The sequence below is a fragment of the Sylvia atricapilla genome, chromosome 6 (assembly GCF_009819655.1).
Source record: "Sylvia atricapilla isolate bSylAtr1 chromosome 6, bSylAtr1.pri, whole genome shotgun sequence".
Taxonomy (NCBI): Eukaryota; Metazoa; Chordata; class Aves; order Passeriformes; family Sylviidae; genus Sylvia; species Sylvia atricapilla.
The window spans coordinates 16,977,671-17,229,798 of NC_089145.1; the positions used below are offsets into that span (position 1 = coordinate 16,977,671).

The 252,128-nt window shown below is 39.8% G+C and overlaps 4 protein-coding genes and 2 long non-coding RNA genes across 14 annotated transcripts; 5 read left to right on the forward strand and 1 right to left on the reverse strand.

Moving 5' to 3' along the window:
- The first annotated feature begins 41,580 nt into the window (after positions 1 to 41,580).
- On the forward strand, positions 41,581 to 66,119 carry MUC6 (mucin 6, oligomeric mucus/gel-forming). The gene is made up of 29 exons (XM_066322173.1): positions 41,581 to 41,602; positions 42,249 to 42,311; positions 45,572 to 45,812; positions 46,404 to 46,530; positions 47,676 to 47,763; positions 48,164 to 48,273; positions 49,256 to 49,463; positions 50,240 to 50,362; positions 51,026 to 51,146; positions 51,459 to 51,597; positions 51,765 to 51,869; positions 52,209 to 52,281; positions 52,550 to 52,687; positions 53,546 to 53,707; positions 54,240 to 54,334; positions 55,045 to 55,177; positions 55,824 to 56,073; positions 57,193 to 57,245; positions 57,368 to 57,477; positions 58,252 to 58,403; positions 59,105 to 59,246; positions 59,706 to 59,816; positions 60,188 to 60,373; positions 60,789 to 61,028; positions 61,457 to 61,613; positions 62,353 to 62,496; positions 63,020 to 63,092; positions 65,224 to 65,375; positions 66,100 to 66,119. The coding sequence occupies exons 1-29, from the start codon at positions 41,581 to 41,583 to the stop codon at positions 66,117 to 66,119; spliced, it is 3,738 nt and encodes a 1,245-aa protein (XP_066178270.1).
- A 1,352-nt stretch (positions 66,120 to 67,471) lies between these two features.
- Positions 67,472 to 86,937, forward strand: LOC136363085 (mucin-2-like). The gene is made up of 22 exons (XM_066322174.1): positions 67,472 to 67,856; positions 68,549 to 68,593; positions 69,022 to 69,465; positions 69,958 to 70,401; positions 70,912 to 71,355; positions 71,848 to 72,291; positions 72,801 to 73,244; positions 73,737 to 74,180; positions 74,690 to 75,133; positions 75,626 to 76,069; positions 76,579 to 77,022; positions 77,515 to 77,958; positions 78,467 to 78,910; positions 79,403 to 79,846; positions 80,356 to 80,799; positions 81,292 to 81,735; positions 82,245 to 82,688; positions 83,181 to 83,624; positions 84,134 to 84,577; positions 85,070 to 85,513; positions 86,023 to 86,466; positions 86,777 to 86,937. Exons 1-22 carry the CDS (start codon positions 67,472 to 67,474, stop codon positions 86,935 to 86,937), a joined length of 9,027 nt encoding a protein of 3,008 aa, XP_066178271.1.
- Positions 86,938 to 88,400: 1,463 nt separating this feature from the next.
- Positions 88,401 to 92,815, forward strand: LOC136362449 (uncharacterized). Its single transcript, XR_010743803.1, has 3 exons — positions 88,401 to 88,745; positions 90,002 to 90,104; positions 91,722 to 92,815. It is a non-coding gene; the product is annotated as an uncharacterized lncRNA (long non-coding RNA).
- Positions 92,816 to 95,722: 2,907 nt separating this feature from the next.
- AP2A2 (adaptor related protein complex 2 subunit alpha 2) lies at positions 95,723 to 138,828 on the reverse strand. Of its 5 annotated transcripts, none has more exons than XM_066320971.1 (23): positions 138,641 to 138,828; positions 124,432 to 124,500; positions 116,741 to 116,883; positions 115,929 to 116,122; positions 113,869 to 113,998; positions 112,772 to 112,873; positions 111,336 to 111,444; positions 110,690 to 110,837; positions 110,123 to 110,291; positions 108,838 to 108,975; positions 107,440 to 107,622; positions 107,010 to 107,107; positions 106,610 to 106,841; positions 105,645 to 105,812; positions 103,595 to 103,758; positions 101,780 to 101,857; positions 100,806 to 100,888; positions 99,955 to 100,044; positions 99,024 to 99,147; positions 98,163 to 98,279; positions 97,915 to 97,984; positions 96,630 to 96,764; positions 95,723 to 95,874 (listed from the first exon to the last, which is right to left on the reverse strand). In XM_066320971.1, exons 1-23 carry the CDS (start codon positions 138,705 to 138,707, stop codon positions 95,797 to 95,799), a joined length of 2,889 nt encoding a protein of 962 aa, XP_066177068.1. In that variant the 5' UTR covers positions 138,708 to 138,828; the 3' UTR covers positions 95,723 to 95,796. The 5 variants fall into 5 exon arrangements, with proteins under 5 accessions (XP_066177068.1, XP_066177067.1, XP_066177065.1 ...); XM_066320970.1 differs by having other exon boundaries at positions 110,690 to 110,840; XM_066320968.1 differs by lacking the exon at positions 101,780 to 101,857.
- Positions 122,999 to 136,750, forward strand: LOC136362448 (uncharacterized). 4 transcript variants are annotated; one of them, XR_010743802.1, is made up of 3 exons: positions 122,999 to 123,203; positions 133,443 to 134,239; positions 136,392 to 136,750. It is a non-coding gene; the product is annotated as an uncharacterized lncRNA (long non-coding RNA). The 4 variants fall into 4 exon arrangements; XR_010743800.1 differs by having other exon boundaries at positions 133,443 to 133,551; XR_010743801.1 differs by having other exon boundaries at positions 133,457 to 134,239.
- Positions 138,829 to 143,521: 4,693 nt separating the features above from the next.
- CHID1 (chitinase domain containing 1) lies at positions 143,522 to 243,259 on the forward strand. 2 transcript variants are annotated; one of them, XM_066320960.1, is made up of 14 exons: positions 143,522 to 143,537; positions 145,031 to 145,103; positions 146,237 to 146,403; positions 147,590 to 147,739; positions 149,096 to 149,228; positions 150,207 to 150,251; positions 151,572 to 151,678; positions 152,955 to 153,016; positions 161,039 to 161,131; positions 178,500 to 178,601; positions 179,829 to 179,984; positions 238,628 to 238,708; positions 240,995 to 241,037; positions 243,011 to 243,259. In XM_066320960.1, the coding sequence occupies exons 3-14, from the start codon at positions 146,278 to 146,280 to the stop codon at positions 243,107 to 243,109; spliced, it is 1,197 nt and encodes a 398-aa protein (XP_066177057.1). In that variant the 5' UTR covers positions 143,522 to 143,537; positions 145,031 to 145,103; positions 146,237 to 146,277; the 3' UTR covers positions 243,110 to 243,259. The 2 variants fall into 2 exon arrangements, with proteins under 2 accessions (XP_066177057.1, XP_066177058.1); XM_066320961.1 differs by lacking the exon at positions 161,039 to 161,131.
- The last annotated feature ends 8,869 nt before the right edge of the window (positions 243,260 to 252,128 follow it).

Genomic DNA, 252,128 nt, shown 5'->3' on the forward strand with positions numbered 1-252,128 from the left:
ATACTCCAAAATAAAGATACAGGAGATTTTAGAATAAATTGATAAACTGAACAGTAAACAAACTTCTAAGACTGGATGGCATTGCTTAAATGTTCTAAAGAAGCTGAAGTACAAAACTGCTACATTTCAACAGCATTTGAAGGGCAAGCTCCCATGGGTAGTCACCTCCTGGACATCACATTTTCCAGACATTTAAACAAGCTGTAGGAAAGTCACAACAGACAGAAATAACTGATGGGCTCTGTCAAGGTTTCAGAGCAGTGAACTGTGAAGCTACACCATTTGTTAGGATCCAAGGTTATCCAGGAGAGCCAAAAAAGAGAACTGCAGAACTAGCCTACAATGCTGAGAGGGTAAAAAACAGTAGATAAAATTCGGAGACTGCCTGTATAAAGTGTGAATTCAAAAGAATTCCTACGTGTCCACACTATCTTCCCATCCTTCCTTCTCACAGACTGTCTTCCTTCCTACAACACATAAAGGGCACAATGCTATTTATCAGCTGTCAGGAAAACTATCTTGAAACCAATGCGACAAGTACCAAACAATACCATCTAAGTGACCAGTGACATTCAAAATGTTCATATGGTGGTATTAAAGGCATAGAGAACACAGCACAAAGGAACATTGCAATATTCTATATTGCATTCATGGAGGGATCACATTTAAAAAAACCCAAAATCCTTATTCTGGTCATTCCATTCCAAGAAGCATATTTTCTTACTATAAAAGGTCAGAATGCTCACCTGTAAAGTTCTAGTTCTGTTAACCATTTATAAGGACCTTGGAGGTCTTCAGATGTCTCTCCTCGATTGAATATGAACAGCTATGGACACTATAGATAACTATGGCTGTTTGTATTTTCCTACACCACTTTTACCATTGCTAAGTATGTATTTTATATATGAAGTGCCACTGAGTGTGGGTTACACCGTTAAAAATCAGTGGTTTTCAGAACTAGACTCAGAACTAGATGATGGTGGTAGGAATGTGAATGTATATGAAAAAGAATGTGTATGTGTGTAAGCACTGGAAGAAATAGAAGAACTGGGATTGAAATAATATCCAAAATTTATGATTAAGAACACTGTTTCCAGGACACTGCTACCAGGGATGAAGTGGAATTGTCTTATTTGCATCCAGAACAAAAAGTCCTGCACTCTGCTACAACCACAGCACAGACGACTTGACCAGTGGAAGTAGCACCATGTCACATATTCCATTCTTTTTCCACTACTTCACCAAGAAAACAGACTAAAGACATATAATTTACGTGGGAGAAAACAGACAAGAAGCAGTAATCAGATCTAAGATTTCAGAAAGCTGAAATAAGCCACATTCTGTGGCAGATGATCATGTCTTAACAGTCAGAGACTACAAAAGTACCCTTTTATACAGATCTGTACAAAGTAGTTTGTCACCACCAATCAAGGAAAAATAATAAATGCAATGGGCATTGACAGCAATGTCTCTTGCTTTCTATTTTGCACACCAACAATCCTGGCCAAACCTGGAAAAGTTGGCAACCCAAGCTCAATGCTTGCAAAATGTGGGCGTAAAAGGGGAGCTGAGTGAAATTCAGGAGAGAAGGAATGAAGACAATAAAATCAACTCATTTAGAAGTTTTTTAAATAAGAATCTCTCTCCTTTTCCAAAAGATTCCACACATAGTTTTATTACAAATGTTTTCTTTCAGGGGTTATGCCACCAATTACTAAATCATTGGGCAGGATGAGGAAGAACATGAGTTAGGAAGATCATTTTTATAATTGATATGGAGGCAGAAAGAGAAGCATAATTGTGCACATCCTTAATATTATTTATTCACTACCTAAAGCTAAACTTCATCTTCAGATTCAGATTTGAGTTTCTTGTGCTTACTGTGTTTTTCTCACACTTAGAATATGCTTCCTGGAATAAACATTTAAACCCCTTACTTGAGGTGCTTAAGAGGAAGCTAAGTAAGGCATTGTTGAAGGGGACACGGCCATAGTTCCTTTCAGGCATTATTGTCTTTCACTTCTGATTAAGGGTTTACAAGTATGGTGCAATTTACCTGACCTACTGTCAGCTCTGCCTTACAGGAGAAACAAACACAGTTAATGACTGACTATCAAGTGAAGGAGGAACTCAAGCAGTTTTATGCCTGGTAAATCTCGCTAATCATATGGTACTGATCAGCTACTGAATATACAACCAGCAACATGTCCACGGAAAGGTTACTTGTTATTACAATTATTTATACATACCTGTTGTCCTTGTTACATATCCCTTACCTTTTGCCCTGGCCATGGTGCTGAACACAAACATGAGCTTGGGCAAATCATGGACTCATAGAAAGGGTGGGTTGGAAGGCACTTCAAAGATCATGTACTTCTAATACCCCTACCATGGACAGGAATACCTTCTAGTAGGCAAGGCTATCTAGAGCCCCATCCAGCCTGGCCTTGAACACCTCCAGGCATGGGAAGTCCACAGTGTGTCTGGGAACCTATTCCAGTGCCTCACTATCCCCACAGTAAAAAATTCTTGTCTATTATCTAATTTAAACCTACCCTCCTTCAGCTTCAAGTCATTCCCCCTTGTTCTATCACTACATGCCCTTGTGAAAAGTCCCACTCTAACCTTCTTCTAAGGCCTCTTTACCTACTGGAAGTCTGCTATGAGGTGACTGCAGTCCAGTCCCACAGTTGTCTGACTGGCCTCAGAACTCACAGACAGGTGAATTATTTCTAGAAAGAATGTCGAGCCAGCAAATAATTTATTTAAATGACCTTAAAATATTTTTGCATTTTGGGGGTGGGGGTGGTTTTTCTTCCAAGAAAACTCTTGGTGTTTTCAAGAGTCCATTTCAGCATATTTTTAAAAAAAAAAAAAAAAAAAAAAAAAAAAAGTGAGAAAATAAAGAACCACTTCTTTTTAACACTTAACTGCCGTGCATGGATACTGCTAAGGAGATACATACTCTGTTCCCTCAGCCATATCCTCGTTCTCTCCTTTTCCTGACTACTTCCTCCACTTCCGACTTTTCCTATGTTGCATGAATAATCAAATATGAACTGACCTCCTCTTAACATGTATCCAACATTTTCCCTAAAGTAGGATGGCATTTTGAGTCTCTAGGTACTACACTGATTTCTGCAAGCACAGTGATTTCTGCTCAGTTGTACACACTGCTCAGTGCAGATTAAAAAAAAAATCTGAATTTTTCCTTTGGATTTAAAGAAAAACAATGTATTTTGTAGGAAGAGAAAAATACATCAATATTCAGCCCTTTCTCTCAGGATCAGACTTGTGAAATAAAAGTCCCTGTTAGCCCCACAATTCGAACACTAACTAATCCTCTCACTCTGAAGGCTTGACTCTTATTCCTGTCTTTCCACCTTTGCAGTGAGATGTTATGTAAGACATGGGTACTTGGCAGCCTTTTTTACAAGGTTCGTTTCTTAGACAAGACTTGTCCTCTCACCTCTATTTACCTACTTTATTTAAATGCATCCTTTCTACAAACTAGACTGCTTATGTACACAATCATTTTATAGACACTGATGTTAGAACCTTCTTACATAAGAGTTACTTCAAATTATTAGAAAAAGAAAGACTCTCTGACGAATAAAAGCCACATTAAGAAAGACTTACTATAAAACTATATTTCATCAGTTAAGCACATATTGGTGTTTTCTGTCAAAGAATACAGACAAATGTGATTGAAAGGTATTCTGTAATTTATGTGTGCTGTAAAGCCCACAGCTCTTTTTATCATCTCTGCTTTTTGCAAACACTGTTGCTTTCTGAAGTACACTTTATTTTCTTAAATCTAGGAGTGAGTTACTCAAATGATGGCATTTGCAGGAGCTTCCACTGCGTAGTCACCTTCTCTTATTTTTGAACTCCAGAGAAAATTTGTATTCCATTTCTTGACATCTTTAGGCTTTGCTTATATAAAGTGTTAAATTTCCCTTGCTAAAAATCTACAGCTCTAATTTTTCCTTATCCATGAGTTACTCATGGTGAAACAATGAATATTATGCCTTTCTTAAATGCATGGTCATCTTTAAGGTGTAATAAACACACACATTTTGACAGTACCAAGTAACATCTATTGTTAATTCCTGCAATGCAGTAGATTGCCAGGGAAAATCTAATAGTCCCCATCAAAGGAAAGAGGAAATACGATAATGAATGAACTACAACTGGATAATTATCATTATCAGAAAAAACACAAAGATATATGACATGTAGACTGACTCTTTGGGTACGATTAATACCAAGTGTCTTCTAGTTCTTTGTGCAGATCTCAATTCTTAAATCAATAACTGAGTAGGGGGAGAGTTTAAGAAGTAATAAATAAGAGCATGTCATTACAGCTTAGTCTTTTCCTCTTACATGTCATCTTAAAGTCATAGTTAATTCAACACACACCTAATTTTCACAAATAACTGCAGCTTTTCTAGTGATCAGACAAAAGTAAGAATGATTGGGAAAAGGGTAAAACAGTAATACTGAGAAGGGGAAAGGGTAAAACATAAATACATAAGAAACAAAAGCATGAAGACTGAAAGAGGTGTCATGATTTGCATAGTACCATACAGTTTAGACCATTAATTTTCTTACTTGTTAATGGTATTTAGATCTTTTTTATATCTTGGCCAGAAATTGAAAAACAACTGAGATAATGGTACGGAGGTTAAATCACTACAGCTTTAGCACTACATGTATAAAAGTACTGTGTTTTTTTCTACTGTCTATAGGCAGGCATTCATCTGACTCAAACCATAATCAAATGCATCAATAATTAATATATTTTTTTTTCATTAGTGCCAGTGGTCATTCGACATCAGCAAAGCTGAGATGAGGCAGAGCATTGAAGCACAAACAGGCACTGACTGTGTTGTATCAACTATGTGGTTATATTAAATGCTTTTTAGCCCCAAGCATCCACATTTATTCTACTCCTTAAGTACTGAAGTAATTTTTCAAATAAAAAATGCATATGCCACACTATGTTTCAGTGCATACACTTATTTTCAGAACAGTCAAAACTAGAAAATAATTACCAGCTCTGTTCACTGAGTGTTCTTTTAATCTCAGAAATACAGCCTGCTGCTTGTAAAACTATCTCTCCAAACACTGTAACTCTATCTTAAACAAAGGATTTCTGCCTTTTGGAACTGCATTGTAATAAGCTGCTTGAGCATGCAGCTCAAGTGAATGATATTTTATTCATCACAACACAGATACGTACTTTTATTTTATTGGACATGCTTATTTTTCCTTTACTGGATCTGTGGAGGAAAGCATCTCTTGGATCACTTTGGCACAGAAAACTCAGACTAGCTTTCAGGAACAACAGTGAAGAGAAGTGGAATGTTCTGAAGTAGTTTTAAATTCTTCAGATGATGCAGATGCTGTAATCCTGAGATTCTGAAAATTAACACTCTTTTTACAACAGAGAAAGAACAGCAGTCATTAAAGAGCTGCCTGGCCCAAGACAAACACCCAGTAAAGACACTCATTATTTAATCTCCGCCCAGTTTCCAAAAGGAACAAACAATACACGTTCCAGGAGGAGCTGAAGAATTAACAACAGCTGCTTTCCACAGCTGATAAAAAAATAACAATTATGAGAGCGCCTATAGGTGGAGTTTGCACCCATCTTTACGTTTGTGACTTGACTTATGGCAAGTTCCTGGTTCAAGGAAAGGACGTTCCGGTTTTGTAAAGAAATGCTCCTCTTAAAGCTCTGTGACTATATGATTCTACTAACAATTTTCTAAGAAAAGCAGCCTGTTCCTGTAACTTAAATAAAGGTAGTCCTCACACATGCTAATATGCATTTGGGTTTGTATGCAGCAGAGCAGGTCAATGAATTTTGACTATGACTGTAGGTAAAATGCCACTTACTCTGTTGCACAGGGTATTCTGTTACAATCATCATAGCGAAATGAACTGACTGTTAAAGCATCTGGATTGAATGCAGGGCTACAAACAGGATTTTAAAACATGAAGGGGGGAAGAAAAGAATCCCAAACAGTATTGCTTAGCTTATGTTCAATAGTTCATTGACCACTTAAATATATCTCACTTTAATGCCTAAGTATATTTATTTTTCTTCAAAGAACATTTGAAGATGCAGTTCTCCCATTCTGTAGCTGTAGCATAGAAGAGTCCACCCACACATGAACTTGTCGTGCTAAGCACCGAATAACCTGTCCTTCAATTATATTCTTCAACGGAAAGATTTTTTAATTCAATGTTGAAGTCAATGGCATTCACGCAGGGGTAACATTATCATCATAAATGTGCATTTGTTAACTTTATGGCAATTATCACCACTGTGTAAAAAAGTACTCTGTACATTCCAAATAATGGAGCAAAAATCTTACCTTTTTAGAATAACGTACCCAAATTGGAGTGAGTGCTGTATTTTGGTTTGATCTAGCTAATGTAGTTTAGCTGTTGTGGCCAAGATTGACCACAAGCTGAGAAATTCCGTAAAAAATTCCGGAGGAATATATCAAGAGAAGAAAACAGGAAATCTAAGGCCATGTAAGGAGCTGGGGTAGAACTCTCCATAACAAAAATATAGCATATTTTGAAACTTCTCACATTTTATACAAAAATAGGATTTGGCATTTAGGGTAATAACCTTTGGGCAACAACAGATTTTCTTGACAAGCCATACACTGATTCTACCATTTTGTTTCATCACTTTAAAAAAAATTCAGAACTATTTGTGTCCATTTCAAATAATTCTTCAGTAGAACTTGGCTAGAGAGAGCATAATCTTTGAATAGAGAATTCAAATCCTGAGCGTTTGCATGCGATGTAAATTAAATACTCATGAAAAAGAGCCAGAGTAAAATAAAATTTACTGTTCCACAGGTATGGCTCTGTTGAAGTCCCACTCAGGTGGAACACAGTTGTTTTTTACCATGTGAAAATTTAATGGTAAACACAGAGATTTAATATTTTTAAGAAATGGATTCGAAGTTATTTGCATAGGAACTAAGTTTGCATAGAAACTCAGAAAGTTATCTCAGATTAGTTTTCATCCATCACAATGCTGATGGGTTCACAGTCACAATGATCAGAAGGCATTAGATACAATAAACAATATAAGCCTTGTGGTCAGGGTTTCTCACTTCCAAGCTAACTGGGATCCCTCTTTCCTATCAGAACTCCCTCTGGTTAACTTGCTGACTTTCTCACAGTTATTTAGCCTCAGCAGGAATGGAGGGATTTCCACCACCACATTCCCACAATTTTGGTGGTGAAGATACTCCCAGGTTTATGTTTAAACCTTCTCAGGCTGCAGCAGAAAATAGTGGTATTGGCTATGCAAAGATTCCATTTGCAGTGTCAATTAACAGAGGTACAGGGTATTGTCAGCTGACCTATTGAAAACCGAAATCCCAGAATGTTCATGGATAGGGTTTTTTAATATCTCTTTTGGTCTAGCTTTAATTTGTCCAAGTACTCAAAACTGACATGGCAGAATAAAAGACTCTCCAAAGCACAGAGAAATAAGGGAATCTGAAATTCAATAATCTTTTATTGAATAAAATTAAAATTAGGTTAAAGGAAGCAACCTAGGTTACAGAAAAGTCTGCCCTAGAATTTAGGGTAACCAAGTTCCTGTTAGGTCCCCTCTCTCTCACCTCCCAGTTCCTTCCCTCTCAACTCCCAGTTCCTCATTTTTCTGCTCACATTACCCCACTCCTTCATCCCCCCCAAATTAGCTATATAAGCTTTCACTTCCTGCTTCAACTCCAATGTGTGTTCCTATTATGGTCCTCCAACCTCAAAGACCATCCACCTTACTGCAGGGCCTAGAGGTGAAATGGTGAGAGACAGCTTTGTCCCTCAACTACATCCAAGGAATCTCCTCTTCCTCTTTACCTTCCTGCTGTTACAAAACTGAGCATATGAAGAAGCAATGGAAATTCTGATTCAGTTTCAACCAGTGGGGCAGGGAGGATTAGCTTTCATTTTCTGCATTAATCCTCTTTTCTTCTGCAGGAGGTTTGACAAATACTTTCTCTGCAGTATGCACCCGCCTAAAAACCAGTCTGTTCATTAGAAGCATGTCAGATATGCTCTGTCATGTGCAGCAGCCCCAACCAGTTGCTTCTCCCAGGAGACAAGGAAGGAGGAAAGCTTTCAATTCAAACAATGTCACGCAACAGCTGCAATCTAAAATCCCTCAAGATCTATCCACACTGCCATCAGTGTAGGCCTAAACTAGTGAGGGTTCTTTGCAAATTCTTGCCATGTTTCCTTCCTCACCCTTCCTTGGACTTTAGTAGAATTTACTACAATTTGGCCTTTAATTGCCAAAACCCCAGGAAGTCAGAATGATTTCTCTCTAGACACCTGCACTATTTACATTCAGCACCTTATCATATGGATAAGATTTGTATGTTAATGAAAAGCTACAGCTTCCTCTAGTCCACAGCATTTGATATCCAACAAATGTCTGGGCATCAGACCTTTGTTTGCGCGGAAAAAAAAATTGTAATATTTCATTTCCAACCAAAATGCACCCTTTTTCATCCAGCAGTTGGTGAAGATGACCAACATCAGAAATACTGTTCTCTTCTTCTGAGAGAATGGTGTAGTATCACACACGCTTCAGAGCCCCTCTGTGGTTACTCATGAAAAAGCATTCCCATAGCCTTCAAAAGGCCTGGGCTTTTAACCATCAGCATCCTGCAGCATACATGAAGTCTGCAAAATTAATCAAGGTCTAACCAGGAAATTTTCTCCATTTATCTCCTCAGGATCAGCAGTTTTATGAAAAGAGGAAGAGGAGTTTCATTATTTTGTGTTCAAAAAAGCAACAAAGACAAAAAGCAACAAAGACAAAAAGCAACTGAGCCAAATGGTACCATATTAATGCAAAATATGTTTCAGATAAGGAGAAAAGGCTGTTTGATCTAATGTATCATTTTATTTTGAATATAGATATATTTTCCTTTTAATATTTCTCAGCATCTGCTAGTCATCTGTGAACAGAATTTCAGATGTTCTCAGGTGAAACAGGTCTCTGGTGCATTCACAGTTGATGGTGGAGGTTTGGGGACTGGTTGGGGTTTTGTTTTTTGGGGTTTTTCTGTGGGTTTTTTTGTTTGTTTGCTTGTTTGTTTTCTGTTTTTTTGTTTTGTTGGTTGGTTTTGGCTTGGAGTTTTGGGTTTGTGGTTTTGGTTTTTTAGGGGTTTTTTTGCTTTTCCTACATTTCCAGGAGCTGCACTGAGTTAACACTTAATACCTGGGAAAATAAACAAAATCAGGTTATAAAGCTGATCCAAGAAATGAGTTAAAGACAAAGTTATTTTACAAAGTGGCAGTGGCTTGAGAGAAAAGATTTAAAAACTGAGTCTTGTGAACAAAAGTGAAGCCAGTCTCAAGAAACTTCCCTCAAACTGAGTAGCTAAACTAAGAGACATCCTAGGAATAACCTGCCAGATATGGCATCAGTCCATTAGAAGTCTCAGGGAGACATCAGTGTTTTTTCTGTATCTTTCTAGACAATTCCCCAGGTCAGAGGTATCTAAGGAGTACACATTTCAAGAGCACAGAAGAATGTGTCAACTGGCACTGAATCAGTATCTTGTTCTGGTATTCCCATCTTGCAAAGTAGCAACATAGTCCCAACATTCCTAGACAGTATTTTACAGCACTCATTCATGAGCTAGGCATTAAAAGACAGTTGAGCAGGGTCTGAGGCACCAGCTGCCTCTTCCTGTTTGCTCTACTGTTGAGACCTCTGACTGAGATTAGAGGACCTGAAATTCTTTTTATTATGAAGGCGGCAACGAAAAGGACCTCCTGGTTTACAGCAAATGCATAAATTTATTCCCTTTTTCATAGGAAAAATATTGCATTAACATTGATTCACCGATTAATTAAATCATAATGAGGATCACATCATTAATGTTTAATAAAACTCCTTTATTAAGAGAAGGCCAATGGATACTTGAGAAGAAAACCTTCTATGTGGATGGTTTTCTGATTCAAACCATCATAAATAACTCATGGACCTCACACAGAAATAATTGCCTCGGCGTGGTAAAGATATGGACAAAATCAATTAATCAAACACGGGGGGAAGAAAGGATTTGCAACTCATTAAGGGAACACATCAGCTTTATGAAGAAAGCACCAGGAGCAGCCTGTCCTCGTCCTCTGCCAGCAGATGGCAACATGACTTCTCATTAGGGAAAGGGATCAAGGAAAAGATCTGTGTCATCGACAAAAACTGTGGCCACTGTGTAGGTATTTTTGCTCTTTTATTTTCACATAAAAATAGAATGCTTTGCCTAAGGTGCCATGTTTATGTTCCAGTGGAACCCTCTGACCACAGCAGGAGGCTGAGAGAAAAATACCAAAAATACTGAAACTGAGACTCAGAAATAGAGAAATACTGGAACTGTCATGGCACACTACAGATCTCAGCTTGTGCCTGTGAAAAAGGTTCATAGAGAGAATGTACAGAAAGAGAGAGAATGTAGAGAAAGAGATCTGCATCTAATTCAGACCCCAAATAATTTGATAGATACTGAATAACTATTTAGAATGCCTTTGCATTACAGAAACTACTTTGAATACTTTTTTCTTTAAATTCCCCTGTGCAGATGGTGTCGAGCCCTGAATCACAACACCTGTAAACAATTCTTTTATTTCTGCAAATAAATGACAAGTGATTAATGAATAATCACTATTATTCAAAAATAATGAATAATCCCATTAAACATACCTACAACCCCTGATAATACATAATGGTATGAAGCTGTGTCAAGGGCTGTTCAGATTGGATGACCTTAGGAAAAGGTTCTTCACCCAGAGGGTAGTTGTGCACTGGAACAGATTCCCCATAATGACAGAGAAAGAGTGAAAAATATACTATCATCATTGTACCCAGTGCTTAGGGAAAAACAAATTAGCTGTGAGTTAGCATCCTTTGAAAACAAAATAAGGCCCCTTTTTTCCCCTGCTCATATCTCCACAGATTTTGCATCTAGATTTTAAAATCCAGTGCCTGAACTGCCTTATTTATTTTCAGCAACTCTCACATCTACAGGCCATCAGCTAACCTTTTTTTCCTGAAATCCTCAGAGTTTCAATGCTTTATCATATATCTCAGTAATGACAATATAGCTTTACCAAGCAAACACTGGGAATGACTAATGTCCTGCTAGGGATGTAGCCTCACAATATTGCTGCAATACCCAGGAGCTGTTCCACAGCATTGCTTGAATACCAAACATACATTTCTGCTTCTTAGTCCCCTCCATTTCCAAGAACAGAATCCAGTGGAGATTAACACCCCTTTCACTACCTTATGTTTAATTTTTCTCTATCATAGACTGATGAGAGAAATTACTGGAACCAAGCCTGTAAAAGTACTCAAAGCCATCCTAAAATGACTGATTACCAACACTGTTCTGAATTCGTTCAAATGCTTGGTGAAGAGGTGCTTAAAAATTCTCTGAAAGACAGAATAAAAGCAAACTAGTAAGCCAACAAAAAGGATGTGAGTGAAGTATGATTTTATATCACACTCTTCAGAAAAGTATTTTATAATAATGCTTGTGTCAGATCTAATTTGATCTGATACAAACTGAGAGATCTGTTTTCCAGCACTGAAATAATTTCCCAACTGTACAATGCAGAAAAAGTCACATTCATGCATTGCAGCTGAAGTACTGTGATTCCACAGCTGGATGCACAAATCTGCAATGAAGCTTTTTGTTTACTATGTCTCAGCATTGGGTGGGGCAAATAAATTAGGCTAATACCAGGGAAATCATACTTTTTTTTTTTTAGATTAGATTCTTAATTACCTTTTTGTTTCCTTTAAAAGTGTGTATGTATATGTATATGCACACATATTCCTGATATTCCTGCAGAGGTATTCAACAAAACCCATTTATATACTTTTATCCATATATCTGGAATTTGTCCAATAGTACTACATCCACTACTTTCACTTTGGCATATCAGGAGAACTATCAGGAACAATTCTTGCACTCTAAAGTTATTATTTATCCACTACTGAAGCACAGTTGGACCTGGTATGAAGTGTAGGAGCTATTTAAGCAACAATACAAAACAGTTCTTGCAATAACATGAAAATGTACATTCATACGCAGAAAATTAACCTGGCTGAAGAACATAATGCCCCAGAAGATGGAACCCTGTCAGGCTTTTTCTTTCTTTCCTTCCTTCTTTTTTTTTTTTTTTTTTTTTTCCTCCATTATACTGGAACACGAATTTACTACTCAGAAAGAAAACATGCTATTTGTGATGTTTAAAGGTCATCCCAGGCCAAAGCTGCTTGAGCAATCAGTTCCATCTGCCTCCGCAGACCAGAAGGGGAGATCTTGCAGACTCCCGGCTGCAGAGACCCTCCCAGACTCCCAGTCCGAGCTCTCCCGCAGCCAACCCTGACGTCTCTGGGCAATCGGAGAGGAGCCGCTGTGCAGGTGGGGACGAGAGTTGGGGCTCCCAGTTCTGCTGAGCAGGAGCCCGAAGTGCCTGAGCGGCGGCGCTGAGTGCAGGGATCTCCAGGCATAGCCCGCACCCACGGTGATTCACCGGGACGGGCTGTGCTCGGCTCCCTGACTCACTGCGGCACCGGCTCTGCTGCAGCAGCCGCTTCCAGCTCCCTCTGCGACAGGGACCGCTCCACACGCAGCTTTTCAGTCACGACTTCTCCATGGTGCTCTCTCACTTCTCCCCCCCACGCCATCGGCAAAGTACAGATGCTAGATGGCAGGATAAATTGAATTGGTGAAGCTGCGGTAGCTGAATGATGGAAAGGGCAGGTAAAACACGGTAATTTATACACTATTGAAATTTATACAGTAAATCCTACAATTTATCTGTTATTTTATGCTAATCTGTTTTATATTGCATTGCCTAGGAACGTGATTTTCGAAGATCAGCTGATGTTGGCAAAAACACTGAATTGCTAAAATTATAATCTTACTTCTAAACTGTAAAACTAGTAAGGAAATTGTCCTTCTCAACTTGGCACCCAGTCTACAAGAACACAGGTCAAGCAGCAGTGTCACCTAAAACACGTCAGGACTCTGACTCAGCTACCTACTTTGCTTTTTACACTTCTGTCAATAGATATGAAGAAAGTGAGCACATGGCACAAATGAAGGTAGATAAAAAGGTTGACTGGAAGAAGACAAATACAGAAGCCTCTGCCACAGTAAAGGATTGGCTACGTCAGCCATCTGGAGATGAAGCTGAATAGACAGAAAAGGAGGAGCTTGAAAAGGTTATTCTATGTGACTCTGATCTAATACATCCATTTTTCTGAAGAAAGGGGAAATTCCTTTGCTAGGAACCATTTCTAGAGACAGTTCAGTACAGAGCTCCCTCTCTCTAGCAGTAAAGCCAACAAACTTTGCAATCGTGGATGAGTCACTTCTCCATTTTCTGCTGCAGCAAAACTAACACCATTTGCTGCCCCAGCCTTGTGAGAATTTGCAAGCAGCAGACGGTCTTTATACTGTGTTTCAAAGATGAAACTATTTGAATAAACATCAAGCAGTAGTATTCTGTCAAAATTCACTGGCAACATATGGTGGGGCTGAAAAAACAAAGACATTGCACAGAAAATGGAAAATATTAAGAAGGACCTTTCCCTGGTAGGAATTCATTGACCAAAGAAAGGGGGAAGGACACGAAGCCTGCAAACAGTAATACCAGTCTCTCTTGATTATCGTGTTTGCTCCCTTTATTCCTGGGCAAGCTCAAAGAATACAGACCCAAACTTGTTCCCACAGGAGGGTGACAGTTGCCAGTCTCATGCCCTGTGTGACCTCTAATTAGACCCTCTGTAAGCCAACTGTGCTGTCCAAATTCCAGAATACAGAAAAAAAAAAAAAAAGAAAAAAAAAAGCAATAGACCAGTCTGTGACCTCTGAAAGTTTGCTATTTACTTTTCTGCATTAATGTGCTCTTCTGCATGAGCTGCTGGCTTCCCATTGGCTTTTCACTGCATATATTCTAACACACTTCAAAGTGGGCACTCCAAACAAGACACTGCGAACCACTTCATTGTAAAGCACGCACCATGATCCAGGTCACTGACAATAAACCAACCTGAGGGCACTGTAACTTATTAACCAACTTTCTCTCCTGGCATTGTTCGCAGTCCTTACAGCCACAGAACTGCCGGGAGCCTGTTGCAATCCCCAGCAGCCAGCCTGTCTCAGGAAGTTACTCATGGGTACGACCAGGAGGGAAAGCTGCTGTATGCAGAGCTCTTTGAAATTACTAATAACAGAATGCGTTCAAATATGGCCTGTTACTGATCCAAAATTAAGCTTTGCAGACACTTCCCCATATAATGATTTACTCTTTCATGTTCAGTGCAATGAGACACCTCATTGGTCTTCACTGAGAATTCATGAACTAGTTTGTTTTCTTTAAACTGCAGCATTTTAGGCAATCCAGTACATTTTTGCCCTAGATTTATGGAAGGATAATGATGACCGGAAGACTTTAAATTTCTCCTTCTACCTGACACAGCAGGGAGAGTATACAGAATAACTGTTTCCCCAGAGAGGCAAATATATCTCAGGGAAAAAAAAAAAAAAAAAAGCCATCAGATTTTAAAAGCTAATAATCCTGGTTGTGAAAATCTTGTGATGCTACCATAGTGGTTAAAGGTGAGACTGATTTTGCTCCAAAACAGGAAAGAACTGCTACTCCCAGAGGGAAGCAAGCACAGTGTTCGCCCTCTGGAATCATGACAGCAACACAATGACAATTCCAAAAGGGCAGGAACTCTACTTCCAGCCAATGAAGTTATAATTAATACCCATGAGAAAATTAGAAGCAATGTGAGCACACAAAACTGGCTAAGAGAGTCAGTGCAGAAGGCAGCCACACAGCTGATCTTGAATGAAGATGGAAAGAAAATGACACAATTTTCTGCCACACTTTTGCACGTGCTGCTTTCCCTGGCACATAACAGGTGGAAGTCACAGATACCAGGACTAGTTAAATAACACAGAACAAGATGATGTATTACTCACAACTATCTGTAATCAGTTTTCCCTTTCTTTTTATCAGCCAGTAAAACCTGCCCTGACACAGAACTGCACTGTTTTGATTACATGAGCTGCTTCTGAAAACGTAACCTGACATTTCAGTTTTCTGAGGTTGGGATTTAGGGGAGAAATGCACATAGAAATAAACACTGCATTCATTTACGTTAGTTCATTGTCAAAAAAAAAAAAAAAGTGTGTAAACATCTTTCAAGTGATTGGCTTCAGGATTTTAGCATTGAGATCTGTAAGCATTTAGGACTTCTGTTTTTGCAAAGGTCTGTCATGACACAGCACTACAGCCATGAACCTCCTTTGAACACTGCTAATGAACCTTCCTAATCTGGTGCTACACTAAATCCACTAGGACAGACAATTTAATCCTTTCTAAACTGCACCCAAGTATGTGTGAAAACATAATAATGCTGGTGACAGTGTAACACAGGTAACTCCAAAATTACTCCTGGGTTTAAGTGACAGCATAACATAAAATTAATGAGCTAGAGTTTTTGCAGGGCCTAACAGAGACGTACTTCAACCTCCCAGATGAATGCCCTATCCCAGAAGCTAAAGGGCCGTGATCCTTTTCATTTGCTTTATTTCCCTTCCATGAATCTTGCTGCATTTTGTCACAGCATCAATAAGACTACAAAGAGGAGCATTTCTGCACAGACTAGGAGGCAGTTTAATGGTGAACAGCACCCTGGTGAACCATAAGAGACATGGGTTTGTACTCCCACAGACTGAGGAGGGAACAGAACTGTCTGATTAGCTTATTAGAGAAGACAGGAGTTCCTCAGATTTGTTTTCAGCCACAAATCATTTGATAGGCAGAAAATATTCAAGAAGCATACTGAGAATTTTTCTAATGCCAACATATGTACAGTCTGGCAATTGCAAATGACAAATGTTCCCATCAGTAAAAAAAAAAACAGAGTTATTCCATGCCCCAGAACAGATTGCCTGGTACTGCTTGACACTATGAATAGACATTCTTCTCATCTACTGGGGTAGTTACAGTGACTGGAGAAAATTAACTTTTCTGTCTATTCCTGCATTCTTTTCATTATTCCTAAATTTCCATTACATACAAAGTAAGATATGATGTGGATTACTGACCATATGAAGCAACAAACAGGCATAGCAGAATACTGTTAGTTCTGTTATTTGGAGTTAAAATCTTGTTTAGCTGAGCTGAAGTTACTATCAAAATGCTTTCTAGTCAATAGGCAATAGCACAGTTCTTAGCTGACAGAAATCTACAGTCTACATTTTCCAGATGCTGTAAACTACCTTTTCAAAACATGCTAAAAATGCAGACTATCTTGCTTGATTCAAACTAAATGTCCCCCATTTATTCCATGCACATGGAACAGACTGGGAAAAGTGTTAACACCCATCTGTGATCTGTCTTCTAGGTGCAGTAAGACTGCTCATTAACCTGAGTTTGGGAGTTCTTTGCTGTGAATGCCTTCCCCATTCCCAGTTCTGATAAATGAGCAGGTTATTTGTTGATCTGCTGTACTGCTCGGCAGGGGAGAGCCTGTTCCCTTTTTCCACCAAAGTGTGCCACATAGAGTGTGCTCACTCACACTCTACACACAGCAAGAGTTTGTCCATAAAACTTTATCACTATGAAAACAAATCCAGTTCTTTTATTTTCCTTCTTAATTTTTTCTATACATGAAATCAGGCTTTGTGGGCTAGATGGCCTGGCTGGTGAGGGAAAATTAAAGAATCTTATCACATTGGATTTCAAGATTAGTGAATGTTTACTATCTGTTAAAGCAACAGACATAAACACGAAGAAGAGGTTGAAACCCTGTCTCAATATCAGCTCCAGATACCCAGCATTGTTCTTAAGCTCTTGAAATGTCAAACAGAAATTACTCACCCATGAGACTACTAGCATATTTAAAAAAAACCCCAAGCAGTATTTCTAGCTGACATGCTTCATGCAGTCATGTAACAAACCCCTTAATTTATGAACAGGCAGACCCTCAATAAATGTAACCATGATTTTTATGATAAAAAATAGATACAGATATTTATTTTAAATTCAATCAGAGTTTGGTAGTGAAATAGGCATCCCAATCCTGTGTATCTTTTCAGCATTACTAGATATCAAAAGTATGCAATTTATACTTATATTCTGAAGTATTTTCTTATTGTTTATTGGCATTCTAGCCTCAGCATCTTGTATTTGTGGTGGCATTTAATTTTGGGTTGTTATTTACCGGGTTTTTTTCTGTATGGTTGGAAGATTTTTCATTACTTTATACAATTACTTGTCTTGTTCACTACAGCTTTTTAAAGATGTTTGCTAAACATTTCAAAAATAGAAATATCCAAGATGTGAATGGAGGAAAAAGTTTTTTAAGTAAGGTCATTCTCTTACCAATACCTTTGGCAATTTTGGATCCTTTGTTTCTTACACTTGCTACTTCCTTTTCTATGACCACGATTGTCTCAGCTTTGCTATAACCTTAGTTCTCTTTTTACAGCAGTGGGAAATCACACTGGATTATATCCAGTTTGAGAAGGTATTGGATTTGTAAGCGAAAACTGTGTGCATCAACAGCTGCATTTTGTCTTGGTGGGTCCCTTGTATGGTGCATTCCAACCATACGACCCCTCCCACCACACCTTCATGACCCAGTGAGGTGACAGCTCTGTAACTAACTTAACTTTTAACTTGTGCTTGCTCCCCACACTGCATTCATCAGTGTCCAGGCCTTCCAGAGCAGTGCCCAGGAATGCTGATTCCTCAGAACAGGAACCAACCTGAGGGATCCCAGTCATCCTCAGACCCTTCCTTCAGCAACAGAACCAAGCTGAGCACCACCTCCATCCCCAAAGACTCCGTCACTGCCCTGCTGCCCTTCAGCCATGCCTGATACTTCTCGGGTGGCCCTGGCAGTATTTTGGCCGAGGTTTCGGAGAACTGCCATTTGATGGCTTCCTCACCCTTTCAGCATCTTCACCGCCTGTGGACCTCTTCCCATGGCTCTTTCACTTGGAGCTCACCAACAATTTCATAGCTCTGGCAGACCAGAACACCAAGTGCCCCAGAGCCAGCCCAGCCACTCCAGGCTGCCTCAGACTTTAGAAGCTGCACCCTGTTCTGGAAGTTGTGTCTGGGTCCAAAAGTCCAATAGTAAAGAGAGAGTGACTGCAAAACTTGAATTTGGATGTAAACCAGGCCTCGATTCATTGCTCTGAAGCTTTCTTTTAAAAATGCCAGGTAAAGAAACATGAGGATATTAAGAAGGTTTTTGGTAAAATCATAATTAAAGATCACACTAAATACCAAAAAATCTTCCAAAAAAAAAAAGAAAAAGGAAAGTGAAGTTGTGTATTTCACTGAAATTGTGTATTTGCTTTCTTAAAAATAATTAAAGGAAAAAGAAAAAAGAATTTATTTGCTCTCCCTCACACCTATTTATTTCCTTTTCCACATGATTAACAATGGATATTTTAAGTTACATGAGGCAAACTCAGTTATTTTGTGCGGAGATTTCTACAAATATCTTCCTTGCTCATGTATAAGCAGGCATTCAGAAAAATCCAAGCACCTATCAATAGTCACTAGACACACCTGCTCCTGCCAATAGCACACACAAAACCTCTTGCTTACTACTTATCAGGACTGTACCAGTCATGTTCATGCAGTTCTTATATCAACAAATATAAATATCAATATTAATAGATGTATGTTTACAAATAGATAAATGTTATTGTGTGGCACCTGTGTAAATCCAGGGAATGATTCCTATCGAGCAGTGGATTTTGCCTATGTATGTCAGGTCCAATTTTTTTCCTGTTCTATGTAACACCAAAAGGGAAAACCTGTGAAGTTTTTTTTCTAAATAATTAATTTGTGTGCAGATCAAAGAAGAATTTTTCGGCTTTCAAACTCAGAAATGCCCAAATCACTTTGCACAATTGCATATAAAATATGGGCAGTGCTGTTACTGTGCTGTCAAATCTGACAGCCATTCTGTAGTCAGCAATATATCAAACACCATCCAAATGCAACCATACAAATGTCACCTCTTGCTGGTGGAGCTTTATAAATGAAGCAATATTAATCAATTAAGGGACAGTGGAGTGCATGCAGAAGCAGCCAAGTCTCCCTGAGGATTACAATAGGGAGTTCTGTGTGGGCAGTCAAGTTTAAAGTGCAGAACTGCCAAGGCACACGGATTCTCTGTATGATATAGCGGATTTCCGGTCACACACTGAGGGAAGCCCAGAGACTTTTGCCCACGGACAGACAAAAGTCAATTTTGCTGTTACACCACTTACCTACTACATGCTATTATACCATTTTACCAAATCTTTTTACATGTATTCAAACGGATTTCTGTGATTAGGGATTAGGGAAATCATCCACACATTTCCACTTTTAATTTCTGAAGGTAGCATTTTCATATGAAATATCACACCATGGAGTGTTATCCCTCTCCAAGGCTGCTTGGGAAGGGGGAGTCCTGTCCAAGCCTCTCAAGCAGAAATGGAGACCCTCAAACACACAAGCTAAAGTAAATTTGAACAGTCACTAGTACCATTTTAATTACCTATTTATCTAGTAGCAAATAGACCCGAAGAGTAAAAATACGTCTTGCCCTTTTATATTTAATGTACTTCTATGCTTATGCAAGGATATTCTTTCTAAATTATCTCCTTGTTTGTTGTCTCAGACTTCCTACACCTGCAGTTTTAGGAGTTTCCTTCCACAGAGGAGAAGCAAGTGCACAGTACAACATACTCCTCAGAGGAGATGCTTTTCAGACAGTGCACACCAAATCAGTTCCTTTCCACCCTTGCCTTCATATACCTTAGGGGCTTATAAATTGTGTATTGCTCTATTGATGCCAAAATTTTGTTATAAACTAACCCCCCAAAACATGATAAACATTCCTAAAAATTGTTGTTCATAATAGCTGCCATCCTCCTTTTATCTTCAAAGGGGCCACAGCTCATCAAGGCCAGCACTTCCTCAAAGTTGAGGAAGGTGTAGCAGTTACCTGCCAGGAGCACAAAGCTGTTCTCAGGAGAAATGGCTGCAGTTCTGTGCTACCTACTCGGCCTGCACAAAGGCCTACACAGCTGAGACTACACAGCCACACGGAGTAGGTGACAGCAGCAGAGCACTCAGAGAACATTGCTTCTTGATGAAGGTTTGTCTTTGGCATTGATAAAGCAGCCAGTCACCCAGACTGACAGATTCTGAAGGTGAATAAAGCAACCATAAACCCATATATAATTTTCTGTAGCACAGACTGGTACAAAGGATGTGTCAGTTTGTGCTGGTGAACGGTTGTTAAGGGTACCCTGAGAGACAGGTCCTGCTATAAACCCTTGTCAGCCACACAATCAGTAAAGGCACATCCAGTTCCAATGCTATCTCTGTCTCTCATCTTTGGATTGGCACAAATAATTTTCTTCCTGCCTGGCAGAACGGCATTTACCACACCCTGTTTAGGAAGTATAAAGGATCAGAATCAGTGGTAGTAGGCATTAATAATGGAAGTGGGGAATAGCAGAGATTGAATGACAGCTCCCTACCCTAAAGTAGAAGTCACCTTGCTCTGCAACTCAGGGAAAGGTAGAGAAACTAGATCTTGCAAATTAGTGATTGCATTTTAGGCCTTGCAGGAAAAGTTCACCTTAAAAGAGAATCAGCCTCTGCACCCCATGATTTCAGTCATGGAATTCACCTAGGGTCTGTAGGAAACCTTTAGGTCTGAACCTTCCACAGAATGCTGTTTATCATTTCAGAGTGCCTTGAAAGATTCTCTGCCTTGGGCTAGAGACACCAACATTTCTCCTCACCATCTCCCAGTGATTCCAGTCTTTCTGCCTGGAGATTCTGCAGCAGGCATTAGCAGAGAGCATGGTCCAGAACTAAGGGAGGCCCTGGCACAGGAAAGCAATGAGGAGAGGAGACATCTGGGGGAGGATTGCTGGGATCTTGGCCAGAAGTCGTGTCCTCAGACAGCAGGAAGGAAAGATCACTAGAATACAAAGCAATTAGCTTTGGCTCTTTGAATAACTAACGGTTACTAATGAAGAGTAATGATTCTATTTAAGGAACTGCTTTTGTTATACTTACTGGAGAATACAGAGATAATTGACAGGAGGCATGCAAACAATTCAGAGCGACTCCAAATAATTCCGGAAATTTTTTGAATTTTGGAAATGCTGGTATTTTAAGCAATACTTAACATATCAAAATAGTCTGCTAAGCCACAGAAAGAGGTTTTTAGTATTTTCCAGTATCAAACTGACAACTAGAAGATTTCTTTGCAAATAATTGGTTCAAATTATTTGGAACAACTGATAGACAAGATGAGATCCTGGTACTTCCTCTAAGGGAAGGTCACAGGAAATTAGAGGCTGGTCAGCCTCACCTCAGTAGCTGGGAAGGTGATGGAGCACTCAATCCTGGAATACATTTTAAGGGACGTGAAGGACAAGGAAGTTCAATCAGGAGTAGCCAGCACTGATTCACCAGTGGGTAAATCTTCACTAACAGATCCAACTCAAGTCTGTTTTGCCTGTGACAGCAACCAGTGATTGATCTCTCCCCACCCTTACGTCAAGCCATGAGCCTTTAGCTATATTTTCTCTACCCTGTCCAGTTGAGGAGGGGAGTGATAGAACACCTGATATCTAGCCAAGGTCAAACAGCCACAAGTTCTTATCTGAGATAGGCAGCCCTTTGTTCTGAAAATCTCTCCAATAATTTCAGCATTTGCCACAAAAAAATACTGACAAAAGATGTCATGCATCCATTTTGCCCACATATGCATTGCTTCAGACAATTCAGTTTTGTTCTTCAAACAAAATCTATAGAAATATCCTCCAGATACTGTAGGTACAAGATGAGATAAACTTGTCTGTTAGACCAACAGTGCAAAAAAAAAGCCCACATGGAACTTGCAGAGATATTGCAGTCTGGTATCAACACCATCACTGAATATAAATACTAAATAGTGACTCACTGGCTGCTACCAATATGTAAACAGACACTATCTACTGATTACGTAGTTAAAGTCCTGGAAAATCAGTTAAGAGTAAACATTTTAAATTTTAGTGGATTTCTTGATATAAAAATTATTGTTCTGGAGATTAATGACCTATCAGAATCCTGGTTTTCAGAGATACCAAAGTCCCCATTGACTCTCCTTAGATTTGAACCAATAATACTTATAGTCAAGAAAAATTAAATTTTGTTTTAGAAGGTTTTTTTTAAAATCCTTTTATTTCCTGCTTATGGCCCTCATGAACTGATCCTCTTTGCATGCTATATTTAAATTGCATTAAAAAGACTATGTTTCTGATACCTCACTGGTAACTGGATTTTAAAGCAGAACATATATAATTTTGAATAAATGACATTAAAAAAAAAACTGAAGAACATGAAGATCAAAGTTTCAATAATCAAAATAGATCAAATCAGCACCCTAGCTGAGTTCAGTTTAATACACTACATGTATATGAATGACCTTTGTGTTTCATTAGTACTGAGACAGAAAACAGACCTAGGTTTGAAACAAACACCATTCGGTCTACACAGGCCAGCATCACTGATAGACATCTGTATTTTGGTATTAAAAATAAATTAGGCATTGCTCAATTCTGCCGTTCCCACCTTGCTGCAGACACAACCTGGGTGTACCCAGTGCCACCACACATTCTTTGCATCACTTTCAGGAAGTGCCCCCTGAGAGCGAGCACAGGCATTGTGGATGGCAGGACATCACCGACTCCAAAAGAGGTGTCTGAGGGATACACTACCTGGCAAACCACATCACCCCACCTACCTGCTCATTTTTTTCCCAAGTACAAGACTCAGTACACAGTCTGTCGAATTGCCTGCAATTTAATGTGTATTTGACAGTATTTTGCCTCAAAAAAAGAGCAGCTGAGTAGTAAAGGAGAAAACTGCCGCCTTCTTTTCACCAGCTGCCTCTTGCATGAGGGCGCTTCCCCTGCAAACCACTGGGCATCCGCAGGGAAGGGGAGGTTTTGGGAAGTATTTGGGAAGAGGGTTTTAGATGAGCTCCATGGAAAGTGAGGGAGCCTGGAGGATTAATGAGGTCGGAGTCCTGAGAACCCACAGGGGCTGTGCACAGGGTGCCTCAGGCCAGGGGCTTTGCTAAGGGGAAGACGCGCTCCGAGTTAAAAGGCTGTGTGTGCTGTGGGGACGTTGCGAGTTTGCGTTCACAGTCTTCTCCCGTTCTTTCCCTTTTGTTTCTTAATCAGAACCATTCTGCGCCTTACCGTTTAAAATGGTAACTTTTCCAGTCTGTTTTTCAGGAAGACTCGCTTTTATTGAGAAGGTCTCGTTAAATCCTCCACACAGTGGGGCTCCATTGCCCCAGCGCAGCTGGAGGCTGAGGCGCAGAGCCGGGAGGTGAGGGCACTGCTGCTGCCGCCGCCCGGGCCGCTCTGTGCGGGAGCTGTGTGCGGGAGCTGTGTGCGGGTAGCTCGGGGAGAACCTGCTCTGGAGTAGAGCTGTGTGGCCACAGCCCCGGGCCAGGGGCCCGAAGTGCCGAGCCTTTGCCCAACGAAGGGCCCGGGGACGTGTGGGCCAGGCGGGGACACTCGGAGACACAGCGGGTGCTGAGGACTCTGCTGGAAGGCCTCAGACCGCCCGGGGGCACAGACTGCGAGGGTAAAGGCTCGGGAAATCTTTTGGCGGGCACCGCCTCGAGTCGTTGTGTTGCTGCGCTGCCATTAAATTCTCGTAAGGATACATCTGGGACTCTGCTGTGGGAAGGGCAGGGCTGAGGCGGTAAGGAAACCTTGTCTGTCTGTCTGTGTGTGTGTGCAGGAGCCCATGGGGTCACCTCGGCTCAGGTGGTGGGACTGGGATACTGCTGGAGTGGCTCCGGGATGGATGCACAGGAAAGCTGCCTTCACAATCCTGAGTCACAATTGCTGTCGGATGGGGAATGTTACAGCTGATGTTTGCCATGACACTTAAGTCGTTTTCAAGTAAGACTATGCTAGGGCTTTTTTCTGCTAAAAGGAGCCTATGAATTGTCTAGAAAGAGTATGGTGTTTGGGTAATTTTCCAGAGAAATGCAGAAAGATTAAGTGAGTCACTGCATCTGGAGAAACTGATTCTGTGGTTTATCATTTGCTATGTGCTTGCAGTAGTTCTGAGCTGCTGGACACAACTTCAGGCTAACAGTTTCAATTTGTGTGGTAGCTGGGTCTGTTGCATTTAACACAGCTGAAGTGATCAGCTGTTCTCTTTCAGGAAAGCTTGCCCTAAAAATATTTAATTTTCGATTAATGGGTTAAAATAGTTCTGAGCTCACCAGACTGTTTATTAATCAGGCATCCCCTTCATGCCTGCATAAATCTATATTGCCGTTCGAACTTCAAGAGTCATCCTCCAAACTTAAGTCCGTCTGAATATGCCGGAATAGCATAGTCATAATAGCATAATGAATGCTCAATGCTCAGTATAATGTTCAATAGCATGGGAGGTTCCAAAAGGAAGAGTTAACTAGTCATTGGAGAGAGAGAGAGATGCTCTTTAACACTGTATTTCACTCCATCCAACCACCAACAAGCTGCTACAGCTGTAATTACAGCTGGCTTTGATTTGGGGGGTTGAGGTGGGTTTGTGTTTTGGTTTGGTCTTTTTCATTCCACTGAGGAATTGTTCTGTGTCTGCATATGCTTTTTTTTTTTTTTTTTTTTTTTTTTTTTTTCCTCTTAAATGTAGAGACAATGCTACTGAGTAGCAGGCTTTTAGTGCTTCAGGCCCATCTAGGTAGGCATGTCACACGTGAAAATGTTGCAGATATGACCACCAAAACTCCTGGTTTGTCTCATTAGGAAGGATAGAATCACATCTCAGGAGCTTACTACTTTTGGATGCTTCTTTTTGTTTATGGATGGCTATTCACAGAACTTCAGTGTCACAGAGTAAGGAAGAATTTCAGCTTATTTTCAAACTTTGAATTAGAAGCCTGTTAAAAATTAAGGAATTTTAAGAAAGTGAACAAGCCTAATGTTTGGATTTTGACTCTGGGGCACTGGGACTTCAATTTACCTGATCTGCTCTCAGGTGAATATCATAAAGCTCAAATCTTCTTAAAGTTGTTCAGGAATAATTTTTTTTTTTAGATGATCCTAAAGTAAGATTATCAACAAAGCATGGTGCCGTATCTAAGGTCACAAGTCACAGATGATTCATAACTGCCTTGTTAATACAGCTCTTTGTAATAGCCACAAGTTCTTCCACTGTTGCTTTGTTTTTGTATTGGTGCATTAGACACAGTGAGAACAGTACCACTTGTGTGGGGGATCAGACAAAAGTTCCCTGAATCTGTGAGATATTCCACTCAGTAGCAATCTTTAGCCTCAAGTCTCATGGTATATTACTAGTCTTTATGTGGACCATCACTGCTGTCAGATCCAGAAGGAGTTAACTTGATGATCTTCTGTGTGTCCCAGGTCTGCAGGAGACACTGAGGAAGCCATTAGTTTCTTTTTAAATCTGTTTTATTTCATAACATGGACATTTCAGAGGCTGATACTTAGCCGTACATACTTTAGGAATGATGAGAGTACTTAACAGGACGTGCTTCAGTAATGATGAGTTTCTCATCCTTCCCTCCTTGCCAGCAGCCATGAATGGACATTTGCTTTGGCAGAACCAATAGCATGATTTTTCTAAATGCAGATGCTTCTAAATGGGCCAAATGCTTGAAAAGGCAACGTGAAAAGAACAGATGTTGCGTCTTCACTAAGAATAAGTAATCAAAAACCCAGAGTCAACTTCCATTTGTGTATTCTTATATTTGATTCCACTAAAGAATAGTGTTGTAAATATTTCAAAACCTCAAATGCTCAAGGATATCCTGATGTGGTGAATCATGCTTATATCATTGTTGAGATGTTTGTTGAGTTTGGTGCTTGCTGATGAGAATTTTAACCATGGTCATTTAACTACTTTCTGCTGATCCTTTAGGATTTTATTTAGCAAGTAGGCACTATTAAAATGCTAAATGTTGAACAACACACAATCTTATGTTCACACCTACTTAAAAAATACTGAGAATTATAGCCTTAGTGATACAACTGAGTGCAGCAGTAAAGACAGTATCTGAAGCATTTTGCAGCTTTTATCTATGACTCTGGAAGAAACTTTAATGCAGGGACAGGTTTGTGTACCTTCAGCAGTCCAGTGGATCCCCTATTGGACTTGTTGTTAGGAAACCAATTGTGGAAGAATAATCATCTAAGTTATTAGTGTCCTAAACCCAGATTGTCAAGAGAATGGTCACGATTGTTATCTTGTTTGCTCTAAGACAAAGTTCTTTCCAAGTAAGAATCCATTGTCAGGGTTTATCCCCAGCTGCTAACCAAGTACCACAAAGCTGCTCACTCACTTCCCCCTGTCTCTGCTCTGCCATGGGATGGGTAGGAGAGTCAGGGAAAGGAAAAAAACCTTGCAAACTCATGGGCTGAGATAACAGTAGTTTAATAAACACAACTAAATATAATAGTGCTAATTATAAAAAGAAATACTGGTGTTACATTGCATTAATAATTAATAAAACTGGGGAAAACCCCAACCAACAAGTGATGCACAATACAATTGATCACTATCCAATGCCCACCCTGTCCTCAAACATCAACTGTACCCATCCATATAACTCACTTCAGTTTCTATGCTGGATGTGATGTTCTGTGGTGTGGAATATCCCCTTGGCCAGTTAAGGTCAGCTGTCCCAGCCATGTTTCCTCTGGTTTCTTGTGCCCCTCCTCACTGGCAGTGTGAGAAATCACGAAGTCCTTGACTAAGGGTAAGAACTACTTAGCAACATCCAAAACATTGTTTGTTTTCAACATTGTTCTTGTACTTAACTCCAAAATACAGCACTGCACCAGCTACTACAGAGCTGGTAGCTCTATCCCAGCCAAAACCAGGACAGCCATGATGCAGGTTGCCTTAACTGAGTTTCTTGGTGTATCGTGGCGTTGTCACATACCGTTGTAGAAAACAGCAGAAAGCCTCCGTCTCCCAACAGCAGCCACCCCACTGCTCTCAGTTGTGAGGAGAAAGGTCATTCAGGTTTCCCCATTATAAAAACTGCTGGAAAACACAATTTTCTCTCTCTTGCCTGTGTTCATCATCATTGCAAACAGAGCAAAATAGAGGAAGAGACAATTAGCACTGACAAAACCAGCAGAATTGTTTTCACAGTTGTTAATGTACTTCTGCTGAGTATAACACTTTGTAGCATGCAGGCCTCTGCAGAAAACCTACCTCTGTCCGTACAGGCTGTGATAAATAGATATTCTCAGATAGCAGTGAGTGGCTACAATCAGTTCTTTCTGTTGTCTCTCATTGGATATAAGGCTGCTAAATATCTTTCCAAAAACAGCATGGTCTTTTCATTGCTTGTCTGAAATAGAGGATAATAAACTGAACATAAAGTTTTCATTATATGGGAAATGATAGCAAATGAAAAATGCTGCAGAGCACCTTCTCATCAGTCCGTTACAAATATATCACATATCCTTTTGTTACCTGTGCTGCCTTCCCATACAGTTTGAAATCCAGGACTAGCCTTTCAGCAGACTCTTTTGTCTGAATTTAGTATTCAGAAAGCTTTGGCAAAAGAATGTAATCCTCAGCAATGCTCTTCTACCAAATTGGCAGCCTTTTCTCTAAGCTGACATTATAGCTCAATGAGCTTACCTGAGAGCAAGAGAGGACTGCTCTAATGCTCACTGCTTGTCACGCATTGTGTGCCAGCATTGACCTCAGCTTTCCTAGTACATTTAATGGTGTTCATTAAACACCAGCTCTTTAAACAAGAGCCCTGTCTTTCTCACCTTGGAGAGGAACAAGAGGTTGAAGCAGTACCTGGCAGATGTGTCGTCTTGTTTTGCAGTGCATTAGTGGAAGAAAGCAAGATCATACGTGTGATGCAGTAGCAATTAGTAGGAGTACAGTATGATGTTTGAAACTCAAACATATTGAAATCTCAAAGGTGTGTGAGAAGCCCACTTTTTAATAACAAGCTTTGCAGAAGTCAGTGAAGATGCTCTAGGAATTAAGTTTCCTTGCACCTGTAATTGCAGCTCTTGCAGGAGAAGGGAGAGCACAAAGGTTCTCTCATTGTTTTCTGACTGTATGAGACATCTCACATTGTGATGTCTGCTTCTTACTGAAATATCCAGAGGCTGCCAAACCCCAGAGTAACCAAAACCATATACTTACCAGTGAGGGCAAGGAATACGTGACATTTCCTGCACATTTAGGTAGGCACCACTCCACCACATCGTGAGGGATTGTTGTAATTGGTGAGAGCATATGTACACATCGTGAGGTCGAACTTTTCAGATGAGATCAGTGAAACACAATTAAATAAAATTCTTTCTGGAAATGTGTGGAAGATAGAAAAATACAATGAAAGAATAGCTGGAGTTCCACTTTATTTGTTTGTTTTCTTTATTGTCTTTACATTTTGGTACTTCTCAGATATGAATATTCCACTGCTTTCGAGGCTTGAAAAATATTACTTAAAAGTGCATGAGAGTTTTGTCATAGACTTCAGCAACAGCCAGAATTCATGGGTGCATTAGTTTTTTGTTTAATTGAAAATATGTAAACAGAGGAGTAGTTCAGGCAATTTTGAGTTTTTATATTCTCAACAGTCAAGTATTCTGCTGATAGTTGGTTGAGAAGTTAAGGTGAGTACACAATATAGAGCTCAGCAGCCACAGGCCTTGCAACTACTGTAAGGTTAACTCAAAGGAATTACTGATGTCATACCAGAATTACATCAGTGAAACAAAACCTGCCCCTGCCATCTTCTCCTATGCTTTGGGCTATGTTAAGTACTTTGATTGGTCAAAGTTTTCAGTTGTGTTTAGAGTTGTCAGCCTGACAGCAGCCCAGTTCTCTGAATTCATTAATCCTGTCAAAAGAACAGGATGAATAGGTGTATATGCATACCATATGTATGTACATTTATACACATAGTAAATATTAACAGGTTGAAACACTGTTACAGCATTTAAGTCATCTAATTGATTTGGATAAGACCTTAGATGAATTTAACAATGTGTATTTTGATTTCTTAGAAAGTATCAGCACATTGCACCTTAGAAAACACATTTGGCAAATATCTTGATGTGGGTGTTTTGGGATTAGCCCCTTTGCTTGTTCGTAAACTGAACAATGAGAAACCAGAGATTTCAGATCAGTAATTAATAGAGTGGTGCATTTACCTGACAGAAAAGAGAATCTAAAAGGAAAAAAAAAAAGGCAGAAAACAACTCATGGAGAATATTTACTACTAATTTAAGTATTGCTTTGAAGAAGAACACAAGGGAGTAGCCCTACTCACAAGCATAAGGACTAAAGTTAAGTCTGGATCCTACTGAAGCTCTGTGAAATAATCCTTTATATTTGTCCTATGTGTTTGTTTATGAAGCAGCTACCACCTGACCCAAAGGAAGAAAATCTAAGCTTGAGATAATAAAGATGTAACTGCATGGCACAGTGCTATATTGTGCTGGGTTTAAAAATTCGGCAGTGCATTTGACAGATTGCCAAATAAAGGCAATTTAATGTTTAGTTTTCATTTTCCAACTGAATCTTCATAGTTTATTATGTTTCATCTTCGTTAGGAACATCACAGTATTAAAAGTGCATGTTAACTTAATGACACAGAACTTTCAAATAGTGGGGGATTTTATCATGAACAAAACCTGTTATTTCTATACCAGTGTGACTGATGGTAGCATGCAGAGTTGGTTGCATTTAATCATGCACAGAGGCCAAGAGCTTTCAGGACAGAATCTGTAGCATTTATTTAGGTGAAAACTGAGGGCAAAAAATTTCAAATATTTGTGAGAAAATAAGAGTGCTGACGTCTTTATTCTACATAGAGATAAACATAAACTGGCTGTCAGTTGCTGCATGAAGTGAGATCTTAAATAAATTAAATAGTCAGCTGACAGAGAGAGACATGACACAAACACAGCTGTCTGCCCTCAGAGACCATGAAGATGTAAAGAAGAGTTGCAAGTTGCAGCTGCAATTCTGTCATGTTTGAATAATCAGATGTAAAGACACGCAAATGTGATGCAAGTTGTTCCTTCTTGTTCTTTGTATGATTTCTATCAGTGCATTCTTGTTATGATTCTCCCTGCAGGGTGCTCTCTGCCCATGGGGAAAATAGCCTTACTCTCCTTTATTTTTGAAACTATGCATATGGAAACCACCTCCATCAATCCCTCTGCACTTTTCCGCTCTCACCTTTGGTTCATCCTTCCAATAACTTAATTTCTTTAGAATGGAAAGAGGTTTTCAAATTTGATAATAAGATTTAACTCATGATTTTCAAATCTGCTCTATCACAATTCAGACATCTATGAGGTTTCAGAACTTGGGCAAGGTAACTACAGTGGGTGTTTATGTTTGGTTCTTTGGTTTGTTGTTTTTTTTTTTTTTTTTAAGTCGAAGTCAACCAAAATGCATATAAGAGAAGAAAAAGGATCAGAATATATCAAGTAAAGGGTAAACAAAAATTTATCTTGACTTTATTATCTTACCGGATATGTTAGCAGATACTAGCATCATTTGGAGACTATCTGTTCTAAAATGCACACACATTAAAGAACAAGTTAAACATGGATTGCCACTGACTTCCTGTTCCCAGCTTTTATTATTTGTGTAAATACAGGTTCTATTTTACTTCCTTACTAGCAGAGTTCAAAGCTTGTACTTAATGAATTCCTGGTTCACACAATGTATTTGCTTTCCATGCTGTATCTGGTAACAAAATCTATCTGATAATTAAATTAACAGAGCTGTGATGTAACAAGAAGCAAATAATTTTAATTTTTCCAAGTCCGGTTTGAACATTAATTACAAACTACAAATGTGGCTCAGTTGTGTGGCAATTATGAGTACAGCAATTAAGAAAACTTAGAATGTTTCTAATAACTTACTGAACTGAGTTCTAACAAAGCTAGAAATATTTGAGCCACAGCTTCTTTTTCATGTGTAATGCTTTCCATTCCTTTTCTGTACAGTATGGGGTCAAAGTGCATGCTGCCCAGGAGAACAGCTGATGTTCAGGATTCAGGATACTCCCTGAATTTCCCTTAGAAAAAGAACACTGATTTGTTGCTAAAGCCTAAATACCAAAAACATCCAAAACTCTGATCTGTGCTTTCACAAATTTTTGTTCATCAGATAAAGGTTCTCCATTTTCACGTAACTCAGAAGAAAAATGTAGGTTAGGAATTTAAAAAGTGAAATCAGACTGGTTTCAACATTTTCTGTTTGGGAAAAAAAAGGGAGCACTCCAAGTCTGGATTTAGTTCAGCATAAAAACTTATCTGTCCCTAGACTTTAAATGAGGTTATAATGAATCTTTTTTTCTCTCTACTAGAAGCAAATGAAAATGAGAGAATCAGTCTTCCTCTCTAGATTCCTTAATCACTAGAAGGTAAGTTTGGCCTTAAGAGAATCTGCACAGAATTTTATTCATGATCACAATGTTTGAGAGAAGTTTTAGTTAAAATGTCAAAGGGAGACAGACATGAATAGAAGTGACAGTCTTTCTATGGTTTCTTGCCACAATCCTATTATTCTGTTCTTTCCTGTCAGCACTGTAGCTAAAATGACCAGAATTCAAGATTCTTACAGAACAAACAATGCAGCCCAGACCACTCCAGAGATCAGAATGCAAACCAGTTTGAGTACAGCATCAATAATAGGATTCAGAACCAGGAGAAGACTGTGGGAGCTGAGAGCAAACAGAGTTTGTCTTCCCAGTGTTCCTGTTCAGGAAGGAGAGCACAGTATCATAGTAACAGGCCTTGCTTTGTTTTGTGTGGTTTATTTTTTTCTCCTAAAATGATTTTATTCCAGAAACACTTCAAATATTTTGTCCCTGTCCTCAGGGCAGTGGATACGCTTCAGGGAGCTGTGGGAGTGGTGGCTTTGTCAGCCTCTTGTGTTGGCAGGACATAAAGAGTGAACTGCACCAGCCCAGGTCCCCACAGCTACAGTATCTCAGATATTCATTACAGTGAGTGCCAGAGGCATGAAGCCAACACAAGGAGGTCTCAGGCCATTGTCCCCAACAAATTATAATTAAAAGTTAAGTACCAATCAGTTAAGTCTTTACCACTTTAGAGGCATGAATTTTCAATTATTTTCTACATTTCTTTTTTTCTAACAGGTATATGGCAAAGATTTGACTACAGTAATTTAACTTCAAAAGGAGTTTTGGAACAGTGTAAGAGTGCTACTTTTGGAACAGGGAAAGAGTGCTGTTAGTTATTTCTTAGCTTGTGTTCACTTTCATCTTTACACACTGTTAAAACAAGAAATTAAATATTCCCTCGCACCTATGGTTACCATGTGTCTGCATATTGCAACCAAGCATAATTTACAATGTTAAATGAAATTTTACATTTAAATATTTGTAGGCAGCTACCTTAGAACAGCAGAGATGCTTCTAACAGCCCTAACAGCCTATTCAATAGCATTTTTTTCTGGTTGTGTGTGAGGTATCTCATCTACTTCAAAGGTATGAAGAAAGGAAGTTTTCTTGATTCTGGTTATCGAAAGAAAAGCAGATAGTATGGATTTTTACTAAAACCATAAGGTAGATGGATTATTTAGTGTCTGGTAGCAAAACTTGGGCTTCTTTTAGATGGTTTGGGGGAGGAGTTTAAGTGTACAAAACACATGAAGAAAAGCATTTGGGAAGGCACACAATGTTAAATACCAGGAAGTCCTAAGGCTGGATCATAGGCTGAGGATGAGGGATAAGCTGGTCATGATTTTTTTGTCAATACTTCTCAGCTAAAAATTTCTTATTTGCCACAGTTGGAACATTCTCAGAATATGTGTCTGTTTTACTGCCAGTTTCTTTGGAAAGCATCTTGGCAGCAGGGACAACCAGCTGGCCATGAGGTGCCTGCCAGCTACTCACACAACTAGACAGGAGCCCCTGGTGGGTGCCATAAGCTTAGCCCAGGGAAGCTGCACTGTATGTGATCCTCTGCTCCCTGGATACATTACCTGAAAGATAATGAGAGGATGAGAAACAGGAAGGAAAAACGGGAGCTTGTTTTCTCCTGTTTAGCTTAGCACCTTAGTGTCAGTTACATTGTGCTTTTGGTTTATTTTTAAAAAGTGGAATGTTAATGGAATAAGGTGAAGCACCACTAATAGAAAATAAATAGTGTTACCTTTAGAGAATCTATACCAAAAAAAACCCCTGGATTTTCAAACTTTCCTTCTGAAATTTTACAGCTCATTGAATTGCAGGTAGAAACTGAGGTTGCCCTGCCAGTCACACTAAATGTCTCAGTCACAAAGGATAAAAGATAACGCAACTGATTTCAAGAGCCTTATTTTATGTAATTCTGATACAGCATTTTTGAGGCAATAAATGTGATATTCATTATACATAAATGATTCAATCATTAATATTTTAAAACAATTACTTGAAGGCCAGGCATCTAAAATAGTTTGGAAGTTAAAGTACAGATGATTTTAATAGTGTCATATTAAAACTATTTATCTTACAATTATTCAAAATTTGAATGAGACAGAAAGTCAAATTTCAAAGCTCAAAGACAAAAGCCCCCAGCTCAGCTGTTGTGTCAGATTGCTATCAAGCTGTAGCCTGTATCTTTGCATTCCACTAAGAGCAATGGAAACTTACAGGCACAAGCTTCCAAAGCTGGAAATTACTTATACACCCACAGGGACTAGGGCTAATCAAATGCCATATTTTCGTCTCACTCTTTTTTAAAGATATATAGCTATTTATCCAAGAAATGTGTGAGGCTGCTAAAATAATACACAGTGAGTATATTACAGGAAGTGGAATGTTTTCTTAGCAATCTGCATAAAAGCATCAAAATACTCAGTAATTTATATACCTAAAAATTCCTACAGTAATTAAACTGTAGACAAGATAGTCTATTGCTTAGTTAAAGTGTTATAACTTTCTCAATTTGCATAATATCTGGCTTACATAAATTCCTTTGACATTTCAAAATCTTCCAGAAGTGTACACAGTGCTGGATATTTCAATACTGAGAAACTGTTACTAGGTGCTAAATATGGCCACAACAATCTCTGCTCTCCTGTACAATAGCAGTTTCTGACAAATGATGTTGTTACTAAACCAATTTTAATTATTAAATGAGAAAAACCCCCACATTAATAAGAGGCATCATTCTCTCACTACAGTTGGGCACACAGTTTTTCACAAAGCTCTTTCACGTACAATAATCATCTATGTACTGTGAACTTGGTCACTTCTCACAGTCCTCATCAAATGCTTTTTTCTTGGTCTGGAGTCCTGACTTAAATGCAGTCGTAGATGGATTCTTTTGATTAACTGTATTCACATCATCACTGGATGTTTCCATAAAATAATAACTGGCTGAATCATAAGTATTTAGACTGATTCACTGAAATTCCTTCCAGGAAAGCTGAAGGTAGTATCTTTATGCTGACATCTCAGACAGAATGAGTTCAGCTAAGAATGTTGCTACAAATACATGGAACTGAAAACAACAACATCATGGGTAAATATTTGTAATAACTTTTGTCAGTATGTGCATTTCTTGAGAATTTTGTAAGCTTCATATAGTAAAGAAATAAAAGGTGTCAGTAAACATAAAGGCTACAGAGAAAAGCTTGAAGCCATTATAATGGAAGAGGAAAATTAAATGTTACCAGTGATCTTAATTCCATGATGTCTCAGTCTGCCACCTTTGATAGTAAAAGTGATGCTCTCAAGTGCCCAGCTCTTCAGATGAGGAAGTCATGAAATGCTCATTGATGTCAGCTCTTTAAATTTATTACTGCTTGGCAGAACGATTATGAGCATATATTACAAAAAAAAATCCTAGTTGACAACAATGATGAATTTTTTTTGTCTCACCTGTCAGAGAAAGGCAAATTTCTGTCTGAAACTATCAGTTACCAAGTTTGAGTTGCTAGGGAGCAATGTAGTCCCTTATCTTCATAAAGAAGATACTTCTGAGAAGTGGAAAAATTAAATTCTGGTTTGGATTTCATTAATAAGAACTTAGAGGTGATTTGCCAGAAATAATGTGGTATGTACAGTTGTGAAATCTTAATTAAATGTTTCTCTTAGTATCAGTCTGGTTAGAAGCTGTTTTGAGGACTTAGGATTTTTTCACTTTAACCATGATTTTCAGAAGTGACAAGTGATTTTGTTCATTTACTTTGGGGCTTTTATAAGGCAGACACAGAAAATTTTCAATAGAAATTTTTAAATTTAGGGTTGCAGTTCTGTTATCAACAGCTCTATACTTCACCTGTTGCTGGAGTGAAGAATGGGGGAAAAAACCCTGAAAACCAAAAAGACAGAGCTTCATGTCATTTACGATTTAATGTTCTAATTTTAATTACATCCATGTTGAGCTAGGGCTGAAATTATATTTAGTCACTCACTCTCCTGGACTTCTTGCCACCACTCGGAAGAGGTAACTCTGAGAACTTCCCTTCCCTTTTACTCCCCCGGCCTGACCTTCCCTCACCTTCCCTTCTCTGACCCTTAATGCACTGCCCCTGGATGCTGGGAAGCACCAGGGCATGCACAGTGTTGGCAGCTGTGGGCATGGCTTGTGATCTGGTGGTTGTGATCTGGTGGGGATGACAGAGGAGGCACCTCCTGTGCAGGCAGATTGCCAGGGAAGAGGCCCTATCTATTGCCACATCCTTCAGAGGCTCACCTCAGTATTGCATAGGTGAAAACAGGAAAGGCTGAAGAAATTCATATGGAGAGATAACCTATGCATTTTATATTTTATAGGGTAAGTTTTCTTATATTGAGACTATTTTTTCTACAAGCAATTATTTTGCTAATGAACAACGACAGGATCAAGCAAGTTCTTAATTTACTGTCAAATCAGTGGTGGCAGTGTTGCTTTGAACATATAAAGTGCTTTCAACATTTCACCTCTAATGTGGAGACATTCAAGCGCAACAGAAGTGGAATTGGTCAGTGATGTTGGTGGGAACCTGGAGATTAAGTTGTGAAAGTTTCCAAAGTGCCACAGTGCAATAGTCTGGCCAATTTTTGAAAGAGAGTTTGCCCTATGCCCTTGGCAGTGCCAAGGTGGTGGGCAAGGGCTTACTTAGCTCCCTTGCATAGTCAGGAAATCAGCTGTGCCACAGACAGACCTCTTTACCCCAGCAAAGTTTATCAGTTTGCTTAAAAAGCCACACAAGGGAGAGATGAACACAAGAAGAGTTAATACAGAAATCTGAGATCTGTGTCTCTGTTCATTTATATCCTACCATTTTTATTCACACAGTCTTTTCATCAGTTCCAAAACTCCTGCACTTCATTCTTCCACTTTGTGTGCTGGTCCAATATTATTCCTTTCCTTATCAACTAGTGATCATAATTTGTGTATTATTTGTCTTTTTGGGTATAATACCAAATTTGTTCAGTGAAGGCAGGTAAAAGTGTTTGAGCTATTACAAATAGAAGCCATTATAAAAAACCTTGCAAGAATGATAATGTACTGCAGGAGGTTTGCATTTTCTTTTTTCTTCTTTTTCTAAGTGGCTTTTAGGTGTGTTGAAGTTGATAAAGAGGAGATCCTGTTTGGCGGGTACTCTGCTGTTGCGATTTCTGCAAGCTGTGGGAATGAGGGAGGGCATTGCCATTCTATATATAAAGCATCCAAGCTTGAAGAGGGCAGCCTAGAAAGTGGCAGCATTGGCACTGCCTGCTTGGAACAGAGGGGAGCACTGAGAACACTGCCCAGGCAGGGCGTGCATCATGCTCCCAACACTGGTACTGCTCATCTTCTGCAGTTTCCTGCACTCTGCAGGTAAGTCCCAGGTGCCTGGGCTCCTCTTGGTACCTGGCTAGAAGGAAAGTTGTAGTGCTACATCACGTGAGGTTCAGGTTTTGCTCTCTTTTCCCACAACCTGCAGAATGCAGTTTACGTGTTTTCTTCTCTTTTGCTTCGTCTTAAAACACAACAGGTTATTTAATAAATACATGACTGAAATAAAATGGTTTCTTCTCAACTATTTCAGAAAGTTGGTTACTGATTTGTTGGATCCTTCCCTAAGACTCATTCTCTAGATAGAGGGAATATTTTTAATGGACTTCTGTTGTGTTTCTGAGTTGCCAAGTGCCTTCATCTTTCAGATGTTCATGATCCAGTGTCCGAGTGATGTCATTGCAGATATATATTGAATATCTTCTGTGTAGAGTGATAATGAAAATAATTTTTCATTGTTTCATGAACTGCAAAAAGTATTAAGTGTGAGCTATGTGATGTCATTTCTTTTTTGAAGAATGATGTGATAGAAAGAGTCCTGGAAAACAGGCAAATGGTTCTGTTTGCCTGAAACAGGTGAAATTGGTAAAAATTTTACATGACTCTCCATATATTATTCAATACAATCCTTCAGTGTTTCTAAGAAATTTGTTTTACTTTTTTGATCCAACCCACCTGTATACCGGATGAATGTGTAATTTCTTAAAAAAGATTTGGTAGATATGTTCATTGGCTCTGTAGCTACTGGGCTGCCATACTCATTATTCCTCCTGTGCTGTTATCAGTGGATTTTTTGAGAATAAGTCTTTTTTGCTGTGGCTTGGCATTGCTTTAAGATGTTGTTTGTTTATTTGTTTGTTTTTTTCATCTCCTCTGTATATTCTCTTTAATTACCAGTTATTTAGAATTTAAAGAAAAGATTTCAAGCTGCTAAAAAGCATACCTCGCTTGCTTTAGGTTAAACAAAGTTAAATTTATTTGTTCTGTATTGTGTTTGCTACATTTAATGAACCATATAGTTCAAATTGCATGGGGACATTTATTGCTCTTAAATCACTGACTTAACTGCAGCATGAAAATAAATAAAAAAAACAAGCAACTCAACCATTTAGTAGACTCTCAGAGCTAATTTCTAACTTCAACTGTATTGTTATAAATCAGGTGTAACTCCATTCACTCTATTAGCACCATTGTAACCAATATCAAGTCAAGGATCTGAATGTGGGTCCTAACCCCAAGTTTTGCTGCCTGCAAGAGCAAAATCTTAACCTACATGACTTGACTTTTCTAGATGATAGATGTATTGGTATAGATACTTGGAATCAAAATAGAAGATTGCTGTAGGCACTTAAAGAGCCACAAGCTTTATATGTAAACTTGACAATCACAAATCAGAACTTCTTTTGCAAAAGGACTAAGTTGAATTTAAAGATTAAAACCCTAGAAGCTGGATCTAGAAAATTCTTACAGAGCAGTTTTCTCCTTTGAGATGTGTCAATATTTCAGGTCCTTGGAGTGCCTCAAAAGCTTGGAGATTGTGAAAACAAACAGATTTCATTCTGTCAAAAAGAGATTTAAAATCAGACAGTTTTTGCATGTTGATCTGTACATTCTTAAATTGGACAACGTTGAGCAGGGTGCTCATTGTTTGAATTCTAAATCCAAATGTTGTTTCCTTAGAATGAGTCAGATCAAAGCCAGGACTTTATTCTCCTCTTCATAGATCTGCATCCAAATTTTATACCTTAAGTCTATGTCTAGCTGGAACTGTAAATACTGATTGTAAGGACATACATTTGATTATTTGCTATGAAGTCTGATGGAAAATGATAACTTAAGAGAATCGGTAAACATGCATTAGCTTGAGTAAAAAAAGAAATCTACAAAAGCTTCAAACCTGATTAAAACTGTTAGTTCTAGTGTTTGCTTAATAAGAGGTTCTGATTCATTGAATTAATTGAGGCTTCATCCCTTTAGCTATTTCAGTAATCAAAACTGCTTGGATCCTTTTGAGAGGTTTGTATACAGTCATACTTCTTCTTATGACATATGTGACTTGGAAGTCACCTTGATTTATGCTGTTCATATATTTGTGTTTGCAAGAGACAAAGAGAGTTAATAATTTCATGCTGAAGAGAAATCATCATGAACATGTGCAACTGACAACTCATGTTACAGCTACAGCTCTACCAGTACCCTCAGTGCTAAATTTAATTTTAGGCTTCTATAATTGGTTTTAAAGTTCTTGTCCTTTCCAGAACACCTGACATTTCAACATTTCTGTTTGTCTCAAATTAGAAGAGAAAAACTGGACCCTTTACAAAACAGAGATTTCAAACTGTTTCTGCAAGTTGGAAGTACAAAGAGTTCATTTCAATTTCACATCACATAAACAGATGAGAAGAGTTATGTTTTCATGTGTTTATGTGATGTGAAATACTTCGATTGAAGCCATTACAGCATAAAATTGTATTTTCCCGTAGGGATGTTTCATAGTAACCATATTATTGGAACAAAATTATTTATTTCTTCATAGTAAATTGTGTTCCTTGGCTGGCTTGTATTGCTGCCATGAGCTAGGTAGGCTGACCACACAGAAACTGCACTTCAACAGATATAATTCTCAAGGAAGTTGGCCAGCTGGAGTAGAGTGGGAATTGGAGGTAAAACCTTCCTTTATCCAGGAGAAGTGAAACTCTGGTTAAAGTTCTACTGAGATAATTCAAAGTAGGTATTTCTATTGAGATAATTAAACATAAGTATTTCATGTCATTTCTCAAAGGAAAGCAGAATACTTGCAGTAATAGTAAAATGTGAGTAAGGAAGATTTCAGTACTTTAGAAGTTTCATTCAATACTAGGATAGACTTTGAAATGAAAAATTTTTAAATTACTGCAAACTACAACCTCTGCATAGCCATAGTACGTGATGCATCTGTACAGTCTGCCCCTTTGTGTGCTTCTGAATGGTTGATAATGTTGCTAGGAAGATTTAACTATTCTCTTCAGAGGTAAGTGTGAGAAAAAGAATGTAAATGTTGAGAATAATTACTGTACTGTAATTAGTATAGTAGTTCAATCTGACAGGATATAGACTGATTGGCAGATGCAAATAGATCTTTATTTGTTTGATCAGCTATCCTTTGGGCAAAAAGTTAAAGTGGATTTCATGTCCTTAGTTATTTTCAATCTAACTCTTGTACACCTCCATATAATCTGAACTAAATACTAAACCTGAAGTATGTGTTAAATTTTGTTTGGCATGCTTAGATGTTGAGTTTGAAAAGCTAACAAACAAGCTTTGTAAACTGATTTGTCTGTTCTAATCTAAAATATTTGTCCATTCATTATTAGACATTTGGCTTTACATTAAGCTCTCTGGATAGAACCGACTTGAAGTAATGTTTTAGGCATATATTCAATTCCTGCAAATCTAATATCCTTGGAAGGCAGCTGTTGCACACTCCTAAATCCCATTCATGTAGCATTTGAAGTTTAGGATTAAACTATAACGATTGGAAAACTGTAAAACCAACAACAACAGTAGATTATTGAACAAACGCAGGTATCAAAATCCAGGTGTTCAAAAAAGGCAGCAGCCACTCGAGGCATGAAGAGTGTTAGCTTAGAAGCCACAAACTGACCGTTCCTTTTTGTGGTGTACTTACTGTGATGCACGGTTCACTAGGAACTTGGAAGGAGCATGCTGGATTTTGGAAATGCCTGTGGAGTTGCAGGCCAACTGTGGAGGTTTTCGTAAACACTGGCAAAATTTCAAGCAGTTATTGGCCAGTGCTGACCAATTCTAGACAGCAAGGCAGCATGAGTAAGATCTATAATGATTTTGGGATGAGTGTGTCAGACAAATTGGGAGTGGCTGAGATAAATGCCATATTAAGCTGTTAGGACATTTAGGATGGGAGCACTTCTGTCACTGAACTTATATCCTTGATATATTTCCCTTATGCCTAAATATTAATTGTATCAAAATTCCACCAAAGTCATATTTTAGCTCTAAATTTTTATTTAGATTAGTTTATCCAGATAACATCTTTTTTTCAGCTAGTATTGTTTCATAGAAGAAATACACTGATGGGAAAGTTGGAGATGGCTGTATCTGGTATCCAAAGCAAAAGGATGTGCTGAAACACTCAGTTCCAAAATTCCCTGTTGTGCTTTAACCTAGCCTTACATAAAAGGCAGAGCCTCACCTGTTTTCCTGCAGCCCTTGAGGTAGCACATGGCAAATATTACCTTACCTTCAGCAGCACAGCGTGGAATTGGCTGAGAGTCTGCTGGCTCCCTGGAGGCTTCCACTCACTGCAGTATCCAAGGAAGCAACAGCACCCTGCAGAGCTGTAGTGTATATATAGATGTGTATGTGGATTTGGCCTGGTTTATTTGATGGAAGAAACCTTCTGCTTCAACGTTTTCTATGTTGCAAAAGATCCTAAGCATGTAATAGAGAATTACATGGGTTCTACAAGATACTTGCTCCTGCTATCTAAGAAATACCAGACATGAGAAAATTTAAAAATGAACAGCACATTTCTGAAATACCTCAGGTCTTTATTCCTGCATCTTGTTTTGGTTTTTACCACCCAGCTATTGACTCTGAGAGCTCACTCCAGCAGTGCTGGAGGAAAATGCTGGTGAAGGAGCCTCTGGGTATGTGTGAGAATGTGGAGCAGTTGTGCTCATGCAGCAGATCTGTGTTTGACATGGAAAAGGAACCACCCTGCACTCAGCATTTGCTAAACATTCCTTGGCTTCTCCTAACCAAACCAGGCTTCCTGAAGAGGTGCATGAAAAGGAACAGGTGACAGCTTACATCATTCTGCCTTGACATGAGCAGGGGATTTCCTGCCTTTCAGCTCCAGATCCCATAGTTCTTGTGAAGAACACAAGGGACAATACTTTCCCCATATTTTCACACTTTTGGCTAGTCCCTCCACTAATTCTACCCAGATGGTGAAACAAGAACTCCAAAACATGAGGAAAGATTTATCTCACTTTTTTTTAACAGGAATGTAGGATTTTAATATGAAGTATAGGAGTTCTCATATTGCATAGGGTTTCTGGTAAATTTTGATAACATTTGACCAGTACAGAAGAATTTTTCTATTACTTAATTATGTAATAGGAATTATGTGATTTGCCGTGATAATTTCCATTCAGATTTGTGTGACAGAGCAAAATTCGTATGTGCTGACCCTGCTTAAAGGGTAGCATGCTTAAAAATAATTAGTATACAAATATTCAACTCCTTTTGCTCAGAGGATAACTGCATTGTGTTGTCTTTTTCCTTTCACAGCTTTTGAAGGAAATTATTGGTCCCCCATTTTTCTCCAGAAACAGAAAGAATCTCTGCAAAGAAGTAAGTGTCTGACCTGGTTTTTAATGTTTTCATTCAAGTGTGAGTGACAACTCTATTCAGCATCAAGTCCATATTGCAGAAGGCACTGTACAAACCACATAATAAAAATAAGTCTTTGCCTCAAGGAGCATATGTTTTGAAGCATTAAATTTTAGAAATTCTTAATGAAGACTTTGCATGTAAAAAGATTGTAAAATGAGTTGTCTCACTGCGGTATATTTTAAACTAAATGGAAAATACTTCAGTGTGCCATGCTGAGGTTTTGATGCCTAAAGATAGAAACTGCGAGCAGTTTAATAGCCTTCCACATTTATAAATATGCTATTGGAGTAATTTGCATGGGAAGTTTGATTTTCGTTCCTACATATTACTGCCTAATACTATCTAAAAATTTAGGATATGGATTCTTTTGATATTCCAAAATCCAGGAAACTAAATAAAGCTCATTCTCCATACAGATTAAGTCTGTGAAGATGGTTTTAAAGATTTCAGGTTAAAACAACCTTATATGCAAATAGGCAATCAGAATGTGGAATACTTCTTCCTCTCCTTTCTAGCCAGTGGCCAGAGGGGGGTCAGAGTAGGACAGATCTCTGCTTCAGCTTTCAGCTCTGTCAGCTACTGCCACACTTCTGGTAGTTTACCAGCAGTTTTCCCTTAACTCCCAAGAATGGCTTGTGTGCATCCATCCAAATCTGTGTGCAGAATTAACTCCAGCCACCTACTTACTGGAAATCTGTGCTAGTCCTTCTGAGAAATACAAATAGTAAGGTACTGCTATATTACTTTTCTAAAACAATATGCACTGCCAAAACAAACAAACAAAAAGCATATTATAGCTTTAAGATATTAGCTATCAGAAGTATGGTTAGAAAGGCAGATACCCTTAAAATGTTCACTCATAATTAAAATCTAATGGCAAATTTTGACTGTAGTTATTGTGGAATTTTCTGCTGCAAGGAAATTTTGGTTCTGTTCAAAATGATGGTGGACAAGGACTTGGAAGCCAGAGCAAAGGGAGGGGTAAGCAGAAAAATCTTAATAGCCTCACAAAATTCCCTGAACTGAAAATAATTGGAGGCTGAGAGAATGTCTGTGGAAGTATATATGCCTTATCTGATGGTAGTCTTCCCTTGGGCAGGCTGTTAATGGTCACTGCTGGAAATAAAATACAAAGCTACATCAACCCATGGGCAGAACCAACACACTTTTTCACATGTCCTTTTCTGAAGAAATGTGAGGCACTGACTTCTAAATTTGAAGTTCATTCAATAATCATTTAGTTTTCCATGTCCATGGCAAGAATGAATAAATGTCATCATGCTAAGATGATTTTACAGAACATGATGTTCCTCTGCTATGGGATACAGAAGGCTATGGCCCTTCTGTAAACACAGAATTTTCGTAGGATCCCTTCTAAATTAAGTACGATATCAGTCCTAATATTCTGACTTTTTTTTCTATCCTATTCTATTTACAATCTTCCTATTAATTCATAATTTTAATGTTTTACACTAAAATATCATACTTTACTTCTGCATACCATTAGAAAGCAATTCTCTTTACTCCAAATCTTGTTGCATATCAGTGGTTGAATGAAATTCTTTATTCAGTTTGGGAAAAATGTGGAGGTGTAGAACAAAGTGAATTATATGAAATGAAAGTTTATTATAATAAGGATTTCTTTAGGCAGAAGGAACTGAGAGTGACTTGAATTAGGAGAATTCTCATTCGGTATAAGCATGGAAAAGCTACATGAATTTTTACTTTAATTAAAAATAGTTGAAAGTCTTTTGATCAGACAAAAAATTCCCAGATATTGAGGAACTCATCTCTGTCTGCTGTCTATTCTTACAAGAAGAGAAACAGAAGAGCATGGATATAGACTAATTAAAAGAAGTCCCTAGATATTATTTAGCAAAAGCTGAACTCAGAAGACAAACACATAATCTGGACTTAAACTTCTGAGTTATTGACATTCCCATTTGTTATTTTTCCTTGATAAGATTTAAATAAAAACAAATATAGTGACCGTGCTCCTGTATTTATTGAAAGGGGCACCTCTTGCACTCTGACCATTGTGCAGCCCTGGGTAATCATTCCTTGGCACACTCTGGGGTTTGGTGGTCAGTATCACACAGGCATGGTGTATTAAACTAGCTGGACTTGGGCTTGAAGGATCAATGACAACAATCAGCCAATTCCTATTTTCCAGTCAGACCTTCAGGACAGAACAGAAGTGTGGAAGAGGAGTACTTTTTGCCAACAGGTAACCAACCATTCATTGGGAAACAGTATTTTCTACATGACCTGGATAAAACCAGTAGCATTCTGGAGTTATCTGATCTCTCCTTTAGAGTTAAAAGAGATATTTTTGCTTTAAAACAATAAATGTAAATTGCATGTAGACTTTCATAAACTTATTGGATAGTTTGTAACTGTAAGATATGTTCTAAAATACCTGAGCTTCATATGATACCATGAGAAAAAAAAAAATTAGTAGTAATCTTAGTAATCTAAGTCTGGAAATACAGAACTGAAGGCATGATTTTAGGTACTTTAGTAAAATTATCAGCTTCAAAGGGACTGTTCAAATGCTATAAGTAGGTGCAGAACTATCTAACAGCAAGTGCTGGAGTTGTATTTTTTTTTTCCACATCTGAAAATATGTCTGTTCAGATGAACATTCCAGACTACTTCTTAAAAATGAGAACTGATTAAAACGTTGCAGATACTTAGAAAACTGGCTGGAACTTTGTCAGACAAACAGACAGCCCAAAGGGTGTGGAATTATTAGCTGGACTTTGAAGACTGTCATTGGATATCTGGTGATTTGACTGTACAGTTAATCATGATATTAATGCCATAGCTTGGTAAATGTTGTGCCTGTGATGTTAAAGCTCTGTCCAGTAGCAAGCTGTCACCTTTGCAAACAGACCTAGCAGGCTGAAATAAAAAGGTAAATCTTTATATTACCCATAGAAGTTGGAAGGGTTTTTCCCAAGCTAGGAAGTTAGGGAAATCTTATCTTCTTACAGTACATGAGAATAGTGCTCTCACTCCTAATATTGTTTCACTTCCTGACTTGAGGTAAAATTTTGAGATTACAAAAGAAAAAGCAAAACAAAACAAATAGAGGGCTAGAATGTTGTTTACAGAATTAATCTGAGTAAAAACTTAATAGCTTGTCCTAGTATTTTTATTTGAAATGCTAATCAGAATGGGCAAATATGCTAAATCTATGTTTCTTTCTTATATAGTTTTGAGCAAGGATTCCTGTTCTACCTGGGGAGGAGGGCACTTTTCAACCTTTGATAAATATCAGTATGACTTCACTGGGACTTGCAACTACATCTTTGCAACTGTATGTGATGAGACCAGCCCAGACTTCAACATTCAGTTCCGTCGTGGGCTGGACAAAAAAATTGCAAGGATCATTATTGAGCTTGGACCTTCTGTTGTCATTGTTGAGAAAGGCAGCATTTCTATCAGGAGTGTTGGGTAAGATTCTGCCATGAATGGGGCCTGAAGTGTTTAGAGAAGGCAAGGAGTTACATAGCAGGTGCACTAAAGACTGCTTTGTGTCAAAACTGAATTAACAAGTTACTAAAGTTAACACACCTAACTGAATTCTACTCCCATAGCTTCCCATCAAGCACTCACACTCTACAACATTCTCTTTATGGATTTCTCTGATCTTGTCAGTTTTCAGTCATAATTCTTATATTAAAATGCCATAGAATCTCATTAGCATAATCAGCATTAGTTCCACCACACCAACTTCATGGTTACAAGTTCTTGAAACATAGAACTGTGCTCCAATAAAATCAAACCAAGTGAAGATGCCAACTCCTGTGCAAACATAGTCTGTAGTAGAATCACCGTTTTCTGGTGATTCTTCTATGAAACGACTGACATGGATTTTCAACCAACAGAAACTTTCATGTGTTTTGAAATGTCACAGTTAAAAAGGAAAAAATTCTGTTTCATGTTGCTGCAAGTACTCAGACTGTGTGTGTATCACATCAAAAAACCCACTAATACCTGCATAATCTTGCTATGAGGTTGGTTTCTCTTCTCACCTTATTTCAGCATCATCCAGTTGCCTTACACCAGCAATGGAATCCAAATAGCACCTTATGGACGCAACACCCGCCTGGTAGCCAAGCTGATGGAGATGGAGCTGGTGGTCATGTGGAACAATGATGACTACCTCATGGTTAGTAAAACGTTCTCATAGAGCGAAGAAACTTCTCACTGATTTACTGGAATGGCAAGAACTCTCTGAACATATGGGTGCTTTTGCATGTATTTACTGTTTTCATATTTATTATTTTCCTGTTTTTTCCATTCCTCTTGAAATAAACAATTTTGCATGTTACTTTCACTTGCAGCATTGGTAGTTAGCTAAAGCCACCAGTGCTGAGATTTGTGGATGCTTGCACACGTTTTAATCTTTCCTCAGGGTATTCCAGCAGCTGCAATGTTTTGCTTAAGAGATGTTGTTTAAAGTTGTGTAGAGCTTAATACTACATGCCATAGTTTAGTCTTTTTTATTGGGCTTCCCTGGGACACCTTTTGGTTTCAAACATTGAGTGCTTCTACCAGTTTCTTTTATCTTTCCTTTCTCTGAATCTTTTCAGATTTTCCCTTCAAAATCCCCAATACATTTTCTCAGTATGACATGCAATATTTTTGCCACAAAAGACACTGAATTCTAAATGGATTAATTTTGCTAAAACAAGGATATGTAGAAAATTGTCTGGGAGATTTATCAGTATTATCACATATCTAAGAGAAAATGCTACTGTGACGGGTTAATCTGACTATACAAAGAATATGGTTTTATTTCTCTACGATTTTCATAATAATTCATTGTTTGTAAGCAGTAGTAATACTACCATTGTTTGTAGGCAGTAGTAATACTACCATTTTAGTCTTCAGAACAATAGAGAACTGAATACCCTTCTTCTGAAAATAGATTTTCTTCCTGTAACCTTAAGTTTCATAAAAGAAGAAACCTGAAATTCATGCTCTGTCAACAAAGATATCAGCAAGGTTTCAGCATTATTTTCTTTTTTCCCTGGCTCCCTAGGATGTTATACCCCCTCAATTCCCTTTGTCTTCAAATCTTATTATTTTTATTAAATACTAATTTTAAAAAATCACTATTTGCCTATTGGGAAAAGACTTTCCTGCTTACAAAATTCTTCCCCCAAAAAAGTCACTGAAATTAATGAGAAGAATCACTATTAATTGAGATTAATTGGGTGCTTGAACTGAATTTGTTTGAGAAAGGTATTGCTGTATAGATGGTTTTACTTAGGCTGATCCTTTAAAATGTTTTGTTCTATTTTATTTTAGGTTTTGGCTGAAAAAAAATACATGGGGAAAACATGTGGAATGTGTGGGAACTATGATGGTTATGAATTGAATGAATTTGTGAGTGAAGGTAAGAGACAAGGACATTTCGGACAGAAGGAGAACGAGTTAAAGTGAGTCAAGGTTGAAAATCGAATAATGTGATAGCATTGCTGTGTTTCAGAATTGAGTAAAGCAGTCCAATGGGGCACCAACATACCTCATATGATTATTCTACACTTTGTTATCTCCCGTGAGCATAATACAATGGGTTCCTCACACAAGTGATAAAGACTCTTATCTTTTAGAAACAGGTGGTAAGGATCACACTCTCCTCACTTCCACAACAGGCAGTTGTCATCATTGGGAGGATTAACTAGTAGGATATTTAAGAGTCAAAGAGTACAGTCTGAGTTTTGCTACATCACAGCGACAAGTAAACAAATCAATGCAGTTTTTTTCCTGACAAATTATAACCTTTCAATTTTCAGGTAAATTGCTGGATACATATAAATTTGCTGCATTACAAAAAATGGATGATCCATCAGAGATCTGCCTGTCCGAGGAGATACCAATTTCCACCATTCCTCACAAAAAATATGTAAGAAAGATCTTCTTGGCTTCTCTGCAGCATGACTCTTAGCGGGGGGGGGGTGGGTGTGCAGGATGGAAATCAACAACAGAGAGACAGTGGTTTCATTAAAATTATTTCCATGAAAAAAGGTGCAGTCAACATCTGTATAGCACGATAGGAGAAAGAAAATCAGTTCTTTAAATTTCTAACTAATTAGAAAATTAGTTCTTTAGTGCTTTAAAATACATTTGAATAAAACCCAACTGGCGTTTTTAAGGTTAAATTTGAATCACTTATAAAAATCAACCAGCTTTTATCTCACAGCTTTCTGGAATTCCATGCAGGTCATCACAGGAAATTTGTGGAAACCAGTGAAGCTTTAAGAACTTTTTATCTAACAGCTAGAGACCTAACACTATAAGCTGTACAGATTTGAAGATATTCACAGTGCCTAAATCATATTACCAGATAACAGCACTGATAACAGGGACAACCACCATCAACTGCCATCACTTACAGTTCTAAATGAAAAGAACATCAGTGTGCCTTAGAACCTTTGAGACCTTACACTGCAGTAGGCAGCGTGATAGGCAACACAAACATGCAGGCAGCAGAAATGCACCAAGTGTGTGCTCAAAGAGGAGTGAATTTTGTGATCTTCGTATCAGAGATGCTTTTCATGGAACTGAATTGCCACGAGACAACACATTTCCTGTGTGTAATTCTCAGCCATTTTTATGGAGTTGATGGCACAGAAAGTGACTTAATTTTCAACATAATGAGAAGTGGAATTATTTCAATATATCAAGTTCTTTCTGTTGTACAATGGATTTATATTCCCTTCTATCTGTGCATTTATCACACATTTTAAATCAAATACGCATTATTAAACTCTAGGGGGAAATGCAAACAAACCAACAAGAAAATCATAACTAGCAGTGTTATTCCGTTGTGGCTTTCATATGAAGGAAACACCACCAGGAACAATTATTTTTCTCTTTTTATTTAGGCCATGATCTGCTCTCAGCTACTTAATTTGGTATCACCAACCTGCAGTGTGCCCAAGGATAGGTTTGTCATTCGTTGCCAGCTCGATATGCAGGACTGCAGTGAGCCAGGACAAAACAATTGCACTTGCTCTACACTGTCAGAGTATTCCAGGCAATGTGCTATGTCCCACCAAATGGTGTTCAACTGGAGAACTGAAAACTTCTGTTGTAAGTTCAAATGGTTTATTCATGAGAGACTGTGCTTAACTTTTCTGTGTCTTAAATAAAGGGATAATGATAAATAACTGGAATATTAAAAAAAGTCTGTACTGTGTTTAGTCGAACAAATTATTTTCTACAGAGAACAGTAAAGCTGTAAGAAGGAGAGCAGGGAAACCTCAAAGAAGAAGGAAGCTCAAAACAGCTCCTGTGTGTAGATCAGTGACAATAAAACAGATAAACATCCACCAAATGAAAACTGTTTAACCTCTCAAACTTTGTACAGGAGGTTGCTTGCTTTAAGCATAGTTTTCTTATTACTGTACTTGGAAAATTAGACAGAGAAGAGAGAGTACTTTTAAATAGCCCCTGAAATCTTTGAACTTTTTTTGCTAATAACTGCCATAGATCCTTTTATTCAAAGATGATTTCCAGTAATCATTTTATAGATGCTCAGCCTTCTTATTTACAATGACTGGAAATAAAACCTTGAAGTACTACAGAAAATCTGATTTGTGGTACTTCATTAGCTTGCAGTACGGCCTGTTTGCCATTCTCCAAGCTTCTGAAAAAATGTTTCCAATTTTTTGGGCAAGAAAAATGAAAAAAAGCCAGAGTGAATATATGATGGTAACAGAATACTCAGATGATTAAATGAGTATTGAGGCAGGATAAAAGAATGTTAGTGTCAGAAATCAGAAGGTCTTTTCTTTGCTAGGTGGTAGATGAAATATTCTTCTCTGTTTACACTTTAAAAATCTTAACTTTCCCACTGTTTGTTGCAGCTGTGGGAAAATGTTCTGCGAACAAGATCTATGAGGAATGTGGTTCTCCTTGTATTAAAACCTGTTCCAACCCAGAGTACAGCTGTTCCAGTCACTGTACCTATGGCTGCTTTTGTCCAGAAGGTATCATTTCATCATATTCTTAATGGATCACACAAATGGTTTTTTGCACATACCCAGTCAAGTGGAATGGACTGCTAAATAATGAACTAGCTGTGCATTTCAGGGCATTGTGCTGCTAGAACTGCTCTTTTTCAGGTAACATAATGTAATTGGAGTCTTGAGTAATCGTGGTCCTTAAAGATGGTTGGTCACTCTTTGCAAGAACAGAGCTGTGAATACATTTTGCTCACAGGATCATGGTTTGTGATGGGATAATGATATGCCATCTGCTTGAAGTTCTTTACTTAAACACTGATCAGGCACCAGGAAGAGGTAGCATACTTCAGAGGACCTCTGCAATATTATGGGAATTTTGTAAATTCCCTTTAAAATAATTAAAGATGAACTCATTACAGAAATCGTGATTAGTACTATCATCTGCATTTCAAAATAGGACAATTGACTGCACTTTCATATGACAAAGTAGTCAAAAGCTGTTGTCACTTGTGAATATTTAGTTTCATTTTAATTAGGAGAAAATTTCCTGTGTGTTACATCTCCGAGTATGAGCACTGCCTATGCAAGAATAGCATTCTCAGGCTAACTTCAGAAAGCACTCAAGCCATAATAACTGTAGTGCTAAGTGAGGATGGGGAAAAGTGGTTTTTTTATCTTCTTTGGCAGGAACTGTTCTTGATGATATCTCGAAGAATCGGACATGTGTTCACATCAGCCAGTGTCCATGTACACTGAATGGGAAAACATATGCTCCTGGTGAGACAATGAAAGCAGCTTGTAGGACCTGGTGAGTAGCAACAGGTGCTTCCATGAGAGAATGAAAAGTACCTTCACCAGACAGTTGGAAAGTTTTGCCTGATCTTTCAAAGGGCAGCACCTTTCATGGTTTGGGAAAGTTTACTGGCAATCCATACAAGAGTTCAGCAACTTTGAATTAAGATGATCAACTTCAACTGATGTATGTAGACAAAGGAAATTGAAGCATATAAACATAAGGAGAAAAGAGATAAAAACAACTTGCTACATTACTAGGAAGTAGCTGAGTTTTTAGAGCCTGAAGAAAAGAATAACTTTACACAGAATTTCTTGTTTTCTGCAGTAAGTGTGTGATGGGTCAGTGGAACTGCAAAGACTTGCCCTGCCCTGGAAGGTGTTCCTTGGAAGGAGGCTCCTTTGTTACCACATTTGATTCGAGGCCATATCGATTCCATGGGGTTTGCACTTATGTTCTCATGAAGGTAATTTCCTGCAGTCTAGAAACAAAGGCTATTAAATAGACATATTTTAGTCTGTCTTTGGTTTCCTATTGGAACAAAGGACTTCATAAGATATACTTTTATTCTACAAATCATTATTATATTGACATAGGCTTATCTTTTTACTTCTCTTTCCTGTTTCTCTCCAGAGTTCCAGCCTGCCACACAATGGAACCCTAATGGCTGTTTATGATAAAACTGGTTATTCTCATTCTGAGACATCACTTAGTGCTATAATTTATCAATCTGCAAAGGTCGGTATTCCCTCCACAGGTTCCATCCAGCATTTCATCACTAGATTAGCAAAATAAGTGCTCAAAGTCACTGCTAGTAGCTTGAACTTAAAAATTACAGAGGATAAATACTGAAGATAAGTTTGTGCCTATGTATACACACTAAAGATCTCAGTTGCTACATCAACTCAGGAATGTATTTTCAAAGTGAAAACTAAAAGCAGCATGTTATAATGGAAGAAAATGCTTGAGTTATTTTTTTTCTTTTACATAGATCATGAAAAATATAGTTGCTTAACTTAACATATAAATACCATCTGTAAAGATAATTACTTCTGGTTCCATGTCCTCTCCTTACAGGACAAAATTGTGATTTCTCAGAATGATCTCCTTACTGATGATGATGAACTTAAGCGGCTGCCTTACAGATCAGGTAAAAAAAGGGGGGATATAAGTTATATCCAAATTAAATTAAATGTCTGTTTTCACACAACCCAGCATCTTTCACAACCTTTTAATTGCTGATACACGGGGGTTTTAGAGGAAGGTCAGAGTCTTTTCTGCTGCATCTGGTCCTCTGTGGAGTGTTGTGTGTGGGAAAAGAGTTGTAGATGGAGTGCTAGAACATTTATGTATGTGTTAAAATCATTACCTTGCAGTATCACCAACATGTCTATTTTTAAATGTGCTTGTTTGTTCAGGAGGCATCACTGTTTTCAGACAGTCCTCCATGTATGTTCAGATGCATACAAACTTTGGGCTGGAACTTGCAGTTCAAACATCACCTGTGTTCCAGGCCTACGTGAAAGTTGGATCACAATTCAAAGGCAAAACACTAGGTAAGTAAACAAGTCCCCTTGCAAAGGAGAAAATGTAGGGAGCATAATTTTGAATACATAGTATTCATCTTTTAGGAAATCAATTTTCTTCTCCAGATTCAAAGAAAAAAAGCAGGCATTGGAAAATGGAATTGATTTTTCACTAATAATTTTAAAATTAATCAAAGAAACTAGAGGTGTCACATTTCTCTTATATAATACAACGCTGTTCTGTATTTTATGTCTGCCTTTTTCAATATGTGCTTTACCACACAATGAAGGAGTAACAAATAACTGTGGTCTCTGCATCTTGGAGCACACGGTTCTTTGAATGTAGTGCATGACTACTGTAAACACAATGAGCATAAAAATCTAAAAGCTTCTCAGCTGGTAATCACCAGATGGAGATGTTTATTGCACAGCAGCATTAGCCACACAAGCATATTTTGCATTCTGATTATGGGGAATTACATAGAGACTTTGGCTTTTACAGAAGCCTACATAAATATTCTTTGTCATTATGCATTTAATATACATAAGAAAACATGCAACTTCAAAAGTGTTTAATGGCCTTTCTCTTTTACATTAAAGGGCATTTTATATATTATTTAAAACCACTTTTTTTCTAAAAAAAAAGTCAAAAAAACTTCTCTGTGATTTTGTCATTGATTAGAAGCTGACACTCTTAACTTGAGGAGGCAGTGGCTCAGTGACTGAATGTGTACTTAATCAAGAATCTCTGGCTACTTGACCTGAGTATTCACTGACACTCTATATAGAGGTTTTGAATCAATTTTGTCAGTGTTATAGAATGAAGCATAGGCCATTGTGCACACAGTCTTTAATTTCCGCCATCCCTTGCATTTCTGATGTTGTCAGGTTTGTGTGGCAATTACAATGGAGACACTACTGATGACTTCATGACTAGCATGGATATCACTGAAGGGACAGCCTCCCTGTTTGTAGATTCCTGGAGAGCAGGAAATTGCCATCCTGCCTTAGAGAGGGAGACTGACCCTTGTGCTTTGAGCCAACTGAACAGTAAGTAGATGATGCCGTGGTAACTGATCTCTCCAGCTGGCTTTGTCCAGGGAAATGAGAGAACTGGACAGAAACAGACTAAGAGGGTTGAACATCACAAAATCTGTCATAAACATGCCATTTCTGCTTTCTAGAATACATATAAAGTGAAAGCTTATCAGATCCTGTTCTAGAGATCTGGGATTGAGATGATGAATGAGAGGGATTTGATCTCTCTAGTGAGATTGCAATGTCCACTGTTGTCTTAGGCTTGCTCAACAGTACTGAGACTAAAATCCAAGTTTTGTCTTCCCCAGTCTCTATTGCTATTGGTCTTTTAAAAAAAAAAAAAAAAAAAAAGTGAACAAGAAAAAAAGTTCTACTGAGCTGCTTGTACAAGAATAGAGTCTGAAACCTAAAAAGCTAAGAAGTGCCCTGTTGTTCAGTGTATCATTGCCAGAAGTTCATCTAAAATACCAATTTTTTTAAAAATTTCCTTTTCAATTTTCCCCGTTACTTTCTCTTTTTAATGTTTATTGTTTACTTTCATTAGAAATATCTGCTGAGACTCATTGCTCCATTCTGACCAAGAAGGGTACAGTGTTTGAGAAATGCCATGCTGTGGTGAACCCTATTCCTTTCTACAAGGTAGGAAGTTATGATGGATGTTTTACAGAGGGAGTCCAAATATAAACCAGATTGAACTCATATACAGTGTCCCACGCATTGAATCAGCAATGCAGAGATGCTTAGGAACAGGTGTGGTTTTGAAAATTATGTCTCTACCACACTGAAAGTCTGTTTGGTCACAGGCACCAGTCCCATCCCTGTGAATCAGAAAATATTTTTGCTCATGCTGCAGTTGTCCATGACAACAACTTTAACTGTGCAAAGAATTGATTTTACCATGTGCATAATTGAGCTCAATATATTTGCCAATCTACACAAAACATGTTGAATATTAAAAATGAGAAGCAGCGAATAAACGAAGGCATTTTTTAGACATGTAAATAAAATATACTAAGTATTTTTGTAAAAATATTTAGTATATTTACAATATACTAAGTATATTTTATTTACATCAGCAATGCAGTTACTCAGATATTTTCCGTCAGTTTTAGTTATGCAATAATATGTATCTCATGTGACTTAGTTCTGTAATTCAGCATAGAATCATATTGGTTGGGAAAGATTTTTTGAGATTGTTGAGTCCAACCATAAATACAATAATGCCAAGTCCACCACTGCACCATGTCCCTAAATGTCACATCCACACATCTTTTAAATACCTCCAGGGTTTAACACTTCCAAATGTATGGTCCCCAGTAACAAAGTGCTCTCCATGTGTTGGCTTTCAGAGATGTGTCTACCAAGCCTGTAATTATGAAGAGACCTTTCCTTATATTTGTTCTGCTCTGGGATCATATGCACGAGCATGCAGTTCCATGGGTTTAATCCTTGAGAACTGGAGGAGCAGTATGGACAATTGCAGTAAGTACCTGAACAAACTCTTAGTGTCTGCCATCAGATGAGTAATGAGGAAATAGTGATCAGAAAGAAGAGCTGAAATTAGATAACAAATATCCAACTGTTGGATACCCTTCTAGTGTCTGTCTGAAGAGGGTTGTTATTTCAAGACTATATGAAAAGGATTATTCATATGCTTTAAGCTGAGCATGTGGTTGCTTCCAGAACTTGATAATTTAGGTACAGAAGAGACAGAAAAATAAAGCTATCCTGTAAAATGAGAAAGAACTAGGGAAAACAGACTACAGATTTTATTTTATTATTTTGCAACTCAGACATAAGCACAGGTTTGACTGTTACTAAAAATTTGATTGGTATTTCTGCCAAGGTTCCCTTTCCATTATTAAATTCCAAGATTCACAAAAAAGCTGTAAGGTATTTAACCTGGATGAAACTTCTTAACAGCTGCATAGTTTGCTGTTAACTCTTGGTCTGCAAAACATGTTTTGCTAGAGCTCCACATCCACAGGAAAAGAAGCAACGGGAAGCATTAAGCATTGAAGCTGTTGACACAAGTTAAGCAGCACATCATAAGCAAAAGGACATTATATTTCACAAGGAAGATGACCAGTAAGTGAACTTTAACATGCACTCTTGTCGTGTTTTGTAGCTATTACTTGCACTGGCAATCAAACATTCAGCTATGACACTCAGGCATGTGACAGGACATGTTTGTCACTCTCCAACCGAGCCCTGGAATGCCATCCAACTGATATTCCTATTGAAGGCTGCCAGTGTCCTAAAGGAATGTACCTGAACCACAAGAATGAGTGTGTTCGTAAATCTCATTGTCCCTGCTACTTAGAGGACAGAAAGTACATCCTGCCTGACCAGTCAACAATGACTGGTGGGATCACCTGGTAAGTGTGTCATGTTTAAAGGTGAACAAACTGAAAATGGACGTGGGGGGTCTTCATGTCTCTGTCAAGGGTCAACTGCAGCAAGCAGATAAGCACCACACAGCCACTTACTCACTCCAGCAGGATATGGAAGAGAATCAGAAGGAGATCAGCAAGAAACCTTATGGGTAGAGATACAGACAGTTACTAAATTTCTTTATTAATAAGAAGCTTATTTAATAAGCAAAGCAGCGTGAACAATCAAAGCCAAGGAAGGAATTGATTCAGAACTTCCTGTCAGCAGGCAGTCATTCACACATTTCCGTGAATTTGCCATACGTAATGGGTTGTTGGGAAGATGACTGCTGTAACTCTGAACATCCCTCCTTTTTCTTTCTTTACCTGAGCTTGATGTGATATAGTATGAAATCTTTCTTTGGTCAGTGGGGTCAGCTGTCCTGGCTGTGTCCCCTCCCAGCTTCCGCTTAGAATGAAAATACTTTGCTTCTCAGCCTATCCCCTGGCACGGCAACCTGAGGAGGAAGAATTCTGGGACACTGTTCAGCACCAGCTAAAGCAACATTGTGTTATCAACAATGTTTTGGTCACAAATACAAAATGTAGCACCACTGAGCTGCTACAAAGAAAATTAACTCCATTCCAGCCCAAATCAGTATAGTCTGCTTTATTTTTGGTAGCATTAATTTATTTTTCAAGACATCTATTTTGCCCTTTTCTAAACTGCAGATATTCTTAACTGAAAAGAAAGCATTTGACTTACCTTCAGCTTGGAAATGTTACAGAGAAAAATAGAAAATAATAGCTGAGATCTGATTCATCTCAAAGCTAGGAGATTTTGTCAACAGCACTATATACAAACTTATGGAATGACTTGATAGGCCATCCTCATAGTGACAATTGCCTGCTAGTGATAATAGTGATAGTATGCTACTATTCACTTTCCAAACTGATGTTACTGTATAATACAAAAAGTGAAGAGACAAGCTGACTCATATTCCACTTCAAAGGATGGGAAGGAGGTAGTAACATGAGTGAAACATTTTTAATAAAACAATTTTGCAAAAAATCAAAATTTCTTTCTTAGAAGAGATTTTCATTGATTTTTCTTTCTCTCCCTAGCTACTGTGTTAATGGGAGGCTAAGTTGCACAGGCAAACCTCAAAATCCTGCAGGTATGAGTCTGATATTGTTTACTTAGAAACATTTTTTGTCCTTTATGTTGTAAAATTACTACTTCCCTGTTCTCTTCTATGTTCATTTCTCCTCAATGTTCATTTTTCTGCCTTTTTCCTAGAAATCTGCAAAGCACCTAAAAAATATATATCATGTTCTGACAATTTAGAAAACAAGTATGGAGCTGCATGTGCCCCTACCTGTCAGATGCTGGCTACTGGAATTGATTGTGTGAGTTTGACAGCTCTGAGATATTTATCCTTTTGAGAGAGGTGGAATGTTCTAGTTGTTACTTAGAACTAGGCTACATAGCTTCTAGTGAAATTAAAGGAATTATTTTATGTGGCATGATGCAGTTAAATATCAGGCTGCGGACACAAAAATTGTACATCTATTTAAGAAATGATTAAAGAAATTAATTGCATGAATTAATGAATTAAATTCTATCAGAATAAAAAAATCCCTTAAGGATTCTTAACTACATGGCTATAATCTCTGGCTCAGGTACTCCATAAGCTGTGACTCCATGTCAATGAAAATATGCAGTTTATGCTTCCTGTTCTATTTTTTCTCAAATCTCTGCTGCTGTTGATCACAGAATGCAAAATATCTGGGCTAGGTGAAGATCTGGGCTGTCCTGATAGGGTTTTGTTATATTAAGGAAACAGACTAATTGGAAGAATTGTAATAAACTTCGTTGATATGAAGAATATTCTGTTGCACTGTTTCTGAAGGACTGGTAGTGATGGAAGATAATATTTCAGAATCTTCAGGTATGTTTGGTATCTCAGACCACAAGTATATGTTACAGCTTCAGTGAAACTGGTGAACTGACAGCATGTTAATACAAGGAACATCACAAAACTAAAATCAAGCCCAAACAGAACTCAGCACAGGTTCACTCCTGACTATCCTTCATATCACTTATCACTATCCTTCAAGTCCAGGATAAAATGTATCTCACAATCTTTTCTTTTTATTTTGCAATCTGTTGACCTTTCCCAGATACCCACAAAGTGTGAATCAGGCTGTGTCTGTGCTGATGGCCTCTATGAAAATCTAGATGGCAGGTGTGTGCCAGCTGAGGAGTGTCCATGTGAATATGGTGGCCTTGCTTATGGAAGAGGTGAACAAATCCAGACAGAATGTGAAATCTGGTAAGAATCACAGGGTGTTTCACTGCAGATCCTCTGTTTCACTGAGGTACAGCCACATAAAAATATTTGTTTAACTGACTGGAGAGTAGGAAATGACTATAAGGAAGAAATACCATGACAGAGTACAGGGCTTAACAGAGAGAGAAGCTTAATATTTGATAATATATATATGGATAAGAGTCACTGTACCAGCTTCAGGGATAATTTCTGCCTCAGAAAAAAAGGCATCCAGTAGGGCCTGTGACTGTAAATGGTATAAAGTCAAGTATTATTAACAACTCTACCTAAATAAAGATGAAGGCAAAATCTTTTTTCTTTTCTCTAGATAAAAGCAACCCAAAAAGATTCCCATCTCTTCAGCAGCATTCTCAAAGTATTTTATTCCCTTTCCAGTCACTAATCTATTATTTAAAAAAAAAAACAAACACTCCCCAAACTACACAAAGGAGTGACTTCTAAACAAAAATATCTTCCTTGAAAAAACCACAAAAATTATTTAAGGTTTCTTCTTTATTATTAATTCATTTTCTAGGCAGTCCATATATTTTAATTATGGTTCTTACATTAGCTTTAACTCAGTCTCAATGTACATAAGTCAGTTAATTGAACATGTTAATGATAAAAGTGGGTGTATATAAAAATAAGCAGGTAAAGATGGCATTTCTTTGAAATCTGAGTGTAGTTTCTCTTCTCACTCGCAGCACTTGCACAAAAGGCAAATGGAAATGTGTTCAGAAAACAAGGTGCTCCTCCACCTGTAATCTGTATGGAGAAGGTCACATCACCACCTTTGATGGACAGCGTTTTGTGTTTGATGGCAACTGTGAATACATATTAGCTATGGTAACCTGCTTCCTCCTGGTTATTTCAGTAGCATCTCAACATCAAGAAATAGCTGGATTTAAGAGACTAATAAAAATATGCTGGGATGCATGAATAAACAATACAGTACTTCGAATCTTTATAACCACTTACTGAGTTTCTATATATTAGGTTTATTTCAATACTTGGAATGAAAATATTTTACATCCAAAAATAATTTTCACAAAATTATAAGCAATTTTAGATTTTTTTTACATGTTTAAATAATCATTGTATTCTATTCCAGACAAATATGTCTTTTAGGGAAGTTATGTTAGTTTGACCAGCAAAGCAGAGGTCATCACCTCCCAAAACAGAATTACTTGTGATGTTTTAAGCATCTTGTATTTTCTTATACTTCTATGTTTTAAGTTGGAAGACTTCAGGCACATTCTGTTGAGCCTTTGTGCTTCTTGTGGTTTGTTTTGGGTGTTTTTTTAGGATGGCTGCAGTGTTAACAGACCCATTTCCTCTTTCAAAATTGTTACTGAGAATGTCATCTGTGGGAAATCAGGAGTTACGTGCTCCAGATCCATCAGCATTTACCTTGGGGTAAGCTCTTTTTTCTGCCATTATCCAGCTGAATAGATTTTAAGACCAGGCTTTCTTCATTTTTAGAAGCTTTAGCTACATCTTAAGAGAAAGGTCTTGGAAGAAATTACGTGCTAAAACTAGAGCCTTGGTTTTAGTAGGAAATGCCATAGTTGTTTGTTTGGGTTTTTTTAATTCTCATGTTGTGTTTCATTCTCCAAGAATCTTGTCTATGTAGGAGCCAGGAAAATTTGAAATTTACTCCACAGTGAATTGCTCAATCAAAAAAAATACTGTTTTCCTGCTGCAGTATTACAGCATCTGAACTTCAGCAAGGAAGATACATTGTAACTTGTTGATAAGTTGTAACTTGCAGATAAATTTTCTTCCAGAATCTGACAATCATACTGAGAGATGAAACTTTTGCTATTTCTGGGGCAAATCCTGGTGTACAATACAAAGTGAAAAAGAACGCACTTCACCTGATGTTTGATATCATTATCCCAGGAAAATACAACATGACCCTTATTTGGAATAAGCACATGAACTTCTTCATCAAGATCTCCAGAGAAACACAGGTATTGCAGAATAACTTCCTTAAAGTGTCCCTTTATTCAGATTGAACTGCACATTTGGTCCTGGTTGCCTTGAATCTCTGTGATGGCAATGGTTTTCCAGGAGTGCTACTATCAATTAATTTTTGTCATTATCTCCAGAACAGCAGAGATCTTCACAAGAGGCTAACTTCTAAGGGATTTCTGTACTGCATTCAGAAAATTTTTTAGCTGTTTGTAATTTATGCAACTGCACATTTGAATTTGATCTCTAAATGATGACAGTTTACAGTCTAGAGGAGAAACCCATGCACAAGTATGTTATGAGAGGGTATTTGTAGATGATATTCACTCCTAAAGCACAAGAAACTCAGTAATCAAAGGGGAAAGTGAGAATTGTAACTTGGTGGACTGATACTGGTGCTTTCATTGAATCTAGGAAACGATCTGTGGTTTATGTGGGAACTATAATGGCAACATGAAGGATGACTTTGAAACTCGAAGCAAGTATGTAGCATCAAACGAGCTGGAATTTGTCAACTCTTGGAAAGAGAATCCTCTCTGTGGGGATGTGTACTTCGTAGTGGACCCCTGTAGTAAGAACCCTTATCGTAAAGCATGGGCAGAAAAGACATGTTCCGTCATCAACAGCCATGTTTTTTCTGCCTGTCACAATAAGGTAAGAATTTATTTGCTCTTTTTTTTATTTATAGGCATAACCTGTATTCTTCCAAATGCTCACACTCCAACAGGTGATTTTGTCTTTGGCAGAATGTTTCAATAAAAAACACATTTAAAAATTTTTATGGATCACATTTATGTTAATTTTCTTTTTTTTAAATTTGTGCTTCATCAGCCCTTTTGTGAACACAAAAGCTAAGTATGGCATTAAGTGATTAGTTAAAACTACAAGAGTGAAAAAAGAATGAAGACTTAAGAATCAGGAATTAGTCAGTCTGTTGGTGATGCCTGATATTGATTAGTGCATTTTCAGGTGTTGAAAACCAGTGAGAAATGTGGATAATGCTGCAGTGGCTGTGCATATACATAGAGTATAATAGGCACAAAAATACCTTGGCGAATGAGTCCATTCCTTTTTCCCTGCAGGTGAATCGGATGCCGTACTATGAGGCCTGTGTCCGAGACTCCTGTGGGTGTGACGTTGGAGGGGACTGCCAGTGCATGTGTGACGCCATCGCCGTCTACGCCATGGCGTGCCTGGAAAAAGGCATCTGCATTGACTGGAGGACCCCCGAGTTCTGTCGTGAGTTTCCTTCAGCTCTCCTCAGACAGGTTTAAGAGGCTTTTATTGACAGTATATTCATTTGGCAACATAGGAAACTTACTAGAGACTACCTCAAAGATTGCATTTTCTCCATGGGCAGAGTTGACCTCAAGTCAGCTGGGCTTTGAAATCTTTCTGCTAAATTAACCAAAATATTTTAACTCTTTTTACCATGGAGTAATGAGGGAGAAAATAATGTGGTCAGAGAAAGCAGATTGTTTCTTCTGCTATTGGTGTATAGTACACTGTGAGTTTGCCAGCAGAGAAAGCATGCAATTGTAAAAAAAAAGTTTCATTTGAGCTATGATGAAATCCCCTTTTGTGTGCATGTCAAGGGAATGAAGACAGCTGTGTTGGCTGGAACACTGTAAAACAGGAAAGTGACATCAAGGTGTTCCAAAACAGCACACACAGAGGAAAAAAGAGGATGAACATGCCATAAATCAATGTTAGAGTTGTCATCTTTGATGGTTTTCTTTCCAGATTTCAATATATGGTGTATGAAAAGTTGTGGAAATGCCTGCATACTGTACTTGCAAAAAAGAAACTAACTTCTGTGTGTTAAAATATATATTTACATCAGAAGCTAATCACTTCAGTGAAGGTTTTTTTATTCCAACTGTTAATTAATTTTGTCTTCCTTCTAACACTTTGGAAATATCATGCCATTAATTTGAAAGAAAAAATCTAACTTCTCTCTTGCTTGCCCTTTTTGTAGCTGTCTATTGTGAGTATTACAATTCTCATAAAAGAACAGGAATTGATGATGCTTTTTCCCGTGGCTACAACGATGACAAATGCACCTGGCACTACAGGCCTTGTAACTGTCCAAATCAAAACTACAAATATGTCAATATTGAAGGTAATAATCTCTACTACTGTAAACCAGGAAAAAGTAACATAATTGTTTTCATTGCTGTTTGGTTTTGTTTTTTTTTTATCAGTCATACCACAGTTAAATAATGGTAATCTAATTGGTGTTATTTTTGAAGAAGTTTATCTTTCCCTTTCTAGTAGTGTTTTAAATACTTAATCAACTTAGTAAATGTATTATATTTAGGTTTATATCAGGCGAGTCTGTCTGGAAGAACAATTCTGACTTGCACCAATTCAAAAGAATGCACTGTACTTAGGAAAGAAAACACGTGGAGAGAGCAATTAATATTTTTATTAAACAAATTTATATGGCTGGAGAAACCAAATAAATTCCTACATAGACAAAACCTCCTTCTGAGGATAACATTGGAAATATTTACCTGAATAGATGATGTTGCAATTGATACTTTTTTTAATAACAGAAATATAATATATTCAATTATAAATAGTGTAAATTAAATGCCTTTCTCTGAGAAATGTAAAACAAACTTCTGTTCCCATTTCTTCAGGTTGTTACAACTGCTCTCACAATGAATACTTTGACCATGAAGAGGAAAGGTGCATGCCATGTGGTAAGCAGCAGTTCTTTCTCCACGTTAACTTGAAAACCATACTACATCATTTGCAAAGACTCACAGAAGATATTTTTCTGGTATCTCTCCATACATGAGTCTTCTTCTAAACATAACTTCCTTTCAAAATAAGCCCATTACTATACTGCTTGTTCAGAGCTGTGAGGTACAGGCCCAGCTGAGCTGTGAGTCTCAGAGGCATTCAACACATTTCACAGGAAAAGGGAATGTGTAGCAAAAGAGCAGATTCAGCTACTGGACTCAATAAATATAATTTCAGAGATTTTTTTTTAAACTGACTTGAGGCTTATTACCATATGGCTTATTTCCATGAAAACTTATCTTACTGAATAATGTTTTGGATAGACTCTGGCTGGACACTTTGGATTTTCATGCAGATGTAAAAAACCTTTTAAGAACAAAATACGTACTACAGAATTCTTGTGTAACCAGGTTCTCAGCTAGTGATCTCCCATTCATGCAAAACTATGTTCCACTGTCCTGAAAAGTGAAGTGCCCTTAGCCATAAAAGTCATAACAAAGATGGAAAAAACTTAGTAGTGTTCATTGTAATAAGGAGATGTATTGATTTCTTTGTAATTAAGTCCTGTGATGTGAATTTGACATCTGAAATATGTAACATTAAATACTTTCAGGAATGCCTCAGTAATTAGCACAATTCTTGGGATCCAATCCAATGAGATTTGCCTTATCTGGGATATTTTAATATGCTTTTATTTACAGATTTAACCTGTTTTGCCTTTATGTAACAGGACAAGTAAACGTTACCACCACACCTGAGCCATCTTCACCTTCACCAGGTTAGTTTACACAGCTGGCCAACTGTGTAACTTATACACTGATACTATGTCCTGAGAAGTGTTTATGAAATCAGTAATGTCCTTTTCTGTGTGATATAGCAGCATTATCAGTTTCACATGCATAAGGTGAAAAGATTAAAAATACTCTGGTACCATAATATCCTGGGCTGCATCGAAAGCTGCATGGGCAGCAGGTCAAGGGAGGACACTGTGCCCCTCTGCCCTGATGAGATCCCATCTGGAATGCTCTGTCCAGCTCTGCAGTCTTAAATTCAAGAAAGACAGAGGAGGGCCACAAAAATGACCAGAGGGTTGGAACACCTCTCCTGTGAGTAAAGGCTGAGATCTGGAGTTGTTCAGCCTGGGGAGTAGAAGGCTCCATAGAGACCCCTTTGTGGCTTTGCAATACTTGAATGTAAGAAAGATGGTGTCAGACTTTTTAAGTAGGTCCTGTTGTGATGGGACAAGGGGTAATGGTTTTAAATCACAAGAGAATAGATTCAGACTAGATGTAAGGAAGAAATTGTTTATGATGAGGCGAGTAAAACACTGGAAGATGTTGCCTGGAGAGACAGTTGAATCCCCTTACCTGGAAACATTCAGTTCAAGCTGGAGAGGCCTTTGAGCAACCTGATCTAGTTGAAGACATCCCTGCTCATTGCAGAGGGAGTGGATTAGATTATCTTTAATGGACTGTGCCAACCCAAGTCGTTCCATGATTCTGTGATGAAAAGGACCTCATAAAAATTTATGCCAAATCTTGCTGGGGACTGGCCATGTAACATTTCAACAGTTGAAGGAAGTCTTGATGGAAATGTGTGGCTGAGTATACCAAATCCCTGTGGCTGGATACAGGAGAGGAATCTACATATGCTGATCTTAAATTTGTTAAAAATTCCATTAATTTCCCTGAAGACAAATGGTGTTAGAAAACTCTACACTGTGGGTTGTGTGAATAATAGAATTATGCATACTATTGGATATAGCACTGGAATATTGTTCCATCTCTGCTGATAGGAACATTTATGCCAAATTCACTTTAAAGTGAAGAAAAAGGTAGAAAGCATCTCCAAGAATACCTGTTTCATGTATTCATTGCACATAGTAGCAAAGGAAGCAAATGGATAACAGCTCTTCAAGGTTTAATCTAAAAGGTAATGGGTTTTAAAAGTAGATACTGTTAACAGCTATAAAAACAGTGGTTTGACTTAAGAAAATTTCCATTTATATAGGTATATCAATAGATTATTGAGGACTACTTCTTGTCTTTTTGGTTTGATTTTTTTTCTTAGTAACAACAGTGCAGCCTGAAGTAACAAGGAGCTCTACCACAAGCACCCTACCAACAGTAACTAGTACTTCTTCTCCAGCAACTGTATTGCCTGAGACTACAAATCCAACAATAACTGCAAAAGTTACATTTCCAAAAGCTACACCCTCACAACCTCTTGTCACAATAAAGGCAACAACCGGTAGGTTTTTAGTGTTATTGTCTAAAATAAATTATGGCAAACTTGCTCTATACCTCTGTACATCATTGAGATACCATTCTTAGGAATGCATTTCAAAGCCATACAACATCCAAGCATTAGATTCCAAATCACAAAGCAGGCAAAGCAGGCTTCCAGAAAGCAGTTTGTAAACCAGAGATGTTCAGAAGCGTATACTGAAAGTGCATGAAAAGATAAAGGATATAGGCATTACATTAAAAATACAACCAAAAAGTGACTCATCTGAGAAACACAATTAGAAGTTCTGTAAGCAGTGAGCAAGCCCAGCTGCAGTTGGGTTTATTAGCTCAGCTTCAGCCTCTTTTCCACTGGTTCATTCATGGAGTTCAAGGAGCACCCAATCTATTGACTCTGAATAATGTAAGCAAGCCCCAAAGCAGAGTCACACAGGTATCAGTGTAGCAGCTTTGTCTAGGCTTCTGAAGTCCTGTTCTCTGGAGAGTGACTCTGCCAGCATAAATTACTTTCTGATTCTGTGGCTTGTGGAGCCTCATTTAGCCTCATAACAACATGCACTTCAACTAATAAGCCATCTTGGACCATGGCTGTCAGGGAAAGCAGAGGTAAAAATAGGCCCCAAAGGAGTCAAAGCACACAAAAGCTGACATTGTGACAGATGATTGGTGCACTGAGGCAAGGAGAGTCTATAGTATGATGTTATTTAGCTTTTCAATACAAATTGCAGAATGCTGCAAGTGTGGATGATTTGGAACATAATAAAAGGCAACGGCCAAAGTCCATATAGACTTTAGCCAAAGTGACAACAAAGCTAACTACTTAGAAAAAATTACATTAAACAAATCTAATACAGGAAAATACAGAAAATGAGAACAAAGACAGACATGAGACAACAGAAAACAAATCTAAGCACAAAAATATCAGGTAAACTTACGAGAACATGAATACAACAGTCATACTGAAAATACTTGAAAAATAAAAAATATCTCTAAAATATGAATAACTTCTTTATAATTTATCTGGTTTTAATTTTTCTGTGAATTGGTTGCTCACATTATATTTTTACCTTTACTCCAAAAGAACATACAACATCAATTTTTACCACACCAAACATGACTACAACCATCACTACCCCATCCATAACTACCTCAATGAAAAGAACCGTGGCCACTACACCAAAGTCTGTTCCTTCATCACCTTCTGCCTCATCAGCTTCTGCTTCAACAGAGACAGAACAAGTAAGGGTCACCTCACTACCCTTCAAGATCACCACCGAAAGGGAAACGGCAACCTCCTCAATACCTACACAAACCTCAACTCAGAGCACAACTTCCAGCCAGCCTGAACTAACAACAGCAGGTAAACAGCACTTTCTTAGATCTGTCAGGTGAAGCCATCACTCACAGCACATATGTCAATATACTCCTTATAAAAAACCCCCAAACATTCTTACTAGTGGTCTTAACATTGCAGATAGGAAGGAAAGGACATGGATAAGAAGCGTGATTAAAATGGAAATTGTCTTGCCAACGGAATAAGCATCTGACATCCAAATATGATATTAAAGCTAACATTTCTCTTCCAACACTTCCTCCAAATTTAGACAGAATGTCTTTACACTTCAAAGCAAGTTCTTTAAAACTCACAAACCACAGAATATATATTCCCCCTATCCACTGTAAGAAATAGTCCCTCCAAAAATACTTTTTTGGATGTCTGACACTCAATATACAAAACAAGGATGATCTTCTCTGAGGCTGTATGGCAACATGAATTACTACATTAGTAACTGGCAGCTGGGACAGTGTGTGGTGGGAAGTTTACTGTAGTGGGAGGCCAGCTGTACACTCTTTCCCAGATTCAGGTCTCTCCCACAAAGTACTCTTGGGGTGCATATATCTGGGTCTTCTTCTGCAAGCAATTACAGCATGCTCTGGGAACCTTACCAGCTCCCAAACATTACTAATATTCATTTTTTTATCACAGAGAGTGAGGGAACTGAAGCAACCACTCTGCACTACCCAGAAGGTGAGTAAAAGGGACTAGAGAGATGACCTTGGCCTAAGACTCTGCCTCGCTTACCCCAGCTTTTCCAGATGATGATCTTGCCCAGTTTGGAATACCTGGGAGGGAAAACATGTGCATCCAATGAGGCTATTCTCTTCTCAGGAGCTTCAGAAAAAGGCAGTGAGTGTGAAATTGTCAGAGGCACCCTTCAGACCCACCCTCAATCAACTTGTGTTTCTCTCTCTGTAGTTGTCACCCACATAGGAACAACGTTGACACCGCCTGTGCAGCACCTCATCACACAGACACAGTCCAGCCCTGCCACATCCACCAGCAGCACCTCTGTCCCGAGAGAGACCAGCCCTGCCACCAGTCCAGAAGTTCCACTGACAAGGACTTTTCCAAGCTCTTTCCCTGTCACCTCAGCCTCGTCTGCTTCTTCCCCCTTCTCAACCCAGCTGGGAACATCAAACCCTGGTAAGGCTCCTTCCTGCTGCTCTGCCTGCTTCTTCCAGCTCCCACCATTCTCTCCTAAGCAGCACATCCCACAAAGGCCTCAGTTTCGGTATTCATTCTCAATTCCACCAGCTATTGCCATGGGACACCGGCAGGCCCTGGGCCTGACCCACACATGACCATGACTGTATCCTCCTCCCTGCAACTTCAGGGCTTTGGCTCTGGGGCACAGGCCTCGGTGAGGGTTCAGCCATCCATGAGTTCCTGCCCTACAGATACCAATCAGACACAAGCCAAAATACATCCCTCTTCTTACAGTGCTGCCCTGAGAATGCACAGTGGGGCAAGGGTGAACAAAAGGCAGGGAAACTGGAAACGCATCTCCAGTTTACAGCTCAGGACAGTCTTGAGTGAGAGGGCATAACCCAAGGCATCATCTCCTGCCAAAGGATGCCCAGGCCCTGGCACACCCATGAAAAGTGCAGTTCATCAAATATGAGCTCATGGACCAATGCCAACCCCAAGTGCAAGACTCACCAGTGGCGGGTGGGCAAGAAAGAGTACACTCAACTCCAGGCTAGAATTCTTTCACTTAGACCCACGTACCAGAGTTGTCTTAGTCTTGATGCTCCTTGGGGAGATGCCACAAAATGCTTTGCCTAGAATCTTTCCCAAGACTCAATCGTTCTTTTCTCTCATCCCTTTCTTTGTAGCAAGGGAGCCAACCAGAGCTAAGACACCTACTAAAGTAGTAACAGGTGAGTGCTCTGGTCATGAAAGAGATAAGAGTCGTCCCCAGCCAAAACATCCATATCCGTTCAGTAGCCACAGCCCACCCATGGATCCCTCCCAGAAGAGGCTGCAGCAAGCCAATTTTAAACAACCAAAAATAACCTTTCCCCAATCAAATGTTCCAGGAAGAAGGAAATTATATAAATTAGTAGGGGTCAATCTTAAAAATACTCATCGCCAAGCACTTCCAAAACAGAAGCACGACAGGATGGAACATATTTAGGATTATAGAAACAACATTACTGGAAAAAAAACCAACCAAAACCAACCACAGTTGGTGGCCACACATCCTGACGCATAACTGAGCAAAAAACAACCAAAAGAGAAGAGTCACTATCACACACTTCCCCATAACCCAAGTATATACACCAGACCTGTGCTTTTCTCCTGACAGCCTTCACCCAGGAGCCGTCAGCTCTGCCACACGCTGTGACACCTGTGACCACAGAGAAGACCTCAGCTGCCACCTCCATCAGCAGCACCTCCAAAACCTCTGTCCCCACAGGGAGCAGCCCACCAAGCAGCACAGAAGCCCCTCTGGAAACAGCCTCTCCACATCCCAGCTCTCCGGCTGCCCCCAGCAGCCCGCTCAGCACCCGGCTGCCACCCACTGCCACCACTTCCCCAGTGTCCTCCTCAGCAGCTCCAGGCACCAGCCCCAGGCCCACACCTACAACCCTGAGGCCCAAGCCCTCTTCCCCAACAACCAGTGCAGCCAAGGAGTCTCCTGTAACAGAGTCCTCTGCACCCACCACAGCCAAAACCAGCACACTGCCATCTCCTGCTTCTTCTCCTTCCTCAACGGTGTCCTCAACATGGCTCAGCTCCTCACAGCCAGGTGAAACTCTCTCTTACGTGTCCTGGTGCTTCCCCCTGCTCTCCCTGTTCTCTTCTTCATTTCTAGCAGAGCAGGTTGCTTTTGCTGTTCTTTTCGTCTTTGGTTTCCAGTCCCATTTCTTTTGGCATCATCATGGTGGTATGGCCCTGGGAAAAGATCACCTCCGTGTATCCTGGCCTGCCATTCTTGGTGGGGCAGTCCCTACACATTTCCTATTCCTTGAAGGGACGTGCACATTCAGAAGGGGCCGGGAAGAGGCAGAGAGATCTTGCCCCTAGGAGGACACCCTGTCCGTTTCTTCCCATTTAAGGAGAAAGTAAGCAGCAACTTGTGGACAGGACACAGTCCTACTCCTCCCTCAAACTTAGGAATATTCATGGGACGTACAGGAATTCAGGTTTTCCTTATGCCTGCAGTCTGCTGCTTTGGCCAGCCTTCTTTGCTTTCCTCTTTGCCCTCATCTTCATCTGACCTGTGCTTTTCTCCTGACAGCCTTCACCCAGGAACAGTCAGCTCTGCCACACGCTGTGACACCTGTGACCACAGAGAAGACCTCAGCTGCCACCTCCATCAGCAGCACCTCCAAGACCTCTGTCCCCACAGGGAGCAGCCCACCAAGCAGCACAGAAGCCCCTCTGGAAACGGCCTCTCCACATCCCAGCTCTCCGGCTGCCCCCAGCAGCCCGCTCAGCACCCGGCTGCCACCCACTGCCACCACTTCCCCAGTGTCCTCCTCAGCAGCTCCAGGCACCAGCCCCAGGCCCACACCTACAACCCTGAGGCCCAAGCCCTCTTCCCCAACAACCAGTGCAGCCAAGGAGTCTCCTGTAACAGAGTCCTCTGCACCCACCACAGCCAAAACCAGCACACTGCCATCTCCTGCTTCTTCTCCTTCCTCAACGGTGTCCTCAACATGGCTCAGCTCCTCACAGCCAGGTAAGGCTGCTTTCGACCCATCCTCATGCTTCCTCCTGCTCCCCCTTTCCCACTCATTCTTTTCCAGCCACAGATGTGGCTAGCACAATTGTTTTTGCTCCCCATTCTCCCTTCTTTCTCCTTTGGAACGCTGGTATGGCATTACTTTGTTATGGCTCTGGGACACTGGTCACTCCCAGGGAGCCTTGCCTGTCATAAAGGAGACTGACCTTATCTCAGCCTACTTATTGAATGGAGATGTGCATATCCACACGGAGCCAGGGAGCTCTTCTAAGAACAGGTACTGGGCTCTTCCCTGTTGGAAGCTCCTGTGTCCTTTTCCTCCTTAATCACACAGAAACCAGACAGCAGTTTGTGGACACGACTCACAAACACAGCCGCCTTTTTTTTCCAGAGCGACTCACTGCAGCATTCAATTTTAGCTGGCATCTCCAATCTGAGTCCTCTGACCACTTCCATTTCCTACGATTGCGTTCCTCCTCAACTGAATTGTGCTTTTCCTCCTGACAGCCTTCACCCAGGAGCCGTCAGCTCTGCCACACGCTGTGACACCTGTGACCACAGAGAAGACCTCAGCTGCCACCTCCATCAGCAGCACCTCCAAAACCTCTGTCCCCACAGGGAGCAGCCCACCAAGCAGCACAGAAGCCCCTCTGGAAACAGCCTCTCCACATCCCAGCTCTCCGGCTGCCCCCAGCAGCCCGCTCAGCACCCGGCTGCCACCCACTGCCACCACTTCCCCAGTGTCCTCCTCAGCAGCTCCAGGCACCAGCCCCAGGCCCACACCTACAACCCTGAGGCCCAAGCCCTCTTCCCCAACAACCAGTGCAGCCAAGGAGTCTCCTGTAACAGAGTCCTCTGCACCCACCACAGCCAAAACCAGCACACTGCCATCTCCTGCTTCTTCTCCTTCCTCAACGGTGTCCTCAACATGGCTCAGCTCCTCACAGCCAGGTGAAACTCTCTCTTACGTGTCTTGGTGCTTCCCCCTGCTCTCCCTGTTCTCTTCTTCATTTCTAGCAGAGCAGGTTGCTTTTGCTGTTCTTTTCGTCTTTGGTTTCCAGTCCCATTTCTTTTGGCATCATCATGGTGGTATGGCCCTGGGAAAAGATCACCTCCGTGTATCCTGGCCTGCCATTCTTGGTGGGGCAGTCCCTACACATTTCCTATTCCTTGAAGGGACGTGCACATTCAGAAGGGGCCGGGAAGAGGCAGAGAGATCTTGCCCCTAGGAGGACACCCTGTCCGTTTCTTCCCATTTAAGGAGAAAGTAAGCAGCAACTTGTGGACAGGACACAGTCCTATTCCTCCCTCAAACTTAGGAATATTCATGGAACGTACAGGAATTCAGGTTTTCCTTATGCCTGCAGTCTGCTGCTTTGGCCAGCCTTCTTTGCTTTCCTCTTTGCCCTCATCTTCATCTGACCTGTGCTTTTCTCCTGACAGCCTTCACCCAGGAACAGTCAGCTCTGCCACACGCTGTGACACCTGTGACCACAGAGAAGACCTCAGCTGCCACCTCCATCAGCAGCACCTCCAAGACCTCTGTCCCCACAGGGAGCAGCCCACCAAGCAGCACAGAAGCCCCTCTGGAAACGGCCTCTCCACATCCCAGCTCTCCGGCTGCCCCCAGCAGCCCGCTCAGCACCCGGCTGCCACCCACTGCCACCACTTCCCCAGTGTCCTCCTCAGCAGCTCCAGGCACCAGCCCCAGGCCCACACCTACAACCCTGAGGCCCAAGCCCTCTTCCCCAACAACCAGTGCAGCCAAGGAGTCTCCTGTAACAGAGTCCTCTGCACCCACCACAGCCAAAACCAGCACACTGCCATCTCCTGCTTCTTCTCCTTCCTCAACGGTGTCCTCAACATGGCTCAGCTCCTCACAGCCAGGTAAGGCTGCTTTCGACCCATCCTCATGCTTCCTCCTGCTCCCCCTTTCCCACTCATTCTTTTCCAGCCACAGATGTGGCTAGCACAATTGTTTTTGCTCCCCATTCTCCCTTCTTTCTCCTTTGGAACGCTGGTATGGCATTACTTTGTTATGGCTCTGGGACACTGGTCACTCCCAGGGAGCCTTGCCTGTCATAAAGGAGACTGACCTTATCTCAGCCTACTTATTGAATGGAGATGTGCATATCCACACGGAGCCAGGGAGCTCTTCTAAGAACAGGTACTGGGCTCTTCCCTGTTGGAAGCTCCTGTGTCCTTTTCCTCCTTAATCACACAGAAACCAGACAGCAGTTTGTGGACACGACTCACAAACACAGCCGCCTTTTTTTTCCAGAGCGACTCACTGCAGCATTCAATTTTAGCTGGCATCTCCAATCTGAGTCCTCTGACCACTTCCATTTCCTACGATTGCGTTCCTCCTCAACTGAATTGTGCTTTTCTCCTGACAGCCTTCACCCAGGAGCCGTCAGCTCTGCCACACGCTGTGACACCTGTGACCACAGAGAAGACCTCAGCTGCCACCTCCATCAGCAGCACCTCCAAAACCTCTGTCCCCACAGGGAGCAGCCCACCAAGCAGCACAGAAGCCCCTCTGGAAACAGCCTCTCCACATCCCAGCTCTCCGGCTGCCCCCAGCAGCCCGCTCAGCACCCGGCTGCCACCCACTGCCACCACTTCCCCAGTGTCCTCCTCAGCAGCTCCAGGCACCAGCCCCAGGCCCACACCTACAACCCTGAGGCCCAAGCCCTCTTCCCCAACAACCAGTGCAGCCAAGGAGTCTCCTGTAACAGAGTCCTCTGCACCCACCACAGCCAAAACCAGCACACTGCCATCTCCTGCTTCTTCTCCTTCCTCAACGGTGTCCTCAACATGGCTCAGCTCCTCACAGCCAGGTGAAACTCTCTCTTACGTGTCCTGGTGCTTCCCCCTGCTCTCCCTGTTCTCTTCTTCATTTCTAGCAGAGCAGGTTGCTTTTGCTGTTCTTTTCGTCTTTGGTTTCCAGTCCCATTTCTTTTGGCATCATCATGGTGGTATGGCCCTGGGAAAAGATCACCTCCGTGTATCCTGGCCTGCCATTCTTGGTGGGGCAGTCCCTACACATTTCCTATTCCTTGAAGGGACGTGCACATTCAGAAGGGGCCGGGAAGAGGCAGAGAGATCTTGCCCCTAGGAGGACACCCTGTCCGTTTCTTCCCATTTAAGGAGAAAGTAAGCAGCAACTTGTGGACAGGACACAGTCCTATTCCTCCCTCAAACTTAGGAATATTCATGGAACGTACAGGAATTCAGGTTTTCCTTATGCCTGCAGTCTGCTGCTTTGGCCAGCCTTCTTTGCTTTCCTCTTTGCCCTCATCTTCATCTGACCTGTGCTTTTCTCCTGACAGCCTTCACCCAGGAACAGTCAGCTCTGCCACACGCTGTGACACCTGTGACCACAGAGAAGACCTCAGCTGCCACCTCCATCAGCAGCACCTCCAAGACCTCTGTCCCCACAGGGAGCAGCCCACCAAGCAGCACAGAAGCCCCTCTGGAAACGGCCTCTCCACATCCCAGCTCTCCGGCTGCCCCCAGCAGCCCGCTCAGCACCCGGCTGCCACCCACTGCCACCACTTCCCCAGTGTCCTCCTCAGCAGCTCCAGGCACCAGCCCCAGGCCCACACCTACAACCCTGAGGCCCAAGCCCTCTTCCCCAACAACCAGTGCAGCCAAGGAGTCTCCTGTAACAGAGTCCTCTGCACCCACCACAGCCAAAACCAGCACACTGCCATCTCCTGCTTCTTCTCCTTCCTCAACGGTGTCCTCAACATGGCTCAGCTCCTCACAGCCAGGTAAGGCTGCTTTCGACCCATCCTCATGCTTCCTCCTGCTCCCCCTTTCCCACTCATTCTTTTCCAGCCACAGATGTGGCTAGCACAATTGTTTTTGCTCCCCATTCTCCCTTCTTTCTCCTTTGGAACGCTGGTATGGCATTACTTTGTTATGGCTCTGGGACACTGGTCACTCCCAGGGAGCCTTGCCTGTCATAAAGGAGACTGACCTTATCTCAGCCTACTTATTGAATGGAGATGTGCATATCCACACGGAGCCAGGGAGCTCTTCTAAGAACAGGTACTGGGCTCTTCCCTGTTGGAAGCTCCTGTGTCCTTTTCCTCCTTAATCACACAGAAACCAGACAGCAGTTTGTGGACACGACTCACAAACACAGCCGCCTTTTTTTTCCAGAGCGACTCACTGCAGCATTCAATTTTAGCTGGCATCTCCAATCTGAGTCCTCTGACCACTTCCATTTCCTACGATTGCGTTCCTCCTCAACTGAATTGTGCTTTTCTCCTGACAGCCTTCACCCAGGAGCCGTCAGCTCTGCCACACGCTGTGACACCTGTGACCACAGAGAAGACCTCAGCTGCCACCTCCATCAGCAGCACCTCCAAAACCTCTGTCCCCACAGGGAGCAGCCCACCAAGCAGCACAGAAGCCCCTCTGGAAACAGCCTCTCCACATCCCAGCTCTCCGGCTGCCCCCAGCAGCCCGCTCAGCACCCGGCTGCCACCCACTGCCACCACTTCCCCAGTGTCCTCCTCAGCAGCTCCAGGCACCAGCCCCAGGCCCACACCTACAACCCTGAGGCCCAAGCCCTCTTCCCCAACAACCAGTGCAGCCAAGGAGTCTCCTGTAACAGAGTCCTCTGCACCCACCACAGCCAAAACCAGCACACTGCCATCTCCTGCTTCTTCTCCTTCCTCAACGGTGTCCTCAACATGGCTCAGCTCCTCACAGCCAGGTGAAACTCTCTCTTACGTGTCTTGGTGCTTCCCCCTGCTCTCCCTGTTCTCTTCTTCATTTCTAGCAGAGCAGGTTGCTTTTGCTGTTCTTTTCGTCTTTGGTTTCCAGTCCCATTTCTTTTGGCATCATCATGGTGGTATGGCCCTGGGAAAAGATCACCTCCGTGTATCCTGGCCTGCCATTCTTGGTGGGGCAGTCCCTACACATTTCCTATTCCTTGAAGGGACGTGCACATTCAGAAGGGGCCGGGAAGAGGCAGAGAGATCTTGCCCCTAGGAGGACACCCTGTCCGTTTCTTCCCATTTAAGGAGAAAGTAAGCAGCAACTTGTGGACAGGACACAGTCCTATTCCTCCCTCAAACTTAGGAATATTCATGGAACGTACAGGAATTCAGGTTTTCCTTATGCCTGCAGTCTGCTGCTTTGGCCAGCCTTCTTTGCTTTCCTCTTTGCCCTCATCTTCATCTGACCTGTGCTTTTCTCCTGACAGCCTTCACCCAGGAACAGTCAGCTCTGCCACACGCTGTGACACCTGTGACCACAGAGAAGACCTCAGCTGCCACCTCCATCAGCAGCACCTCCAAGACCTCTGTCCCCACAGGGAGCAGCCCACCAAGCAGCACAGAAGCCCCTCTGGAAACGGCCTCTCCACATCCCAGCTCTCCGGCTGCCCCCAGCAGCCCGCTCAGCACCCGGCTGCCACCCACTGCCACCACTTCCCCAGTGTCCTCCTCAGCAGCTCCAGGCACCAGCCCCAGGCCCACACCTACAACCCTGAGGCCCAAGCCCTCTTCCCCAACAACCAGTGCAGCCAAGGAGTCTCCTGTAACAGAGTCCTCTGCACCCACCACAGCCAAAACCAGCACACTGCCATCTCCTGCTTCTTCTCCTTCCTCAACGGTGTCCTCAACATGGCTCAGCTCCTCACAGCCAGGTAAGGCTGCTTTCGACCCATCCTCATGCTTCCTCCTGCTCCCCCTTTCCCACTCATTCTTTTCCAGCCACAGATGTGGCTAGCACAATTGTTTTTGCTCCCCATTCTCCCTTCTTTCTCCTTTGGAACGCTGGTATGGCATTACTTTGTTATGGCTCTGGGACACTGGTCACTCCCAGGGAGCCTTGCCTGTCATAAAGGAGACTGACCTTATCTCAGCCTACTTATTGAATGGAGATGTGCATATCCACACGGAGCCAGGGAGCTCTTCTAAGAACAGGTACTGGGCTCTTCCCTGTTGGAAGCTCCTGTGTCCTTTTCCTCCTTAATCACACAGAAACCAGACAGCAGTTTGTGGACACGACTCACAAACACAGCCGCCTTTTTTTTCCAGAGCGACTCACTGCAGCATTCAATTTTAGCTGGCATCTCCAATCTGAGTCCTCTGACCACTTCCATTTCCTACGATTGCGTTCCTCCTCAACTGAATTGTGCTTTTCTCCTGACAGCCTTCACCCAGGAGCCGTCAGCTCTGCCACACGCTGTGACACCTGTGACCACAGAGAAGACCTCAGCTGCCACCTCCATCAGCAGCACCTCCAAAACCTCTGTCCCCACAGGGAGCAGCCCACCAAGCAGCACAGAAGCCCCTCTGGAAACAGCCTCTCCACATCCCAGCTCTCCGGCTGCCCCCAGCAGCCCGCTCAGCACCCGGCTGCCACCCACTGCCACCACTTCCCCAGTGTCCTCCTCAGCAGCTCCAGGCACCAGCCCCAGGCCCACACCTACAACCCTGAGGCCCAAGCCCTCTTCCCCAACAACCAGTGCAGCCAAGGAGTCTCCTGTAACAGAGTCCTCTGCACCCACCACAGCCAAAACCAGCACACTGCCATCTCCTGCTTCTTCTCCTTCCTCAACGGTGTCCTCAACATGGCTCAGCTCCTCACAGCCAGGTGAAACTCTCTCTTACGTGTCCTGGTGCTTCCCCCTGCTCTCCCTGTTCTCTTCTTCATTTCTAGCAGAGCAGGTTGCTTTTGCTGTTCTTTTCGTCTTTGGTTTCCAGTCCCATTTCTTTTGGCATCATCATGGTGGTATGGCCCTGGGAAAAGATCACCTCCGTGTATCCTGGCCTGCCATTCTTGGTGGGGCAGTCCCTACACATTTCCTATTCCTTGAAGGGACGTGCACATTCAGAAGGGGCCGGGAAGAGGCAGAGAGATCTTGCCCCTAGGAGGACACCCTGTCCGTTTCTTCCCATTTAAGGAGAAAGTAAGCAGCAACTTGTGGACAGGACACAGTCCTATTCCTCCCTCAAACTTAGGAATATTCATGGAACGTACAGGAATTCAGGTTTTCCTTATGCCTGCAGTCTGCTGCTTTGGCCAGCCTTCTTTGCTTTCCTCTTTGCCCTCATCTTCATCTGACCTGTGCTTTTCTCCTGACAGCCTTCACCCAGGAACAGTCAGCTCTGCCACACGCTGTGACACCTGTGACCACAGAGAAGACCTCAGCTGCCACCTCCATCAGCAGCACCTCCAAGACCTCTGTCCCCACAGGGAGCAGCCCACCAAGCAGCACAGAAGCCCCTCTGGAAACGGCCTCTCCACATCCCAGCTCTCCGGCTGCCCCCAGCAGCCCGCTCAGCACCCGGCTGCCACCCACTGCCACCACTTCCCCAGTGTCCTCCTCAGCAGCTCCAGGCACCAGCCCCAGGCCCACACCTACAACCCTGAGGCCCAAGCCCTCTTCCCCAACAACCAGTGCAGCCAAGGAGTCTCCTGTAACAGAGTCCTCTGCACCCACCACAGCCAAAACCAGCACACTGCCATCTCCTGCTTCTTCTCCTTCCTCAACGGTGTCCTCAACATGGCTCAGCTCCTCACAGCCAGGTAAGGCTGCTTTCGACCCATCCTCATGCTTCCTCCTGCTCCCCCTTTCCCACTCATTCTTTTCCAGCCACAGATGTGGCTAGCACAATTGTTTTTGCTCCCCATTCTCCCTTCTTTCTCCTTTGGAACGCTGGTATGGCATTACTTTGTTATGGCTCTGGGACACTGGTCACTCCCAGGGAGCCTTGCCTGTCATAAAGGAGACTGACCTTATCTCAGCCTACTTATTGAATGGAGATGTGCATATCCACACGGAGCCAGGGAGCTTTCTAAGAACAGGTACTGGGCTCTTCCCTGTTGGAAGCTCCTGTGTCCTTTTCCTCCTTAATCACACAGAAACCAGACAGCAGTTTGTGGACACGACTCACAAACACAGCCGCCTTTTTTTTCCAGAGCGACTCACTGCAGCATTCAATTTTAGCTGGCATCTCCAATCTGAGTCCTCTGACCACTTCCATTTCCTACGATTGCGTTCCTCCTCAACTGAATTGTGCTTTTCTCCTGACAGCCTTCACCCAGGAGCCGTCAGCTCTGCCACACGCTGTGACACCTGTGACCACAGAGAAGACCTCAGCTGCCACCTCCATCAGCAGCACCTCCAAAACCTCTGTCCCCACAGGGAGCAGCCCACCAAGCAGCACAGAAGCCCCTCTGGAAACGGCCTCTCCACATCCCAGCTCTCCGGCTGCCCCCAGCAGCCCGCTCAGCACCCGGCTGCCACCCACTGCCACCACTTCCCCAGTCTCCTCCTCAGCAGCTCCAGGCACCAGCCCCAGGCCCACACCTACAACCCTGAGGCCCAAGCCCTCTTCCCCAACAACCAGTGCAGCCAAGGAGTCTCCTGTAACAGAGTCCTCTGCACCCACCACAGCCAAAACCAGCACACTGCCATCTCCTGCTTCTTCTCCTTCCTCAACGGTGTCCTCAACATGGCTCAGCTCCTCACAGCCAGGTGAAACTCTCTCTTACGTGTCTTGGTGCTTCCCCCTGCTCTCCCTGTTCTCTTCTTCATTTCTAGCAGAGCAGGTTGCTTTTCCTGTTCTTTTCGTCTTTGGTTTCCAGTCCCATTTCTTTTGGCATCATCATGGTGGTATGGCCCTGGGAAAAGATCACCTCCGTGTATCCTGGCCTGCCATTCTTGGTGGGGCAGTCCCTACACATTTCCTATTCCTTGAAGGGACGTGCACATTCAGAAGGGGCCGGGAAGAGGCAGAGAGATCTTGCCCCTAGGAGGACACCCTGTCCGTTTCTTCCCATTTAAGGAGAAAGTAAGCAGCAACTTGTGGACAGGACACAGTCCTATTCCTCCCTCAAACTTAGGAATATTCATGGAACGTACAGGAATTCAGGTTTTCCTTATGCCTGCAGTCTGCTGCTTTGGCCAGCCTTCTTTGCTTTCCTCTTTGCCCTCATCTTCATCTGACCTGTGCTTTTCTCCTGACAGCCTTCACCCAGGAACAGTCAGCTCTGCCACACGCTGTGACACCTGTGACCACAGAGAAGACCTCAGCTGCCACCTCCATCAGCAGCACCTCCAAGACCTCTGTCCCCACAGGGAGCAGCCCACCAAGCAGCACAGAAGCCCCTCTGGAAACGGCCTCTCCACATCCCAGCTCTCCGGCTGCCCCCAGCAGCCCGCTCAGCACCCGGCTGCCACCCACTGCCACCACTTCCCCAGTGTCCTCCTCAGCAGCTCCAGGCACCAGCCCCAGGCCCACACCTACAACCCTGAGGCCCAAGCCCTCTTCCCCAACAACCAGTGCAGCCAAGGAGTCTCCTGTAACAGAGTCCTCTGCACCCACCACAGCCAAAACCAGCACACTGCCATCTCCTGCTTCTTCTCCTTCCTCAACGGTGTCCTCAACATGGCTCAGCTCCTCACAGCCAGGTAAGGCTGCTTTCGACCCATCCTCATGCTTCCTCCTGCTCCCCCTTTCCCACTCATTCTTTTCCAGCCACAGATGTGGCTAGCACAATTGTTTTTGCTCCCCATTCTCCCTTCTTTCTCCTTTGGAACGCTGGTATGGCATTACTTTGTTATGGCTCTGGGACACTGGTCACTCCCAGGGAGCCTTGCCTGTCATAAAGGAGACTGACCTTATCTCAGCCTACTTATTGAATGGAGATGTGCATATCCACACGGAGCCAGGGAGCTCTTCTAAGAACAGGTACTGGGCTCTTCCCTGTTGGAAGCTCCTGTGTCCTTTTCCTCCTTAATCACACAGAAACCAGACAGCAGTTTGTGGACACGACTCACAAACACAGCCGCCTTTTTTTTCCAGAGCGACTCACTGCAGCATTCAATTTTAGCTGGCATCTCCAATCTGAGTCCTCTGACCACTTCCATTTCCTACGATTGCGTTCCTCCTCAACTGAATTGTGCTTTTCTCCTGACAGCCTTCACCCAGGAGCCGTCAGCTCTGCCACACGCTGTGACACCTGTGACCACAGAGAAGACCTCAGCTGCCACCTCCATCAGCAGCACCTCCAAAACCTCTGTCCCCACAGGGAGCAGCCCACCAAGCAGCACAGAAGCCCCTCTGGAAACGGCCTCTCCACATCCCAGCTCTCCGGCTGCCCCCAGCAGCCCGCTCAGCACCCGGCTGCCACCCACTGCCACCACTTCCCCAGTGTCCTCCTCAGCAGCTCCAGGCACCAGCCCCAGGCCCACACCTACAACCCTGAGGCCCAAGCCCTCTTCCCCAACAACCAGTGCAGCCAAGGAGTCTCCTGTAACAGAGTCCTCTGCACCCACCACAGCCAAAACCAGCACACTGCCATCTCCTGCTTCTTCTCCTTCCTCAACGGTGTCCTCAACATGGCTCAGCTCCTCACAGCCAGGTGAAACTCTCTCTTACGTGTCTTGGTGCTTCCCCCTGCTCTCCCTGTTCTCTTCTTCATTTCTAGCAGAGCAGGTTGCTTTTCCTGTTCTTTTCGTCTTTGGTTTCCAGTCCCATTTCTTTTGGCATCATCATGGTGGTATGGCCCTGGGAAAAGATCACCTCCGTGTATCCTGGCCTGCCATTCTTGGTGGGGCAGTCCCTACACATTTCCTATTCCTTGAAGGGACGTGCACATTCAGAAGGGGCCGGGAAGAGGCAGAGAGATCTTGCCCCTAGGAGGACACCCTGTCCGTTTCTTCCCATTTAAGGAGAAAGTAAGCAGCAACTTGTGGACAGGACACAGTCCTATTCCTCCCTCAAACTTAGGAATATTCATGGAACGTACAGGAATTCAGGTTTTCCTTATGCCTGCAGTCTGCTGCTTTGGCCAGCCTTCTTTGCTTTCCTCTTTGCCCTCATCTTCATCTGACCTGTGCTTTTCTCCTGACAGCCTTCACCCAGGAACAGTCAGCTCTGCCACACGCTGTGACACCTGTGACCACAGAGAAGACCTCAGCTGCCACCTCCATCAGCAGCACCTCCAAGACCTCTGTCCCCACAGGGAGCAGCCCACCAAGCAGCACAGAAGCCCCTCTGGAAACGGCCTCTCCACATCCCAGCTCTCCGGCTGCCCCCAGCAGCCCGCTCAGCACCCGGCTGCCACCCACTGCCACCACTTCCCCAGTGTCCTCCTCAGCAGCTCCAGGCACCAGCCCCAGGCCCACACCTACAACCCTGAGGCCCAAGCCCTCTTCCCCAACAACCAGTGCAGCCAAGGAGTCTCCTGTAACAGAGTCCTCTGCACCCACCACAGCCAAAACCAGCACACTGCCATCTCCTGCTTCTTCTCCTTCCTCAACGGTGTCCTCAACATGGCTCAGCTCCTCACAGCCAGGTAAGGCTGCTTTCGACCCATCCTCATGCTTCCTCCTGCTCCCCCTTTCCCACTCATTCTTTTCCAGCCACAGATGTGGCTAGCACAATTGTTTTTGCTCCCCATTCTCCCTTCTTTCTCCTTTGGAACGCTGGTATGGCATTACTTTGTTATGGCTCTGGGACACTGGTCACTCCCAGGGAGCCTTGCCTGTCATAAAGGAGACTGACCTTATCTCAGCCTACTTATTGAATGGAGATGTGCATATCCACACGGAGCCAGGGAGCTCTTCTAAGAACAGGTACTGGGCTCTTCCCTGTTGGAAGCTCCTGTGTCCTTTTCCTCCTTAATCACACAGAAACCAGACAGCAGTTTGTGGACACGACTCACAAACACAGCCGCCTTTTTTTTCCAGAGCGACTCACTGCAGCATTCAATTTTAGCTGGCATCTCCAATCTGAGTCCTCTGACCACTTCCATTTCCTACGATTGCGTTCCTCCTCAACTGAATTGTGCTTTTCTCCTGACAGCCTTCACCCAGGAGCCGTCAGCTCTGCCACACGCTGTGACACCTGTGACCACAGAGAAGACCTCAGCTGCCACCTCCATCAGCAGCACCTCCAAAACCTCTGTCCCCACAGGGAGCAGCCCACCAAGCAGCACAGAAGCCCCTCTGGAAACAGCCTCTCCACATCCCAGCTCTCCGGCTGCCCCCAGCAGCCCGCTCAGCACCCGGCTGCCACCCACTGCCACCACTTCCCCAGTGTCCTCCTCAGCAGCTCCAGGCACCAGCCCCAGGCCCACACCTACAACCCTGAGGCCCAAGCCCTCTTCCCCAACAACCAGTGCAGCCAAGGAGTCTCCTGTAACAGAGTCCTCTGCACCCACCACAGCCAAAACCAGCACACTGCCATCTCCTGCTTCTTCTCCTTCCTCAACGGTGTCCTCAACATGGCTCAGCTCCTCACAGCCAGGTGAAACTCTCTCTTACGTGTCTTGGTGCTTCCCCCTGCTCTCCCTGTTCTCTTCTTCATTTCTAGCAGAGCAGGTTGCTTTTGCTGTTCTTTTCGTCTTTGGTTTCCAGTCCCATTTCTTTTGGCATCATCATGGTGGTATGGCCCTGGGAAAAGATCACCTCCGTGTATCCTGGCCTGCCATTCTTGGTGGGGCAGTCCCTACACATTTCCTATTCCTTGAAGGGACGTGCACATTCAGAAGGGGCCGGGAAGAGGCAGAGAGATCTTGCCCCTAGGAGGACACCCTGTCCGTTTCTTCCCATTTAAGGAGAAAGTAAGCAGCAACTTGTGGACAGGACACAGTCCTATTCCTCCCTCAAACTTAGGAATATTCATGGAACGTACAGGAATTCAGGTTTTCCTTATGCCTGCAGTCTGCTGCTTTGGCCAGCCTTCTTTGCTTTCCTCTTTGCCCTCATCTTCATCTGACCTGTGCTTTTCTCCTGACAGCCTTCACCCAGGAACAGTCAGCTCTGCCACACGCTGTGACACCTGTGACCACAGAGAAGACCTCAGCTGCCACCTCCATCAGCAGCACCTCCAAGACCTCTGTCCCCACAGGGAGCAGCCCACCAAGCAGCACAGAAGCCCCTCTGGAAACGGCCTCTCCACATCCCAGCTCTCCGGCTGCCCCCAGCAGCCCGCTCAGCACCCGGCTGCCACCCACTGCCACCACTTCCCCAGTGTCCTCCTCAGCAGCTCCAGGCACCAGCCCCAGGCCCACACCTACAACCCTGAGGCCCAAGCCCTCTTCCCCAACAACCAGTGCAGCCAAGGAGTCTCCTGTAACAGAGTCCTCTGCACCCACCACAGCCAAAACCAGCACACTGCCATCTCCTGCTTCTTCTCCTTCCTCAACGGTGTCCTCAACATGGCTCAGCTCCTCACAGCCAGGTAAGGCTGCTTTCGACCCATCCTCATGCTTCCTCCTGCTCCCCCTTTCCCACTCATTCTTTTCCAGCCACAGATGTGGCTAGCACAATTGTTTTTGCTCCCCATTCTCCCTTCTTTCTCCTTTGGAACGCTGGTATGGCATTACTTTGTTATGGCTCTGGGACACTGGTCACTCCCAGGGAGCCTTGCCTGTCATAAAGGAGACTGACCTTATCTCAGCCTACTTATTGAATGGAGATGTGCATATCCACACGGAGCCAGGGAGCTCTTCTAAGAACAGGTACTGGGCTCTTCCCTGTTGGAAGCTCCTGTGTCCTTTTCCTCCTTAATCACACAGAAACCAGACAGCAGTTTGTGGACACGACTCACAAACACAGCCGCCTTTTTTTTCCAGAGCGACTCACTGCAGCATTCAATTTTAGCTGGCATCTCCAATCTGAGTCCTCTGACCACTTCCATTTCCTACGATTGCGTTCCTCCTCAACTGAATTGTGCTTTTCTCCTGACAGCCTTCACCCAGGAGCCGTCAGCTCTGCCACACGCTGTGACACCTGTGACCACAGAGAAGACCTCAGCTGCCACCTCCATCAGCAGCACCTCCAAAACCTCTGTCCCCACAGGGAGCAGCCCACCAAGCAGCACAGAAGCCCCTCTGGAAACAGCCTCTCCACATCCCAGCTCTCCGGCTGCCCCCAGCAGCCCGCTCAGCACCCGGCTGCCACCCACTGCCACCACTTCCCCAGTGTCCTCCTCAGCAGCTCCAGGCACCAGCCCCAGGCCCACACCTACAACCCTGAGGCCCAAGCCCTCTTCCCCAACAACCAGTGCAGCCAAGGAGTCTCCTGTAACAGAGTCCTCTGCACCCACCACAGCCAAAACCAGCACACTGCCATCTCCTGCTTCTTCTCCTTCCTCAACGGTGTCCTCAACATGGCTCAGCTCCTCACAGCCAGGTGAAACTCTCTCTTACGTGTCCTGGTGCTTCCCCCTGCTCTCCCTGTTCTCTTCTTCATTTCTAGCAGAGCAGGTTGCTTTTGCTGTTCTTTTCGTCTTTGGTTTCCAGTCCCATTTCTTTTGGCATCATCATGGTGGTATGGCCCTGGGAAAAGATCACCTCCGTGTATCCTGGCCTGCCATTCTTGGTGGGGCAGTCCCTACACATTTCCTATTCCTTGAAGGGACGTGCACATTCAGAAGGGGCCGGGAAGAGGCAGAGAGATCTTGCCCCTAGGAGGACACCCTGTCCGTTTCTTCCCATTTAAGGAGAAAGTAAGCAGCAACTTGTGGACAGGACACAGTCCTATTCCTCCCTCAAACTTAGGAATATTCATGGAACGTACAGGAATTCAGGTTTTCCTTATGCCTGCAGTCTGCTGCTTTGGCCAGCCTTCTTTGCTTTCCTCTTTGCCCTCATCTTCATCTGACCTGTGCTTTTCTCCTGACAGCCTTCACCCAGGAACAGTCAGCTCTGCCACACGCTGTGACACCTGTGACCACAGAGAAGACCTCAGCTGCCACCTCCATCAGCAGCACCTCCAAGACCTCTGTCCCCACAGGGAGCAGCCCACCAAGCAGCACAGAAGCCCCTCTGGAAACGGCCTCTCCACATCCCAGCTCTCCGGCTGCCCCCAGCAGCCCGCTCAGCACCCGGCTGCCACCCACTGCCACCACTTCCCCAGTGTCCTCCTCAGCAGCTCCAGGCACCAGCCCCAGGCCCACACCTACAACCCTGAGGCCCAAGCCCTCTTCCCCAACAACCAGTGCAGCCAAGGAGTCTCCTGTAACAGAGTCCTCTGCACCCACCACAGCCAAAACCAGCACACTGCCATCTCCTGCTTCTTCTCCTTCCTCAACGGTGTCCTCAACATGGCTCAGCTCCTCACAGCCAGGTAAGGCTGCTTTCGACCCATCCTCATGCTTCCTCCTGCTCTCCCTTTCCCACTCATTCTTTTCCAGCCACAGATGTGGCTAGCACTATTGTTTTTGCTCCCCACTCTCCCTTCTTTCTCCTTTGGAACGCTGGTATGGCCTTACTTTGTTATGGCTCTGGGACACTGGTCACTCCCAGGGAGCCTTGCCTGTCATAAAGGAGACTGACCTTATCTCAGCCTACTTATTGAATGGAGATGTGCATATCCACACGGAGCCAGGGAGCTCTTCTAAGAACAGGTACTGGGCTCTTCCCTGTTGGAAGCTCCTGTGTCCTTTTCCTCCTTAATCACACAGAAACCAGACAGCAGTTTGTGGACACGACTCACAAACACAGCCGCCTTTTTTTTCCAGAGCGACTCACTGCAGCATTCAATTTTAGCTGGCATCTCCAATCTGAGTCCTCTGACCACTTCCATTTCCTACGATTGCGTTCCTCCTCAACTGAATTGTGCTTTTCTCCTGACAGCCTTCACCCAGGAGCCGTCAGCTCTGCCACACGCTGTGACACCTGTGACCACAGAGAAGACCTCAGCCGCCACCTCCATCAGCAGCACCTCCAAGACCTCTGTCCCCACAGGGAGCAGCCCACCAAGCAGCACAGAAGCCCCTCTGGAAACGGCCTCTCCACATCCCAGCTCTCCGGCTGCCCCCAGCAGCCCGCTCAGCACCCGGCTGCCACCCACTGCCACCACTTCCCCAGTCTCCTCCTCAGCAGCTCCAAGCACCAGCCCCAGGCCCACACCTACAACCCTGAGGCCCAAGCCCTCTTCCCCAACAACCAGTGCAGCCAAGGAGTCTCCTGTAACAGAGTCCTCTGCACCCACCACAGCCAAAACCAGCACACTGCCATCTCCTGCTTCTTCTCCTTCCTCAACGGTGTCCTCAACATGGCTCAGCTCCTCACAGCCAGGTGAAACTCTCTCTTACGTGTCCTGGTGCTTCCCCCTGCTCTCCCTGTTCTCTTCTTCATTTCTAGCAGAGCAGGTTGCTTTTCCTGTTCTTTTCGTCTTTGGTTTCCAGTCCCATTTCTTTTGGCATCATCATGGTGGTATGGCCCTGGGAAAAGATCACCTCCGTGTATCCTGGCCTGCCATTCTTGGTGGGGCAGTCCCTACACATTTCCTATTCCTTGAAGGGACGTGCACATTCAGAAGGGGCTGGGAAGAGGCAGAGAGATCTTGCCCCTAGGAGGACACCCTGTCCGTTTCTTCCCATTTAAGGAGAAAGTAAGCAGCAACTTGTGGACAGGACACAGTCCTACTCCTCCCTCAAACTTAGGAATATTCATGGGACGTACAGGAATTCAGGTTTTCCTTATGCCTGCAGTCTGCTGCTTTGGCCAGCCTTCTTTGCTTTCCTCTTTGCCCTCATCCTCATCTGACCTGTGCTTTTCTCCTGACAGCCTTCACCCAGGAACAGTCAGCTCTGCCACACGCTGTGACACCTGTGACCACAGAGAAGACCTCAGCCGACACCTCCATCAGCAGCACCTCCAAGACCTCTGTCCCCACAGGGAGCAGCCCACCAAGCAGCACAGAAGCCCCTCTGGAAACGGCCTCTCCACATCCCAGCTCTCCGGCTGCCCCCAGCAGCCCGCTCAGCACCCGGCTGCCACCCACTGCCACCACTTCCCCAGTCTCCTCCTCAGCAGCTCCAGGCACCAGCCCCAGGCCCACACCTACAACCCTGAGGCCCAAGCCCTCTTCCCCAACAACCAGTGCAGCCAAGGAGTCTCCTGTAACAGAGTCCTCTGCACCCACCACAGCCAAAACCAGCACACTGCCATCTCCTGCTTCTTCTCCTTCCTCAACGGTGTCCTCAACATGGCTCAGCTCCTCACAGCCAGGTAAGGCTGCTTCCTAGCCCTCCTTCTCCTGCTTGCCTTTTCACTCTTTCCTTTTTTGTGTCACTCTTCCTGTTGTCTTTACGTCCATTATTGCTTTCAAACCATATCCCAGTTTTGCATTTGCGTGGCTTCTTTCCTTCTATTCCTTTGCCTGTGAGCAGCTTGGTTCCGTAGTGATGTCCTCGCCTTTGCACTGGCTCTGCTTGGGACAGAGCTAATTATTTTTCCCAGCAGTTTTCCTGGTTGTTTTAGATGTGAGTCCCAGCCAGTGTTGATGGCACACAAGTGCTTTGGCGATTGCTCAGTATTGCCGTCTGAATGCCTGGACCTCCTCTGTTTGTCATTTTGCCAGCCAGGGAGCTGGCCTTGGGTGGTCATGTTGTCTATCAGGGACACAGCCTGCATAGCTGGCCTAAAGCCAGTGGCCAAGGAAACACTGCATTCCAGATGTGATCATCAGCATGATGATTCATGCTGACCTGTACAGTGGGAGAGTGGGGCTGTTAGTGCCAATGCCATTGATTGGAGACTGGCTGGGTATTGGTGATTTGTGGGATGTGGTGAGTGGCTGCCTTTGCACCTCATAGGTTGATCTTCATTTGGTTTTTAGTTTATTCACTTCTGAAAACTCTCTCTCTCTGGACATGTGTGGGTGTTCTGCTTTGGCTTTTCTGATTCTTTCCCCATGTCTGAATAAGAACAGTGAAGAAGTGGCCAGATGGGCATCCTCAGTTTTACCTGTGCCTTCCTCCTGACAGCCTTCACCCATGAGAAGTCAACTGTGCCACACATTGTGCCAGCGGAGACCACTCACAAGACCACGGCTACCACCTCGATCAGCAGCACCTCCAAGACCTCTGTCTCCACAGAAGTGCCTCTGGAAACTTCTCCAAATCCCAGCTCTCTGCCTGCCCCCAGCAGCCCGCTCAGCACCCGGCTGCCACCCACTGTCACGTCTCCATTCTCTTCTGCTTTGGCCCCAACTGTCAGCACAATGTCTGTGCCTACATCCCTGACTACCTCCACAGTTAGGTCTACTGAGAGCACTACACATTATACATCTTATTTCCAAAACACCACAACCACTCCATATGGCAAAACATCTTCATTAGCTGTCCCTACCAGTATCTCTCCTCAGTCCAGGCCAGCATTGATCCCAACTGTTTTATCCACAACTATTACCTTTGCTCCCTATGTTATCACTACGGCTTCTACGGAGTCGGCTGAAAGGAGTTCCCTGCAAACAACAACACTGACCACTGCCCGCACGACATCATCATCTCCTCTCACCTCTGGACTTTCAACATCACTGTCCTCTGTTGTGCCATCAACAATGCCACACGGTAATGTACCTCCACTTCATTTTCTTTATCGTGGATTTGCTTTTAATGCCTTTTTTTTAATGAGTATATGAACTTTCTTCATGTATCCTTGGGCTAGGATCCTGTTTGTACCCATTGGCTCCATCTTTTCTTTTTGCCCTTTCTGCAGTTATTTTTTTGTAAAGTTATTGTCTGGCATCTTAGGTTTCATACAGGTTCCCTGCTACTCAGTATTTTAAACATTAAGATGTGTGATTAAGAGTCTGACAGGATGCACTTCAGGAGAGCCACAGAATCTTTGTTCTGTCATCTTAAAAAGCAGTGTAAGAAACCTCTTAGAGGACCAGGTTATCCCCTCATTAGCCTGCACCTTTCCTGTTAGCTCTCACATATTCTGCACACTTGGGCATGTAGATACAGCACCTTAGGCTACTGCCCAGGTAGGAGCTGTCTTGTTTTCCAGTAAGAAAATCCCAAAGTCATACTACAGCATTAACTGAGTCTTCCCTGCAATAATGTTCAATAATCTATAACCTTGCTCTCAGCAGGGAACCTGACGGTGCTTAAAAGATCATTGTGCAGGATCAGGTGTGAGCAGTGTATGAATTGCCTTCATTGTTTCCAACATCTTTGTTCTCCCTACTATAAACTTCAAACACTCTCTTTGAACTCTTTGGAAATCCTGTGTTTTCAGCCAGCTCTCTGCTTCATACAGTGCTTAGTGTGGTGCTTCAAGGCAGGAGAAAACATAACACTGATACATAAAACTGTTACCTAACATGTAGCATTAAACATTCTCCCTTGTAAGACAAGTTGTGAACTTCTGGCTACCTATAAATATATCCTTAAAATGCGTAAATTAAGCCATTTTCAAATAAGTAAAGTCTGTGAAAGAGAAATAATTCTACCAGAATGAGCCAAGTGGTTGTTCTCTTTGCATCTTTGTGTTTGCAGCAGTTTGTCCATGCTGGACTGAATGTGTTCTATATTCTAAACAGGTTTTTTTGCTAATTTTAATTCCAACAACTTCTGTTTTCTTAAAAAATAACTTTATTGTTCTCTTTTGTTGTCCCCCAGGGTAAGCCTCTCCTGCAGCCTTAGTGCCCAGTTTAAAACCTTCTCTTGCGGTGTAACTCACTTGTGACTTGTTAATTATCTCATGCAGTAAGAATGGTTTTCCATGAAACCAAATATGGAGGTTTTTGGCATCTAAGAAAGGTCACTGAAGACGACCAAGATGAATTTGAGCACAAATTTTTTCTTTTCACATTTGACAGAGCATTGTAGAGAAGTTGAATATGAAGAAGAAATAACTTACAAAGGCTGTTCCACAAATGTCACTTTGAGCCGATGTGAAGGATCATGTCCATCTTCAACAAAGTAAGGATAACTGGGGCTGTACAGAACTAAAGTTGTTTTCCTTATTTGGTCAGCTGGAACCAGGGAAATTTTTGAACTACTGTGCCTTTATAATTCAGAGAGGAAAATGAGGTTGGAATCCACCCAGCAATATATAATGTTGCTGTATAAACCAGTTAATAGCAACACTAAGATCATTTATTGCACAGGGGTTTTCATCTAATCAAGGATGGTCACCTCATTGAAGTTTTTGTTGGTTTTTTTCCTAAAAAAAAGCCAGACATCAATGCTGCAGGTTTGGAGGGCTTTTTTGTTTTTTCATGGTTGGGGTTTTGGTTTTGTTTGTTTGCTTTTTAAAGACTAAAAAAGTGGTTTATACTACAAATACCTATTTTAAATAGCTAAGACAGAATAAGAAATTTCACCTAAGGTAAGTAATGTCACTTCAGTTGTCTCATAACATGCTCCTAATAGTGTAACTTGGGTATATTTTGTAATTACAAGGGTACTGTCTGAGCCTGTGGAGTTCTGCTGTCCATTAGGAGAATTTGGCAGGAAATCAAGGCTTCAATACAAGTAAACAGTGCAGCAGTACTAGAGTTCAGTTATTGGGGGGAAAAATAAAGTTATGTTCCAAACAATCCGAGCCAATATTCAAGCCAGTGTTCAAGAATGGAAAGCAATGAAGGGTTTTGCTTTTGCAGGAACTAATTTAAATTAATCCTGATGCTAAAACTTGGCCCCTTCAAAGCACATTCAAGTGTTACCCAGCATTTTGAAAACTCAATGACTGACCTTGTATCCTGAGAGTTGACAAAAGGCCTGTGAAACCTGGAGGAAGACTTTTAGAGTTTTGTCTCAGCTGCTAAGCAAGTTGTGGTTAAAACCCAGTTTTAACTGAAACCAAGAAGACTTTCCTCTGCTTCAAAAGAGGTTTTTCCAAAAAACATTTTTTTCCTTAACTTTTTCCCATACCTGAGTTCTGGCCTGTTACCAATAGAGTTTCCCACTGACAAAGACAAAGGCAGAACCAAGGCCAGCAGGAGGCTGAACACAGTCAGGAATCAACAGCCTAAGAGCTGCAGTGCCTTGTTAGGCTGACCTCACACCCAGAACTGGCATCATACAGCCAACACCTCAGATTCCAGCACTAACTGTTCAGAGAGAGAAAGGGGTTTTCCTTCCTCTGTGGACTGCAAAAGGAATACGCGACTCAGCATCTGTAGAAGAGGCTTTTTGTAAACTCTAAATAGTCCAGTGTGCAGATTTAACAAATTTAATCCCTCAGAAGGCCAAAAAGAGAGCAGGGAAATCTATTTAGTTTTCCAGTGAAGTCTGAGGCCTAACAGATAATGAATTACAGACTATCCTGAGCTGGACCCACAAGGATTATCAAGTCCATCCTGTTCTAAAATGGAAGGCAGCGGTCAGTATACCAGTTTCTGCATCATGAGAACTTAAAATGGAGTAATTTCCCACATTGTTTAAGTTCTGCAGTTGACAGAACCATTCAGCTGAGGGCTGTTCTTTCCTCTAAACCTCTCACCACAGGAAAGAAAGAAGTTCATATACTTGAAAGGCTGTGAGCCTAAAATGCTGTAAACAAATGCCAACTGATTCTCCCTCCCTTCCACACAGGCTGGATGTTGAGAAGATGACAGTCACCACAGCATGTGGCTGCTGTAGGCCACTTGAACTTCTTAAGAAGCAATTCCAACTACCATGCCAAGACCCAGATAACCCTGGAAGAAGGCTGACCACAGAAATAATTGCATTCAGTGGCTGTGTGTGTAACTTTGACAGTTGCACACACTAGCCAGACCTGGTGGCTGCAGATACCGTTATTTGTCATTAAACCCTGATCACAAGTTAATCCTTCCACAGCTCATTGCTGGGTTCTCTTGTACTGATTACACAGGACAGCCTTGCTGTCAGGCTGCCTGAGGAGCAGCCTGGACTACCAGTGGAGTTACCAGAGAAATTATTCCTCATCAGGAGCAGGGTGGGGTGCAGAGGAAAGAATGAACAGGCACAGAAATAAAGAACAGGCTCGGGGGGGGGGGGGGAATCAGGAGAGGGACAAGAAACTGTTTCGCCTTGCTGAGGGTGATTTATTTAACCAGAGGCTAAAACCTGGCCCACAAACTGGGCAGTAACAAAAATTCAATGTTCAAATAAAGTAGAAGGAACTGAAGTTGTTAACTTCTTTTTCCTTATTTGACCAATTATTTTAACTGAAAAACAGTCTATTAGGTTCACTACAATCAACTTGGACCTGTGGAAGAGCCCATTACTTCAGTGGGAGAAGGGAAGTGACCTGTTCCTTGCCTTGGAAGGTGGACACAGCACATGTGCTCATCTCACCATCCACAGATGACAGGGTTGCAAAGCAAGGTGCTACATGACCCAAAAGTGAATGGGGAAGTTTCCACAAGCATCCTAAGTGTGGTGGGACATTTCTAGAAACACAACTAACACACATGGAGCAGCTTTGGGATAAAGCAGGAAGCTGAGGGCATTTCTCTGCAAGCGATCAAAGCTAACAGGCATCTAACAGGATACAAGTGGTTCACTCACAAACGATTTGTACTTGCTGCCACTCTAGAAAATCTTTGTTTGCCAGTCATTTAAGAAAAAGCTGCATGTTTGCTCAGAAGTTCAGTGCCCTTTTTTCCCTTTTAGCAAGTGCAGAATCTGAAGCACACATTTAAAGCTTAAATGAGGTTATTTAGCAGTTTAGATTACTTGTCTTCTACAGTGCCATCAACCCTGCAGGCAATACAGGTGTGTGCTGCTTAGCCTCAACCCTATCCCACTATTAGAGCAGTTCACTGCAGCAAGTACTGCTCATGTACTTGCTGTTGTTAAACACTTTAGGGAGAAAGATTTTACATCTGGGGCTTTTTAAAAATACAGTATTTATAACCTGTAAGCAAACAACAAGAAAATCAAACTTGCTCACTGGGGAAGCAGAAATGTGTAGATTCCAGTGAACTAACCCACCAGTACTTCTCATAAAAGAATCACACCAATTGTGTTCCACAACAACCATTCCATGAGAATATTTTTTACACCTTCAGCCCCCAGACAAAAAAAGGAGAGTTTCATCACTGTTCTAATCATTTATTTAATCTTAATATGTTCTTCTGATGAATATAGTCTAATATATAGTCTTCTATATGAAAATTCTCCACTTAATTTGACAGAACTTTGTTTTATACAAATAAGACAATCACCATAAATGTTACATACTGGAGTGTAGGTCAAGAATGAACATATGCTACCTGTTTTGCTATTCAGTTATTTTCACATGTCAATGCCTGAAAATACTGCACTTAAAAACAATAACACTGTTTACTGCAGAAATTACTTTGTCTGCTTGACAGGATACATCACTGGTAAGTTAACCATCATTCACAAAAAAAAAAAAAATCAAGTATTTGTCTTTAATTTGTTCACTTTTCTGCTCATGGCTTCATTGAGCTGACATTTAATACAAGGAGTGAACAGTCATAAGCTTAACACAGTCACCACTGAAAAGACACTTTCCCTTACCCCCCCTCCTTCCCATATTTTAATGCACATTTTAGCACAGCTTGAACCAAAGCAAAGTGAAATAAAATAGTGCAGTGTCTCAAGGTGTCCTTTAATGAGGGCACAGAACATTTTTCAGGGGGACAGATATACAACAGGATTTGGAAAATACAAAAGAGAACCTCCTCCTCTGTCTTTGCTAAGACTCCCTTTAGTTCAGTACATCAGATTTTAACAGAGCAGCCAAGAGCATGGTTAACATAACAGGACTAATAATGAGACACACAACATCGAGAGGCCAAAACAAAAGGTATTCCATCAGTATTTGCCAACTGCCCAACCTGACTGCAGGAACCACTCACCAAGATTTTAATCATAAATGTTGTCACTGAAAGAGTCCTAAGTAAGAAGAATGTGAAAGGCCTTAAAGGGGCCAATTGTTCAAGAGAACTTTTGCAGAAAGACCAGGCCTTTAGCCCAGTTTTCAGCCTTAATATCCATAGTTACCAGCCATTTCAGGAATAACAAAACATATCCCCCAAAATCCACACATCACAGCCAAACCTTTGTTCCTCATTTTTCACTTTTGCTCAAGTACCGTCAGGAGCCTTTAGCCAACCCAAGTGATAATCTCCCAGTTCCATCATTTAAACTCAAAGCACTGAAGACAAAAAGCAAGGCACACTCAATCATGGAGAATCCTGTCCCCTGCTGAGCACTGGGCAGCATGACAGCAGCCTCATTTAAACGTATTTTCAGTGTCACCACCATGACTCAACACCTCCATTCCCTGGGCACACTTGTCTGTGTGTGTTGTGACACAGCAATCCCAGGCTTCCTTTCAATGACCATGAGGAAATCCTGACCTGAGGGTTCCCTTCTCTGTCAGCAGGAGCTGATTTTGTTCACCATGCTCTGTAGCTCTTGCTGCCACCGGCCCAGGGTTTCTACTGGGTCACCTCACCTGCTTTGGGTCAGCAGCCTCTGTTTCACCTTAAGGCTTGAGGAGCATGAGCCAAAATTTCTGTCCACTCACCTCTGCAGACAGGCTGCAAAAAGTTTGATGTGAAACAAGGTACAAAGACTTTGGCTGTAGAAACCACTGGAAGAGCTGAACATTTTTGGGTCTTCTACTTTCAGTTTCAACACTTTTCTACACCATGCTGGACATTTTTACCACTTACAGGAAGGAAACTGCTTAGATATCAGTTATTCAACCTCTTGAGTCTGAGCATTAATATACACTGGGGAAAAGATACTGATTAAAATTACATTTTCACCTAAGAGAGCATGCCTTACAGCCCTTCCAGGGCCCATTCCTTCCCACTTCTTTTATACAATACTAGTTTCTGCAGTTAATTGTATCACATCATTAGGACTCTGATTTGTGAAGTCTAATGGCAAACAGAAAAAACATAGAACAGAATATTTAACTTCACTGAGAAACAACAAACAAGTATATACTCATTCACCCCCTATCAGAGAAGCTCACCTCATTAATGGAGATAAGCAGAAGGGTTAAGAATAGCTTTTGTGTTCAATCCAAAGATCAGAAAACATTAAGATGTAAAATATTACAAGAGTAATACTCTTAAGACTCTGGTCCTGTGGCATTTTTCAAATACAAAGATTGGCGACACAACATAAATGTTCACTTCAATCAAATTCAAACACATCTTCACATCTGCCCTTCCATCCAGTAGACAACTTGTGGCAATGTTCAACTTTACCAAGTTTTGACTCTACATTAACATGGGAGTTAACCTTCCTGAGCAGCAGTACACTGGTTTCTTTCGGCTCAGAGCAGAGGAAGTATCTCTTAAAGGTACTGAAGCAGAAGGTTTTTGAGCTGTTTTCAGCTGAAATCCTGGATTGCCACAACAAAAAACAATTTCCCTTCAACAAGTTTAAAAGCCTGACCTCTGCCAAAAAAAAAAAAAAAGCAAAATGCAGCCCTCCCACCCTTTGTGGAACACACTAAAAGCCATTTTAATGGAAAAAGTCACTTCCCTGTACTGTACATTTTACAGTCTTAATTTCAAACAAGGGTCAAGTCCTATTAAGGCAGGGAGCTGGTATTGGTTAACATTGCAGTACTCAGACAGTGATGTACAAGACATTTATTTGCAGTATGATGACAGTGATATAAGTGGAAAAACCAAAACTGACATGGTTAATATTAAAACTGTTCTGACAGCAATTCACATAATCTCTGAGATACAGCTTCTTTACTTGTTCGTAGTGTGAGCCTATACATCTGAAAAAGAACATAAAATAACATTTTTAAACAGTCTGGCATTAAAGGAATGCACAGTCAACAGTGAACACTAACAGTTACCTCTTACTTGCTTTGCAAGCTTTGGTAGGAAAAAGATCACAAAACACTCAGAGGCAGTGAGCCACTGAGCAACACAGCTTTTTCAAACCACTGGCTGAACCAACCCTATCTTCAAATCCTTAATGGGAATTACTGTTAGTCAAATACTTTTTGGCTTTAACAGAAAGGTGTTGTCCTGAACATCTGTTAAAGAGGAGCAAATGCTGTGGAGAAGTCTTAAGACCCTGTACAACCACTTCTTTAGGGAACAGAAGACACAACCAACCCAAACCTTATTTTTAATCCTTAGGTAATTTTGATAACATCTCTGTCAAAAAAGCTTTAGTAAAAATACTCTTAATGTTGTACTCACTTGCTTATGCTTTCTCTTTGGCCAGTTAGTCTTTTACTAATTTAAAACAAGGGAAAGAAGCATGCTTAACCTGGCCCAATGTGCACAAGACAGTCTGGAATATTACAAGGATCTCTTCAAGAGGAAAGAGAATTGCTCTGAAGAAGCAGCTTACCCAGGAGGGCCAGGGACAGCTGCTACAATTTAATTTCTTGTTGGAGTCTGCAGTCATAAGCAGCTATTGCAATAGTGACTTTTAAATATCTTAAGGGGCTTCCGATACACAGAGATATTTAGTTCAAATGAGAACTTGTATCTAAGCTGGAGATAGTTACACAGATACCTGTGCCTGGAGGTTGGGTTCAAGGCGCAGCAAGCATCCAATCTGAGTGGTTTTTGTGTGTATGATACCAGCACCAACAAAGTTAGCAGGATTGGGATCTACCTCCTCAAGCAGGGCTGATCCAAATCCAATTATCTGTGAAAGAAACCCAGAAGATTTAGTGTGGGGAGAGGAGAACACAAATACCAAGTATACCCAAACAGTCACTATCAAACAGCAAAACAAGCAGGACAAAGTCATTAGTACAAAATTTTGAAGGCTGACGCTGATAAGTGAGCTGTTGTGCAAACAAGGCCCTTTTCAAAAGCAACGGAGAAGCAAGTGAAGATTTAACATCAGTCTGCCCTGGTTTTGATACAGCCACTCCTGTATTATACAGTCACTTCTGTTTTGTCTAAGTCAGCCAAAAAGTCACTTTCCTTTTCTAAGGAAAAGTACCCCAAGTATAAATTAACGCTTGAACTATCTTCCAATTCAGTTTTAAGCAGTGAATTGGTGCTTCCCTCAACAGCCTCAAGTCTCCAACTGCTACTGAAGACTGCATCTAATTCAAGGCACAGCTAGAAATTGTCCATTCCACTCAGCACTGCCACACCCTATCACACAGCATGGAAACATGGAGTCACACTTTCACTGGATGATCCAACTGCCATAAAAACAAAAATGCACAAAGTTTGCTTATACCACGTGGTAATTTGGGCTGGGATAGAGTTAATTTTCTTCTTAGCAGCTGGTATGGGGCTGTATTTAGGATCTGTGCTCAAAACAGTTGATAACACAGGGATGTTTTAGTTATCACTGAGTAGGGGTTACACAGAGCCAAGGTCTTTTCTGCTCCTCACCCCATCAGTGAGGAAGCTGGGGATGCACAAGGAGCTGGGATAGGACACAGGCCAGGTCAACTGAACAGTGGGATATCCCATACTGTAATGTCCTGGCTCAGCATATAAGGCCGGGAAAAGAAAGAATGGGAGGATGTTCACAGTGATGTTTTGCCTTCTCAAGTAACTGTTACACCTGATGGAGCCCTGCTGCCCTGGGAATGGCCAAACACCTGCCTGCCAACAGGAAGCACTGATTTAATTCTTCACTTTGCTTGTGTGCATGGCTTTTTCTTTACCTCAACCCACACATTTTCTCACTTTTACCCTTCTTATTCTCTGTCCCACCCCTCTGGGGGAGAGTGAACGAATGAATGTGTGGTGCTTAGTTGCCAGCTGAGGTTAGAACATGACCTGCCACTGCCCTGTATGCTACGAATTTGAAATATCACACCATCACCCACCTTTGCTTTTGTGATCTCTGCATCCATTGGGTGCTTTGCTTTAAAGATATTCTGTACTTCCTGTTTTGGACTGCAACACAAGGCAAGACAAATACATTATGAACAGCATTTCCAGTAGCAATTAATTCCACTGGGACAACTCATGGCTTACAGGACTGAGTATGGCATGAGGCACTGCACCAGCTACATTCACAATATACCTTTCTCTTCCCTTGCCCACCACAAGAGGCCCAAGTACGAAGTCTTACTTGCTCAGTTGCTTCCAACGCTGAAAAAAGTCTTGAGACGACATCTCTGTTGGCTGGAAAAATTTATTCAGAGTGATGGGTAATTTTACTGAAAGGTTTTGAAATGTTCCGCCGTACCTGCAGATGGAACAGAAAAACCACAGTGCATGTGGCAGCCTCAGCAGTGCCTCAGCAGAAATCAGCCAAGCAACTAAGGAACTGTTTATGATTAAAATCCATCAACTGCACATGACATTTCTAATACAGTTTCAATCCACTGTTAAATAAATTTATTTCCCCTGCTTAGATGGCACATAAATTGGCAGAACTGCTGATATGGTTCTCTCAGTCTTAGCATCAGTTTATCCTTCTAGATAGTACCCTAAGGGTGAAAATATATCCCCGTGAAAACATACCAATAAAAACCAGTTTAGACTAGAATGACAGCATGTAGCCCAAAACTCAGGATTTTATAAAGCTGAGCTGATGTTGAGTGGACAGAACAAGATTCTATTTCTGGCTGCATACACTTCCAGGTCAAGTTATTTGCAGAAATGTTCTTGGATCCCAGAAGGGAGAAGTTACTGCGTATATTCCTGTCAAGATTTCTTAAGCAAACAGGAAGACTGCTGTTTTATATAGATAGCAGAGACAGAAGTCATGGAGACATTTTATCAGTGGCTGCTTCTTGACTGTTTGGTTTGGCTGGGGTTTTAAACCACATTGTTCCAAGTGGATTCTCCCTAGCACCTTAAAGCTTCATTATATCAAATTTTCAAGAGAGCTTTGTATGTCCACATTTCGCATTTCAGTCACGGGGCCATGGCAAATTTAACATCTTTCCTCAAATGAATTCACTAACATTTGAATCCTTTGTTTTACCTGAACTGAATGTTCAGGATTGGAGCTTCCATGAAGTCTGACACACATTCAATGTTCACAACCTGCTGCACCTGTGCACCTCCATCCACTGTGGGGTCAACAGGTTTTGTCTGAAGATTCAGGCGTCGAAAAGTAGTTAAGGAAACAGATCAATGAACTGATAACTTAAGAAATGCAAATCTTCCAAAATAAGCTCTATGAGAAATTAGCATCCATACATTTTCACTCATTCTCTATGTACTGCTGAACATCTAAAGCTCAGTTTTTGTACAAGAAAAGAGTTTGTGGGGGGTTATTTTTGTTTATTGTGTTTTTTTCATATTGACACATCTACAAGCAATAAATGAAAATTCTCAGTTAACTGGATATTCTTAAAGATGCCCTTAAAAATGTGTGAAGGCACAGAACCTTCACAATAAAAGCCACAGGACTACTTTGAACATGACAGAGATGCCTTGAGTCAAACAAGCCTGACTGATCTCCCAGAAATCCTAAATTTGCAATACCAAAGATTAAGTACCAGCCATGAATTAATAGCTTATTTTAAAGTACCATCATCTCGGCACACGTGTATTCCCTCTCCATGTCAAGTTTCAGGTTACCTGCTAATGCAGTACTTGAAGGACACATTTCTACCTCTGCTACTTCATGTCAGTAGCAAAAGCTACATTTCCAGTAGGTATTTATTCAGCCTAATTTCTTGTTATTTCAGAAGTAAAATTCATGTTTATAACTGAGGCTTTAAGGAAAGAATCTTTCATCTACTCAAGACTTGTTCTTTTTACAAGAACTTTAGAGAGCTATCAGCAAGCTTCTCATTTCTTCACGTTCAAGGACGCTGTGCCTTGATCCAACAGATGTATTATATTGTGCAGCAATAAACCACAAAAACCTAATAAGAACAGACACATGCTACTACATTTAAGGATATTGGACTGAAGGTCATCTGAGCAGATTACTGTTGGAGTGAAATTCAAGAACTGTGTTGATGTCTTATTACCATAGAATATGAACATACGTCCTGGAAAGATAAAAAAACAAGACATCAGAAATTTTAGATCGTGTAATCAAAAACACTGAACTACTTGTGCTTCAATTCCCTAACACATTATCTTTCTACCTTTCTTTAAAACCTCTTTTAGGAAAAAAAAATACAGTTTTATATCGTTTATCTTACCTAGACATTCACATTCAAAATGCAGTGATTTAACCAAGCCATTAGATCTCTCCTACAGCAGCTGTCACACAGACAGTTAAAATCATCACTGGAAGTCTTTCAATTGCTGGAGAATTTTGTTAAAATGCTACTATGCCACCAAGAGCTTTACAGAAATGGCAAAGTGAGTAATTCTAATGCCTGTGTTCAAATCCCATCTCTTTTCTAGATGGTTCCAGTATCTTGTGCATTCAATCTGATCTGAAGTGCATTGTGTCTCATATCATTACAGCAAGCTATACTGCAAGATACATATTTTGAGAAAAATGGTCCTATATAAACCTGGCTACACCGGCCATACAACCACACAGCAAGAGCTGGGGTGCTGGAGCTTAACACTCTTGTTTTCTTTGGTAGTTTTATCAACTACCAAAACAATCAGAAAATTTAAGGAAACAAGAACCCACACAAAAGCCAGGGATGCACAACAATGGAAGCTGTAAAACAGCTTAGGCTTGTAATGATATTTCCCTCTTCAGAAGCTGCAAAGTGAGTCCTATCTGGAACATCATGCTGGCACTGTGATTGATAATGCAGACAGCCAACCACGGCACAACAGATCTTACCCAGGTTCTGTCGAAATTCAGACTTCAAGCCAATTTGTAGCAACTGATTTTCAAATAACACTCCATTATTTTTACACACAAACCTAGGGGAAGAGAGGGAAAACGTGTTTTAAATTGAGCCACATTAAACAATATTCAGAACCACAAAACTCAGGGTTTACACAGAGGATGAAGATTGCGGTTAACCTAGAATGCATCAATCTGTGAGAGAGGCTTTTGCAGAAAACTGCAGAGTTAGAAAAGACAATTTTACAACCAGAACCACCACTTGTAGGACACTAAAAGAACTGATGTTTTTATTTGATAGGATGTCTGAGAAACTATGAAGGAAACCACAATATGCTATATACACACACACTGTCTAATAAAGGATCAGGCAACAGATTAGGACTTTTCTTATTAGTCTTGAGAACTTCTGTAACTCATTAGGTTGGTGCAGAATTGAAAAGTTTGAAGCTTTGACTGTTTAAACCTGAAAGAAAAAAACCTCCTTGTTTTATCACTTCTGTATCACTAAGCCAACTGAGAGATGTACTTTTTCCATTGTGAGAGAGGAAGCCCATTCTCCAGTGATCTCAGTCCTTTCTATTACCCTTCATTTAAAAGTATAACAGGTGGTCAGCAAACATCTGCCTTTTGCACATAGGGCACTTAAAACACTCCCAAATATCAGTACTTTTGACAAGTACTCTGGTTTTTATTTATTTCCAAGTAGTTGCAAAACCTTAACACACAACTGGCATTGTCTTGTTTTAGAGCAGTGTGTGATAGCACTAACTTGGAAAGGCAACTCTAACCTGTGTATTTTTGAGCCTGTCACAAAATCTACAGCATCCACACAGGTGTTCTAGTCACAAGTCTGACAATACATGTTTCTTTAGTTTTGCTGGTATTAAGTTAATGAACAATATAGTTTTGCTTTATAACTATATTCTGGAAATTGCCCAGCCTTGCAAGGTTTTAGTGTTGCTTACTTGTGAAAAAGCTCATCAGCATCATGCACAGTATCAGCTGGTTCCTCAGAAACTACCTCAGATGAAGCCAGGTCAGGGCTAGTTCAGGCAGCACAAAGGAAGAAAGGCAGTAGCGACAGAGACAGCAGGAGTTAGTAAAGACAGCTTAGAGCTTAGTTACTTCTTTTACCTCCTTCCTCAAAAACGGCACTGCTGAGCTTAATGCACGAGAAATTGATTAGCTGCCCTAACTCAGTATCCTAGAAAGGTTTTAGGCATTAGGCAATGTTTTCCCCCACTTCTCTCCCCCATCCCACCCAGACTGTTAGAAAACAGCAATCCTTCACGAAGACAGCTGAAGTGTTCAGTAAATGTAAACCTCTTACAGAACCAAGTCCTTTTAGGTGTTTAACTGTGACAGCAAAAGTGTTTAAGTTCAAAATCAAAAAGGTAGCTGCATATTAACTACTACAAAGATGTGCTTAAAAGCAGAGGCCTCATCAACCTTAGGAACCCTTCTAATGACAGGTGCACAATCAGTTCCTAAAAACACACAAGTATTAAGCATAGGCAAGAGTACACGGGCACACAGAGAATGACTTACCCAAGCAACAGATTAGAAACAAAAGTGACAACAGCACTAAAAAGAGGCAGGAAACTGTAAAAAGCAACTTCTCAGTATCATTAGAGAAGCATTTCATCATCTACAAGACCAAGGAGTTGGGCATTGCTATACTTTCTTCTGCAGAAAGAGAAAACTCTTTTTAAGTAACATTTGCTTATGAAGCTACTAGCATTGGTTCCTTTTTTCACACTCTTATTTAAAAAAAAAAAAAAAAAAAAAAAAAAAAAAAAAGGGCATGAACAAGCTTGTGTAGCTTCCCAAAGTCCTGGTTTTGTGTTGTACAATCAAGTATCACATCTGACCTTCCAGGAGAAACACAGGATCAACTATTAGTCACTGCAAACCTGCAACAATGCATTGCCTGGTATAAAATGTTGATGAAAGTGTCAATGATCCAAGGCAGATCAGTTTCCCTAATTATGTCTTTTATATTAAGGTGGATTGAAAATTTGTTGTGCCAACATTCAAAATTTGGTCCCTGACAACAGTAATAAGTTCTTGTCCAGTAAGACAACTGATTTTAAAGACATTCTGTGATTTTATGCCATTCATTCCCCAAAAATTTAGCCGAATACCATTTGAGAGTAGCCACAGGGGCTTTTAATGCTAATGGGGATAACAACACATGGTACCTATACACTACACTTGCTAATATAATCGTAGTACCAAATCCCCTTTAAAAAAAAAGAAAACCACTTGTATTTTATCGCCTTTTCACACCCCCTTGTCGGACAGTAGCAGAACAACTGAAGTGTAGCATTAAAATCTGGGAAGCAGTATCTCTGAATACAATCATCTCACTGTTCCAGTAGCAGCGTGTCATAAGTGGAGAGACAAGAATGCTTTATGAAATGAAAATAAGAAGGAATGTATTCATATCAGGACAGATAACCCTCACTTCAAGATGTATGGAGATGCACAAGCAGCTTAATTTAACAAAGAAGCAAAACCAGCATGGAAACCAAACAATACTATGTGGCAAATATCCTCGGATTGAGTACTACAAACCTAGTTTTTCCATTATAAGAGATATTCAATAAAGAGACAGCACATCCAGAAGAGTGTCCAAGAACACCTCTTTTGCTGCAAAACTACCACCCCGGAATGCACTCAATATGCTGGAACAAAACCAAAGTTATGTGTGTTTTTCCTTCAATCCTGTTTTAACAGACAAATTCTCCTTCAAATTCCTTTCAGGGTGACTTAATTACCTCGCAAAGTTGTCATCAGAACCAGGAGCAAGAGGTGCAACTGCAGAAGCTGAATCTGAAAATACATCCACGAGCAGGCTACCACTAGAGGAAGGTGGGGGAGCTGAATTGGTGACAGGGGCAGCACCCAGACCCAGCAGATCCGCCGATGGAGAAGGAGTGGACTAAGGAAGACAAGACACTTCGGTGTTACACTGCAACAAAACTACAACAAAGCTCTCTCGTTTGCATAGACAACTAAGCTATGGCAAAGTGACTCTCCCCACCCCAAATCAAGGTTTAAATGGCTGCAAAAGGCTTCACAAATGCAGCTGTTACCACGCTGAATTTCAACTTAAGGTCATTTACAGATGTGGTTTTCTTTTTTTTCCTTTGAAGAGAGTTATGTCCATCTAACCATTAAATAAAAACAAAACCAAAATTAATCTAAAATCTGGTTCTGCAGAAGAAAGATGACAAAGATGACAGTTTTTCACCCCCCCTCTCTTTTCCCATCAGTTTCAAGGAAAAGCAAGTACTCTAGGGAATAAAATTCACATGTTGCTTTTCTTTCATGAAGAATCCATCAAGAAAGCAAGTGGCTTTTACACAAACCTAAATCACAGGTCATCACAGCATCTTTAAAATTGACTATCAGTTTAATCCTGGGTTTCTGAAGCCCAGCAGATCTTAGAAAGAATGTAAACCCAACCAGCAAAAAAAGCAGAGCCTGTAGCCAGTTCAAGCTGCAAACGCTAGAGGAAGAGACAAGATGTTTAAACTGTTTTTTCCTCAAATAGAACAAATCAAGCAGCCAGGACACAGAATCATGCAACAGAGGCTGCATATATGTGCCCAAGTCACATGCAAGAACAAAGCACAGACTGTTAATCAAAATGGTCATGTTATTAGACATTAGCAGCTTCCACTGTGCCAGATGACCTGAGGATGAGTCATGAGATGCATTTGGATCTATCTGACATCTTGTTTTCGTAAGCCAACTCCAAGTTATCAGATATTCCATACAGTTTAATGAAAAATTCCCTGGCAAAAGACTTTGAGACTCCAATCATTAGGACATACTAAAAACAAACAAAAGTTGGACCCCAAATTTCTAACATTTCTGGAATCTAAACCAGATAAAGCCACTGGTGAAAGTAACACTGTGCAGTCTCTTACATGGCTGCAACCCATAAAGTGAAGCTCATAATGCAGTATTAACTGCCAGTCACCTCAATTTGGCATTCGAAGAATTTTGCTGGAAAGAGAATTTAGTCCAGTCAAAACTGTTGCACTTGGAGTAGCTACTCTTATACACTGCAGTGACTAAGTAGTAAATTATGCTTTAACAAACTGTGTAAGGAGCATGCTACAGTATTTCCTTCTCTAGGTCATCTTCTACAGCATCTTAAATCTAATCACAAGCTATTCTAGGCATTTAAACCAGAAAGTAGTATTACATTATGGGGAAAGTTGATCCTAGAAGCTTTAACTGACAAGAAAATGAGAAGTTTCAGCTCAGAAGAAAAAACACCTGTGGACTTGTCTAGCATAACTGAACTTAAATATTACTGTCAAATAAAAAGTAACAACTTTGTATTGATTTAAGGACATCCTGTTGAAGGTTAAGTGCTGTCCACTTTTAAGAAAAACAATAACCCAAACCAAAATGCAAAATAATGTCAGACAAAGCAGAAAAACCAGCTGATATTCTGAAATTCAAGCTAACGCCTTTTAAATGTCTTAATTTTATCATCTCACCCTCAGTGCAATTTCAACAAGGGAATACACATATCGAAAGTGAACAGCAATATTTTTCAAACAACAACGTAAAAGGGATTTTTGTAGGCTGCAGACAGGTTGTCCCCACTACGTAAGATTTCCAAAGGAAAACTGCATCCAAGCATGCAGTGAGGGGAAAGCAGCAGTATATCTTCTGCTTTATAGCAAACACCCATAGCTTTAAGTTTCAAATGGGAGGTTTTAGATCCCCAAAAAGCTACTTTAGGAAACCAGTATTTTCTCACTTGCACAACATCTAAATTAATGAAATAACAGCTTTTAAACTCACAACAACACTGACAGAGGCAGGTTCAGCACTTCCATTCATGTCGGAGCTCCTCTCCTTTTTGATCTCTTCCAGGTCAGTAACTGTGCCTGGGCCTTTCTTCTTCTTCAGTTTAGCCAAAATAGAAGATTCCCTCTCTGGAAAGGGAGGCATTTCTTCCAACACTGTAGCCTTATCATTAAAAAAAAAAGGAAAAAGTATAAGTTAAACTTCAGAGAAGAAGCCAAATCAGCTTCTGAGTCTTTGAGAGACACACCCTTAAAGGTTGCATAAAGCAAAAGCAGAAGTAGTTACCCACACAGAAAATTAATATGCAGTTTATTGTAGTGAGGGATTGATTGCTTTTGTAAAAGAAAAAAAATCTTTAAAGCTTTCTGAAGTCCTTCCAAAGCACTTGGTTATAAAAACAGGAGCATATAATTTCTCTGAAACAATGTTATTAAATTAAAAACAAAACTTAAATAATTAGATCATAGCAGACCTAAGGATCCTTAAATTGGGCAGACCTAGACTTAAAAGACAGAATATTCAAGTTTCTACTCAGATCTAAGCCTTTATTAGATATCAAAACCAAATGTGCAATGCTGTGCTCAGACCTGAGAGGACCAAGTAAAATCACTCAACTTCAAGAGACTACACTTTTCCTGCCCACCATAAAGTAAGTCCTCAGAAGAAAAGCCCCCCCTTCTGACATCTAAATCCTCTAGGATCCTGTATTGTGCCAGCTCTCCCTGGCTTCTCTGCTCCAGATTAACATGTCTTGATGGTCATATGTCCCACTACAGCAATAACAATTTGAATTTTAGCTCTAAATTAAAGACGACTGCAACAGAATTAGGAGACTAAAAGAACCAGCACCCACATTGTAATCCTTAATCCTGCACTGAGACTTCTGAGCAATCAGGTAAGGTTTAGTTGAGATTAACCTGTTGAGAGCAGAGTACTGCATAAAAAAAATTTATACCTACCAATATATCAGTACTAGCAATAGTACTGAGCCTCAAATACTCAACAGCTCTCTGCTGCAACTCAACATCAGCATTCTTCAGCTGACTGTCACTGCGCAGCACATCTTGAATTGTAGTTTTGATTTCTGGAAACAGGTTCACAAACTTGATGTAGGTAGACAGAAGCAGAGCTCGGGTAGGAACACTACACAGATGAAACTTGGAATGTAGCAAGTTGAACTGGATGAGAGGACTTAAAAGATGAAAAAAAAAATTGTTCAGTTTTTGTAGGTATGATAATCATTACTGTATTATTAGCAAGAGCTGAATGATTTGTTAACTAGCCTTCAGGAAAGCTAGGAATTAAGTTCTTTACAGAAAGCATTATTACTTCAATTCCGTATTTTAGAATGTGTTTTACCTTGATCTTGGATCACCTGCTATCAGATTTCCAAATTCTCCCAAGATGTAGCCACCTACTTTTACAAGATTCTCGTGGCATGCTGGAGCTTGAAGGGCCTGTAACACAGCAATAATCATTGATATGCAATGTATGAAAAAACATCTTTTCTGTCATTTCCATTCCCTCTTTTCTCATCTGCTTTCCTGCAAGAGCAGACCATGGATCTACGCACTACAGAGCACTTAGGAGAAAAACACGATGGGTGGTATGATTTCACAGAAGACTCTAATGTGAGCATTACTTGATTAAGAGCACTCTTAGGCCCATCTAGCAGAACTGTGGACTTTTGATGACAGACAGAGCTCCTTAAGTTTCCCCTGTTACATCATGTGGTGCTTCCCCAATTCTTAGCTCATTTTGAAAGGGAGCTGAAAAGAGTTACTCTCACCTCAAAGACGGTCTTTGCTGCATATCCTTGCACATCATCCCTGTTGATGACGATCTGAATAACTCGGTACCACACTTCTTCACTGACATAGTCACCAGCAATGCGAATCAGATTCAGGATTGTATCCACATACCAGGTGTAATCCACTGCATACTTCTCAGCTAGAATTGCAACCTTCAGAACCTGGGCACACAAAAGAGAACACAGAAGGTTGGCTACAGCTCTGACTACGAGCTGTATACACCTGGTGATGCCCTACAGTGGCCCAGAAGCCTCAGTTTCAGATGCATGAGCTTGTTCACTTGTTCCCACAGGCAAGGTGAAAGGTGAACATTGAAATGCTGTGCCAGAATACAGCAGCTGCCAAGCACATATTGCTTGCCCCATAATGCATTCATATATGTTGTATCTTTGTGGTTTTCCAATAGTGTACCTAAGTGATGAAGAGCAATTTATAAAACATTTTTTGTTTGCTGTAACACTGAGGATCAAATAGGAAATTGGAAACCTATCAAAAAAAGGCAAAAGGAAACTCAAGATAGCAGAGGCAAATAGTGTCACCAAAGCATAGCTGACTTTTTCAAGTCATACTTAGATTTTCTGCATCCTGAAGCAAACAATCAGCTTCAGGGGAGACCCCACACAATTTATTACCAATTGCATTTACTACTCTTAAAAGAACAGGTCAGTATAAGGGAACAGAATGAAATTCTCACCGTCTGCCAAATCAGGGGACATTGCCAACAGCAACCAGACAGCACAAGAGGTAAATCAACGAACACTGCATTTATTCCACATTCACTTCTCCAACAAAGGGACTTCAGCACCTAGCTAAGCTAAATAACTACTGTAAGTACAAGTTTTGTTTACCACCCTAAAAAGGTTTAGGTTGAGTATTTCAACTTTTATCCTATTGGTAGGACAGAGATAGGTATCAGGCCTCTTACCTGATTATAAGGTATTTGTTTTAGACTGAACATTCTCAGAGCATACGAAGTTAAACCTACAAATAAGCATTTACTACTAATTTTTGAAGTTATTGGACAATTGACTAGAGTAGTACCTAACCCTCAGATGTAGATAATGTGTTGGCTCACATAAAATTCACTTCGCTTTCTATATGCGCTGTCCCGAGACCAAGATCAGCTTTTAAAATTCTTAAGTTTCCAAAGTTCCTCCCTTCCCTCTGGATTAGTTTAACCTAAATTCTTTGCTATTAGACTACAAAGTTTGGAGGGGTTTTGTTTGTTTGAGTAGTTTTTTCTGGGTTCTTTCTTTTAAGCCACCATGAAAAGCAATCTCTATCACAGACTATGCAGCATCCCAATTGATAAATGATACTTATAGTGCCAAATCCAGCTATGAAACAAATATTTAAGAAAAACACCAACAGCTTACAATTTCTTCTCTAATGGAATAATCTGCAGTCTCCAGGTAATTGAGCATTTCAGCCACAATCTGCTGGGCATTGCTTCGGTCACACATTGCATACAGGAGATCTACAGCTCTTTGTCGTACACTTACATCTCTTTCAGTCTGCAAAAAGACACAGAGTCAAAGGTCAAGAGGATTTCATCTTTTTTTGGAAAGTACATACAACTTAAGAAATGAAGCTTAGTATAATATACAGTAAAATTTAAAACAAATTAATTTGCATAATTTTTCAGATGCAAAACGAACTCAGATATACCCTTTATATAAGCTGTGAATTTCTTACACTATTTTTCACTTTCAGTCACCTAGGAAATGGTCAGTGGAGACTCAGACAGCTTCCTGCTTTTAAATACTATCATAAAAATTCAAATGATGCAGTTCTGTTTCTGTCGCATACTTATTCAAATTTGTGCAGGTGCTGAAAGAATGGAGGAGTTTGTACAGAACACTTCAGTATTATACAGAGTAGGGTGAGTGGGCCACTATGCACCGAGCAACTGGTACCAGTGCCCACAAATGCACCAATAACTGGCTGAAATTGTTTAATTGTTACCAGGCCAATGAGCATTTAGCTACCTGCAGGTTTAGCGTTGGGCATAGCTTGTAACAACTGAACTCCAGCTAGAACAAATACATACTTTGAACTTAGACAAATGTATAAATATGCTACAGCATGAACTTGGAAGAACACAAAGCATTTAAACATCCAAGTGTGCAAGTAAATTTACATGCAAATCAGTCTTACTCTTTTGACTTCGGCTTTGTCACATAAACATGGCCTGGGAACGTGTCTTTCTGGTTTCTGGTCTTTACAATTCTGCAGTGCAAGCTGATCTGCTCCACCACTCCCCATAAGCTACTACAGTGAAGGAACAGTGTCCAATACCAGCAAGACAGTAATAATACCGCCTTCCCAGGATTCTCAATTTTGAAATTCCACATTTTTAAACAATTATTCATCTTCAGCTACACTTGAGTTGATACCTGTGTTACAGGGGACACAGCTACAGTTATCAGATTTATCAGCAAGGTGTAGAAATCAACAAAAGCTGACCTCTGTAATTGCCAGCACAGCAAGATTTTGCTGGATTGAGGTAAAAAACTGAAGCAGGCTTCAAAGAATAACTCATTTGATCCCTAAGCATTATTAACTTCATTAGGGACGGGGAGCTTGGGGCACTGGGGGAGAGGGCATTAAGGCAGAGGAGAAGACAACACTCAAAACCAGACCACACACTTCAATATTTACCTTCAGTGCATTGATAACTGTTTCTATGTGTGTTTTCACAGCCTCATGTGAGAATTCAGAGCTGGCAAGCGTGCACATGCTTTCCAGTGCTAGGTAACGCAAATTAGTTTCTCGGTGCTGCAAGAACTGACCTAGCTGGTTACAGGCACGGACTAGTAGGTTTGGCTCACTGCACAGAACAGGAGAGAAAGTGAAAGGGTTAAAAGCAACAGGTTTGAGAACACTCAATTCAGAATACTATTGCTGCAGTGAAAATTTCTTTAAATGCCTCGAAGTGTCTGCTAGAATGCTTTGCTAGTGAAATGCAAATTCAGATACTGTGAGCAAATAATCTCTGTCAGATTAGAGCAGTGGGGTCAATACAAAACATCAAATAAAGAAGCAGCAAAACCCAAAGCTACACAGTTCACTGTTCAGTTACACAGCTGTGGTTGTGTTCCAATCTAGCAAGCAACTTCCTATTCTTTTCTCCTCTCCTCCCTCCCCCATTAAAATCTGATTAACTGTTGAAGACAAAGCCCCAGCTTTTCACTTTAAAAACCCCTCTGATAACAGAAGTCAGCTCACCTGTCATGATGTATAATTAAGCTTATTGCCTCAAACAGGACAGCATTCTTCGCATTTGAGTGTTGCACTTTCTTTGACTTGGGTGGCTCCTGTGCTTTGTTGAGGATGGTTTCCAGGCATTCTGTCAGACGGCCACGTACCGCAGGGTCTTCTGGAGAACAAGGAGCCATTGGACAACTTCGTTTGCTCCAAACCCTCGTCCCTACCTTAGGTTTTCCCCTGGCTAAATCTAAATTAACTAAACTATTCTGAGACATTAAAAACATTTACACTCCCCAACACACACGGGAATAGAATGCCAAGTCACACTCCTCCTGAGTGAAAACAAAAGCCAAACACAATCTGCACTACAACATACTTTGAGGCTTTAATATAGTTGATAATATTAATTAATGGTTAAAATGGCAGCTGCCAGTGATTTGTAACATGCACATTAGTTAGACATTTTGTTAAAATTAAACACAAGATAATTCAAAAGGTCAAGTAGCTTAGAGCTACTAGAAACACTCAGGAGTACAAACTTGAGTATCTTTGCCTTAAGACAATGTGCTTGCACTCCAAGCTATGGTAACACTGCAGTGCAGCAGCTCTTTGGAGACAGTGTACTGTGCAAGAGAGATGACCAGAGCTGTGATTTGTGCATTACCTGGAGGTGGATAGCACTGTAACAGCCTGAGAAGTTTCACAGATAGCCAGGGAGCAGGAACAAAGTAGTATGTGTAGTCCTGAAGGTCTGTCGATGCAGAAGTTACAATCTGTAAAACAAACAGCCAGCACGTCAGCTGCTGAAGTTAATCGATTCACAACCTGTAAAGGACTCAAAGAACACTGTAGGTCACCACTGACAGAAGCTTAAAAAACCTGTGTCACTAGCAATGTCTAGTTCAGTAGATTAATTAGGTGCAAGCTGCCACAGTAAAAGCTAAGAATGGAAACCCAGTTTTGCAGATACAGTAGTCCAGGAAGACTCTTCTAAAAAAGCCTAGTTGCTTTTTTAAAGAATAAAGACAACCAACTTATAGCATCAAAGCGTTTAACCAGAAGCTTGACTTTCTCTGTTCCATCAATTTACAGATTCAGCCAACAGTCTGGTGGCTGCTGACAGGTGAGCCTGCAGTTCAAGTAAAAGATGCTAGGATAGGCTGACCTAAAGCAGGACCAACTAACATTTTCAGTAATACCCACACAGCAAAGCAAAAAACAGATAGTATTTCTAGAAGAGGCTTTATATACATAATGAAATGTGATAAGGACTCGATTACTCCTCTTTACAGATTTCTTTTACCCTTTCTAAGTTAACCATGAGTTTGGCACTAAATAACTCTACCATGAGTTTGCTCAAAATAATTCTACCTAATTCTTACTGCTCCATTACAGAACAGCCTTTCACTTCCCTCAGCACTTCATTGCTTTCAAGTATTAGAAAAAATCTTCATATTTGAAAAGAAAGTAAACTGTGACCCACAAGTTATTTGGGTATAAGACTGCATAAAACTCAGTGTAAAACACAATTGTGATGTAGTAGCCTCCCTATCCTTGTACACCTTCCAAAAGGAGGGGGAAAACAAAATCAAACAAAATAGTGACATCAGTTTTCCAGCACTCCACTCATCCTGGCACCTGCTTAACTCCCTAAATCATTTACAGAATATCAGATTTTTATGATTATTAACTTAGCAGCATCTCAAAAGAAGGAATACAAAGGCAATTTGTCTTGTAAGAAGCTTAGATAAAGCTACAGTCTGTATTTTTGAGGGGGTTGTGTGAAGTCTGTAGAATCAATCTTTGATCCAAGCATTCTTTGGTGTTACAGTAACAAAGTGAGGATTACTGCTTGGAGCACAGCAGTAATTAAACCAAGAAAGTTTGGGCAAGGCAACACAGCTTTCTGTCCTGGTAAGTTACAAGCATTTGAAGAGGTTACCTGAAGCACTCACATGAAGTGACACTGAATCATCTTCACATTTAATGGTACAGTAAACTAATCTGACCCTAGAAAGCTGAACAGGAAACTAATCTGATCTAGAAAGCTGAGTAAATTAATCAACAGTGAAGTATTATCAGGGTCATCATTGGACTCACTCTGCTTAATCTAGACACTGCCAAGGAGACTGAAGTCTTAAACTCTTCCGGGTTCTTCTGTGCCAAAGTGGTGATCAGACTTGTAGCTGCAGTAACCACACCCTAGGAAAAAAAGCCCAAAACACAAACAAACCCATGTTCAGTTCTGTATCAGTTTACGATGCTGCCCATCGACACCTTTCAATTCAACCTTTTTTTAATATACAAAAAAATTAGTTTATCCCCATTACAAAGCCCTACATTAAAAAACCTTTTGTTCGGCTAGCAGCTAGACTAATTACACACCTGCAGAATCCAACAGAATTTTCAACAACATGATACTGCCATGCTTGCAGAGCATTTTATGCTACTTTTTGTATTAGCTTTGTCTCATGTTTGGACAGTACATCTAAAATAAGAGAGCTGTATTAAAATTAAGCCTAGACACAAACTGTCTTACTATACAAGAGAAGCATGAGCAGAAGACATTCAGTGCAGCAGATCATTCAGGAAATAATTCTTACAATCCAATATGAGGAGGAGGCTTTGTATAACACAAGCATTGGATATTACTACTATATACTGAAACACTCATCACTGTTGAAGCACAGGTACTAATAGCCTTATTTTCATAAAGTAACTGGACTGGGGTGAAAAGCAAGATCTCTTTTCTAAAGTAATAGCGTTTTTAAGCCTCAAAGTAAGAATGACAGACACCACAGGACAAGGAAGCCTAAGCAAATTACAAATCAAGTCTTGAGTTTTCAGTGCAGATTTAATCTTAAGAGGCCTAGGAATATTCATTTTACACTTATGCTATGTAACTTAGTGTAACAAGGCACAGGATTAATTAATTTACAGCCGGAGAAAAAGAAGAACTTGTACATACCATTCTTCTATCTACAGTGAAACAGTAAACAAAGCTTTATTAAAAATTAATATATACAGCAACTAAAAAAAGACAAGTAACTCCTTCCGTTTTCTTCCCAAAGCCTGAAGACAACAGCAAGCCACTTGTTTGAAAGACTCAAGAAGAAATAAATAGTATATTTAACAGCAGAAGTCACATCATTCCCTATTACACACTAGGCCCAAGAAGCATAATGAAGCTGATTTACCAAATGCTGGTCATTGAGGAGATGCACCACTCGAGATGTCCAGTCTCCCATGGGAACAAGGTCAGGGGAAGTTCTGTATAAACGCAGCAAGCATAAAGCAGCACTTTGCTTCACACTATCCATAGTATCCCTGCAAGACATACATACTGATTTAAAATACAGTGGCTAAGGCACAGCAATATCTGCAGGACAGCTTTATGCCAGGTTTCACACTGACTCAGCATCCCTTCAACAGAAGTTCAACGAAGTCTTACGCCAATGTATTTGTTCTTCTTAATTTTCCCACTAAGTTTAATTAGCCAAGTTTTCAACTGTTATAGAGGCTACTAGACATATGTAACGGTTCTTTATAACTTGGAGTGGCATTTCACATCTTTTTATGAGAATTGAAAGTTCATCTCATCTGATCACAAGGACAAGCTTCTTCCAGGCTGACTGAAATCAGACAGCTCAGATAAACATTCCGGTACCTCATGAATGTGACCAAAGCTGCGTCTCCTGATAGGTCCTGCATGTCAGATGGAAATCATGAACTACTCAACAGCTTCAGCACCTACAGCGAGGATGTAAGGTGGCTGTCACCAAGCAGACAACCCACAAATCTATTCACCTTGCCATCCATCCCTGCTGATGGCACAGAAACGGACTATTTTAAGAGTGGCATGCAACTATTCTAGTTCAGTGAACTCCTTTTCACAAAGTAGCTTATTAAGCATTTTGTGGGATGCACAGACAACAGCTATAAAACATACACAGCACTACCAGTAAAAGTTTTAAGAGGCAGCTTATAATGTGCAATCTTGGTTAAATGTCCAGAAACTCTATATCCTCAGTAGAAGTTCAGCCCAGCTATTCTTCATTAATTTATCAGTTTTCCATGAGATCAAGTTGTACCTCAGTTAAAAACCACAAAAAAAACCCCACAAACCTATTCTTCCCCTGGCTCTAGTTTATATTTAAGCAAAGAGAGGTACACTGAATTTGCAAATGTAACTGATAATGCTCATTCTGCCCTGGTCACTTAGCACAGGCACACAAACATATTTCATATATATTATCTTAGAAATGCAGAAGGAATGAGACCCTGAAGAGCTATCTCAGAAAACATAAACACAGCTCGAAGTTTAAACAAGTCTGACCTGAAGGTGCTGTGCTCCATCTGCGATATTGACACCAAGTGAAATTTTTGGAATTTTTTAAGGTTATCTTATTGAAACTCCATGACTCATCGCTGCAGTATTGTCTCCACTGTGCTACATGGAGAACAGCACCTGGCAAGGGCAGTGGCCTGACATTTGGAGTATTAATACAATTCTTACACCACATGTCACTTTTTATATTTATGTAAGACAGTAGTTATAAAAAGATCCATGCATATTCTAAAAGATTTCAAATCTGTGGGAGTTTAAATGCACTGTTTGCACTCAGACATTTTAAGTTTCAAAATAAATTAGCCCTACAGTCATAGGTCCAACTTTACATTGGTTTAAGTACAGTTTCAGACATTTGCCAGGTCTGTTTAGAAACTTTCAGCTGTACCAAAGTAAGAAAGTTGGTGGTGACTATCTTGCCATCTACACGAATTGCTGTTTACATGGCTGGCAGAGGAAGGAAGAAACGTCACAAATCAATACTGTCACGGTTCTTATGAAGTCAATACATTTACGTAAGATTTTAAGTTTATTTAAAAAATTGTAGTATAAACATCTATTTAGATTCATTTCTTTATTTTTTCATCAGAAGAGGTAAGGAAAGTAGATCATATGCATTTCAGGGGTATTCAGCACCACAGATTTACCCAAAACAAATATCAGATCAGAAGAAGGCTGTAAAAGCCTATTCAAGACACCAAAAGTCTTGATTTTCACGTAGTCTTACACTCCTACAAGCAACTCCACATTCAGGCAAATGCGGAGTGTGAAAAGCACCTACAGCTACTGGAACAGTCATTATACTGCAAGCACAGGGCTGCACAGCCCAAGCTATGAAGGTGCTGCAATGGAGCCAAGTTGCTGAGAAGTTTATCGGTGCTGTGTGTGCAAGAGGCCCGTGGCACCTACCCAGCCACGAGAATTTTGGGGATCTCTCCAGCGAACGCCTCTGCCATCTCGCGGCTGCCCACGTTGGCGATGCAGTGCAGAGCCAGGCCCATGAAGGTGGGGTTCCGGCTGGCCAGGTCGTTCTTGATGGCGTTGTTTATCAGGCGAATGAGCTCGCTGTTGGAGTTCACCAGCACGGAGATGAACAGATAGCCCTGTGAGCCACAGCATGGAAAATCTACTTTAGCTGACTTCATTCATCGGGGCATTAACAGGAAACATGGTTTCTTTGACACATACTTCTCTCCAATACCATGTGGGCAGAAATGGTTATCTAGACAGAGCAAAGGCTAGAAAGATTAAGTTGATTTAACAAAAATGAGTAAGTTCAGCATTACCCTAACTATCTGGTTTTAAGTGTTTTCTCAGTCTATTCTGGCACGTACTCAAAAGGCCATTTCAGATGAATGAGGACCAATCAAGACTATGCTTATTATTCAAATACTAATAAATTACATGCACCTGATAAACACAACCTTACCTAGGGAGATGGAAAGAGATATTTGGAAAATTAAAAGTTTACTTACCTTTTAATGCAAGACTCGAGGCAGTTTCTTAACAAGAGTAATAATTTTATACAGAATGCACATTTTTTGCAACTAGTTCCAGACTCCCTGTGCACAAAGGTGTTTAGATTTCAGAATCGTTCCTAGAGCCAAAATAAGGCTTTAAGCCAGGGCAGGGGGAATGAAGCAAAATTCTTTACAGACTCCACAGCTGAGGCATGATATTAGACAGACCAGCTTATCTTTTATAGAGCCCAAGTTACTCACAATTTGTTTCTCTGTGTATCTGTTGGAACTGAGCAGGTTTACAGCCTCCATGTGACCAAAGTCAATGTCATGCCCGAGCAGAAAGATGAAGAGTAGTTTGCAGACATATTTTTTCTTACTGTAACCATCCAGAGCCTTATCACCTGAAAAGCAAGGAAACAAACAAGAATTAAGTCTATGTTGAGGTTTTACCTGGTTACCTAGTGATAATTCCATCTACCATTATCTGTAACCTAAAGGATGGTGATGAAAAAATGGTCAGGAAATAATGCTATCATCTAGTCCTTGAAGTATCCTGCAGTGTCCTTAGAGTATGTACTTACTAAGAGGCAGCAGAACCATGTTCACTCCATTTTGATCTTCCCGCTTCAGTTAAGAGCATTTATGTTTTCCATACATGTTCTCCTCTTAAACCAATTATCAAACCTTTATCTCAGTAAAAGCATTAACATACTTTTCCAAGTGCACCCCTGACAATAGCAGCAAAAAAAAAAAAAAAAAAAGGCAACAGCAAGTTGTTTTAGAAAGATCAGGTGACAACGGTCTATCCCAAAGACTCAAAGAAATACAAGAAATGAAATTACCATGAGAACTTTAAAGGTTTTTGTAAAATTACAAGTATTCACAAGTATTCCAGTTTTAGAAGAAAAATGCACCATAAATAGGTTTGGCCATATGTTGCAGTACTGCTGACTTTACAAGTTTGCAGATGCAACATAGAGCAGTGCAGCTTCCAGTTCATCGGGAAACCATTGCTTTTTATAAAGTGAAGAGCTACATACGAACGTAACTCTGTGTTACATTCTCTCTCTACCTCAAATCGGGAAATAAAGGGGTATCCAGTAAACCAGACTGCTGGATAGTTCAGTCAGGGTACCAAAATTTTGATATATACTGCTGCCTAAAGGGCTATATAAGCCCCTTTGCCCCAGCATTCTGGGCCCAGAATAACTGATCTGTCACATCAAGTGTCTATTCCTTAGTGATGGGCAAGTTCAGCCAGAACAGCACTGCATACACTAAAGCTTCAGTAAGATATCCCTTACTCACTGCCCTTGCCAGTAAAAGCTCTAAGCTGCCTTTTTATTTTATATTTAGCTACCTATTACATAAATCTGAAGTTAAAAAAGAATCTTAATAGTACAGAAGTTGCTCCTTCTTCCTTCTCATGAACTGATACAGAGGCATAATAAATTTGCCAGGCTACATGAATCTACAGTTCCCCTGGATTCCCCACTACATTCACAGACTGGACAGAAACCAAGGAAACCTTACCACTTCTAAACTAAGAGTTAGTGAAGGAACGAAGACTACCATCTGTGTTTGAAGACATGTAACAGTGAACCAACAGGAAGCATACTGGCCCACTGAAGTACACAATGCTAAAAGGTTATGTCTACAGGCTGCAACTATGCATTTTGGGAGTTGCTTTCTATTTTGACCCCAAAAAGTCTTCTACTTAATCTTATTTAAATTAAGATAAATTGAAGTAAATCGCTGCTATTTTAATGCAGACAGTGATACCCTTCTAATTTGGGTTTTTAGGCACCAGTTGAGTTTTTTTAACTGGCACAGACAGTGCATCAGTTGTCAACAAAAAAACTTCACCTTAGAGCTATTTTTATGTTGAGCAAAGAGGAGTCATCTTCAGGTCCACACTATATAAGCCAATATATGTCACATTTTACTTCAATACAAGAAGCAGCATTACTGAAGATACCCATGGCAGTGAAATCCTGCTATACTGCATCCTGTCAACATCCTCTGACAACAGCCAGCTCTGCAGAAAGCTGCCTAAAAACATGTTTTCTTCAAGCCATTCTTACAGTTTGCTGCCATAAGGCCCTTTTCCTGCTGAGTCAGCAAACAAATGTAGGGAATTTTGTTTTCCTAGACATCAGGATTACTGTCAGAAGAACTAGAGTGAAACATCCAGTGGGAAATATTTTTTCCCCCTTCTTTGGAAGCAATATGGCCCAGAGGAAAGCGAAGATAATCAACCATGTCTGCCCATCTGCTGTGACCTTCAAACTATGCAGTAAGCAGCAATGGAGTATTCTGCATAAATACTTCCTGTTATACTATTCTCCCAATAAAAGGGGACTCAAGCAGAAGCCTCTTCCTATCCCACCATGGCAGATCAAAGATACCTTTCCTTAGGAGAAGCAAGGAAAAAAGATCCAAAACAAAACACAGGAAAAGGCAGTGACAGCTTTTATTTTCTAGTATTTTTTCAGCTGCTTAGGAAGAGTTTCTACAAACTCTTAAGATTTGATTTTATTCGGTCACTGACATGAGATCCAGGAGAAAAAGAAATAATCAGTGAATAAACCAGTGGGGCTTTACATTACCTAGCAACAAAAACCATTCCAACTCCTGACAAAGCACCTCTTCTAGGGGACCAATGAAAGAAATGGTGATGATCAATACCATTAACAGACACTACTATGACTCACAGAAGGGGGCACTAAATGAGCTGAATCCATTTTAGTCAGCCTAACTCTAGTGGGCAAGCTCTACGTAATTGAGGATTTACTGTGGTATTAGATAGCATTAATATCATTAGTTGCTTCTCTGAGATTCAGATACGCCAAAAGACATCAAAGTAACTTCCACATGAACTTCACCACAAGTGAAGAGACCCTAACCAGTCTCGAAGACCAAATTCCCAGCAGGTCAAGAGGCTGAACTGCAGCTGCCTGTTAGTGTACAATCCATCAGTAATATACAAAAAGTTAGAATTATTAAATCTAATCTCTTATATTCTCCAATGACTGGTGTTGACCCTGTGATATCAGAAGGGAAGAGGGAATACAAAATGCTGCACCCCAACGGCTTAACAAAGAACATAAGCAGATGAAAATATGTATAGTTTAAATCACATCAACTTTCACAACAAACTGTTGGTCAGTCTGGCAATTCCTTTTTTAGGTTTATGACTCAGCTATTTAAAACATAATATCCTTCCAAGATACCAGTATTTTAAGAGCACAGATTAGCAAGGTCCTTGGATCTCAGAGTATTTGAAGAATTTTTGATAGAAGCTATGCCATGCAATCAGGCACAAAACCTAACACTATCCTACTAACAAGCAGCTTCCTTCTCTACCATGTGGTATCAAAGAGAAGTATTGTAAAATCAGGACCTGAAACACCTTTTCTGAAGACAGAAAAAATGCTACACTGATTGCTTTCAAAAGCTCCTATTCCTTATACACAGATCTGAAGGCAGTGTGACAGCTCTCAGGCAAGCTTATAAACTAGGCCAAGTCAGAATTCCTACAGCTCTTCCTCAATATCTTATTAGTTCCCAGCAATAACAGAATATTGGGGGGAGTTAAAATTTTTATTATTTAATTATATAAGCAATTCGAAAAAAGAGCACTTCAAATGTCTCGCAGTAGTTGTCCAACTCCACCTGTTTTTGCAAAAAGTCTGTGACTCAGATTATTGAAATTTTAACTATTCCTCTGCCATCCATGTCGCATTTACCAAAAGTTCTGAAGGTTCTATTTTAAACATTAATAACAAGTCTCATTGCTTGCGTATATGCCAAAATAGTACAGCTTCCCCCAGTCCCAAGCAAACATCCGAACAAGAGCAGAAGGAAATGTCACATGTTTTGTTATCTTTATTGCAATACACAATCATTTCTTTTAACTCAGCTCATTTTCAAATGCTTTCGGGAACATTTGCAAGTGCTGCAAATCAAGTCAGCAGAAACAGGAAGGATCCACAATACATGTCAGCAGGTTTTGAGCACAGTGGGCATTTCAAAGGCTACTTGCTTTCTCTGAAAATTTTATTAGTCATTTTACTAAGAAAGAAATTATTAAGCTGATTAGCAATGAGTACTATTAAGAAATAATTACTGCTTCCGAATTTCTGTGTTTCACCTGCTCAGTATTTCAACACAGAAGTTTTGGTTCCCATTGCTCGTACATATCTTTCACACAGCCCTCAGAAAAGAAAGAAGCAAGGCAAGAAAGTATTCTAAGACCCTTTGATTCTCAGGCAGCAGCTTCCAGTTCCAGTTTGGAATATAAGTTAAAAATCAGCACCTGCTTTTCAATTTAACTTAGTGTACTTAAAAGCCAGTGTGCTGCACTGTTAGTGAGCCCAGTGAGAGGGGTCAGGAAAGCAGTTTAGTCCTTGGGATGTTCACGGGGGGTAGATAAGGAAGCCTGACAAGTCTGATCTCGCTAGCTTTCACATGGCTGATTGCTACCTTAGAATCTTAGCTTTTAAAACCACAGTAATGGCTTCTGCAAAACAGAATGGAAAACACTGTTTCTTTGCTTCCTTCCTACACTGACCTCTGTTCATGCAGCTGGCAGCAAGCCAGGGATATACTGTATCAGAAGGCCACTACTAGCTTAGAGGCTAAGGAAACTGAATTTGATTTTTATGAATGTAGCTACACTTCGAGACAAGATCCGTATTTCTTTAGAAGTGACAGTCCAAGCCCTCTACATCAAACAAATGCTGAATATCTGTGCCAAACAACCCATACAAATCCATAAACTAGTATTTATTTACCATACTACTAGAACCAGAACAAAGATCAGCCCTACAACTCAGGTCATATTTGAAGCCTGATTTTACTTCCAAAAATTCAGTATGTCACTGAAGACACTTTATGATTTTACTGCGTGATTGCCTTGACACGTGATCAGAAGACAGTGGGACTAAGCAAGCCCATGTTAACTATATTAAGCCTGTGCTTTCACAGCCTGCCAGGAAAGCAATTTACTGTGACACAGTTTAAGTTTAAAACAGGTATTTAGAGCCTTATCTTAACTTCCTCCAAAGGGCTACTGTGTATTTTGGGAAAACAGAGAAGATTTGCTCAAATATGGAAAAGCAAGTCAGCAGAAGGAAAAAAAAAAAAAAAAAAGAAAAAGAGCAATGATTAACAGCTGACACTGGGACACTTCTGCAAGAGCAAAAAGAAGATACACAAGCATGTCTGTAAATGTAACAGCCACTCCTGTAACACAAACCCTACTAAACATTCAGAACAAAACTAAATTCTAATGCAGAGCAGGAAGAAAAGAAAAAGTCTGAATCAAGCAGACAACAAAGTTCCTCTGACCACGGAAACAGCTTATAGATTTGTGGGCAGCTTCATTAATGCACAAATTCTGGTTTGAGAGATCAAAGTGATATAACAATTTAATAAACCAGATATTTTTTCACTCCCAAAGCAGTTACTGCTCTGACACTGAGACTCCAGTTTGTCTCAAGCATGGGAGCAAAATGAGCTTACAGTCTGAACATTAAAGCAAAAGGAATAGCATCTCTGCACACTTTACTCCTACAACTTCCCCTTTATCACACTGGTGTACTTTCTCTCTACTACATTCTTCTTATCTCGGTTAATGCAGAAGCATTTAAAGCAACTGTCAAGGACACAGTGACCTCAGGAATGGAGCTTCCTCATGCTTAGACAAGAGACACAGTCACCTAAATACAGAGATTCTAAATTCCTGCTGAGCTTGGTGTACAAACGCTGGATCAGAACCCAAAGCCATAGCACAAGTTCCATCAGTTCAAGGAAAGTATTGCTTGTCCAGAGATGTGAAACCTTATCTCAGCCTGTTAAATACAAGGGTATTTTAAACACCAAGGCACGTGTCAGGCTTGACAGCTACTCGCACACTAGAACAAAAGTAGAAATATTGAGGCTCTGTCTGCAACAGCATAAGAATACACTTTGCAACTTACATGGGATGGGCATCCAGATACTGCAACAGCGTGTGCTGAAGCATACAAAGGCACAGAGGTAGAGCAGACTCCTACACTAGTGTCAAGCAAGAATTTCTCCATCAAGAGATCTTGTTTCTCAGACCTTTCCCTGATTACAGCCATGCAGCCAGTCCAAAAGTCGCATCTTTGGCCAGGTAGGGCCAGTAATTCAGGGCACCAGCATTCACCAGAGTTACCTAGCAGGGGACTTCATCTAAAGCTCACAACCACATGTTTGTCTTAATTCAAATTATTTAAAAACATTTTTAGGTCAGAGCTACATGAAAAGAAACAGGGCTAAACTGAGTAAGCTCCACTTAAACCAAGAATAAAATGCATATGAAAGTCTTAATTTTTATGTAGCCCTTCTGCAAGGAAGAAACACACAGCATGAAGTCTATGTGAGACTCCTGCAGCAGAAAGATAACACAGCTATCATCTCCTCACACTCTCAAGGCCTCAAGCAGTTACACAGCAAGTTGTCTAAACACAACTTGCTCCAAACTGTGACATTTATGTTTTTGCTCAGGCTTCACCAAGTCATTAACTCCAGGTAATTTAAATTTTCCACCCAAAATCCATACAGATTTAATAATAAATCATTATGAAGATCAGCTACAAGGAGGTTTAGCCACCTTCCACTCCAGCTACTGAATGAGCATATACTGACCTTTATTCAAAATTATTTCAATAGTGCTTAAAGGATGCTACACGAGGTATGCAGGCTAAAGTTATGACACTACTTTGCTGAAAGCACCTCTATTCTCTGATCACCACCTGATTTATGGGTCTATACAGCCAGAGATTCCTATGATAATTTCTCCCCTGCTTCATGAGTAAGCAGAGAAGAATTAACTGTTCATGTACTTTTACCTATTTTTCTAAGAGAAAAATGTAAACACAAAGGCATGTGATGGCTTCTAATTTAGAAGAATTTCTTGCATATCTTGCACTGTGGTTAACTTTTCCCTTTTATGCTGTTGATGACACTCAGGTTTCTAAAGGTCTTCATACGCCTTTAAGAGACACAGCACTTAAAATGTAGCCACAGATCATACAAAGTTCAGGAAAGTTATTTGTTAATGCACTGAGCATTCCAAATAGATATGCCAGTCTAAGCCAGGATAGCCAACTAAGGTAATTGAGTTTACTACAAATCCAGCAGATTCCAAAGGCACGTACATGATCTCCACATTGCAATGCCTTATCTAACTACACACACTGCCCCACAACTGTTTAAACAGAACTTGCCACAGCCACTATTGTTACAACTCCATTTAAAAACCTCTCAACTACCCCTCAGAATCTTTAAACTTTGAAACCACATACACAACTTGAATACAGCTAACAGCGAGATTTTTACATTGTGTTGTTTAAAAGTTAATAATTGCTGCCTCTTGGAATTAGTTACTGCATATCCTCTGTTTCATGTGAGTAATTTGTACTGCTGCTGCTTGTGGTCAAGATGTATAGTTTCAGCAATTACACATTTTAATCTTAATTCTGCTAGAAGACAGCCTAATTATTTCCTTAAAGGGCTCAAACCTGAAGAGGGGGAAGGAAGAAAAGTTTAAACAGATGCTGTTTTACTGGAAATAATCATGTCCACCCATATTCCTTCAAACCAGCCACAGCCTCAGCCTTCTGGAAGCAAGCAGTAGTAGTCACATGGTTAGGAGGCCAAGTATTAGAAATAGTTTGTGACCAGTAGCCCAATTCTTTGATGGAGGAAGGAGTTTGCTTCTGTTATGGCCAAGAATCACAGGACTGTGAGAAGGTTCTCTACCTTAAGAGAACATTTTCAACAGTTATTCTAACAGACTGCTCCAGCAATTCGCTTGAGTCAGCAGTTGACAAAAGAAGCCCAAGCATGTAAAAGCTTTTATGTAAAACCCCATAAAAGAATGTCATATGGAAATATATACAGTGCAGTACGTCACTTACCTTTAAATTTTGACCGAATGTTTGCTAGTTCTTTATTTATCCTCTTTATCTCCGCCTCTTTACTTTTGCCTGAAATGAAAAGAACACTGATCAGGACACAGTGCTTTGGACATCCCTCTGCCACCAGAAGCACCTTTTCACCCAAACAGAAACACACATTTGTGAACATACAAATACCAGGAGGAGTTATTAGTCTCCATTTCCATCCCTGGGACCAAAGGCAAACAGAGGTAACTTAAGCATCACTTTGTACAGGAATTTGAGAAGCTCTAAGGACGTCCCTGTTTCAAGAACCTTTGCAGACTTTAGACAGTGTCACTTGCATACAACCTGAGATGCCACTGCTACTGACTTTCACAAATGCTCCAGTCCTTCTGTCCCTGAAACTGCCCAGAGTAAAGTGAATTTTACTTCCTATGTGATTACTCAGTTGACAGCGCTTTTGAACAAGTGAGTGACCTAAGCACAATCTTATAAACAAGCAGCTCATGTTATTCCTCACCTTAAGGACAAGCCAATTTATTGTTTCTCTGTTGAACGGTCATTCAGTTCAACAGCTTTAAAAACATTCTTAACAAATTGAAGAGGAAACACACTAAACTCACAAGGAGTCCAAAGACTCAAGACCCCACACAGTTAGGATACAAGTTCAGAATTTCAATGTACCTCAAAGTAATTTGAAAACCAAAAATATTTAAAATTCACACTTTATTAGATGACCTGGCAATCATATGTTTCTCAGCACCATCAGTATTTCCTATCAACTTCTGATTCCAATAATAGGTATTGGGATTTCTAGCACTAATTCAAGTTACATAGAGAAACATCTGCAGTGTAAATTTTGATAATGCAAACTTATTCAAGTAATATTTGCATTGTCCAAACCAAACCATCTTATTACCCCTTAGCATTTTAGTTTCTGGTGACTGAGATTCTAGACATCTGGGTCCATTGTCTCCTGCATGAGTAGGAGCACAGAAGAGAAGAACAGCCAGCTCGGGCATTGTGATCAGCTGCCTGTCATTTAAGAGAAGCAAGTGAAGTACATTTCAGCAATGCAGAACTGGCCATTTAGGTCTGCTGTTAATTCAGACCAGTACCTGCTCAAACTTTCAACGTCTAAAACTTTTGTGTTTCCCAAAAGTTTCAAGCAATTTCAAGTATTCCAAACATCAACTCGCAGCAGCAGGTGACAGCTTCTTTCCCTCTTCATCACATATATTTGCTACAAGGTTATGAGTAAAAGTCTCCTAGCCCTGGTTCAAAACGGTCCAACCTCATCAGTCCTGCGAATCACATGCCCTGAATTCACAGCAGACATTTCCCCACACCACTGGGATCACAGCTACAGCCATGAACGTGCAAGTAAGGGATGTGACAAAGCTTGAAGAGCAGATCATGACCAGCATTCCAAAGCACCTCCAACCTCACCCTTTCTTCACAGAAACATCTCGCAGTATTTAAATATCCCACTACATTTGCATGTCCAAAAGCCCGTGTCACTCTATGACTGTTGATCTTCCTTTTATGATTCCTTTGGGGATCTTACAGCTGGCCCTATGAAAGGTGACTAAGTAACTCAAGGAAACAAGTGCCTTAGGATAGTTTAAGAGCAAAGTATAAGGGAACCCCTTGCCAAGTACCAATAAATCTAGATTTTGTAATTTCCTGACTTAGGCTCAAAAAAATAAACTGAAGTTCAGCACTTCTGAAACCAACTCTTGCATGAGATGCAGAGAAGAGGTTTGTATTATCTGCCTCTAACCATGGCCACAAGAGAACAGATACAGAGCAGCCACAACACACTACAAATGAAAATATTAAGCCCCAAATAAAAGCAACTAGTTCAGTTTGCCCTGTCCCTTTAACAAAATACCTACACACCCCACATATTCACTTGAAGTGGATTTTTTCCATTCTACAACAGTGTTTTGTAAGGACCACTGCTCAAAAGACTGAAATGCAGGGTGCCCTGGCAGGCACTCCACAGGGCAGGAAGCAACCCTCAGCTTCAGAGCTCAATAATTTACAACACCTGTTCTGAAACAAATTGTAGTTATCTGTATGCACCTTGATTTCCAGATAAAGCAGAAGATAATGTCCACAGTTACAATGTGACCCAGAAATTCCAATTACTTCTAGAATGACAAAGCTAGAGAACACAGTATAGCTCCCTCCGTTTATAAAGATGCATCTGTTGGAATCACAAAGTTTAACCAGTTTTTACTAATATATCATGCAACACATAATGAGTTTTGTTCTAATTTAACTTGTCAACCTAAAGAAAGCTGGTTTTAAAGTAGTAACACTATTTATTGTTTAAATGAGCAGCAAGTCATACAATTTAAGACCTGAAGTGTCTTCCTTTATAGATTTTAGATTTGTCTTAATTGGATTATTTGTCCTGTGCACACAGCAGAGACACTCAAGTGTTTGCTCCTGGGGCACTTGCCAACATTAGGAGTTCATTACTAGACTGAAGTAAGTCCTTTGCTCCGCGGCCCACCCTCTGAGAACAGGGCCACAGTAAATACCCCAAAAGGGTGCAAATGTTTACGTAAATAAACAGCACCCCAATTTTGTAAGCTATTTCTTTTTAAAGACTTGAAAACACTTCCCTTATTCTCAGCCATACATCTGCTTCTGATGAAAAATTTAATCTCTTAAAGCTATTCGTTTATTTTCTCTTTTACCCTGAAAAGAGCACATCTCATTAAGACATAATCACAGAGTCTGGAGATTTTGTCCTTCATTTACATTAACAGGACAGAGAATACAGACCTCAGTCTGGGACACTGCTAGCCTGAGTAGGATATTCAGTTATTTAAATTTAGAAACTAGGTCTTTGCTCTGTATCTTTAATTTATGCTTGTAAGGAAAGTGAATTACAATATTTACTTTGAATTATTAGCAATTGTTTCTCTAACTTCAGCAAGTGTGGCAACAATCACAATTTTAAAATGTTAAAAATGGGATGAGGAAAGAGAAACAGTAATATGTATCAGCTAGCTTTTCTTATCCCAAAATGAAATCAAGGCCACCTTTTACTTTTTTAAAACCACCAAAACCTCCTGTCAAACCTTTCAAGCAGCATTATTTACCTGCTACAGTCACAGATTATCAGTTACTGCTAGAAATTGGGTTCTTTGTGTCCTAAGCAAGCAACAGAGCATTAAGCAAAGCCTGACTAAAATACTTCAGGAATTTGTGAAGTCAGCACCTTTGGTAGAAATAGTCTGCAGTCTCAGCAACACAAACATGGAAATCCCACCCCCATGCACACAGCTGTAGCAACGAGATGACAGGAACACCCAGAGTCACATCTGAAGGTTTATTGTCTCAGATTTTAAATCTCGCTTAGCATATGAACAAAAGCCTTTTTAGAATAATTCCATCAGGCTGTTCCATTTTGAAGTCAATATATGATCTCATCCAGACTGTGACCAAACATGATCACTATAGCAATTAGCAGGTGACAAGAAGTTTAACTCTATCTACTGGAGATCACATTGAACAATCAAGTTTCCACCTTATTACTAACTAATGCAAGCCTGCAATTGTAGTTTTAAAGAACAGCATCAGTACACCAAGGGTTAAAGGGCATTGAGGGCAATCACACAAAGCTGAGGACAACTCACAAGTTAAAACTAGGCTGAAGGATCTAACCCCAAATTTCCTCAACTCCAGCAGTTACATTGTATGCTAACCTTATTCAAACATGATTAACTGCTTATATTAGAGCATGGCAAAGCAAAACAAAATCTCACAGAGGAAGGCAGCCTCCATTGTAAAGGACGGAAGAAAACAGAAGTATCATAAACCAAAGACCAATTTCTAGCTAGATCTTCTGTCCCACTAAGTGTGAAAGGGAGAGCCCTGTTAAAATATGTTTGATTAACTGAGAAGTTTTTGTCACATTACTCTGACTTGCCAACACTCACTGAATAATTTCTACATGCATATTGTATTTTTACCATCACTAGAAACACTCAAGTAGTCTTTAAGACAGTAAAAAGGAATATGATGATCACTGAAGGAATGCTATGCTGCAGGAACAGAGGCTTACACTTCAGAGCTAACAATGGCAATTGCTCTGCCACACTTTCAGGCTGTTACACAGCTCCCAGTCTCAGGAAATTATCAGAGCTGTATACCAACAAAATGTTCTGTAACTGAATTGGGTAAAATCGACAGCATCATGGACAAAGACTCTCTAACTAGTTGAAGTTAGAAAGTGGTATGTTTATTTTTGATGTCAGGCGGCACGGGAGTCACCTCCTGGAGTTGTGCCCACAAATTACAAGACTCTTTGCCCTCTATTTATTTCCTAAAGTCCTACATACTCTAAATGCTTATTCATATGCATAATCCCAGCACCTCCCACTCCACACTGCGTATTAAAATGAGGCAAAAAGTCCTTCACATGCACACAGCTCTTCTCTTGAATTGGGTCAGTGGTCTCAAACTGGGTAAGTGGTCTTGAAGGATGACGACAGAAAAATCTTCATCACAATGACCTTTCTACTTTCGTACTCCTGGCAGGCTTTCATGACCTTTTGGCACAATCCAATCCCTCCTGCTTTGTGATCAATTAGTATTCAGTCCAGGTGCAGGTCATGGTCCCATTGGTTTCCATTTGTTATCATGATGGTCCATCTATTTCATTTCCTTCTATAAACACAACTAAAACAAGCACATAATAGCAAGCAATACATTATCTACCTCTAGCTTAAGCATCTAATAATCATTAACTTATCTTTTGTTTTTCCTAACCTGTATCCTAATCAATTGCTTCTAACCCCTGTCTAAAATCTTAACTGTTTAAAATCATGACTCAGAACCACAGCACTCAGCTTGCAGAGGCTTTAATAAAGGCCACATCACATGTACAGACTGCTGGGTAGGACAGTAGTTAGGCCAGAACACAAGAAGATTACGTTCCATATGAGTCCAGGTCGTACCTTTCTCACTTTCACCATTTTAACAAACTGTCATTAAATATCTCTATGAAGTTATTAGAAGAGATGAGTGCAAGTCAGCAAGCTTCAGGTTGCTGTTTTGCTGCAAAGGCATGCAGAGTTTGCAGCCTTACAGCCCTCGTGGACAAGTGCTGCTCATCTTCTCCAAGCTGAGTACTGAGCACCCAGGCACAACACAGTCCAAGGTGCTTATGGGTGATTACTTCATATTTGGCAGTTTGTCAGGCTTCAGACTCCATCGTGCTGCCTACTGCCTTCCTTAGACAAGGTAAATTTAGTCTGCAGAGCAGTATTATCTTTAATTACCATCTTGTTTAACAAAGATAGAGTAGGGAACATGGTAAGTCATGCAGCTCATCAAAGAGCCAATTACTATTCTTGTATTTCCCAGTAATCCAGGCTACAGTACTGCATAAATACACCTCCATTCCTCTTTTTGGAGTTACAACCTAAAGAATTACAATCTAAAGAATGAAAAAGCAGAATTTACAGGAAAGGGGTTTGTTGAGTCCATTCCTTTGAAAAGAATACCTGACATATCTTAATAGTAACCTGGAAGCAGGGTTGCAAGGTTAAGTGCTTCCAGGTTAGAATTAGTGGGTTGCTTTGGCTCACTCAGTGACCTGCTCCATCAGGATTAAATTGTTGCTATACTAAATGCAGACTGTTTCAGGCAAGTTTGAAGCACACAACCCAACTGTGCCTTAGAACTGCTTAACTTTCATACAAACCACTTGATATATTTTTGACCAAGCCTACACATTTCTTTCCCAAAGGAACAGAGAAGCGTTTTTTCTATCAACAGTTACTGAGCAGAGTAAATTTCTGCAGGCAAGGCCTTGAGACACAGGCATACTGTCAATATTAAAAGCAACAAATAAATAAATCACTTCACAAAAGTTTAGATGTTCCCAGTACTCATCTGGCTCCAATCTGCTTAAGGCCAGCAGCCAGTGTAATTGAGCCCAGCCAATACTTCATTTTGAATTTATGTCCAGGTGAGAACTGCTACACTGTGTTAGACCTCCTAGCCTTGCCTGTCCTATGGCCATCTGACAATTTATGACTACAGATGCACCACTTCTGGCATGAACTATAAAGCAGAGGGTAGGAGGCTCTGTTAGCAGAAGGCAAAAGCATGCCACAATTCTGTCATGTTTCTCGAAGGCCAGTTAGTAGTGTGACTTTTTGTGGCACTATCATAGGTCTAATACAACATGAACTCTGTTCACATTCAATTATCAAACAGGCCTTGAAGAGAGGACAAGTCTACTTTTCTGTTTAGGAGAGAGAATACAAATACCACCAAGCTTAACAGCAGGAACTTCTCTGAATTCCTTAACGGCTGGAAACACTTACTTGGGAAGAACACAGTTCTTACACAAAAGATAAATTCTGAATTTTAAAGGTGATCCTTAAAATCTTCCCTGAGAGCTGTGAGTCGTTGTTTTCCAAACATAAGAATGTTTCTGGTTATGTTTACCTTAGCCTTTACATTAGGAGCATCCAAGCTGATTGGCCACTTCAGTGGGAGAGACAGCACAGCCAAGCTGCTACCCAGCTTCCCTTCAGCAAAACATTGATAGTTTGAGAGTCAGTCTGATTCAAGGCTATGCTCCTTAAGAGACAGCTACAGACAGTTCCTGAAGACTGCTCTCACCCTGGCGTACACACTCCTGCTGCTACCTTGTATTGCTGCAGGTCAGTTGGGGAGCCAAATAGCCAAAAGCAAGATGGGTTTCTCCAAAGGCTGTCATGCCAGCTTTAACACAAGTGATAGTGCCAGCAGAAGACATGACCAGGTATAGAGCAAGTTCACCCATTCACTGTCTAAACACACTTTAGTTATCATAAAGCAACCAAATGACCCACTTGCCTTTTCTATAGCTACAACAGCCTGCAAACATGATGCAAAGACTACACTACATTCTTGAAACCTGCTGTCAGGGAACAAAGAAAGAAACTGGTTGAAAGACAGGGAAAATCAAAACAAATACTGGTGTCTCTAGTGTAAAAATGGTAGAGATAGAGAAAAATATGCATGTAAGGGTAATCGGTGCCTCCATTCTTGCCTTTGTGAAAGAAGTCTTAAAATACTTACTCCTGTCAGTAAATTAAACCACTTCTTTCACCTGCCAGGAGGATAGATACATTACAGCTCTAGAGGACAGATTAGCCATTTGCTATGCAGACCATGATCTTCATGAAGTATAACACCAAATCCATCCTCCAGCTCTCCCTAATCTCTCAGCTGGTTCTTTAGCACAGCAGGGAAGAGGGCAAAAGAAAGGCAGACAGGTGGCACAGAGTGGTCAGTTTGCCCATCCTCACATTGTCAGTCTGTCTACATAAACTCCTTCACTTGGTGAGTCTACGGTGCTACAATAGAGGCACAAGCTCCAGCTCCACCTGAGTACATCTGAAGGAGCTTGTTGGCGCTATTGTTTACAAATTCACTGCATAACTAATCCAAAGAGACTACAATAAAATATTGAACTTTACAAAACGTTAGTATGGCTTCACTTTTGTTCACAAATAAACCTGTCCAAGGCTGCAGAACAAGAAGCCTGTTTACTGCTAAGAGAATGTGCTAACATCCTGTTATGAACAAAACCAGGAGTGCATGCTGCCCTTCCACAAGATCTAATTGAGCAGAAGAAAGATGTGCCTGTCTGTCACGCTGAAGATCATGAATGGCAAAGGCAGTTTAGGAGTGTTGTGTCTTGTGATATCCTGCTGTGATTAGTTATCTAAAGAGAGAGCAGTGACCTACTGATATTTTAGAACTTTGTAGAGTATATTTTCTAATATTCTGCACAGTAAGTGAACTACTATCCACAGAACTACTTCTTCCTCCACTATGCCACTAGAGATTTGCCCCTGTAGCAACACTTCTCAGGAAACAGCAGGGAGCCATAGGCTTTACCGTAATCCACTAATCCATTAACTCCTTGTCCTCACAAGAGAAGAGCAATAAGAGCACAGAAGAAGCTTTCCAATCCAGATGTAATAAACGGCAAAAATTTTATACAAGTTTAATGATTTTAGATGCTTACCATGGCTATTTTTTTCCTAAGCACCATAAGTTAAGAGAAAAATTGAGAAGTAACCAGGTAATAGTGTTTAACTTAAGACCAGACCTTTCCCAAAAATAACTGAAAGGTACTGGAAGTTTATATTCAAGTGACTTTGTGACATACAGAATATTTATCTGGCAGTTTAGGTGGCAAAATGACATTGAGTGCTATCAGAAGAGCAGCTTTAAGCCAAGCAGATATCGCAAACACTAAGTGCAGGGTTAGGGTTGTACATAAAGTAGCTCTTCCTTCTTTCTTGACTGAGCACCATCCAAGTAGTCATTTCCTTGACCAGTCTTTTCACATGTAGAGCTACACTCCCTTACACTCCCTCCAACAAGACAAAGCAGTACTTTGCACTGATTTACTACAAGTCACTGTGGAATCTCTTCTACCTTAGTTCATGTTCAAATAGAAGAACAGTTTGAGGCATATCCTAGTTTAGCTATCAGTTCTAAACTACTGTTTCAGGGACCTTAAAATCCTTTTGAGCTCATTAATTAATGCAGCTATGTAATAGTCTCTGCAATAGTCCTTAATTTTCTCTTATCAGTCCTGATGCGCAGTCTTTATCCAAAAGATTTCAAATTAAGCATTGCAGGGTATCTAATGGAGAAGTTGGATGTCACATGAAAGATTCTGACTCTTCGCTGTCTCTCCTCCATTACTCTCCCTTAAGCCAAACATGCACAAATTAAACAAAGGTAAAAAACCCACCAAAACAAAACCAAACGAAAAAAAGGCAACAAAACCATCCCAGTCCCTCAGAGCTCTTTGCTATGACCAGGAGCAAGCCAAGACAGAGACGCCACAGGAAGAACAGCAGTTTTGTTTTAGAGATTCTCCTCAGACTAATCTCATGCTAATTGTGTTCTCCTTAAATCACTCTCCTGCAAATAGTAGCAAGTGATGCAAGACTTAGTGCTTATTATAGCTCTAAGCAGCAAGTTCTTAGGGCTGTTTTTTCAGGCCAGAAACTGACCATATCCGATGTGCTGCCACAGCCTTACAGAAGCAGTGGTAGAGCAAACCAAGATGCCTTGTCTTTCAATTTCTTCAAAAAGGTAAGTAATCTAAGGTAAGAATACATGTAAAAGAAGTCTCTGACTGTCTAGAGAAGTATTTCAAGCGCTACTTTAGTGCTATACTTTAGCAATGCAAACAAGAATCCACACCTCAGAGGACCAATGTAGCAGCTTTAGTGCACACAGTGAAAGCGCATTACTGACATGCAGTAATTACTTACAGGTAACTAAACCAAGCTGTAGGTGCTTAACTCCCTCTTTGTGAAGTTTGTTTCACTGGGTGGCTGTTCCTACAGAGAACAAATAACTCTGTACATACCCACGTGGTCATTTAATCCATGTACACGGCTCTCCCACCTACACCTGCAATACACTTCATAACCTGCCATCCATTCAAACAGGTGATCATCAACAAACCATCTGTTTCCAATTTCCATTTGCTGATCTGTAACCTGGTACACCAGCCCCAATGCAGTGAGGCAGAGACACATTTTGGGAGGTTCAGCTTCAGGACACTATCTCATGTCCAGTACAATGAAAATGCATGAAGTTCTATGAGAAGAGATAGACCTGTGTTCATTTTATTTGCTGGATATTATTTGTGGAAAAAATATGGCCTGAGGAAAAAGAAACAGTAACTTGGAAGAAAACATACAAAGAAACTTTTGGAGACTAAACTAAGGTATCTTTCCCCCATCTATCCAACTTCTGGGGCAAAACTGAAAAGGTAAGACAGTGACCTAGCAAGGGAAATTACCTGCCTCGCCCTCCAAACCTGTGACAAGAGCAGCTTTTGCCTCTGTGCAGACAAGAGGAACTGGCTTCCCAATTTTACTGTAGAGCAGGGGGTTACCAGTATATATACACTTAACACTATAATAGAAACTATTTCTACATTACAGCCTGCAAATGAAAGGAGAAAAGCAAGCTTTCCTGGTTTTCAGGGTGAATAGTAGATAGCACTACTGCTACAGCAGAATAGGTTGGGTGACAAATGACCTAAAAGTATTTCATTGTGAGATAAGCATAAAGCTATACTCAAAAAAAAAATGAAAACAGACTCCTGATGACGTATCTGTCAGCTAAGACAGCTGGAGAGTTTATAAAGCATCATCTTGCATAAGCCAAATTGCCTCAGCAGCTCTGCAGTACGTACACAAGAAAAGACTTAACACACTATTTAAGAATAAATATTTCTTGCAGGAGTCCACATGCTTATAACACATGCAGATCTTGTTAGGTTTTAGTTCATGTGGCACATAATCCATGCAGTGACAAGGACTTCTCCTGACCTGAACTCCTAAGTTTGGATAGCATTTCACCAAACAGGGTTCAGAGCTTTCAGCTCCACTGTACCACAACCTTTTGTAGAGCACAGCCACACCTAAGTAGTTTCTCAGTCACACCAACCAAGCACTAATTAACTGGGCTATCCTAATCAAGTACTGCAGTTTGGCTTTCAACCTGTAATTGTCTTGTCTCTTCTCTGGTGCCCAGGAAAGATAAGCTAAAAACCTACTTACTGTAGTAATTCCTATATGTTACAAAACAATCCAAAAGAACAAGCCTCTAGAAAAAGTCCATGCATCTACTGGCAAAATGACAGACATCTAGAAGGGTTATTTTCTAAAAAAAATTTTTATTTGCTATCTGTACTAGGACCTCCATAAACAAAATGCAGAACCTACAATATGAAGTTGTCCTGAAATAAAATTCTGGAGATCTATAAGGAACTGAAGGCTAATTCATTTTCTTGCATTATCATATTTTGAAAAGTCACTTGATCTTTGTATGAATAAAGAACATTTCATTTTGAAAGAAGACACTCAATATGACAGCTTCACAGAGACCAGAGCAAAGTCCAAGTGCTAAGAAGCCTCTCTCAGCCTTGAAATATTTTACAATTGCTGCTACAAGTAGCATGCCAACTGTTTTTAATGAAAAACATCACAGACTTTTGAGAAATCAGTGTACTTTTAAAACAGTCTGCTTTAAAAATTGCATCTGACATGGAAGGATTTAAGACAAAAGTCGAGAAGTTTAATGGATAAACCACGTGCCAAAAATATGTCTAAACAAGACAGAAGTGACAACCATGCTTTTAAGTATTAGAGACAGGCTGGTAGTGCTAGCTGCTGGTTCACAATCAGCTACAGTTGTAAACACTGAAAACTGCTATAAAGTAAGACTTAAGTGAAGTCTGTAACAGACTGGTATAAAGAGAGGCAAGACAGGCATCATTGCCGAATCAGTAATATATCCAACCTGTAAGAGAATCCTGCATTATTTAGTGCTGCAGATATTGTAGACACCAATGTCCAAAAATAAATCTTCATGTAACAGAGATTGAGTGTTTACAAAGATAGACAGTCAAAATGTACATAAGTACTCCCTAGAAGTTTAGGTTACTTGAATTATTTGAAATCACATGCTGTGCATCCACCTGAGCACAGTCAGCACTCAACAACTGCACTTTCATTTCTCAGCAAGATCTATAATGCAGAATCCTTATCTGTGCAGAATCTTTCAGAATACCCCCCCCACACACACATACATACCATGTTTCACCATTACTCATAATCTGGAAAGGCTATTGGCAAACGAAAAGTGCCAGGCCTTTGTGGCAGTATTAAAAATAGATACAACAGCCAAACAAAGCCAACATTTGAGACGATATTAAGAAAGCCAGCAGAACTTTGCATGTCACTGCAACTACCAGACATCGAGTCCAATTTTATGGCTAGAAATAAGAGGTCAAGAGCTGCACATGGTGTCTAGCTTCCCTCCCCTCCTAGAAAAGGAACACTTGCTTTTTTTGCTTAGTCAAAAGATGCTGTTCACCTTAACAGCTGCTACTTTTTGTTCCTAACATCATCTAGCTCCTCGCTGAAGAGCCAAAGAGAGAGCTTCAGCAAACAGCAATACCTGCAAAGCCCAGAGTCTCCAGAGAGTACTTGTGTGAATGCTCCAGGAAGTATTTTTGTGAATCTTAGTCTGTGTACACTAGCCCAGGGTTAGCTGGCAGCTCTTAGAGCTCCACTAAAGGAAAGGCTCAAATGCCATTCACAGCTATTTTGGAAGCCTCCTGCATCATCTACTTGTGGGAATACCGGCTCTTCTGCAGCTGTTGAGAAGATGCTGCTGGTTTTTTCATCATGAAGACAAGAAAGACACACAAGTAATTACAGCTCCCAAACATCTGTCTGGGCAGACACAAAACATTCGAGATATACCACTATTTGTTTATTTGTAAAGAGTCAAACTGTTAACATTTTATTTGTATCACCAGTAAGTTACATCTTTGTGTCTTCTGCAGATAACTAGAGCATGAGAGGTTTGTAGTCCCATCTGGACCAAGGTAACTACAACTCTGTTCCCACACTGCCTTGTGGGGAAATAAGACCTAATTTGATATATTCTACAAACTTAAATTTTGTTATTCTACATCCCTGAACACAGGTTCCAAACCTAAGAGCCTGAATGTTTGTCTTGTATTTACTTCCAGCGAATTCCACTGAAAACAAGAGTGGACAAAGCTAACCAACGACAAGACACGAGACACCGATGAACCTAGTTATACTGCATCTAGCTAAATCAATGAAAACAATGATTTTAAAAAAATCATCGTGAATTATACTGGGTAGATACAACAGCAAGTTTTAACTGCTATGACACCAAGTCATAGCTATGTTACACATGTAGCTTGCACAGAGCACCAGGACAGTGGAAAATGCTCACTAAATAGCAAGGCCCACCAGACAAAGCACAAGAGCATTTGTGTAACCTTGAACTGCTACACTACACATTTTATAACTCATCTTCTACACACATCACAGTGAAGTCTAAAGCAACTTAAGGACCTGCAAGTTGTTTTCAAAAAGAAAAACCACCCCATTCAAACAACTTCTGCTCTAAGGAAGATTATCAACTTTGAATTTTACATATAAAGCCTCTGTTCACATGTCTGGAAGTCCAAATCACCTGACTTTAAAGACAATGTATTTAAATTGTCTCATTTTACCAGTATAATTATTTGCCAGGTTTTTTGTATTAGAAGTCATCAATATGAAGTTTTCCAAGCCAGTGTGGTTAAATAATCCCAATGCAAGCCCAGCTGGAACAACAAAATTTGCACTAAAAAATTCTCCAAATCCATTTATATCTTTAGAGAGAAGACTTCACTGCCATTCATTCCTCCATCGCTTTTAAAATAGCCTCAAGTGATCTACAGAGACACACACAGGTGGACAAAATAGAGCTGTTTCATCACACCAGCCACAGCGACCTTAGCCCTTCCCCAGGCAATTCCTGCCACATCATACACTTAGATCTCTAACTCCGATTAATATTAAACTATCGTACGCAATTCTCGGACAAAAAGGAAGGCTGAGCACTGAAATGTGCCCCCACACATCCCCGTTCCCCCCACACCAAGCGGCAGCAGACCTGTACTCCTCCTCTCCCGCTGCACACTCACACACGCTGCCCCCACTTCTCTCGGGGAGGCACTTACTCGCACCCCCCCCTGCATCCCGTTTTTAATTACGCTCATTCCAAGCGCTAATTTCCGTAAGGCAGAACCTTCAAGCCAGTTCAAGCCGAGCCCGGGCACAAGCACTGAGGGCCCTGCTCTCAGGCGCCTACAGAGGCCTGTTTCCCATCAGTGACGTGACGGGGCGAGAGCCGCTCAGGGATGCGGGAGCGGCGCGGGGACGCCTGTCCCTGCCCCGCCGCACACCCACCCGCGCCCCGCCACGGCTCCGCCGCATCGCGGACAGCGGCGGCTCCGACCGCGGCCCCTGCGCCGGGCGGCCGCCGCGGCCCGCGGGGACGGGGCTGACAGCGGCGCCGGGGGGGAAGGAAACACCCCGACCCACCCAGCCGAAACGCACAAACCCGCGGGCAAACGCTTTATGCTGCCCCCCCTCCCCGCCGCGCCGCCCCCCCGAGCGCGTCGCCATTTCGTGAGACAGGAGCGCTCCGAGCCGCCCGCTGCGGGGACCGGGGGGAAGAGGGGAGCACTGCGGAGGGGATCGAGGGGCGAAGCCCCGGCCCCGCGGGGCACCAGCCCATGGCGACGGCCGGCGCGGCCCGGCCCAGCCCAGGCCCCGGCCCCGGCGCCACTCACAGTTGCGGATATCGGAGATGAAGACCGCCAGGCCTCGCATGCCATCGCCCTTCGACACCGCAGGCATCGTGGCGCACGATCACGGCCGCCCTGGGACGCGACACGCCGAACCCCCGCAGCCGCCGCCCGCTCTCCCCGCGGGCTGCTTCAGGCCGCTCCGCCGCCGCCGCCTCCGCAGCGCGCAGGCGCCGCCGGGGCTCCCGCGCCCCCGCAGCCGCCGGGCGGGCGCTGCTCGGGCGCCACCTGCCGTGCGGAGGCGGGAGCGCCGCCAGCGCGCCCGGCCCCTGCGCCTCCCGCTGCCGCAGCCGCGGCGGGCGCGGTCCCCGCACGGCCCCCGGGACGCGCCCCCGCTCCCGGACACCCTCCGTGCCACCCTGCGGCCCAAAAGGGCGGGCTGGCTGGAGGCCGCGCCCCGGGGGTCGGCCGCGCCGCTGCTGGGACGCGATTTCCAGTCACCGTCCGTGAGGGAAAATGGGCCCGGGGCTGAGGTGAGGGGCGGCAGGGCGGCGTCAGCCGCTGTGTCCGCGGGTGAATTCTCTGCTCGCTCCCTGCTCGGGAACAGCCTAATCCCTTCCTCTCCTCGTGGCCCTCATGGCCGAGAAGTTTGATGATTTTTGAAGGTGAAATAGCGGGGTTCGCAGGCACCTCATGGGATGTAACTCCTGAGGGAGATGGAGAGGGACGGCCGATCGGGGTACTGGAAATTTTCACTTCATCGCTAAGCTTTGAGCAGATTATTGATCCGGAATCCTATTTCCAAAACGTGAAGAGCAAGGTACAGCCTCTCAGTGGCACAGTCCGTAAGAATATGCTTTCCACAGGGTGGGCTGCAGGAGGCTGTGCCTTGGTGCTCCTCCCAAAGCCCGTTCCCTGCACAGGCCCTGTGAGCACTGACAAGCCGGGAGGCTGCTGTGCGGCTCCATCCCTGGGCACATCCCCCTGCGAGCCTGCCACCGGCCGTGTGAGTGGCGCAGTTGCTCTGTGCCTGTAGAGATTCCCACTCCCCGAGTCCCTGGGCACGCAGGCGTGCAAACCCACGGCCACATGTTCCTCCTGATGGCTGTAAACATGCTGTGGCACAGTCTCACGCCGCATCTACTCCCGAGACTGAAAACCTTGCGAGGTTAAACTGTCTCAAACATCCCAAAGAGGTGGGACTGTGCAGAGCATTTAATATTTTCAGCTGCAAATAGGTTCATATGGTCTCAAAACTGGACTAGACTGCAAAACCAAGTGTGCTAGGGGCTTCAGTCATGATGCAAGGGATTAGTATGCTTAGTGGAGAATAATGACTTGTAGAATTATGGGGCTTGGGACTACTAGAGATCAATCAGTCATTACACCTCTATTTCAGCATATTTCAAGCCGTTTAATTTCATCTGGGTTTGTTTGGTTTGCGGTTTTTTTACCCCCAGTGAACTGAGGCCAGTATCTAGCTTTTAGCTACAGTCTATCTTCCAGAAAGGCACTCAGTCTTGCTCTGAGGCAATCAAATTCACTGTTGCCCTGGATCGTTTGCTCCCATGGTTAATTCTGCTTGTTTAGAGCTTGCATCTTGTTTAGATTCATCAAGCTCCAGTACCTTTAATTTTATGATACATTTTTCTCTCGTAAAGATCTATATAGTACTTGTACAGTGGCTGTACAGCTCAGTTAGGTCACCTGTCAAGGGTCTATTCTGGGTGTTTTCAGGATACATTGTTACCTGAGTGCTTTTTAGTTGTGCAAGTATCTATGAGAAAGGCAGGATGACAGCGTGTGGTAGTCACGCAATTATCCCTTTGTCCCTGGATCCATTTTGTAGACCAAGTGCAGCTACAGGCAGTCATGCACAATTAGTCTATTATTCAACTCAGATTATTTGTAGGCCTTCATTAAGAACACTCTGCTTTTTCACAGCTTCACAAATAGATTCTGATGCTTTCTAATAATTTCCATTTCACCTTTGAAGATGAAAACTTCTCATGTCATCAAATGAGGCTTTTTCTGTGATCAGAAAACCAGAAATTGTTTTTGAGCTAGCCAAAATGTTGAGCTAATTTCTACTCTTAAGAGCACAGTGACACCTAAAGGCTCCATCTGTGGTTCTGTCTGGCTGTATTCCTGTCAATACTGCAAGTCATGCAGGTATCCAACTGCCTTTTCAGCAGTGGTTTAAATTCTGCCAGCAGAATAGCTCTGGCAGTACCAACCTAAGCATGAGCTGCAAATTCTTCTTGAGAACTGGGAAAATATCCAAGTGGTTAACACATGTGGATGCCTCTAGTTTTGTAACTATACAGCTAAACCTTTCATTTCAAGGGGCTCAGTATGCAGTACACATACCCTGATTATTTTATGTCAACCTCCTTTGACTGGCTTTCTCTATGTTCACCTTGCTCCCTGTCCATTTGCCTCAACGAAGGCTTGTGCAAATGCGTAGGCATGTCTGTCCTTACTGCCTCAGAACTCAGAGCTTAGTCGTGCATTTCAGATGTCTTGGGAGGGACAAGGTAGAAACTTTATGTGAATAATAGGTAGCTAGAGGAAAGAGAGTCTGTAAGGGTCTCTAGATGCATCCTGGCCGAAAGAAACATTTTATGTGGTGAACTCAGCTGTTACTCAGCACAGAGCTGGCAGCAGGCACAACTCTTTGCAAACACACTGAGTTGGTAATTCTGTAAAGTATTTTGGTTTGAGCCTAACATCTATAAAACACCAGGCTGCCTAAAAACAAACATACGTGGTTCTATCCATCCCAAGATGTTATGATTGTTTAAGATATTTATAATTACTGTAAAATCAGTATTAAAGGGGAGATAATACCAAGAAATATTTTCCTATTACATAAAACATTTGGGATCACGTTTGTTTGCCAACAAATCCACAATGTTCGTCCCCTCCTTCCCATTTTATATGGGAGTTACTTTACTTTTTTTTGCCAGGATTTCATTGCACTTTGGTATAAAGGCTTTATTAATTGCACTGACTTTGGTAAAACTATTACCATCCATCTGAGTGTTTTCAGCTGGTCAGGATTCAGTTGTGGGAATGACAAAAAAGGAATTGTTCCTTTCCCTTTGTTACTTCTCTCACATTTTTTCTCACCAGTTATTGTTCTCTTCTCCTCCTCATGATCATTCCAGTCATTACTGGAAGCAAAAAGAACTCAGGAGTAAACAGAATCAGTGGCTCCACTATGCATACACAACCAGGTTTCTGTACTTGACATCTAACATTCATTATCCCTTAACAGAGAGCACTTCTGCCATGCCAGAGTATCAGATGTGTTGCTTTCAACACTAGAAAACACCAAGTTAGGATAATATCATTACCATGAAGCTCTAAATTGACAGTAATTTGGAATGGATCTGGGCATAGAAGACCATGCATCTGCTTCACTGATGAGACTTTTGTGCAGAGGAAAAATATTTCCATTTTGCTTTTCAGTGCTGAAGAATGCTAATAAAGTTTTCATTACACAAGTGGGAAAAAAAAAAAAAAAAAAAAAAAAAAGGCAGTTCAGCAGAGTAAGGCAACCTTCTAGTTCAGCTTCCAGGAGGTTGCACCAAACTGTGACCAAGACAGAAAGCAGGTCACAGGAAGGCTTCTGTAGGGAAGTGTACTGCTAGAATATGCTGGCCTTGCCACTACATCTTGATATAACACATTTGGTTTTTTATCAAGTCTTTTGATAGGGTGCTTAGTCCCTGCTAGCAGCCTGTGAAATAACAGGGTTATACCAAAGCTTCTGCTGCAGTAAAAATAGCAGTAGCACAAGCCATGTTGCATGTAAAACCACAAACCATAGAAGGTCAAAATGGAAGAAAATAAAAAACTCAATTAAAAACATAATCTTTTATTTTAGAGCCAGTTAAAAGCCCTTTGAGATTTGACCCCTCCTTTCTGCACACCGGAATCGGCAGTATTGCCTGCAGAGTGTCTGCAGCCTTACCTATATGATCATTTTGCCTCCAGGTCACTGTGTCTGCATTTTACCCCAAGCTCCTGATTTACCTACACTGTTTTTTCAGAATCACAGAAACAAATTGTTTTGAAAAGACCTCGGAGATCATCGAGTCTAACCTTTGATCAAACATCACTATGTCAGCTAGACCACGGCTTTAAGTTTTTCTTAGACACCTCCTGGGACGGTGACTCCAGCACCTACCAGGGCAACCCCTCCCAACATCTCATCTCCTGTGGAGGAATTCCTCGGAATGTCCAACCTGTCCTGGCATATCTTAAGGCCATTTCCTCTTGCGTTGCTAGTGGCCTGTGAGAAGAGGCTGATCCGAGCTGGCTACAGCCTATTTTCGGGCAATTACAGTGAGCGATAAGGTCACCCCTGAACCTCCTCCAGGCTAGACCTGGAGCTCTATGCGTTTGCTATAGCTTGGGCTAAACCAAGAGGCTCTTTATGGGAATTTAGATTCACGCCATTATTATCATTTCCTTTCCTCAGGTCCTGCTGAGCCTCAAAGCCCCGTGTCCCGTGTCGGGATCGCCGCCGCAGCCCCGCCATGCTGGGGCGGCGCGGCGCCCTCCCGGAGCCGCGGGGCGGGGCGCTGCCGCCCGCCCGCACTTCCGCGGCGGCGGCGGGGTACGTGCTGTCCGCGGGCCGCCGGGGCTGGGAGGGACGGAGGAGACGGGAAAGGGCGGCGGTGAGGCCGCGCTCCGGCGGGCGGGGGCCCGGCCGTGCCGCCGTGCGGGGGCCGCGGCAGCCGCGGAAAGCCGGGCCGGCCCGCGGGTCCCGGCTCGGGGGAGGCCGCGGCCGCGATGGCGCTGGTGCCGTAGCACACGTGTGGGCTCCCTGGGTGGAGAGCTGTGTGACTCGAGAGTCGGGAGGGTGTGGGAGGGAATTCTGAACGTCAAACGGGAGCGCTTTACAAGAGGGGACGCTTTAATGTTTACGCAGGTTAGAAACGGGTTTATTCTAACTCCTCACTCCCCAGTATAGCTTTTATTGCTTTCATTTAAAAAAGCATCAGCAGTATGCTCCCTGGTCTTCATTTACCAAGTGATGCTGGTTCCTTCTGCAAATGTAGTTAGAATATAGTTTCTTCTTTATAAATAAGCATTATAAGTTGTTCTTTATAAATAAGCATGAACTCAGTGTTGTGTACCATCCATTTAGTTTCTTTGCTTGCTTATTTTGGACAGCCTGAATCTGTGCTAGCTTTACTCGCTTTTAAAAATGAAGATAAATTTAAAACAGCTGACCAAAAGTATGTTACCTTATGTGGAAGCTGGGGTTAACCAAACATTTGTAATCTGGCTAAGAGAAAAACCTGGGCTTCACATCAGTTTGTCAAGTGATGTTTTAAGCTTTAAATTGTCCGTAGTGTCAGTTGAACAAGGATATAGACAGAAGCAGTCTTCAATTCTGTTTGCATTTCACAGTCATGGAGGAGATAAGCAAAGAGTGCCGAGCTCAGGCAGTTCTACTGAGTTCAGCTAATTTGAGAAATGTTAAAAAATGGCAGAGAGTTTGTAGAAGAAAAGTTTGATGAGGATTTAGTTTTGTAAAGCTTGCAAAATGCATGCTTATATTTTCCATAAAGAGCATTTAAAGTTTGACCAATTCATCCTCTGTATTACAGTGACACTGTCTACTTAATTTTTATTGATGCTGTTAAAGAACAAACTATTAAAATAAGTGTCCAACCAAGAGTTGATAGCGGACTGTCAGTAGCGGAAACCAATTTGCCACAGGCTCAGTGCTTCCCACAAATCTAGGACTGGGTGTTGACTTAACAATAATGGACAGATGGATACAACCCTGTCAAGGAAATGAGCACATTTTGATGTCTAATTAGAGTTCAGTGATGGTTTTTTAAGCTTCTGTTCTTCAGCTGTATCTTCTTTTCAGAGAAGTGGATGCTGTTGCTAATTGTTTCTGAAAGTGAAATCAAACACCTCCAAATCGATAAATACGAGCTTCTGGGAGAATTGATATCCTGTCCAAATAGTTAAGACTTGCATTGACTGTTCAGGCTCTCAATTGTTCGTCTCTGCAATAGTTTATAGATCTTGCCAAGCTAGATGGAACATAGGAGATACTATCAAAAGCAACCTGCTTTGTCTCATTTTTTTAGAATGTGGAAAACAAGGGGGTTACCAGTGACCTTGAATTCAAAGTAGAAGCGTAAGACCTTAATTATTCATAATAGTGAATTTCAACCAGTGTAGCAATTTAGCTTTTACCAAGAATCCAAGGATCCAAGAAATATTAGGGGGCTTTCTGCTTTTATTTTGCAGTTCATAAAAGACTTGACTAAAATCGTCATATAATTTTGTGCATGAGATTTTTGATGTTCTTTGGTGATATTGGCATTGTTTTTTTCAAGCACTTCTGCCATCATCCTTCTCCTTTGTTGCCTAATCACATATTCCTCTCTTTTCCTGCAGAATCCCTAAATCCTAGAAAAAGTACCTCTAGTTTTTAAAATCTCACTGCTAAGCCCGGCACATCCAAATACTGGTAAGTTTGTTGATTTCATGTCTGTTTCATTGAGTACATTTCCATTGAAGCTTTAAGGTTCCTTCTGCCACAGTACTCAGAGCCTCAGTCTTGTGTTGTGGGATCTCTCACCTGAAGTTTTGTACAGAAACAAAGTACTCAGACTTTGAGCAGCACTTGCTACCAGTGCCACTAGAACAAGTTTTGTAAATATGATTTGTAGAAATGAGCTTCTGGGTCTTCAAAGTGAGTGGTAGAGTAATAGAGAAAGCAAGATTTTTTTTTTTTAAGTTCAACAAAAATTCAGAAAATTGGAAAGAACCTATTTTCTTCTCCATCAGGATCTCATATTTATAAGAAGCAGCTTGATACAGATCTAGAGCCCTGGTTCCCAAATATCAAATATTTTTTCTCTGTTTTCTTCTTATTCACTACTGGGAGCTAGGCTGGGAAACCAGTGTGACTTTTAAATGGTGAGAGGTTGGAAAACTAACTCTCTCTGTATTTGATTTTTTCTAGTCTTCCTACAGATACAAGGTGTGATAGACAAACACACAACAGAACTGTTTTCTACTAATTCTCAGTTCCTTTATCAGGAGCTAGGACAAACTGTCAAAGTTACTCTTCTAGACAAAAAGGACAATTCCCCCCACCTCTTTTTTTTCTTCAATTTCTGTATCAAGGAATTCAGAGCAAAGGTCTCACCTATTACAGTAGAGGCATATAGCTATAATTCTTTATATCTCTTAATTAATTTATGACACACTGACCAGGCTAGGTAGGAGCAGAAACAAATGTTATCTCTTATTTGCTATAGAAAAGGTAAGGTGGTACAATAATTGCTCTGTGCAGCAGACATTTATCTCAGTTTCAGCTGTAAATAGTTGTACTTCTTTAGGGGGTTGTTTATCAGGGAGGCTGCAAGGGTCCAACCCACTTCATCTGTGATACAGCTGTTAAAACAAGGGACAAAAAAGATGTATGAGACTAGAAATAATCTCTTAAAATTCTCTGCTTTTGTTGTCAGAGCAAAAGCACTGTTAAAACACTACTGCCTTAGTAAGTCTGATTCTAAATGGGAGAAGATAAGAAAATTTCTTGACTTTTTTTAGACAAGAAAACCGAATGAAACTGTTATATTCCTCTATTCACAGGGATTTGAACCCTTATGTTTTAAGGAGAAGAGAGACTTGACATGGGGAAAAACGCCATGAGCCTTCTCTGTGCTTCACTTTCTCTTGCCATGATATGCTGGCTAGCCGAAGGTACCCTGTCAAAAACAGATGCAAAGAAAGGTGCTACAAAAAAACTGGAGGAAAAGGTAAGGGAAATGACTGAAATTCTTGTCTTATCTAACATGTGCAGTGAATTAATTGAACTTTGGTAAATGGCCTCTACCTCTGCTAAAACAGTGTTAATGCATTTCTGCTGAAGCCTATACTCACAGATAAAGCTTCAAACTGTCCTTTCCTTCAGCTTTTCTGTGTGTCACAAATGGTTCACTTCTTGAAACATGATGTAGACTTCTGGAGCTTTATCCTCTATGCAAGTCGCAGAAGCAGGAAGTTTTTGTCCCCTCAGGGAACACCCTTCCATCCCTTTGGAAAACAGGGTGGGGAACAGTAGTTTGGGCCAAGAGCTCTAGGTCATTTACTGGTGGAATGGAGCCTTGCCAATGAGAAGGCTGTCTCCTGATGAAAGAGTTTGAAAAGCCTTGTAACCAGTAGTTCTGTTGCAGGCAGAAATGATTCAGAATCCCACGGTAATCAGAGCAAGCAGAGCCAGCATGCTGAAGTCTCTCACTGCTTGCTGAGCATGTTATTGTTTCCTGTCATTATGCAAATACACCTGTCATTGTTTGTATTACTTGCTCACCATCTACCAGGAAGCAAATCTCATCTGCAGGTAGTGAGGGTAATACAAGGTGTTAAGGCAGGCCATATCCCTAAATTCCTTACAATGAATCAATAGCTGGTTTCTGCATACCCCCCATGCACATCTTACTAGATCTTCTCATTCTGTTTTTATCTACTGGGTCAGTTGAAGCATCTTCCCTAAAGAAGAGTGTTCAAAATCCTGACCTTGAGTAACCACAATGCAGCATTCTCAGACTAAAATATATCCAGTTTAAAAGCTGTCTTCTAATTCTTGGTTAAGAACTCCTAACCCCTTTTTATTATTTTGGGGGTAACATGACAGAAAGCACTGATTGGAAAACAGAGCACCATCATCTGTCATAAATTATGTTCTTTACTCTTATAATGTCTTGGGTTTTCGTTTTTGTTTATATGCTTTTTGCCTTCCAAACAAAGTAAGTTGACTGATGATGACAAATCATTTCTGAAGGACTTGCATGTTTCAGTTCCAAATAAAAGTGCTCTGCGTCATTTAAAAGGAGTGCTTAGAGCTTAATGAAGTGATTTGTTTTGCTGTTGTTTTTAAAGTCTGTTGCCATTAAAAGTAGCTGTTTCATATAGCTTGTTCTAATAACTGTCTTCTTTCCACAGAAGCTGCATTCTGATAAAAATGTTCAGGACCGGGGATTGGTAGTGGTGGATCCAAAAGCAAAGGATATTGTACTGGAACATAAAAGTTACTGCTCCAAGAAGATGAAGGAACGACATTTCTCAGGAGATGTTCTGGGATATATTACTCCTGTAAGTTGATACAATGAATAAAATTTGTGCTTTAAATGGATATGCAACAGACTTTGCTAACCTGCAGCTTTGCATCCCTGTTTTAAAAGTATCTGTATAGTAATGAGGGCTGCTAGTCAAATACAATCAAACAGCCAGAGGAGTATTTGAGACATGACTTGGGGTTCAGATGGTCTCAAACCCTTGTTCTCTCATCTGTCTCTTGGAGGATGTCCAAATCATACTGTTTTTCTTCTCCCTGGCGCTGGGCAATGCACTTAGAGCAGGTACTGGGTGTGCAGCTGCAGTGAGAGCTGCAGGTTGTGTCTGGGTAGGAGCCCCAGGCAAGGGAGCATGACATGGTACTCACCCTTCTGACAGCAAAGGGCACAGGGAGCTGTGGCACAGGCTAGGTGATGGGACACTGGGACACAGCAGGAGCCAAGGGTTCAGCAGAAAGACCCCGGACTATCACAGGCAGGGAGAGTACAAAACCTGGGGATTCCTTTGTTGGGGATCACTCCCCAGAGGCACCAGCTTGAGCTGTTTCTCTGTTACTGCACCACAATTAAATTGCTTTAAGGATCCAGATGTCTGAGACACTGCCATGGGAAACCCAGGACTGAGCTGGTGAGGAAACCCTGTCTGACTGTGAGTGTGGGGTGTGCAGGGAGCCAAGAGGGGCACCCCTGGGGTCACTGGAGTTGCCCTCAGCAGTGAAAGTTTGGATTGGTGGGAGTGTGACTGCCAGCGTGGCTCCTGGATGGTCAGACAGGAAATCTTCCTTAACACTGGTTTTAACAGGGATGAGAGCATTCTCCTGTCAGTGGTGAGTCAGGTGAAGTTGCAGTGAAGTCAGAACAGGAGGGCTGCAACTCAAACCTGCTAAATCAACAATAACAATTGTTGTGCTGCTGTCAAACTGATGTCTTTTGCTATCCTGTTTCCTTCAAAGCATTTTTTCTTGAATGACAAATGTTTCTTCCTTTTTTTAGGGGATACCTTTCACTTGTGTTTGTATTATACTGCTCAAAAGACAAATAGGTGCCCTATAAATTTTCACCTTTCTCAAGTTCTCTTGAACATAAATTCAGAGTCTGTAAATTGAAACTGTGTGGAAATCTACAAGCAAGTTGTTGTAGTTCAGGTGAATTAGCACAATTTGAAGATTGCCTTTCACATAGGTATCAGAGCTTCCAAAGTACTTTCTTATTTAGATGAAAGCAATATCTCAGAAGGTTTCCTCAAATGAACAAATAGGAAGAGATCTAGCAGATGATTACATTTCTGTTAAAGAGTTTATATTGGTCAAAAGTGAAGTGAACTGTATATCTTGCTTCTGAGTCTCTCACTTTTTTCTCTCTGTTGTTTTTCAAGTGGAACAACCATGGCTATGACATTGCTAAAGTGTTTGGAAACAAATTTACAGTAATCTCACCAGTTTGGTTACAAGTGAAAAGGAGAGGGAAGGAAAGGTTCCAGTTCACTGGGCTCCATGATGCTGATCAAGGTTGTTATTCTCTTTTTCTTCAAATATGAATCGTAATAGTGTTGTGGACTAGGTAGCTTTGGCATTCTAGGTGGGTTTTGCTGGCTCTGCCTCATGGTGAAGTACTTTTATCCATTCCATTTATTTGTGTTTCCTTCAGCATGAACTTCTGTCTGTCTTCACTTGCTTCCACATGTGTACGTAGTTTATTTGTCAAAAAATGTAAGTAGGAAGATTGGCTTTCCCTCCGTGCTGTCCACAAAGCCCCTCTTAAAAAAGAAAAGGACAAAGATACCTGCAATACCTGGGAAAAACAGGTATTGCAGGTATTAAATAGCAAACAGGGATTGGTATTGCACTGTGCAGCTGTTTACCTGTTGCGGATTTTGGTCTTTTTCTTTGCAAAAACCTCTAGGTAAATTTGTTTCAGAAAGAGAAGATAAATTCAATTTGAAGAGAATTTTTTCTCTTCATTGCAAGGAAAGTGTCAGCATGTTTAAATTTCAGCTAGTATGTACTAGTTCATGGTTTTGAAGTTGATTGAATGTGAAATTTCATTTGAAATAGCTATAATTCTTACCCTGTTAGTGCCTACTAACAAATTCATCCTAGTGCAATGACTGCCATGAGGAGTGGATGGGACACTTTAAAGCACCATCTGGAAAAATCAAACATTCCCCCAGGTGATGCCTGGTGGCTGCTGAAGTGCTGTTCTGAGTAGGCACTAGGGTAGCTTCCAGAGCGAGGCAGAGCTAAGCAGGGAGGGGCTGGGTAGGGACTGTTGTAAGGCTGTAGGGAATGCTGTGGTGCAGGTTCATGGCTTCAGACTGTGTGCACCATAGGATGATCTGTCTGGGTGGATTATGAGCTGCTAGTCTATGGCAGGAAGATGTGTATAATGAAACTATGCTACATCATTTGAAGAATGCTTGAAAATATGTTGTCATTGTCAACATCATTTATATTTTATCAGCTCTCTTACTTGATACTGTTTGACAGGCTGGATGAAAGATGTGAGAAAAACCTCCAAAAATATCAAAATAGGTGAGCCTCTGGTTTATGTTTGTTTGCTTGCTTTTCATCATCTTTAGCTGCTGGGAGAGGAAAGGAAGACTTTCTTCCAGGTCTGTATGAGAGGAAGGAAGATTACCTTAGCACAGCTGTATGAAGAAGATGTCTGAAAAGAAGAATTAAAGCAGTTAATTGCAGATAGTTAAGTAACTGAAGTGTTGACCCTCTTGATGCCTTTATGTTTTGCCTTAGCTTCTTGTCTCTGAATAAATCCTGGGTTACAGTGCCCGCTCTGGAGGGATATTAGTATATAACACTCTGTGCCTCCCTGGGGAAAGAAGTCTTCAAACTTGTTGCTTGGGGTTCTGTGTAGTTAAAAAAAAAAAATCCAAATCTGAGTCAGTCAGACTTTCCTGCATGACAGTAGAAAAGTCCTGCTTTGTCTCTTCTCCCCTTGAAGTTGGGAACTCATGGGATGTGCTACAGTGTGTGTCTTTAGAGAAAATGGCAAACATTGCTGTAGAGATGTGCTAGACTTCTTACATTTGTCTCTAGTGAATTCTGTAGAGCTGTGAAATGCTTCTTGATTCGGAAGGGAGTATGAAATTTGAAATGTGTTATAAAAATTGAATGCTTGGTCAGATATTTTAATGTACTTCAGCTGCCTGAGGATAAAGCCTTTGAAATCTCTCTATACTCTTCTAAAACACTCTTTTACAATCATGATAGTTAGAAGGGGCTTAGACACAGCTCCATAAAATCCATTACCTTTTCCTTTGGGCATGATTGTTGACTGTTCCAACAGCAGTTTTCCTGTCTATGTTTTTAATGTTTTGTGGTTTTAGAAAAAGATATTACACAAGCTCATATATTTTCCAAAAGTAAAAATTTGTCTTAGAGCCTTGAGTTGAGTAGAAGAGTGAAGTAATATAGGAGTGTATGGAGTAAATTAAGAGTTTGAGCTGAACTTTTCTACCTCATTATTGTGGTAGGAGAGATGCACAACTTGAAGACTGGTGTCTTGTGTTGTTGCTGGTTTAGGATTCTACTTGAGGCCTAAGTGGTAATTCAATTAAGATCATTCAATCAAATGAAAATATCTTCTCTTAAAACTTGCATCAGTGCTGATCATTAACTAAAATTAAAATGAAGAAGAATGTTCACAGATTTACAGTGTCAATTTATCTATGCTGCTGAAGTTGGTCAGAGTGAAAAAGCAATGATCTCAGTCATGGGATATGATTTTTAGTGGCATCTCTGCTTGTATATGCTGTATTCTGTTTCTGCAGAAATATTCCAGTGTAGATAATAAATTCTTAATTTTCACTACTGATTGACAACTTTACCTGATAGTGCCTCGAATTTTGTTTGATGGCTGGACTTACCAAGACTTTGAGAGTGTTTTTGGCAGTGAAGATGAGATAGAGGAGCTTTCCAAGAACATGGTTCTGCTAGCAAAGGTAAAAAAACTGTTTATGATGCTGACAAAATAGCGTGAGATGATACTTGATTCCTTTTGTAATAGATGTTTTCTCATTTTTTGTGATTTTGTATTCTACAAAATGAAATCTGCTCAAAGCAATATTGACGCAGGATTCTTAATAGTGTCTTAGTATGTGTCCAGTTCCTGTAAATGTGAAATGTAGCAACACCCAAGTGCAAGTGACTACGAATGTAATGTGAGACTACATCAGTGTGATCAACATAGCCTTGTTGTCATTGCCCTCGTGATTTTTGCTGGCTTTAAATTTCTTTTACCTTTCTATTAAAAATATAATTATTGAGCTGTGGCTAAACTGCTTAGTGGTATTTTCTCACAGGCAGGAAAAGGGTCGTGGGTGCAGTGAGTGCTGTTTTCTGTACAGGAATACATTCAAGCTGAGTGTGGTAAAGCTAGGGAGTCACTTTTAATACTAAGAATCACTTGCTGGATATGTGTTACTGAACAGTTTTGGTCAGGTCTGATCAACCAGTTTCCTCAAAATGTTAAGAGACTAAGGAGAGGAGAAGAGGATTTTTTTTTCTGGCCAACCCCATTCCTAATGGCTTTAGAGCTATCCCATGTGTGGGACTAGACAAGTTGCACCCAAAAGACATTCAGCAGTAGTGGTGGATTTGTGGCAGCCTGTTTATTTATTGTCAGAATAGGAGTTCTCACTTACTACGTGACATAAAGAAATCTTAGAATGCTCTGGAGGAAGTTGGATGTAGAGTTAAACTGAGTAATTTCGTAAAATTTGTAACCAATACATCAATTTTAGGTCCTCAGTAGCATTTGATCTCTTAAGGAGATCAGCTGAAGTACAACAGTATCCTTGATCATGCTAAGAATAAATTATCAAAAGAGAGACTAATTGTGGGAGGTATTTGGAATCATGTCTATGCTGAATTAGCATTTACATCTTTAGACTCAAGAGATAATGAGGTTTTTTCCCTGATATACAAGTAAAGTGTGTCAAATTATTTGTTTAACAACCACCTTTCATTAGTGTCTGAATTTTCCTAATACAATATTGGTTTATTCTGTAAGAGTAGATTTCATGGATAACTAATAGAGGTTTTCAACTTTTGCATGTTTGTGTTTGTTAAATTATTTAAGTTTCTCTAGGACTTCTCCATTAAATGATGTGTTAAAGATGAATCTTTAAGAATACAAAGCATGTTCAATCTGTAATAGTACAAGAAAAATACCTGCATGGTCATTAACTGTGTGTTGTTACAATTCTCTTTATTTAGAATGAAAATTTTGATGGTTTTGTCGTTGAAGTTTGGAGTCAGCTAGGAAATCGAAAGCAAACGTGAGTATAAATCTCTAGGATACAATTCCTAAAAGTCAGCTCCTTTAAAGCATCCTTTTAATTTGTTCACGTTGATTTAAATATCTTTATAAACAACTAAAGGTTGTTCTGCTTGTCTTACAATGAAGTAGATGAGTTTACCTCACTCTACATGAGATCAAAGATAACATAATAATCTTCACAGTGAGTTTAGTCCCTTAGGCCACGTTAGTCTTTCATACGTGAGTTTTGGATGATGTAACTTGTACGAGGATGTAGAGGATACCTCGGTTGCACACTCACTCCCATGTTAGCACTGGCCTTTATCATAGCATTGTTTGGTTTATGTTACTGGGTGAGGCTTGGAACAGTGTGATACTTTCAAGACCTAAGGCAAATGCCAAACTCCTGCTTCATGAGGAAAAGGCAGAATATGGTGGTGAAATTAATGATTCAGTGCAGGAATCTGAAGATTTTGTGTTAGTTTCTCAGGAAATTCAGGCATCCATTTCTCTAAAGCACAGTGTTTCTTACATATCTCTGTTACCGAAAGTGTCTGGGGGAAAATAGCTTCAAGAAAGCTGCACAGAATGCAGAGTTCATTATGCAAGGCTTTCACCTTTCAAAAAATGGTTACTTCAGGTTAATCATGCTTAGGGCAAGTGCTGTTGACTGATAGCATGTATTAGTTACTTCACGAACTGAGTGTGCTATTACCGGTCCTACCTTTTTCCTATAAAATTAGCACTTGGGAACAAAAAAATTGAAACTGCAGAATCTTTTTAGCTTTATAAAGGGCTCCATCAATTGCCCTGCAATGAGTAATCCTTCAACTATATGCTCTTGCTTATAATTAACCTGGTAATTTGCCAGGTTCCTAAGATCTTATCTGTATCCTGAGCTCTGAACCTAGTGCAGTGTCTTAATAAGGTAGCCAAGGTGGTGACTGAAGGAATTAGTAACTGCCAGTCAGAAGTGGGTGGTAGTGGTCATTTATTTACTGCGCTTCCTGTATTTAAGTAAAATCAATAGTTTTCCTATTAGTTAACACAAAAACAAGACAGACTGTTTATTGTCATAATAAGACTCACTGAAGATCATTTTGAACACACTGGCATGAAAGTGCTGTATTGCAAGTGAAACACATGAGCAAAGTATACTTTTCTGTTAGCTGCAGTGTGAGTTTATTTGTGGCATGGTAAAAATACTGCTCTCTGCCAGGAGTAATGTTGGTTTGAAACAGCGTTGTTTCACAGAATCAGCTGAGTTGGAAGGGATCCACTCTTATCCCTGCACAGCACCATCCCCAAGGGTCAAACCATGTGCCCAAGTGTGTTGTCCAAAGGCATCCTGAACTCTGTCAGGCTGGGGCTGTGACCAGTTCCATGGGGAGCCTGTTGCAGTGCCCAAGCATCCTCTGGGTGGAAAACCTTTTTCTAATATCCAACCTAAACTTCCCCTGATGCATCTACTACCAAAGAGATCAGTGTCTACCCCTCCTCTTCCCCTCAGGAGGCAAAATTAAGGGAATTTATTACATCGAGAGGCCTGTATTTTTATTGCACTTTGAGTGCTGTTACTTTGGGATCAGTTCATTTCATTTTGAGTAGCAGAGCAGAGGTTTTTCTGGGTAAGCATGGGTAATCTTTTGCTTCGCTGGCTCCTGTCGAAATGTTGGAGCAGCGCAATGCCTCCTTTAGCCCACAGCGTGGCGATATTGTAACGTGAGTCACGCCTGATCTTCCCTCAGCTTGTGTCTTAGAAAGTGGCAAACACCGGTAGTAAAACAGGTTCTTAACCTTGGAAAGGTGGGGATTAGTTCGCAGGAGATGTCAGCACAGAGACGAGCCCTAATCCTTTGGAGAGGTGAAGTGCTTATAGGACGGTATTTGTGCATGCTCCAAGTAAAGCATCTGTTGAAACTGTTTGGTGCAGTTAGGTGTAGTGCTTTCCTGGTTCAGATCCTTCAAGGTCAAATGACTGGAAGTAGCTTAACCTGCTTCTAGTTAAAGGGACAAAAGATCATAATGATGCTTCTGGGAACAAATATTTTGCTTTCAAGCTACTTTTGGAGCAGTCTGACAATATGAGGAGACCTGCATAGCCAATACAGTTTATTCATGTTATTTAATGGGAACATGTTTTAGTTTAAAAATAAAATTTAAAAAAACCCTTTTTTTTTCCCCAACATACAAGGAATAATCTCGCATAAGCAGTTAGCAGTAGGTTAATAAAACTCAACACAGGTGCATAAAAATGTATGGGTATACACTGCAGCTGCCAGCTGGCTTTATGCTATGTTAGAGCAGTGGTGTCGATCTGGGGAAAATATTTCACTGAGAATCTTTATGGTTTTCATTTTTCAAAACCTAAATTAAGTGTGTGCCTAGCTATTAAATTAATAAACGGCATTCAATATATTTTATATATCTGTGATAAGGGGAAAGCTGTGGAAATTATTCCTGTGATGTTTTTAGCTGTGTAATGGAAAAGATCTGTGATCTCATCCCATGTGCTGTCGTAGTGGTGCAGGAACACTTGATACAGCACAGGTTTCTTTATCCAGCTTAAAATGACAGCAGGAGGATTTGCTTCTGGAACATTTATGCTTGATAGGGTGTTTCAGCTATGAAATCAGCATCCACTCTCTAAAGACAGTGTGCAGTGATACTTTCTGGGTGCACCCAGAAGCAGGTGAGTCTGCAAAAGAATCTAAAAACCTGCAAATTAGTATCCTAACTCACCAATAAACTTGGCTATGATTTAAAAACTGCTTCGTATATCAGCTGGATTAATTGCAACTGAAGGTCTCTTCTCAGTTGACCTCAGCTGAGCAAGTGTCCCCATGAGATACATCTTTTCAATGGCTCAGCCTGAATATTGGATGGGCATTTTTATAACACATGCTCTCCCTTGATGTTGGGGCTTAAAAATTGCCTAAAAGCTTTGTGATGATTAAATTATGTAAGAATCTTCATGTAACAGGGTAACAGTGCTAGCTCTTCAGTCTCTTCAGTAACACATCAATCCTGTGACCAGGCTCTTTAAGAACCTGTGAACACTGAGCATTTTTAAAATTAGGTAAACTTAGACACTTCTCTGTCAGCCCTTTGCACGTTTCTAGAAGGCCTTTCTTTTTTGAGGTACTCAATTCAACTTTTGAAATGAGTGAAAATTTTTCCTTTGAGGCCCAAGGAATTATCTAAGAAGAGCCTTCAGTTTCTTGTTTATCCTAGCTGGGATCACAGATGAGATGAAATGTAGCTGAGAAGTTAGGTTGCTGGTGTCCACTAAGACGTGAAATTCTGTGGTTTCAGGGTCACTAAATATCTTCTGTTTTTATATCTTCTTGAGCAGAACTAACTTAAGCAATTTGGGTTTTCTCAAGACCAAAAAATTTTCCATCATTCTGGTTTGGGGTTATAGAATTTTTCTGTAATGCTTCGCAGACTAAAGTCTTAAATTATATAAATACTTGCTGCTGCTTTATTTTGCACGTTCATTAAATGTTGATTTATCAACATTATCAATTTTTATAAGAGAATTGTGTGCCTGAATAAACTGCCTGCTTTCATGGTAGATATCCTGAGCAGCTTCTTCTCTGGCTGTTCATGTAGGAGCCTTGGTGCCTGGAGTCTTACACAGCAATGCCATATGCATGCTTTGTGTACATTTCACATGTATGAAATGGCTTTAGGGTCTTCTGTTTAGGTTCTTAATTTTAGAAGTAACACCTTTTCTGTCTGAAGAACCACTTCAGGCTCTTGCAGATGTCTAATACAGATACTTTGAAGTACCCTCTGTAGCACTGGTATCTACTTCATCCCTGTGTTTTCTGGGAATAGAATTATTAATATACAAGTCACAGTGGCATCAAATTTAATGGGAGATGAAAGACTACATCTAACTGATGCTGCTTTCTTTCATGCTAGCAGTCACTGCACAGTGAAAAAGGGTTCAGCTGGCCACCTTTTACCTAACACATAGGAAAGTAGTCTCTTAATAGAAATCTAAATGAGCTGAGATGTCCTGTGCAGATGATACCTCAATTCTAATCTGTTTTGCTGCTTCATATTGTTTAAACCTGCTTTTAAAATAACTGTTTTTTTTTTTCTAAAACTTTATTGTCTTTATTTGATTTTGCAATAAAATATTCCAAATTATTCATTCCACGGCATTTAAGTTTAGAAATGTACATGGCCGAAATACTGAGAGACCTGAGCAAGCAAAAGTTCTCCTGCTTATTTAGTTAACAGCTAGACAAGACCATGTCTCACTAACTAATCTCAATTGTGGCATTACTGAGTGGGTTTACTTTTCTCCAGAGACCTGGATATGTTGTGAAAAAGGCATAATATAATAATCTCACAGGCTACATAAAAATGCACACAATATTCTGATCAGTCCAGCATTACTTGACAGATGGCACTGCCATCACAGTGAATCAATCTGAAAAACGTGATTTTTTTGTCACTCTATGCAGAAGATGACCTTCAGGCATCTTATTAATGTTGGTAGGAGTAAAGGAGGAAAAACTCTTCTGGTAGTTGTATCCTTCATTTTAGCCCCTGAAAAATTAATCTATTAATCAAAGATTTGCCATAATTCACTCCAGTTTCTTGGTATTAACTAGGCAGTGAAATGGCAGAAAAGGGCAATTTCTTCTCCAAGTAGACAGCTTTATTTTGTCCAATTTTCTTGACAAGGCATAAATTTTAGGGACTAGTGACTCCCAGTTTGTGCAGAAGGGTGTCTGAAGTTGGAAAGCTTCAGAGCTTTGAAGGGTGGTGTAACTGAAGGGAAAACTTTCATATCTTCTGCCAGGCCTTTCAAAGGCATGACATCCCACTCTTGTGCACTGAAGTAAACTGTTCTACAAGGTGTCCAAAATGCAGTAGACCAGCAATGCTGAAAAAAATGATTTTTGAAAAGATAAACTTGCCACAAAGTATGGGTGATGAAAATTTGGAGGTCTGCATTCTGTATAGGGGACAAGGTACTTTGAAATCATGAACACTTGGAAAATTGACCTATCAAATAGTAGTGATAAGAGAAGCCCTGAAACAGTATGAATGAAGTAGACCTTACTTAGCTCAAGATAGAATCTTAAAGCTGCCAATATTTCAGTAGCTTCTCTGAAGTTAAACTTGTCTACAGTGAAGTGTCTGGTAAATATTTAATGAAGTTTTTTTAGAAAGATTGATTCTATTCCTACTTTCCTGTACCTCATTATAATGTTTAAAATGTCAGTAGCTTTTCTTTCCAAATTGCCAATGGTAACATTGGAGAATATTGTGTTTAAAACACTGGAAAACACTGTTGGGACACAGTAAAGTTTTAATTTATAGCACAATAAATGAACATTCTGCTATTGCTCTTTGGAGGAGCAGGAAGAGTGCACGTTTGATTTACTATATCTGTCTTGGCCAGCACATGGAAGTGAGCCTGAATTAAGTCTTTAGCCATTAATCTTGCCTGATTTGCCAGAAAGTTTTCAGGTCTCAGAACCCTGGCTTGACAGGTTAGTGAATAGATATTAATCTGGGTTTCTTGAGCAAAAATCTGCAATTGTCCAGCTGTCCTTTTTCTTCTTGGCCTCCTTCAGAAGGTAACTATTTTCCAGCCAGATCAATACTGATGGAATTTTGTGGGAGGAGAATAGGAAGTGGCTATTGAGATGTAACCTGTTTGAGAGTCCCAAGTGCACCAAAAATCCAAACTGTACTCCCACCCCTTTTTCAGACCACAAATCTCTGTCCTGTGTTTACAGTTGTAAGTTATGGTTTTACACTTACATAATTCAAAAGACGACTTTTTTGTGCAGTCACTGTTTTATGGGTATGTCACTGCCTTCGTGGATCAGTGTTTGCCTCTGCAGAATGGGAGTGAGGGTGTTAACCTTGTTTCTAAATGAAAAAGATGTTTTCTTGTTCTGCACCTATGCTAGGTTCTTTTGTCCTATCCTGCCCTTTTTATCCTCTCATATTCTAAGTAGCTAAAGTCAGCAAATGCTTTGCATGGTGTAGAGTTTACAGAGCTCGTACAGTTAACAAAGGCAGCCAGGCAGAGAAGAGAGATTCCTGCTGATGAACTCTGTGGAATAATCTCAAGGAGAGAGGAATTGATTCTGTGGTCAAATTTATCTTACATATAGCATCTCTGATATCTAATAAAGGTTGAGTTGCACTGTAGTTTGGGCATAATTAGTTAAAAAGGTCACTAAGCCAGAAGACACAAATCAGTGGGGAAGCTTGCTTACCTACTTTTAATACTAATTACAGTTTTTGATAAGATTATGTCATGTGGGAATTGTGATAGATGTGTATGTTCATGTCAATAAATGTCTGTTTTGCTTAGTGTTGTAATTTTTTCATGTGTTCCTATGGAAAAGGATTCTTCTATGATACAAGTGTTTTGCCTGAATAGTGACACTCCTAATGTGGAATGAATGTGGCAAAGTAACAGGAGGAAAAGCTGTTGGTTTCCCTGAGCAAGAATGGTAGAAGTACATGCTGCAGACAGACCAAAAGCTGATTCCTGTAATCCCATGTCTTCCCCCAGAAAAGAAATATAGGTGGCCGTGTGACAGTTCGTTGTTAAGGGCTGTTCAGTGCAGCCAGCTCTCAAATTGTAAGCACAAAATATTGCTGGTATTGGGAAAGGTGATAAAGCATGCTTTGTTTGTTTGCCAGGATTTTGAGAGTAATGGCTTTTGTAGGCCCTAGAAGTTTTCATCAGGCATCAAACCATTTCAGGGAAAATGGGAATGCTTGGTTACCTTTGGATAGTGTCTACATTGTAAAAATCAAGCACAGTCACTGTGATGGATAATTATGTAGAAAGACCAATAGCTTCAGGAGAATATCTCTAGGATTATACTGCCTTGAAAGGCATGACAGTACCAAGATGCTGTTTCTGAGAGTTCAGGTTTAATTCAGTTTAAGTGGAGCAAGCAGCGTGGATGATGGCTTTTGTCTATTCTGCCTTTCCTGCTTAAGCACTTTTAGCCTCCTGGAATGGATGGTGAAGTTGCATTCTATTTGGTTCTGGTTTAAGTGTAGTCCTAAACAGCTCTGGAGTTCTGTACTAATATAATCTGACTGTGTTTGTGGATCCTCCTGGCCAGTTGAAAAATAGGATATTTAACTTCTGAAAAATCAAGTGGCTTAAGAAAGGCAGTCAAAAGGGCCATGTTTGTAGTGCAAATTTAAGGTAAATATTGTATTTCTCTTAAGATGACATTAAACTTGGTTTCTGCAGATTAAAGGGTTTTCTGTTAATATCACCCTTCCAGTCAGGAGTGCTAAAAACAGTTTGCATAAGAATTTAAAAGTTTATTTTCCAGTGGAAATACCAAGAACATGGATATGAATATCAGCTTTTATGGAAGTCTTTATTTAAATGATGCAGACAGAAGATGCTATTTCCAGATATGACATTGTCAAACATGTATTTTGTAGGTATACAGTAAAGTAAGGAGAAACAAAAGGATCATTTATACAGGGGAAAAAAACAGCAGAAGAAATTTTTCTAAACACAGGCCTCAGAAATACCCCTTGAAGGGTGCATATTTTTGCTGTGAAGGCATCTTCACAAATTCTTGTGTGTAGCAACACAGTGACAACTTCAATCTCTTCAAAAGCTGCTTCTTTAGAATGGTGTTTGGTTCTTCTATTGATCTAATTGTTTTCACCAAAAATTACTGAAGAGGTGACCCGCTCTGGTAAGATATGCTGGCTTGTTCTACATGCTAACATGCTACATGTTCTAGATTAAAATAAAACTAAGAAAAACTTAGAACCCCAGGGTAATCACCAATTCCAATAAAACTAAGACTTCTCAAGCAGTGCAGTGTTCCTAGTCCTTAAAGAGGGTAAACCTAATCAGTCTTCCTAATTGTTTTTTTCTGCTATGATCATTTGCAACAAATTATTTGTCTCTTGCCAGCTGCATCTTTTCAATTATTACTACAGTTACTTGTTCTTGTAAAGATAGAGCAGCAGTATTCCTGCCTTTCCCTCTAATAGTATATTTATATTTCAGGGAGTTGATTCACTTGCTCACTCACCTTTCTGAAGCTCTGCATGAAGCACAACTTAAACTCATACTGGTCATCCCTCCTGCAGTTGCAGCAGGGTGAGTATTCCTATTTAGATGGCAGTTTCCAGGTGAGAAATACTTTCTTGTCTGATAAACAGTAAGTTCAAAGCTTTGCTTAAAGCTGTGCAGTTTAAAAGAAAAAGAAATTATTTGGGTTTGATTGGTAGTCCTTTCTGTGTGCATTTTTAGGTACTTTTTCAAATGAGAGTCAGTAAGAAGCTAACAGAAAATACGACAACTTCTTATTTTCGTCACCTTGGGCTGTACAGCAGTATGGATAGGCTCACAGCCAATACAGATTATGACAGTTTAACAGCACAGTTTCAGGACAGTGTTGTACAGCCTCCTAAATTTCTTGTAGGCTGTCACATCTTTCAGTGTGCATTCATTTTCAAAGTGCCAAAAACGCTGAGAAAATTGAATGCCTGGTAAATGTTGTTTCTGTGGCTGGACAGCTGGCTCTTCAATGACCTCAAGTTTTTGTTAAGTTTTATGAGGAGGTCCTATTGCATGTTGGGGAAATAAAGCATTTCTGCTTACAGCTATCTGTGCAGACTTAAATGCATCTGTCTGAAAAGATTCAGGGATCCTGTGGTAGGTGACTAAAAGGTTGTTTGTGTACTGAGATCACTTAGCATCTGCCTTACAACTGTGGTGTCACCTCTTCTGTAGATTAATAATGTAACCCCATCCAAGCTGATTCCTGAATAAAGGGACTTCCTACCATCTTAGGACTTTAAGCCCAGAATAATATCTACCTAATTTTCTTCTCCAGTAGTTGCCTGAAACCTGATTTGCAGTTTATTTCTGTAAAGTAAGAACTTGAAGGGATTTCTTATTTCTTTATATTTTCCTCTGTTGCATACTGTAACTGATTTATATCCTTACAAAAAGTAGCTAATTTAATTCAAAAATCCTTTTGCTTCCATGCGAGGCTGGCCACCCAATTTTGATAGGTAGAGAGAGAGAAACAATGTGTTGAGGACTGTGGCAAAAGAAAACAATAAATTCTACATAAATTGGTGAAGTCGACAGTTTTGTCGACTATAAATATTACCTGTGCTGAGCCCTTTACTTAAAGGCCTAGCTGCATTTTGAGGACATTCCTTCCTATCCCTCAAGCATCTATGCTTTTACCTTGGCTCCGTATTAATCCTCTGATTTCTTGCAGATTTCTCTGGAAAATCGTGGGCTGGTATGCCTTTGCATAACATGGCTTTTTAGTGGTGCTAACAAGTACTTTGAGTTTCTTCTGATTTGGTTAAATCAAAAATAATGCAAAATTATTATGTCTTACCTCCTGTGTGTCATTTATTCCAATCTTTCATGCTGCCCTCTTATGTCCTCCATCTCATCCCAATTGATAGTTACTTTAGAAAGTAATTTTCTGTTGCTAATAATTTTAGTCTATTACAGGTAAAGCAAAAGAGAACATTTTAAGACATTTTTCTAAAATGCCTTATCAGTCACTGCATCACACAGATGCTTTTTAAAATGCTAATGAATGCTCTGGTAGAATTTGAGTAATTTCTATAAACAGTGTTCACATTTGAAGTGCATTTGTGCTTTTGGTGGTAGGGAGAAAGTGGAGAATAGCACAAACCTCAACGTTCCTTTTCATTGTTATACCTGTTGATGTTACCAAGGTCAGCCCGAGGGACCTAAATCTGTTTTGTTTCTGTAAGTCATGTGGGGCTCTACAGTCTATTTTTTCTAAATCCCTAAACAAGAGTTGGAGCCTCTATAAAACTTCAGTTTTCTTAAACATGTTTGCCTGGACCAGAATTTGCATTTTTTAAGATAGCTGTCTTTCAGGACTATTTCTCTGTTGAACACCACATCAAGGTTTGGATCATGTGTTGTTGCTGCCTCCTGCTGTCCTGCATATTGACACAATAGTGAGGTCACAGTTCTGAAACCTTTCTGAACTGGGATTTGGGGGTGCACTATTCGAGCTGGAAAGAGATGCCTATCTGAAGTGCAATTTTTAACCTGAAATGAGTTTTACATGCCTGTTCCTAAATGGCCTGTTTGTAGAGGAGCTGTGAGAAATAACAGCTGTAGTTTATATAAAAGAATCTGAAAGTCTTATTCCTCTAAACCAATTATATATATCTTTATGCATTCCTAAAGTTTTTGGGATTTACCCATAAACCTTTACAGCCCAGAGGAATTCAATAATCACATTCTTTTTGATCAATAATCTTACATAACCCGCCTGTCTGCATCTTCCATTTATGTGTTTTTATTGCATTAACTAGAAAAAACACTTGAAGTTTTGAGTAAATAGGTTGTTGCAAATAGATTCATAACTTACAGGAACATCTTAAAACATTCACAATGTCCATGTATGCTTTAAGGCTTAGAAATATATTGGATTTAATGATATCAATAATCAGAATTCTGAAAATTTCTTTCAACTTTACTTGGCATTTTGGATAGCAGCTGTACTTGAAAGTACTTAATTTATAGGATACAAGGCTTGAACTGAAAAGTGCCTGCTACTGTGTATTAAATATCTTGTGTCTTGAAACTCACTTTGTGTTTTAACATTTCCACATGGTTGAAAGTGTGTTTTATACATCTTACATTCTTTAGTTTTTGGAATCACTGTAGACTATTCATCAAAAATACTGCTAAAGGCATGGAAATAAGTACCATCAAGAATCAAATAATATATCAGTGTTCAGCAGCTGGCAATACACTGATAAAGGAGACATGAGCTGTATGTGGAGTATCCTATCCAACTGGGATGTTAGGAGCTGAAACATTGTCCCTTTTGTGTTCTACCCTGATTAAAATGTAAAGAGCATAGTCAAATGTAAGCAGTTTATTTAGGAATTTGTAATTTAGACTCTTTTGATATGCATTAAGATCAAAGCAGTCTGTCAGCAAATGCTATCTGAAAGGAGACACTTAAGAGCTAAAAATACTAGTTTGCTGAGGGAAAACCCGTCTGGAAAATGCAGCATTGAGCATGAGATCGAGTGTGGGATGCAGGAAGAAAACATTTTGGATCATATGTTTAACTTCCCAAATTCAACTTTTGCAACAAAAACTAAGTGAGACTGATCCTTTACTGAGCCTTGCTTTAGTAACTGAAGGTTCCAGTGGTGCCTTTGGATTTTGGTTTGCTTGTAAAATATTCTGGACTAAAAGGAAACTTCACCCTTTTTAAAGTGAAGTTTTTACAGCTTTTCACATTAACCAGAGACAGTTCAGCTGGCATAATCGAGAGTAATCAAGAGCTGGGAATGTGTTTGGATGCTGACTGGAAGGCAGGAACCTCTCTAGTAAGCTTTACTGTCATAGAGAATGCATGTAGAGCTCCCATGGTGGAAAACAGAGATTGAGATAGTGTTTTCATCCACCTGATGTCTAGGAATTGCATGAATTTCCTGCAAATGTCAAGTGATTTACAAGAGGGAAGAACAGCACGAGCCAAAGCTATTCTTTATGAAATGTTTGTGTGTAATTCTCCCTCGTGGATTGGAGTCTTGCAGTTGCAGGTGTCTGAAGAGACATGCAAGCATCACAGTGGTGTGTAAGTGGTTGCTAGAGCAGATGGTTTGCTGAAGACTTCCACTCTATCTTTCAACAGAATGTCTCATAAAGTTAGAATTTTACTGCTTTTGACATGCATGGACATTGATGCCTATATAAACCCAGGACATATGAGTACCATTTCTATAAGGTCAGTGGCTAGCCAGGCATATTCTGTCCACTGCTGATGGTGAGTAACTCCATTGGTCCTACTAATCCTAGGCTTGATTAAATTCCTGCCTTAAATATATGCAATTCAGTGTTTTATTGTACTGCAGAAATTTTATTGAGGAAAGATGTGTAGATATTTTTATGCTGATTTCATAAGCTTTGCAAATAGGGTAGCTGTGCTGGAATGAACTACCTTTATGCCTAAATATGCACTTGCATAATGATGTTGGGGGGGAAGAATAAATCTGGCAAATGGACCTTGAAATTTGGTTGCAACTGTTCTGGTAAGTTGTAGGCATTGGATTCATTATTTTGTTTCTCTGTACTTAAATTCTTTATAATATTAGGGATGTATTCTCTAAGTAAAAAGGGAGACTTTATATAGTAGCTCTTTTCTGTCTGAAAGTAAATTGAATTTCATCTGACTAGATTATTGCATGTTTTGTCCAGGTTCAGCAGCCATTTTATCCACTGTGTTTCCTAATTACTGTCAAGAAAACAATGAGGAAATAAAATTAAGTTTATTTACATAAGCTGTAATTGAAGGGAGCATCAGTAACGTTCCTGTTTCTTATTGTCCTGAGGAGAGAGAAAGACAAAAAGTTCCTGGAAGCTGTAGATATGGTGTTGTCTTCACAGGGGTTCTCAATCTATCCATGGTTGCATAACCATTGCCTTCCTGGCATTTGTAGTTCATTAAAGACTTTAGACATATTATATAAATATGTCAAGTCTCAGTATACACTCATTAAAAGCTGTTAATTTTGTTAAATGCAGTGTTAAATAACTCTGTATTTAGGTTGTTAGTGATTGCTATCCTTGGTCTTCTGTCATCCCCAGAAGTATAATCTTTTGGACAAAGTAGAAATAAAAATAGCATTGGTTGTGTCACTTCATAATATAATACTATACTCTTTATTGACATTTTGATGTTTGGGATATGCAATAGGCAGTTTGTCCTGGGTGATTGATATCCTTTTAACACAACTCTCTTCAGGCTACAAGACAATAGCTGCACCTTGAATGAAAGATGATGCTTTATCTCTTGATGTTGTACAGAATCTGTAAATGAGAGAAAGTAAACTGTGAAGTAAACAAGTAGAAAAAACCAAGTAAACTCAGGTGCTGAGGTGAGAGGCTGCACTGTCAGTGTGGTGTGTGGTGGAGCACTCTAGTGTGCTGCCCAGGGAGGTTTCCTGAACTGGAAAGCCCTCAGGGAAGTCGACGAGCTGGTGAATTGGTTGAGGAATATGCAGGAATCCAAGAGAGAAATGGATTACAGGAATCACACCCTACCTTCCCTGGTAGAGACCTTTTAGGCAAACAGGACACATGACATGGAAGATTCCCCTCATCTTTCCACCTGACTGAATGTGTGACTTAAGGAATAGAGGGCAAGGGTAACAAGTTCCTGCCTGTTGCAGGAGTTGCCTCTCCTCTGTCATTTTCCCACTTTGTCATTATTAAGAGTTTTAGAAGTACAGATGTAGCTAGTGCTGCATTTCTGAAAAAAAACCCCCAAGAATCTGCTGAAAAATCTCTAAAACTTTGGAGCTTTGTATGCATCAATTATAATTAAAATGCATGGAAGACAGTGTTAGAAAGAGATTGGTTCAATTGTTTAAGAAGCCTCAGGTAACACAGAAGTAGCTTTGTACTTTTAGTAATTTTATCAAGTCTAGCATAATAATAACTAGATATGTCAAACCTTGATCCATGATATAAGTAATTGTATGCAAAATAGCTGCTGTTCTTAGCTGTGTTTTAATAACATGCCTGCCTGTACAAAGCAGGGGTCAGTGAGCAAGATGGTTTCATTCAACTCTGTGGGACATGGTGTTGGGGATTATTAGTAAGAGTGAAGCATATTGTAAACAAACCACTGGAGCTATCGCTGTCCTCATGACATTCTCAAAAAATGCTATTATTGGCAAATTGCATACAGTTTAGCTAGAATAATTTGTTATCTCCTGGCTAGTTTCTGATAGCATATATCAAAGCAGTAGTTAAATTAAAACCAAACATGTTTTTCCCTGATAAAAGGTACACTTAACCTCACAGCTTCTAGAAAAATATCTGTCTTTATTGACTTCTTGAGAAGCACAGCTGTAGTGCAGCTACTTTCATTTTAAAGCTACAAGAACCTAAACCACTTTCTTTCTTCAAATATTTGAACATAATGTATGTTCTTGTCTCATCAAAATACAGCAAGCATCTCCAAGTTTGGATTTCTTATTTGCATATGTAAGGAAAAAAATAAATCTACAGCTTCTGTTGCTGTTACTTAAAACTTCTATAGGTATGTATTATCAGTATTTTCCAGCACTAAACTGCCACTTCGTCAAAATTAACATTTTAGCTACTTAGTTTATTCTTTATTCTTGCTGCAAAACATTGTGGATGTGAAATACTGTCCTAAGTATCTTCAGCCTTTTCTTTGTAGAGCTGCTGTGCAATGAAAATTACCAGAATCTGTGCAGTCTTCATTACTCCTATCCCGTAGCAGTCGATACCAGCTTAGTTTTGCTACACTGCACTTGGAAAGAGTGGCAGGAGGGCAGACATCTCGTCCCTCATCTTATTTTGTGCTGTCATCCTCTTTTCTGCCCCTCCTATAAATATACGTGTGTGTTTGACTGGAAAATAGGAAGAGCACACAATGGATAACTGCTCATTGACCTCACACTTGCTCAGCCTAATGGATGCTGCAATTGACCAGTGTTTTGCATGTGTGATAAAGGAAATAGGTGCATTGGTCTTTTAGAAACTTATTATGAACAGATACTTGGAATCTTATTTTTGTGTCAGTGGTCTGTCATCTTTAGAAGTTGCTGCAGATTCAATTGCCTTGCCATAACTTTGTGTATACAGAATGATATACTCATTGGTTTACTGTTCCTGTGTATATATACACATTGTTTTCCTTAGAAGTATTTCTAGCAAGTACGATTTCTGATGTAGAATATGCAAGTAAACAGCAGGGTAATTTTAATGGTAATGAATGGTAAACAAATTCAATGAAATATAAGCAGCTTCTAACAAAACTTCTGTTTTGAAGTGAAATGGGAACTGTCACTTACTTTTAACATCATTCTCAGGAAGGACTATGTGGAACAGAATGTAGAGCCTTGAACTTTTGGTAAGTAAAGAATGCCAGGGATCAAACCAGCAGGAAACATATTGCTTGTTTCAGATCATGTTTACTATTATCAGATTATGTCAAATAACAGTATATTAGAAAACCAACTTTGTAGAATACTGTTTATTAAGTAGGATTCTGCTTTACCAATACATATACTTAAAATCGTGAAAAGTTAAAATATTTATGAGAAACCTGGTCATAATAATCTTAGTTTGTTGGAATCACTAATACTTTGCTTAATTTTTCTGAGACATTAGACATTTTCCACATGTCTAATCTTTCTTACTTTTCCTTCCAATTTGAGTAATGAGGTCACAGAAAAGAAAGCAATTCTAAAAATGGTTAAGTGTTTATTTATTGTAGAGCTAGTATATAGCAAATATGATCTGCATGCTTGCTGTTGCTGATAAGGAAGTTTGATGCTGGAAGACAATCTCTTTGCACAGTCAATATACAGAAAATGGGACTTGAGAGGGAAAATCTGAAAGCTAACCATGCACAGTTTTGTATTTGTTGTACCTAGGAGATAATAACACTTTGGCCTCCATTGTTCCTATAGTTGTCCATCTTCCTGTGAGTCCTAAAACAGGAGACTGTCAGGAATATGGAGAGTACAGTTACATATCAAGAGATATTTTTAATTTGGCCTCATGCATGAAACTCAGCACTCAAGAAGCCACAGAAATCACTTTTAAGAGGGCTGTCTAGGCTAACTGGCTGGTGTAGTAATTTTTATTGCATGTTAGAGAATCTGGATAATATGTTTGATTTGGATCACAAGATATAGCTTGAGATATGAGTTTATACTGAGGGGAACAGAAAAGTCAGTAGGAAATTATTACTGTGTACTTCTGAGGAGCAGTTACTGGAGCAAGTTTAATAATGTCCTCAAATTATGGTGATGCTATTAAATCCTGCTCATAATCATGTTACTAGGCTCATGTTTTTCCCTGTATAAAGGGTCAAAGTATAAGTCTGTCAGTTGCATCTTTTTTAAAGTGAATTCTGTTAGCTACAGTGAATCTAGATGCTTGTTAATGGCTCTAAACTACATGTTTCCCTTTCTGATGACTTCCCTGGTTTTGCTACTGTTTGTTGGGCTGCCACTTGGTACAGCATGGCTCTGACTGCAGCCGTGAGATGTTCCTGCATTTTGCATAGATTGAGAAAGAACTCAAGAGGAACAAATCTGTTCTTAGAACTGGCTCTTTTAAAGACTGTACCTTACAATATAAAATCAGTGCAACAAAGATCTGGCTCTACTGGCATCTTCTGCAGCAAGTGCACACATCTGGTTTTGAATTCCCACTAGGGAGAATCATTAAAATAATCTGCAGGTCAGCTAACAACGGTCAAAGAGAAGAACGGATGGAATGTATTCCTCTGCATATGTGTGATTTGTAGCTCTACCAATTCTGAGCCAGCTGGTGTAGAGCAATTACTACATAAGTTTCAGTATTAAGTTGGAAAACTTTCCAAAAAAACAAAGAGGAGAAAAATGGTGAGTATCTTATGCAAGGAGGAATTAAGGCTACATTTGGTGTGTTAGAGTTTTTAAATTAGGCTCATATGCTCCAGAGTACAAGCTTGTTTTGTGTGATGTTCTGCTATTGGAGCATGGCTTGCCTGGGCATTAAGCCCTGGCATGAAAGGCACTAGAATAGTCTGTAAATTAGGAGAAGCAAATGGTGACACAGTGGATGTTCATTTGTGCATAGTTGTTCTTAAATGGCTCCTAGGAAGAGACTGAAGCAATGTAAAGGAAACAGCATGAAAGGAGAACAGTTGACCTTCCCAAAAGTGGAACTGGTAAATACAAGAAGCGTCAGAATTAATTTTTTCTTCTTTGGTAGTCGGATTGTCTGGTTTTGTCAAATATATATTTCTTACATTGACTTCAGAGTTTTAGATACACTGAATTTTACAAGTAATTTAAGAATTTGTAAGTGACAGGTCTGCCAGCACGCCTCAGCTCTGAGGACAGCAGTTTTCAGGCTTATTTGTCCCTAGCCGTCTGCTGAGATTTCATGCTTTTTTTCAGGACATATATTGCTTGGCATGTTTCCCCTTCTTGACTTCTGTTACTGGTTTAAACCAGATGGGCCACAGGTAATTAGTTTGGCTTCATGAAAACTGTGTAGGCTACTCCATGGCAAGGACAGATCCTGTGCTTCTCCCTATTTGGAGAGCAAGGACTGCAAAGGCAACAGCTGGGATGGGATGTGTGTATTAAAGGAGACTGCCAGCCCTTAATGTTCTGCAAAAAATTCATTAGGTACAGAGATACCATTCTACTTCCTGGTAAAAATATAGCAAGTTTTCACTTGTCAGTCTGTTAAAATTCACAGTCCCCCAGTGATACGAAACTCATGAAAGAACCACTCCCAGGACTTTTGTGTTATGAATCTGTAGCACTCAGTTATAATTTCCTTGCTCATCAAGCTGTCTAGGTTTTGTTGGGTTTAAAATACCTATCTTAATCTTTCCTATCTGAGAATTTGGTGAAGAGATTCTTGCCATTGAGAAAATTTGAACACAGTCAGTAATGTGATTTGTGTAGAGATGTTTGTTTATTTTAGGTTGTCATCCTTTCTGTAGACAAGGGACAGATAGCCCTTATGCTCTGGAGGCATCTGAGTGTCAACATTGCTCTCATGAAATAAGTGCATCAAAGACAGCGTACAAGTAGGGTTGCAGGGTTTTACTTCTGAATTTAAGGTATTATCCAGAATAGTAGTGGAGTATAGTATTGGAAGGTGCAAATAATAAAAAGTCAAGATTAACTAAAACTACATTACTTTTATTAGAAGTTTATCCAGCAAACTCTTCAAATCTACAAATAAATGGACATCAGAACTCCCTGACTACCTACACCTTTAGAAGGTTCTCCCTAATGTCCAGGCCAGATTTGCTAAAGCAATTAACTTGGGATATTCAGACTGCTCCAACTGATTACAAATGAATGACTAAACTTTTGTATTTCCATTAAAATTCTCCTTTTTCATTTGCTCATTCTTTTATAATTTGTGTCTCTTGGGATAATGTCTCTCTTACTTATGAACAGTAAGGTGTCCTTTCATGTTCTGTAAGCAAAATGTGATTTGGAAATGTTAAGATGGGCTTCAGATGGGAGGGGAGGGAACCTCCTGTTTCTGCCTTCATCTATTGCAGCACTTGAGTGTGTGAAACTGAGAGAGTGTTCTCTGAGTAGAACCAGATGAATAACCATGACTGGAAGACTGTATGTCACCAGAGATGTTTGCACTGGTTTTATGGAATAACTTTTCAGCTTGATTTTTAATTCTGTCTTAAGAGGAATAAGACTTTTGTACAGAGATTGTTAAATACATAAAAAACTGGGGAGGATAAATTTATACTAACTTGGCATTTGTGTTATTTGTTTTTTCCTGAAATGGACTGACCTTAACACTGTGGTTGAATGGCTATTTTTTGGTTTGAAATGCACAGTCCCTGATTTGTCATACTGATCTGGGTTTGTAAGCCACAAGATCGGATGCTATGCTTAGATCATGCTTCATCCCTTGTAACATTGTGTCCTTCAAAAGGAATTAGAGAAAAAGAAATCTGTATTTCGAAGGCTGGTGAAGATACTTGAATTTACAGTAGGCATTTCAGAAAATGCATATGCTTGAGTAACATGCATCTCTGCAAAAGCTTGATATGTTGTCTTGGAGGGAGAGAGGTCAGAGATGGAGAACATGCTGTGCTTTTTACGATCTCCATTCAGCTGCAGGGAGTTCATCCTCCAGTAAGTAGTAAATCTGCTTTTGTCTATCTGGGGATCTCTCTTTTGTTGGTTAAACATTCAGTATGGTCATGTTCTTTTGACAGCAGCTGTAATTATTGTTCATGGCTTTGAACAGCAGTATTGTTTCAAGTTCTTGTTGCTGACTTGGCTGCTTCATACAGTGCTGTTGTAGACGGACCTTAATTCTGTTTTTAGCCTGATTTCTGAGGTAACAAGGTGTCTGTAAGTTTTCTTTCTTACATTTTTCATCTCTCTGCTAAAGCTTCTTTGGCATTTGACCAGTTTCAAGCCACATTGACATAGGTATAGAATTTTAATAGTTAGGTTGCTATGACTTCATAAAAATATGTAGCTGGACAGATGACCATAGGAAATAATGTTTTTTCCCCAAGACCCAGCTGTAAGAGGGCATTGTAAATGAAATATCTATAGGACACCAGAAATCCGGTTGAAAAACATCCATGGAAACTGGGATCCATGTAGAATTGTTTTCTGAGTACTGATAGTGGAAAATTACTTCAGTGAGCTGTCATCCTGAGAGTTTTGAAAAACCTGAAATGAGAAAGGTTGGTAATTACAAAACTGTCAAGAGGATTTCTTTGGGAAAGGGAATGGTTTCAGATTGAACTTGGTTACACATTTGACTGTTTCATTATCAATGCCTATAATAGTGTGATGAACAAGGTAAACATTTAGCTCTTTCTTCTATTTTCTATAGAAAAGACTTCATGCAGGAAGAAACAGTGAGTTTTTATTCAGTGATTGTGCATTAACTGAATTCAGGGATCTGTGTTCATAAAATGCAGTAGCATTATATTGTAATGTATTTGCAACGAGCTATGAAAACCAATAATATCTCGTGGTGAAGAAAGATCTGCAAACAGTTGCTTTACAGAAAATTATACATGACAAGAAAATTAAGTCATTACTGAGAGGCTGACTTCTGAAATAGAATCTTAGTGGAAACAGAAAATCAATCAGTTTTCCATTATGAAGGCTATTCCGAAATGAGGTTACAGTAAACTTCTTTTTTATAAAGGAGGGCAGAGGTGAGGTAACCCTGCAAGACTGCAGTTTGAACTGGCAGGAAGTAGCACTCAGTTAAAAGACCTTTCTTCTCCTTATTTCATTTTGAGAGTAGTTGTATTGAGACAAGTAGTAGTTGAGAATGTAGATTCATTTTAAAGTAAATGAAAGCAGCTTTCATTGTTGAAGAATTTTTTCCAGTCTTTCAATATGAAAGACTACAAACTCAAAACCTTACAAAACTATTTATCAGTAAAGCATTAATGGGAATTTTGATACATATGATTGTGTGTAATTTGGAGGATTCGGGTAATAAACCTTGTAGGCTGTGAAACAAACCACCCTGCAGTTATTTTACACATGAAAAGATAGAACAGTAAAAAGAGACTGGAATTCTAAGCTGTGTATATGGAAATACCAAGGAAAACAGGTGGTTTCTTCTAAGTCTGTAATGTTGTCCCAATAATAGGGATTTTTTATATATATATGGCAGTGTGCCATTGGGAAATGTTGATAAAGTCTCAGGAATGTGTGCAAATAAGATGTATGCTCTCAGGAGAATCATCATTCTGTGAGTTCTGCCAGGTTGCCATTGCTCTCTTGCTTGAAGGGGAGAACTTGTGAAGATTATGGTGTATTTCTGAGGCTTTTTAAGGGAAGGATTTCTGTGGATGTTGTGTAAGGCAGCTTCTTTACTGTTCGTTAAAAGGAAAATATGTCAAAGAATAAAAAAAGCCCGCTTATGGTGAAACAGCGATGAACTGGAAGGGAAAATTCTCATTTTCTCTTTGCAGTGTGTTTTTGTTCTTCCACCCCCTTTCTGCACACCCAGCAGTCCCACGCTCTGTTTTCTATTCTTAGTGTTAGTAATTTTCCTGCACTGATAGTTTCTTCTTGTAGAAATTTTTGTAGAGATTTTGTTGAAAGCCACCTCATGTATGGTGCCTTATCCCTTAAATGTTGAGCACGAGTGACAGACACTTTTCAGATTAATTCCAGTTATATTTACAGGGTGAAGTCCATATTTCTTACACTTTTTAATAAATATCTTCAAATACCATAAAGAATAGATACTGTATCTATTAGAAAGTCTTGTTGGTCCAAGTAATTTAGCTGAGTATTCACATTTGGCTGGTATTTTATTAATATAAGCCTACAGATTTTTCTAGAAAACAGAAAACTGAAAAATATGGGATAAAGATCACTCCATATTAACAGTTGTTTCAAACCAGAAAGAAGAAAAAAATAGAACTTCATTTCTTTGAGAGATGATTCTCCTTTTCAATAGCAAGGAAAACACATTCACCATGAAGTGTTAGTTTAAAATATTAATTATATAAGACAGAGGATACAATTTGATTTTACTTTTAATGTGGAATTTTATATCATCCTCATTAGCAGTGTCTGAGCATTTTCAAGCCACTCTTTAAGTGACAGAACTGATACCTGTCATACTTTTGATGTCTTTTCTTATGGAGATTTGTTTATGCACTTCATACTTTGCATTGGTATAGTCTTGCTTAGATGTTTCCCCTGCCTAAATGTGCTTGCCAGGCAAATAAACCACATACCCTCTATTGAAAGTAGACCATTAAGTGTAAGGTGAATTTTTAGATCCTAAATTGTCAATCAGAAAAGTAGGTTGAGTGATGACTCAAATCTGAACACTTTCTAGCTTTGCATCTGCTTTTTACCAGAGCATTTATCATTGCCAGAGAAGCTCTTTTATGAAAACATGGAAAGCGTATTGGGTAAAAAAGACATAAAAATACAATATAATGCCTGGTTGCATAGGTTGAGATGTAATATTGCGCTGCTTTGAAAGGAGCTAAAAACCCCAGTGCTTTCTCAGTAACAGTGCAAACCAAACCTGTAACTGTGGCATTGCCTGAGTAAGTTTAAGGCCTACATAGCAGTAAAAAACCCTCAAGTATCTCAGATTTAAAAAAAAAAAAAAAAAAAAAGAAAAACAAAAAACCCCACAGGATTCTTGCTAATAGTGTAAGGCAGTGGTTTTCAGCAATCCCAGAAAAATCAGTCTTGGTCTTTTGTCCTTCCTTTCTTCACAGTGTCTGTTTCCTTGGGCTATGCACTGAGGAGCAGGCTTGGTTGTAGATTCAACTTATATAGTTCAGTGTTTTAGTTGACTGTAATCCACATTCTTGTATTTTGTTCAATCCAAATTAATGAAAACCCCCATGGAGGATGAATAGCAATAGTTGATACTAGCAGGAGTGCCAGGGAATTTCAACCCTTTGAGGATATCCATAGCTGAAACTGGTTTCATCCCAGTGCCCTGTGCTCCAATAGGGTCAGGGCAGTGTCACCAGGCCCGTCACTTGTGTGACCTCCCCAGTACCCCTGCACCATGGAGCAGTGCTGCCCCAGGGAGGAAGTCTTGGCATGGGACAGTCTGGGGGGTTGGAGCTCCAGGGCTGGGGGTACCAGCTGTGCCAACCGGGGTATCCTTTCTCCGTCCTGTCTTCATTCCATCTCCACCCCTGCTCCACCATTATCCTTCCCCCAGCTCCGGGAGGGTTTCAGGGTCTTGGGAGAAGAGTTTGGGTCTGGTTTTGCAAATGGGCTGAGAGGAGCCCTGGCTTGCTCAAGACCAGTGGAAGTTTTAAGAGCAGATTTGCATAGCAAACTCAATTGTTACTCTTGCCTCTCCTTCTGCAGTGTCTCTTAATCTTCTTTATACAGTTTCAAAATTAAACAAGCCATGTTAAAAAAACAATCCCAAGTGAAGTCTGTCCCAGTTTAGCAGACTGCAGATATTTGGCAAACTGGTTGAGTTCTGCCAAAATCTCTCCAAGACAGTGGGATTTAGACTTGAGTGTTTTAGCAAAGGTAACTTTAGGGTAACTTTAAATACAGGCTGTTTTTCGGTCTTTGTGGAGGTTTGGGTTGGAACCTTAGGGAGAAAGTTCTTCAGCTTCAAAGGGTGGTTGGGAACACGCTCCCCAGGGGAGTGGTCACAGCACCCAGCCTGACAGAGTTCAAGACATGTTTGGACAGTGCTGTCAGGTGTATGGGGGGATTGTCAGGGCTGTCCTGTGCAGGGCCAGGAGTTGGACTTGATAATCCTTGGGGGTCCCTTCCAACTTGGCACATTTGATGATTCTATGATTCTGTGTTTATTGTGCAGCGCTAATAAGTGATGATGAAGCTTCTGCCACTTCACTGACTATTTTGGAAATGATATTCAAAGTTTGGAAGAATGACAAGCTTTTGGCTTAGACTTGGAAAGTATTGCTTTCATGGACTTTGCATATTCTGTGCTAAGTCTCCTGACTTTCCATACTGGATTTCTCAACAAAGTAGTCAGTAGAACATACCCTTGAGTTAAGTTTACATAAATATCAGAATGATTGGAAAACCTCCAATTTGAAGTATATAACTGTTGAAAAATATTTAGGTTTTATCCTTGAGTGACAGTTTTCTTGACTCAGAACGATTCTAAAGGCATGAATCAGATAGTCCTGGTTTTGTTCCAGTGGAGTTGTCCAAAGTGCCTGACTAGAGCAGAGTTGACTGGTGGTACTCATGGAACTGGTGAGTGGTGATTGTTTTTTTGAAGAGTGCTGCTGTTTTAACACTATACATTAATGGACAAAGTATATTCATTGCTGCTGGGTTTGTTCCAAGTTGGAAATTTGTGCCCTTGCCACTCAAATGGCATTCCTTTGTAACAGAAATAGTTGAGCTACAAAATTGCTTTGCAGAAAATTATGGCAATATCCAGTTTAACCTGTGGGTTTCTTTTTAAGTTACACATGCAAATTTCATTAAAGTACTACCTGGCTAAATCTATAAAGCAATCCAACTTGCCCTAATATCTAATACACATTATAATTACTTTTTATGTTTTTCCCTTCAGGAGTAATCACAATCAATTTACTGAAAATGTGTTTTTCTGGAGTTTGCATTGGGAAATTGCTTTGCCTACAGACATCCAAGTTGCCATGGCATTATTTCAAAGATGTATTTATTATTTTAATTCTTGTAGAACAACTGTAGTTTGCAATTGCAGGACATCACAAGCAGATAACTATAAAAAACCTGAGGTCCACCAGTAGGTTCCAGAAGTGAAGATTTTTTTTTTAATTTGTTAAACCCTTGAAGGAAAAGAATGAGATTTCTCCTTCATGTGACCAGTATATCACTGGTTCTGAAAATCTGACAGGCATGTTATGTGATTTAATCTGCCCTACTTTGTAACCTGTATTTTGTTCACCTCTTTCCTTACGCAATGGAACGCAAAGTGTCCTTGTGAACTAATAAATGAACACTGTTATGCTCTGATGATCCATGCAGCACATATTGTTGGATGTAGAATTTGCACACTGATCCAAAAGGGATAAAAATCAAAATATGTGATTTTTTCTGTTTATTACTTGCATCTGTCACTGAGCATCTTTCTGGTTTTTACATTTAAGATAGAACGTGAGTGGTTTTAAAAGCATACCTTGCCTAAACAAGGCTTGGCTTCTAATTTCTAGACCAAGTAGCAGTTTCTGACATTATTGGGAAACTGGATTCTCCAGTCTCTCTCCTCTGCTCTCTACAGGAATCTTGTACAATCCTGTAAGTCTGCCTCTTAAATGGCAGAGATGCACCACAGAGTTTGGAGCTGTTAAATTACATTTTTTCCCCTTTTCTCTTCCTTTGCAATATCTCCCTATGTACACTGCTGTCCCACATTATTTGGGACAATATCCTACTTCTCTACCTGTTTGTCTCATTGTTAAGATGCTTCAGAGTCCTCTAGTTGAGGACAGGGTTCTTCTGGCAGTAGCCTCTCCATTTTAGTCTAGTCCCATCTTTGCAATGTGATTAAGGCTGTCTTATGTTGCCTGCTGTGCTCTTTGTGCTGCTATTTTGAAATTACAGATTCTCTCTGAAACAGATTCAATGTTTTCAGGCAACTTGTGAATTAATTATTTCCATATTGAATGATTGAAGGAAGTCAATAGCCTCTCTGAGTCCAAAAAAGACAAAGCATACACCCCCTCCCCCATGAAAATAAGGTAAATATTAATCCCGGTCTATATTTTGTGAATCAAGAGTAAGCAAGAAAAGGAGGGAAGAATGGTTTTCCATATTTCACACCAAGATGTACTGAAGGCATAACTAGACTTTTGTCTAGAAAAGTTAATAGAATGGATTTCTTCTTTATTCTCCCCTGCCCAAAGAAAGAAATGGTTTTGCCTGAAGAAAACAGGTTTTCTTTCTTAAGTATGGTATAAACTGAAATTGTTCTTTTTGAGGTTAATAAAAAATTACCTTTGGTTTATATATTTCTATTAACAGCTACACCCATCCATTTATTTAAGTTTGCCTGAGAGAACTTAGTTTTGTAAGTGTCAAAACCAGTTCAACAGCCCAAGCAATTAAAGGTTTTGTAAAAGCTGTTAGAGTTCAACTGATTGCTACCTAAGGCAATTTGATTAGTCCACAGCCCTTTTAATCACTATTGTAGCCATGCTGGAAATGCTTATTTGGTAAGTATGCTGTGGAAGTATGATTCTTCTCACTGGCCATCTCCATAGCACTGAATTTTTTTCTTTCTTAGCTGCTTATTACAAAAACGGCACTGAAATACATATTTCATTTTTTTTTGTTTGTCACCTCAGAGTGAAAGATTTTTCCTATGTGATCAAATGGTATGAAACCCAAAGGAGAGAATAAGCCTGGTTATTGTAGTAATTTATTTCTTCCTGTTTCCGTTTCTTTCTTTCTTGTTTTGGAAGGACCAACCAGCCGGGAATGTTCACAAAGAAAGAATTTGATCAGTTGGCCTCAGTAATAGACAGCTTCAGTCTCATGACATACGACTATTCAGCACCACATCGGTAAGACTCCACCTGACATCAGAAATATCTTTGAAGGAGCTGAGTCCTACCTAGGTGTGTTAGATCTACAGGACAACAAGTTCATTTCTTTCTAGTAAAGTGGATAGTGCTTTGTACTTGTATGATATGAAAGTTCTGGATTAGTAATTAAAATAGATGATTTTTCCAGAAGTTTCCAGAAGTATGTTTTTAACAGCAGTTTGTATCTGGGGTTTGGCTATTATGAACGACTTTGTACTCCAGCTAAAAAGGCACATCCTTTTAAAAGGATAACCTGACATTTACAGGCCAAGTTCTTTTGTTTTTTAGCGCAGTTCTGCAGGATAGGTACACTAATAATCTACTTGTAATAACATTGTCAAACAAATTAGCTTTAAGCTATTGATACTTCATTTGCCTTCAAATATGAGCACAGTTGCCAGCAACATGGTTCTGCTGTATTCGCATGTTGGGTTTTAATGGCACAGGTATCATGAAGGCTTTGAGGCAGATAATTAGTGGGGAGTAGCAGATGTTGATATTTGTAAGACTGGGATGCGCTCTTCCTGTTACCAAGGATAGAGAGTGTCTTTTATCAAGTTAATGTTTGAGGGAGAGTCTGCTCTCCTCTTCAGTGAGGTAGGAATGGAATGAGCACAATATCCTGATGTTACATGACAATTCAATTACTCTGTGTATTAAGGCTATAGTCTTTCTCTTCATGTAGCTTTTTGTTAGGTACTTTGTAGGGTTTTTCCATAAAGAAGTGTTACACAATCATTGAAACCTGTCTTGCTTACCAATCACTAATTTTATAGTTCCTTCTGCAAGTAAATGGTAGATTTTGTTGCAGTATATTTTGCCAGTTTGCAGTAAAAACATGGAGGAAAAGACCAGAAGTCATAAGGAGTTTTGAATTTTAACATAGGCATTGTGCAATGCCTAAGTAACAGTGCCTAAGTAACAGTGTGCTAGGGGGAAACCATTTCTTACCCCTGGGAAGGAATTCTGTGTCCCTTCACCTTAGAACTGAAACAAAAAGGCAAGAGTGGGGCAATCACGTTTTGTGTATCAGCACTTCAAGGTACTGAAGAATGTGCATTTAACCTTGATAGAACTGTAGGTTCATCTTCACTGATTTTTGTGTGTCATAATTTGCTCTTTAAAATTATACTGGTCAAAATGAGAAGGCTAAGTATGAGCATGTACTTCTTCTGACAACCTGTTTGATTTTTGCTAACTTGACAGACCTGGTCCAAATTCCCCCCTTCCCTGGGTACGAGCTTGTGTTGAAGTACTGGATCCCGATTCAAAATGGAGGAATAAAATACTTTTAGGACTGAATTTCTATGGCATGGATTATTCTGCTATGGGAACCTCTGGGGAGCCAATCCTTGGCAGCAGGTATGACTTCTCTGGATAGTAAGTACTTCTGTATGATATAGTCTCACAAAAATTAGAAATTCATGAATATTCTAGTTTAGAAATATGGATGAGTTAGCAACACAGAAATGGCAAAAGTGATGAATCTGCACATGCAATAGTAGTTCACCTGTTACGAGTAAGACCTGTAACTTCTGTTCTCTGTAAGGAAATGCAGATAGATGGCCACAGTTATCTTATGGAAAAATGGTTTGGGTAGTTTTCCCTCTTTACTCTATTCATACTTGTACATGCATGTTGCCATTTTGTGTTAAAAGTGTTCTGCAGTATTCTCTTATGCTCTGTATCATTTTGGGGGTTCCTGCAGTTGTCCTAATGATTCTTTCTTTCAGCTGCTGTAGTTGTTACCTGTTACTTTGCATTTTGATACTGGTTTCCAACAGCAATATACCACCAAGTTTCTTTTTGGTTGAAAAAGCTGCAATAAGCTTACCAGGAGACAAAAAAATCTATAACAAGATAAAGGGAAATATTCCAAAGCCAGCTTGAGATTTTATATTGATTCTCAGAGGAAAATGATTGTTTTTAGTTTTGGGTGATAGCCACCTGTAATAACAGTGAGCTTTGCAGAAATACAGTCAGTATGGTACATCTAGCCAGTAGAAAAAACAAGAAAAGCACAGTGAATGGGACAGGAAAATCAGGTTTGTTCAGAAATCTGTTACTAAATAATTATAAAATAGAGTGAAGCCAAGTAGAAACAAACCTAAGGCACACAAGGTGTCTGTTCTCACTTTCACAGGTTACTAAGTTCATTACCCCATTATATTTGGCTGCAATAACAAATTGCTGTTTAGACATTGAAGTAAGGTGTGTAAGGTAAAGTTGAATTTTTTTGTGTCCATGCTTACGGTTACACAAACACTTTGTTTTCATTGCACCTGCTTCTGTCTCTTCCTGCTTCTCCTTTGCCCTTTGCAGGGGTATAATACTGTAGACAGTTTTCTTCCAGTGCTGATCTCTGAATATGACTGAATAACAGAAAAGAGGAAAAATAAAGCCATTGTTTGCAGTGAGAGGTATTTAGCAAGTATTCCAGAATGAGTTCTGTAAAGTTAGTGGTGGTGGTTAGGCAGGAAGAATATTCAATAGTCAAGGCCTTGTTGATTTACAGTCCTAATTATACAAGCTCAGCAAAATTATGTAGCTTTACTATTTAATATTTACAGCTCCTTTTGCAAGTGGAGTGTAGCACTATCTAGCAGAATAAAAGGTTCTTGCTTTTGACATTAAGTCAAAGGAACTGCTGCTTTTGACATTAAGTTTCCATTTGAAAAACACTGTGCACTAGGATGGCATCTAGTTTTCACAGATTCTTCTGGACTATATTATAATATTAATTCATGCTGTTTAATTAATGGCAAAAATATCCTAGCCAAGACTCATGTAAGTTTTACTTAAGGAGGCTTTTTACCTGTCTGTAGGTCTGCACAGTATGGTTCTGTTAACATATTCTTCACTGACAGGTCATGAGATTGTATTCCCCATACAGAAGAAAGGTTCTGGACAAAGTCTTTAAGATGCTTTGAATTTATACATAAAACACATCAATTTTCCCTTTGCTATGTTACCTATTGGTTAATGGTTATGTTTATTTTTCCAGAAATGTAGCTCTAAGCATCCACAGCTGTATATGCCATATAGTAATGTAAAGGTAGAATAAATTCAAGGAAAAATAGCTTTAAAATAGACCAAACTTCTGACATAAAGAAAACAGGAAAAAAAAGGGGATTTTAATGTAAAATAAGCTTTCTGCCAGTTAATTGGTATCAGGCTATTTGTAAGGAAGTCTTTTAACCTGCTAAAAGTGCTGAAGGATTGACTCATTTCACGTTTAGGGCACTGAGCTAAAGTACTGGTATTAAAATTAATTCCGAGTCTGTTCAGTTAAGTGCAGCCTGGAGTGTGTCAACTTCTTTGTTGTAGATTGCTGCTCAAGTTTTTGCATATGAAATTTATAGCAAGTACAAGTCTCCAGTATGTCAGTGCTCTTTGGCACACAGTGAGCTGCTCAATTTCCTGTTGAAACATATTCATTGGAATCTGATCCTCTTTAAGAAGAGAAATGGAGAATTGCAAGATTCAGTGGCAAACTGTGTATTCTCAAGTTGTTTGATGTCAATGTATTATGCACCTTAATTGATTTGTAGTAAAGTATGAGCATAGAACCGCATGCAGAATGCAGAAATCTATACTGCTCTTGTGTTTATGTTTTTCTTTAGGATAGGAATTATGTGATGGAAAGAGATGCTGAACACAGGTAGATTTCATTCACTACATATTTTTTTCAGTCCAGAAATTCATAAAATAATTTACAGTGAAACTCCTATTTGCATAACATATTATTTGGTAGTGTTTTTTTATTGCAGAATGTAATCTAAAGGTGGAAGTACTTGCAAAGATATACAGCCTTTCCATGTAATATCCTGTTTCTGTCATACACAGCATAAGAAGTAAAAGGTATATATGTATATGCTTGCATGGATATATATCTATATAGATATATCTCAAGATTAAATGAAATGAAAACAATTTTTCTCCTACAGCAGCACAGTGTAGTTTGTCCTTGGGTGTTGTTACAATAGGAATTACAGTTTATATTTGCAGCAGCAATTTGTTTCTTAAAGCTCAGTCACAACTATTACTTATTAATACAGTGAGTCAATCACAGAGATTAAGGCACTTCTGGTGCTTTAATCAACCAAGTACTGTTTGGTTAGCTGCAGGGAAGCTGCATTCCTGTGTCTATTTCATTGTGACATAATTTTTATGAAATCCTAAGGTGGAAATAAAGGTGGTCTGTTTGTGATTCTCTATGTCACCTGTAGTGCTTCTGGCAGTGTTTTCTGCCCTCTGGCTGTCAATAATCAGGTGTCTGAATTATTAAGATGCAGAGATGCAGTCGTTCTGACTTTCCACTGTATTAAAATCCTGTCAGAGCATAATCATCTGGTGCTGCTGACTTGATTCTCTAGTGATCACATTATTCCAGCATGTGCTCTGTTGATACTGTGACCTGACACTATTTCCTCTTCACCTCACGAGTGTGTGTCTTGGGTAAATAATTTTTCAGTATACTCTGAAGCTTAATGGGTTAGTCTTTCTGAGAGATCTTTAAGTCCTTTCTGAGACCTGCAGTAGGTCAGCAAGCCTCTCAATCTCACGAGCTTCTGACTTCCAGTGTACTTTTTCTCCCTTTAGCTATCTGTTCTACAGACTCTCTCTTAATCATTGGGACATTACATTTCAGTTGCAGTTTTGTTTTGCCTTCTCATGGGAGGTTACATGGCAGTGTGATGGTGTTTTTCATTCCATGCCATCTAGAATCTATATGCATTATGACCCAGGCCAAAAGGGAACTGATAAACTTCATTGGTAGCTGCTAATTAAAAGCAATGTAAATCAAAGGCTGTCATGTGGTAATGGTGTTACTTACGTTTAATAAGTCAAAATTCTTTATTGAGCACCTCCCTGCATTATCATGTGATAATGTAATTTTTCCTTTTTTTTTGTATAGTGTTGAAAGAGGGAAGCTGCAATCTCTAATGTTCCGCCTGGCTCTGTAACTTTTGAATATATTCTTCATTCAAGCTGCTTTTGTTCCAAATGTAGCCATTGAAAACAGATATGTGAATAACTCCATTATTTTGAAACAATGCTGTGTGTGCTTACCTTTATTTAAAATAATCTGAATAAGGACTTTTATGTAATTTTAAATATTTAAGAAGATTGATATAATAAATTGCCAGCTGAAGCAAGGGAGAAACTAATTTTACAATGCATTGTGCTGTTCATAGATAGAAAATAAGATGACTTGCAAGCTTTGTGAGGATGTAGAGTTCTACTGTGAATTTCATTGGCTGCTTGCCATTCTGTAAATACCACATAAAATGTGGCACTTAGAAACAGTTAGAGGTGAACTTTTTCTCTGAATTATCATGGCAGTGTCTATATAAGCAGCAGTTTAAGATTCGGGCCAACTGTGACTCATGATTTTGTCTTATAGAAGTTAGCAAAAAGCTTGTGCCAGGAACTCTTTTACTTTTGAAGCTGCAAAGCTTTTACAACATTTTTCTTCGTGCTGTAATTCTCTCAGGATTTCTATTACTTCCCTGTATGCCAAGATTCTGTATCCTGATTTAATCTGTTTTGGTCATAGTTCATGGGATTTGGGGGAGATACTCATATTTCAAATAAAACAATGTACCCATTAGCTTTGTAGGGCTGAACAGCTTGACCTGTCGTCCACCTCTCCTCTTTACTGAAGAAATTGCTATTTCTTCTTAAATTGTACTGCTGGGTCAGATTGTAAAATCGTGGCAGTGATAGGAGGAAGTCAAAATTTGGTCTGGAATCAGAAATTATTTCTATATTACAGATGTCTGAATATTTCAGGAGTGTTTCCAAAGTTTTATTCTGTTTTATTCTGTTAAATTCCCTCTGGAATCTGCTTGTATGTGTCTCTTCCATGGTATATCTGTCCCTCCCTCCCTTTAGGAATAGGAGGTGAGATTGAGCTGTTAGCTGAAAGTGTAAGAGTAGTTAATTCATGTAAGATAGATAGAACATCTTACAAAGTAAAATTATGATAATATTTCAGCTTATCCAAATTTACCTTGTGATGATAAATAAAAAAGCTGTTATAATTGCTTTTAATGTAAAACACAGTCTTATTTCTTTTGAAATGAGTTAAAGGTGGCTTTTGTTTATTAGGCAAATGGTTGGTTCTCAAGTTTCAGTTGTACCAATGGCATTGGCTGTGGGTGAGTGTGTATATCTCAATGAATCTGCTTTAAAAAACTTGCTAGTTGTGATTTACATTTTAAATGGTGGGCATATTACTGTGAAATGTGCTGATCTCTGTCTCCCATGGAGTTTTTTAATAGTAAACTTGTTACAGACAATATTTAAGCAGTTAAATATTGAAAAAATAATAAGAATATAGTTCTTTACTGTCTTGCTGTTTCACCCATTAGCATGATGAAATTCGGAAAAATAGTTCTGTAATTTAAAACTAAGAGCCAGAGACCTTTATTGTAAGGTAAATTTACTTATGTGCCTAGATTTGCATGTGGGTGTTTGTGCCCAGTGTAAAGTGAAAGAAACTCATTGCTTTGGTAGCCTTATTTGGGCTTGTGAGGTCTCTAATGGTGGGCCGAAAGGCAGTCTTTGCTCTGATTGAATCTCTTCAGACACATGAACAAAGAATACAGAACAAATAGCATCATGTATGTACCCAGATCACTCCACTGTGAATCCCTTTGCTCCCATTGCCCCATACTCTCTCATGTTCAATGCTGAAATTGATCATTCATTTTGCCTGGTGTTGGCTGTCCCTCACAAGATACTCCTTGTTTGGAGTTCCATTGCAATGCAGAATGAGTGTAAAAAGGGCCTCCTGAAAATGCTTAGTGACATCACACCTAGAGCTGGGTCAATGCACTGTGGTCCCTTGTTGGACTGTGTGCAGTATGGATTCCTCTGGGAATCTATGGATTCTGAAGGCATGGCACCCTCTTTTGGAGCCAAAAGAGAGCAGCCTGGGTGAAGCTTGCCAGCTACACTGGGACCTACACACCGCTGACATGGCTGCATAGGCTAAGGTGTTGGCACCAGACAGTTGGATATATTTCCCTCTTATTTCTTAACAGGGAAAGTTTTTGACCTTTTCCCAAAGTAAAAAACAAAACAAAACAAAACTACACCAAAAAACCCCGCAACAACACAAAACCCCCCAACAGATCCTGAAGTTTTAGATTGATTGCCTATTCTCTTTACTAGAAAACTAGCAGTAGTGAGATCATTTGTATTTTGTTCAAGGAGGTGCATTGTTTGATGTGTAGTGTATGCTTGGATTTTTTTAGCAGATGTGCTTTTCTTTTAAAAGCAAGTAGTTTGGAGTTTCTCTGATCTTAAACTGATTTTTCAGTCCCCCATTATCTAATTTTAACATTAATCTGTTCAGTGAATTGAATTGCCATGATTGTTGGGGAGGCAGAGAGAATTAAAATTAAGTTTCTGTATAAATTTCTATAGGCCTATTGAAACTGATCTGAATATCATCAGCATAGATTTAAAAGTTGAAATTAACTTTCTTGGTAACTCAAATGTAATTTCAGTTGATTGAATTTACAGGAAGACAACTTTATACTCCTTCATTTGATAAAGAGCACGATTTCCAAAGCTTTATTTAGCAAGCTCTGAAACATAAAGTAATCCCTGATAAAGCACAGCTCTTAGCTTTTTTTCTTTCTTTGTGAAGTTATGTCTTCATTACTTGGCTATGTGTATGCTGTCAAGCTGACTGCCGCAGAAGTGGTGCTGGGGACCCAGTGCTTACAATGAGTCTTTGGGGCTTTTTCCTTTGAGGTGGCTCTGGTCTGGTCCTATGAACAGGGACTCATTAGCAGTTTGGGTGCCACTCCAGTTGTCTCATCCAACAAAAGCATCCATTTTATGTACTCTGGGACTGCTCCACGGTGCAGACTACAGCATGGTGCTAGTTTTTATTGTAAAAGTTCCATCCTGGTGTGAGCTGAGAGTTTGATATAGGCAGAATCACACAACCTAAATGCTTCCTTTTGTTTTGACACAGTGCTTTTTAACAGTACAATGAAAAAATAAAGTGACTAAACATTATTCTTTGTACATGGCAGTGAAAAAATTTCTCTAAAAATAATACTACGTTTCTCAAGGCTTTCTTTTTTTGTGCACGGTTCTTTCAGAGGGCAAGAGTAAATGTGCATGTATATTGCAATTCCAGAGAAAAGTGATCAAATTACCAGCAGAAGGACTCAATAACCAAGTGAAGAGCCAGTGTGGAAATATATAAGATTTAGGAATAGCTTTGAAGCCTTGAAGTAATACTTACAGGAAATAGTAATGGAGCATATAGCTATACAGTCTTTGAAGTAATAGAAGTGCAAATGTGTTCCACAACATTAACAGCTTTTGATTTGTGCAAACAGCTTGTTTATACTTGGAATTATACAGCAGATGACTGAATAAGGTTTCTGGTGATAACATTCAGTAGTGGTACAATGTCCAATAAATTTTTTCTTCATGATTTTATGAGCTATTTCAATATATCAGTAATGCCAGCAAACAGAGTGGGGTTTTTCCACCCTAAATTAATTCATGCCCACATTAGGAAAATGGATCTAAAAATGTTGAGTAATAACTTCTACGTAAAATAAGTTTTTGGATTTTGGGCTCTAAAAATAGGAGAGTTGCTTTTCAGAGTGTTGCGGGAATGCAGTGTTGTTCATGGCTAAAATGGAAAAGCAGGCAGACTTTGATACTATGTCTACTAAAATACAATATTATGAAAATTATTACAAGTTAGTTGTTGGGAAATTTAATCAAATTTACAAGAATATGCCCAAAATATATCTATAGATCCTAAATATAAATCTTAGTTACCATGTATACCCATATAGTTCACTATTTCTTACAGTTCTGTATATGTAATTTTCATGTTTAAACCAAATGTTGGTTTTGTTGCACCATTTTAGAAAGAAACTGTCTTTGGAAAAAGTAAAAATCTCTCCATATACTACATCTTTGTAAACCTTTTGGAAGTAGCTTCTGCCTTCTGTTATTTATCTGTCCTTAAGGTTTAGGAGGAGAAAGAAAATGCCTCTAGAGTGGTATTTCCTGTAAAGTTCAAGGTAACTGCATTGCCTGGCTCAGAGCAGGTACATCCTCTCCACTGCTTGTGAATGAGCAGGCAAGAGGGTTAAAGAGGAGACTCTAAATTCTGTGACCCAGTTTGTGTGAGATTGGAGGTAGTCCTTCTCCCAGCCTCTACTACAGGATGGGGGTGTAGATGGCAGATGGTGCCTGCAATTTTGAATATAAAATCGTTTTCTGCAGTGGTTAAAACCTAAAGGAGGTTGTCTTATCTTTAGGGTTTCATTGTGTTTACCAAATTTAGAGACATTCGTATTATACAATTTTCTTTTTCCCTGTGAGCGAACACTAAAGTCCCCGAGTCCTGGGCTTTGAACCCCAGTAAATTAAGGGAATAAGGTGTTTCCAGCTGAGAAGGAGTTGTGAGTTAGAGATCTTTGCTTTGTGCACTGTTCACTTGGAGCCATAAATCCAGAAATGCGTAAGTCAATGAAGCTGTCACTTTCCATATTCATGCACAGCTTTGAATGGATAAATGTGTAGTTTCCAATTTCACTGGATTCTACATTTTATAGTAAAGAGACACTGCACAGTTTGAGCAAACCCCATATAGAAGTGGAATGTATTTTAGTGTTGACAGCAGAAGTGAAGATGCTTGTTGATAATAGTAATCTATTGAATTGGTCCTAGGTTTTAGTGTTTGTGGATTGTAAGCCTATGGAGAGAAATCAATGGGTCCTACATCTTTAGGGAGCCCTTTATATATCAAACCTGGGAAATCAATATGGTCATTGCAAACTGCCATTGCTGAGCCCTCATTATCCAGTGAATACATGAGGAAGGCATTAGGGCAGCATGGTGTCTCTGCAGTCACCACTGTAATTTTGAGTTATAAATATGATGTGGGGGTCTCATATCACCTTGATTGCTGGTCACTTACAAATTAAAAGTCTTACTTTCCTCAGAATTTCAGTCTTTCTTTTTGTGGACACTAAGTCTTAGCTGAGTCCAGGCTTTCTTGCTTAGTTTATCCTGGCTTTGTTTCTATATTTGAGTTTGCATATTGAAGGACTCCTGAGCATTTTGTTGAGCAATCCTGGATTTGTTGATGCATGCATCCTTGGGAACATGAATTAGGAGACAGGAAAATGGGTAAAACAGTTAGAGATTAATGGAAAATTGTTTGTCATGTGTGTTTTCTCTTACAGTTGACCCTGAAAACCAGTACTATCAGCATCTCTATGTGTAAAATGGGTATCATGTTGTAACTGTTTGAATCTGAAGTGTCAGTGTCTCTGAGCCTTGCTTGAAGATGCCTTTTTTAGGGTTTTAGAACTATGAGTTGATAAAAGGAACAAACACAGTGCTTCCATTTAAAGGCATAGCCAGTATGGCAGTACCTGTGGGAAACTTTTTCTGATTTATATTTAAGTATATTTTAGCTGGTTTTTTTATTCTTCCTCACAAATCTCATCGTGAAGGAAACCTGATGAATGTGGTGATAAAAACTGTCCCCTGAAAGCAGCGTAGTCTTAAGTAAGCCAAGTTAAATTTAAGTCAGGAGAAACGAAGGTGCTTGCTAAATAGAATGTAAATTTAGTCTCTCCTCAGATTAAAATAAATAAATAAAGCCCTGTACTTCTGATGAAAATTTGTCAGTTTACAGGGAACTCCACCAATACATTTCAATCTGATCTGAAAACCTCTTTCCAAAAATGAAGAGTTTTCATCTTGCTTTTTACCCCTAGAGTATTTCTTGAGAAAACCCATAAAGGGAATATCAAGAAAAAGATGTGCCTGGAACCCTGTAGCTGACTGGCAGCATTTATTTAGCAGTTGTATTAAGAGTAGTTGAAAATCTGTGGGTTTTTAAAGCAAAAATCTGATACTGAATCATGAGCTTGCCTACAGTAAACCACTGTTAATTTGCAAAGTAACCATTTGCCATTAATCTTTCGTGAAATGATCATTATCAAGCTGCATAATAAAGGACTGATGGCATCCTTTACTGTTTACAGGAGTGTCGTCCAGGATAAATAGTATTTTATTAGAATCTGTTACATAGTACTGTGAGAAAGAGATGTTTAAATAGGAGTGGATTAGGAACATAAAATCTTCAAATGCATTAGTAGATAGATTTAAACAGTAGGGAGTCTATGGCAACAGATGAAACAATTTGTTCTGAAGAACTCGGTAATCTTGTACTTGAGCAGGAAAAGATGTGTTTTTTGGTTGCATTAAGGAAGAATAATGTCATCAGAAATAGTTGTAATTTTAGAGCATGGAAAAAAATGACATGGAGAAAATTACCTGGAGCCATTTGTTTCAAATGACATTAATGTGCATATTTTCACATGTGCTGCTCAGATTTCTATTCTAAATAATTTCCATTCACTTTCTCTTAAGTTCACTGCACTTAGTTACTAGAATTCCTTTATTTGCATTGGACACAATTTACAATCGCTTCTTCTGCTCTGCTACATGTTGACAGCTATCATTTGAAATTAGAGTGTTTCTGTTCACACAAATTTGTTGGAAAGTTATCCTTAGAATTGCGGAGGTGTTAATTATGAACATTCTGTGTAGAAAAACCACCAAAGCAGCCCAGTGTAATTCACTCTGATACTTATGGAGGGTTTAAAATTTTAAGAATGAGTTATTTCCAAAATTGTTTTTTCCATCTCCTTAGTGTCCAAATACCAGAATGTGTTCACAAACCACTAGAGTAATATTAGCTAATCTAGGGCATATTTGCTGCTTGATTGTTTCTATTTTGGCCATTGTACTGAGTGTTTCTTGGATTCTGACATTAAATTACCTGCTGTTTAAATGTTTCTCTTCCTCCTTCCATCAGTTTGGAAATCTCTCCAATTAAAGTAATTCGGCAGCTTTAATTTCTTGGGTATCTGAATTTTCGTAATAGTATGTTTCTTGAGCTGAATTTTTTTTTAAAGATGCTGATTTAGACAATGAAACTCTTTGTTCACAGGATAATGAACTTATTCCAGAGCTTATTTTCACATTAAAGTTTCAACTTGGAATATTTTTTTGATTGTTATTAGGAATGAAAAGCACATTTGACATTTACCTATTTTAGCATATTTTACACATAAAACCTGCATCCAGTGAAAAGCTACTTCTTCATGCAAATGAGTCCTCAGCTGGCACAAAATCACACATAAAGACGAGAAGAGTGATCTGGGGAGAGAAGGCTTTTGAAGTTAACCTTCCCTCATTTATATAAATGTGTAATTTGAAAAATGCTGGTATATTTATTTATTAAGTACTGTTATGTCAGTTTTAAAGCTGATTTTACTTTCCACAGTCAATTTGTATTCTGATAGCCAGTTAAGGCTAAGTTGAACTAGCAATATTTGTAGAAATATGGGAAAAAATCCTTGCAGAAATAAGTATTTGATTAAAAGACAGTTTCTACACAAGTACTGGGACATGGAGAAAGAAAAAACCCCATGAAATACTGGCATAAGTGATAGATACTTATTTACTACAAAATGCTCAAATTCTGAATTTAACTTCTTTACACAGTTGTTCATTCCAGTATGTGGCAGCAATTCTCTGCATGTAATCTTTCACAGCTGTTAAATTGTGGAGCATCTTGCCATTTAATACATTTATCTTTTTAAGGGTGTCTAAACCCCAGGTGGTTGTAGTATTAGGGTACTGGGTGTGAAGTACATTGTGGATGGCCATGTTATAATGCTCTAGTGCAATCACACTAAATCTCCTCATTTTCCCTTCTTTTCTTTCCTCCAACATTTGCCCTTTTAATAGTTGTAATGTAGTGAATAGTCTTCTGTAGACGTGTCTCCCAGTTTAATAGAGTAATAAACCAATCATTTATCAATGGAATCCTTATATGGAATTATTGTTCCACTATCTTAACAAAAAGGAACAGCACCAGATACTCAGTTTGTCCTGAAGTAGGTATCAAATTAAAAGGATGGATTTGAGACCTTTTGACCAGAACCTCTGAATCTCATTGCCTGTGGCTATGCTTTTAACTAAATGATCTGCCTTTCCTCTTCCACCTCCTTTAAGCAATGTCTATTTGTGTTTAAATACAGCTTTAATTATTCCAAGTTGAGGCTGTTCTTTGAACAGCCTGACCTTGGGACATGTGACTTTCTGCCTTCAAAATGTCTTTTGCTGGTACAGTCAGACTGAGGCCTGCAGTCTTTCACTCCTGGCTACTGCCAATATGGTATCTGAGGAAAACAGTGCTGTGCAAATATTTGCCTTTCCTTTGTCAGTATTTTTATTAAATCAATCTGTGTTTAATATGCCTCAATATGCCTGATAGCTAATGGTGCTATGCCAGGGGCAGCAAAGCCTCTTGTCACCTCCAAAGCAAACTGTTGTATGAGACTGGAACTGTTCTAGAGTTTGGAAAGCAAGTGATAGGAAAACCTATTCAGAAGAGGCATCCCTGGAGAGAGGCTCCTGTTCTTTTAGCTAGCAAGATTAAAAAAAAAAAAAAAAATTCAAGATTATGTTTCTAAAGGGAAAGGGAAGGAATATAATGGTGAAAAGGCAGAATTTTTAACAGATCTATACCTGGTCTTTTTCATTTCCTTTCTCAATGCTGTTGACTTTACTGTGAAACCTTAGCAGCTTATATAACCTCTTCCTCTTTCTTTGAATTGTTGAAAAAGCAAACATGTTTGTATTTTACTTCCAGTAGTATTACTGGTAAGAGATCTACATTTGAACTTCAGCAACTATTGAGATTTTTAATACAGATGGAACAGTTTGGAATTAATTTCAATATGCAGCTTGTGCTTTTGTAGTGATTCTGTATCTAAAATTGAGAAGATACCACTTAAAATTAAAAAACCTGAGGTGCATTTTTCTGAGCTATGGTGAATATAGGTAATGCAAAATTCAAGAACACTCTGCAGTAATAGGATAATAAATACTTGGCTGTCAGCTGGAGACCTGAACTGGGCCATGCTTTTGTTTTGTTTTGCTGGTTTTGAGGAAGGAATATCTGATCTTTCCACTGAAGGAAAAACTTTGTGTGTTCACTTTACCCAGTAATAGCTTTCAATGATTTCCAGTTTCTTGAATTAGTTCAATCATGTACATTTAGTCAGTTATATTAATTAATTAATTAACATTTTCTCTCATTCTTCCTGATTGCTCTGATTTATCTTAAAGGTTAACCTCGCTTCCTGCCTTGTGTCATGCAGCTCCAAATCCTTACTAATTGTTGATATTTAACCATAAAGTAGGACAGTCTTCTTGAATGGGGGTCACTTTGCCTTTTCTCTTCAGATAATTTCTCTAGAGCTTAGATTTTTAACAGGGAGGAAAAATGGCAAATATGGAGGCAAAACCTCTACCAGGATTGCTGGGAGGGGAAAAAAATTTCACTCTCATGGGAAGTAAATGGAACTTTTCCTTCCTGGACATGTTTCATACTAACAGTGGTTCCGGTAAATAATTTTTATCACGCAAGTGACAATGCAAGAATCATCTCATGAAATGAGCCAGAGAACTCAGCCTTTCTCCAGCCTTCCAGTGGACAGCAATTCTGTGCCCTTCTCTTTATGTTGCCAGAGTTACTGGCAGAGAATAATTAAAGGGAAATCATGATATTCTGCCTTACTTGATTAGCTTACTGAAAGGGAGATTATATGACCTTTTAGAGCCTTTAAAGAGTGAAATAAATTTAGAGGTTGTCAAGTGAGTTGCTTTCTTGTAGGCAGGGTTTTTTGGATTTCATTAAGAACAATCCTGTAATACTGTGCAACCAGAGATCTTGGTTTGGATTTGGAAAACATGTTTCTGAAAATGTTGGCATTTGATATTTTATCTTCCTTCACAATATTAGTTGGCAGCATTTTCCTCCATTATAACTAAAGTTATTTTATAGTGTTCTTGTTGCAGTAGAAGGAGCTGGTTATCTCAAAATTGTATGTTCAAGGATAATCTGAGATGTTGTAATATTTTCACCTGCTTTGAAATTATTTTGAGGAGATTCCAAGTTATTTGTCTTTTTTTCCTCTTCTCTATCTTACTCTTAGAGTAAAAGTTTTGAATGTTGTCCATCCAAGAAAGAATAATCTTTGTTGGAGAAGGATACATGATACTGTCTTGTGCCAGTACTGGAGTTCCATTTTAATGTGTTTCTTCTGTTCTGGAAACAAATAACCGTCCAGTATCATTACCAGCACTGTAAATCTCATTACAAGTTGTTCTGTTTAGGCTAGCTATTTGATCTGTGCTTTTTCAGCAGTTTATTCAAAATCTCTGATACTTCTAGTACATATTTTCATTTATATGTTCATCTCATGGAAAGTTTGCCATACCCATGCAACGTCTCTTATCCTACTTTGTGCTAAAGCATAGTTTTAAAAAGTGATTCTATTTATAATTCCAATTTCTGAATATTTTTAACTCTGAAATAGAAAGTTCTCAAATAAGAATGCTTCAAGCAGGTAGTGAGTGTGTTGCCTTCAGAGCCACATAGTCCTTCTCCCACTGTTCCAGCATCAAAAAGGAACATTCCTGGTGCCACAGTTGGAATTTACCTAATCCAAATAAGGAAACAGAGATCCCAAATAAAGTGAATTAGATTAACATCCAGTACTGAATCCAAGATCTGTCTAGGGGGAAGATGAGCCTATTAATCTTAAAATAAATTGGAGATACAGATAAAATATTGGGACTATAGCTTGACTTCTGATCATCTTGACCTGCTTGTTTTGAAAAAAGGTCTGTATTTTAGGCAGGAACAAACGTAAAAGGGAGCTAAACAGAGAGGGATGCTAATCATTCACAGTTGCACAGAAATATTGCAGTGTTTGAAAAGTAGTGAGACTGTCTGAAGAAATTGCATGAAATGCATTTATTTATTTACTTACCATATTATCGCACTGTTAAAGTGCAGAATTGTGCTTTCAATTGCTAGGAAATGTAAAATGTATGAAGACAAAATTCAAGTATTCATTAGAGTAGTCTGAAAAGAAAAAGGCTGTTCTGAGGATAGAGTTTAAGTAAATTATGTATTGAAATGCTAAGGAGTGATTTTTGAACTACCAGTGAAAAATAATAGCTCTTCATGAAGTGCTTGAAGTTTCACTGAATTCTGTTTGCTTTTGAGAAGCTTATGCATGTTTCATATATGTTAGTGTTCAAATACATGGTTTGGTTTTACTTGATAAATTTCATATCCTGAATATTCTATACTTGGCCATCCAGATTTTTTTATTTTTTCTAAATTGCTTAAGAAAATATTTTTTCCTGCCTCTGTTGGTTGGCTTGTTCATGCAGTTATTCTCTACAACCTTTTGATGCCTTTTGCATGTATGAACTACTTTAAACCTTGTTTGAGGAAGCTCTCAAAGATATGAAAACTGTTCTGAATATAGCAGAGCTAAGTTAGTGTTAGGGTTGTGAAGAGAGTGAGCCTCCCTATCACAAGCTGGTTGCTGGTTGCCAGAGAATCTGTGTAGATAGAGTTCAAGGTGTAGGAAACTTCATCTTCTGAAGGTGCAGGAAGCTTCACTTCTCCTGTCTGCTGTGGATTGTGTACTTACTCTGTTTAGTGTAACTTATGCCTGTGCATTTCTCCCTGTGATTCTTTGGGTGTGGATTGCAGGGAATGTTGCAATAGCTTTTTGATGGGCAGACTTAGCTGGTGGGATGCTCTCTCCTTGACCAGACGTAAATTTGGGATCAAAGAAGGTATTCTTGTCACATTCCAATGTGTCACATTCAGGTAGATGAGTTGTCAGGGAAGAATGGTACTTAGCTATGTTACATCATTTCTATTTATCAAAGATACTGTTCTTGGAGAACTGAAGCTATTGATGTAATAGGCAGTTTTCTGGTAAGCAGGTAAAAACTTGTAATTTTTTTCTCTCAGACTACAGTATTCATCCTTCTTTTTTTCTTCTTTTCTTCTTCCTTTCAGAACTCTTTGACAGATGCTAAGGTTAATGAATTTTAATTTTAATTTGGCCTATTCCTTAGGTTGCTGACAGTTCCTTCTACACCACAGAGACCTTTCTTTTCCAGCTCACTTCATGTTTCAGTAAAAAGTAGAGTATCTGATGGATGCTTCTTCATGAATAAGTGAACCCCACTGGAACACAGCCAAACACTGTCAGAACTGGCTCCCTGATTCCCAGTCTTGTGTTTTACCATGGTTTGAGAGATTAGATTCATTAACCTCTCATTAGAAACATGTCAATGCTAAAATCCCACAGCATGCTAGACTCAGTTTATTAGAAATCCCAAAAGGCCAGTTAACATTAAAGAATTAACATTTTGTATTCTAGAAGTTAATAATAGATTCCTCATTTGGCTCCATTCCATTTCATTGATGTGATAACTTCTTAGGTGCTTTTCCCTTTAGAACTAGCAAAAGTGTTACTTATCCAACAGGAATTGTTTGATAAAAAAGCTTATATCATTGTAGAAATAGAAGCACTTGCAGTATAAAAATGCTTACTTTATTGTAACATTTTCTACATATGTGTGTGGAGAGCACTGCATGTATAGAATATGGTATACTTTTTTGCTATAAATATAGTAACACTTTCAAGAGTTTTCCCTGTACTAGTGATAATTTATACAGTGTTTGCTAATTTTAGAAGAATATTAAATCCTAATTGAGCAGGTGTAAGTGCATCCAGATATTAAAGCACTGGTTTAGTTCCAGAATTCATAGTCTAAGATAAAATGAAATATAATTTCCATTGTCTTTTGACCTCAGGAGCTTTCTTTTCTAATGAGAATAAAGACTGCAAAATAATTTGAGTAAGATGGAATTCATTCTGCATCAGTCATATTGCATGGCTTCTGCTCAAGCTTCATGTGAATGCTGGTTAAAATCCATAAAACAAGAAGTAAATGACCCCTTACTAGCAATACATTTTTGTGTGTGTTCATCTGCTACTGTGAGCAAAAAAAGAAATTTCCATTTTGTGTGGCTAATATAAGAAGCATGAAATAATGCTTTTGAATCGCTTAATGTCATTGCTTGAAATGGAAAACAGCATTTTCAAAGACATTGCACTTTGTTATTCAGAGCCACGCTTATCAGCTACCATTATGAAGACATTTGGCTGCTATTTCAAAGTACAGGAGTGTAACACGGGGTCATTAGTAGGGAAATGAGAAAGAATTCAGCTGGCAAAGCCATGCTCTGCTCTCCCTGAGACACTAACAAGAACAGCCACTAGAAAAAGCACAAGGTTAGGGGAGGTCCCGTGTTCCTCCCCTGCCGTGCAGAAGGCAGTTACTTAAAGCATGAACAAGGATAAATCCCTGCTTGGAGCAGCAAGCAAACCCCCTCTTTGCCCACCTAACCTTCCCACATGCTTGTACACAACAGTGATGAGGCTCTGAATGTGAAAGTTAAGTCAAAGGATGATGTGGATGATGGCACATCTACACCAGAGAGACTGCTGAAATGAAAGGACTGGCATCTGTATGATGAACACCTCCACAAGGAAGAAAAGTTGGGCTATAGTGGTAGGTGACTCTCTCCTGAGGGAAACAGAGGGTCCAGTGTGCTGCTGCCTCCCTGCCACCTGGGCTAAGAACATCAGCAGGAAAGCTCTTAGGGGGCTGCAGCCCTCGGGTTCTTAGCCATTACTGCTCTTCCACAAGGGCAATGATGCAGCTGCAACGTGTTGTCCAAGGGCAATCAAAAGAGACATCACGGTTTGTAAGGGAATTCAGATCACAGTTGTGGGCAGTGATACTGGAAGAGAGCAAAAGGGAATGATGTGAGATTATGTCAGTGCTTCTTTATCCATCAGGAAGAGCTCATGGAATGCTGTTTACCAAGCATTGCTACGGCCCATGGCACACTTGGCACTTTGTTGTGTGCAGCATCATTGTGTGGCAGTTAGTCTTTTGGCCACTGGCACCTGGTTCCAGAGGTTGCATTGGTCTCCTCCTGAATGTCAGTCCTGCAATTGTGTGTGTTTTATTCATGTCAGAACAAGACCACTGCAGTCTCCCCTGAGGAGGTTTTATCTTCACCCACTGGAACAGTCTAGAATATATATTTTGGTGAGACCACTGAGTGGGGTGTCTTTGGAAGGGCAAGCCTGAATCAATTGTCTGAATGAAAAACATTGAAGTAATGTATTTACAAAAGTGGTTCCCACAGGAATTACATGTATCAGCTTCATTAGAAAAAGAAATCCTTTAAAATACAGAAAGCCACCATGGTTTCTTTAAGAGTAAACTGTGACCTTTTGCTTCCAGGATTTGTTTGGAGGAGCTATGTTCCAAATAATAATTCCATTTAGATTTGAATTTTTTTTTCTTCTTTTAGAAAGCATCTGAAAAATTGCCTTAAAAGATGAATAAAGAAACACAGTTACAGAGATGTTAAACAGTCCTTGTTCTGTATAATAGTAGTCACTGAGGAAATAAGAACAGAACAATCAGTGCGCAGAATAAGTAGTTAACAACAGCATGATTCCTTTTAAGTGCTTTTTCAAAAAAATGCTTGAGTGATTCCAGAATCACACTCAGTAGAGAGGAAATGTTCTATATGTATACTTCCAGTTATACGCTATTGTCAGTATAATTTCAAGGTTTTGTTGTCAATTAAAATGTTTTATTTTGAAAAGTTAGATGTTAGAATATTTAAGGGTTAGGTTAAGATTAGAGTTAAGATATTAAAATTGCTTTCTTCAAAGAAAATTCCAGCCAGGAATTCGGTGTGTTTTACAGATTCAGTGAAATAACACAGGGTTGATTTCTGCAACAACAAGTTGTACATGTCTTGACAAAGCAAATATGAAAATACCTTTCCATTGCTTTTGTTTGGTGGTTTGGTATTTGTAGTGAAGGTCTTTTTTAGGTTTGTTATGGTTTGGGCTTTCTTGAGGGTAGCTTTACTATTATTCTTTACAAAAGCCAAGAAACTTTTCCCGAGAGTATTAAACTGAAGGGCAGCTGTTTAGTAGAATAACTATGAGCTAAGAGATGACTTCTATCTTCTGGTGGTTCTTAGTTGCAGTTATGCTTTTCAGTGTGTGGAATTCCTGATCTGCACAATTTGAAAGTCACCTGTGAGATTTGCCTTTGTACAATCAATTGGAACTGCCATAAGATTTGTGACGAGTTTTAATTCAAGAGGTTTTGCTTTCTCTGGTGCTAAATACTGGAGGTAACAGAGCATCTTGCTTAAAAATAATGACATATAAAAATCATACTTGTTCACAATGTAATTATTCTTGTCTACTTTGTGAACAGAGAGAAACTTGAGTTCACTTTGGAAGTTTCTAGAGAATGTGGTTTACCAGGATCTTCCAACAAACCCAAAAAGTAAAGTCACTCTCCACTCACACATTTTCCTGGGGCATTATGTGAGCAGTGTTTTTTCCCCTGGGTGAGCAGGGTTGGCATGATTTTGTATTATTTTAATGTGTTCTTTTCTACAGATGTGCTGCATTTCAGAGTGGTATTTTTGTAAAGCTCCTTGATAGTCCATACTGGATAATGTGATTGCTAATATGATTTTAAGGACCTTAAGTCTCAAAGGTCTTTAACTGTAAACACCTGCTGATGCTCTACTTCTGTAGTTTTGGAACTGAAGAATGCTTTGGAAGTTGGTGGAATTCTCTGTGGTGTTTTAGAGTTTTAGGGGTTTTTCCTGTTTCTTATGAAACAAACCAGTGTATCAGAGATCAAGAAATGTTTTCTGAAATTGCAGTGAGTATATTCACAAGGGCCAGCGTTTGCTACTGATACACTTAAAAAGATGCAGTAAAAAGGGTTCCTTAATGTATGCTCTAAAAAATTTGCCAGTTTCCTAGTGCATTATCTTCAGGGGGTAAGGTCACCATTGCACACTGTATATTTAGTTAAGGGCCAGTTGAAAATGAAAGGAGGTTGTTTCCAATCTCTCTGTTCAGTCACAGTTTAGCTTTCATTTTATATTCTTTTATCTCCAAATAGATTGAACTCTGGGATATAGCACTGTTGGCAACACTTGCTGATTAAATTTGCCATGACCTCTCAGTATCACAGGGCCACACAATTTTCTTTCTCCTTCTAGCTCCTCGTTATTTTAATGGAACTTTCTTGCAGTTAGGGAGGTTCTGTAACTGATGCTAGTGAAACAACAAGCACTGTAATTTGGTGACAGCATAGGATGTTGATCATACATTGTGACTGCTCTTGTCGTTCTTATGAGAGCTATGTCTGCTTTACATACATGTGAGTGGGCATCATGACCCTTTGTATAACAAGTATTTGGGAAGGTTGGAGAAAAAAGAAAACCGTTGAGGTTTTTTGGATTTTTTTTTTTTTCGTTTAAGTAATTGTTAAGTAATATGCTTGGAAGTATACGTGTGTAAAGAAAACATAAGGCAAGCTTAGAAGCTATTGATACTAACAGGCATGGTGTTTAAGCTACTTACAAAGAAAACTTTAAGTCCCTGTATGACCAATCCATACTAATGAATCCATATAAAATAATGAACATTGAAAACACTTCGTGCTAGAGAATGGCAGATATTTCCTAAGGCAAATTTTATCATGGTTGGCATTCTGCCTGAAATAAGCACTCCCTTAAAGATACATTGGTCAGGACTTGTGTGTTAGCTGTTTTTCTGTTGTCATTTCTAGTCTTCCTGAGTGATTATTCTAAATAAAATCTTCCTGTAGGAGAATTTGCCTCTAGAGTGTGTGCTGGGTGATCTACTTGAGTGTAAACTGTGATTGCATAGCAGGCCTCTGCAATGTGTTTTGCCTAGGTGAAAGCTGAAAATAACTTCTGGTTGTTTCCTGCCCTTTAGGTCTGCAACTTTGGCAAAATAATTGTTGCAGCTTTGAGCTTTAAGACATCCAGTGTTTCCATTAGTGATGTTTTCTGGTGGAATCATTCATAACCTGGTTATTTTTGCTAATCCAATGATTGTGTACAATTTCTGAACAGCTCTTTTAGTAAACCATTTTCATGTGCATACAGTAATTATCTCAGTAAGCACATCCCATGCAGTGTTTATAAATGGATACAGATCAGCTGTATGTCCCTTACATTATTGCGTGTTTTTAGAGCTAAGGCAAGTCTCGCCTTCCAGTGTCTGCCTACAATCTCCTTTTCAATTACTTTTACATTCAATAGTCATTATTCGTAATAGGAGCTTATTTAAGCTTTCTATTTTTGTCTCATTCTAGCTGTGGCATATGAATAACTTTTAATACTCTCTAATAGCAGTGAAATTGCAAGTGCATACTTCAGGGTATTTTCTTACTGAGATTTGGTAATGTCTGCAATTCATAAAGACCTCAGTGGTCAAGCTGACTGTTTTGTCATTCAGCTCTATGTGGTGAATTGACATTCAGAAGCTTGTAGCTAATTACACTGGATAATAAGTATACTTCCTTTAACAGTGGCTATTAGCAGAGGGTGTGTGTCATATTTTATGTATTCTTTCAAGATGATGTAATTTTGAAAGTGATATCCAAGGAAAGGTGATTCAGCATTTCTTAAATGATGTTAAGCAGATGTACCTTGAGTATCAAAGAGCCAGTACTTGACAGAAAGGCATAATTCTTGTGATGGACCAACAGAAGCATAACTGTCTTACATCAAGGGAGTGTTTCAAGATCCAAAGACATAATTAAGGCATAATATTTTGACTTCTGTAAAATGAGAATTAGGTTGCTCTCAGGTAGTAAGTGGTTTACCAGAGAGAACAAGTTCTAGTATCTGAATCACTCTCTTGAATAACACTGGCCACAAATTGTACGTAAACATTGTGTGTGCTAGGACATTCTGACTTTCTTTGTTCATGTGTCTGGGATGCTCGTTCAGTGTATTCTAAGTGCTTTACACAGTCATGCAGTGTTCTTTGTAGAGTTAACCTTTTTAGCTTAATGTGTTCGTAAAAAGATTCAGGAGAAAATTACCCCTTGCTTTATGATCTAAAAGTGGTGCTTACCACCAAAAAGAATTCCCATGTACTCCATCCCTGTAGATGCTGCTGTCTGTATTCTGTGTCCTCTTGGCTGCCTTGACAACACCTGCACAATGTGCTGATGCTTGACTGCTTTTCACCAGCCTCGCCACCTCTTCTGGGTCTTTTCTTTTTAAATCGTGGAGGTTTTTCCTCTCTCTTTTGATGTTGAAATTTCATAGATTCAGTGAAAGATACAGCAGTCATCTTGGGGCTGAGGACGAGTGGTAGAAAAGTATGTCTAGAATTTAAAATGCTCATAAGCAGCCTTCCTCTCTGGGGAAAACAGGCTGGGTATGGGGTGCTGGATGGTGGAAGGATATGGATTCTGTCAGCCGCATATGAGTGTGCTGTACGGTGCTGATGATGCTGACACATAATGTTGAAGGGCTGAAAAAACACCATCATTTATAGTCATTCTTAAAATTGGTTTTACACTTAATTTGAGCTGTTTCAGTTTTCAGTTGCAGTATCAGGGCTGGGTAAGAGCACACGGCTTCTTTTTTTAATGCTTCTTTTGCAGTGCTGTGATGTTGCTGTACTTCAGCTTTGTGGAGAGCTTTTTGTAGTCTTAGGTCAAATTAGTGTTGCACCATCTGGCTCTGTGAGCTATTGCAAGAGGCTGACACAGTCTTGATTACTAAGCAGAAAACTCTAGTAAAATTCTTGATGTCTCTTCAACAAATTTGTCTTTTTCCATTATACAGGTTACAATATCTCTCATGTTCATCTTCCTTTATTCTAAACACTGTCATAACCAGCCTCAGCAAGCAAAGAATATGGAGAAGGAACATCATATCTAATAAGACAAGAAATGCAAGCTCAGGGAGGGATCATTTAATGACAAACCCCACTTGTGTTATCCATCATATGCTTGATTTCAGAATAAGGTTGTTGTGGAAGAAGAACCTGGGGTTCATTCCACTCCTACTAGTTTGATGCCACTGCCACTAATAAATGCCCTGAGCCTGGAGAGGGATTGCAGGTCAGCAGAAGAGCATCTGCAGGGCAGCACAAAGGAATCGCAGACACTTCAGCCAGTAAGTTGGCTTCTTAGGGTGCCCATTTTAAATGCCTCTGTGCAAACACACACAGCATGGGGAATAAGCAAGGGGAGGTAGGGAGGTCAGCATGCCTGCAGGGCTATGATCCTCTTGCCATCATGATAGCTGGAGTGTTGGAATGGTTAGGACAGGGGGTCTTAAGGAAGAACAGGCAGTGGAAATGAGGAGTGGGTGTCTCTCTCTGTGTTAATGAGCAGCTGGAGTGCATGGGGCTGGAGCTCTGCCTGGGGATGAATGAGAAGCTGGGAGCTTATGGGTCAAGATTAAAGGAAGAGTGATGTTTAGGGAGGTAGTACAGTAGGGGTTTTTCAACAATTCTTTGCTGTTTCAGTGTGCTTATTTTAGTATTCATGTAAGTGCCCCCATTCTCAAGTCACTTGAAAACATTTAGTGAAATACACCATCTTGCACTGATTAGATAGTATTGTATGGAAAATCTGCTTGTTTAGCAGTCTGCTAGATTATGAATACATAAGTCATTAACTTGCAAATTTATTGGTAGAAGCATCTTCTAGACTTCAGCATTACACATCAACCTTTTGTTTTAAGCTGGAGAAATAACAGTTTACTGTCTCATTGTCCACACAGAGCCAACAAATAAAGGGATGGGAATAACTTAATTGCTTTTCTCCTTAGTTGCCTTTGAAAAAGTACAAAGTTATGGATAAAATATACTTTATTAATTATATAAGATTAATTAATTTTTCACTTTTAAGATGTTCCTTATTCTGAGATGGTTTAATGAAGCTGCTCAGGTTAGATCTTCCAATACATTTGGTTTCACACTTGGGAGTCTGTCTTACTGCTTTACATTAATTGGCTGCACTTAACCTTGTGTGCCAAAAGGATCATATTCATAGGGAGGTATATCCATTTCACTGGGAACACATGCACTGAGCTGGGCCACTCAGCTGGCCTGGTGGAACCAGTACCATCCTTTCTACTCTTTTGTGACAGCTGTAAAATTTTCCATGAAGTGTGTGTATCCAGCTGGAGATTTTTTTGTTATTTCTGTATGTTCAAACAAATGGTCAAAAAAAGGAAAGGCTATCTGGGAAGTAAGCTAATTCCAAGGTAGTAGGATATTTATTAAGAATGCACACACTAAGTTCATCTGCTGTCTGGGGTTTAGATGATAGGATTCCATAATGCAGAAAGGGGTGATCTTGAGAACACTCTGAAGCAGAACAGGTGACTATGCAGTGTCTTTAAATAGAAAATAAAATAATGATGCTTCAGCTTGTACAGATTTTGATGTCTGCTTTGTCAAGAAGCTTAAGGGGCTGCAGTACTATCACACTGAGTGTGTGCACATATTTATATATATTCTGTCAATATAATTTCTGAGCTTCTATTAGTGATATGTGTTGTTTGCCCTGACTTTAAGGACTTCACTGATGAGCAGTTTAATTTCAGAATTCAGCCAGGAGCTGGACTCTGCTCGTAATTCTCTTATTGACTTGCATCGCCTTTGGCAAATTGCCTAATATTTGCATTTCTAGTATTTGAAAAATGCTAGTACTTATTTTTGTACACTGCTTCTGGGGGAAGCTAGCTTTAGAGTGAAAAATTGCTGAATAAATTAATGTTTATTTCTATATATTGAACCCATCACTCTAGGATTTCTTCCGTACTTAGTTCCTCAGGCAGATATTCAATAATATTTTCTTTCTGGTACAATTCCCAAAATTATTTTCAGGTAACTGATGGTGGTGTTAAAAGTACAGAGGATGGAGAAGGAATGAGAGAAACAATGGATGAAATCTCTTCTGAAACACTCACGTTTTTTCCTGCTTTCTCTACTAAATATGTGTATAAATAATGTATTTTTATATCATGAAAATTAGTGGGTCTGTAATAGCAATAATGCTACTACTTCTCAGTGTTTTCACCATAATGTTCTGAATTTGGTTTCAGTGGAGGTGTACAGAACAGCAAAAATAGTCTTACTTGAGAATATTTTCTCAGCTATTTCATTTTAAAAAAGAAAGTATAATATGCATAATTAAGATGAGGATGTAAATGAGGGCTCAGAGGAGTTCCCAGTGCACCACAATGCCAATTATATTTTAATGTATGAACTACTGATGGATGCATATGTGTGAGACATATATACATAAAATCTACTAAATCTGACATTTCTTTGACAGCCTTTCTTTTCAAATTTCCTGATGCTTATCTATTTAAAATCTATTTAAGATCTATTTAAAATCACATGCCTATTAAGAAACTGTGACACCAGTTTAATTTCATTTTTGCAAAGAAATGTAATACTAATTTTTTGTGTGTGTTCTCTTGTAAGAAAACCCCAATGAACTTCTGTCCAATATATGATGAAAGGGACTGAGCGGGTTTAATATAGCTTACTCAAAATTACCAAAATAAAAGTATGTGTATAGAAAGTTGTTTATAATCAAGTAAAGTAACACTTACGTAGGTTGTACTGTTGAAGAAAGACTTAAATGGGTACAATGAGAATAATGTTCTGCAAATTTGAGTCTATAGTAAAAAGTGAGGGACAACAGTTCTTTTCTACAAATTCCGCACGTGTGTTATGAGCAGCTGTCTGAAGGCTTGCCAGCCTCTGCATTCTCATGGGGGCCTGTGAAGACAGGCTGATAGAGCTAAGTATTTACAGAAATACCAACACACAAAGTGTGCTGCAGCTCAGGAGTCAGACTTGGGTGTTTCTGTGCACTTGTAAGTGCTCACGCATGACCTGCCTGCCTGGTGTTCCACACTAGTAAGGGAAGCCTAGAGGTGCACAGCCACTGCACGCCTTCTGGTGACATCAGTAGGCCTCTGGCTGCCTTCCTTCTCCTGCAAGCTGTCCTGGGGCAGACGTGGTGCCAGCATGCAAGGATGTTTGGCTCTCCATCTCTCTAAATCTGCCTTCTGCTCGTGAACCAAATTCCTTCAGAATGTGCTATGATAACTGATTAATTACTTACGTTAGCAAAAAACTAACAGACAAGTTACAACTACTTTATTAGTGACACAAAGCAATAATGTGCAATGAAACATTAATTTCACCAGTGAGAAGATCAAACAGTAGGAGAGACACACAGACATAGATCACTCATACATGACTGATTACAGATGTGTGCTGTGTTTAACCCATGCTGTGGCTACACCAGAGAAGTTGTATTCCCATGCACCTTCCATTCCATCTGACTGCAGGAGGGCACCCATCTGATGAGAATGGGGTTGTTCTGACTGTTCAGCATAAATTATTATAAAACAATCAGAAATTATAAAATTACTTCAACCTAGGTCCAGCAACAAGGCCACCATTTCAGTGCTTTTTTTCACTGGATTTTTGTGCTGCCTCCTTTGAGGTTTTGTTTCTACACATAAGTTGTGCCTGTTGGTGGCTGTTCCTCTAGGGTTTTTTTTTAAGTACCTTGGCCAAAAAAATACAAAAATTTTACTGAGATTAAGCAGTTTATCTGTCCATATTTTGATGCCCTCTGATAAGAAAGCATATTTTATCTTTCTGCAAAAAATAAAACTGTACATGGCAGATATAGACAGGAGCCATCACTTCAAAATAAATTTTCAAATATCTTCAATCAGCTGTTTTCATCAAAACCAGCTGCTGTTTCTAAGAAAAGATATGATTCTCCAGATTTTGGGTTGTTATTTTGTGGTTGTTTTTTTTAATATACAAATCTCATTGCATTCAAATAATTAAAATGCTGTAACAGTTTTTACATTTCATTGCCTAATTAACAGCAATAAAGGCCACACTAAATCAGGATGAATCTGTAATTTCATCACTAATCGCACAAGTGTGAGTGTCAGAATCATAATGAGATGCACAAATCTGGAGGTAATGAGGCTGTGGGTGTCTGGGAAATTAGAGCAAGTGCTGGCACAAATTGTAGAGCAAGGTTTATTCCCATTTTATTAATTATATGCTTGCACAGGGAATTGTAACCAACTCAAATTACTTTAATTTGTAAAATTCATGCTCTAGCTATGAACCTGACATCTGAGCATGAATTTGGGTTCCCCATTCCTCCCTCAGTGCAAAAATTGTGAAACATTTCTGTGGCCTGAAATGTTTGTTTAGATGTGAAGACTGTTTTGACATTCTAACGTGGAAGGATGTTACAGTGCTGATGGCAGCACTGTTGCATAGTGACCATTTAGTGCTGGTGGGGCCATCCTGCTGTGTAGGACACCAAGGCTTGCTCAGGTGGAAAGGAGTTTCAGTAATACAAAAATTAAGGGTATGGCAAATAAAAATATTTGGAGCATACATAATGACTGGTATAATTTAATTTCTTCTGGTGTAATATTTCATTGATAAACTGAAAAATACCAGCTTGACTGTTTCAGCCAAGTGAAAGTGTAGTTTTGCATTCTAACAAAAGCCTGTTGTAGTGCTACAGACCAATAAATACTGATTGAAACTTGATTCCTGTGGTGTTGGTTGATTTTATGAACAGATCATGCAAGTTAATCTGTGTTTTAGACCAAGATGATTTAATGATTTGTGCTGATTCTGTCTTTAGGCTGTATGATAAACTGCTGAGTAATTTGGATGTTTTTACATCTAAACTGACATTTTTGGAGCACATACACGTTTTATGTTGATAGCTAAGGATGACAGTGATCTTTCCCTCACACTGGAATATAATTTGGCAATCCTTAGCACCCGAATGTTATACTTTAGGATTTTGTTCTAAATGTTACTAGACTGGTACATGGAAAATCTTCTGTTACATGCTCATAAAATCAATATTCATTGTATCAATATTCCGTTTCTATGCTGTAGTATTATTTCTAATCAAACAGTTAGTATCATACCTGCTGTGATTGCCGAAAGGGTTATTCAGAAGGGGTTGAATGAATTATGTTTCCTTGGTTGTGTTTGTTATGATGTTGTAAAGGTGCCAGTGAGTTTAATGATTATCTTCAGTAGCATGATAAACATTTTAGAAGAAGGACATTGACAATCCTGGAGTGGGAAATGCTGATTTATTCTCTTTCCCTAGATAAAGGTTGTTACTAGCAGGTAACTCCTTGCATTAGGAGTTAATAGCTAAAAAGTCTATTCTAAAACCCTTCTCTAGTCATACTGAATGCACCATTAGCTGTTGCAGCAGCTAACAGTGCTATATTCATTAAATCTGAGAGAGATAGTATTTCCAGTTTCTGATAGTCACCAGGAAGAGCTGGTGTATATTTACCATATAAGGTAAATATTCCTGGTAAAAGACTGTATGAACAGCCATCTTGTGTGTGAAACATGTATTGCTTGGGATGAGAACTATCCCAATCAAAACAAAACCCTTGATGTATTTCATTGCGTCTTTGTTCCAGACTGCCTATGGTTTTGCTCACATTTCCAATCTTGTCATGGCTTTTAGGTCTTTGCATTAAAGGACAACAGTAGTAGCCTTGTAGAACCTACAGTAGCACAGAAAGTTTTTCCTCCACTTGGGTTTTTTTTTAATCAGCCCAGTTGGACTTACTCAGTGCTCTGCAGGTAGTCTGTATCCTTAACCAGCATGTGGGGTTTACCAAGGTACAGATGAACCCATGCTTAACACTGCCAGCATAAACCCAATACTCACATTTTCATCTTTTACTAACATATGGTATCAGAACAGGTTCATTTTTTCAAAGGACTTACTCATTGCTACTTCAGGAGAAAATTTTATCTGTACCCTTTCCTATTTGGCACCACTTGCTCTTAAGAAATTTAATTTAAAAGTTGAAGTTTGACAGAATGATGGTTCTGACCCCTCCCATAAGGCTGGTTGTTCCATCTCAGGATGCCATCTGTCAGATCCTTGTTTTTAGATTCCTGTTCCCTGGTAAAAGATTCTGGAAATCACAAAGCTCTAGGAGCCTATACCCTAAGAGAGCAGGTGACAGACTGCAGTGTAACCCACACAGTGAGCAGCTGTGTGCTCTGAACCAAGTTTATCTCCAGTCTTTGATGCATAGCAGGTATGTCCTCTCAACTCTTAAAAAAAACACTTTCAATAGAAATTACATCCTTTTTTCTCAATTTTTGTTCCTCAGATTTCCCCACAAAGCATTAGATATTTTTTGAGTTTAGTCTTGTCATGTGTCTGTAAGTATTCTGTGACCTTTTATTTGACTTTAATAAAATTATGTTGTCCATCATATTGCTTCAGAATTTATTTATTCTTTGCATCCTGAGATGCTAGGTACTGATGTGCTATAATCAGGAGCTAACAGTCTTTTTTTTCTTCTTAGAGCTTTTGCATTATTTATTATTTGCTTCCCAGTACTGATGTGCTATAATCAGGAGCTAACACACTTTTTTTTTTTTTTTTTTTTTTTTTAGAGCTTTTGCATGTCTGTAAATATCAGGAAGACTATGAGGTTTGGGAATAAGGGATTAAGAGAAAGGAAACTATATGTTTTATCTTAGTATTTATTTTCTAGACTAGTTAAGTTTTGTTTATACAACATACCCTTTTCAGTTATTTTGGTTGGATAGAACAGAGGATGCTGTTTGGCATCCCAAAAATCCCAGAAGGTGCCCCATGACATTGGTACCATGCACAGGATGAATTCTATCTAGCCACCATCACAGCTGCTTGGAGTTTCCAGAGTTTCTACTTACCTCAGACATGGAACTGAAATGCAGGAAAATGAATTTTCTCAAACCTCAGAGGCAGAACTATGGACAATATTCTCTTTCCAGGTTTTCATACATTGGCTCTGTGTGGATTTAGTATTGTAAGGATCATTGTGAATTTATACACTGAACTGGTGGAATTCTAGGAAATAATCAGGAAGCAATTTAGTGTATAAGAGAGTCTGGAGTAGAAGCAGCAGCTCAGCACTGAGAAATGAATGGGTTTTTATCTACAACTTGGAGGTGGCAGTGCTAATCAGATATCTATCAGATGTCTACATCTTTTCTTCTTCCCTTCCTTTTCTGTGTAAGCCGGTTTAACAGATACCTTTTTGAAGGGCAAGAAATACTGAAACATGATAAAAATTGAATGCCTAAGTTTATTGGTAAAGATGATCTAAAATAATATGTGTAAAACTCTAAAGCAGCAGTATGAATTGCAGTTGACCTAGTTTTCTGTGGCTTGATGAGCTCATACTGGCTTTGAATACACTCAACCTTTTGTAGCATAAACTATTATTCTGAAATGTGATTATCCTGTTGAACTGTGGTTAAAACTCATTGTGACTTCATTCATTATTCAGAAGACTGTAGCCTTAATAGTAGCTTAAGATACATGTCATGTATTTGTAATGAATTAATTCCCTTTCAGCATTGATCAATGCTTAATGTATAATTAGTGAGCAGATTTAACAATGTGCTAGGATGATACTCTCTGCTACATAACCATTGTGCTCATATCTCACAAAATCCAGGGCAGAGAGAGGCCGCAAGAGAAAGGTTTTCACAACAGCACCGTTGATGTTCAACAAGCAAAGATAGTACGCTGTGTGATACTGGATTTCAGAGCGTAATATTTGTGTGTTGTATTAACATTGAGGTGGTACTGGAAGGCAAAGTAAGATGGAATGTGCTGTGTCTAACACTGACTTCAGAATTTGAGTGTCAGGAATGCATAGCTGTGCTGCCTAAGGTTGTAGTGAACTGGGGTCAGTCTCTTCTCCCAGGTAACAAGAAACAGAATGAGAGGAAATGGCCTCAAGTTGCACCAGGGGAGGTTTATCATGAAAAATTTTGTCACTGAAAGGGTGGTCAGGCATTGGAACAAGTTGCCCAGAGAAGGGGTAGAATCACCATCCCAAAGAGTGTTCAGAAGACATCTACATGTGGCACTTGGGGACATGGTTTAGGGCTGAAGATGGCAGCTTTAGGTCAGCAGTTGTGCGTGATGGTCTTAAAGGTCTTTTTGAACCTTGTCATGAAATTCCATGATAAGGGACATACAGTTTTAAAATTAACCTTGGATGACTATAGCAATAACTGGAATTAGATCCCTCTTCTGTGTATGTTTGCATGTTTTGCTATCTTACATTACCCTTAGACAGCAGGGTGATTGGAAGGTCTAGAGGGACTTGTTGCTAAGAATATCCTCCATCCCTTTACTGAGCTTGCACAGTTGCAAGTAAAGAGATTCCCAGGCATAACAAGCTGTTCTCAGCTATTGTACTAGTGCTCTCCACTCAGAACTTCACAGAGGTGTCCTATAGAAGTCCTTTAGAGCAGTGTTTGAGGGCTTCTATCTATTCAGGCATAGAGTGTTTGAATATGCACAGAAGGAATTTATGAATGAATGAATAGGTAAGAAAGCACTATATGCATTTGCTACTTAGGAATTTCTGCAGGTATAGCCCCATTTCAGAAGGACACTTGGCCTGTGCTTTTTGCTGGTGAAAGCCTGAGCACAGCTGCCTCAAATGCATATTGATAAATGGCTGTCCTTGGTTAGTGTAGGTCTGAAATGCTGAAATATACACTGTATATACCTGAAATATACTCAGCATTCAACAGGTTCTAACAAGCAAAATTCAGATGATATTTGTTATGTCACACTGACTTTCTGGTTGCTCTGAGAACATTGGAAGAGCTGGTAATGTCAATGGACAGCTGTAGTACAGCACAGCAGTCAGCTGTTCACAGGCAACAGCTAAGAGTTGTTTTAGGGAGCCCTCATGATGTATTTAAACGCAATTGTCGTATTACAAGCAATTAAAATAAGTGGTTTATGGAGAAAATGAAAAGTTTCTGCACATTAAATATGATAATTTTATCTCTTGAAATAGAATTCATGTAAAGTTACACTGTATCTAATAATAATTATGAAATAGCATCGTTCTTCTAGTTCCAGCTGGCCAAATGTTTCATTGCTGAATGTTTTTCAGTGCAAATACTTACTGAGCCATGTGATATGGTGAAATAGCTTGAACTAAACAGTAAACCTTAGTCAGCTCATCAGAGCACTGACTTTCTGGGGTTACTACTTATCAAACCAAGACTATTGAAAGGCTTTAAATTGGTTGATTTTCCACACATTTTAAAAAGATTCTTCTGACTGCAGCTGTAACTTAATCTAATGCTCCTCATAGGAACTGTTAAGATGTAAAAACTGGTGTGTTATCACTGGGTACAAAACTGCAATAAGAGTCTCCTGTAAAAGGAAAATCAGACAGGCAGAGTCTGGGAGAACACACTGTTCTAAACATGGGAAGAATTGCAAGCATCACTCACTGCAACAGCTGTAGCAATTAGCCAATTAAACAGGTTTTATTGATGATCTGCAATAGCTAATAAACTTTTAATGAGCTATAAAACACCCCATGGATCAATCTTGCTATTAACAGGCTGGATCATAACCAATACCTGTTAATTCTAACTAGCCTTATTGTTGGGATATGGAAGGAGTAAGTGGACTACATGCCAAATGTAAAAGTGGAGACCTCATTCCAAATAAATTCTAATAGTTTAGGGAATATTTATAATTCACTTCAGCAGATAAAACAACCATTTTGAAAAGAAAGGTCTGGGGGCATCTTTTTAGCTTTCCATGTCATTAAGGCAAGGATGAGACTTCCAGCCTTCAGACTATAGCACAATCACAGAAAAGCTGATAAAGAAAATGGGGAAGGTTTGAGGGGATTAGGGATTTTCTGTAGTTCTGTGTAATACAAAACCATCTCTAGGGGAATTGCTGTTTCAAAACAGAGAGCTTAAGTAACTGTAGTAACTACTTGCCTGCACCTGTATTTTTATCTGATTGGCTGAATGTTATTTTTTCTCAACCAAAATGGTTATTTAATCTTACACACTGGCAGCTTTTGGTTCTTTTAAGATAAAAACATAGAAGGCTAATAGGGAGAGATTTAAGGATTAAGAAGTGGTAGAAAGTAAAATGTTTGACAGATAAGATATTTGTGGAAGTTTTAAAATACCGTACATAGTAAAGAACTCAAGAAGTATTTAATAAGTATTAGTTATAGGCTAAATTCATTGGGATTCCTAGGGTTTTGAGTGAGTGACTGATACAAGCTGGAACTGTGAATTTATGGGAAGTTCTTACCAAATTTCCAAGCAGCGTCAATGTTAATAGTTTGAATTTTTAAATTTCTGATGTCGCATTTTCTTGTGGTTAGTCCAGTACTGTTATTTCCATCATACTATTACCAAAATATTGGTTCAGCTGAAAATTCAGATTGTTGTTCAGGTAAATTGCCATGATCCATGCACATGCATCCAATTGTGCACTTAAAGACAGAAAATAGTATTGCCTAACATAGGTCCTTTTTCTAGCTCCATGCATGAAAAGCAATCACCTCAGTGTAGCATAAAGTCCATACACGATGGTTTCAAAGATTAAATTTATGCACAAAAAATGTAGGCTTCAACTGTCTTAAAAAAAAAAAAAAGTGTTTCATGTCCTGGAGTGTTTTTCTTTATCTTCCTCGTTGGTAGAGCATTGTAATGGAAATTTTCTGCATCTGAAGTAACTAATAAGCTCAGAGGGTTTTTTGTAAATATTTGTTAGAGCACTTTATAAGTGTCTATCACAGTTTGCAAATATTTGGAGTTGGCAATAAAAATATTTGCAGGTACCAGGGAAAACATTCCCAGTGTAAAGTGTGAAAGAAACTGTAGCACAAACCCCACCCCCTCTCTTAGTAGATGAGATGTATCACAAGAATCACGCCTATGACCTTGGAGGCTGTCCCAACAAAAACTTCAGTTACAATGCAGTTGTTGCTAGAAAATTACCTTTGGTTTCTTGACCATGAGTTAATTGAAAGTATAAATAAAAGCCACTTTACTAAGTAACATTTTATAAGCGAAATCTGTTATTCAGCAACTTAAGAATTATTTGCAACAGGTAAATAAACAAAACACAATACAAAGACTGTAGGTGAGCCAGTACAATGTTGGCTGCAGCTGATTTCAACAGGTCTTTCTTGTTCCAAAGCCACTACAAAAACATAAATTCGAAACAGTACAGTGTGTAAAATGCCACTTGGTGATCATTTGGTTTGCAATGTCAAGTACTTAAGTACTTAAACTTTTTCATGTGGGCTGTAACCAAATCTTTTATCTCTCTTTAGGAGTGAGAGTGGGAGATGAGGTATGGGGGTCTGTGGAGCAGAACCAAAATGTATCTGTCATATCCTGTTCCTATGGTATAGAATCGGTACACAGATAAGTTCTCCAGAACAGCTCACCCAGCTCACTGAGATCAGCTGAGATGTTTGCTTTCAACCTGCAGCAGTTCTAATTAACGTGGTGAGATTTCTTCAGGGATTTAACAGAAAAATTAGGTTACTGCAGTTTGGTCTTGCCTAGAACAGTGTTTGCAGGACCTGCAGACAAAAAGGCTGGGCAAGCAAGGAACGTGTGGCACAAGCACCACTTGGTTCCATTGCTGCATGTGCAGATTGCTGGGTTTGAAGTTCACCATCATCCTTGTACTCATACCTTTGCTGGGTCTCAGTTGGTTACAGTGCTGTCACTTTCCTTGCTTCCCTGATAGTTTTCTTGGTGGCAGATCCTTGTTTATTCCTTGGTAATGGTTTGTATTTCGCAACTGTCTGAGTTCCTTGATGTGCATGAATCCTGCAAATTCATTGTTAGCGCAGATTCTTCTTGAGCCCCTGCTGTACAGTTTCATTTTGCAGTTTGTCTTGTCAGACATTTGTGTTATTCAGAGGAAAAATGAACAAATAAACACCCACTGGGTATTGCTAATGGGTCCAAGAAAACAAACACTCTTCCACTTTAGCTAGAAAAGGAAACATACAGAGAGCAAAATAATAAAGGTCTGTCTGTTTCTTATGGGTTTATTTTCCTCACTAAAGTATTGTTTGAAGATAATGTCAGAGCCTCTAGAAGTTCATTATTCCCCTCCTGCACAGATTTTTTTGCCCTTCTGCTTAGGAAACAAAATATTGTCTGCTTGCTATTTGCTCACCAAAGAGCTGTTATGTAACCCCTCCTTTTCCAATCCTTTGTTTCTTTCCCAGGCAGCCTGGTCTGAGGAGCCCAGTGCAGTGATCAGAAGTAAAAGTGAAGTGAGTTTTGTCTTATGTAGCAGGCCCTCGTCCAAGGTTGCTCGTCTGAGGAGCTGGTCAGCAAATGGTTGTTTGTTGCACCTGGCCTTGGAGAGCAGATGCTGCTCTGACAGAGAACTGCAGTGTGTGTGCCCTGAGGCCGTCACTGCTGCCACATTTTTATAACCTTAAGCAAAATTCATAAGTTAGTGACATTCTCAGAATTCTCAGAGGTAGTTGATGGAAATGCATCTTGAAGAAATGGTATTTAAAAGATTTATTGGAGACTACATTGTATGATCTGTACTGCAGAAAAGGTTGTGAAAAGTTCATTGTGATGTTGCTTTTGGATAGAACATGGATGGAATGGCAAAGCAAAGGCTTTTTAATGCAAGTGACAGTGACACTGTTATTTGGTAAGACATGGATGTGGAAGAAGCAAAGACTTTGTGATTTTTACAAAATGTAGTAGGTCAATGGTAGGATTCTAGAATCTGTTTTTGTTTAAGTCTGTAAAAATTATGAGGAGACAGCCTGCATACATCTATTTTTTAAGCTGCAGTAAGCAGAAAATAAATTAGGTGCACTGCATTGCCCAAATTCAGGTTTTCATTTGGAGTACATTTGTAAATTGTATTTCTCTATTTTGAAAATTTTTATTTTCTATGTTTACATAGTTAACTATATTGTTACTCTTCTGACTTGCATGAAATGTAAAGGGGCTTCAAAGCACTGGGCTTTCTTTACACCTCTGTACTGAAATGGAGAAAGACAATGATACTGAAGTATTTCAGTTTTACAGTTAGGACACAATTTGATTTTGATCCTTCTGCTATTCTATCTAAATTGCATAATTTTCACAGATTAGATATTGCTGATGCAAAAAATAGTTACTCCAGGGGACATGAAGATGTAGAATCTTTAGTTTGGTAGTTGCCTAAAATATTAGAAGAGTGATAAAAGTTATTTTCTTAACTAGCAGAGCTTTATTCTGACAAGACTCTAGTGCTGATTCATTTATCTTTTTGTCCATTTTACTTATTCCGATGAAGTAGCTGATTCAGGCATTGCCAATAAAATCTTGGTCAGTCGTATACGTGTGTTTTCGTTTTGGAGGGATCACAAAGTGGGGTTAAATTGTGATGTAACAGTTGACTATTTAAATGTGTACTGTTTCACAGGGTAGCCTGATCTTCTTGACAGGGAAAAGTTTTAATTTTTCATGGGTTTATGTCTTATCCTGAAATGTTGCTTTGTTAATTATTACTGTAAGATGAAACTTTGAGTGATTGTGCACTTACAGGAAGACCAAGATTATCCTATGTTATAGCCTAAAACTGCAAAGGGCAGGAAATATGTGTGCTTTGTGATCTCTGAAGTGCTTGTTATTTGTGGAGTTTTTGTTATTTTCATTACAAAAGTAAAGAATTCTCATCTTTCACTTTCACTTGCAAGTTCCCAGAATTTTTATCAGTCTGCCCTTCTTTCACAGCATCAAGTGTTAGTTATCTCTCATGCTCATGACTTGCAGTTATGAAATCTCTGAAACAAATCTCAGTGAGCTTCCAACCATAATATTCAACCTTGCTACAATTGAAGTACTACCTACATTTATGGTATTAGGTTGCTTGAATAAAGTTTTAGAATGCCACAGTATGTTAGTATGTTCTTCAAGTTATGTTTAGAGTTTTGCAAATAATGTGTTGGCTGCTTTCTTATCACAGTGATTGGAAAAGAATTCTGATGTAACTGTTTTTAATAGAGAAGTTAAAATCATTGTAACAAATCAATTTATGTATTAACTGACATTAAATCGGCAGTGAGTGTTTTAGAGCCAGTTGGTGAGCAGTCTGTTTTGAAGATTAATATGCTCTCAATAGGACAAGTGAAAAAGTAACAAATTACTAGAAAATACAGCTTACCTCTGTTGACTTGCTGAAATACTGTAACAGCGATTAAAAATAACAGTCATTTAATCAATGTTCTTAAATTTCGAAGTTTAACAGCCTTTAATTCAGAAAAAAAATATGATCATATTTAATGGCTTGTTAGTATTACAGAAACCACATATAAATGATAAACCTTGGCTTACTCTTTTATTAAGGCATTTCTCAGTATATATGCATGGTGTATATTTCTAAAAAAACTAACATTACACCAAATTTCAGAACCTGTGGTCCTTTAAGTATGTTGTACAATTATCTGAGCAAATTAGAGCAGTAAGATGCCAGATCTGCTGCAATTAATATTAAGAACCTGGGTTTATTTCTAATGCTTTTCTAAACATTGTAACATTAATACACTTTCTTAGATTCAGCTTGGAGTTGTGCATATTTCCAGGCAAGGCTTATGCACCAAACCAGCACTTGTTGGAATATGATTTAGTATCTCATCTGCTCTTTTCTGATTCCTCCTGAGCCACAAACTTCGCTGGTGATTGAGGCATTCTGTTAATGCGTGTTCCTGTATGGAGATTAAACCATGGCTGATGGAACTGTCCCAGATTTTTTTTTAATTTACCTACATTTCTCCCTCATCGACTGCTATTGCACATACTTGCCCTCTGGGAAAACAAAATTGAAATAGGTGCTAAAACCACCATAAGTTTTACATTCTCCTAACTGATTACAGTACTTATGGGCAGAATAATAGAAATTATTTCGGGTTTGTTATTTATTTCCTGGTTCAAGTGAATGTGTAGCAGACAGTGGTATTGGAAATTGGCAAAGGCTGGTTAAATGTGACCCATAGCTGAATGTTGCTGTATGATTTGTCGAAATGTTCTTCATAGATATCATGAGCTTCCAAACACAAGAACTGGGAACTGCATTCAGAATACTTTATGAAGTTAGCAAAACATAAAGTTAGTTAGTTAGTTAGTTAGTTAGTTCCTTTTTTTGTATTTCTTTCTTATTAATTTCTAATATTTTGTTTGACTTCTTGGCAATTTCTTAGTGCTAGGCTGATACTGATAGAGAACAACCTGTATGAACACCAAGTCATTTTTCCGGGTGATGGTAACTTTTTCAGAACCCATATATTTTTTATTATTTTGTTTTTATTGGCATCTGACTTTAGTTGCCATTTTATTGCGACATAGTTTGTTTCTCTGAGCTCCTGCAAGTCATTTTGGTCAAGTTTGGTTTTAAATTGGCTCTGAGCATTTTGATACCATCAGAAAGTTTTGCAGCCTTGCTATTTTTTTACAGATTTTTCTGTATATAAAGTGAACTGCAGAGGTCACAACCCAGACATTTGTGATATGCTGTGCCTTCTTTCTGTTGTGAAAACAACCACTTACTGTTGCCAGATAAACAGTCCATATGTCTAGTAATTTGATGAAAAAGCCTTATTCAGTGCAGAACTATGGATTCTTACTGGTATCTTCTTTCCCTCTTGAGAGGATTTGAAGTCAGAGAAAGCCAGGCTTCTGAGACATCAAAAATAGAAAATCATGGAAAAAAAAATCATGTAACAACTTCTCTCTCTTTAAGGGAAGCATTTGTATGCCCAGTTTACTTTCAGTGTGCCTTGCACTGCCCTTGGTAGGAGATACATGCCTACATCCTTCGGTCACACAGATTATTCCCCTTACACCAGAGCAGTTGTCTTCCAGTTCTGTCGTTTCACTTGCTCACACTTTAATCTGCAGCCATGCTCTGCTCTCATTTACCCACTGACAGAAAGTGGATAGCAGAAACTTGTGGGCTGATGCACCCATGCACTGCAGTTCTCTGGAACTCACCCTGCCAGGGGATTAAACCTGGGAATGCTCAGGTGGTGCCAAATGCTTGTACAGCAATTTTTGATGTATGGACTGGGCTGATTAGCTTGGAGAAACACTGCCTGCAGTCATGGCTCTGCCGTATTCAGTTGATGACTCTGTAGGCTGCAGGTCAATGTGTAATGGCAGTGACTGGATGGGGTGCAGGTATTTCCCAGAGTTCCACTGCCAGCAAAACCATGTGGTATGGAAGTTTTGGGTTTGAAATACCTTCACTCCCCCTTGGGCTTAGTGTTGCAGAAGGGCATGAGCACCATCAGACAATCTTTGAATTAATGAATATTTTCAGGAGTGAATAATACATAAACTCAGCTCTTACTGCCACCAACAATCCATGTTGTTTTATAATGAAATATGCATTTCTTTTATATTTGAAAAACATAAAGTACATTCATTTTGTGGGTAGTGTAAAATTTATGATCTTCTTAATTATTCATTTCAATGCTTTTTAAAGTTTGTAGATATATTTAAGTGACATGACAGATGACCACTCTGTCCCTTACAGCTCTTGAAAGAAAATATGATAAATTTGGAACTCTTAAGACCTGAGCCTTCTCTTTTCCTCATCAGTTTAGATATGATATGTACAGTCTGCAACCCAGGTTGCCCAAAGTATTTGAGCACTTAGTTCTTCCTGAAGTCTTCTGTAGCAAAGGATCTTAAAGGAAAGAAAATGTGTGAAATATTTGAGGCTCTGTGCTTGAGCACTTGCAAGGCAGTGCTCAGTGTGTTAAGAGGGTTAGACTAGAATGCAGGTTCTGTGTTACTGTGCCACATGCAAACTGGAGATGGAAGCATTTAATTTGTGTTTCATGGCCTTGTGTATTTACCTTTATAGTCAGGATTTTTTTAAAAGAACATTTATCTTTGTAACTGACATGGAGGAATAGAAATTTAGAATTATAACCCAACAGCAATAAATCATAATTTGTCAGGTCTGGTTTGTTATAGCTGAATGACAAACAAGAACAGCTGTGTACTGCTTTTGACTTTCATTCATGGCTCTTGTATGAGCACAGCTCTAGGTTTTCTAACTTTTTTGTGCAATTTATATGCTTTACAAGTTGCATTTGTTGATAAACACAAGACTAGGAGAAAATTCTTACAGAGTTCCATTTTGAGTAATCAAAACGTGAGATGAGTATTTGGTTTGATAGGTTTTCAGGTTTTCCCTGTGAGAAAAACACTCAAGTATGTCTTTCAGACATTGTTTTCTAAACGCTGCTATTTGAAAAACTTGCTGTTTTGTCAGTTCTTTGAAGATAGTGCACATGGTTTTGAAACAGTCAATTGCAAACCATAGGGTGCAGTTCTTTCAGCTTGCTGAACTGTCATTGCAGTAGCCTTCAACTGCTCTCCTTTTCCTAACATGAACTACCTTGACCATGTGTACACTTCAACCACTGCCCATTTAAGACTTACATTATGATTTGCCTGAAATAATTCTGCAAGACATTTTCCTGGATTTACAGGTGTAAGACTACTTTAATGTTGTTACTTTCTGCTTTTAATATGGTTATATTATTTTCTGATTCAAAGTTGTGAGCTATACACTCCTTCAATTACCAGGGTTCTTCCAGTGCTATTCTCTCCTGCATTAAACTGCTCTTTCTGGGCTTTGGGAACTTTTACAGTTGTAGATGTGATTGTTCACTTACTCCTGTACATCTAATGTTATGACATAAAGAAATTAGAATAACTTTTTTTGTTCTTTTGTTATTAAAAATACTAGTAATATTCCTTTCAGTCATGGTACTCTTATTGTAGGAAGGAAACTGTCCCATATTTTGATTTAGATACTTCAGATGCAACAACTAATGCTGTCAGGGAATGTAATGAATGTTTAACACAGTGTAACCACCAGACTACAGTGTGCCCTCCCAAGGAATTTCTTATTTCTCCTGAAATTACATCTTAACTCAACCATTGTCCTGTCTGACACATCAGTCTTAAAAGACCAGATACTTCCCTTTACAAGGTCCTCTTCTGCATATGACCTGGTTCAGCAGGGGAGCATTCCACAAATGACTTAATTGTCTTTGCTGACATGCCTCACTGGGACAGCCGATACCAGAACGTCACTCATCAGCATTTCCTTTGATGTATTTAATTTTCTGTTAGTGAATTAAAGCTGACTTTCACATTCAGTGCATATTGAATATCTAGGGGCCACTTTGAGGTACTGTAGGAAGGATCTTGCTGTCTGATTCTGTCTTTTGTCATCTGACGCTCTTGCTGAGGATCCGACTTCTTTCCCTGCTGTGCAAGTGCAGTGCTGTGCAAGTGCACTAAACCAAAGCCCTTTACTGTTCAGCTCCAGCTGTGAAAGGCTTGATCAGCAGCTGGTAGCTTTTTTCTTGAAAGCTAATGTTAGAGATTCTCCAGTTAGCTAATTGTGGCCAAAGGAAAACTGAAAAGCTTTACAACCATCAAGTATCTTACCATAAAGCATTACCCTAGGCATTAAGCATTGCCGTTTTTTCATGGGGTATTTAACCTATTCAAAAACTGTCTGACAACAGACAACCCTGAGCAATGTGCCTGTAGAGTTTGAGCAAGAACGTTGAATGAGATGACCTCCAGTGATTCCTTTGAACCTTAGCCATTCTGTGATCCCCAGTGCTTTGGAAAAGAAAAAAGGAAGTAGCAGAGAGCAAGCAGATTAATTGTTATGTCTAATTTCTGTTTTCTGCTCAACCTTCTGTACTGGCTTTCTGTTTCAGAAATTTAACTCATAAACCATTATAAGACTCTCCCTGAGCCTCTTTTTTCTGTGGGCTAAACACTCCTGGCTCTCTCAGCCACTCCTCATCAGACCTGTGCTCCAGATCCTTCCCCAGCTTCATTGCTTAGCTGAGTGTTTTCTAGAGGTTGCTAGCTTGTCATTTACATAATGCAAGGAGTTTTAAATTATTTGGCTTTTACAGAGTAACATGGTGAAATCAGGCTTCCACCAAGCAAGGATTGTTGCTGAATCCTTCATGGCCCTTTCCTATGTTAAATAAAATTTCAGAACTTCTTTGTGAACAGTACATACAAATTAGACCCAAGTCTCTTTATGTAAGGCTTTAAAATAATGGTCGAATTAATTCAAGTGGGCATGATATCCAGTGTGATGCTTCAATGTGTCTAGTAAAAGCAAGTACAGCCTTGTTTTATGTTGGGGATATTCCATGTTGGTAAATGACTTGCCTGTGACCATAAAAGAGAGGTAGGAGTAGTAAACCAGTGATAGAATGTTTAACTCATAACTGTTCTATGAGTTAACCCCTCAGTCCTGCTTCCTCCTTACTAAATCACTTAGATTTATTAAAATGATTGGAGCAAAACTTGCTCTCACATCTACTTCAGCCTTGTAAAATCATCATGAACTTCAGCAAATTTCAGCACACAATCTATCTCCATATTAATATTTCTTATGAGTAGAGTAATAAAGAAGATATTTTATTCTTTTGTCTCTGCAAACGTAATCCACATGTAGAGTGAGTAGTTTTTGTTCACATCTGATATACTGAGTGATAATGCTGTTTTCTGTTCAGTTTTTAATATGTGTAGGTGAGTATATTTACTTTTTTAGTACTGATATTTTAGTAACCAGACTTATTGGTATTTTAATTATTTTTCAATCTTAATGTTTCTATGTTTGTCCTTAAATATTACGTACAGTTCATCGTTCCTTAATCTATCCTGAGTTATGAAGACTGTTATAATTTTCAGTCTCCCAGTTCTATCCTTTCCTGCTCCATTTTTTCTCTGCTGTACATAATCTCCCTCCATGAGTTTCTTCTCTTCTTGATTATGGGCTAGTAATCCCTCCTAAGTTTCTACAAATGAAATTACCTTGGGTTTGTACTATGCTTTTCCTTGTGTTTGTTTTTAAGAGCACCCATTTTTTTCAGTACTTACTATGTGCAAAATTCAAGTCATTTCAGTCGCATTAAGTGTTTCCTAATATGTGCTTGGGTTACTAATGATTCCAATTCTCAAGCTCTTCCAGAAGTTTTCCAAGACATACTTAGTGATTTGTGAATTTCAGCATAAAAATACAATAATTTTAAACATATATTTAGTGTTGCATACATGCTTTGAACTTTTTAGAAAATTTTCTTTTAAAACTAAAAAAACTCTTCAAGAAAAATCCCTCAGAGATTTAGTAAAATTCTTATGAGAAGAGACTAAAATTTTACAGAATAGTTTAGAGTGTTACTGGAGTGGTGAGACTCAAAGTTGATGTTTAAAAATAGGCAAAAGGAGCAGGACTAATAAAGGAGTGTGCCATTGCAATGACATTTCTACTCTGCTGTATTTCACTTTGTTGTTTTCCAGAAGACTCAGAATAAGCACCACCATATAGTGACTCATATAAATACACATTTGACTTGTAGAAATAAGCAGTTCTAAATTCAACAATTTTTTTTCCTAGAAATCAGATCTCATAAAGCTACTATGTGAAATTAATCTTTGATCCTTTCTGTAAAGTTTTTCTTTCTGAATTAGAAAGTTAGTGTCTTTCTGAAACAAAGCAAGCAAATGTCTTCAGGATCTAACTTTTTTTGTGTGTGTGAAAAAAGTGGAAGAAGTATTTTTTTATTGTATGCCAGTGTGTTTTCTATGCATAATTTCTGAACATTATGGAATCTGAAAGCATTATCATGGAATGGTTTGGACTGGAAGGGACATTACAGATCATCTCATTCCAACCCTGCTGCCACGGACAGTGACGCCTTTCACTAGAGCAGGTTGCTCAGAGCCCCATCCAGCCTGGCCTTGACAGGGATGGAGCCATCCACAGCTTCTCCAGACAACCTGTTCCAGTGCCTCACCATCCTGGAAGTAAAGAATTTCTTCCTAATATCTTATCTAAACCTGTTCTCTTTCAGTTTAAAGCCATTACCTCTCATTACATGCTTGTCCAAAGTCCCTCTACAGCTTTCTTGTAGGGCCCCTTTAAGTTCTAGAAGCTCTAATGACTCACTGGAGCTTTCTCTTTTCTCTGCTGAACAACTCCAACTCTCATCCTCATTGGAGAGGTGTTCCATCCCTCTGACCATCTTCATGATCTCCTCTGGACTCATTCCAGCAGGTCCATGTCCTTCTTAAATTAAGGGTCCCAGATCTATCGAAATGAGTTTATGATAGTGTCCCTGTTGTTTATGAATTGATATCAAACTTGCTAGCATGCCAAATGCAAGCATTTCAGATGTAATACTGTATCACCACTGTTGCATGTTTCATGTTTCCAAAGGTGAACACTTTTCTCACTTTCTTGCAACACAGAACCATCTGACTTTGCAGCTTTGTTTTTGAGATACCCTGAATCCTGACACAATTCAGCAACAGAATCAAGGTCTTACACATGTATATTTAGGATACTTATCTTCAGGGATACGAGTTATTATTCAGGTAATAATTCTTAATCATAATTCTAACTCAATTAAAAATTGACACTTGAAATAGAGTGTAGCTGTTCATACTGGACTTGGAAAATGCAGTAAGAGGAAGAAAGGTAAGTGTACCCTGCATATAGATGGGAAGAAATCCAACCAACCAAAAAAATTGGCACTCATTCTTCTTTTACTGAGAAACAATGAAAAATAGTGTGGTGTATTATCATTGGTTCTGGACCACACTTTTTAAGTCAGTCTTCCATATGACGTCCCATTTCTGTTTAATTCGCATTGCAGAGCAGTCTTGAAATACACAAAATTGATTTCATTTGGACAAGAGGTCCAAGACTCTGCAATGGTAACCTGGGGTGTAGCACATAAGGAAATCCTCATGTGAGGTCTTTTTTAGTATTTTTTTCCATTAGTGAGAACTTCTCTTGTGCGATTAGAAAACAGCATCTTGATGACTGTCTAACCAGGTTATCTTGCATGATAAATCAAGACAGCAAGGTTCATAAGCCTCCAGAATACTTTGGAATACATAAATTATAGAAGTTATTAGTATGTTGTGCATACAGTGATTGCATAGTTATTTTAAAATACATTTTCAGTGCAGTTGAAGTTAAGCAGGCAATTAATCAAGTTTAAGAGTTGCTGAAGTTATTCTGTGTTTGCTTGCATTAATGAAAATCACCATCTCGGCTAGTTTTAGTAAAAGAGATAAAGCTCCAGTTTCAATTTCTTCAATGCTGACCTATGCAGGGAGATTATTTCTATACATAAGGGCATACATTCTTCACTATATGTGGGGTAGAGTACACAGTAACAGCATCCTATGGTCTAACAGAACTCACCTCCCAGACATGACTTTCATTCTTTATTAATGAATGTGTTATGTCCTTTTAAAAGACTCCTTTGATCCTTTTTATTTATTTTCCTTTGTCTAAATATGATATGGGAATATGAATCCTGTGATTAATTCTCATGCATTTGTTCTATCGGCTGATCTTCCATATTAATGCTGGGGTGGTAAAGATGATGAAATTACCCTAATCTTTACCCCCCAAAATTCACACAGTCTGTCTTAATAAGAACTTTCATACAAAAGATGCTATATCAAAATATTTCATAGACTTTCAGATACGGATCTTTAGAGCTCCATACAAATTTTAAAATAAAGTAAGAACTTTAGGTACAGATTAAAAATCTTTTGAAAAGGAAGTAAAATACTGAACAATGTTCTCTTATAGAGTAAGAATTTTATGCTTCAAAATATTTTATTAATTTTATTTGTAAATTCCCTATGATGCAGCTGAAAATCAAATTCAACAGCAACAATGCTATTGCTGTTTGCCCAATGAAAGTTAACTAATTTTGACTACTAAATAAACATTTTGAGTTTATTTCTATGTGTTCGTGCCTCTTTAAATGTTACTAAAATACTTTAATGTTTAAATAGTTACTTAATTTATTATTTAACTAGATACTCTTCTGGAAATATTTGCGGATCCAAATGCAAGTACTTGTATATAATGTGTGCAAACATTGACTGTCAGAGGGGAAGAGTTTAGGATTTGCCTGTTGTTCAAGGAAGGAGAGATACCATTGATTCGATACTGACAAAATGGTGGGAGTGTATGTGACATTCTAAAGAACTTGTGAGTCTTGGCTTGATTCACAGGTTGGTTTCACTTGCTAAAGATGTCATCAAGAAAGAAGTTTTGGTGGTGAAGGTGAATAACAGACATCAGTCAAAAATTTTTTCCTACTGTTCTATTTGTGGTTAGAGACAGATAATAGAGCTATAAAATCCTAGTTATTTCCATCAATTTTGATTATTAGAGCTGACTTTTTTCAAGAAATTATTTAGACTCTGGGTAATAATATAATTACCTTATGTTAGTTTTAAATTTAATTTTGAGTATCTGGTAACTCATATGAAAAAGTAAGAAAACTTGTAGATGTTACTTGTATTTTATTATGAAGAGCATAAATTGGCTGGAATGAAACAGTGCCTCTGGTTCTGTGAAGCCCATATGTTGTCTTCCTGCACTCAAAATTATAGAACCAATTCTTTACAGAATGATGTTTTTGTATCTCTAAAAATTCAGCACCTTTCTGAATTCCCTTTGAATTACTCAGCTTTTCATTGTTTTAAAAATAAGACTTGAATCTGAGTGATTGACTAAGTTCATGTGGTGAACAGTATAATCTACATTATCAGTAAGACTGAGAAAAGTGCTCCTGAAGTTACCCAGTTCTGTCATGTAATATATTTATGCCAACTTGGTAATTTCTTAGTCTTCCTTTCTCTCTGTGACCCTTTGGTGAACACAATGGAGATTATCGGGAATGACATAAAGAAATCTAAAGAGTTGTTATAATTTATGCATATTTAACTTGATTTTTTTTTTCTAATTTTTTTTTTATAATGGTGTTGCAGTATTTCTGAAGAAGTAATTATACATCATGGCATCTTTAGTTATCCATTTAGGGATAAGGCACTGTTCTTTCATTCAAAAATCCCCATCATTATTGACTGGATTGGTATTGCTTCTGTCTAGTTTAATTCATATTATCCCAGACTTCTGTACTCAGAAGAGGACCTTGTTTCCACACAGGTTTTTTATTTTAATCCATGGTCTTCCCACCTCTGTCGTAATTCCTCAATATTTATCCATTATCCAACAGTGTGAAATGCTGTGACAATGTGATGGTTTTGTGAATCCTTTCAGCACTCTTCTATTCAATATGTTCTTATTTTGTTGTAGGTATAAATTAGAATAAAGATGATATGTTTGAAAGTGAAGGTGCAGAACAAAACTGTTCTGCCATAGGAGAAGAATATGTACTATCTGCCAGTCAAGTTCTTTAAATGATGTTGTTATAGCAACTGGTTAGCCTCTTCCATACTTAAAATATCTTGTGTCAGATAATTAGTGCTGCTTAATTGTATTTTATTGCAAAAAAGGCAAGTAATTAAAGAGGTTCTTGCAATGGCTGTGGGGCCAGAAAGGGTCAGAAACTACTTGTAATTGGAATATGTTTCGTGAATATAAATTAATAGATCTAGTAATCTATCTCTTCATTCCCCAGGAGCCGAAAAAGTATCCAGCGTATTTGAATTGCTGTTCCTTGCTTGGAAATATTTATGGATTAAAATTACCTCTTGTCCTCAATCATGGTTTTTTCTTTTTTTTTTTTTGTTCTTGTCGGCTTAGGAAATCTGTTACATGTACATGTGATGTATTTAGCCCTGTCCACATAGACAAATGGCCCAATAAAATGCATTTTGGACTTTTCAGGCATTTCTCTGTATTCTGGCTGTCAATCATGTGTTGCAGCAAGTTATTTTCCTCCAAGTTTGGTCTTCTCTATGAAAACTTTCTGAGAATTTGATCAAAGACAGCGGCCGTCATACCCAACAAACGTAGAGCTTTGTGGGAGAGAAAAAATTTCTAACATAATATTTGGGATTTCAAATCAGCAAGTTCCCAAATCAGTCAGCCAAGCAAGTTCAAACAATCTCAGTTATGGAATTAGAGCCTTGTTAAGATAGGAGCCTGCACTTTTTCCATGGTGTGAGGAGGTAATTTTTATTTCTCTTCAAGACTTCTGGAATTGATCACCAAGCATTTTTGATGCTGAGTACAGAATCCATTATGTGGCAGTAATGGTTGTTTACTTTGAGAGAAAACTGTGCCATCCTGAGAGGGTGGGGAATTGAAATTGAAGAGTTTCTGAAGTGGTGCAGTAGTTGTGCTGTAGACTACAAAGTGTGTAAAGCAGTACTGGCACTTACAGGAGTAGCTGCAATGCCGAGGGAGAGGGGAACAGATTACAGCCCTCCACTCCATGTAGAAGTAAGTACAACTAAAATACCACACTACAAAAGCCCTTCCAATCCCCAGTGTAGGTCAGTAAGTCTTCTGGTGACTGCAGTCAGAACTGTTTTGTCTAACCCAAGCACTATTCCCCATGTTACCCGTACTCTTGCATTGTAGGGCTTCACAGTTCTACAGCTGACAGTCCCATCTGTTTCTCTTCATCTCCGAGCATTGCTCTCATCCTCTTTTTGTGTGTCTTCACCTAACAAGGTCACTCATTCCTCTTCTCTGTGCATGCCACTGTAGCAGGAGCTCGTGTTAATTAGGTATGTGGGGCACAGGGAGTTATTCCCAAGTGGCACCTCTGCCATATGGTTTTGAAATAGCTCTTTGCAATGAAAAGTAGAGCTTTACCTCTCCCCTCAGGGCCTGCCTTAAGGTAGAAAAGTTGACTTGTTTGTGGGTATGAACCTTTCAGAATCTTGTCAGACATAATTCAACAGAAACAGTTGTTTTTTTTTTAAATTAAAGCAATCAGATGTTTTCCCTGAGCCTTTGAGAGAAGCCATGTTCACTGATGAAATCAGGAGAAAAAACAAAAATGAAAGCTTCTTTCCCCAACAGTTGTTTCTAAATTGTGCTTAAAAAAAAAAAAAAAAAAAAAAAAAGAAAAAAAAAAAAAGAAAAATATGTTTCTTCATCCCACATTGTATCCATCTCTCATCTGCTATGCTTTTAGTAATTGATCCTTTGCAGTATTTTTCGCTGTTTAATCTTGCTTTCAACTTTCTGGATTTGCCTTTCTTACATGCATATCATAATGTTAATATTTAACTTGCTTAGCTTTACAGTTAGTAAGTGTTTAAAAAACATTCTTCTTGTATTGATTACATGGCTGTACTGATGATTGCTCCATGTGTTGGATGGCTTGTGTAGGTACTGCAAAGTGATAGTGTTTTGGAAGTGTTATTGCACTTTAATATGTTTGCATATGGAACAACTTGGGAGACAGAAATGCCTGACTGTTCTACCTTTAGCACTGTACTAGCATAATTCGTCAACATTTACAGTCTGAATTTGCTTAAATAATTGCAAAAACCAAACTTCTGTCATTCAAGCACAGCAAAAGAATTTATTTTACAACTTCTCCAGATGTTAACAAAATTTAGATGTACACAGATCCCATATATGCTGAGTATAATGCCCTTTTCATTCTTCCTTTAAACCAACAGTTTCTTCAGCCAACCAAAGATCTTTTGTGAGGATTAATGCTATAAGTGCTGTTTAATTAAAGATTAAAAAATATTATATATATATATGCCCACTGGAGGTAAATAGCATTGCATTTTGAAATTTCCAGTTAATTTCAAGGGGGAAAAATGTGGTGGCTATCATTTTGTCCCTTGATTAGCAATCCAAGTGTTACTGTTTGATTTAAGTAACAGCTATTTTGGAAATAATTTTAAATAAGTTCATGGATATTTCTTCTTGCTTTATACTTTAGTCCTAATTTTAACAAATTTTTTCAAAGGCAGGTATGTGTGTTCAGGAGAAACTAAATAGATAAGAATATACAGATATTTTTTGGAGTTATGGCAAAGATATGGGAGATGTTCTGCTGTTTTTTTGTGATGAAAAGTGCCAGGCTTTTCTTTAAAACTGAACACTGTCACATGAATATGCAGTAGTTTAACTAAATATCAAGGGATCTAAAATTCATGTTCTCAAATATTTACTTAACTGCCCTGAGAAAGATAGTTTCTTAAAAGGGCAAAAACTCGTACTCTCATTGGTTAAAAGATAGTTTATAACTTCATAACCTATCTTCAATTCAAGTCATGCCAAAAAATGAGGAATTGTGTGATATCCAGATTATTTTAAGGCATGTTAAAAATGTATTAACCCTCTGAGATTTGCATTTTTTATGAGAGATTAATACTCATTTGCATGAATTTGTCATCATTCTGTCTTTTCAAAAAACAAAGTCTGAAAGTCTTACGTAAGTTCTGTTTGGTGTACACAGTCAGTTGAGAGGAGAAAGATCCCTCTGCCAAGTATGAAAAATTAACTCAAAAGTCAGCAGCAGTGTTCTTTGTTCTTCACTTAACTTGGTCCCAATAGATGGAAAAGAGTACATCGTTCATATCTTCATGGGACACTGGAGGTTTGGAGAATTTACTGCTCTGCCATAGATTTTCCTTTAGCATAGTTAACTTCCCTAGATACAATCCTCTCTGCCAAGGATGGAATTTATCATTTCTTTCACATGAAACTATCTGCTGTATTGGGCTTGATGACTTAAATTTATTACTGTGCTTCTGTAACTCCTACATGCCAAAAAACTATCCCTGAGCTGTGATTCTTTTATTTTATAGAAGGTGTTTGGTGTTCAAGTCCTCCTTTGGCCAATACCTTTGATGGCGTTTCTTTAAGCAGCCAAACCACTCACAGATGATAGTAGTGAAAATTGTAGGCCTGATGTGATTGTCAGCTAAGGAACCTGAACTTCCTTCTGAGGCTACTTGGAAGTGCAGATGCTTTTCTGTGTCTCATTCTCAGCATCTTGTGAAGCAGATGGAATCCAAATAGTGATCAGCTTTTTCAGGGTACAGTCTCCTACTGTAGTTAGTTTATTTCATTGTCTGAAGTTCTGGTTCCTTGCGGACAGCTCTGCTTCTGTCTGACCTAAATGATTTCTTCTGTTTTTGGAGAGACAACGGAGGCAGCATTTCATTCCTAAGGCAGTTGCTGACCTGGGTCAGTTTTACATCCCCACAGTCTTGCAGTCTGCAGATTTTGTGCTCTGCCTGCCTTAAGTCACTTGGGAGCAGATCTTCCTCTTCAGTTGTGTCCTTGTCCCCATCCTTGGTGCCTTCTGCTGCTTGCACCCAATGCATGTTCCCTTCATTTCTCCTTTGCTACCAATTGTGTCCTTTCCCCTGCATGGAGCTCAACCAGGGCATCTTAGCAACCTTCTGGAAAAAGAGCATGAGCACCTGCCTGGCACAGGTCCCAGGTGAGACAGGCCTGAGGTGGAGGCTTGGAGGAAGAACTGCACTGCTCCTTTCCTGACACAGGGTGAGGAAAAGAGGAAAAGCCAGCAGGAAAACGTTCCTGCTGGCTTTTGTGTTTCTTAAATCTGCTGGATGACATTGCTATTGACCTTGTGTTGTGTTGGGATGATTTAAATTCAGGAATGGTTGAAGAGAGATGCAGGAAACAACTGAAAGAGCTAGGAGTGCTATTTAATTGCATTAAGATCATCTGACCTTTTAGAAGAGATGGAAAAGAAATGTGATTTTTTAAATATGTACCTTTTTAATGAAGGAGGTATGGAGGAATTAAGAATACCAAAGTAGTTGAGTTTGCAATCAAAATTCATTTTCATACTGGAGTGGATCAAACTTCATCTCCTATGCACTCAACTAGGATTAACTGAATCTGACCAGGCTCCAAATCCAGTATAACAGTTTTTATCACTGATCTGTGTAGCATTGTGTAAGTAGAGCTGATTTGTATACTTTGAACAAGAAGAAAGTCTGTAAAGTTTTTATGATGTGAGTAAAAGAAACCCCAACAAAGCAAATCTGACACACAACAGGAGTAGCATAATTTTAGTTTTTCTTATTTACAGCTGAAGCTGAGCAGCAGATATATTAGTAGATCTGAACTTTGCTCAGCCTCACATCCAAAGATATATAGCCTCATTTTTTTCAGATGCAGTGCTTATTATGTCAGTTTTAAGAAGAATGGAGCACAGTATTTTACTTGGAGTAATGAATCTGAAAATGCTTCAACCTCAATTGAGTGTTACTTAAACATTTCGGGAAATGGGCCCTTAAACTAGCAGTTTTATCTTCAGAGATTTTATTTTTAGGGTGAACCTGCTGGTTCTTGAAACACGCCTGTAGGGATAAACAAACATTAGTTTTCATCATGTTGAGAAGTATTTTTAAGCAGAGACACTCTGTCTTGTCTCAGATTCTGTACTGAGGCAGATTATTGGGTGAGCTGGAGCAGAATGTAAGCTTTTATGTATGGTCTAGGAAGCACTAATACTTTTACTGTTTCTTGATGGTACCTTGCCTTATAGGAATCTATTAGGACCTGTCTTTCTTCTATGAGGGATGGGCATTAAGCTTCTGCAATGTCAGTGCAGTGGTTTGACCCCAACTGAGGAAAGAATCACATGTTGGCTTCTCAACAATACATGTTTTCAGTTTTCTTTACAAACAGTCATTCTGCTGAACAGCAATTTTGTTACTGAAGGCACACAAACAGATATGCAAACCTTCTGCCTCTATCTGTGTCCTCATTGTCTAAAAAACAGTTTTTTACTTAGAAATCAAGCTCTTGTTTTCTTTAGAGATTTTCATATGTTCCTCTCATATCCATCAGCTTAAGTTAGAATCTTAAATACACAGATAAATGTTCACACCTTTCTGCCGTGTGTCATTATTCTATTCATAGATTAATATCTAACTGTAACTTTGTGGGGTCTTTTTTTGGTAAAGAACCACCATTTGGGTTATATTGAGAAATGCAGCCTGCACTGCATTGCTTTCAGCTGTACTTGGTATTCCCATGGATAATTTGCCAGTGTACCACTGTGTAAACTCAGGTGGGTGTCTCTGTAAAACCTCTGTGAAGTTAAATGATAATAACTATTAACATGTAAAGCTCTATACATAAAAATATGGAATGTTTATGTTTTCTTCTGTAGCCACAGTAAAGCACCAGAAGGTTTTAATGCTCATTGTTCTTGAGATGGGGATGCTTCTGAAAAGCCTGACATTGTCTACTGTGTCTCCTGAGATCTGTAAATTAGGAATAATTTTCTGTCTCTCTGCAGTTGTGTCCAGCAAAGTATTATTGTTTCCAAATTACTTTGGGAATGCTGAACAAGGTGCTCTTTTGAAGAGCCCAGAGTAATGGTAGAAATGTCACTGAGGTTCTGCTTGTTTTCACTGCACTGGTACATCATGGCAGAAGGTACAAGGTCAGGGAGTTTGTGTGAGGTTGGTGTGGAAGTGCTGAAAAGTGTCATCTGTCAAGTCAGTAATGAAATACTGTGAAGAAATCAGTGAGAATGATTAAAAAATTTATTGAAAGCAATACACCCAGAAAAACTACTGTGTTGGAAACCTGTTACTATTAAAATAGTAAAAATATTCTTACTGCCTTTTAAAACCTCCAGAGCAAGGTTCAGGCAGCAACAGAGATTACTAGAGAAAGATGATGCTTGCTTATAGATTTCTAGGCTGCTACTTGGATATTTTAATAGCTAACTGATTGATTTCTCTCTTCAAACTGTTTATAAGTTCTTTTACATTAAATAATCTCAAGACCTTAACAGAATCATTTTTTAATAATATACCCTGTACACAGGCTTATATTGTGCTCTCCACTCCTCTCAGATGCATAAATCTTCAGAGTAAAAATTGTTTCAGTGTTACTGCATTCTTTTGATTCTCTAGAACGTACATAGTAGCTGTCTTTTTCCTGGATAACCTATTTGCTTTTGAAAGAACTTGTGGGATTTTCTTTAATAAATATCTGAATTCTTTGATGTGCAAGCAAGGGATATGGTGCTATGCAACATTACCACCTTTTAAAGCTGGAAGCCTATAAATTGTAAATATGGTGTTATTGAGTGGAGAGAGGAGATGAGTAAAAAGGTGCTTAAGTGATCCTGATGGAACCAGTGTGGTGAAAGTTTAATTGTTCAGTCTGTTGCTGACCTTTTTTACTGCACTATGTAATGCTGTGTATATATATATATACACACACATATAACATTATGCTGTTAATGACTCTGCTAGGCTTTTCATAAATTTATGCATGCTTTCAAAACTATTTTAAAGGCTAATATCTAAAGATTGTTAAACTGCAGGGCATCTCTGCCTTTTCAAGCTGCAGTTTTAGGGACTGAGTGAGTGACAACTCAAAATCTGCATAAAATCTTTTTTCTTTTTCAAATTTTTTTCCTTTTGTGTTTTTATTTATTATTATTGAAGGCAACTTTTATCAAAACTGTTAGTTTCATGACTAAATCATTCAGGATATTCAGAATTTTTGCATTTGTTTTTTAGAAATTATCTTCTAAGAACCTGAGAAGGTCAAAAAATTCCCACTTTTAAAATATTTTTTTAAAAAATTTCTCTAGACTGTATTGTATCTTGACATTTTGTCTCACCTAAAAGGAAGTAATTAAAAAGACCCTTAAATGACAAGTGTCAAGGTAGCTAAAATTAAACATATAAAAGGGAGTTTGACTTACTGGTTTTGTATATAACCCCTCTGAAAAATCTTGTTTTGAAGATGGCTATCTGCCCGTTTTCAGCACACCCTGATGCACACAGAGCAGTGGGGAAATAGGCTGGTACTTTTTTGGAAGATATGTACTGAGAATGTTCTTAAGAGTACTCCTGTGAAAACTGTTTTGGAGCTATTTCTTTTTATTTTGCATCAGGAATCAGAACTCTTGAGGTTTAGAATGCAGCCTTCTGTGTGACTTCTCTGACATTTATTAAGAGATACAGCTCTCTATAAAGGGGGAAGATGGGCCCTATCCAGCTGAGTCTAAAACATGTGTTGCCATGCATAGGCACTGTGGATAATTATGGAGATACAATTCCTGGTAGGTTCACATTTTAATAACTAAGCCTATTGTAATGGAAGAAAACTGAAAAGAAAATGTGTATAGATTTTCAAGCTGAGTAGTATTTTTATTCTTTGGCTTAATCTCTCAAATTTGGTACAGTGGAAGATAAACTCAATTTTCTGTAGCAGGAGAAAATGATCCTTCATTGTGATTAGAGACCTGTTGCTTCTAATCAGAGTTTTGTTCATGTGAGAACTGGGGACAAAAATAAAGTGTTAGAAAAGAGCATTAAAATGCAATGATGCTCAGTAGTAGTTTCCTTTTCACTGAAGTTTTTTGGTTGAAGAGTGATTCAAGGCTAGTAAAGCAAAACACCTGAAGATTAAAAAGTTTAACTTCATAAATAAATCCTAGTCTAAGAATTAAATATGAAGCTATCTCTTTTCCTAGAATGTAAATTTTGTTGCAAAAGATATACTACAGACTGGTTTCTTTATATTCTCAGTGAAAAAAGCATTATCCATGAAGATAAATGCCTTCTTCAGGGGGACTAAAAGAGTGTGGGTTTTACCTTAACATATTCCAGGGCCATGCCATTTTTCATGTTTTGGAAGAAAAGTATCTTAGGAAAGGAACACCAGGCATAAATCCTGAGCACCTTTCATCTGGTTCCTTTATTTGTTCATTGAAGGAGCAGTAAAGTGCAATAGCGTGTGGGTGTAGCCACATCAGGGCTGTTCACAGACACACATATTTGGCAGGACTGACTTTACAGCTACTCCATAATATGTATGCTTTGGCTTCTCCTTTACTTTGCAGAAGGGAGCGTTTGTTTTAACCCAGAGTGTTTGTAACCAGGAGTATCTGTCACACACATAATAGTTCTTGTCTGAATACCAGGAAGGTATTTTGCCATTTTGACAAAGGCATGGCAATTCAGGCGAGCCAGAATGGCACTTGTCTATGTCAGAACATGTATTTGCAAGGTGGACATGCAGGTGGCATCTGCCTTTTGTTACTATTCCTGGTGATCCATGCAGATCCAGAATTTCTAAATGTTGCATTGGTACTTCAGTAGAGGCTGGCATCAATAATCCAGACATTTCACCCGTGTTGACCTTGTTTCAGGCTGGCACCACAGAAACAGCATGACTTGCTCTGCAAATGGTCACAAACTTCCCAGGAAATATGTAGTGCAAGGCAGCAAAGCTGAGTTTTCAGTGTTTTTCATTCTCTTAACTGCTGAGGCAGCTTGGTAATAGAAGAAAGGTAGTAAGTTAGGAGCTGATGGATGAGGAATTAGTCTGGATAGCAGCATAAAAGCTGAGGTGAACTGGCACAGAGGTAGTAGAGGAATAAATTAGAAAGAAAGGATGAAAAAATAGCAATAAATATGAGTTGAAAGGTGTAGAGGTGGGGGCTGGAAAAAAAGGAAAGTGGCTGTGGTGAGCTTCTGGCCCCTTTCTTCTTCTCTTTGAGAACCTGAAAATTCATCTAGAATTCTGCTGTCCCAGACACATTGACATCCTTTGTGTTAGTTGGTGTGATGGCAAATTTTGTTCTTCTAATTACTTATTTATTTAAACCAGTGCATATTAAATATTTATTAAGTACTGCCCTATCTAGGAGATAATATATTGAGTGTGCCTGCTAAGAATTAGTTTGAATCAAAAAAGTGTGTTGTGATAGAGCTGCTGCAGTTACATACAGGAACCTTTCCACTTACTATGCACATGGTAGGATACTACAGAGATAGTAGGATAATATGGCTTATCTTGGAGTTCTTGCCTTCTTTCTTTTCCTGAAAGAGAAGGAATCAAGTAAAGGGAAAATGACTACGAGAAGGGAATGGGTTATTCCCAAGTTAGGGCAACAGAAAACCCATGGGTAACAGATGTGGTTTGCTGATGCACCTCTTCCCAGCTCTTCACAGCAACTTTGTGTCTGGTTGGAAAATAAAAAGCTTGATTTTCATAAGCATTGATTGTGCAGTTGCAACTGAAGTAAATGAGAGCTTATTGTTTGGAACGTTGTGCTTGGAATTTTGTTGTCCTTAACAGAGAAACGTAAAAACCAAGTTCATATGTTTCAAGTAGGTTCCCTAAGATTAATGAATAGCAGTGACAGTTTGGAGGCTAATACTTCTTTTTTCCCCAACTCAAATTTGTATCTAGTCTCATCACTGTAGATGTGATTTCAAGATGAATGTGTTCATTTTTGCTGTTACATACTGTGGGGATAAATGCCTAGAGACAGTAGAAAAGGAAATAAATTCTCTGTGTGTGGTCAGGATGAGTGCTCATTAGATGTGGTATATGCCTTATCAGTTTTAAAATAATAATATATGTTTTATAGAATAGGGTATAATAATTAGTTCCACTTGCATTTCTAATTTTAGAGCTTGTTCATAAGTATTTTGAGCACTCTTTAATTGTGTTGGGAATTTAGCAAGCAAAACTAAGATTTCCCATCTAAAGTCATACATTCAGGAGCAAAGCTCTGTGCCAGGATGTCTTGGCTGGCAATTCTTGTTTTCTGGTCTGAAACATCTTGGTACCATGTCCTATATGAGTGTAGTCTCCTGTCACTGCCAAAGAATTGTCATTCTGGAATGGGACAGTTTGTTAAAATCTGTGCTTAAATTTCAAATATACAAATCTAGGTCTCTTTGCATATGTTTCTAGTGGGGCAAGTTAAAATTTTGTGTCTTAAAAAGGGATGGGCAGGTTCCAAGGTCTAACTTACCAATTTGAAAAGGTCCATTATTCCAGAGCATCTGTGTTTGAGGGAGAGTGCAAGAGCTCTGCATGTTTCCACGTGCTCGTGCATTCCCCTGTTTGCTTATTAGATAAATCCATGCCTGGTGTGGGTTCATTTGACATAAAGACAAAAGAAAATCTTTTCTAAACCTGCTAGCAGTAGGAAGCAATTTACCAATATATGAATAAGCAAGCCGTTGCAAAAGAGAGATGATCCTGGCAATGCTGACTATTCTAATTGCATTTAGAATAATACCAAATGAGAGAACAAATCCGTTTCAAACTAAGCAATACAAAATTTTTCTCTGTTTCTTGATGTATAATAGTGAGGTGGAATTTCAGCACTGATGCAGTCAGGATAGTGGCTGATGGAAATTTCTTAATAAGAAATAAGATGATTTGATGGAAATGTTTTCATCCAAATCCTATCATAAGCAGAGAAAATATTGGAAGAATGAAACCAGCTGTGGGAGATGGGTAGATTTTTCAAAAAGAGATGGCCAAAGACTCAGGTTAAAAAGTGCAGAAGAGATAGGGGAATGAGACTTTCCGTTTTTGCGTGACACCTGTGTGGCCCTCTGTCACTGACAGTAGCTTGCCATCTTCTGGTCCTCTGACACGTGGCAGCCAGCAGCTTCGTTTCTGTTTTGCAGTCAGAAATGCAGACACTGTCTCTGCATGGAGAGGATACTATGAGCTATAAATTCACAGCATATCAGCCCTTCCAGCCCTTGCAGGGTTTTGGGTACCAGTAGTACTCCATCCTCACTTCCTGTCAGGGGAGATAGGTCATTCCATGTCCATGCAAGAAAATAATGCCAAGAAGCCAGTGAGGGGGAAAATTCATTTGCAGAATTACTTAGCAGTGAATTTTCCTTGACATTTTCAGTTTTAGATTAGCTAACCCGTTTTCCAGAGGAACTTTCCTGATGACAAAAGCCTCATTCATAGTGGAGGACACAGCTGTGTACAGCCTAGGGATGACCTCAGATCCTGTGCTTTGGCATATGGGTTTCAGACTGTAAAATATTAAAACACTGCCTTCATGTGTCCTTGCAGATTTGTCAGTCAATGAACATTAATTAATTCACAGAGTCACACAGAATCACAGAATGAAAAAGGGGCCACTGGAGGCCATCTGGTCCAAGTTCTCTGCTCAAGCAGGGTTCTCCAGACCACATCACTGAGGATTGTGCTCTGACACCTTTTGAATATCTCCAGGGAAGGAGACTCCACAGCCTCTCTAGAAAACCTGTTCTAGTGCTTGGTCACCCACATAGTAAAGTGTTTCTTCATATTCAGGTGGATACTTCTATACATCAGTTTCTGCCCATTGCCTCTTCTCCTGTTGCTTGGCACCACCTCCTGACACCCTCCCTTCTGATATTTATATGCAACACTTTAGAAAAAAATACTCTAAGAATGTGAACATGAAATTGTAAAGTGGTTCAGGAAATTAGTTGTCAACAAGAAGATATTTTTGATACTGTGTTCAACATCTAAACATGGTAAAACTGCTCTTTCAGAAATTTCTGCAACGTAATTTGATAACTGCTTCTTAGAAAAGTTAATTCCATATTTGTGTTTTTAATTTGTAGGTACATTGAAACCCTGAAGGAACACAAGCCAAAAATTGTCTGGGATGAACAAATTGCTGAACACTACTTTGAATACAAAAAGTGAGTTACATTTATTAACTTACCATTCTGGAAGTATTTTTGGGCATGAGCCAGTGACTGTAGTATGGAACTGAGTTCAACAAATGGAAATTCAGCTGGTTGTGATCTGTGTGTCAACACTGAACTGCAGCATAAACAAGTGTATTGGGTTAGAGGAGAAAATCAGAGGATTAATGAAATTACATAAAGTAGAACAATCTTTAGAAGAGAAGGCTGATGAGTCACATCTTCAGAAATTATCCATCAAAGTTATCTATTGAGTGTCAGTTAATCAGAGGCTCCGAGATGAGTATTGTTTGCTGCCGAGTGATTACCAATAACTCAGCCAAAAATAGGTCTGAGAAAAATCCATGGTACAAGAGCCTGGCTTCACGGCTGCTATAAGATTGTTTCAGTGACAAACTTCCACTAGATGGAATGGACTGTAGAGAAATGTAACAGAAGTAAAACTAAGTGACTTCCAGATCAAGTTTTTGAAGGAACTGAGAATGTTCTTTGTCCTCCCTTGTTCATCATGAAATGACAAGAGGATTCCTGATCTAGAAAGAATCCATTTTAAATAGATTCAAATAAATAACCCAGCAACATCTTATTAGTCCTCTGATAATTTGCTATTTTTATGCAAACATACCAAAATATGCAAAATGTTACAAACAAGTCCTACTGCTTCTGCAAAGCTGTCTCATGTATATTACTCATTGCATTGTTAATGTGAAGGCACACAACTGAAAGGAAGAGTAAACACATTTTAGAAGCTGTTTAGAAGATTGTTGGCAAAAACAATCAAAACTTCTTTATTTCCAAAACAATCTTGTTTAAAATATTTTTAAATATTAAAAAAAAACAAAATGAAACCTAAAAATCACCTTCCTTTGTATTTTTAGTTTAATTTTCAAGGTGTTTCTCAGCTTGTAATTTTCTCTGACTTCTATTTATGAGAAAAAAAAATCTGTTGTTCAGCAGTGTTTTAATTTGTTTTCTGTGTTCGTATGAAAGGACCGAGATCTGTATGCCTTCATTTTTAATCATTTGGTACTCTTGCAAAATTACTTTGTACCAAGCAATTACCATTTTTTGTGTTTACTAAAGAGGAATAAATCAGAAGCTCTGTTTTACTGATCTTTACTGTCCAATCCTGTTGGAGACACAATGAGCACTAGATAAAACCTTGCTCTCCAGAGTTACTCTGAGGACTCTGTTTGAATGGCATGTTTCTGGGATTCGTGTCCGAATCACATTTCTTACACGGCAAAATGAACTTGTGGCTAAGGGATAGCTTGTCAGTAGTACTTCCTCTTTTTTCTTTGAAGCCAGCCTTTGGGGGTTCTTGTGTGGGGGCTTCCTGGAGGAATTTTTGACATGTGAAGCCCACTCTATCTGAGGATCATTCTAAACTTTACTTGTGCTGTGCTTGGCAGTCAGCTGTGTGGTTCAGCTGGCTGCAGTGGAGGGTTGTTCAAGGAGCTCTTTTTCAGTTACCACTTCGTTTTGCAAAGGTTCAATTATCTTGGACGGGGATAGCAGCCAGGCCTGAAATATGTATGCTTCCCTGGTGAAGCCTCTCACCTGGAAATCTTGCACAGTGGCTGAGAAATGAAATCATGAATCTTTAAGGAAAGCACAGCTAATGATTTCATGTAGCAGGCAGAGACTGTCTATTACAAATAGTTGCAGAAATCTGAGTGCTTGTCCCAGTGCACAGGCAAGTATTCATTTATGTAAGTTGTGAGATTTTAGGAGCAATTCCTTCTAGGTCTGTCCATGCACTCTACTTTTTCTCCTGGCTGAAGTGGTAAAGGGGCGCTGTGAGACTCCTTGTAACTCATCCTTCTCATTACTAGGGGTTTAAAATGCAACCTTGGTATTTGTGCCCAGCGTAGCTTGCCCTGTCTGTATATTCTATACTGCTGGCAGTTAATTTAGCCTGAAGGATAGTAATTCAGGGAACTGGAGATAAAAATTTCACAGTTTGCGTCAGAAAGCCAAACGTCTTCATCTTTTTCAGATGCATGTTTAGCCGGCACAACTGTCTGTTACAATCTGACAGTTTTGTCATCCAGTTGCAACAAAATATCTCAGTGTTTACTATGATATGGTATCAAACCATCTCTGTTGTGAGATCTCTTCTTGGATCCTCTGTTTTCACTGTCAGCCTTTTCACAGTATCACAGAATCTCAGAATGATTAAGCTTGGAAAGGATCAACCTGGTTTTCAATTCTCGCCTTAGTTTAAAATCCTGTTATCTATCAAAACCATTGTGACTGTTTGGTTTTCTCGTTTTGCAGAAATAAGGGAGGAAAACATGCAGTCTTCTACCCAACACTGAAGGTAGGTGCTGGTTTCTCAGGTCAGAGGGCTGTAAGAGGACAGAGATGTTTACTTGACCTGTTTCATTGTTGATACATTTCAGATAATGTTGAACTGAGTTAAGTTTTTTGTGAAAGAAGTTTGCCCTCATGTAAATGTTATGTAAATTGATATGATTCAAAGCTTCAGCTGCCTGTGCAAGAAGGTTGGTTCTTTCTCTCATGCATAATGGAGTTTTGGGATCTCTGAAGATAAAGCATGTCTAGAGATAAGACACACCAGCACAAATGAGTGCTATGAGAGGATCTATTCAAGTGCACAGCTCATGTACTATCAGACATGTTGTTAGGAGATTCTCAGACCAGATACCAAAGAAATTTTCCTTCTCATTATGGTGGCTGGAAGCTTGGAGAACTTTGGCTTTCCTTTGTAACAGCGACCTAATTCTCCCTGTCAGCCTGCATCACCCTGTTTTTCTCAGTTCAGTTTCTGTGGAATATACTTTAGTGTTTTGAAACCTTCTGTACAATACTCTCCAGTCGAGCAGAATACAGGATAAAATGGTTAATTACAGCCATAGTTCCTAGGAAGTTATCTTTAGATTTTCTCAAATTAAACTGAAGTCTGTGTGTTAAACCTCTGCTGGCTTTTAGTATTGGAAGAGAATTGCTTTTGTAGCGAAACTATGTCATATTTACAGAGACCAGAGACTCTTTTTAATGGTTAAACTAGTATGAAATGATCTAAGGCCCTGTTTTCCTGGACAGGATTGCTCTCTTAAGCACCCCTCATTCATCTAATATAGGTGGAAGTACTATCACATTCAGGATATTAACTATGTACTTGCTAGTGCTGCCTGTCTGAGAGTGTTAGAAAGTTTCACTGTGAAGGTGTAAAAAGGTAGCTTATGCTGTTATGCTTGTGGAAGGATTTCACCCAGCCATTGTCATTACTAACCAGGTTAAGAACACTCATTCCTGTACATTTCTTTCATTATTTCTTCTCTAACAGATCACCACTCAACTGTGGTGATTGGTGAATGCATGGAAATGGGTTTTCTTTCCATTTTCAACATGCTTGTAATGAAATATTTTGAGATTTGTTTGCTGGCCTAGTTGGTTGGGAAACGCTGATTATTATTACCTCATGAAAAATGCTTTTCTTTCCCTTAATGTTATAATCACTGACAGGTTGCTCAAAATTAGTTTGTTCATGACTAGTTAAAAGCAGTCATGAATGCCAGGCCCAGTGGATCTGTTAATGATGCTGGGTAATTTATTCTGTTTCCCATGGAAATTATTTTTAAACACATCTCTAGTGTGAGAAGTTCAAACATTGCAGTGCTGCAGTTCAAATAAGAAAACCTGAGAGCAAAAGATTGAAAAATATTTTTTTTCTATGAACTGAAAAGAAAGGGCAGACTGTGATTTGTGGCCTTGTTAACCAATGGCTAAACTGACTCTAAATCAGTGGCTGGAGCTCAAATAAAGATACTTTAAATTATTATCTCCAGGAATCTCTTTAAAATAGAATTTTTGAAATGCAAATTGTGACTCTGTCCTGGGAAAAGGCAAGGATAGGCAGGAGATTTTGATGGTATTTGACAAACCATTCTGATCATCTTCCGTGATAAAGTTTTATTTTACCCCTGAGATATTTCTGGGAAGAGTTAGAAATTCTGTACATTGTGAAATGATAGCCTAAATTAGAATAGTCCTTTGCATAGTTCATAAATCTGATTTATTTCTGTGGCATTTTGTCAATTTAGCTGGTAATCTTTTATTAAGTCACTGAATTAACTGGTACAATTAACTGTCTTTGACTGGATGATTGCTTGCTAACCGGAGAGTAGTTGAAATACAGATGAGGCTTTTCAGTAGCTGGTTCAAGGGTAGATGTTTTTAAAAGGTCTGATAATGGCATGAAGAGATGGCAGTACGGAGTGTCTGCTAGCTCTGACTGAGACATGATTGCTTTATGTATCTTTCTCTTAGTCCATCCAGTTGCGCTTGGAGCTTGCAAAAGAATTAGGCACTGGAATATCCATCTGGGAACTGGGACAAGGCCTGGACTATTTTTATGACCTGCTTTAAAATGAGAAATGATCTGAGAAAGACTTTATTTGCTTCACTGAGGCTCCACCTTCAATTAATCTGGATATCCTGGAGAGGTGATTTTTAAAACATTTTTTGTAATTTATATCATATCTGTATTAAATTTTAAAGTTTAAAGTATTAAACTTTATCTTTTTCCCCAATAAAAAATCTTTTTTTGATTTGCCACACAGACATGATTGTTGGTATCTGATAAAATTCAGAGTAAAAAAACCACAGAATTTTCTCTTAAAGCACCTGAATTCTGAGTCATTGAAAACAGATCAACAGCAGGATGGAGTCAGAGTTGAAAATATTTTCTGAAATGTTTCCTACAAGAAGTAAAATGGGAAAGTTGATGCCATCTGATCAGAGTTTAAGATGGAGACCTCTCAAAGAGCTGCTGGTAATAACCAAAGTAAGAGAACAAATAAGTCCCTCATATTTTACCCAGCAAATTTAAAATCTGCTGAACTCTCTGCATCTTGCTGTCTTCTGGTAAGGTAAGTGTGCATAAAATGTCAAGAGGGGAGAAGTTAGAAGACTTTTCCTCAAGCTGGTAGAAAATCAAGCACTGACAAGCTAAGCTGTTGGCTCTGTTTGTTTTGTCATGTTAGTAAATTCCTTAAGTAGTTCAAAGTCCCAGTAACTTCAATTTATGACCTGTTTCTGATACAGTTCTGTTAGGAGAGATGCTCAGTGATTTCTCTATTCTGCTTAGCCTGCTTGGTGTCTGAGTTACAGTATTTAGCCCTAGAGCATGATGCATTAGTGGCCAGTTTGTGGGAAATGAAACACTCAGCAACAAAGCCTCTAATGGTAATCCTGGATTCCATGGACATGATGGATTCCATGTCCCCAGCAGACAGAGCCCCAGCAGCTCTGACAACCCCTTGACTTTAGCAGGCATTATGAATGTCATCAGCACCTTTGTGCATGAAGCTGTCATTCTTCAGCTGCACACATTGGTGCTTTTGTCTCTGTAATATGGATTTTTTAGGAACCCAATGGCTGTAAAAACCTGTCAGTTTAAAAACAAAGCCAAGAAATTGTGTCCCTGCCTGGTTTATAGTATTCGTGGTTGTAGAAATCCACAGGCTTCAAGGCAATTTCTTCTAAGGAACGAAGAGGTGCTGGGAATTTGATGAGGGTGTCATTGGTCACCAGCAGAGACTCAGGCAAAGAGCTCCGTACTCCCACTGGTGTTCTTCTTGCCACTTACAGTTGTCACAAAGATGACTGCACTCCTCTGTTCACATCCACCCTTCCCAGTAATTAATCTCAGCAGGGAATTTATCTGCCCCTGCTGTTTTCAGCAGAATAAATCCCACTGTAATCCACCATTGATTAAAGAACTATTGATCTTCACCTTTCTGATTTAGTTCTGGCATCTCTCGAACTTCTCACATTGTGAGTCTCCAGCTGGGTTTACTAATCAGGTTTCTTTCTTCCATACCATTAGTAGTAAGATAATTTGCTACATGAATCCTTGTGTTCAATTAACTTGAACTTTCTAGTTCGTTCAAAAGCAATTTAAAGTCACTCTGGCAATGGTATCTAGAATAGCACAAGAATTAAATTCTATTGCACTGTTTCTTCTACTTTCAGTGGCACTATTGAACCAGAATGTCTCAGAAAAAAATACTCAGAAATTAAAGGGGTTGTGTTCTGAAATGGCATGCATTTTTATACTAGCTAGTAGGTAGCTTCCCAGATTGGATGTGGGGAAAAGAATGGTATTTAATTTTAGCTTGTTTCCTCTCTAGAAAAGATATACATAATTTATGACAATTTTCATTTTGTTTCTATTCTGTGATGATTTTTGTGAAGTTCTTGATTCCTGTTTGTCTCTGAGTACAGCTATGTTAGAAAGAAATGTCTTTTCCATCCTTAGAGGTGGGACAAATACCTCTGCGTTCCAAAGAGATAAAACTAATCCTTGCTGTATCATGAAAAATAAATACCAGGTAAGAAGTATCAGATAGGATTTTGAGCCACCCATGGTATATTGGTGCTTGAGGCCAAGAATGTTGCCTTTGTCTCTAAAGGCAAAACATGTTTTTTGCTTTAGAAATAATGCTCTAAAAGAAACAAAGCTGATATTGTTCTTAATAATGAAATTCTCAGTTAAAAAAAGAAGAATTGAGCATCAGAATGAATGCAGAACAGCTTCTGGTGGGTTGGTCTTGCATTTCCCTAATTTTTCAATATGTAGGAATGTCAGGTTGTCCTGTAATAACAGAGAATTGAGAACTCAGTGAGCCACAAGGAAAGCAGCTTTCTTTTGAAATTTGCACCACAACACATTTATGAAAAGATGACACAGGAAGGAGATGCCAGTATGAAGGGGGGTCCTGCAGAGCATCTTCTTTTATGACAAGTGGGGAAAACTGCACGAGGGGCAGAAGGGAGTGCTGAAGTAGCAATTCATTATTTATTCCTAAATAAAAAAAAGGAAGTGTTCCTAAAATGACGTATTTGGCAGGGCAAGGCCAAAGATACAGGACAGAAAGGATCAAAGGTATGATTGAGGAGAAATATTTAGTGTTTCTACTAAAACAACTTAGATCTAGTATAGCAAGTAGTGAAATGGAAGTGTGTTTATTGGAACACAGTATACTATCATTAAGTTTTCTAAGATACATTAAAAAAAAAACACTTGCCATACACTGACTCTGTTGTAAGAAAAATTTCTTTGTTGCAAACAATTTTCTTTCTTGCAAGAAAAATTTCCTTGTATTTGTATAAGATCTCAAGCACTAACAATGTAAAGGTATCTTTGATCTACCTGATGCTAAGTAGAGATTTTTTTCCAACTGACCTTTGCTCTTGTATTTCTGGGTGATTTTCTTTTTTGGGTGAGACTTACACAGGGTTAAGATAAGTACATTTTTCTGCCCAATTTTTATTGCATTCACTGAGAAAAAGAAATAGCAGCTGATTCTTTTGCAGCTGGCCTTTGATACAAGGCCAGTATTTTTATTGTCAATTATGATCACACACATTGGTTTAACAGGTATTAGGCAGGGGTTGTATCTATATAACTAAATGCCTTACTGAGGCAGAAAACAGGACTTATCTGGGTGCTTGTAGGACCACATAGATCATTCTTCTGGGATAACATCTCCTGTGGTTATCTTGAAAACTTGACCTGCCATAGCATCATCTTTGTAATGAGAAGCAGATTCAACAGAGAATTGTGGAAAATAAGTTGTTTCGCTTGTCTCATTGTGAGGTCCTACATCTTGAAGAAAAACTGCTTTTTGTAGCAGCCCTGTTGTTAGAGGGTAGAAATGAGCCGAGGCACAGGCTTCTTGTTAAACACAGCATGAAAAGGGTTTATTCCTCCTCACAGCCTAGCCATCCTGACTGCAGCAAGCTCCTACTACAGGTTCCCCTTGCACCCTCTGACTGCAGGTATTAGTTTGCAGACTATGACTGCAAGTTCCAACAACAGGCTCTACCTGCAGACCCAGACTGACCTCATAGCACTGATCCTTTCTCCCCAGGATCCTCCTTCTTCATAGTCCCCTTGTTCCCTCTTCCTCAAGGCTCCTCCTCCTCCTCCTCCTCCTCCTTCATGATTGTCCCCTCCCCAGCTCCCCCACTCCCTTTTATCGCATTTATCTTTATTGGATGTAGCTGTGACTCATCAGGGGCAGGGCTGAATTGGGCAATGAACACAGCTGTTCCTTATCAGGGGCATGGTCACCTGGATTCCCTTCTCCTACAATTGCTACAGTATTTCATGTTATATTCCTTTTTTTATCATATATAGGTGTGAAACTGCAGAGCCAAGTGTAGCTTCCAGGTAAGAAAGCTGGAAGAGGAAGAGAAGAGATAATGTGATAAGGTAGACCAAAGGATGACAATACTAAAGCAGGTTCTTTAGCCACTTCTTAGTAATAAAGAATTGTTGAGCGTAACAATTTAGTGTTTATGGGTTCAAAAAAAAATAAAAATGCTTTTTTCATTTCTGCTGTGAGCTACCAGTGGTAATTATTTGTAAGAGTAGGGGAAGTGCTTTGTGCATGCTTGTCTATGGAGACTGCAAAGCTAATGGATGTTCACAGAAGCTGTAATTACAGTCTCTCCTGAATTTGGGACATGTCTTTTGAAGTTTACTGTTTTGATTAATACACAGTACAGCTCTGTGACTTCAGTTAAACAAATGGCAGCACAAAGCAGATGGATTCTACCTCTGCAGCTTGAAAAGGTTGTATGCAGCTATTTCCTGAAAATAACATTCCTTCAGTGATTGCTTTTATATGTAATAAGTGCAAATTAAGTAAACCTGAATTGGTATTTTGTAGTCTGCCAGGCAGTCACTTTGATAGTCTGTGTTGGGGAAAAACATATCATCTCTTTAGAAAAAAACCCAGCATAATATGAAAAAATAAGTGGAACTTATTCAAACAGTTGCAAAAATAATTAACATCACTTGTCTTGTTAGTATATGAAATTAAAAGCAAAATGTGTTTTAAAATATTGGAACAAGAACATTATAACAAAATGTTATTTTGCAAAAAAAGCAAATGAATGGAGTCTAAGATTCAACATTTAAAACAGTTTGTTGTTTTACATTCCTACTTATATCAGTTACCTTTTCTGGATATATTTCAATGTTTAACTGGTTACAGTGTAACTGACAATTGTTTTAGTAAAAATACTGTAGAAAAACTTACATGCTGTTATTCGTGGAAACAAACAAGGAAGTTTCTTACAAACTCAATGAAATAAGCTTTTACTCTGACTTCCAGCATGTTAGAACTTATTCTCCATTTAACTGCTGAGACCAAAGCAGATGGACACTGCCGAGCTGCCTTCATGTGGCACATAGATTATAATATTTTATTCCAGGGTTTTTGATCCTGGATGTCCTGGGGGGCACCAGGCACAGCATCACCAGCCAGGCAAGAGAGGGGATTGTCCTGGTCTGCTCTGCACTGGGGCGGCCTCACCTCCAGTGCTGGGGGCAGGTCTGGGTGCCACAATATAAAAGTATTGGAAAGCATCTAAAGAAGGTGAAGGGTCTAGTAGGCAAGCCATACAAGGAGCAGCTGATGTCACTTGGTCTGTTCAGCCTGAGGAGACTGAGGGGAGACCTCACTGCAATGACAACTTCCTCCTGAGGGGACAAAGAGGGACAGACCCTGATGTCCTCTCTGTGGTGCCACCAGACAGGACCTGAGGGAATGGCCTGAAGCTGTGTCAGGAGAGATTTAGGTTTGATACTAGGAAAAGTTTCTTCACCCAGAGCAAGTAAAGGCACTGGAACAGGCTCCCCAAGGAAAGTGGTAACAGCACCAAGCCTGACAGAGTTCAAAAAGCATTTGGGTAAAACACCCTCAGGCACATGGTTGTTACTCTTGGGACTGTGCTGTGCAGGGACAGGAGTTGGGCTTTGATTATCCTTGTGGGTCCCTTCAGCTGTGGATATTCTCCGATTCTGTCTCCCACCACATGCTGGCTAGACCCTGCTGCTGAGTTATACAAACAAGAGCAAGCCAGAGCAGAGTAGGGTCCCTTCATCACTGGTGCTCTGAGGGTCTCCTCAAAATCACTCCCTGCAGAACAATCTGTTGGCAACAAGTTGGGGTAGTGTGCTTGTCAAAGTGAGCAGAGCATGCTGCTATTCTGAGCAGTTCTGTGAGAACTGATGAGTCCTTCCCCTCACCACCACACGCTGAGGAAAAATGGCTTTACTTGTAGATATGGAGACAAGTTGTTATGCAAAGCGTAAATGGAAATAGTAATTTGTACAGCATGCTATCAGGTGGAGGAAATAATTACTGCAATAAGTCATAGAGCCACAGCGAGGAGCTGGATTTTTAAAAGGCCTGAATATTTTCCTAGTCATGATGACACTTCAAAGGGAGCATAATGGTGTGTTGGTCCTCCTGTCATAAGGTGAATTGTTTGTCTTCTGAGGCATCTTCTCTCCATCCTGACCTGGTCTTTCTGCATGTTGTCTGGGTAAGCTGGAAAGACAAAAAACAGCTGGATCTGTAGTGGATCACGTTTGCAAGGTTAACCTTGTGCTTTTTAAACTTGCTTGTGTATGTGCTTGGGAGTGTTGTACCTCTCTCTTTCAAGACTGACTTTTTGGTCTCTGTGTTTGATGTCTGAGTCAAACTGCTGGTCAGCTTTCATTTCCAAGCTGTTTTCTCTGTAAGTAAAACCTTTTTTTGCTGCCTTTTTTTACCCTTTTTTTTTTCTTTTTCTTTTTTTTTTTTCTTTTTTCTGCTGACATTGAATCACTACTGGTGTTCAGGGACCATTGCTGCTTAAAGATTCCACAGGCCCCATTTTGCCACTGACTTGTATGTCTGGGAGCCCATTTGTTTTCAAGGATTTTTGTTGTTTCTAATTAAAACAGAATTTAACTGCAGCTCAGCTTGACTGCAGCTCTTTTGATGAATCTCAAATGAAAACATAATTCTGCTTCATCTTGTGTAGACTCAGCAAGAATAGGAGGAATAAAAAAAGTAGTAATGCCTTTCTCCCATCCTGCAGGAAATTTAAAACCATTATTTGGAACGGAAGAGTAGATGTTGGTTCTGCACAATGAAAAGGAAAACACTTCTGAGAACAGAGCTATGCCATGAAGTGTGTAGCTTAGCCAGTTTTTATTGATAATGCTATTTTTGTAATAAAAAAGGGGTTTAAGGTTATTTGCACAAGCGGCATTAAATAACTCACTTGGGGCTTTTCCAGAAGTAAATAGTAGCATTGTGAAAGAATTTATTTCTAGTTTCAGGGCAACCCCAAAATAATGAAAGGCTTATTTGCTTATTGTGAAGCATTCTACACTGCAGGTGTCAGGCGCTTAAATGTGGGCAGTTTCTTCATGGTGGTGGGGATATGTTACTCAGACTGACTGCACCCACAAGCAGAGTAGGAGGAGAATGGCTTGACTCACTGCACGTGAAAATGGGTTTGAATTTCTGGTTGTACTGGAGTGGTCTGGAAATGCAGCACTGAAAGCAGCAGCACCTGGTAAGCCCTTGGAGTGTCTCTCTATGCAATGCTTTTAAAACCTGTGATGCTCAGCTGAAAGGATTCCATCAATAGCCCATGAAATGTGCATCACCCTGAGGAAGGATGTTTGGTGTAGCTTCCTGATTACCTGTGTCCTGATAAATGTCTCAGTCTTTTGCCATTATTATTGGAATAGAATTTATGGCAAGGAAAACTCGGCTTACTTATGAAGAGACAGGAATTTATTTAGAAAGAAGCTGAAAAGCTTATTTTTATTTAACGAGTCATGGATTGTTCTGCAGATTATCAGGATAATTCCTTCCTTTGCTTGCCTAAGTAACGCATTACTTTTCTTCAAGCTATTTTGCACCTCAAGTGTTTTGTCCATTAAAATGATTCTATGTTTTGGCTTTGTTACTTTTACATAAAGAAGCATTTGTAAGCATGTGTAGTTAGTATTTCTAAAGACTGTCTTTATAAAATAGGTGTTCAAGTATGGAATAGACCATGAACAAACCAAAGTAGTTGACTGAAAAAAAACCCTCTTGATAAGTGGAAGAACATTTTATTATCAAATCCATATTGTTTCAAGGACTGGCCTGTAGGTCTTACAAAGAAGTTTGACTATTCAATTTATTTATTTTAATCTTTGTCTCATTGCAGACATTACGATTTTTCTGGCCATATGGGCCACTAGTGGAGGAAGGACAAACACTCACAGAGTTCTGGGTAAATGTTAAACCCCCATTCCTTTAGAAATTTAAATCTGAAGTACTGACATTCTTGTAGGTAAAAAAGCTTGGGGGAGGGGGAATGGGAGACAGGAAAAGAAGACTGCAGCTGCATACCACCAAATTGAGTTTTGCATATTCAGGAGTTAATACATGGGTTGTGTGTGTGTGAATGACACCAAATGCTGTGATTGTTGTAATCCCCTTTTAATAAAGGGATTGACTTGCAGTACAAAATGACTTACATAATTCTGCATGCTGTATTATCTGTTCTGGGGGGTTTGAAGCCTTATGTGTTTGCTAGCCCTCAGTACCTCCTTACTTTATTGCACTAACTGCAGAAACTGCTTTTCTGAAATGTTATTTGTGGATATACTTTGTCCCATACTGATGGCCCTGTAGACGCCATAGGTCAGGGAAACATGAGGCTGAGTCTCAGCTAAACCTCTGGCCAAAATGGATCCAAATGGTAGTTTGCATTTCAAGATCTGATAAAATAATGGAAAAATTTTGTGAGTATATTTGTTTTGCAACTACTCTCTTGTGCCCCTATGTAAATATTGTAATGGGAGTGACACTGCCCATGTGCTACCCCTGTCAGAGTGGTGTCCACTGGCATAGAGCAGGACAGGGAATCCACCTCCAGCTGAGGTCCCTGCTGAAAGAGCTGCTTGGTGTTTTGCTTCATTGTATTTTACCTCCGCACTAATTCCACTGTTCTAGTTTTGATTTGTCTCTGTGTTTGCATGTATACAAACAGAATCTAAGCTCCTTATTTCTTTCATTTTTTTGGCAAGATCTACATTCTTCTCATGTGGTGTAATGCCTGACCATTGTTTGATATCTGAACTTGTCTAGAAAGGGTAAGTCAAGTTTGTCTGTAGAGAAGCTGATGTGGCTCTGATTCCTGACAGAGAGATCTCAGCATGCCAGCCCTCAGGGAATGGTGATGTTGTGAGGAGAGGAGCAGGTCTGGTTCCAGCAGAAAGCTTGGGTTGAAGAGAAGGGTGCAGAGAAAGAAGACAAAAGAATTCTGTCATCTGGGCAAGTCTCATTCCCACAGACAGTGTAACAAGCCACACTCCATGTGATCTCACAGGCCTGCTTCAGAGGACTGTTTGCACTACAGATCTTCCGTGTAAGAGGCAAGTGACATTTTAGCACCCTGTGGGTACTCCCTGGCTCCTTTCCTGAAACAAGACCCTCATTTGCTGTTGAGCATTCTCCCAGTCACCATCTCTTTTACTGTTGGGTCTAGTGGAAAGCCTTAATAGTACAAAAATCTAAAAATACCAACTGAAAGTTTT

Bases quoted from the DNA above. Each gene is read 5' to 3' on its own strand.
- MUC6 (XM_066322173.1), top strand. From the start codon at position 41,581: ATGCTGGTGAAGGAGCCTCTGG. The intron at 58,404-59,104 runs GTAAGAATCACA...TCTCACTCGCAG, and splicing joins CAGACAGAATGTGAAATCTG to CACTTGCACAAAAGGCAAAT. The intron at 65,376-66,099 runs GTAGGTTTTTAG...TACAAATTGCAG, and splicing joins CACAATAAAGGCAACAACCG to AATGCTGCAAGTGTGGATGA.
- LOC136363085 (XM_066322174.1), top strand. From the start codon at position 67,472: ATGATCTTGCCCAGTTTGGAATACCTGGGAGGGAAAACATGTGCATCC. The intron at 69,466-69,957 runs GTGAAACTCTCT...TTCTCCTGACAG, and splicing joins GCTCAGCTCCTCACAGCCAG to CCTTCACCCAGGAACAGTCA. The intron at 82,689-83,180 runs GTGAAACTCTCT...TTCTCCTGACAG, and splicing joins GCTCAGCTCCTCACAGCCAG to CCTTCACCCAGGAACAGTCA.
- AP2A2 (XM_066320970.1), bottom strand. From the start codon at position 138,707: ATGCCTGCGGTGTCGAAGGGCGATGGCATGCGAGGCCTGGCGGTCTTC. The intron at 116,123-116,740 runs GTGAGTAACTTG...TGTGGCTCACAG, and splicing joins GATACACAGAGAAACAAATT to GGCTATCTGTTCATCTCCGT. The intron at 97,985-98,162 runs GTAAGACTTCGT...CTTGTGTTGCAG, and splicing joins CGTTGGAAGCAACTGAGCAA to TCCAAAACAGGAAGTACAGA.
- CHID1 (XM_066320960.1), top strand. From the start codon at position 146,278: ATGGGGAAAAACGCCATGAGCCTTCTCTGTGCTTCACTTTCTCTTGCC. The intron at 153,017-161,038 runs GTGAGTATAAAT...TTTATATTTCAG, and splicing joins CTAGGAAATCGAAAGCAAAC to GGAGTTGATTCACTTGCTCA. The intron at 178,602-179,828 runs GTAAGACTCCAC...CTAACTTGACAG, and splicing joins GACTATTCAGCACCACATCG to ACCTGGTCCAAATTCCCCCC.